The sequence below is a fragment of the Strix uralensis genome, chromosome 10 (genome assembly GCF_047716275.1).
Source record: "Strix uralensis isolate ZFMK-TIS-50842 chromosome 10, bStrUra1, whole genome shotgun sequence".
Taxonomy (NCBI): Eukaryota; Metazoa; Chordata; class Aves; order Strigiformes; family Strigidae; genus Strix; species Strix uralensis.
This window is the reverse complement of record NC_133981.1, coordinates 8,562,170-8,850,527: the sequence shown is the minus strand read 5'-3', so window position 1 is coordinate 8,850,527 and position 288,358 is coordinate 8,562,170. Positions and strand designations below refer to the sequence as shown.

At 41.7% G+C, this 288,358-nt stretch overlaps 4 protein-coding genes across 16 annotated transcripts; 2 read left to right on the top strand and 2 right to left on the bottom strand.

Annotated features, from left to right (window-relative positions):
- The first annotated feature begins 30,871 nt into the window (after positions 1-30,871).
- Positions 30,872-75,351, top strand: MDFIC2 (MyoD family inhibitor domain containing 2). 2 transcript variants are annotated; one of them, XM_074879682.1, is made up of 5 exons: positions 30,872-30,959; positions 56,687-56,725; positions 65,504-65,572; positions 70,600-70,821; positions 74,856-75,351. In XM_074879682.1, the coding sequence occupies exons 1-5, from the start codon at positions 30,872-30,874 to the stop codon at positions 75,113-75,115; spliced, it is 678 nt and encodes a 225-aa protein (XP_074735783.1). In that variant the 3' UTR covers positions 75,116-75,351. The 2 variants fall into 2 exon arrangements, with proteins under 2 accessions (XP_074735783.1, XP_074735784.1); XM_074879683.1 differs by lacking the exon at positions 56,687-56,725.
- A 49,210-nt stretch (positions 75,352-124,561) lies between these two features.
- On the bottom strand, positions 124,562-155,923 carry LOC141947543 (uncharacterized). The gene is made up of 11 exons (XM_074878712.1): positions 155,881-155,923; positions 154,911-155,109; positions 153,220-153,353; positions 152,032-152,264; positions 144,700-144,936; positions 143,169-143,250; positions 141,688-141,897; positions 136,604-136,812; positions 136,003-136,075; positions 130,971-131,088; positions 124,562-124,757 (listed from the first exon to the last, which is right to left on the bottom strand). Exons 1-11 carry the CDS (start codon positions 155,921-155,923, stop codon positions 124,562-124,564), a joined length of 1,734 nt encoding a protein of 577 aa, XP_074734813.1.
- A 6,880-nt stretch (positions 155,924-162,803) lies between these two features.
- Positions 162,804-169,811, top strand: LOC141947542 (2-epi-5-epi-valiolone synthase-like). Its single transcript, XM_074878711.1, has 6 exons — positions 162,804-162,818; positions 162,974-163,251; positions 165,551-166,184; positions 167,863-168,096; positions 168,783-169,035; positions 169,711-169,811. The coding sequence occupies exons 1-6, from the start codon at positions 162,804-162,806 to the stop codon at positions 169,809-169,811; spliced, it is 1,515 nt and encodes a 504-aa protein (XP_074734812.1).
- Positions 169,812-176,256: 6,445 nt separating this feature from the next.
- MITF (melanocyte inducing transcription factor) lies at positions 176,257-287,615 on the bottom strand. 12 transcript variants are annotated; one of them, XM_074879112.1, is made up of 10 exons: positions 287,333-287,615; positions 227,346-227,592; positions 198,256-198,483; positions 197,050-197,133; positions 195,616-195,711; positions 189,943-190,060; positions 186,450-186,524; positions 185,350-185,425; positions 183,030-183,186; positions 176,257-180,319 (listed from the first exon to the last, which is right to left on the bottom strand). In XM_074879112.1, exons 1-10 carry the CDS (start codon positions 287,434-287,436, stop codon positions 179,918-179,920), a joined length of 1,587 nt encoding a protein of 528 aa, XP_074735213.1. In that variant the 5' UTR covers positions 287,437-287,615; the 3' UTR covers positions 176,257-179,917. The 12 variants fall into 12 exon arrangements, with proteins under 12 accessions (XP_074735213.1, XP_074735215.1, XP_074735214.1 ...); XM_074879114.1 differs by having other exon boundaries at positions 186,450-186,506; positions 287,333-287,614; XM_074879113.1 differs by having other exon boundaries at positions 183,030-183,177; positions 287,333-287,613.
- Between the last annotated feature and the right edge of the window lie 743 nt (positions 287,616-288,358).

Here is a 288,358-nt window from a genome sequence, read left to right as displayed (position 1 = left end):
AGGAAAAGGTGCAGAGCCCCCCAGCTGACCTGGCATACCTTTCCTCTTTAATCAGAGTGAAATATTTAAATAAGGGCATAGCAAAAAAGCATCAAAAAAGTAGGACACGCTAATTCTTGAGCAAAAATATACCATTCATAATGGAAGTTACCAGTTTGTCAAAGACTTTAAATTCCTAATGCCCCAAATTCTTTGTGAGCCATGTCCTATATGACAGGTTTAATATGACACATCCCTTCAGGCCAACACAATCTTCTGCCTGTGCTAACAGGTCTAGTGGATAGCAAAAGGGATTTAGGATTGGCCTTTTAAAAGCAAACACGATTCAGATTACTCATCTAAGAGCACTAGTTATGCAAGTTTCTGTGTCAAAAGAGTTTCTGGAGAAAGAATGATCTGTGAAAACAACATTATAATTTGTTCTCCAATTAAAGTAACTGTAGGAGTAGTCATGTTCTCTAAGAGTTGGGTTTGGGTAGGAAACGTGGTCAACTAGCAGAAGATTTGGCTGTGCAGGTCTGACCAAGTCATTCCAGAGCAGGTATATGTGTGCAAGTAGTCCGAACGAAACTTATATATGTACAGATTCAATGACTGATTCTTCTACCAAGAAGTCAACATTCAAAGCCCGAGGTATTTGCTAGCTTTTGGCATGGAGAAACATCAGTGTCATGCCAGTTTTAAAAGAAGCAGATTTTTGTGGTGCACAGAATGGGACCACCACTGCCTGTGGGAGAAGCTGGGCTGGCTGGATCTCCGTTGTGGGACAGAAAGGAAGATAAGAAGTATGTGCCTTGTATTTGGTCACAATATGGACCAGCTTTGGTGTTGAGCTCGCCTTTGCTTGGAGAAAGACAACAAAAATGGGCTTTTGAGAGCAATAAAGAAAAAGGTGATAAAAAGAGATTGAATTAATCACTGAAGACCACGCAGAAAGAGATACCAGAACAGGTGGCCATACAAAGCTATGGAAAGATGAATTTCCAGCATGGTAAAAAGTGCTAAAGGAAGCATAACTACACCAGGAAAGGCATCTTATTAGTAACAGATTTTTTTTAAACAACCCTAATTTTAAAAAGCAGTTTTCAACAGTGCTGCAAACATCTCAAAAGTTTAAAAGGATGATTTCTCTTATTCTCTATATCCATATATTACCATATCATTTAGCACAGAATAAAGACCCATCAGTTTAATTATACAGCTAAAGACAGGTGGTTGTTGTTGTTTTCTTTGATGATGATGCACTGCAACAATAAACAGGCCTGTTATTTTAAAATTAGCATATGGGTTCGTTCTTTGATGATACAACACCTGTGGTTAGAGTATACATTGAACTGGAGAAAATACCTGCTGGAAACATCTCCACAGACTTAAGATTTCAAATTTAGAACAACAAAAGCTCCACTTGAATCCCCTGTTGTTGGAAGGAACGGCAATTAATTATTAAAAAAGGAACCAAAACATTACCATCAATCCTGCTGACAAGAGGTGCTGGTGGTTACAGTGGACAGGGACAATTATGCACATATCACAGGGCTACAGACAACTTCTGAATTACAATTACACCAAGAAACTCACTACAAATATCACAGATGAATACCACTGAAAAACATTATCAGGACTGGCTTGAAACATATGTTGCATTAGTGCTGGGGGAAAATAAAGCATAGACCAACTTCAGAAGAGATGTCTGTCCAGGCAAATTTTTATATGTTAAAAAATTCTGCAATTCTGGAGGCTGTGAAAGAAATTACAAAAAAAAAATATCTTGTACTACATTAACTATTTTTACAACTGTAAGAAAGTGTCCAGTTCGGAATTTTTCAAGTGCAAGTAGAAGAAATGCACATTTGCAGTATTTTTCTGATGATGATAATCATGACCATACTGATGAATGCATCAAAAGAGGATGACTAGAGGGTCCTTACAAGATATGCTGCAACTTGAACAAGCATTACTACTGTAGATGATCTGTCTTGGCCTGCCCATCATCTGCATCATTCTCAGGCTATCTCACTGGCAATGCCATTTGCAGAGGATTCTTTTCATTCAAGTCCATTGCAAAATGGGGAGAGAGAGAACAAGGCAAAAAAAAAAAAATCAAAGCAGAGAATTTAAACCAAGTGAAAAAAATCCTTTGAGGCAAACTCTGAAATGAGATGCTGCTTGATATTTTAATATCAAGCAAGATAAAGGTCCTGGGTATTTGCTATAATGGGTTAAATTGTCTTTAGTAAGAGGTAGAGGAGGTAGTAAACTCAAATTGTGGATATCTGTGAGACCAACTGAAATGACCTGACCCTTCTTTGTGTTAGCAAAACCTTGGGTGAACAGAAAAATTACTAAAGCACCATCTGCACACAGAAAATGGGGAGGAAAGATAGAGGAATAAAATTGGAAGGCAATAATTAAAGAGATGTGAAGAAATCCTATAAATATATATTCAAAGATGGAAAATTCAGCAAACAAACTTCAATAGTTGGCATTTTTTATTCTCGGTCCAGGTTTCCTTCCATCAGTGGATCTCAGAGCAGTTTACAAATATTAGCTGATGAAATTTGTTCTTCTGCCAAGTTCCCATTGACAAAAATCACATCTGTTAATGCAACCAAGTACTGGGATAGAGTTTAGTCATGAAGATTTGAAAAGCTTTTGGATGTTCAGTTTCAAAATATTGTCTCCAAAGATCCCTAAAGTAGTTGACCTGGGAAAGGAAGGCTTGCAGACCGCTCTTAAAAACTACAAGTTCCATCTGCAGGGAGTTTGTATCAATCCTCCTGTGCCCCAGTAAAATATCAAAGTACTGATCACTGAGAATAACTCACATATGACAGCCTAAGCCTAGCAGTCCTTTAATTCAGTCCTTACTAATTAGATATGAAATAGCTCAGCTTGCAATTACGGAATGCTTTAGGTTAGCTGGTCAGATCCTCATCTGTTGTGAATTGGTATCCTCACACTGATTTCGACAGAGTGCTAATACTTTATTCCAGTTGAATATCAGCACAAATATCACTTATGAATGTCTCTAACTACAGAATTACGGTCTCAAAGCACAAACAATTTAAAACTCACTCTTTCACCAAACTATTTTAGATAGCCAGTGTTAAAAACAACAAAAAAAAGATACAATATAGCTTGGAGTGGCATAATACTATTCTGTGATTATGCTATCTTGACATCATTTACCACTTTTATTGCAACGTCTTTTTTGCCATGTTCCCATTCTTCCAGAAAATAAAATCTATAATATGTAATAATTTAGAATTAATATCTTGATTCCCTAGATCCTTTAATGAATTCAAATGCACCTAGGGAATCTAACCAAAGACATCTGTTCATGAATAGTGAGAATTATTACCAAGTCCTGGTGGAGACGGCAAGATGCCATCTCTTCCCGAAGTACCTCCCAGCTGAGAAATCAACTGTCTCCTGGCTGAATTTTCTTGTGTCAAGGTTTTACCATGTTATGTCTCTTGGGATTACTTACTAACAAGAGCTCCCTCCCAAACTTTTACAACCCCCAGAAAGAAGGAAGATGAGCCTAGCATTTTTTTTGTTGTCCAACTACACATGCATACTACCTTTATCATATAAAATAATGATGGTCTCAATTAATACTAATTACTACTCCAAAGTTTCACAAATCCCTTTTTAATCATCTTTGGGTTTAACCGATTTACCCTAAACCCCTCTGACTGCCAAAAAAATTAACATTTCATTAGACAAATCATAACCTACTCCCTATTCTCCAAAATCCAACCCATCTGGAAATATTCTACCTCATCAAATGTCAGACTTGCACAGTATAATGGAAAACTACTTTTATTTAAAATCCACACATACATACACATAGCAAGTGTGATATATCTATACTTAGAGATGCAGATCTAGAAATATCACCACACCCACATCCCACCCACCACTCACTACACTCCAGAAGATGTCCAGTGCCTTCACCAGTTACCATTTTACTTCTTCCTCGCTCTTTGCAAATCTTCTCTCTCCCTTCTAAACATCCATCACAGATTAATTTACCTCTACTGTCAGAAATGTAAACCATCAGCAGCTTGTTATATTGAAGAGGTTAAATGAAACTTTTGACATGACTTGTGTTTAAAATCCATCTTTAGCTGATGGCATGTCATCAGCTAGAAAATGTGTAATCAGGAGAGCAGACCTGAAAGTCTGAAAAGTCAGAGAATGCAAAGTTCTGCTGGAGGTTTTTCTTTCCTCTCTCTTTTTTTTTTTTTTTTTTAATTTAACAAGTTCTAAAATATATTTTCTATTTTTGGCTTCAAGTGTGGCTATGGTCTGAACAGTGACTGTGTAAAAATGGCACCTTCCTACTCAAAAGATCTGCTCCCTGTGTGCATTCTGGAAAAAAAAAAAAAGCTGCTTCAGAAAAACTATGGACCTGATCTCCAGCTGGTTAATCAAGGTATGGGAATTCAACATCAGCTCAAGACCTGTCCTGTGGTTTTCCTGCTTTGCAATTTGCTAGGCCCACATAAATAATACACATATAGATGCACGTTTTAATCCTTCTCTAAATTGTCATTTTGTATATTGTTGTTTTTTTTCTTTTTGCAACTTTCTGTTGTGCAGCTGTCAACATCAGGTAGTACGTGGCAGGATGGGACGATTACAACACAGGTCCATGTCTTGTTCATACATATACAGCAATACATGTCAGTGTAAGGAGTATCTCTTGGTGCCTTCTAGCGCCCAAAGCACTCAGACTCACATAGCTACAAGGATTTTACTTAAATTCTGCTTGAGATCTTATTACCTGAACATGCATCTTGGCTGTGCCTTTATGTCCCAAATGCCTATCTCAGGTCAGACTTATTGAGAAGATATTAAAGTACAAATGACAGTGATCTTCTCTACCTTCAGATTGTGGTCCAAACAGTAAACACAACCACCGAACTCCCTTTGCCCTTCTGCAGGAACTTGGAACACCCTTCTGCCTTCCTCACACTGATAATATGTGAAGAAAGATGATTTATCCAGGGCACGGCAGGTGCCAATACATCTGCTTTACCTTCAGTGTGTAAAGTCACTTTAGCTCAGCTCACAATGGTTCTTATTAAGAGGACCCTATTTCAGGCTCCACAGCCAGGAGTACAATAATTGTATAGGCTCACACTTGAAAGACACCAGTTCCGCACGCCTCCCCACTTCAGGAGCTCTCCCTGCAAGATTTCTAATGAACCAGTGAGACACAGCAACCACAGTACCCCAAAAAGACCTAATCCCATTGGTTCCCAAGCTACAGCCATCATTTAACTCTTGCACCACTCCTTCCCTGAGCCCACTGATTCACAGCTGAATCACCTCTAATTCATCCCTTTACCTGTGAAGCACAGATTAAGGATGTCCAACCCTTGTTTGATATTATACACATGTTCTGATATGTTTGGTGTTTTTCATGCTTTCTGACTCACTTTTATCCATCGTACTTTCATTCCCCACTAAATTATCCCAACACATTTCATTAAAGTATCTCATCATCAGGCATATTATTCTCTACTTTCTACCTTTTTTACCTCATGAGGATTGATTAAATCAGCATGATGGTAGCTGAGCAGTGTTTAGGACTCAGTGTGACCGCATCTGATTGGTTCATAAAGGATTTTCCTTTCTCTGGATACCAGAGGGGTGCAACCTGATGCTCACTTATTAGTGCCTTTTCTATTTAGAAAATCAACTACTGAAATTGTTCCAGATTAGTTTGTTTAATCAAAAGCACCAGATAAAATTAACACAATATTGACAGAAAGAGAGCTTTAAACTCTGCAGCTGTGCCAGTATTAGGTGCTCCAAGGTAATTCTTACAGTCTCGTTGCAACTTGCGGCAAACTTATGATAATAATACCTTAATAATAATAATACCTTAAATTTATACAGCAGTTGTTCTCCAGAACTATCCGAAGGCACTTTAGTGACTATATATAGCCATTACTTCACCTACCACCAAACTGCGGCTACCTTAGGGATGGAAAACACTCGCTTTCAGCTCTCTGCATCTTTTAAAATGTGATTGGAAAGGAAAAAGAAATTCTCCATAGTTTCAGGTGAGCATCTAAATACACAGAGAGCTGATCTCCAGGAGAACATTCACAGGACAGCACGCCCCGGTCCTGGTCAGAGTTTCCATGCTTAGCTAGATGTCCCAAGTGCCTGGGATTATTATGTGTTCTATGTAAATAAAATACCTGTTGTGTCTCTTAGTGGAGATGTCTCAACCTGCAGCAAATCCATGAAGTGAGGATAGTGCCCAGAGGGCTAAATTACACCACAAAACCCTTAGAATGAAAGTCTTTTCCATCTTGTCAGTCCACAAAGTCATGGTTTTGTGATATTTGCAATTCCAAATTTTCTGTGTGTTGTTATTTTCATGATAATTTGCACCAGAATTTGAGCCTTTCACCATGTGCTTGTCACTAACTGCCTCGCCGATAAAAGTGGGAAGATTTCATCTTGTTCCTAAGTCCCTGCTTGCAAAAATACCTCTTTTTCTGCATGCAAACAGCAGAATTTGTTGAGTGAGAAGCCTTATTTCTACATGTGCTCTCTCTCTCCCGCCCGCCACAGTCCCTACATGGCTACTCGGTTTCTTGGCTACAGCAGCCACCAGCAAGTTAACAACATGTCCCCCTACATGCTTGGCGAGGATCCACGACGTATCTGCTGGCCCATTCTCTTGCTCGAGAAATGCTAAATAGCATTGCTGGCATTTACATGTCTCTCATCACTGCAATGCCATCGGCCCAAACACCCCTCCTTTCCTTCCCATCAGTTACCGAAGCAGCAGCAGCACCTCAGGATTGTAGTGCCCCCAGTTCATGTGGCAATTCAAGCCTCGGGCCTGAATGACCATTCTTGCTGGAAGACTGTTTCTGGAGACAGAGATTCGTAAAGAAGAATTGGTGGAGAGACCACAGGCGACCCATGGCAAAAATATCGGACACACCAGGATTTACAGCACTTGTAACTGGTGATCTGCCACAAGAAACTGCTTCAGCCGTATGGTCTCTCTCCAGAAATAAATACATTACACTAGCTAAATGCTGTTTCTGGGCATAGTGGAAGCATTTACCCCCTGGAGAGATGCAGCGTGCTTCAGGACACGGCAAGAAGCCTGGGATCAGATGACCCAGCTGTTCCCACCAGGTGCTGTGCTGTCACCCTGAGCAGGTCTCTGGAAAATCTCCGGCTCCTTTCGTTTCCCCACAACCAAAAGGTCTTGCTGACTGAGCCTTAATCCAACTTGGATGTGTGCAACCAATGGAGTTAGAGCAAGGCCGTGTTTAGCCTTTTATGGTTAGACTCAACCAGAGAATAGCACACTCAAGGCATCTTTCCCCACAATCGAGGCACATGCAATTAGATGACGGCAACAATATTACAGCATTGGGAAAATGCTTGCTTCAAAGCTCTTGTACCTGTTGGAGCAAAGTCCCCATAGGATGTTTACAAACGGTTCATCAAAATAGAGCCCTAAGCATGTACCTGGTGCCCTTCAGAGACACCAGTTAAGGAGACGCTGCATTCGTAATGCACTGTTTTCATGCTTTGTGTTCTGCGGAGGGTATGAGGTGGCACCAGACACTGGTGGCATTCGGTCCCGTGGAGGTGCTACAAACATGTTGGGGCACCTGATGCTGGCGCCCTGTGAGCAGCAAGCTGCGTGTGTCACAGGAGGGCTAGGTCTACCTCCATACAGAGTGAGACCTGTATGATTAACTCTTAAAGGAAGGCTGCATTGTGCTCGAAGGTAATTTTGCTCTGGCATTGATTTGAGGTACAATTTGAAATTCATGACAATCTATGTAAATGTGCTTGTGACACTGAAGAGACACACAGTGCGGATTATGCGTGACATCTTAAGAGCATACAGATTTTTTCATAAATACTCATACAGTGTCTGCCTTTTAGACACCCTGGATGTAGTCTGCTCTCAGGTTACATCCATCACTTCTAAAATAACTCCCATGATTATATCAATACAAAAGAATTTAGTTTGGCCTCTAATTCTGTCTGCAGACTTAATAATCTTCTCCATGTAAATATAAGAGAGTAAGAAATTTAAGGGTCACAGGTACTGATCATCCATCTTTTAAACTGGGAAGTATAAGAGGAAATGGAAACAGCAAGGAGTGGAAAGGAAATGCTCGAGAAAGAAGGAAGGAAGCAGCACCCCCTCCTCACCACTGCTTTCCTCTGCCTTAATTTTTCCTATGCATTGATAAGATTGCTTGACCACAAAGAGAACAGTAGTGACATTCTGCTGTTTCTTGCTGAATTTACATTTATTCCTTAACACAGTATGGCCTTCCAAATGTCAATAAAACATCCATAAAGAGTTAGGGACAGACTGACATCCTAAAGCAGACAGTGTGCTGACACCGTAGATAACCTTAAAGGGGTTAAATCTGAAGCGAGTTACAGAAAGAGGCTCTTTCATGAGTGAGATAAATATGACTAACGTACTTTTACTAGAGACGGTTAAAAATAAAACCTTAAAGAAGAAAAACACGCATTCATTTTACACGACAGACACTATTATTTCTACATATTTCAGATTCATTTGCAAGTTAGGAAAATTGTGACTGAAAAAAAATGTTAGCAATCACATTTACAAGCAGAAATTCTACTGTGTTGAGTCATAAACTGCCCCCTTGCCTCAGCTATATTACGCTCCGGAGTTAAATCCGTTCCTGAGCTTTTTCTTCACCTCATTTAGCAGTGGGTATATCTTTTGGATTAATTAGAGCAATCCTCTCATTCAATAATAGTCAATTGTTTTCTGTTCAGCCATTATGCATAATTGTTTTCTTTGATCCATAAAAATGCTGGCTATTTTTCATGCTTAATTAAATCAGCCATCCCTCCCGCGCGGAGATGCGCGGCGGGGCGCGGAGCCGGGCGCGGCCGGATCCTGCGCGGGTGCGCAGCCGGCTCTGCACCGTTCCGAGGTGCCGGCAGAGGGCAGCCAAGCAAGAGTAATCCCGGCCCAGCAGAGATGCTCGCTGCAGGTATTTGTCACATCAAACAATTGGCCTCAAAAGCTTTTTTTTTTTTTTCCCCCTTCCTCCCCCCGCCTTTTATCCCCTCCCTCCCTCCTTCCCGACACACGTATCCTTGGCAGGCCAGCTCACTGCTTACTTAACCAGCTCTACACCTGAATAGGAGGTACTACATTGCCCAGATAACTGATGAGATATTAAGAGACATGTCTACAGGAAGAAAAAACAAACAAACAAAAAACCAACCCAAACAAAAACCAACCCAAAACCCACAAAACCAAAAAGGCAACAAACGGAGTGGTAACTGGTGTTTGCACAAGCTCCCAGTCTTACTGCATGATCTAGTTCTAGTAAACGGCAGAAATAAAGTCGTGCTTTTTATCTCCAAATTATAACAGCAAACAAAGGGAAATGTATTTTTGTGACAGAAGACCCCCTAGTTAAATTCTCACAGGAGGGCTAACAGCTAAGGCTCAATCTTGAAAGCACTCATCCCCGTGAACATTGATGCTTCTATGACTACACTTCATAAGGTTACACATATATGTTTCTATAGATATTTATATACACAAACATACAAAATTTATATTTATAAACACAAACATACTTGTAAAAATAGATATATACACATACAAAATTTCTTAATCGCACTTACTGAATTGACATTTCTAATTCCATAAAATTTGTGTGTGCTTATGTTTGCTCTTATAGATATTTTTAAGGAAAAAATACTTTTTAAAATAGGATTTCAGCCATCAGAAATGCATGTGATATGCACAACAGCAAAATAACACTAAAGCATCACCTTGGGGAAAAACATTCAGACAAAACCTCAGAAGTTACAGGGACCAAACTGAAAGGTTCTGTCTGAACCACTGTGAATGTTCGGCAGAGTTGGGAGTAGTCAGTGTGTCTTCCAACCTATTTTACTTTAATGGGATGATTGCTTATAAAAGTTTCTTATTCCCCCACGTGCAGCTTAAAAAAAAAAGGTAGCTTGGCATGAGCAACAAAAATCACTAATTAAGAGTGCAAACTTTGACCAAAACGATCGCTTTAAGTTGCACGTTTTACTATGTCCCCACCACAGTTTCCACCTGCCGACAGCCCTGAAGAGCACGGCAGCGAGATGAGGGGTGCTGCCGGGTCTGCCCCTTCTCTGATGCTGGATCCTGCTCCCCTTCCCACCCCCCCCCAAGGGGCTGCTCCCCCCAGCCAGGGAAGCAGAGCAGGGCCAGGATGCATCCCATGTCTGGCAGCCCTGGTTTGTGTGTAGCCTCAGCAAACAGCCTCCACCTCCTCCCAAGCTTTCAGCTTCCCAGGCTTCTGGCCCTTCAGTTTTACCACAACATTTTTTTCTTTAAACTACCAATCCCAGTTCTTGACTCTGCTCGGACTGTGTTTAAAGATACTAAGGACTTTCTGGATACAACAAAAAGACCTGACCTCTAACCCTGCTGTAAAGTGTTGCCTATGGGGATGAGTAAATTGAGGCAATCCACAACCTCCCTGGGACACGGTGCCATCCCACCACACCCCTCCAGCACCCACAGAAGCAGAGATGGGCCAACACCACCCCTCGAATACCAGCCATAGATGTGGCCCTGTTCTCACTATACCACAAAGTTTTTCCAAATTTTGGTCAATTTTGGAGGGGAAATCCATATTTTTACAGGTTCAATGCTAGGTGCATCCCTCTATATCAACACACAGTGTATGGCGGTTGTTTTCTTTTTCCTTTTCACAGAAACCTCCAAGCTGCAGACAAAGCTACTGTTGAAAGAATGTTGTAAAAACTGCTGTAAAAGCAGTGGAAATAATCAGTGCAAGGCTAGTTTTTAAAACCTGCTCCTAAAGTGCTTGGAACATTAAACAATTATTTATGAACACTTGAAACATTAGCTGTTCCACTTGAAACCATTGGCAGGGCTTTAATAACAGCCCAAGCAATGCTCTGGAAGCAACACCAAGGACTCTTGCTAGTCACAAACCCTTCATTTGATTTTTAAAGCCACTGTTGCTGTGCACCAAAATTAAAAGGTTTATCACTATGATTAAAACAAAATCTCATCACTAGCATGAGCATCTATTCCCTTCAATGCTCCACTGAGACATTCCTCTCACTTTCTGACTGTTTGGCATGCCTTTGCTTTCCTCTGCTTCTTCCTAAAACAAGTTATTCCTGTAGAAAGCCTGACTGGGGCACTGGCTGCCCTCTCTCCCAGGATTCAGGCAGATTTTCACATCAAGGAGGCCAATTGACACCAGGTTAAATAGATTTCCTAATCAGGATTGCAAACTCTTTGATAATGCAAGTAGCCTAAACTTGTGTTATTTATTAGGAAAAAAAAAAAAAGAAATCTTTCTGGTAAGAAAGAGAAAGGGGAATTCAATGACAGATTTTTTCAATGACAGGAAAGACCACATTTACTGAAGTTTACAGGTGTGCTTTTTCCTGCAGTCCACTTTTCCCAGGGAACCAAAAGAGTTCAACCTTTTAAATTTATTTTAATTCATTAACATCAAGATGTTCCAACTCAAAGCAGAATCCCATTACATGGGATGCAGCACAGACACAAAGTCCTGTCCCCGGGATGGAGAGAAAGGAAAAGAAAAGGCTTGCCTGCTTTTTAGTGAGGAAAGTGCGGTACAGAGAGGCTGAGACCCAGGTATGAATGTGGGTGTCTGTCCCCCTGGAAGGGAAACCCAATCCTTCAGCAATCTATCCATGCTCCTGATCTGGTACTTCCAAGTGAAACGCAATCCAAAATCCAGCCCTTTGAATATCCAGCAGCCTAAACCCACCCTACACAAAGACCCAAGAAAGGATATGTTTCACAGCCACTTTTATATTTTATCACTTTTTTAGTTAAACAGTTGCCCAGGATGTTAGAAAGCTCTGACCCTGCTCCTGGCTTGGGAGGACACAAGCCTACATCTCTCAGTCATAGCCAGCTACCAAGCAGGGCTCATTTGCCATTCTTTATCTTGTGGTTATGATGTTGCTCACAATTAGGTTTTCATATTTTTTTTGCACAGAGAGGGATGGAGGCAGGCGGAGGGCAGAATGGTGTTTCTCACCTTGACAGTAAGTGCTGTTGGCCCTGTGGTTAGGGAGTCAAACACTGACCGCTTGACCACGCATGCTAAAACCAAGGCTAACAAAAAAGGCCTTATTCCACTGGGACTAAGGAAAAGCAGGCAGCATGGTGTTAAGAAATAACTGAGGCAGAAAAAGCAGCATAAAGAATCTGAAAGACATGAATGCCTGAGGAAATGCAGATTTTGGGGAATCTGTGAGTAAACAGGCATATGACTGACTGAGCCAAAATATATACAGGATTTCACAATATTTAAATCATGTATCTTTGTGTTCTTAAAAATAAATTAAAACTATACCAATGCTTACACATGGGGAACTGACACATGCTGGGTGCTACTAAACCTGCAGCCAATGGCCTCATCCTGCTGCCCCCACATAAACAGACCTGGGAGCCTGCACATAGTCCCCAGGACACTTACCCACCGACACCAGTAGGAGCAAAGGCAAGCCAGTTGCAAGTGTTTTCAAACTCCCACATGAAGAGCCCTAACAGTGTTTGAGAATCACACAACAGAACGTGCATTATCTGTTGTGGACCCCATGCCCTCTTTTTAAGATGGCTGTTAACTTGCAAAAGTTACTGTGGCAAAGGAGCGGAAAAACGATTTGATCATATTCAGTGATATTGCTAAGAGCAACAGGAAAAGACATTTGAAAAAGTGGCTTGCAGTCATTTATATACCTCTTTCCACATGTTAACCATTTTTACTTTCAATAACCATGCATCAGTGCTCTTGCTGCATTACCTTATAACTCCTTTTCTTCTTTATAGTCCTTTGTGGACACATTTTCACCTGCTTAAATCTCTGCATATCTCCTAGGAAAAAAATGTGAGACATACACACAGGTACTCTGTCCTAAGTTATAAATATATTAGGGACATACAAATGTCATCACAGCCCTCAAATGCAGCTTCACTGGTGCCTGCTACAGAGACATGTTATGACTTGCTAGGAGTGCACCAGCCAGAATCTGGGAAGGTTTCTAGGACTGGTGCTCCTCTCTCATCCAGGCAATTTGTTACTCAGAGTGTGTTGATCTTATTAAAAGAGCTGTTCTTTCCTTTATGACTGTTTGATGCTATGCTAGTTTTCCCTTAAGAGATGTAAAGCCCACTTTGCTCATATTGACAAAGTGAAAGAGTAATTATCTTGTCGCAACTCTGGAATTGAAACCCCGGACTTACAAGGCACCAACAACTGTGTAAAGCAACTTCTGAAAATTTACCAGAGTAAGTCTGGCCACCTAGATCAGGGGCATTATTCTCATAAAGCATGAATTTGCAAACAAAAGACAGACAGCTACCCATGTTTCCTCTCCCTTCCTAGTTTAGGTCCATTCAATCCTCCTCTCTAAACTCCTCTGTCATCTCCTGGAGGTGTTGGCCCCAAATCATTTTGCTCTTCCCTGACATAGTTATATAAATAACAGAAGTCTCTGCAAAACCTCTCAAGCTACGAGTCACCTGCCATTATTCTTGCTGACTTGGAAGAGATTTTGACTCCTTCCTGAATGATATTTTCAGAAAGATGTTGGCCCTTCTCTAGACACCTGTGATCACCGTGTGTTCAGGAGGGCTCAGCATCTGGAGAGGTAGGCTCTTTGCGAGTCTGGCTATAACTGCAGCACTAGGAGACCCTGACCTTGACTCTTGTGCTAACCTCTACATCAGCTTTAGACATGTAAAAGAAAATTGATAAATCTGAAATAGGTTCAGATTGAAAAGGCAGTTTAAATCTCATATAGAACTCAGGTGCCTCTAAGCCCCCTGGTACATAAATCTTACACAAGGTACTTCTGAGTTTAAAGATACCCCTTTTAACATGTCTAACAGCATACACACTCCATTTTCACAGAATCACAGAATTGTCTAGGTTGGAAAAGACCTTGAAGATCATCCAATCCAGCCATTAACCTAACACTGACAGTTCCCAACTCCACCAGATCCCTCAGCGCTATGTTGACTCTACTCTTAAACACCTCCAGGGATGGGGACTCCACCACTGCCCTGGGCAGCCCATTCCAAAGCCCAACAACCCCTTCTGTAAAGAAATGCTTCCTAATATCTAGTCTAAACCTTCCCTGGTGCAACTTGAGGCCATTACCACTTGTCCTATCACTTATTACTTGGTTAAAGAGACTCATCCCCAGCTCTCTGCAACCTCCTTTCAGGTAGCTGTAGAGGGCAATGAGGTCTCCCCTCAGCCTCCTCTTCTCCAGACTAAACAACCCCAGTTCCCTCAGCCGCTCCTCGTACGACATGTGCTCCAGACCCTTCACCAGCTTCATTGCCCTTCTCTGGACACACTCAAGTAATTCAATGTCCTTTTTGCAGTGAGGGGCCCAAAACTGGACACAGTAATTGACAAGTGGCCTTACCAGTGCTGAGTACAGGGGTAAGATCCCTTCCCTGTCCCTTCTGGCCACGCTATTTCTGATACAAGCCAGGATACCATTGGCCTTCTTGGCCACCTGGGCACACTGCTGGCTCCTGTTCAGCCGGCTGTCAATCAACACCCCCAGGTCCCTCTCTGACTGGCAGCTCTCCAGCCACTCCTCCCCAAGCCTGTAGCGCTGCTGAGGGTTGTTGTGGCCGAAGTGCAGAACCTGACATTTGACCTTATTGAAACTCATGCAGTTGGTATGGCGTCTCTGTGGCAGTATTAAGTCACATTCTCACACCGGGTAGAAACATTGCTTCAAATTTCAGCAGGATTTTTGAGAAACACACTGCAACAAGGGGCTGGATTCTTTACCGTTTCCTGTATCCTTTCGGATGTAATTCTTGCAAGCAGATGAAGCTGGGAAATCCTTACACCTATGAGCAGTCCAGTAAGTAGAGCCGAGATCTATGCAGATGTTGTTGAAAACGTTGGGTAAAGCTTTGGTAAAGCATCTACACAGCAGCCAGAACTTCCTTCTGTCTACTTGTATTGTGTGCCTTAACAACTACCTTCAGTAGATGTTCCTAAAGGAATGGACTAAAAACTCATACGAGTAGATGTGCAGCAAGTAGCTTTATCAATGATTTCATTTGCAGTCCAGAAATGCCAAAGGGGTTCACAATTCAAAATGTTAACACACAGTGTCAGGCCCAGGGAACTTACCACTTAGAACTGAAAGTATATGGAAACAAAAAGAACTAATAAGGGTAAAGATGTATAGAATAAATTAAAATTAATCTATCATTTTAGGACACTGAGCTCTAGCTATGGTTCATCTCTTTCCCAGTTATTGTTCAGTTGTAACTTACTGGGTTTTTTTATGAAGGGGACAAGACCATTATATTACTACGTATGTCTGAGAGACCAAAATACCACCAGCATATGAAGTAGTTGGATTTCCAGTTATGAAACATGCATTTGACTCTTAAGCATGTTGGAGGCTGAATAAAGGTTAAAAACTCAGAAATAATATTGTTCCTGCAACTTTTGCAAAAATCTTTGAGAGATGAATTTAGCAATATGTGGCTTTTAATGGTGTTACATTAAACAGCAGGATTTCCATATGGCGTGAATCTGCTGAATTGTATCGAAGATGGGGATTTTGTTCCAAATTTCTATGGCATTCTGTGATTGTGTCATTAGATACCCGCAAGCCTTTGCTACAATGAAGAGTACAGAATGTGCCAAGTAAAACAATCTTGAGTGTGCCTTCCAAGGGAAAATACTGAGACTAACGTTAAAATTTCCTAGTCCCATTTTCTTTGAAATGCAGTGAGGTTTTTTTGTTAGAGAAGGGTTAAATGGAAATGTGTCATTTTCATAATAATAATGTGGTTTATATTGAAATTTGTTCTTCGCGTCTTTTCTTTTCAGTATAAGTGTTGGTGTGTATGAGTGATATGAGGATAAGTTTGTGAGGGCAATTACCCATTATTGTTGAGTAGCTGAGTAGTCCCCTGAGCAAACTCATGCATAATTTGTTTGTTCATAAGATACTGTAGAGCTGAGGCTGCAGTATCTTCTATGCCCCAGCTTATGGGAAAATGGAAGCTTTTTCCCACTACTCTGCATTTCTTACTCTATTGTTTGAACTCTGATCATCCTTCTTGCCCCTCTATTATGGGCACCTTTGCTGAATAGGAATCGCATATCAAGTGGGTTAAGGTCAGAAATACATCATATAAAAGGGGAAACAGTGAATTCCTTTTACAAGATTCATTATGATAATCATGTCCAAATACATTATTAGAAGCATTAAAGAAATCCTTTTCTAATTTATTTTTGTGCCTCTTGCTATCTGCATATCCTTGTTATCTAAGAGAAACAGCGTGGTCTGCAAAGTTGAGGTTACAAACGTGCAGTGGTCTTGGGATAGACAGGACTGGCTTGAGATACAGCTTCAATGTTAAATAATTTTCCACTTTTTAAAAAACTCTAATCTTTCCTTACATGATTTTCTCCCCTTACCACTCTCTCTTCCCTTATCTGTAAGAGGACTTGCCCTTTTCCTCAGGTAGCAGCATCCCTATTACCTCTTTCCTTTACATGCACTAGAGCAGTGATTTCTTGTTTTACTGATCAGCTCTTCTGTAGCTTCACCCTGGAGAAGCCCCACAATTTAAATGTTGCTGTCTGCAGCCCTTCTCCTCTAAAGAGCTGCACACATTTAACATCATGCTGTATGGGCAATGTATTTTGTTATTAAAATTACTGTGATAGGAACGTGAGTGTTTCAAAATGATTCATGTGCACTAAGACAACTGCATGCCTTGATTTGTAAGGGTTTTCCTCCCACCTTTTTTGTTTTTAAGCCGAGGCGGTTCTATGCTATACCACAAGGAGGAAAGCAGGCTGATAAACAAGATATCTACATCATGAGATACAGGTGTCTGTATCAAGACATCACTTTCTTACATGAGGTAATATTTGCTGTTACCCAGAAAACATCATTTTTGCACAGGGGTGAAAAAATTCACAATTTTTTTATCAGTAGTAGCTCAGAAGTTGTAGGAAGCACCAGAAGCAGTAACAGGGACATATCAAACTGTGTGCGTGTTTGGTATGGCTGACATGTCATATTTTAGAAACTTTTTGTTTAGGATACAGCCATTTAAATGGTTTCTACCAATACTGTTAAGAGATGATGTGTAAGAAACAACTGTAATTCTTTGAGTACATGGCAATATTTCTGTAACTGATTTGGGGTAAGATTTTCACAAGATATTATCTTTAGAAAACCTGCAGAACAACTAACCCTAGTTTTATCTTTCCATGGGAGTAATACTTGACTACACAGAACATTAGACAATCCCAGCATTACATTTTCATATTTGGACAAAGCATTATTATCTGTAATGAATTATATTTGTGTTCTACTTGTACCTAGCACATTTTTTTTACCATAGCAAACTGCTTCTTTCTGAAAGTAATGGTACAAAAAGGAAGATGAAGCATTAGTTGCTACCCAGATGTCAAAATTGTATATTTTAATTTTTTTTTAATAAGACAACTGTTTGGAGAAGGTCCTTATTTCTTCTTTAGATACTTCCCATGTATGCTCTCCCGTTGGTAAAGTAGGTAAGAATTTAATTGAAGCATTATCATAGGAGAGCTCTAATGTAATTTGCATCAAGTCTTAATGCTTCAGTTTGGAAGAAATACTAGACCAACATGTGCATCTGTCCCTATGTAGCATTCTGTGGGGAACTCCGGCATAAGGTATTTGTCAAAGCAGCCCCCAAGCTCACTCATATCTGAACAGAATGAGCTGAACATTCAACAACATAACTCCATACAAGAAAGAGAGAATAAAAACAAAGTGCCTGAATTCAGTTATCAGCCTTTGCTTGTAACTTGTGGAGGTACACTAAATATCTTCATTCTAGCTCCACAGAAATTAAATACTTTAAGAAGTTCCAATGTAGGACTCTCAGACTAGCTTTTTCCTGATGAAGTTTCAGAATAAATACATTAGGGTTCCAGTCTGATTTAAATGACAAAGCCAGTTATTAATTTTGGTACAAACTTTGGATGAGCCTTCCAAGACTTTATGACACCTCCCTTCACACGTGGAACCCTGCCACCAGTGCTTTTATCTCCTCTTTTGCTCTGGCTGATGTTATTAGTATCAGAAATGCTGTTTGGATGGAAAGAGGAAATGGAGGTATAGCTAATTTCTTAAAAGGTGGGGCCATTAATCCTGTCAGAGGAATATTTGGATCCTAAGGAGGTGGATACTCTCAAGCTGGTAGCTGTCAGTTATAGATGAGCCTGAACACACGGTCTCCAAAGCCAGTGCCGTCACCACAAGGTGAAGGCACAGTCTTGGTGGAAAGGATCAAAAAAAAAGATCCTGGGAATACATGGTACACCCAGTACTTGTGTAAGAACAGCCTACACTGGAGAAGACTTTCATCACCATAAACAATGAGGGAACTGGTTAAGAAAATACCAGATTTTAGAACCTGATTTGAAGAAAGGCATCAGTAGTAGTGTGATCTCCTGGGGTCAGGATAGTCCGTCTGTGGCCCAAGAAGAACCGGGCTGTTTGTGAAGAACTGCCTCATTGAGGTCTGCTTCATCAGCTGACAATGAGCTGCCAGTATCAAATGTAAACATAGCTATGGGTGAGCAAATATTTATAAAATGCACTAGTTACTTATGACAATGCAACTTATGCCAAAAACTAAGAGATCTTTTGAGATCACAAGCAAGGAACAGGGAAGTGGTGGGACAAGCAAGCCTTAAATGTAGAATCAAATACTGAAAAAATGGGCATTTTTGCCCAGCACCCTCCAGTGACTCTAAAAATTATTCAGGGAAGGGACTGATATGTTCTTCAATAGAGAGTGACTCTGAAAAAGCTGTGCTTCACTTTGTGTTTCCTGTGTCCATGGCTCCCTAGAACATTGTATTACTTGCAACTTGGCAATATTTAGTGGCAATAAGAACAAACCCTGAGGTGCGTGAGACCTTCCCTGCTTCTGTTCACTGTTCTGTCATCTATTCTTTTCACTCTCACACAGCTTTAATTTGAACAAATAAAATGCCCAACAGCCTGTAAACAGATACAGTACTAATTATAGTAGTCCTAGGGTCTGTACAGATTTTTTTTTTTCCTATCTAGATCACAACATATGATTGCTGTCTCTTTTACAGATAGGGAAAATACAATGATTTATCCAGATCACTCACTATGCAAGTGGCAGCACAGGGAAATGACCCTGTATTTTCAAATTCCTTAACTGGTAGTTGGTACATGATACCATGTCTTAGCTCTAAATCATTGTTACTTTAATTTTTAGTGTATTTTAGTATATTAGTGTATCTTTATCACCGTGAATCTCAAAGAGTGAAAGAAACATGATCCAAGAGATGTACCAGGAAGATCTGCTACTGGGGAAAAGAAAAATATTTAGATCACATAATAGAAAGTCATATCACAGAATCATCTAGGTTGGAAAGGACCTTGAAGATCATCTAGTCCAACCGTTAACGTAGCATTGGCAGTTTCCAACTACACCAGATCCCTCAGCGCCATGTCAACCCTACTCTTATATCTAAAGACTAGAAATTTCTACACTATGGCTATGTGGACTAAACAGCAACAGGAACACCCTGACGTCTAAGATACTATATCTGTAAACTTGGAAGTAGTTCTTGATGTCAAAGACAGTTCGGTTCCTCAGCAAGAACTCGTAAGAGCTGAGAGGACACTGGGGAATCACTTGGAAAATATGACTTGCAGTTAAGCCCTTGATCAATCAGTGTAGTGAAAGGAGTAGTATCACTCTTCGGAAGTTAATTAGACACTAAGAGTAATACTCTAGAAAGCTTTGAGAGCAGATTGTGTAAAGACAGCTCCCCATATAAATCATTACTATACCTCAACTCTGAATTTCCATTAATTATTAAAGCTTTCTAGGCAAGCTAAGCAGATATTCTAAGATGCATATTTCAGAAATTTCCACATGTTAAAAATTAAGTACTGTTGAACAATCTGGGCCAGGCAGTGAGAGCCTTTGGAGGCCCCCATCGCAATATACTCATGTCACTCATCATCTCCAAGGGCTGTGTCAGGCTCCCTGCTGACGCACAGTGCAGCCCCAGGCCTGGCCAGCTCCCTCAGTGCATGTCACCGCCCTATCCAACCGATGAGTTTGGGTTTCTTTTCCATGTATTTGGGACAGATCTGGTGATACAGCTGTATCTGAGGATGTTCAGAAGTGCTCCTGGGTTCTTCAGTGTACTTTGTTTCAACAGGGTTTTAGATCATGACACAATCTAAAGGAAATGGGGATGTGAAATAAGGGATTCAGCACAGGGAGGCTGCAGAGAGAAACTTGCATGAAGGCCTGGATGGATGGTAGGAATGAGGTTCTTCCCCTCACTCTTCAAGTTTGCCTATGATGTTTTCCTTGGTTTTGTGATCAGACACAGAAAGAAACAGATCTGGACCAAAGATATAATTTGAACAAACCCTCCTGGCATTCTCAGATGTTGAGAGAAGTCAGACTTTGCTGACCCTTGGCTTTGTTTTGGAGTTTAATTAGAAACAGAAGTCCACTAAAGTGCTCTCATTTGGGATGACTGCATTAAGCTCCCACTAAGTCCAATTTCCCAATAAAGTACCGGGAGCAGGGGTCTTGTTGCTGTTTTTAATTAGATTAATTATTTTCAGTATTACCAGCTAAGACTAAGAACAGTGCATCTTAAAATATTCTGAACTAGATCTACATCAAAGGTAGATATTTCTCATATTCCTGTAGTAAAACAAAAGAAAATCAAGGGATCTTATTTAGTCATTGCAAAAGCGTGGGAAGATAATCCCCCCATTCTATTTTGTGGGTCGTTCTTTTACATTATATACAAGAGTTGTTAACTTTATTTGTAAATAACATGTAGACTTGTCCTTTTGTTGGAACAGACAAAACAGGAAAAGATCAGCAATGAAAATGTTCAAAGGAATTGGAGGGAATGGCAGACTTTCGATTTGCATGCAAAGCTTTCAATGTGATGAAATGTACCCAAATAAAGCATCTCAATTTTTGATTATTCAAATCAAGATACTGCAATATTTTTGGACACTCAAGACTTTGAGCTGTTTATTCATTTTCCTTCTTTACTGACTTTGTCCCCTGAGAAACCTAACAACTGAAATATAGCAACAGGGCAGAGTATTTATTGGAGAAAACAAGCACTTAACAAGATTGCAAAATTCCAGGTTCTCAAGAAAAAGCAATAGGCATTAAAACAAAAGCTGCTGATACTGTACTACTTTTTAGTGTTACAGATAGAGACATCTTCTGCTTTCAAGAAGAAAACTAAGGATAGTCGAATAAATGTGTTAGACTGCTTTTCATCCAAACTACATGGCAGAAGGAAACCTTTGCGAAAATACACAAATCCTATGTTTTACCACCTAGGTAATATTTGAAAAAAGTCACTATGGGATTAGCTAAGAACTAATGATTATTTAGGTAGAAAACCAGTTGAGAAAACAGAACAGCCATGGTGAGTAGTTTGAAAAAGTTTAGGCAACAACCTCAACAGTATTTCCAATTACAATTTTGACAAGGATAGATGGTGTTTTACAACTAAACCAAATTAGAAACTAAGAGCTGACCCCCCTGATCCCTAGAAGTCAGTGGATACCTGTCTGATCAGAGAGGTGCTGCCCAATGTGAGAACCACAGCTAAAGAAACAGGTACATGGGGCCATGGGTGTAGAGGCTGGGCTGCCCGAGTAACCCTTGCGAGGGTGAGACAGCAGAGAGTGAAGCATTGTCCCAGGAAGGCAGAGGGTCTCCATGCTGGGACCTCACAGACAAGCAGTGCTCTTCAAAAGATATTTTGCTCGCATTTGACAGGTTTTTTCAGAATGGCCACGTACCTCCTGCCCCCCTCACATTTTCAGCAAAGCATGTGCAGTATTTGAAAACCTCTCTGAAACCCTGTCCCCAGGCTTTCTGTGGTAGGACAATGTCTTGAATAAATCCTTGCCTAAACCCAAGATATGGTCTGAACTAAGAATTAGTAGCTTCTGCGATATGATCACCTAGTATGTTAATGAATGGGGGAGTAGAAATAAGGTTGCCTGAGCAACCTCAGTTTTGGCATTGCTTAATATCAGAATACTTGGCTAAACAATCTGAATAATTTTCTTTTAATACCAAGTCGGTTTCTTGGACAGCTCTAGAGAGCACGCTGCCTTCATACGCTACTAGGGGCAAGGATACAAACGTGGTATCTCACTTCCACTACCTCAGCAAACTTGGAAAGGGTCATCCCGACTTAAGGTCTGAGGTTGCCCACAGTGCAAAGCAGCAGAGCCAAAGAGCTGCCTGAGCTTGCACCAGGGCACTCTGTTCCCCAGAAGAGCTCCAAAGCACATCTCCACTCTGCTCTTCCCTGGGTTGTCTCACCATCAGCCAACTGAACCTCATAGATCATCAGAGCAGACTTGGCCTACGAGAGGGGAGTTGGAACTCCAGGGCAAATTTTAGTCTCCTTTGTATCACTTGCATACTGTTAGGACTGATGACAATTTATTATCTATGTTCAGGTCTAGGGTTGATTGCAGGTATAATTTTGCTCTGTTCTCATCTGCATGTTTTCTATATATAGTGCCACTATTTTTTTGCTTCCCTTCCAGCAACTTTGACAAATTCTTTTCAACCTCAGGATGAAAAGAAATGCTGTCTTCAAAATAAAACAGGAAAAAAGACCCCGTTTCAAATAACAATATTAATTTGATACTATTTCACCTGTGACACCTTCCCCACCTCCCTCCAGCCTGTTACATATTTGAAAGAATTTGATACTTAAAAATACAACGAATACATACAAATTACTTTAAACCCTGATTGTTTTTGAAGTATCATGCTACATTGAATCAGACAATTCTCCTCTTTCATCTACAGTCCAGGGAATTGCACTTTTTTGCCTTAAATTCTATAGCATTTGAAAATAAATGGTCCCAGTTTAGAGTGATAGTGCTCCAAACAGTTTTTGTGTTTTCCATTAATTTTTGGTTGTACTGGTATTCTGTTCCAATTAGTCTCTGTTAGTGCTTCAAAGCTCTATCTTATCTGCAGATAACATCAAAGATGAGAGCTTCCAATTTTAAATTTGGTTTGTAGTTATTTTAAAGATACAAAGGCATCATTTGTGAATAGCTGATCAAATAAATACTTTTTTGTTTTGGCTCCTAAAGGGCCAGAAAACTACTCTTCTTTTTGAAATTCAATTTCATTTAGACATCACGCCTTGTTTTCAGGGTGCTGAAATCCTGGAGCTCATGCTGACTTCAGTTGCAGTTGTATGTGCTCATACAGGAAAAATATTTCCTCTTCCACAAAACTTTGAGACTGCAAAATATTTTTCATTTCACTAGTCTAAATCACAGACCTTTACAAAGCATCTCATAGAAGAATTAGCAAGAAAGATCCCAAGTAACTCCCATAACCACCAACCTATTTGTTCCTTTAGGATGAAGTTCTTAATCTTGCATGTTAGACTTGTTTCACTCCAGATAGAAGCTAACATCATTCAGAAGGAGTTTGACCCAAGGTTTCTTTTACCCCAGGGAAACCCTACATAGTAGTTCACAAAATTGCTGTTTTCCCTCTACTGCTGCCTTCTCTCTGACCTGATAAGGATTTAAAAACAGGCAAACAAACTTAGCAAAAGAACAAAAAACTCATTTCAGTAGTGGTTAGCTGAAAAATAGTAGTGCTGAGCTCAAGGTAGCTACAAGTTCCTTTGACATCTTCCTGAAATAAGGTAGAAGTCTAAATTTGCCTTTTTCTTATAAGAGTAATTTAAACAAAACCCCTCCTTCTCAGCTCTACTCAGCACCTCTGAGAAGGTGACCACATTTTAACCACTGTTGGGAAGCAGCTTACAGAAAAGCATGAAGGGAAAACATTTAAGTCAGTTTTCTCTCTGTTTAAAAAGTGCAGTGCTTTCACTGACATCTTATCTGGGATGGTGCTGTTTAGGGAGGTGCTGTCAAACTTTGCCAGTCAGCAAAGGAGTCTGTAAGTGCTCAGATTCCTCTTCATTGGAAAATACTTGCCACTGGCTTTTTACATATGATGGAGCATGTAACAAATCACTTTTGCACGTACCTGGCTTGCAAATAAAAAGGCAGTGTGATCTGCCTGTCAGCAACCCCAGTATGCACTCTGCACTTGCTGAAAACATGGGGGATTTTCCTTTATGGCCCCACATATGTATTTATGCACACAGATGTGTCATACTGAAACTACAGAGGCAGCTTCCTGAGTATATCAAACCATGAAGACCCAGAGATTAAAGGTATTAATGAATTCCTGTAAGGGAACAAACTGTGGAGGCACATGTCATCCATGAAAGTGCAGTTTGAGAAATGCAAAGCTTCATTTCTGACGTACTCCAAATGCCTATATTGCAGAGGCAAGTGATTTCACAGGAATTCTGCAAACATCTACCAGCCCAACCACAACAGGATTGGGCTAAAAAGCACTTTGGAGGACAGGATGAGAGTTCAAAACAATCTTCAAAAACCAGGGAAATAGTATGGAGAAGATTGGGATGAAGTTCAGGAAGCACAGCTGCACAGTCCTATGCTTAGGTAGGAATAATCAGTTGCATAAAAAAAAAAAAGAACTGGTTACATTGCTATGCTGCAGAACAGAATCTAGGGAACAGGATGGATTATAAATGAAACATAAGTCAACAATTTCATGCTGTTATGAAAAAGACAAACATAATACTGGGATATATAAACAGGAAGAAAGCTTGTAAAGCATGCCAGCAACCTCACAGCTCTATTCCATGTAGGCAGTCTTAGGAGGAACATGACCACTTTTGGACATCTCATTACCAGAAAGGTGAAACTCCAGCAGAAATCATAAGATTGGCCATAGGCTAATGAAAGTGATCTAAATGAAAGTGTTGAAAAAAAGCTGAGGCAACATGTGATAACACTCCTTTATCCGCTGAAAGGATTATTGCAAAGGGATAGGAAACTCAGCTTTGCACAAGCAAAACGGAAAGAACAAGAGGTAATGGGTTGAATCTACAGTGAAGGAAGAGTTAGGTTAGACATCAAGAAAAGTTTTTGTATTTGTCATCAGGACAGAAAAGCGCTGGAGTAGACTGTGTGGAAAGGGCATGTACCTGGATGTCTTCATGGGACTTCAGGTATAGGTTCTCTGAGTATTGGCAAAGAGACAAGTCAGTCCTGCCTTGAGCTAAACAAGGAGTAAATGGTCTCCTGAGATTCTTTGAAATTCCTCTAAATATATTCAATCAGGGGCCTTGCAATAATCTGAGATAGCCAGTTTCTACACAGTAGTAATGAACTGTTGCAATGAAGATAGAACCTTCATTTTTTGCACCTGTTACACAAACTCCTGTACACTCCCCCATAAAAGTCTTGTAACTACTGCTGGTTATATCCATCTGCCAAAGCATACATCCCCTCCATTAGATGGTCACCTTCCTGTCTCACTTATACCAGTATACACTGTGATATGGCAGCCATTATTCACCTTATTTTCCATCTCATCTTACCAAGTCTTTTCAATTTTTGCTGTAATGCCCCAGAGACATTCAAATATTTGTCCAGAAAGGTCTCCTGTAACAGGTGTCCCTTGGCCTGAAGGGGTCCACCCAAAGGACCCGTTTCATCTGCCTTTCCAAATGCACTAAACTGAGCCTTTTAAAGGACAAATTGTCCCATAAAACACTGTATATAAATTCTTTTAAAAGCTTTTGGGTTTAAGGTACTTTCCACCCAAATGCACCCACCTAAATGGCAGGGCAATGCAGAAGCATCTATAAAGACAGCACACAGAGAGGTAATGGAGAACTTGGCCCACAGTGGGCAAAACATGAAACAACATGGGAGGATTTTCAGCTTGAAGTCAGGATATACAAAGGCACATGTAGCTCATATGTTATTATTAAAGCTCAGGTTTATAATGGTTTTATTTTGACTGGGGCCTCTAAGAATTTGCTGCTGGTAGGAGGGAAAATGGCCAAAGCATACTGCTGAATTCAGCGGCCCTTTCCCAGCTTGGACAGGGCTTTTGTGGCTCCAGGGTTGGAGGCTGGGTCTTTCTGCCTTCCCCATTCCAGCACCACACTATCATCCTCTCAACTGTATTTCACACTTGCCCTTCATCCTTTTCTCCTAACATTGTCCCCATCATCACCTTTTAGTACAGACACCAAGTAACCTCCATTCTGCCCTCTTGGAAGATGAAAGACATGCAGTCTCCCTCTTTTCTTTACTGTTCAGTGGAAATATGGAGCATTCTTAATCTTACTGGTTTATGCTTCCTCTACATTATTAGTGACCTCTATGCTAACCTGCTTTTGCAACCCTTTTCAAGCTTTTATTCCATCCTCCAGTCTAAGCTTGTTCCCAGACATTCACCGACCTACAGTGGCACTGAGCAAAAAAGTGAAATAAAGCCCCATGTCTCTCCTTGCAGGACAGAGTTATTGAGAAATTATCTAGAGTGTGTATGAGGCAGAGTGATGGGGAGTAAAATCCTACTGTCTTTGTACTGCTCAGACCCTCTGCAGCATATAGATCATTTGTCAGTGCCAGTTTGAGGTAGTCTCTATAAGCAGGCTGTTTTGCATTTGAAGCACTCACAGGACATGATGGTTCGGCTAAAAAACTATGCATTTTACATGTAATCACCAGCATAATTTGGCTGTATATCGTGTTCCCACAACTTAATATTCTACCTACAGATGCATGATCAAGAAGAGATTCCTTAACTTTGACAGGGCACATCACATTATACTCACTTTATTATTGGAAATGATCACCCCAGGGTGCAAAAGGGAGCAAAGACATAGTTTCATCATACTTTTTTTTTTTAAAAAAAAAAAAAACACATTTACTGCAGTATGGGGTATTCCAAAGCTACAGAGCGCCACTTGCCAGTGGACAAGTGGCTAAATTTTACCCAGATTGTGCAAGAAATAACTGCTTAATCTAATGCTGTGCTGTGGAAAAGATGGTGGAAAATTCAACTTCTAGGCACATGGTTCATATCCTCAAGTACAAAGTCACTTTAGGTAGTGAAATATAATGTTGCAAATGCTGTGCCCATGGATACAACCAAAAACTCTCCTGATTACAGCTGCATATCCTCCCTTAGACAGGATCTCGTCCTGGACTCTTGACCTAACATTAAGCACACAAGGAAACCTTGACAGTTTTGATGCTTGTTAGGACCAACAATGAGTTTTTTCCTCTACTTTAATGGTTATTACAACCTATTAAAGTTTCCTATTCTTCAACTCTGCAAAGACTTGAATGCGCTCCCAGTTGAGCAGACCAGAAAAATATACTCTTGAATCTCAACAAGCACTTGATACAGTACATTTATCTGGGAACTGATTGATATCACATCTATTTTGGCATTATAATTTTTTTTTTTTTTTTATCCTCCATATAAATGCCCTATTTCACAATCTGGAAGGAAAAGGAACAAGTGATGGCCCATAGCTATTTAATAGCTATAAAATAAAACCTATAAAATAAAAGTGAAATGAATTATCAAACCATAAACTAAAGTTCGGTGTTTAAAATGGGCCATGGCTTTAAAAATTCAATTACAGCTTTAATAGAAACAAGTTTACTCAATATTTTAATGACCTTCTCTCATAATGTTTTTTTTCCTCCTTTGCAAAACCTGGCATTACCGAGGATACATGGCAAGCTTGCCTTTCCTCTAACTACTTTAAGATTGATTAGGAAACAGAAATATTGATGCATTTATCCAAAATAACTTAATTAAATGAGGCAAAAAATAGCACACAGAAACATGTCTCAGTAGAAAACTGGAGTTGATTGAGATTAAGAAAGGTTACATTAATGTTCCTGGATTAAAACATTAGGACCATTAATTGAATGTCAACAATGGAGAATACTCTGAATAGGAAAGTCATCTAATTTTTCTTAACTCACTGGTGGGCTATTTCCTGAGGTTCAGGCTAGGTATCTTCTGCAGATTTGCATGATACCAACACAATGGGTCCTACAGGGCATCTCAGCTGAGAATAGCAGATGAAGAGACACAAATATAAAATGAGGTTTGTGTTTGCTTGTTTTTGTCAAATTGGTATTGCTTTGGGGGATACATTTAGCAGTGGGCTGCCAGCAATGCTGGTTTCTTGCACTCCTGAAGGCTGAGTCTAGCTAGACTCAGTCCTAGTTCCTGCTGGTTTCAAGGAGACCTTAAGTGAGGAAAACCCTTAAGGACAAGACTTCAGGGGCTGTTATTCCATGCAACAGCAGCTTTCAGGGCTGTTGTTTTCGAGGGGCTTTTCTTGTCTCTTTTACTTTCTTCAGGAGACATTAGGATTTTGACAAAGTCTCTAGAAAAACAGGGAGGGGATGCCAAATGAACTAGAGAGAATTTTGTTTTGGAAACAACCCATATCTTCATTTGAAACAGTGCTTCTGAAATGCACAGTAGCATCAGGTCCAAGCTGGACTAGATAGGTCTAGTCTGATCTGTGTGGAGCCCAGCTGATTTCATTAGGACCCACCAGGAGCTCTATAGCCTACCTGACAGATCCAGCTGTAGAATCAGCACCACTGATAAATTTAAAGCATTGCAGGTGCAACAACTCAGAAAAAAAAAGAGGTGTTTCTGGGAGAAAGAAGGGAAACTGCAATTGAAAATACATGATTCTCCAAACTACATCCAAGGGGAATGGAACAAAGATCTTAAAATATTACCCATAGTTGTTTCCCCCCTGTGGTTGCAATTATTCCCAAAGTACCCTGCTTAAAATAGGTTTTCAAACCATGCAAGACTAATCATTGCAATTTGGAGATCTAAGTAGGCACTTACCATGCAATTCACAATTAGCTAAAGATGGTAGAAGAATCTCAGTCATGTTGGCACAGGAGATTTAAAAAAAAGAAGGAAAACATTTTTTCTTGCAAGAATGACATGTGATGGGAGAGTAGAGGAAGATAATTGTCATAACAAAGGGAATATGTTATTATTTATTGGCCACACTTAAGCACTGGGATCTTGGATTATAGTATCTGGTGACAAATGCTGCTTGAAATCTTGTAAATATTTCTTAAAAGGTAAGATAACTGAGTAATTCTGAATGTGCTCTGCGAGCAACACTTTCAAAATTCAGTTCTGGGAAGCAGAGTGACATTTTCTTTTTGTCCTGTAGAAAAAGTAAGATGCAACATCTGAGCATCTAAAATCTTGTTCTCCTCAGGCTTCATCCTACTCCTACTAACATTAGAGCAATATTGCTGGTAACTATGGCAAGAGAATTGTTAAAGCCCACCAATAAACTAAAATTTTTAGTGCCTTCAAGGTATGAGGTAGTCCAGACTGTCCCCCTGCCCTCTACGCTGCTGACTCTCAAGCCCACCCAGCACAAGGGCTGTCCCCACTAGAGCCCCCTCAGCCTTGTTGCAACAGATACAATGACTGTTCCTCTCTGCAGACCTGCCCTCCTGGGTGATGGATTCCACCCTCCTGAGCTCAGGAGGGTCACAGCACTCAGCTCCTCACAGGATTAAACCATTTCTTTGCCAAAGTGACAGCTGTGAATAGGCACTTAAGGTCTAATTCCTACATCCTTCAGTATTTTAACTTACATTTAGCCAAAACACTGACACATTTATCTGATTTGTCTCTATTAATTTCCTGGTTCCCTTTTTATTTTCTTCCTCCTCTTGCAGATTCACTGGGTTACGAACTACAGTAATAACCCTTCTAAACCAATTTTTCTTTTTACAAAGCTCCTAATTTTTTTTTGTTACTCCACTAGTGCTGGGATGCCGATTACCCCACCTCTTTCCCTACCCTACCCAGCTCTAGAAGTGCATGCAAACAAAAAGGGAAAAAAAAACCCTCAGCAATAACTTGTCTGTTTCTGGCAGCAAGACAAATCTAGCACCACACAGCAGGCAGGCAGAGAGTGCACTGCTCATCCTTTCGGTTTTGTCAGTGTATGGGGATGCTGGACATCAACACACAGCGAGGGATTCGGCCGAAAGCACTCCTCCTCGGCATCTGAACCCTGCTGCTTTCCCCTCCCCCTGGTTGGAAGATACAGGTAAAAATAGAGAAATGCTTTAGCTAACTGGATTCAGTGAAAATATAAAGCAGTTAGAAGAAGCCCGGACAGCCTAATCTTATTCCTAGCAGGCAATGGAAGTAAACCACAGTGTACGGGCTGATAGCTACTGTATACATAATACCCTCAGATACTGTAACTTGCATGTGATTCTTCGCATTACAGCAAATAAATTGTCACAAGTGGCAGTAAAGATTTGTTTTTTGGATACACGTTGTTCAAGTTGTCTTTATAAATATTTATCATTATTTACATAGTTATACCTCTCTCTGACAGCAGGCTTTACAGCAACTTTGAACCACAATAAACAGGCAGACTGGATGCCTCCTTTTTAGCCAGACCGTATCTATTCTGTGTGTTATATGTACATCTACTACCAGCATGCTATGAGCATATCACTCATTTCATAATGGAATTTATAGTTATGTTACAAAAGAATCCATCTACAAACAGCAACTGTGTAATATTGATAAAGCATTTAGGGACAGAAAAATAAATTTAATGACTCAGATATTACATAGTATCAATAATCTGCAGAAAAATGTATGTTTGCGTAAGCAAGCACAATTTATTATAGCAGGAACCTAAACAGAGAACATATTTGTCAGAAACTTTCTTTAAAAAAACTTGACATCCCAAAATTCTTTTCTTCCCCACAGATGTCAGAAGCTGAGACAGACAAGGTAAAAATCAAACCAGCAGAAAGTTTTGAACATGACAAGAAAAATATTTCTTGGCTGAAGAAAGGTAAGTTACATTGCTGAGTTATTAGTTACTGGTTTGTGTTCAGAGATATTTCTCATTTATTAAAAATTCTTTTTTGAAGAAAAAGGCATAAGAATACCTTATTGGCTTAAATATGACCAGGAATTTATACCACACAAATTCCATAGCTTGACTTCTACAAAACATGCATGTACATTCACTTACGGTGCAGAAAGGCCTAAGTTCCCAAATTTTAAAGTAATCTGAAAGCTCATTTTTCTATATCCTTGCATTCCTGGGGAAGTTTTATTTGACCTGAACTATAAGCCACTAAAAGGTACGGATTGTCATCTTAATTCTTATAAAATGTTTTTATTGGATTAAGGTTTGGTTTTCTCAAACACAAGTAAAGATCAACCCTGAATCTTTGGATTTGGCAGGGTGTTATCTTAGAATAAAGTAGCATCAGTTGTCAGCGGTTTATGAATATAGACTCTCAGAAGTAGAGAAGTCATAAAAAAACAAGTATAGGATGCCTTTCTGGTTTTAAAGGCTGAAAAATGACAGGTATTAAGTAACTCATTTGCATCAGATTCTGGTATTTCAAATACTACATTTGTTAAACTATTTTAGAAGAAAAAGACACGATTTCTTAAATGTTTTCTTATTCCATGTCCCTGTACGCATAAAGAGGGAAGGTTCTTAGGATATATTTCTTGCTGAAAAAATTGATTTGGCAAGTTAGTACATAGCTTATTACATCTTCATGTATGTTTGTTGGTCATAACAGAGTCACTTTATTGTATTTCATACAGAAGAACATGAATTAAACAGTCTCAAAGCAGACAGACATAATTCAAATTAAATATCTGGGGTTAGGTGCAAATTATGGATTTTAATGAGAACAGTTATATTCTAATCCTAACAAAAGTATTTTGGGAAGACTCAACAAGTGACCTCATATTTTGAAAACATTAACTATGGGGGTATTGAGGAAAAGTCTCATTTATAGCCACTATTATGTCAGCTGTGAAATGTGCATCGCTATTTTAAGCTCATGTAGTTAATTGTACATTAGCTCTTTTAGCTAACTGCAAGAGAGCTTGCAATAAAGTAGGCCTAAATTAATGTCTCTGCCTTGCAGTCTTCATTGTTTATGCAGCAATGAAATCACACACTCAAGCAGAGCTGACTGGCCAACACACAGACCTTGGCTGGACACCCAAAATCCTCTGCTTGCAAGGTGTCAGCTAACTTCAGGAAAAACTCTGCAAACAGAAGATTTGCAGTTTGCACATCACAGAGAGTAATACCACTGAGTGAGAGCTAGGTCTGATCCTACAAGATAGCATTGCACTTAGCTCATAAACAGCAAACATGTAACTGAATTGAATATTTATTCCTTCAGAAGATAGTAGAGCACAAGAAATTTGCAACTTGACAAAAGGATTATAAAGGTACAGAGGATGTTAACTGGTCTGTGTCTCTGAGGAGGATAAGACCGATGATGGGGACCCTCAGAGTCCCATACAGTTATTTATCTTCTGGTCCAGACCTACTCCAGTAGGCAGGTGGCATCTCTCACACCTGTACATTCCTGAGTTTATTTCACTTAGTGATGCTAATCCACAAAGGTTTATTTCTCCACTTCCTAAGGAGAGACATCATCCAGAGCTTCTAGATCATTAGTAATGTTTTGATTGTTTTGTACCTGGAGGAGCTATAATCTCTTTTAGAAAGAGCCAAACATTGTCTATTGGCACCTCTTCTCTCTAAAGTGCAACAGAACAGAATTAGGCCTTGAAGGTCTTGTACAGCAGCTGAGTCAATAAATAACTGAAATGTCTCTCATAATGAAAACAAGTTTTCCTTAAGAATATAGACATTATTTTATCCTATATGAAATTTGCTTTTAAAAAGTTTTGTTATTGTTTCTTTGCTTTAAGCACTTCTGTGGTACATGGTGGGTTTTTAGAATATGGTGAACCAAATTGGAGCAGAAGCTTAACTTCTATGTTTAAATGTTTTAAAAATACCTCATGTATAGATTTCAGGCATTCCAATAAACAATGAATTGTGGAGAACAGACTTGTACTGTTTCCGTCAGGCACAGTAAGAAGACTATATGTTCTTTTAGCATCCAGTTTTAAAGAAAAGTTATTTTTATTCATGGTTTTGTATTGATTATTTGTTCCTTCTAAAAGAAACAATCATGAACCACATAGTATCAGAAATAAACAAAAAATAGAGACTAGGCTGTGGCTTTAGTATCTTTCCTAGACTTCGTTTTTTTCCTAATGCTTTACAAAGTAATAATTCAGGGACTGGTAGTGCAGTAGGACAACATCAAACTAAGGTACCTATTACTTTTTTGTTGGCTTTCAACATTAGAAGCTGATTAATCAGGGCAGAGGGAAGGGGGATTTTAATTTGCTGCCAGTTATTTATCTTACTTTTTCTGGAAGAAGATACCTTGCTTCTGTCTTGGAGCCTCTAAAAACAGAAATCAAAGCCTCATTCTGAGGGAAAACTTCCTCCACAAAGCAAAACAAGAAACTAAACCAGTCTTGTGAAAAGTATTATAGAAAAGCATTAGGCCATGCATATAGGATTGTATCTTGTCATATCAGCAGGAAGAGCATAAGCGGTCCTACTCATGCCTCTACCTCTCAGGAAGTCATTTTCAACCGCTGCTGTGTTCCTGCACCCCTGCCATGAATGCACCAGAAGACTGTTGGAAGCTAAAGATGACCCAGGGAAAAAATAGAATGTTGAACAAGCCAGCACAGTCTTGGAGAGAAACAAACTTTGACATGATCATGGACCTAGACTGTATTTTTTTAAATGGACAATGGCATATTTGCCTTATCCTTTTATTTCTTGCTTATCCTACAAACTTTTTTTTGATGAGGAGCCCAAGGTCCTCCACAATGCCTAACAGATTGTAGAACTATAATGAAATAATAAAAATGTAAACAGGGAAGCAGACTGGTAAGTGTGTGTTCTAGGTTTGCTGGACTTTAAGTCCTAAAACATTTCTATGCCTCCTAAGGCACTTAGCAGTTAAGTCTGGATGTGGACAGCATTAGAGACTCCCTGAGTTGAGAGTGTGAATGAGGATGGTGAAATGATCACACCTATCTCAAGATGTCTCACAGAGAGGAATATATAGCAGCAATCTTTTCTGATTGTGTGGCATGTTCCTCAAGACTATTATTTCTAAAGATCACACAACAGATGAGAAAACCTGTATTTGGAAGGTATGCATCAGACCATCACATACAAATCAACCAGAATCTGTATGAATGAGCACTGAGAAAAAGATGTTCTGTTTGTCTGACCTTAGCACTGATGAGAACCAACTCAAGAAAAGCCTGGGACATAGGTGTAAAACCAGACAATGACTCTTATTTTGTGTAGGAGTGGAGGCAGTTATCTCTGCTTGCTGCTTCTTCCCATGGGAAGAGGTCCTTTGGATGGAGATAAAGAGTTCCCCATGCCAACACCCACAAAACATCAGGGCAGAGTGAAACATGGGTTCATGTGCAAAGAAGCACTTGCAAAATTATCTGCATTTCTGCCCTGGAAAGCTAAAGCAGGAATCCTCAACACATGCATTATCCCCAATTACACATTTTTTTGCCCTGACACACACAAAATGACATAAGTGCAAAGCGTATAGAATATGAATATGCATGTATAAGTAACGAATGACCAATGTAACTTAATATTAAAGAAACATCCTTTGCATGGGCCTGTGTTTCTACCTGTTTCATACACCCACAAGATATGCAACAAGCAGACCATCACACCCCAAGAAAGAAACATCTCTGTGGGCTCCTAATCAAGCACAGTTCTTAGAGGGTCCTGTGCAATCTGGAAGCTACACAAGACATGCCTTTAGAAATGCAGTACCCAAGGATAAGTAACACTCCCAGGGATGAATCAGGGATGCTCCCACCTTGCACAGCACAGCCACAACCACAGAGCTGCCTCTTCCACATGAACCGGGGGCTCTTTCCACCATGGTGGTGATTTAGTGGCAGATTAGCAGCCATCTGGTGGGAAGGGAGGTCAAAGCAGAGCTAAATTCACACCAGCCCCAGCATGTGGCTTTTGGAGTTCCTTACAAACGTTTAATCTCTTGGTATCACTTGATGATTACAGCCATATGGATACGTGGAAGCAGGCAGGAGCTTATCTGACTGACATAAAGCTGTAAAAGGTGACACTGATTTTGCACAGGGACCAGCAGTGGTCTGTTCACTATTTCTGCAACCATTGCAAATACAAAGGAAAATGTGTGAGGGCCTAATACTGCCCTCCTACGGTTTCATCCCACACTGGCCACAGCAGCCTAGGAACACAGATCCAAGTTGCACAGAAATTAAATTTCATTTCAGGATATTTTCACACAAAGCCCTCCTGTTTTATGCTGCCCAGCTGTGTACACAAATGCCCTCCATATATAACTTCCAGTGAAAAGTTAATGAAATGGCTTCCTTGCTCTCCTGCCAAAAATATAACTGAAATCCTAATCTCAAGACTTTCTCCAAAATAGCCCCTTTCTGCACTGAAATTCTCATAAATCAGGAACATTTTTGTCTAAAATAAGCCTGTTTTCATTGTCTTGCAAATAGTAAAAAGTCTAGCCCCAGTTTCTTTAATCGGCTGCTCTAGCCAGCAGATTTTCGCTGTAGGGTGAAATTCAGCCCTGTACTGAGGGTCAGTACAAGGTCAGCACTTAAACCATAAAATAGGGCTTAAGTGGTAAATAGAGCCCCTGTTCAGCATTATATTTCACCCCTCCAAGGACTACAGTTCATATGAAAAGGGAGATTTACTCCTATCACAGACCTGGCTGTAGTGACATTATTCAAATAATACCTTATTCCAGAAGTAATCCCATTGGGTGAGATTGTGCCACATTTCTTAATGGTACATCCCAGAAATCCAGTACAGGAGCAGACTATTTCTAACTGCACCACACCAAAACATGCTGCAGCCTGGTTCTGGGGTTATATTCCTGGGGGTAACAGCAAAACCTTCTTATACTGCAGCACTCAAACGCTTTTTCCCCAGCACACCCCTCTCACTGGTTACCCAGGGGCCTTAAGAGACTTTTACAAGAAGTAATAAAGCGGAAAGGACATAGTGCCATGAGACCGGTTTTGCAGAAGGTGAGTTGTCCTGGAGATGCTCAGGGAATTTCCCAGTTCTTCCACAATCTTCCAGCTATTTACCTGTTTTGCAGGGGCTGGAATAGAAGTACAAGGCTTGTACTTTTGCAGAGCATTCTGATCCAACTTGCGTCCTTGCATTTAGGGAGATAAATTACATTTTTAGAATTTCTTTCTAAAAACTCAGAAGTCAATGAATACAATTTTTACATATATGCTTGGACACTTGTTTCCTGAATTTTGCTGACTTGGGTCCAGGAGCTTTTTTCACTCTCTGCTTCCAGCCTGATTTAAGTCATTCAATTGAAAAGCTTTATAGAAGACTGATAGCAAAAAAATACCTCTCAGTTTCATGTAACAGAAAATGCCAAATGCTTATAAGATGAATGCTGTAATCCAAGCAGACTGTTTCCAGATAAGAACACCACACAAAAAAAAGCACATTTAAAAACTGATGACAAGGATCCCAGGGGGCTCAAATTCCTGGAAGATGCCTTGTCAGCTTCAGGACTATGACCAAATGAATTAATCAAGACAACCCTTCCTTTAAGTTGTAAAACAGCAGATTTAAAGACTCTCTTCCAATGGAGAGGGAGTATATGAAATCTGCAATGGTCCCAGCTTACCACTCCTAATTATACTTTTATAAACTGAGTGGTCCTTGATCTTTGAACTGGAGGGTCCTTGGAGATGTAAGACTTCGAATACTCCCACAAAAGTGGAATGAAATTACAGTAAAGACAGTGGTACTTCTCTGGTTGATAGGGTTAAGTTTAAAGTCACACTCTTATGCTGGATATTGACTGTAAAAATGTAAGTGAAGGTTTATTTAGGTTTGATTGCCTTAACTATATTTGTTCCACAAAGGAAAAGTCTATTTCATTCAACTGCCAATTCTAGGGAAGACCTGAAGATATTGTTTCATTCACCCCTGGAATTTTTCCAGACCAATTCTGTTCTTTGCTGTACTTGGGCAAAATATTCAGAATTTTACTCAGTAGAGCAAAACATGGGACAACGATACAGATACTCATTACTTGTTGATTTTCACAGCAACATACATGGTAGAGCAGAATCCACAGATCCAAGGGCTTTCATAGTGCTTCTTACTTAAGATGGCAAATTGTGGTGCACAGAAAAATCTTAGCCTAAGAGTCAGTGTCAAAGTGACAAGCAATTCCATTAAAGCAACAGAGCTGCATTGGCTTGAAAAAGGTTTCATTTGTCCAGTACGTTTAAGACCGATACCTGTAATCATCCTAGGTCATCAATGAGACAGGAGGAATGAAGCAACATGTCTCATCTTTACCACTTCAATTCATAGAGAGAAGGGTCAAATGCCAAATTGGTCTCCTAACTTTAAGGCAATAGATGTCAGAAAGATGCCTGTACTAAACAGAATTAAGTAACCTGAATGATAAAGAAAATTCAGTACTAATAAAAATGATGAGTATTTCAGAAGCTTCATAATTTTTAGTGTTTGATTGTATAAGTGCTCCCTATTAGTGATGTTGTTGGCCTTAGATTCCAATAGATGTATCACTTTCAGAGTGGTTTACTTCTCTTCAAGGTGGAAATTGAGCCCAATGTCAATTTCTTTAGTCAACTTTATCCTACATATCTGAAAGCTCAAAAAAATTAATTATTGTTTGTATTCCCTCTAATGTGGAGTAGCAATGCAGATGTCCTTGGACTTATTATCAGTTTCTTCTGGAGGGAAACAGTAAGACCTTTGAATATAATTGGGTATTAGATGTTTAAAAGCTATGAAAAACAGACATTTCAAACCTATTAATGAGCATTTAGTTCATTTATAGAACTTAATTCCTGGATACAAATCCCATCAGAACAACCACTATGCAGGCCTGATATACTTTTACCTTGAATTTGAAGGCAGGATAATTGTGGATGAGCAGTTCAGTGCCAGTTTTCAGAAGGTGTTTTATAGGCCTGCAAGATTATACTCTGATATGTAGAGCCAGACTGACAGTCACAGAGGCATAACAAAATCCTTAATATTGGAGGGTTTTAATGAAATATTTAGATTAACGATAATTATATTATGAAAAAAATAGGCCTCCCCTCACCTAACTGAAGACTTGCAATCATTCTCAAAAATACAGCTGTTTAAGTAGTCAAAACAAAATGCAGTGGGTGCACTAAATCGTGTACATTCTGGTTGTCTATTGCTTATGAAAGATAACAAGAAAAGTTGAGAGAAAGACCAAAAGTAGAATTAGTTTAAGTTTTAATTGTTAGCTGAGGTTCAAAGGAATTATTTTTCCATCTATTTTTTAAATAAGTATTTAGAACCAAAGGGAAAGATACTCAGACATTAAGAGTGACTGCTCTAAATGTCCAGTAATAAAATACTGGATGTAAAACCCAGAACAGCTTAGCTATTATTGGGTAGTTCTGTGACTTCAGATCTGGGCTGAGAGCACATGACTATGAGAGGACTCAAATTCACACCTTCCAGAAAAAAAAACTGTTATCCCCAGCTATCAGATACTCTATATAATCCTGTGGTTTGGAGATTCCCAAGTGCCTATGTCTGGGCAGACTACTTAAAGCTCATTGCTCCAGAGGGAGAGGAAAGGACATTACAGCCCAGCAGGTAGGACACTTGCATGAAGGGCAGGAGATTAGCTCTAGTCCCTGCTAGATATAGTATTCAGCTATCCAGTAAAAAGTGGAAAACCTTTGACAGTTGGTCTCAACACACCGCTGAGAGCAGGCAGAGAGGAATTTGAGCCTGGGCCATGCCAAATCCACCAGCTGCTCTGCCCAGCAAGGATCTCACTCACATAGGTGGGCAGGGACTAGAGCATCTCCTGCTCTGCCTCAGGAGCAGTGGCTGGCAGAGGTGCCCAATGCAAGTGGAGCAGCCATAAGTACATCAGGGTGGTCCTTCTCCCCATTCCTTCCAGTAGATTTCCTACTTTAATTCCTAGTTTCCTCACTTCTCACCATCAGCTAATTGCTTCCCCTTACCTGATCCTCTGCATGTGCAGTACAGAAGGTTGAATCTGAGACTGGTGCCTGCTGGGCAGAAGGGCATATGCAAATTTTAGGTGTTGAAGACTTCAGTATCAGCCAAGTTTCTTAACAGCTCTTCCTACAACTGAGATTTGTCTCTTTGAAGACAATTGCACAAGGCCTCTTTACCACCTAAGCGATATTTAAGTGTTACAGAGATCTTTGCTATCCCGTTAAACTAAATTTTTATTTTATAAGAGTCACACAGTCTCTTTGGTTCTCCTGATTATATAGTCCCATGCTAATTTCAGTATTTAATCTGAATAAACATGTTAGAAAAACACAGACACAATTAACTTAATCATAAATTCAGATGGATTGTTTATTATCTGTCTACTTAACGTGCTTATGATTGCAGCAGTTAAACATGATAATGTTTTCTTCTCACACATAAATGAATATACACAGTACAGAAATATGTGCAGGAAGAAAAACTTCTGCCTGAATACATCAGTAGGCTCCAGAGATAGAGAAGTAGATGTAGTGCTCACTGTTGTGCTCTACAGAAAAACACAAACATTGCCATGATAGTGTTGAGACATCCGAGAACTGATTACTGACAAATTATGTTCTTCTTGCTGAAATATGCCTACATGCAGTTTCAAAAGAAAGAAAATGCTATTGCAGCAAAGATGCAGATAGGAACACTACTTGGCTATACTACTGCACCTGTAATTTAAAAGCAGAGGTGTAGATTTTGGGTAAATAAGATCACTTGAGTTCTTCAGAGTAAAATACAGGTCAAATCAGTATCTTCCTACTGAAGTAAACTCCTCAGACATCAGGTTTACAGAGAAGAGCTGTCTGCTGTGATCTTCACGAAGATAGTTGTCTTAAAAAGGGGTTAAACCCTTTTAACACCAAATTGTTTGTTATGCACCCATGGCAACTAACACCTATGTCAAAATGCTATCACATATCCACAATACTTGGATGTCAAGATTAAAGTCGGAATATGATTCTTCCCATTACCACAGCATATTGAATGTAAATAATTATTTCAAGCATGCATTCAGTTAAATCAGTGATTACTCAGACTTTTCTCTGTCATTAGACTAATTTTTTAATGGCCACATAGTATACCACAATGAAATTATATTTGACTTTGGAATATTCAAGTTTTAGCTAAGTTTAAAAGCACACTACACTTTTCCCCCCAAACAAGAATTGTTTATCATCTTTGTTGCCTCGCACTTGCTTCTCAGATAAGGCAGCCCCAACCACATGTTCTTACTATGTATCACTAAAGCTAAATTTAGACTAGTATTTGCTATCTCTAGCCTTCCTAGGGTTTCTGACTTGTGTGTTGAGAGTCAGAAAAAGGGTCTTCAAGGTTAACTTAACTCTCTTAACCCACTCTTGATGCTGGCTTTCTGCATGACACTCATTCTTACCAAACAGACCTTAGAAATAAGTTGAGAGGAGTCTTAAAAAAACAGAGCACATCCTCAGGTAATTACAATTTTGTGGGGCTGCTTCATGTAACGCAGTTCTATCAGAAGCTGCTCTTTCAGCTTTCCACCTTGTGAGCTGCACTCGCTTTGCACACTCACTGAATACTAAAGCAGTCAATACTAACTAAATCATAACTTCTCTCTTGTTGGATAACAGAAGCCTAATACACTGGGCAATCCACACTGTTGCATGTATAATGATTCTGAATTCGACTCAGACCAAGCTGAAGTTCAATGCCTTTTAAGATTGTCATATAGACATATCTGTGTTGACTGCTGGACCTAAACTTACAACATGGCTGATAAATCAGTCAGTATTCCTGACTGAAAAGCATCCACCATGATAGTACATGGGCAAAGGGGAAGAAAGGGGAAGATAAAAGGATAGAAACTCAAGACAATTTAAAGCTCTTCCACTTTGCTTCTTCTCATCAATTTCTCTCATATACAACTATTTCAAAATGAAACAAAATGCTATGATAAACTTTTTTTCTGGTTAAAAGAAAAAGAGAAGTCATATGTTACTGGAATTTTAAACCTCTGAAATCCACACATATTCCAGGTGTGGATAAAACAGTAGAAGAGACAGTGAAAGGCAGTAGAAGAAAGTAAAAAGAATCATAGGAAAAAGCAATTATGGCATCTGGTAGTCATTCTGTTTGGACAAAGTTATGACCAAACGTCTTCAGATATTTTAAATGTTTAGTGTTTTAAAAAATACTATTGCTATTATAAAACCAGACATACTGAAAAATCTATAATAAAGTATTTGAAATATATCCATTTCAGCTTCCAGCTAAACAATGCTTTATTTTTCTAGTTTATTTATGATTTAAATAAATAGGCTATGAGCTTCAGGTAGATATTCACTTGACTCACACTCTTGGTCCTTAACTTTCTGATCAGCCCTGTTCCATCAGAGATTGCAATCATTAAGCAAAAAAAGTCCAAACAGCAGTGGAAGCTTCTCTAGCTCTTGCCTGGAGGGAATCACCAGCAGCTGTAGAAGGATAGTACAGTCTCCATGCCTTAAAATTTTTTCATGAAAAATAAATAAAATATAAAACTAAGCAGCAGTTTTTACAGTATGACACAGCAGTATTACTTGCATTAGGCCAATTTACCACTTATGATAGCAGTAATAGCACTAAAAGCCAATAAAAGTGGTCTGTTCGTTCAGAGATTGGCTTTTATGGCTTATTCTAAATATTATCAAGTGAATCAAAAGCTGTCATTATAGTGTCTAAAAAGCCTTCGTACCTTGTAAGCAAACAGTGTGACTTTGACAAATAATCATTAATATGCCTGTGTGAGACCAGGGCTAAAAGAAAGAAAAAAGAAAACCCAATATTTCACTTTACATAAATCATTAAGATCATTTCAGTTAAATTTCACACAAAATAAAACAGTTTTATTTGTAAAATGCCGTAGTTTTCCCAAGTTTTTTCCTTTTTTTAATCTGTGAACATACTTTTTCATAAAACAAAAAATTTCAGATAACTGAGCAATGAATGATTGAACTATAATGACATATTCTCATCAGCTTTGGGGAAACAAATGATGCACATGTCTAGGTAGTGCCTTTTGGGCCAACATCTAATCTAACCTTCCCTTGGCTCCCATCCTGCCTGTCAGAAGCCCTGACAAGTACAGCACTGCTCCCCATCTTCTTGCTTCACAAAAGAAGGTATGTTCCTACAGAGCTAGGAAGGCATAATTTAATTTATCTTCGGTCTCATATCTCACCAGTTACTCTTGCAAGAATCTCAGGGGAGAAGAGCACCTCTTGCCCACTTGGATGTGAACAGGTGCTCTCTATTGCATGCAGGGCAGATATTAGACATATAATCTTAGCTGCACACACACTGTGCACCCTTTCTGCCCATAGAAAAAATATTCAGTGCAATGTCACCAAGAGGATTTGGGAGCCCCAATTATTCTCTGCATCCTACAAGCAGTCTGGCCTTAGGTCTAATAGACCACAGTGCTTTCTCAGCCCCCAAGCAAACCACAGTGACTTCTTAGCCATGCTGGCAGACATCTAGACTCTAGACCAGAGTATGCAACCATGGCAAGAGCCTGGCACAAACTAAGTGCCTTAGGGCAGGCATGGACACCTGTCTAGTCTCATGCACCGAGTCCAAGCCTTGGGCAGTTGGCTCAAGCATTCATGAGTCCACAGCAAGTGCTGTGTCTCAGAGAGTTTCCTTGCCTATTGCTATTTACAGTTTTTGGGGCCCCACTGGAATGGCAAGCTAGTGTGCTTGCAGTTGATGGCGTTATGTGATACATTGTGCAGCTGCGTGGAGCACACGGGCTAGCAGAAACATGTGGTCCTGCACTGCCAGGGGAATTATTCCCCCAACACAGCCCTTTAAGACCCACGTGTGTTTTGCAGGCAATTTATGTGAGCAGAAAGCCAACAGACCTCCCATTCTAAGCTTCTAATTTCTTTGGCTATTTTTTTTCCATAGATTAAAGAACTTTCCAGAAACACTACTTTAACAGTTAGGTAGAAAGATCCCAGGTACAAACTGCTACACCAGGTTTTGCCTTACGTACCCTAAAGCATGGTAGGTAACCTGTTAGGATCTTCTAAATGCTTGCATTTATCCAAGAACTAGTGTATACAATTCTATAAATCTATACCAAATAAAGGTGGTTCCCTAAAAAACTCCCACCGAATTATGTGATTATCTCAACCCAAGGAGTGAAAGAATAGGTAAGATGTGTTTATCTACTCATAAGAATAAAAGTACTTTGGTCCATATGAATCTCCTCTTTCAGGCAGAGTGTCTAGCAACTATCAAATTCCCTTCCAGACCCAGAACACAAACTGAACATCTGCTTTTCTGTGCCTGGGCGCAAGCTGGTTCAACAGAGGACCAACAATCGAGATCTAGAGAACATTATCTGCTCATTGAACTTAAGAATTACAGTGTTCCTCTTCCATTTCCACCAACAGTATTTTGCAGTACTGATTTCAGTTTCAAGCATTCCTATAAAATAGTAAGAAAGATTTTATTGCACAAAGGTTCGAGTGGTTTGGCCTGTTTGCTTTTCATGTCATGGGTCTGCAATGCATGTATTCATCACATACAGTTTTCCTGTATTATTTTTCCCAAGGGTTCAATCCCCCTATACTTTAGCCCCACCTTCATTTCTTTGTCACACACAAGTTCTCTATTACTGCTGAAGAAAGTCAGAGCACAGAACTCTACAGATTTCTGTGCAACCTGAAACAACCTATGCAACACTGACAAAAAGCAAACATTGGATACAATTCTTTTGACCAGGATTTCAAGAGCAAAGTCACTAGAATTACTCGTATGTTTGAAGTTAGGCTTGTGCTTAGGCATGTTGCTGGATCTGCTTCTGATAGAAGAGGAAGATGAAGAATGCCTTGGCCTAGATTAGAGGCCACATCTTGGGTATAGTGTTGCCCTGATTCTAATTGCTAATGTAGCCAAGAAACTGTATCCTTCCCTCCGCTTGAGAGACCACCTGGAGAAATACATTTTTCCCCTCAAACTTTGCACAAGAGCACAAAACTTGGCTTTAATATAATATATATTCTCCATTTTTACCCCCTCTAATGAGATGCATTGATATTTTTACCTGCATGTACTGTGTATTGTTAATGGGAAGTGTTTCAAACACTGTGTGGTAATGGACTGTGGGATATGGGATTATATATTTATTAATCTCAAGAGCACTGTGTAGACTGTACCAGTAAGTTACAAGCAGACTGGCAGAACAGGGTTTGAAATCTGGCAGGAGATCTCTTCCAAGCTTGCCTGTTAGGCTGCATTTGGCTCTGCTTTAAAACTTTATGCTGAGCTATAGTTGCTTTGGTCAGCTGTGCTACAAACAGGCTGCATTGAGCACTCTGCTCTGGGTCAGTCATGTCAAAACCTGGTGGCCAAGGAGATGTCTTTGAGCAGCTGGCCACTATGGTCTGTTGCATAATATAGAAAATGTTGTTATATCCAGAGGTAACAGCAAAAAATGTAAGTCATGGTGTGCTTCCATAGACAGAAAAAAGCTCTCTCTGCCCACAGAGATTGTATTTATACAGAGTGATGTCTAAATCTATCTGTATGTGAGTTTACACGAGCATGCTACAGTCAAATACATCCTCACCTTCTCTCCTGCCACAATAGGTCAGCCTAGATTTTTCAATGTGGTGGCTTTTACAGAAATGAAAGGCATTTTTTGCACAACTGACTGTCATTTTAAGATGAAAAAGCCTGCTTTACCCCCCGAGGGAAAGTTGGAGAAAGTTTCATGGATTTGCCCTTTGTAATATTCTGGTTTGTCTGCAGCAAGAGGAAGAAATAAAAACTAATGGAAAGAGACATTTCTTCTTGGATCAAAACTGAATACTTCTAAGAATGCATTCTCAGACTGTATTCAAATACTTAGAAGAAACAATTGCTAGGTCAAATGATTCACAATGTCCAGCTTTGCTCAGGCACTTTATTGTTCCTAATCAGGTAAAAAAAGCTATGACAAATTTTTTACTTTTCATTTGAGAGTCTCAAATCCTTTTCAGCCATTAACCACTAAAACTGCTCCATGAAGGTGATTAATAGGAGTCAAGGTGAAGTAATTACTTAGAAGTGCAAAATTAATTCTTTCCTAGATTTGGCCATCGGGACAGGAATATACTATACAGCAAACCAAGTGAAAGCTCAGCCCACAACCTTTTTAAACTTTGGAACAGTTCAGATCTCAACTTTGCAGGCTTGTTTCATCTTCCTCTATGCCACCACTTACCTGGAGGAACTGAGGCATCCTACAGATTGATATTAATGAAGTAAACTTTTATACACAGTGTTAAATTAGATATACATAATACTTAAATATTCTAAATATCTAGCTTTCTGGATAGCTGAGACCCTTGACTGCAGTTGCCAGTGCCCACCACTTAATGAAGATGAGCTCTGCGTCTTTTCAAGAAATAAACAGAAATAATTGTAGCACCCAGAATTAGTAGCTGTAGATGAGGTAAAGATCACAAAGGACTGCCATTGAGTTTAATAACAGAAAGGCTGAGCCCTTAATAAAAATGCCAGTGCTGAATTAACAGAGTCTGGCTTTCCCTGACACTCAGTCTCATTTTCTAGTATTTGTTTTATTACTCTTCCAATTCTCTTCCAAAAAACCCCAAGTGGCAGCACCTTCTTTTTTAGCCTGTGATAACCTAGTTTGTGCAATGCCAGCCTGTTCAAAATCTTCCATTTAATTTTACAAGCTCTGGACAGTGGCCCTAGAATTAGTTTTAAAACAACTAAACTTTTCCTCCAGAAAATACACTTTTGAGACAGCAGATGCTAACAGCCTTGTACGTAAGTTTTAAGAGGTCTCTTTCCAGGACTGACCACGCTGACCTCCTTCTCTCATGGGTGTGCTAGTGGAATGCAGGTTGCACATAAAATTAGAACCAGATCCTGCAAGTACCTCGAAATCCTCAGTTTGCTTTGACTGCCAGGAAAGTGACAGTAGTTGTCATCACCCAGGTACAACACTGGAGTTACTGACATGGAACTTGCCTTGGAATGTATGTAAATTTACCCTAAAGTTATTTAGACAGCTGATTTTCAACTATTTTCTTCATGTACATTGTCCATAATGTATATCATAAAATCTTTATTTGCCTTATGATGAAGACTACCTAAACTATGGCTGGATAAGAAGTCTATTTGCTTTGTCTAATAGTACAAGCTCTCCCATATCCAATGACTATTCGAATTATTGTGTGATCTTTTCAGTTTCTAATACATATTAATTTGTAATATACAAACCCATTCAAATAAATAATTGTGCAGACTGAATAAAAAAGCAATTTAAACTTTCCCCCCCCTAACTGGAGACACTTTTTACAAATAGTTCTTTTAAGTAGTCTTAATAGTATCTCTTTAATATTGCCATTAAAATTCACCAGAGTTCAAGAGCAGAGCAAATTTACATCTGTTAAAATAATGGAATTGACACTGATATTACATCATTGCTATTTTAAATAATCATTCTTCATAATTCTAACCTACTTGCTTTAAGTTGCAAATAAAGGGCTTGTTCCTACTTTCATTAAAGTCGATGGCAAAACTCCCTTTGGCTCCCAGGGAGCAGCACCTAGCTTTAAAGACGGAGGCCGCTGGTGATATGCGGTGGGGTTTGACTGCATTCACTAATGCAATCCCTCTGAAGGAAAAATTAATGAGGGTGGTTCTATGAGCTCCAGTCAGACAGGATAATTGTACTGGAATAGCCTGTTCCCAAAAATCACAAAACTCTATAGACTACTCTGATTTCCAAGATAGTTACAGTTGTTCTGTTTAGTTTCACAAGAAAGCAACATTTTTTACAGGTGTTTTTTCCATTTTAGTGCAATTTTGTGGTTTTCCTTTCTTAATATTTTTGGAGAGATAGTTTGAAGAGAAGCATAATGGCAACCCGCACAAATTCACCTCTTGGGAGAACATCTGAAGTTTCACTGAAATTACATAAGTGTTCTTCTATGAAGAATTCAAACTGAACCTAAAGGAATTAAAAAGATACACTATACACAGCTGAAAAGCCACCTAGAAAGTGAATCAAAGTAGTCCTATCCCTGATGACAGAAGAAAAGGATTTTAAAGCAAGGATTTTTAAGAAATATAGAGCATAAATGTTATACCTAAGACTATTTAAAAATGGAGAAAGATATGCTTTTTATTATCCATTTAACACTCAAAACCAAAGTTTTGTACCTGGCTATTCCTAGGCTGCCTTTGTGTTCTTTAGAAAAAAAAAAGAAGAAAAATCCATGTCCACATCACAGTTTGTCATCTGTAAAATCATCACGATTCAGCTACCTACGTAGACCTCAAGTTTTCAGGGACAAGACTGTTTCAACTGTATCTGCACTGAGCATCTAGTCTGACAGATTTCTGGCCATGGCAGAAATCACCAGTCACTGCAGTTAACTTTGTACTAACGCACTACTAAAATATGTTGAACATTTACTGGATAATAACCACCAGCCGAGTCTTAACCATAATTTTGCACTGCAGTATAGGGCCTGTTAGATGTTATCTGGGAGCCAGAGAACTTTTTTAACACTGTCATAAAGCTAAAGCAGAACCAATCTCTTGTTCTATCATCACTGACCCTGACTATTAAAATATCTATCAAACCTTAGCAAACTTCAGTCCTAACTGAAACATCCATTGCCTCAGTGTCTTTAAGAGACATTTGGTATAAAAAAACCACGAAAGAACAAAGTGTGACCCATTACTATGAAGAAAAGCATAAATAAGCAGCACCACCAAGACCAGGGAAGAAACAAATTATTCCAGAAAAATCAAGTTTTGAAAAGCTGCAGTGCTGACTGCTTTAGTCCACTTGAATTTACTTACCCCATTGCATGTCTTTCTGCTTCTACAGCAGGATACCTGCCCTTATGTTTATTTGGGAAAATTAAAAAAGGTAGCTTGGATAGTAAGGAAATATCTTCCAAGCAAGAACTATTAGACAATGCTCTGCCTCAGAGAGCATTTCAGACACTGTCGCTTGATTGTGTCCAAGAAGAAATGAGGGGGAAAACACCTAAGGGATTAGCCTACAGAGATTTTTATGTCATGCAGGCCAGTACTAGCTGAACTAGGAGGTCCTTTCCAGATGTATCATCTGTAATTCTTTTTGGCACCGTCCCTTGGCTTTAAAATATACCATCTTCTCCCATGCCAGTGGCACTAACACAACATGATGTCTAGTGCAACTCAGTCTTCAGAATAGTCTTGAATCACACAGAAAATCAGTGCTGTGCAATTAAATAAATTACAAATATGGCTTTTTGTAAGCAATTTACTTTTTTGTGGCTTTCCAACCATGCTAATAGGTCGAAACAGCATACACCTGACATGGAGGAGCAGTTGTTGGCACAACTCTTCATTGCTGAGGGAAGGAGGAAGAGTCAAATATGTCTGTCTATCTCTATGTAATCAAACATATATTATAGAGACTATTTTTATATTATAAATATATAGTCTAGATTCTTCATTCCAACACTATTCTTTTCTAACACTAAAACCTGCTTATCTGAAGACTTCACATAGCTGCAGAAATCTTCATGGGAAGAAATATGTTCTCATGTCATCTATTTTTGGCTTTCCATGCCGTGACAACGGAGGCTGGCCTGGTGTTTCTATATATGAACACTTCTCAGGTAGCGGAACAGCTACCGCAGATTGCCTGGCACCTGCTCGAGGATGAGGTGAACAGAAAGTAAAGCGAAAGTATTTTTGTTTCATCGAGAACATCTTGGCCAAGCCATATTTGTAAAAGATAAAAACTGAGGAAAGTGTAAACCAATGGGGAATGGAATCTTTTCATATTCTGGGAGCATGAAATAGTGAAATCAGAGTTCTGAACTTGAGCAGTTTAAGATAGAGTAGAACATAAGTGGCGGGTGCTGGGGAGAAATATCCTTTTCAGGATAATATTTTCAAAACCTGGTAGTTACATTTTGTTAATTTTAATCTTATTTTAATGAAATAACTTCTGAAAGGGAATATAAAAACATGGAACGTGAATGCCAATAGAAACATATTGTAAGTATGATACATCACCAAGTCTACCACTGCTGGATTAAGAAAAAACCTAATGCACTTAAAAGCATCTTCTTTTTCTTTCTAATATACTTTTTGGAAGACCTGACATTTTTTAATAGAGCAGCTATTAAGAGAAACTAATTATGATTTGATTTTTAAGGGCCTGGATTTTGTCTTACATGTATCATTCTAACTCAGGAGTAAGCCCATTCAAGCAAATGAGACGAGGTTGGTGTGAACGAATTTAAACATGATCAGAAGCTGGCCACAAGATATTTATGGATGCAGTGAGTCATTCTTGTTCTGGTTGGATGATTACATCAGTGGAGAATTAGTCTATCATCATGCAGGGCCTGAGCCTCCTTTCTCTTACATCATCATACATCAAGAAATATTGTGTGGAGTTCATCAGTATTTCACTAGCCTAAAACCAACAAGAGGGAAGAACTGAGCCCACAGCCCCAAACCCCTGTACTACTTGCGCATTGACTGCAAAGAAGCTGCCCTCATTTAAATCAGCAGATCATCTGGTCTTTCTTCCTTTGTTGGTTTACCTACCAAAACTTTCATATAAGTTATTTTAAGACCTGTTTCTCATTTAAAATATTGAGTAACTGTGGTCATAAAAGAACATATATTCTTTTTCTGGCATCAGATTCAAGTAGTAACTTTTCTTCCATCGGTCTCCAGTGACACATCTACAGAAATGGTAAGGAGAAATTGAATAGATAACGTAATTTTAACTACTCAGACTCCCTCTACACCAAACGCAGTTCTGTGAGAAATCTTTAACAGCCCAAGTCTCTGAGCATTTTTCAACAATTTCTCTGTCAAACAACTACGCTAGACCCAACAGTATTATTCCCTTTTTGGGCACACACCAGGTTTGGTGGTGCTAGAACAACATGTGATCCATCCATCTTATCTCTAAGAATAGGCAATATCAGCTATTCAAGAAGCCAGATCAGGAAATGTTGTGGTGGGCTGCTGTGAGTATCTAGAATAGATTATGAGAGGAGAAAAAAACTGCTGGAAAGCCTTCAGCAACTGTTGGAGTTCCTGAGAAGTTTTTTCCTCATGGCAATGACTTTAAGGCTAGAGGCAGAAAACCAAAATGGCAGTCTACACATTCCCCAGACACCAGGTGTTTACCAGAAAAATCTGTTCCCCAGCCACATGCTGTCCCTGTTCTGAATGGTTTCCATGGGCCTCTTCCCCTACCAGACACGAGGTGGTTTGCCTTCCCAGTACATCTGCGCACTTCTCACTGCTGAGAAACAGGGAGGATTAAAACCACCTTTGAAGTGCAGAAAAGAGAGTGTGGTTGCTTCTTGGATCCAATTCAGCAACCCTAGAAACTGCCTGAGAACCATGATGATGTTTTACACCAGCTTCTTCATGCTGTAGACGACTACAGAGCATCATGTTTTACTGGCCAGCCAGTTGTCATCCACCAAGGACACTGAGCTGGAGAACACTGGATTTAAACAATTTCCCATGCAGTTTTACTTCCTGCGATTACATCTTTTTCTCAAGATATTTAAGCTCCAAGCATTGCAGGTATCATGGTTTCATATTCATGTTATACTTTGCTAATACCATGTAGAGTTTCTCTGCATTAAATGATGTATTTTATCTTTTCCCACAAATAAAAGACATTTGCACCATAACATATCCTATAGGCAGCTCTTTTCATATCTAAATCCCAAGGATTTTTTTGGGGAAAAAAGAAGATTATATATTTATTCAGAAATTAAATGAGATTAATAATTTTGAAAGTAATTTACAAATAGCAATAAGCCTCTGCAATGAAGGTCAAAAGAAAAAGGACACATTAGCAATTGAATATCTTCCCTCCCTTTAAAGTTTTAATACTGCATACCTGTTAATAATGGGAAATATCCTTCTTCAAGAGTAGCATTTTCAAAAATTGGTAGGATCCTTTTGCTAATTCTAATCTTCTTTTAATAAAATAATTTGTTAAAAAGGATTATAAAAGTGCATGAAAATGGAATGCCAATAGAAATGTACTGCCTATACAATAAATAGTTAATGTATTTTCTAAATGAATGATTTAAAATAGCTATTAAAGTAAAGAGAATGAGCTTATGTTTCTAGTAATGACTTCTCTGCCTCAGAATGAAATCTGTAAATCCCTGATTGCAATTTCACATCCCAAAAGAACAAGCAGCCCTGGGACTGATGCTTATTGCCTTTATCATTAATACTAGCACACTGCATATGTGATTTTTATATCACTGGTTTGAATATTTAGATTTATACTTGTGTATGCTTTATATTTTAAATCTCATACAGCTATTCTGTCACAAAAATAAAGCTCTTCTTCAACAAGGCTTTTTTGTATGTACATGCATACATGTATACACAGACTTTCAATATAACTACAGTTTTATTCATAAGAGTGCATAATGATTCAGGCTGTGATTGTTAATAAAAATGCATTTCTAACCATCAAATTTGAGTCTATTATTCTAAGTTAATTGCATTTGCCCTAAAGAGACTTGCGACTGGCTGTCAGCCTATTTGTGTCAGTTCCATTTTATTCATCAGTCAATCTTGTCTCCTCTTTTTTCACATCCCATATATTGATCAAATAGATTTGTTAGCATGCCTCTGCAGCTTTAAAAAAGTTTGTTATTTGTCACGTTTATTTGATTACTGTATTAGTTGTGTGTTATCTTAATTGTTATTTCAATAGAAAATAAATGCCCTTTGATAGTCCCACAAGATTCCCATTAAATATAATCCATATAACAACTTAGTGGATGGAGTGAATGTGGTAAGAAAACAAACACATTAAACCTATTTTAAAAGGTGGTATTAATCTCCAGCAGTATTGTACTTGATCCAAAAGACAGGAATAGAAATAGGTACAGTGTGAAACAATTTTGATAAACATCAGTGCCGTATCATTGCATATTATGCAATATATAAAATACTTCAAGAAAAAGATGTGCGATATAAAATAAACGGAGATCATATCTGGAAGAATGGGTTTTGTGGTTAAGTGTGAAATGGAACCATATTATATATGGCTTTAGACACTAAAAATTAGGCTAGAGACAAGCAAAGGCAGGTGGAAATGCTGTGTTACATGGGGCAACTTTTTGATAGGGAAAGAAAAAAACCCCAGCTTTTAGGAAGGTATTTATTGGAGGAAAAGATAAACATCTAAGCAGGTAGCTTCTTCCTCTGTAACGATATGATACACTGTTTAGTGAAACTAAATTTTTTTAATCTAGCTAAACTCGAAACAGCATCTTGTGCACATTAGTCACTCAGTTTTCACAATGACTTCATGAAAACACAAATTTTACCTCAATGTTCTCAGAGAAGGTGGTGCAACCAGTTTTTCCATACAAATGTCTCAGAAACCTACTTCCAATTCCTCCATTATCAGCAAGACCACATAACCCTGGCTCCTTGGTTAACAGTGAATCTGGGATCTCCCCAGCTGCTACCTGAGCTTACAGTGTCAGAAATAAGCCCTGTTGGAAATCAGTAATAATGTGCTTACCATCTCATATTTAAAAAAAGGATATAAGAAATCCACATGTCTTAAGATAGCCACTCAAGACACCGAAACATTGATTTAGTAAATATTTTAGGAAACAAAAATCTCATGTTTTACCTGTACTTAAGTACCTTGACCAACCCCATAACTTTCTGAAACTGAAATGTGAAATTACCAAAACTTTCCAAACTTCTTGTGAAAAGCTAAGTTCTTTAATTTCTTTGGCCAGGGTTAGTCTTTGTATTATCTAACTTTAGTCACCTAAAAATTTGGTTTCTGGTCTGCATATTATCTATATATTGTCCGCAGGTGGGTGGGATGCAAGCAGGGACAAAACAAGTCTTCCAAAGAGCAATTTTTACCTGGCTTAAACTCTTCTGTCAAGATGGGATGACTTGCCATCAGCAGGACAGGTTTGTCTCTTCCATTGATTGTTGTAGGCGTTTAGACTAGACTGAACACCTATCATACCAGCCGCAGCTTGGTATGATGAACACCACCCTAAGGGGGGGCCTATCTCATTATAGCAACAGCATTTTTAAATGCCTATACCTAGCTGTGGACACTTGAAATGTCCAGCTCCTAGATTATTGTTTTTCATCTGGAACCTCTTTAACAGCCTTTCATACTAAACAACCATGCTAAAGCTTCAGATGCCCTAAAACAAAACTCGATTTTGCAACTGTCCTAGAACAGTTCACAACACTCCTGTGATTCAGAAGCATGCGGTGTGATGATAGTTTCAAGCTAAACTGTCATGACCAGCTAGTATGGAATATAAACAGGAACAGATGAGAAGAATACAGCCTCAACATTTGAGACAACAAAGAAAGAGTGAAATGATTGCTACATAAAAGACATTTCAAAGACCTCCCAGAAAAGCAGGCATAAAAATCCCCAATAAAAAGGCTCAGCAAGAAAACTGTCACACCCCCTAATCCTCAGCAGACTTTAACAAGATGTTCACATGAGCCAGAGATTGTCTCCTTCCCCAGAAGACAAAAGGCACAGAAAACAATACTGTCTAGCATAGGATTAGGAGGCAAGAGATAGATAAAAAGGATTCCTTAACCTTACAATTAGAAATCCCAGCTCTCCAGCCAAAAGGATAATCAGAAACAGACTGCAAACCTGTGTCTCAATAATTGCTGCATCTTTCTTTACTCTTTGAAAACTGATATATTTTCTGAAGATTATTTTTCATTTGTTGCCACCCCAAGAAAGGTTTTGATGGCCGCTTCACTACAAGACAACTGCTGCTACCAAACCACAGTTCAGCACACATGGCAAAAGCCTTATTTCCCATTCTTTATATTTCCAACACCTCCAACCAAGCAAAAATTAGATTACCAATGCTTGTACCAACCTCCCAGAATATTGTACAACTAAAAGCAAAATTATATGTAATGCAGTAGTCTTCTAACAAATGATCAGCTTACTGTGCCCTAAACCAGACACATACACAGATTCTTCATGCCAAACCTGGTATAACCATGTGCTCTGATTAAAAAGGAAACAACTTAGTTTTTATAACAAGCATCTTTAGCTTTATTTGGTATTACTAATGCCTTTAAACAGAAGGCAGGGTACTGTCAAGAGTAGAAAACAGACTTGAAGGGGGAGGAAACCTACAGGCAGAAAAGCAACTACAGTCTCCAAAGTCTGACCTTCCTGCTGTAGCTAACTAGTGACCATAAGCTGTAATAGCTGTAGGAAGTTTGCTGCATGAAAATTTAAGACTTTCTGAAACTGAACAAGGCAACCAGAAGACACTGACAACTACATTTACAGAGCATATATTAACTTGCAGACATGGCTTCAGCACCCAGACAGTCAATATATGATTAGGAACTATTAAATGTCTCTGCTTTGTAGGGGATTATTTGAGGTACACAAGAATTGAATGGTTAGTGCAAGCACTCACTGAGGGACAGGCAGGTGATGTTGCTAGCCTTCCCCAGTCTTTCTGGTACAATCAAGAAAGGAAAAGTCAAGCAATTTATTTTTATTTCAGGTGCAACACACTTGAAAACTTTCACTCTACACTCTTATGATCTTACTGTCTGTTGGACCTTAAATTTCCTGCCTTAAGCTAATGTTAGGTGGTCTTGTTCTGTGCAACCTAAACACTACCTCAGAGCTGCCTCATATACCATCGCAGTTGAAATAATCCCTCTTTAAGTAAACTACTTGAAACCACTTCGAAAGAGGTTGGCAGAGATGCAACCTTAACCATTGTCATTTGTTATGGAAAGATGTAAGCGAATCACACTTCCCAGAAGAATCACGGCTTGAAATAAACGCACGGAATAAGGCATACGTTTCTGTTCTCTTTTTAGTAAAGCTCAAGGAGAGCATAAAACTTGGCTTACACATGCTTGTAGAAGAAAAGGGAGAAAAGTTATCTACGGATTTCTAAGTAAACTTTCTGGACTTCAGTCCAGATGAGAGCAAATAATTCACTATGTCATCCCAAAGCATGTAGCTAGCAGCATATCAGGTAGAGCAATACAGGATGTGAATCACTGGAGGGTAGTGTGGTCTGCATGGTGGCATAAGCAAATTAATCCCTTCTCAGCCACACATTGCCCCAGGGACTCCAAGTCTTGCTTGTGGACGTAGTGTCAGAGTCAGAGACTCACAAGCCTGTGCCTGCAAGCACACTTGCCCCTGTGCCATGAGGAGATTCACTGCTGTCTGTGGAAAGGCCAGCTGTGCTTGAATCAAGAGCCTAGAAATAGAATCATGGCACCTCATTTTATAAGCAAGCAAGCTTGTGGTTGCCACTATTACAAGCACAACTTAAAATTTACAAGGTGGTTTAGTATTTTTTACAATTTGCATTCAGATCCAGGTTTACTGAAAAAGCTACAGAATATTATTTCTTTGAGTGACCCCTGTGTGGCACAAAGCCCCACACCACAATGCCACCCAAGTATTCAGTCATTTAGATAAGACCTATGGCTTCCCCTCCAAGCAGAGTGCTACAAACACCGTGAAGTTTTCTGCTTTGCTATCATTACTGATTTTGGGATACTCAGATAATATGGTGGTGAAAGGCAGTGCAAAACCCTAGTATACCTAAAAGTGCAGGAAGTATTGCCATGCTGAAACAGAAAAAAAAAGATGGGCGAACTAAACTTGAACCTCCACCATATCCTAAAGCCATGTTTCAGAAAACTAGACCATGTATTACAGTGGTTATATTTAATAACTTATTCCGTTAACTTCAAAAACTAGAAATCCAGCATTTTCAGACATACCCTTGGTAGAAACAGGGGTATGATAAAGCACACAATGATGAGGTTTGTATTCAGGTTCATTACCAGTCTTTTCCTTGGTTGCAATTATTTTAATGAAGATTTTGCCTAATTAAGATTTTCACAATTTGGCATAGGAAGCAGATACAACACCTGATATACTATGCCCTGAAGCCAGACATTTCCATCAGCTTTAACAGGCATTAGGCTGGTCCCTTATGGATCGAGACAGAGCCATTTCACTGATCAGGTGTGTGAAGACAACAGACATGAGCCAACAAAAGACATAGCAAAAACCATAAACTTTACTCACTCAGAAACCCAGGGATGAACTCTGCATTAGTGAATCAGGATCTTCAGGGAGTCTCTGCTCCTCTGGGTAAGAAAAGTTGTGTTGACCATATGAAAACTGCCTGTGTCCCCTGGGGAAAAAAAATCATCTCAGTGAGAGGCCAGGGGACACTGGATCCTTAAAGGGAAGAGGTATCTCCCAGCTTCTATTAAGAGCTGGTTTTTCCATACTTGTGAAATCAATTAGAGGACTAAATCTCCAGCCCCAGTAGCTTGACTTCTCTTTCCTCTGATAACAATGCAGTTTTGAGGCATTTTCAAAAACCTGGTGCCTGTATGGGATAACAAAGCCACCTCACCAGTTGAGGAGCTTTTCCTGCTTAGTGAAGCCTTCCTCTCCCATTCTTGTTTTCCAGAACTGGACAGCCCCATCCTACAGCCCCTTGGAGAGTCAGGTAAGTCCCCCACCTTCTCAGCTCCTTCTCCCCGCAGTACATGTGGTGTGGCATCACATCTTTGCAAACTACTGAAGCAGCACCTTTCATGCAAGAAAGTGAGCTCCATTATTCTAATTCCATGGGGTTGTAAGCAACATTTTTTGCCTTAATATTGACTCATCATCTGTTTCACCCTTCAACCCATCTTTAAAATGAGACTATTATTTGTATGAATGACAAAGAAGCACTTTAAGGTTTACTCAAAACAGCAGAACAAGCATGGAAGTGCTGTGCAGTGGGCTAACCCCACAAACTTTGGAGTATGAGGATTACAAGTTCTTAACCCCACAATCATTTTCTTATAAAAATTTAGTAAGAAACACAAAAGAATCAGCCTACAAGCCACACAAAAACCTGCTTATTTCAATTTTCAGGACCTCAGAGGATTACTCTGGGATCAGGCAACCCCTAAACTGGCACCTAGCTACCTTACAAGAGCTGCTGATTCTACACCTTACCTGGAGAACAGTCATAACATTGCTCTCTTCCTTTTACCTTTATTTATCTGCTGAAGAAGAGGGAAGGCCCATGGCCCCTCCCTTCCCAGCTGAGGATGTTTTCCTGAGTGAGGGTTCTTGAACCAATCCATACCACCTGAAAGCCTTTAGAAGGGGCAGATATGCCAATTTATCCACTTTCTACTCAGCCACAGCAGAAGTGGGTAATGCTTTTCTGCTTCCTTTACTTCTGATGACAACCTTTAATTGGGAAGTTCCAGCTAGAGGCACACCGAGAGGCCTTTCAGATTTTGGCAGTGGCCCTCAGCAGCCCTCACCATGTCTATTATTTGGGGTGTTGCTGATTAGAATGTGAGCACACCAAGGTTGTACAGCACCCATAGGCTGGGGTCTTCCAGTAATGATGAGTTGGCTGTGTTAGAGACCATGTCATTTAAAAAAGTTTAGAAAGCACCATGCCCCCATTTGAACCTTTCTTAATGGAGCACCCATGACCCTGTTGTTGCAAGCAAAAACCCTGCACCCAACAGCTCTGCATTTATTTGTATTGCAAACACACACGATGCAAACTTTCTCTGTTAGTTAGAGGACACTGCTGGGGCTCTGGTAGGCAAGGTCAAGATGATGTTGGTCTGCTCTGATAAAGGATAAGGAGGTAAATCATTCTGTGCGACTTAGAAGTCATTCAGATGGTACTTTTGGCATTTACCCCCCCTCCCTGCTTTTGTTCTGTCAGTCTGAAGAGAACAGCTCGTGTGATGTAATTTAGAATGGAGCTTTTTTAAAGCTTTCACTCAGGAAAAGCTTCAGGAGCTCTGGGGGTATAGCTTAGCTCCGAGAAATAGAAAGAAAGCAAGTTTGCATTGACAGCTTGATCCCAGAGAGAGGTGGCTGCCTGCTTGTCTAACAGGTCCTCTGGGTCTGGATGAGGCAGAGACAGAGGAGCAGTCATATTAAGTGAACGCGCGCTGCCAATGTTAAAGGAACAATTACCATTATTCTGCATAGTTCACTGTTTGCTACTGCTATTTCCTTCAATAAAACCTCTTTTCACTTGCCAATTGGAGCTTGTCATGTAACAATATTTCTTATGCACAATACACATAGTAAAATGCCCCTGTGTTTTTAATACATTTATAGTTGTTAACAATAGCGATATAGTGACAGAAAAAATGTACTTGCTTTGAATACAGAATAGATTGAAAAAAGAACAAACCAGAGGCCCTGCTCTGAAGGATTAATGAGGGTTAGATTTTGCCTAATTTGTGTTTATAACAGTGACACCTCTTCTGTTTCATTGACACCCACTTTCTCCTCTCAGGGCCTGGGCTGTGACCTCCTTTCTTGGAAGGGGTTGTACACCTGAGCAAAAGCTTCAGTGAAAGTTTTTACATGAGGAAGTGTTGAGGAGGGACTTGAGCTCTCACCTGCCCCCATGCCTGGGCAGCACCGAGGGGGGCAGATGAGGGATGCCGCTCCTGGGGCTTTGGCAAGCTCAGTGCACTGAAGGTTGCTCAACTAACCCTTTGATCCTTGTGTGTGGTCCACAGAAGGGTGGGAAGGTGATGACCTACCGTCTAGCAACACCTGAAACCTCTGGTGTTCACTGCTCACATCTGACACTAGCAAAACTCCTTGGGAGTGCAGCTCCTTGCAAAGCAGGACAAACAGCCGGCGCTGGGGAGAGGCTGGCATTTCACTGAGGTTGCAGGAACTCTGCAGCTCTCCTCTGAAAGCTCGTATAATGAAGACATTGTGTTTGTACTGCACTTGCCAACATTACAAAGCCAGGTGGAAATGACCACAGTGAAGGTGCCACGGTGAGAAGAAATTACGTGTTTGTGCTTGTGAGCAGGCTGAACCTAATATTTCATGCACCCAAATGAACAAGCATTTGGTTTGGAAACCTTTGTAGCACAGTCCTGAAGGAAACTTTTTTCTGCCATAAGATTCATGTTTTCTAAGAACACTATTTTGTTCTGAACAAGTTAATATACGCAGGAAAAGACATCTTGAGTGTTCCTGGACTCTCCTACACTATCCAGGAATAGTGATAGACTGCGAGTTTAAACACATCCTTCCACTGCACAGAGAGAGAAGTGTATTTAATACTGTGAGCAGAACAGTTACCATGTTTGCCTTTGCCAGAGCTGGCAAGACTACACTGTCCTAAAAGTACTTATTACATAATTAAGAAACAGTGGATCTCATCTGTGTGCCCCCAGAATAGATGTTCTGCATCTTTGGTGTCCCCCAGGAAAAAAATGTTTTGTGAAAAGATGTACAGCATGGTACAACTTCTGCTTCAGATATTTCTAATTGCTTTGTCTACAACTCTTTCTAAGGAAAAGAGCGAAGAAACCCAGAGAAGGCTACCATATTGGAGGTTGTTTTGGAGCCTGATCTGTTGAGCTCCCTGGCAATCTTTCCATTGACATCTGGTGATACTGGATCAGGCCCTTGCGGAGCTAAATAAATGTTTTTTCAGCACAGTCCAGCAAAGGCTGCTCAGCAGCACCTGGGGAGGTGCTCAGATGGTAATAAGATTAATAATGTTTGCTACAGCGGACAAGTCCAGCTCCCAGTTGTGTTCCAGTATGGCATGCAGATTAGAGAGATAAAAATGGAAGTGTTTGCTAGGAAAGTCTCTAGAAGACATAAGACTCTCACAAATTGCCACTCATTATTGGATTCAAATAAAATAAAATCTTTTATAACTTATTAGAAGACATGGGCTTTTGTAGTTCATATATTATCACATGCCAATTTACCACAAGCAGAGCTTTAAGGACCGTCTATGTGAAATGTTGCATCTTCTGTGATTGCAGCTCTGACGGTGTTTGAACTGTTTGGATATATTTTGAGAATATATGTGGTTTTGATGGTGTTTCCCCCCACCAAATCAAAATGCTGACAGCCTCAGAGCTCCTCTGGCATTAACGTTGTGCAAGGATATCTTTGTGACCATAACCACGTGTAATACCTGTTTTGGGAATAAACTCTTGGCACATAACTTCAGGGTCATTCAGAAAGTGGCACAGTTGCCAAAGACCTTGGGACACGAAAGGAAGACACTGTGCTGTCTTTTCATTGGAAAGTTCACAAATTCTGCCTAGAGATCCCTCTGACATTTTCGTTTTTCAATACATAGTGCTTACCAAAAATAAAACTGAGAATTTTAAGTGCTTTCCAAATTTAATAACACGGAGTTTTACGTTGAAAAAAAAAAAAAATTGTAACCTCAGTATTTTCTGTTTTACATTACCTATAAATTTCCCAAACTAAACAGAGTGAGCAATTACACAGCATGTCCATGGGTGATACCTACCTTTACTTACAGTGCCAGTGTATTAAATAAAGCCCTGTCTACTGCTGGCTACTCCATTCTGGTTAGGATTTTGTGTCTGAAACTTGATCATATTGGCAGACAGTCTTAACCTCATTGATGGGGTGAGTAATTAATCATGAGAGGAAGGAAGGAAGACCGAATTAATGCAGCGGTGCTGTTGAGGCAAGGATTATAATAATAATAATGTTTGGCTTTGTCTTTAATTTGAAAACAACACGATCAATTCAGATAAGGTAATGCATCAAAATCTCAAGCTTCACACTCTGCAGTAATGAATAAAGAGAATTTGAGAGTTTTGAGTTATCCCAGCAATACAACAAGCAGCTGCCCATGAGCACTAGCATGGACGTGCCCCAGCACCTGGTGTGGGGGTGTCCATGCAGCCCCATCAGTGGGGTGGCCTCAGGGATGCTGTGTGGGGCTGTGCATCCCAAATCCCTGCAGTCCAGGGAGGGGACAGGGACTAGCATAGCCCTATGGTGGTTGGGTTGACCCACAGACATTTATAAAAACAAATAGATGCTTAGCCCTCGACTTGGAGGGAGAAGGACAGGGCTGTGTGTTTTCAGATTGGGTCCAGTTTGAGACTTACTTGCTCTGAGTTTGTCTAATTATCCCTTTCAGAAAAATGTCAGGAGAGTGCAGCCTTGAAACAGAAAGAAGGAAATAAAAGAATATGGAAATAAGACTTTATTTTTCTTTACAAAAGCTTTTTAAGGTTGTTTCATGTGATAGAGTTGCCACACCACCTACAAGATCCAAAAATCCAATCTGGGGCTTAAATTCAACTTCAAAAATAGCCACTCCTTCTCAGAGACTCCCAGAGAGGATGATCTCTTTCAAGAGCTGCTGGAGTAACAACAGGGTGCCAGGATGCCCTGTGCATAAACTGGAGGAAATTAATTCAAAACAGGCAACAGAAAAAAAAAGCTACCTATCAGCAAGCAGCATGTGAAATGCCATGAGATCCTGCTGTTCTCTGGACTAGCCCCAATTGCTATAGTGGATTTATTTCAGGGAGGCCATTTCATACAGTCACAACAGCCAGAACATAAATACAGACCTAAAGAAAAACTTGGTAGGAAAGAAAACAGTGGTTAAAGGAGAATTTGGAAGATCCAATCTAGAAACAAACCTTGGGGGCTCCGACACAGCCTTCTCAGAGGATGCAGGGCCGTATCCCGCACCCTGGCCCATAGGTTTCAGTGATTGCCTTGCCTGGCGACCAGCTGAAGTTACGTTTCTGCTGCAGTTAACACTTGATACCAAAGCTGTGAAGTTCCTGTGAAACTCAGTGATTTATCTTGGCGCTTATCAGCCAAGGGCTCCTGAGGACCTGGCGCCAAGCTCTGACACACAGCGATGGAGAGTGGACGTCTGTGGGCAGGCACCTGTAAACCATTCAGTGAACGTGCTACAAAAGCAGTTGGGAATTTTGCTATTGTCTTCACTGAGAGCATGAATTATGTCCAGTGTCTAACATGGATGATGATGTCTGATGCAATAGGGACTTTTGAATTAGCACATAAAACCCCTTTCATAAAGTGTTTGGTCCTCCTTCTTGCAAAGTCTGTTACAACTCCAAAGTGTAAGCAAACAACATAAAATTCACACTGATCCCTTCAATTCTTTTTTAAGTATTCTTAAATCCAGCTTTTTTTTTTTCCTGCTGTACATCTTACTTTTTATAGTTAAAAGTAATTTTAAAGCAAAAAGGAACATAAACAATATACACTGACTCTTGACACTCCATTGCTTTTTTAAACTAGAATAATAAAAATTTGCAAATGAACAAAAGAGTGGGAGGAAGATATCTGATTTACAATGTTTTTGAGATAAAGAACACTATAAAAAAAGATCAATGTGAATAATAAAGCATTGTTAACTGAGTCATGACATTTCTATTCTCAGTGAAGATTTGAACAGTAGAGCTCTGCAAATGAGCACCTTGTGCCATTTTCAAAGTGGGAGGAAGACATATAATTATAATTTTTAAAGTGAAGAGAATTTTAAAAAAATCTCTATGAAAAAGTTTATTGAAAAACATATCGACATATCAATATGACATAAATTACTTTAATTTTGTTAAACTAGGAGGGGGGAAAACCTCTTTCTGAAGACTGGCTGCAGAAAGCATTCTTTGAAAAGAATTTTCTTTATTAAAAACTCTTTTGCTAAGATGAAACAGCACTGAATGTCAGCACTACCGTATATTTATTCTGTAACTCTTCCAACAGCTGAGATCTATAAAAGAAACATATTTTCAAAACAGTTTTAACCTCCATTGTCTTGATCATTTGTATTAACACTTTTCATGTCACCTATTGAAATCCCTTAAAGGAACCTTTTATTCAGTCAAAATTAATGAAACCATTTTCTTAAACAGCCTCGAAAAAGTAAAAAGGATGTAATGTTGTGCATTTTATTTGACATACGTTTTCTGCCATTTCACTTATTTGTGTGATGAGAGCAAAACTTCATATTTATGCTATCAAATCTACAGAGAAAAGTGATTTTGAGAGAGAAGAAAACTAACTCTGTTCTTGCTGTGTGTGCAGTTTAAATCCACAGTGAAAATACAGCATTGATCAGATTACTCAATTGAGTCATTTAGTGCTTTGGCATTCCTGAAGTTAGGGCCCAGCTGTGAAATCATAGTTGGGGCCAAACTTTGCTGTTAGGTGAGTGCACATGGCTCCCATTTTCTTCAAAGGGAATGACACACATGGCCAATATTTAACTTTCACCTCTTCCATTCTTCAGCTAGCAAAGCCAGAACCAATGGACTATATGCAGGCAATTTAATAGAATTAAGATTATAATCAAGATTTTCGAGGATTTACTAGTGATTTGGCCTATATAATTCAATACATCTCAAAGCGCAGATGCTCAGCATATTCTGAAAATCTGGCCATCTCAAATGTCTTACTTGAAGCAGGTAAAATCATAAATCACTTTGAGTATTTTGGCCATTGGATCCTAACAAACAGGGCGTAGGGTACCTCCTCAAAATCATAAACTCCAATTTCTGGGTTGTCTGGGATTCCTGGGACACTTAACATATCCCAACCCATTTTGGGTACTGCATTTGTACACAATTGTCCCACAATTATGGGACCTGAACACAATGCAGACGCCCTTCTGCAGCAGCTGTCCCCTTGAGAAAATCTAGGTTCGGGTTCTGCAGATCCCCTGGGATGGACGGGACTGCTGGGATGGCCCGCAAGACTCTAAGGCATAAGTGCCACAGAGAGAAAAGAGGATGCATCCCAAAATCTAGCTGCCCCATGGCATATACAGATCTTCATTTCAACTCAAGGTCAAGTGGAAAACTTTCCTACCATCCTTGCTGACTCTCCTCTTCGCTTTCCCCCGACTCCATCTGTTCCTCACCCATCTCCTTCGTTCCACACTCGCCTCCCTCTTCTTCCTGTGTCCATCTGTTCCCTCCTTCCTCAACACAAGTTGGGGAAGGAAAGTAAATTCAGTCATTCACTGAACAGATTTCAAGATGAACCCCCTCCCTCTCCAGTTCTAACTTCATTCATCATGGTAAAAATTATAATGAATAGAAATGTTGAAGGTGAAAATTTATTAGAGATTGTGTTGCTTTCTTACATCAAAAGCAGTTGAAGCTGCATATAAACATTGGCTTCATTCATTGTTCTTAATATATGGTATAATTAGTGAGAAATATTAGTGGAAGTGCTTGCTATGCAGTCCATCAACACATGCCTGTCAGAGTTTAGGATCTGGGCCAAAGTTTTTTGCCAGTCCTGTGATAGATTTATAATAAGCCTATAGAAGGCTTTACAGTCAGCTGGGTCACTAATTCATGAAGTTAAAACGTATGCAATGAGGTCAAAAATTCACTATTGATAAAATACCCCCTCCCGGGATTGCACCATTAGCTTTGTTACTGCAACAGCAAAATAAAGTAAACCCAAAGCTCCTGTGAATTACCAGTCCATCATCATAAATCAGAAGAGAAGCACTTGCACAAGTTCATGATGTCATATGAAGCCCAATATATATTTATAGCCTTGTGTACTATTTCCTGTTTCCTTATGACAAAAATAAACAGTCTCTAAATCCCCTGTATCCTTATGCCTGAGCTCAGCAAAATGTAATGGACATGAAACTATGAAACCACCCATGATATATTAGTCTAGAGCAGCTTGCTTCAGGTCAGCTGTGACGCCCGGTCTCCCTCTGGCCTCTCCTACATGGATGAAAGCAGTTCCCATGGAGTTTGCTCCATCTGCTGCACCCACTGTAAGGATAATCCCACATCCCCTCCTACTTTGCTTCCCTGACCCTGCGAGAGAGAAGGAAGGAAAGTTTAAGCCTCCAAGCCCTACACGTGGAGTGGATGGCCTGGCAAACACAGCAGAGGTGGAGGAGCTCAGCACCCATGTGGGGACCTGGGCTTGTCACCATGAGGACCTTGGGCCTCTTGTCCATCAAGATGGCTAAGCCATGGAGGTTGGAGTGTGGGCTGCAGTTTCCCCTCTCCTTCTTTGTTGATGATTTGGGAACCTCATCTAGGGTTTCTGGGGTGTTTGGGCATGGATGATGCCCCACATTTCATTGCAGACCTCCCAGCCCTCAAATTTTCTGTACCTACCTGAAATAGGAGCTTCTGTGTTTGCCAGTGATCCTCTTCCCCTCTTCTCAGGTGAAACCTTCTCTCTCAGCAATTTGTTTTATTTTTGGCTTCCTTTCCAGAAATGAGACAGAGAGTAACAGAAACCGTTCCATCATCCCATGTAACCTCCTCCTGCAAGGAAGCACACTTGCTTCTATTTGCCCCCAAAGCAACAACTCTTGAAGTCAGTGACTGTCATGAAGTGGCTGTGGGTGATAGCTGTGCCAAGCCACATTTATTTACAGTGTCCCTCTGCAATGTTGTTTTGTTCTGCCACCAAGACAGCTGCACCAGGTCTCTGCCTCTCCTGGTGCTCCCCAGGGTGATGCCGAACAGCGAGGACCAAGCAGGTAACATGCTGGCCCCATGCATGTGTCACACCATGCAGAGGTACCCCTGGCTTTCCCCCCTCCATTGTTGCTGACAGACAAATTATGTCCTTTAGACTGGCAAGAAAACAGTTTGTTTTTCTTTTTACTTTTCCTTTTTTGAAACATGGCCATCGAAACCTGGGGTTTGGGTTTCATTTTACTCTGAGTCTTTTCAAACCAAGTGAGTTCAGTTCAAGCTTTCATACTTACAAGTTATCATCCATCAGGTCTGATGTAGCTCTGCCTGCTTCATCTCAGGACTGAATGGACACGGCACACAGCTCTTTCAGTGACAAGCATGTGATATATTCAATAGACAAGTAGCGACAGCAGTGCATGGGATAACCAATGACAGGGAGATCAGTCAGGCATTCCTTTGGTTCTGTCGCTGCACTGATACATGAAGATGCCTCACGGTGAAATTTAAATTTACAAGTCCTAAACTGCTAGAGTTTTCCACACAGTTCACCATTAACCCTTGGGAGTCCTTGCCACAGGGGTGTGAGGCAAAGGGCCACTACCAGGATGGATTTGGAACAAATGCCACTGGCAAGTAGAGCCACAGGCTTCCTTGTCCTTTGCTTGTAACATGTGTATGAGCCCTGCATAAGGTGATAGATCAGTTCTCCTCCTTCTCTTTCAGTGGCAAGTCCCCCTAACCAGTTGCTCCAAACAGCTCTTTGGCATTACCCATATTGCTGCAGTCCCTGTCCAACAGAACAAAAACATATTGCTGCTGTCCCTGTCCCATGCCAAAAACAGAACTAGAGCCCTTATATGCCACTATATAAAAGCTAATTTCTAAACTGTGCTAAGAAACATGAGCCTCCTATTATCCAGCTTTGTGCCTAAGCCAATGTAGAGAAGTAGAGGTCAGGGGACCTACTGTAAATGCCAGTCTTGATATCATTGCTCCTCGCTATTAACCAGAGGGCTCCGGGGCTGGCATCAGTGGAAAGTAAGCAATTTACTTTGTACTTTCATGAATTTAGACAATGTAGTCAGCCTCCTGAATCATGGAACTTCTAAAAAAATAGAAATTTCATGTGAGTATTGGGACTATCTCTATCTTTAATGCAAACATGGGTGAACAATCCCAGTCTTCTACTGCAACAGTCAAGGCAAGCCCCAGCTTCCCTGTATGAGGAAGAAAGTTGCTGCTTCATGATACTATTTAAAAATGGCACATTGTGGGGGTTTACCTCTAGCTGTCTCTGCCTAACAGTCTAACACTGAATAATCTGAGCTTTCTTCATCATGATACACTTATTTTTCCCTTTTAGTTCACTTCAGTGGATGATTTCTACATGTTAAAAACACAGTCATTTGTGGATATCTGAAGCTGAACACAGGGTCTTAAAAGACAGTAACAAAGTTTGACCCTCTGCCCATCTCTAATTGTAATTTAATTTTTTTTTACATTGTCATTTCACAATAACCATACATAATATCAGTTTTACATAATATATTTTTAAAGCCTATTTGCCTCCACTTATTTGTTCCGAACTCTCAACCTACTAGTGTTTCATGCAGCAACAAACTATAAAAGAGAAAAAAAAAAGTGCTAACCACTTTTTTTTTTATGCTGGTCTAGCATAATCTTTATTTCTTTAGACACTTTGTGCAAATATTAAATTGATAAAGGACATAATGTAGATGGACCCACAGCTGAACTGAAGGTAATTGCATAAAAATGAAATGGAGACCTATAATTGTACACTGCTTTAGCCTCTACCGCACTGTTTTCTGGAAGCAAGGATCTCGCTTGTCATAGCAAGTTGCTTGTTACAGTGATTGCATGAAGACTTGATCTAGCTGTACAAGACAAGTATAACATTACTTAACGGGAGCTTTTCAAACTAAGAGTCTGACACTAAAATGTACTGTATTTTCAAAGATGTAGTATGCTTTAACAAACAGAAGAGTCCTTGAATGACAGCTTTTGTTACCCTTTTGTTTGATGGTGCTGTATTGAAAAATTCAGGTTATGTCTATGCCTTTCTATTTCTGGTTTTGATTTCTCTTCAACAGCACTTCAAGAATAAAAATTGACTCAAAGCATGAATAGTAGAAGTCGGTGGATACAGTAAATGTTAGTCTGGCATTTACTGATTACCTCTGATTTTTTTTTCAGTCTCGTTTGTTGAATGCTTAAATGCATTCTGTGGGCTATTGTATTGTTGCAGAAATGGGGAACTCAACAGATATATTGCAATTTAAAATATATCCAGTTTAGACTTTTGGGTCAATTTTGAACATGGGAAAAGATAGAAATCGTCATTCTTGCCTAGGCCTTTCAATCTGATCCATGTGTATTTAACTACTCAGCCTGTGTGTAGCTTTCAGTCTGGACAAACAAGATCCATTTGTAAGATTGGCACCTGAATAACAGGTAGGGCATGTGTCTTTTGGACTCACAAATCAATTACTAGCCAATAAATCCAATGCATAAGCGGGACATTGCTTCCTCCAGAGCTCTGCTACTTCAGTTATCACAACTTCTCCTGGAGATGGTATATTATTGAATGAAAGTGCAGGAAAAACTGTAGTATGTCATTGATTTATAAACACTGGAAAACAGTGGTTTCTGTACATGTAAGTACATCCAAAATGCATGAATTTTCACATTTTGGACTCAAGATGTTGGCCAAGAAGTCAGAGAGGGGAAAAAAAAAAAAGCTATATTTACTTACTCTGGGGGGAAAACCATCAACAAATTATCACAGATTGGCAAAATCTGATGTGCTTTGCCCAGGATGCTGGTTTCCTATGACCAAAGTGTACAACCTCCAGGTGAGCACCACTGTCCTTTGCACTGCTGGTTCACACCCTGAGGAGCCACTGCCTCTCCTGCCCTTCCCAAGTCTTGCCTGTGGCTTTCCTTTGTTGTAACTCTCACAAAAACTGACAGTTACAGATTTTCTGTGACTCCTCTCTGTGTCACTGCTGTCTTAGTCTCTCCTTCCCCCTACTTTTCTCTATCCCACTGGTCACTTCCTGCCTAAAGCCAACCTGTAAACTCTCCAGGACAGGAAAAATCCACCTTTCCTTCATAATAGACTTTGTCATTATTACAAGTTCAAAATCAAGCCAAAACATCTGCCAACACCCATTTTTAAAGCAGTAATTTAAAGTGAAAATGATAGCTTAGTATTTCTTCTTATTCTCTCCCAAGGTCTTACTCTGCTAACCTCTACCCAGCTTTTCTGCTTCTATGTATTTTGCCACATGAAGATGATGTAAAACAGCATGAAATCTATGAGTAAAAATGTAAATTAATTGCTCACTCATTCTGTAAGTAGATTCATAGAAATCATAGAAAAATTAGCTTGAAATGGACTTCTAGAAGTCACCTTGTCTGGCCTTTGCTGAGGGTTAACTCTGCAGTAAGAGCAGGTTGCTGAGGTCCATGCCCAGCTGAGCTCTTCACACTTCCCCAGCCTTGCCAGGGGCTGTCCTGGTGCTTTACACCTCCCATGATGAAGAATTTGTTCCCATATGCATTTCCAATTGCCCTTGTTGCAGCTTGTGACAGTGGCCTCTTGTCCTTTTACCTCTGTGCACTGCTGGAAGGACCTGGGGTCCGGCTTTTCCATCACCCTGGTAATGAAGTGGAAGACAACATCCAGCACCATTCTTTGCCTTCTCTTCTCCAGGCCAACCAAGCCTAGCTACCTCAGCCTCTCCTCATACATCAGATATTCCAGACCCCTCAGGTGGCCACCAAGGTGGCCTTCCCTGGACTTGCTCTAGATACCAGCTAGACCTCAAATCCTTGCTTCCACCCACTTCGAGCCTGATGGTCCCAGTGGTTTTTCACCTTCCTTGCAATCCACCCATCCCATCCACATTTCCCCCTTTTGGCTGCAACGATACTATGGGACATAAATGCAGTCTCAACTAGGTTTCACTCAACCTTTTCTTGGCTTTTCTTTAATATACATCAGGGGTCAAAGGTACCTGAAAAACAAGAGATACGCAGGGTCTCTCTTTGCCTCCTTGCAGCAGAGTGCAGACTAACTGCTTAAGAGCACTTACTGTTCCTCTCAGAAAGTAATGTTTGCAAAACTGAGGTGTTTGTAAAGATTGATTTTCTGTATATAGCTCAAGAGCAAGCATATCACAAGATTTAAGTAAGATAAAAAGTGAGGCTGTGCTTGATGTGAGGTGCAGGAGTTAATCAGCTGTAGATAAGAATTGATGAGGTTTTATCATCCCAGCCATAGAGAGAATGACTGTGTTTCTTGGCCTCTTGATCACTTCGGAGAGTAAGTGAAACTATATATCAGCCCATGTTTATCTGTGCCTGAGAAGTTCTTCAAGAATAAATTGAGCTCAGAACTCTTTTTAACCTTTCCCCTAGTTGGGACTTAAAATTAAGCTCTCCCTCTGGTTTTTGAGCTGCCTCTCTGGCACACTGACAGCATGTGAAGTATCCCATCTTCTAGTTGACTTCCAGGCCAACAACACTAGTGTGGATGAAGTTATGAAATAATGAATCTGAATGTTAAACAGATACCATCTGGCTTTCTTTGCTACAAGATTATGAGCCATGACAAACTGGCACATCTGCATCTAGGTACCACCTACACACACATTGTTGGCTGTAAATTTAGGGAAACAGACCCACTGTTGAAAAATAACAAGATCATTGTTTTGCCTTCTTTTATATCACAAACTGAAGTTAGGATATCACAGTCGAAATAGATGTTGACTGAGGCAATATTTCTGTTCTCTCTCCTAAACCTGATCCCACCCAGTGGAAGTGAATTATTACTTAGCCTCTAAGTCCTCTGAGTTTAAGAGAAAACCTTAGAATGCAAGTTCACAAATACTTATACTATGAATAAACTTTACTTGCGTAAAGAGACTGAAATCATTAGGTAAGTAGGGTTAGGCCTTGGAAGTAAACAACTGTAGGCTTGGAAATTCTGCATATGTTATTCTTTCAGATCTCTGTCTTAGTATCACAAATAAGTCTTTTTTTTTTCCCCTAATCCCACCAGATAACCAGCTTACAAATGAAAAACATACAGATGAAAAGCCTATGAAAGGTATTGTTATGAGTTCTGTCGCAGAATTCAGCATCACAGACACTTCATCAAAGGGTACCAAAAATGAGAAGAAATTGTCAGATGCAAGCACATCATCCATTGCTTCCCTGGAGAAATGCAGAGAATTCACTTACATTGAAGAAGACACATCAGTACATCAGAGAGACAGTGACGGTATGTTTTATAAAACAGATCACATTTAAGCTGATCTCTAAATAATGCCCATTGCAAGAGCACTATGTGTATCTAACTTGAAATAAATGTTTACATGCTGAACAGGAGGTTCAAGAACATAGCCAAAAGCAGCATTAAATTGCCCTGCAGACATTTTTGTGATAGATGAGAATCTGTAGAAGATGATCTTAAATTGTCAGTGATATTAAAGCCATAGAAGAGGAGCTTAGAGCCTATTGTGCAACAGAGCATTTGTACTTTTGTAATGAGTATTTGCACAGAGGTACTAGTGTCGATATCAGATAAACAGAGTATCTCACATGGACATATCTTTTCCCAGTAGCAGAGGCTGTTGCTTTTGCCACTAGTACTGCAGTAGCCACTGCGATCGCTGAACAGATGCTGTGTTTGGTGGTCAGCATATTATTTCTATGGACTTGTACAGGCAGTTCTTGTATGAACCACTACATCCAACACTGCTGTTCTGCTGACCCATCACCAAGTCCTCTCTCTGCTGACTACACTGCAAAACTCACGTGAGTCAGGATGAGGAGCGCTCTTCATACTCTGCCCTGCTTCTGCAGAAAACTGTCTGATGGCTGGGCCAGGTGGATACACATAGATAGGACTTCTGTTCGTTCGGTATGCTCTGCATTTTGAAAAAGCATATTTGAAAATAAAGCGCTCTGAAAAGTAGTGACAAACCAAAATTGCAGCAGAAGCCCAATAGTTCAAGTGTATTTTCACAAATGAGCATTGCTAAAACATAACTGGAGCTAATAATAAGAGCTCTCTTACCTTTTCCAAAAAGGTGCTGATCCTTTTTATTGTGTAAAAGCACAAGTTAAAGAGCCGAATACCTGCATTATATTTTTTAAGAGTTTCAGAGGCAATAGTATAACCAGGAGTTGAGGAATAGAATGGGTTGTGAACACTCATTACAGGCCAAGGGGCATGACTCCTGCTGATTTAAATAATATAACACCCCTGATGTTAGTGGAATTATGCTGAGAACCAGCTATTCCTGGTTATTCCAGTGGATGTGAAAAAAAAGGCTTCCATAAAGCACTTTTGAAGTTTCTTATATGTGTCTTTTGCAATAATGGATTAGTGTGTTATATCCAATGGAGTTGGGATCTATCAAGTATATAATTTAACAACTCCTAAATTAAGAATTTCTAAATACATATCAACATAATAAACTGCCATGTTCTCCAGGAACCATTAGCCATTACCATCTCTATTGTATCACTGATCCTGTAATAATAGGGATGTCTCTGATACATCTATTGGAATACATTTCATTTCAATGAAGGATCTGAAGTATTTATTTCATTTAGGAGACTTGTCCTCTAGTCCAGACACTCACTATTTTCTGAGTTTTCTGACTTTCTGAGTTTGCTGACTATCTGATCAGGCCCCTCAACCATTACTGGCACACAGGTGTGTACCATGTGATACAAATAACAGATTTCATACTCCTTAAAAAAGCTAAAAGTGAAGGAAATTAACAAAAAACCCCAATCTGTGCTCAATTAATAATGTTAAGGGCTGGATGGAAGCCAAGAAAACCAAAGGAAGCCAGATTTGTGGTTGTCACTGTGTACTCTGCTCACTCTACTCTGACAAGTTACTGCTTATTCCACACACACAAGGCCAAATCCTGTTCGCTGGTGCATGGAGAACTTCTGAAGGCAGAGTGATAGCTGAGGAAATTGGTGATTTTGTTTCCTGTGCTCAGAGAGGAGCATAGCGAAAGCTCATAGGTCTCACCAAGGGTGACCATCATGGCTTCAGTGAGCTCTGGACCAGGTTTGTTCAGGGCATCCTCTGCATGAGCAGAGGGTGTGCTGACAGACACCAAACAAGAGCAGGAAAATTTAGAGATAAGGCAGGCTAGCAAAATTATTAGAAGTTCTTCTTTTGTGCTAATTAATCTATTAATGTAGGGAATGAGAGCTGAGGTCCTTGTTCTCACTGAGATAAATGCAGTAATGCCGTTTAGCAAACAGCAGGGAAAACAGAAGAGAAAACAGGAGATTGCATCTTCTTTTTTGCAGTTTGTGGCTAATTTATTTTCAAATATATAAATGAATGCATAGGAATGGATGTTTAATTGCTAATATCTATTATTTATATACATTACCCCACTTAAAACAGGACAAAAAAGCCTCACACATGCAGATTTTTCGAAATGTGTTACATCCATTATCACAGTTCATGGTGTGTGCTCTGATGGGAATTTAAAAGCATCTTTACTGCACATCACAGACTCTGTGCTGAAACATTATTTTATTATTAAAATCTTGTGTTTTTTGTGTGCTCTCTTTCCTGGAGAAACCCTAAGAATTGTATCTATTCTCTTCAGATTACATAAGCACCATTATGGCTAACACATTCAGGAAAAAAAATGTTATTAGAAAACAGATCTTTGGAGAGGACAAAAACATTGAAAGATCCTTAACTGATACATAATTTTGAATTTCATCTCTCACATCTATGCATAGGAAGGAAATTTCATAAACATAAGATATCTAAAAAGAATAGTCTTAATTACATCAAGGACTACTGGATAAAATTATTACATTTTCTACAGTGTAAATTTCATACAATTAAATGCAGCGGTGTCACCTTATAAAATGTTTCAATTTTATAATTATTTCAGTTCATTTAGTTAGAAAAAAATATAAGCATGAATTTACTAAGTATCATCAAAATCTAGTCATTCTTATTCTACAGAACTGACTTAGAAGTTAGTTGTGCTTGTCTGAACTTAAATAGATCTTGACATATTTAAATATGTATTAAAATTGATAACATTGGTGATGATACGTTACTTAGAAAGAAGTTCAACCACATGCTATTTATTCTTGCTACCTGCTTTAACAGCTTTTTTTTTTTTTTATAAAAAAGCTGGAATGATTTTTTAATTTTGTTTTTCATCAAGAAAGCTTTCTTAAAAAGAAAAAAAAAAAAAAAGAGCATAATTCTGGAAACTTCCTGGCAGTGAACTTTATGTTACGTGAGATAGAAAATGCCACAACAGAACCAATGCAGTTGAATGAGTTCACAGTTAGTCATCCTAGGGCAAGAAATGTGGTTATAACCATATGCTTTCCTGAAAGAACCAATGAAAAGGCATTCATATTGTTGAAGGCATTTTTCCTTTCCAAAAACAAGGAGGGAAAAAAAAAATTGAAAGGTCTGGGTCTTTGCGCTCCAACTGGATTCACACAGTCAGAATCTCACACCTGCTCCGAGCCCTGCTGCACCCGGAGGCAGCCTCCCCAGATGCTGTAGTTTGAACGGTGGGGAGTTAATTAGTTGATTTTTGAGGGGAACAAATATAACACAAAGTTTTTGTCATGGTGACCAAGTTTTCGGGAATATTCACTGGCTCCAGACACACATCCTAGGCGATATTATTTTCCAAACTTTTGTCTCCTTTCAAAAATTAACAAGTCTGTGAATGAAAAGGCGAGAAATAGCAGGAGCAACCTGATGTTTTTTATCTTTAATTAAAAACTTTTATGAAAAAGAAAATAAACTCCAGTGTCATGTGCGTTGGTCAGGTAACACATGTGGCATCACAAAGCAGCAGCACTTCCAAACTCCTGCAAGGCTGCAAAGCCCCCAGCAGAGCATCCCTGCTGCAATGAGGTTCGCTCCTGTGCTGAAATTTATGGCCCAAACACTTTAAGAGTATAGAATCATAGAATCATTTAGGTTGGAAAAGACCTTTAAGATCATCAAGTCCAACCATAAAGTTGGTTCAGAGTACTTGTTCCTCTGAACATCACTGCCACAGTATATATTCATTCAAATTATTTTCATGCAGCTGTTGTTTTTCCAGAACAAACAAGTCAGAAAAATATATCCTTTCATTTGCCTTTATGGAAGTAGTTATCATCAATGTATTTTTAGCCTGCACACAGGCTGTCTTGCATCTCATTTCTGTGTAGTCACACTAGCCTGAACCTGGGTAATCGAGCACACCCCTTTTCTTATGTCTTGCTGCTTTTCCTTTTTCTTAGATGAATGCGCAACACTTATCCTGGCCTGCTTGTTCTGCCAATTTTGGGACTTTCTTATAATGCTGCCTGATACCTGTGAACATTGGCTGACAGATACCTGTTGTCCATCCAATAGATACTACCAGACCTCCAATGAAGACCACACAAACAACGACTGCAACTGTGACTGTGACATTGATTGCAGCCTTTTTGAGTCCTGCCATGAGACTGGTGAATGCCTGGAACTTGCTATGGAGATTTCCGAAGTCTGCTATCGCTAATAGGAAAATAAGTGACAAAATTCCTCAAAACTGCCTGAAAGTGAACTGACAGAATACAAAGGAGATTTTTTTTTTTTTTTTTTTTTTTTTTTTTTAACGAAAACATAATGATAATAACCAGAGTGTTTGCCAACCAGGACTTGTTCATCATGCTGCTCCCACCCCGGAGGTCTGTATATCTGTACCATTCTGGTTGTATGATTTCACAAACTGCTGAAACCAATAAAGGGCAAAAAAGGGTCTTCTCCTTTGCAATAGACAACAGAATTCCTAAGTGCCAAGTGTGCTCGATGCTTTACTCCCTGTCAATCCAAGGCTTTTATAAACCTCTAATTGCTTTAAACATGGATTTCCCCATTCATAAACACAGGACAAATTAGGACATTGTTTTAGGACTGATATATATTAGTTCATCTTCCTAATGGATTCATACCTAAACATGTATTACACATTGTTGGTTATTATTAATAATGTATGATACAGCATCATTTTATAATTAAAAATTTATTTATTCAATCTCTTAAAACACACTTATATGCTCAGTTTATGTAGAAAAGAAAATTAAATGAATTAGAAACCATGCTAGCAGTAATTACAGCAAATGTCTCTAAAAATCTCCAGTGAATTTTGTAGAGGAAGCATTTTAACAGGGTAGTGCAATTCGACAGTGTATTAATGTGCGTGCCTATGGTTATGTAATAACAGGTTATGCCTATTGTTCATTAGTTATAGGAAAGGGCTCCTTAAGTGTAATTAGCCTAAATGGGAATTGACTGCACACTTCCAGAGGAGATTTACCCCATGGATAGCCAGTAACTCCTTAGCCTGATTTTCATTTGTAAGATTTCTGCAAGCAGCAGAATGTTGTCACCTATTTTAGTGGAAACAGGCATTTCCACCTGTGCACAAAAGATTACAAAATGACAGTATCTATCCTGGTTGTGCTTTCAAACTCCCTCTATCTCTTTTCTGACAGCAGGTCTGATTAATAAAAAGGAAATACATATTGCATATTACACATATGACAACAAAAGCATGTAAATTCAGCTGCCTGAGGGAGCAGAACGCACGTATTAAGCACACAGGAAAATACAGAGTTGCTTGCTTACATTAGATATTTATAGATTAACACCAAAGACAGTGTTTGCTTTGTATAGGCACTAAAACTTCTCCCCCAAACCCCACTGATCTCAGTGCAGAAGTGCCTGGGGAATGCCAAACAAGAATCCTGGACAAAGTGGTGGGATGCTCAGCATTGCTGAAATCATTGAAGCCACTTGTTTAATACTCTGAGTTTCAAACCTGTAGTCCTGACACATGAATATTTAATGGAAACAAAAATTCCTGTGATTTTCCTTCCCTCCAAGCCCCCACCCCCCTTCTGGAAAATTCATGTTTTCAAAAAATCACTAAGTAGGAAGAACTGCTAATGATCTTTGTACAGTTGTCTTACAAAACCTACTGATCTAAGGACAACAAACCTTAGAAATACAGTGAGCAGCCCAGCATACCTTATTTCTGTGCTCCTTGCAGGACATCGGTGGGGAGTAAAAGAGGTTTTCTTATTTTAATTGTGACATCACCTTGTGAGTTGCAGCCACCTAAAGGAACAAAGTGCTTAATTGACACACCTGCACTAGCCTGCCAGCTGGGTGTGGACCCCACCCCAAAAAGCACTAACCACTGCCACCCAGGAGGCACTGGTTTTGCACACCCTGGGCTGGGCAATGCTGTTTTAATGCTCCAGTTTGCACTCTCCCATAGATTTTTGATCTTAAATCTCCCGAGTCCCACAACTAAACTCCCTGTGCAATGTATTGAGCCACAGTGGACTGGATCATTCCACTTCCTACCACAGGTTGTCCTTGACAAAGTGTCAAGTGAGTATGTATCAATAAAGACACTGACCAAAAGCATTTAAGAGTCAGAAAAGGAGAAAACTTGCCCCACATACTATGTCTTAGAGAAGTACCAACAGAGATGCACATTGGCAGTCCTTGCTCTTGATGCTGCCATCCAAAAGAGGAGATTTCACGTGCAATGACTGGAAGGAGCCCACAAGAGGAAACCAGAGGGTGACATACCCCAAAATTCTGCCAGTGAGGGACCCAGAGATGGGGAACTTGTCTTGCAAGTCAGGATGTCTTGTTCCAGCTCTGAGCCTGCAAGGTCATACACATTGACTATACTGGGATGACCCATGGCAAGTGAGGTCTCTATGAATCAGCTGTGGAGCTGAATTAAGGACTACTGGCACAAATATTTTTTTTCAAATCTTTTCCTAGGAATAATTATTCAAAAGAGCTTTTTTTCATGTTGTAGTCCATAGGTTGGAAAACTGAGGTCGTGTCTACTATAGGGCATGGGTAAGGTCAAAGACAGAATTACAATGGTCACAGCCAGAGCCATGGCTAGACAGGATGTCCCAACAATATGAATTGAATCACACTGTGGGATATATTGAGAGCTGCTGTTGTAGTAAATGGCGGTGTTTTAAATGATGCAGTAATATCTCCTTGCCTAAAGTGTTCAATGGCACATTGCTTGGTTTCCTGTTGTAGGAAGTAGATTTTTAGAGGCCTTCTGTATGAGCAATGAAACTTTGAAAAAATGTGTAATTTTGTACAACGTAGTAGAAGCAGCACCTCATGATGACTTTGTTTTCTGTCATAAAATTGTTAATTGCAACATTGTATTTTCATGACACACAGGAGCCCTTCAATACATTGACACCACAGAAAGTCAGTCAGACTTTCCATTAACTATTCCAGAAACTGGGTTTCCTCTTTGGAGAGTCATTCTATTGCCACACTAAACTGACTTCCTAGGCCAGAGAAATACCCATCTATCAGATTTGAACATGGGTGGACATTCCAGTGAAACAGAAATATTTGGAACCATTCAAGGCTGTCTCTGTATTTTTTATTTACTGGGAAGGAAGGTCTGAGCACTTGAGTAGGAGGCGTTTGGGTGGATGGCTGTTCTGAACATGTTGGACTCAGCTGTGCTCCCAGAGAGATGTCAGCTCCGCAGTGTGTGAAACCAGCTCCTCAGAACAACAAATAGAAGTTACCATTTTGCAAACGGGAACATCGCTTCGACACGACGCCTCTCCTCAGCACCATAAATGCGCTGACAGATTGGTTGGGGGAAGAGAGAGACAGAGATAATAGCAAAGAGCTATATTGCTACCTTCTACAGGAAGGGGCCATGGGATGCTCTCTAAGGATCTCCTCTTGGAAATGACCCAGCAGTCTCATCCTTGAGAGTAAAATGTCTTTTCACCTCCTTTCACTATGTTCTCAGGCCACAATACAGATTAGGATGTAAACTTTTTACAGCACAAATTGTCATTTGCTGAATATTGTACTGCACATAGAGGACTGAATGTGAAAAGCCTCAGGTTGCTTCCAAAAGGTTAAAGACCAGTTATCTCAAAGGAAATTGAGCTCTCTGACTGACCATGAGGCCTTCCATAATATTGTTCTGGTGCCTTACTCTCCATGCACACTATGAGTCCCTTTAGATATGGGGCTAACAAAAATTAGCCCAGGTACACCCCCAAATACAGGGATGGAGCATATTATATTATCTCCTTTGACTTTCCTCTGCTTCCTAGAGCATTTTGGTCGTTCTTACTCTCTTAAACAATCACAACCAGAATAACCAACATCTTCCACATGTCAAGACAACGCACAACTCTGCCTTAACTCCAGTGCTGCTTAGGGATTCAGGCTGAGTGCTACAGCTGAGTTCTAGAAGACGTTGGCTCTCAGGAAGAAAGCAAATACGGGAACAATTAAGATGTTCACAATTGTATTTCTCCTATTGTTATGGTTGTACAGTATCAAAAAATGCACAATAGTGTTGGATTAAGAATGTATGTATCTATTAAATTTTTCTTTTAATTACATGAAATGGGTGGTTCCATTGGTTTAATCCTCCTCTATGTCAAGCCATATTTTAGGCCTCTTAAATGCAAGGTAAGTTTCCTATTATGCAAGAAAATAAGTTTACCAAACAGACTGGGATTTCTAGGCACTGCTCCACTATAATTCACAGTAACCGAGTATCAATCATGATTAATAATCTATCATTCCTGTGGTTTAAAAAAAAAAAAGGAAGGAATTGCTGAGAAACTGCACTTTCTCTTAGCATACTTCATATAATTGCACAATGGAACAATTCTATGGAATTCATTATTCTGCTGGTAACAATCTAGATTTCCTTAACATTGCACACGAACAGGAATTGTTGCCATCTGATGCATGTTCCATGGCCTGTGCAAAATGAGTTGGTGGGTGCAATCCAATTCATAATGGATGTGTGCCCATATCACAAAAAACACCATTATAATTGCTACCCTTAGGAAAAATGCCAAGGTCTGAGTGTAAACAGAGCACTTTCTGTCCCAAGAGCTAGCTCTTCCGTGGTCAGAGTTGAAGCACAATAGAAAGAGCAATGCTGAACTGCATCTGCTGCCTCTGCAAAGGGCTTCACTCTCCTGAGGTAGCAGTTGGCATCTCAGATCCGCTTTAAAATAAGGAGAAAATTCACTCTTAAGGGACACACTCATTGTGCCTCTTCCCCCCTCACCCATTCAAGTCATCATGGCGGTCGCGCAAATATAAAATGAAACAGAGCCAGTCATTGTTACAGTATACGATTTGTCATCTTCCTAGGTGCATCCAGAAAAAAAAAACAGTTGTCACTAAATAAAAAGTGTCTATTCATCAATCTCCACTTGAAATCTAAGAAAACTACAAATCAGAAAATGCCAAAAGTCACTGACTGATCATCTCCTAGTTCTTTCCAGTAGTGAGCCACCATTCTCCTTGTATTGAAGAGGGACCATGGACTTCCAACAGGCCAGTTCACAGCCATTAGAGTGTCTTGCTTATAAAATAAAAGCAAAAAAATAAGATGTCTCATGGGCATTCTCATGGCCTGCCTGAGTAGAGCAGTTTAAGTGACAAAGTAATATTGGAAAATTCTGCTTCCTTATTAGAGAATCTTGCAACTGAAACAGTCACTCACATGCTTATGCCACAGTATATCAAAATGACCATGGTACAAAGAGAGAGGAAAAAAAAAGCACCTTATACAAGCACACAAGAAAATCACCACTAATATCATTAAAATGCAGACTCAATTTATATTGCCAGTTTTGCCATGATTTCTATGAAGTAAAAAATAATGCCAGAGAGCAGTGAAGAAAATATTATTAGATCAACTGTATAAGAAGCATGAGTGATTCCATTAACAAGCACAGCTGAGAAAAGACAGGATTTAAATCAAATCTAAATATGATAAGATTATACAGCCAAAGTGACATGTCCATTTTAGAACACATACAGGGCAGGGACAGAAGAAGCAAAACAAAAGTAGAATTTTGGTTTTATGCTGTAAAACGTGTTCTATCTTACACAGCATTTAAAAACCTGATGGAAGCATACTGTTAGCTCCTCAATTTTATACTGTACTTGTTCTAGGTAAATGACAAGTGTGCAGTTAATTTACACGGACACCCTTTGTCCATCTTTATTGCAGCATATTTGCATCATTCACCTCCTCAGAGTCAATTTGCCATATCGCTTGATACAATCATCATACACACAAACTCTTCTATTCAGGAAACAGCAAAGCTGCCCACAGAACCACAGTTTCAGCTCCTAAAACTTTTGGGGCGTTGTAATATATCTTTTCTCCACATGGAGGGTGAAGCAAAATGTGCTGAAGTTTGGTGTTAAATGGGACAGTCAATTGTTTAAAATAAAAGGATCAGGTTTTCTAATCTGTTCTCATTTGGAACAAGAGAGCTTACCCTGCACTTCATGAGCCTTTTCATAAAAAATGTAGCCGGAAAAATCTCTCTCCAAGAAGCATTTCTTTGGATAGTACAGTGTCCAACAAAGTCTATTGTGTATATATAGAGAGAGAGACAGGTAAAGGATTAAGAAGCAGAAAGAGATGGGGTAGCTTTGGGTAATATAACTGATAGTAGTTGTTACTTGCTCGTGATCTCCAATTGCTCCCCGGAACAGTTTTCTCCTGTCAGGGTAATCTTTGTGATTTCTGCTGCACCAGAGGCAAATGAGCCATGGTATGAAAAGAGGACAAGCATCAGTGGGCCTTTGCCCCAGCTCCTGGAGATTTCTGCTTCCTCACACACTGCCCACTCCTGTCCTCGTTTACATCCAGATGGTCTCTCTGAAATAAGTTTCATTTGTGAGGGATTTCAACACAGTTCAAAATCAGGAGTGGAGAAGGACATGCATCAATATTCATTTTCTCAAAGATATAATCAAATATTAATTCGTTTTAAAACACTTGATTTTACTATGCATTTCAATTTTTCCTATAATCTATAACCCATACACACCATAAAGTCATCACTGAGAAGGGAAGCTGGAAAAATCCAGCTACCTTTCCAAATGGAAATCAAAAGATATATTTTTAGCTACATTAAGCCAACTGCATGCAGCTCTGCACACTTATGTAATTCCAACATAAAAATAATCCATAATATTCCAGAGGAACAAATCCAATTCTTAGTCATATAAATTTTCATATAAGTCCATCAAAACCTATTCCAAAAATGTCTCAGTCTCTCTGAGCGCTAGAGTTGGAACAAAAGAGCAAGTCCTTTAAAATGCTTTTGGAGCTTCCAGGGATGTTAAATCTAATTGCCCTTAGCATAGCGCCGATCCACAAAGGTTTAAGTCATGGAAAATGTATTTTACCTTTATACAAGATATACTACACAAAGTTTATCATGGCACAGTAAAGTCAGATCTAACTTACTTCGTGCAAATTTCAGACAGAAAGAAATTAACCTTTGATGCTTCACTTTGACTAACCAGGCCAGAAAAAATGTGTCTTCTCATTGCATATACACAATATTATATTAAGTTATATGACACAATAGGGTATGGTATGATAAAATATCAATTTGTGCACTTGAGTGTATATGTGTATGTAGAAATCCATATTTATACTCATGGATATTTATGGCAATGCCTCAGTGTTCCAAGAGGCAAGAAATGATGGGGAGTGGGCAAAGATTAATTGTGACAGAGACCTTCTTAAGACAAAAGCAGAACCAGCATTATTTGTTAAAGCCTTTAGAAGCTGTATAATTATCAGAGCTAAAGTTGAGCAGAAATTTTCCAGTAAAATAGTTGTTCATGACACAGTGATCATTTTCTAAAGCAGACCTTGCAGCATCACGGGCAAGGCAACGCTGGGAACTGCTCCTTTCCCTGGAAGGCTCCATGGGGCTTTGGCAGCCCACAGAAAGAAGAACGACCCAGGTGCTTTCCTGGGAGCCTGGGAAGTCCTTGAGATTCAGGTCAACAGTCTGTTCCATTTCATTAAAATATAAAATAACAACTAGAACAGAAACCTTCCTTTTTTTCCAGAATGCATTTTCTTTGATAATCCTTCTACATGAGTTCTTTCATTTTCTAGCATCTATCTGAACCAGGATTTTTCCCCAAACTCCAGAATCTCTGATGGAATAAATCCCCCTATCTTTGTCTGTAACGGCTCTGTCATGACCAGTGTTTTATAGGCGTGGAAGGAGACTATGTCTGACCCAGAGTGCTCCTAATTTTAAAGACAAAAGAGGGAGAAGTATAAGACTGTACAGTCTGCAAACAGGAAAGCAGAACAAAGGGACCAAGGATGGATTTTTCCCTCTGAGAACTTTACTTCTCAGCTAGAAATCTGATCTGCAGCAAGGGGGCCAAGGGACAAGCCGTATTTATAACACAGCCAAGGATGCTGTTCCCTCGGTTCAGTCCCCTGGCGCACTCAACACTCCTAAGCTGCGCCTACTCTATACAGGCCCAAGAAAACTTAAGCAGCCTTAAAAAAAAAAAAAAAAATTTGCAATGGCACGTCTTCTTAACCAGCATCATGGAAAAGTCACGCTGCTCTGCATATAGCCTTCAGGATTGTGTCTGTAACACTTGAATTCCTGCCCAAGTCTGGCTTCGCTCGCACTAACAGGTACTCTGTGTGCTTCTGCATCTTTTCCTACAAGCAAATGTTGCAACTTTCCTATTGCGACAGCTGTAATAGGCATTCACTTTACTCTGTTTTTCCTTAACACTCCTGATTCCTTTTATATCTAGTTGGGAATACACTCAAGCGCTAATGGCACTTGTTCAGCCATCCAGAGAAGGCGCAGCGTCGCCTTTCGAGCTATTTGTATTTCTTCATTTTGGAAATCTGAACTTTGCCAAGATCCAAACGCCTGATATTTAACTTAGATTCATCCCTCTTAAGGTCAGAAGGCACCACTGAAATTATCTGGCAACACAAGATCGGCATCTACTCGGAGAAAGGAGGTTTTAAATCAGTCATTCCTTCCTCTTACTTCTGTTTGGGCAGTAAGAGGATTCCAGGTGCCAGATAATTAAGTCACCACTGACAGATGAGACAGGTGATAGACCTGCATCCATATGCTATCACTTCTAGTTTGGTAACCTCAAGGGATGTGGCTCATGCTGCATGATAGTGATCTACAGCTGCTGGTGTTTGCTAATCGGTCAGCACAGGCTCCTTCTGCCACTGCCTGATGGAAAAGTCCTAAGGGGCTGAGCAGAAATGTAGCTTTTAATTCTCCAAAGACACAGTTTCATGGAAAAATATCCTGCTCTGGGGTTTCAGGCCATAAGCACTTTCTGTTGTCGGCCCTATGGGGTGGTTCAAAGCTTTGGGAACAGCATCAGTGCAGTCCTGCACAATGCCAAATAGCCTGAACTGCCTTGCAGGCTACTTCTAAATGTTTGAATCTGCGCATGAAAAATGGCTTGAATAGTATAGGAAGAAATGGCAGTAATAAGCCCTACAAAACCCCTTGGTAAGGCAAAGCAAGGAGAGCTGCAGGGGAGCTAAGGGAGTGTGGCGACTGCCAAAAATTCAGAAACTCCTTCAGCAAACAGGGAGAGAGACATACCACCACCCAGGCAGGTCTGACATAAGGGTTTTGAACAGGAGCCTTCAAAGTTTTATTACTAGGCTCCTTTTTGTAAGGCAGGGCACAGCAAATACTCCATTTAAGGTTTCTGTGGAGTAGAACCAGAAATATCCAGCCTTGCAAATATCCTCACCAGCCAAGCGTGGAGCCGAGACATGCAAAATGAGCGCCCGTCAGCTTGGTGCCAGCACAACAGAAGGCAGAAGTGCTTCAAGGAACTTGTGACAGGTTCTCTGGATGCACCAATTCGAGGCGGGCCAATCCCTGCTCGAAATGTGCAAACTCTCACACTCCTTGGCATGACCGCGCAGCCAAAATGCACATTTTTTAAAGGATTCAGAGAAAACACGACCAAAGGGACAGGAACGCAGAAGAATTTGGCAATGGGAAGCAGATGCTTCCTAGGGAGGAGACAGGACTTAGTTTGAAAAAGGTTTGAGGGAAACTTTATATATAGCAATGAAGTTGCTGAAGTCTATTTTATTGCAGAATATCAAACTTACAGGGAGGACTGTACTCTAAACAGTCACACCTAGGAAAGCAACTCTGTGGAGATTCACTCAGGGGAGTGAAGTAACTTAAGTGGTGTAAATATCAGTGCTCTGGTTTACCTACAGCAGATGCTGCTGGCAGTCACTGCAGCCATCCATCACAAGCCAGGTTACCCAGGTTTTGTCATTCACTGCTCTCTAACAACCCTTCTGAAACCCTGGAGGTGACTTACCAGGGACGCCTACAGCAAGAGTGAGCTGGTGTGCAGGGTTGGAGTGGGAAAGAGAAAGAGAGGCGATCAAAATGCATATAAGGCATAAAACAAAGTACAGAGACTCAAGATGAACTCCAAAGTTGCTGGCAAGAAAGAGAAACATTACCATTTGTTTTGAGGAGGGAGGTGGTACAGTCCAAGCTTGTTCCTGGCTAGTGGGATACTGCTTTTTGTTGAACTTTGAGAACTGGAATGGTGCTAAGCACTGAAATGGAAAGAAAATGAAGGACAGACTGACCTGTGAGGGATGGAGTCACCTACCCAAAAGAGAGAGAAATGGCAGGTTTTAGGGGAAAGGACCCAGGACAGGGTAGAAAGTCCTATGAGAGAAGGAAGAGAAAGAACATCACTGTTCTCCTTTATCGCACTAAAAAGGTGCTTGCCTCCATCCAAACAGATCTTACTTTACTTTCTTCTCATAGGCAAGTCTGAAATACATTATTTCAAATGGACATCAGTTACATCTTGAGCTGAGCCTTTGCATCCTTCAGTTAAAAAAATAAGACACTTGCGGTTCTCTGGGCTTCAATCCTTTTCATACTGGTGTTAATTTTATTTTTCAGGCTGAACAACCTCACTCCTCATTCACGTCTTAGGGCCTCCTCATAAAATTAGCCTTGGAAAGCAAGACAATTGGACTGAAAATTTTTGGACTTGCCTTGGCTTTGGAACACTCCTAAAAACCCCATGTTTCCTTGGAAATACTCCCCCTTTGACCAAACTAAACCTGCTCTATTTCCACTAAGTGTCACAAGATCGTACCTCCCTCCAGCGGGACCAGAGAGTTTCCTTCCTATAAAGCCGGGTTTAAAGGCCAGCTGCACTCCCGAGGCTTCAGCAACAGCCTGCAGTCTCCAGCACACCACATGCCAGAAACCAGCATCTATACGGGCTCACAAAGGCTGTAAAACATCTTGTACAGAGTGGAAAAAAAAATAAAAAATGCCAGGGAGCTTTGCCAAACGCTTTCTGCTTATTTGCACCTATGCCAAATGCTTTGCAGTCTTTTGCAGGGGACATCAGAAACTTACCCCGCAGCAGCCCCGGGAAGCAGGGACATCCCTTCTGACAGCGCCCTTGGAGAAGGGCTGGGGCAGAGCTCGTGCTCCTGAGGAACTGCAGTAGTTTTGCAATGTCTGCATAGAGATTAGGCTGTCTGATGTCCCTGAGAAGAAAACTTTCATCTGAGGCACAATTTAATTCCAGTACTGCCACAGAATCCCTTTGCAACCTTGCTGACATACGCAAGACTCCTGCCTCAGTTTCCCCATCTGGAAGAAAATGTTTGTATGTCCTTAACACAGCTGTCTTGGGCACTGAAGGGACATCCACTTCTGAATCACATGGTTTGGAAACCAAGAGGCAGAGAAACAGGAAAATACAGGACATGAGCTATCCTCCTTTTGAAGAGGACTTGAGCTTCTGCAGTGTTTGTCAATGCTGCCCGCAATGTCCTATAGGGACCTATGAGACAAGCTCTTCTCCACGCCTAACGAGAGTCTTTGGCTTCAGAAGAAGCAGCTTTTCCCTATCTGAGATGTAGGAGGAGGGTCTTACAGGTAGGAAGAAGTTCCTTCTTGCCCAGAAGGAGTAAAGCTTGGAGAGAAAGTGAACCAAGGGGAGAGCTGACTTAGGCTGTGCCCTTTGATGCTTTGAAAGGAGCGGAGAGGAGCTGCATTCCCCTGTTGCAGAGAGAGAAGAGAGAGTTTTAAGCACAGCAATTTTTAAGCAGTGTCCTGGCTGGGACGGGTGATCGGAAGCATCCTGCACTGCACATAGAGTGAGAGAGACAGCAAGACACTAGCCAAGCACTGGTCAGAGGAAGAGCAGTGAAGATAAGCATTTTGCAGACGAAGAGACTTTACCCCAATTAACTTTCCCCCTCCATAGTTTGTTTCCTTTATCAGGGATCATTCCCCGACAGCTGATCCTGGCAGCCTGGGGTGAAGCACCGAGTGCTTGTGCCTCAGCAGGGCAGCCCCAGCTCCTGGTGCTGCTGGAAGCTGCGGTGAAGCCTTTCATCATGAAGGAGTAATTTCTTCTCCTGGGGGAACATTCAAAAGCTGCAAGGGGCCACACAGACATCCAAGAAGGCAAAAGCCTGTTTGAGGAGCTTAGAACATAAGGCAACAACACCACAAGAGAAATGATAGGAGAAGGCACAAAGGGCTACAGGATGCTCTGGGGTTCAGGCAGCCAGTCATTAATTCCTTACTTCCGTGTGGTTTTATTATTTCACTGTGTAACCATTTGCTTAACCAACCTCAAGTCTCCAACTGTTATGTCCCCTTCCAACACAACAGAAATACTCAGTTTTGAAGGGGAAACACAAAGCATAAAGGTACCTTCCTATCTCTGAGCAATCTCAGCCTCCCCTCAGAAAGCACAGACAAAAGCAGGTCCCAAACCGCTGCCCTCGCAGGTCAGCCTAAATCTGTCCTTTGCAAAGGACAGCTGATTTTGACTTAAAACATAGCTGTGCTTTATCCTTGGCTCCTGCAAGCTGGCATCCACATGCTGAAGTGAGGGCCCCTGTTAATGACTGTCAGGGGAGTACCCAGTTCTTCACATCCGCAGGTGTTGCAGAGGATGCACAAGCATCCCGACGGCACAGGATGGATGCTCCCGGACACCCTGTGACCTAGGGGAGAGCCATTCCAAGGCACCTGCCCTCAGCCCTCCCACCACCTCCCTCTCACTGCACCAGCACGGAATCTGCCCCGATAATCAGATCCGGAACTGTCACTTTTGACATGGGGCTGAATTTGTCAAAACCTATCATTAGGACTCTGTTTCCCCACTGTTTTGAACCTTCTTACGTACAACATTGAAACCTCAGATTTGTCAAAACACGCAAAGGTGCTGCCAGAGGCTGAGCAACTCATTTTAGTCCCTTTACAAAGCCATTTTAAGGAAAGAAACAACATGTCAGGGCGATGCCAACAACTGACTGTACCAACAAGGAGAGATTTGACGTACTTTTCTATGCTGCAGTGACTGTTATAATAAAAGACAGCAGTGCATTAGTGAAAGATTTATGCTAGTATTTCAACAATGGAAAACATGAGCTTTGCTGTATTCTCATTCACACCGAGACAGGCAGCGAGGGCATGTCATGTAACACTATTTCCAGGAATGATGTTACAATTGAAGAAATGCTGATTTGCTGGTACAGTAAGACAATTCCTGGAAGCAGGAGAGACCCTCATATTATTATCATTGCAAAGGGAGAATTTGACTGTACAGCCTCTTATCCAGGGCTGTTTAGGAGGGACGGCTCTCCCGCTCCCAAAGGGTAGGAAGAAAAGGTGAGCCAGAAAGCCTGGGAGAGCTGCCGCTCCGCCGTGGCCCCCTCTGTGCGGCAGCAGCCTCCCTGGCACCGTCAGAGCCCTCCATGCCAGCAAGTACAAGTGCCAGCTAATTGAATTTGCTAATGATACATTCTCTCGAAACCCTTCGTGCTGCACCCACCATTTTGTGCTTGCAATTAAATTACAAGCAAAAAAAAAAAAAAAAAAATGCCATGTGGTGTCATTTGACATTTAGATGTCAAAGTAACTGATTGACAGGGAAAAAATCAACAGCGAAAGGCCCGTTCCTGCCAAAGCCAGCGGGGAGGTTGCCAGCGGCGTTGGGAAGAGCAGGATCGGGGCCCTTGCGGGCCAACGGGATGAGGCAAAGTGATGGGAGAATGGGCAAGCAAGCTCTGTGCCAGGTTATCCTGGCCCTGAGAGATGCAGGAAGAGGGAATCAGCCACCTCTGGGAACTTCCCTCTCCATCCCCTGTCTTCCAGCACCGGGGTTTGGGAGCCACAAAGGGAGGGAGAGGGCAGACCTCAACACCTTCACAGGAGGATTGTTCTGTGCAGAGCCTGGAGAGATGGGAGTTCTCCCACCTTGTCAGAGTATTTGACATCTTAGTGGTTTTTTTCTGCCCCTGTTCAGGATAAAGAAAGGAGGGATAAAAAAAAAAAAAACATTTCTGAGCTGACCATTAGGAAAAAAGCAGAGTTAAAGCAAATCATTTATTTGGATAATTTTGAAATCTTTTCTTCAATTTTTCACCTTACAGAAATTTTTTTGGTTTTAGCCTAAAGAATAAAGTAACAAAAATTTCAAAGGAAAAAGGGAAACTTTCAAATGTCAAAACCTGGACATTTTTCATAATTTAAAAAAGCTTTTTTATCCAAAACCTTTTCAAACCGAAGAGATCCACCCCAACAGGCCCCATCCTGCAAAACGCCTCAGCCACGGTAAATATGAAGTTTTTCCAATGGGATTAAAGGTTCTCACCTGGATTCCTGGTTAGCGCAAGGAAGGAGAGCTGCCTCAGGGTCAGTGAGGTGGGAAGGGGGATGTGGAGCCAGGGCCCCAGCCCGAGTGTGCACACACACGCTCATCAGCATGCTCATCCCCACAGCCTCCATCAGCATCTGCACATGGTCCAGGAGGGCAAAGCACAGCTACAAACGTGGGCCTCTGGTTTGACAAAGGCAGAAGAAAGAGAAAAGAAAAAAAAAAGAGGAATTGCAGTTGCATCTTTTCTCTTTCACAGACCTCACATGGAGGTTGGGTAAATAAGTGAGGTTTTGGGTCACCCATTGCAGGCAGTCCTGGATCTACCGGTGCTCAGCTGCTGGAGGGGTGCGAAGGCACAAATTCCTATAAGAGAAGAAGACCATTAGCAATACAAAATTAAAAGCTCTCTCTCCCTCAAGCTCACTTTAGCACTGTCTGTGGCAAACAAGGTACACCAGTGAGATCCCCTGCCTGCCTCTGTCCCTGCCTGCAGCAGCGGTCTCCCACAAATTCCACAGACCACCAGTACCGTGGGTTTCGGTGGGATCCAGCTCAGCCCCCCGCAGACCAGTGCTGGGCAGACAGTGGGCAATGGGACGTGTGTGTGTTTTAATGGAATGGACGAGGTATGTACGTGGAGTTAAAAATAAAGCTTTGGGGCTTTTTTCATTCTTTTAGATGCAGGTGGGGCTATAAAACCCTGTTACCATGAGTCAGAGAGCCAGACTTGGCAAAGCTTGGCTTGCCACTTTAAAAACAGAGCACTAATTAAATCAAGTAACAACAAGGAAAAAAAATATCACTTTTTTTCCAATAACTAATCCAGCCTGAAATGAATTAAAAATATTTTACCTGGACTCTATTCATGTACAGAATAAAGCAAAAAAACATGCCTGAAAAAAAAATTGCTTGGCAAAAACCTAATGCAAATTGCTCTAGCATGAAAGTGCAGACTCTTTTTTAAGCAGTTTAGATAGATTTAATCATGAAGCTGAAAGCCTCCTTCTTCTCTGAGGCAAGGCCAAATGAATAGCCCTTGCTTGCGTGTTCTTTGTAGGGGAGGGAAGATGAGACCGTCAGAGTCATTCTGAATATCCCATTACAAACCACTACTAACAGGCAAAAGTGTATCCTTTATCTTCCAACGTATATTTTACGTTCTATTGCCACTGTAAGAGAGGTTGTGAGTGGGCTCATTAAGGTGATGTTATGGCAGAAGTTTAGGCTTTGGGCTGGTCCTGTATTGCCTGCACAGGGATCTGCCATCGCTCATAAGCCCTCTCTGGGCAATGCTGCTCTCTGCACCATAACCATCCCTGACACAGAGATGCTGAACCAGTCCTTGCAGCACATCTTACCAGCACAATCGACCTGAAAGGTTTTAATAGCCATTACAGCAATTTCTTTCCCCTGTGTTCCCGCTTCATGCAAAGGTTTCAGGAAAATGAGATCCATTTTGAACCTGCACCAATGCGGAAAAATGTTCATACTTCCAGTACTCCACAGTTCCTTGGCACTATCCTTACAGATTTTCTTCCAGGGTTTTTTTTTTTTTTTAATCGTATGTTGTTTATAAAAAAAAAAATCTTAAGAAATGTTAGTATCCGTGAGACACAGAAAATTAGTGCGAAAAACACTCAGTAAAAATACTAGAATGTGACGGGAAGTAATCTATTTTTAAAAGCAGCTAATTCCTCCTGAGCACACCACACTTGCAGAATTAGTTAGTCAGGCTTCACACAGGAGTCACAGGACAAAGTTATACAGCTTGCATTGTGCAGGACATCCAATCGGCTTGTCACGGGATTCACTTGCCTATAAAATTACTTGGGGCAAAACAATGCACAAATCCAGCTCACTGTACATGACAGTCATGCCATTAACTCCAATAGAAATCTGCTCGCCTGAATAAAACAAGAAAGACTTGCTGGGGAATTTCTATCAGCACAGTGAGCAGTAATAGATACAAAGTGTACAGCCTGCAGTTATTCATTCTGGAGATTTATTTTTATTGGGAGCTATTTACAGAAGTATCTGCAGCTGCACATTTGCGGATGCTCAGGCCAGGCTGGACCACAGCGCGTTTCCCCAGGCGTGATCCCGAGCACAGCAGAGGCACACTGGCTCCTCTCCCCGTCTTTATCTGCTGCAGCCGGTGCTCCGCGTGCTATGTGCAGGGTTATACCTGCACCCAAATCTGCTGTTAACTTCAGGGACAAATTTGGTTGCCAAATAAAAGCGACGTCTGGTCCGGTCGTCTGGGTGGGTGGAGTACGCACCGTGTGCCACGGCAGGGTCTGCATTACCCTTGAAGCCTACTCATAAATCCCATTAATGGTCATTAAAATTCCCTGCTGGTGTTGGACGGAAAATAGACATTGATTGGTATGCAGGGGAGTTCAGGGGGAGGGAGGAGGCACCAGGGGATTGTGCAGCTCCTGCTTAGGCTCCCGATCTGTTGAGGGGGTGTTTCTCTGGGTCTAACCTGGTTTGGGTACACCTCTCCGAAGCACGGGACCCTCAACCACAGCAGCTCCAGTGGGCACAATGCCGAGCCCGTCACAACTTGTCTTCTCGTTGTCCCAAGCACCTCGTGTGAACGTGGGTCCACAATATTTCTGCAAGGAACAGAAAAGTCAAGGACTATGCCCAAAATTACATGGGAAAAGCAGCGCCGCCTGAGACTTTCCAAGTCCCATTCCTTGCATCTTTTCACTGAAGGCATCTTTGGTTTTTTTCAGAGTGCTCATTTAAATTACATTTAATAAGATAGGCACGTCAGATTTTGTTTACAGAAGTTTACTGTTCAAGTCAGTAGGGAAAATAAAAATCTATCGACTGTGGCTTTTAAACAATAAGAACACAGATTTTTTTTATTAGCACTTTATTTCAGTGCAGACAGAAACATCACTGACTATCACTGTTGTTTACTGTTAAAGGCATAGCTCCTACCGCCTTTCCACGCATAGAATATTCCCATGGCAATCAATGGAAGTTTAGCATAAAGAGCAAAATATACTCTATCATGTTGTCTCTCTATATAGTAAATGCTAATTTCTTGCCAACTATAAACTTGAAAATTTCTTGCAGTACATTGCAACACAAACCTATTCTCAGTGTGTAATTTAGATTTTCAAGATGTGTACATTCCCAGCGGAGACTCATTTTTGTGTGTGTGTATGTGTGTGAGTATATGTATAGAAGAAATGAAATGTTAATGACTTCTCCATCTACGTTTCTATACTTGTTAGCTTTTCCTACTAGTTTTCTTCTGCCCTTCAGTGTGCTAATTGTGCCTGTAAAAGTCCAGGAAATTTGTGTCATAAATAGTTCTTGCCTATTATAGCCAATGAAACACATATTGAGACAAATATATGGGACTGAATCGCAAGTTATTTCACTGAAGTCAATGGGGTTACTCTGCATTTTGATTTCGATTTGGCAAAGCATGTGGTCTAAAGTTGGTCTTGGAGACGGGAATAAAATTAAGCACATGCATACATACTTGTCTGGGGCTTTTTTTAAAATTGATTCCATACAGGGAGCAGAATTTAGCTAAAAATATTAAATACGGTTTCCTTCTGATTTTCATCACTATAGATAATAGCTTGTATTAGGAAAAGTGTACCATAAATATCACACATTTGCCAGAGAATGGACAAACAGGAAATACTGATGCTGCACTCGAATCAGTAGTAGTGCTGATTTTGATGGCCAGGTTATTGCCATCTGTCCGTTAATTTTGCTGGCAGGTTGGAAAATAATATGCTTTTCTGTGTTAACTAATTAATATTGTATTCAGGAGAAAAAAAAAAAAAAAAGCCTTTGGTTTCTCAGGTGTTCAGAAGTACTACCATATCTTTGCTGTTGACTGTTCCCCAGTACTTTGGGTGTGTCACCCTCTTTGATGGGTATATTCAACCCTTAAAACTAAATTGCTCTTTTTTTTTCATGTGATACAGAATTGTGTGCATGTGTGTTTTTAAACAAGAGCACCTGCATAAAAAAATGTCTATCCTCATTAGATCCATTTTCTCAATTAAATTCAAGTTTCTATGTCCAAAACGCATAAATCTGGGTATCGATTTAGTCATAAAATAATGAAACTCCCAGCAGTCTTCTAAACCCATTTTACTTGGATGAGCATATAAGCTTTTAAAATATCAAGTTATTCCAGTATTTAATACACATAACTGCTTCCAGAGGTCTGAAGGCAATAAGGCATATCTTCCCCACTCCATTTGAAGTGCTACAGTCAGAGCTAGCCAGTCCCTCACTGCTGGTTTTAAGGCTTTTGACAATTTTATTCAGTGTGAGTTTGATACTTTCTCAACAGGGGCTATATTCCCCGAAGCCAAAATCAATAACCTATCAAATCAAAGCTCTATAAAATACCAATGGACTCTTGGTGTTTTGCTCCCATAAATACAATTCAGTTTAACTCTACACTTCCAAAACAGGCTGACTCTACATTTACTGGCTCGTTCCAAGGTAACTGTATTGTCAACATGTACTTCCAAAAATCTCTTTTTAAGCAACAAATAATGATCTGTTCCTTGTAAAGTAAAGAACCAAAACCAATTCCACTTACTTGTATTCAGGGGACAACTCCAAACCTTTTTTTTTTTTCAAACAGGACAGTATTTTGTTGCGCCAGTGCATTCTTTACCTTGTTCAAAGGACATGCCTAGCTGAGCAAGTATAACCTCTGCGTGGCGATAGCAGGAGTCTGGGTAAAGTGTTTAAGTTTCTTGTGGTCCTATTTTAGGTTAAACTGCATTTCATAGCGCATAGACCAATGTTGGCAAACAAGCTTTAAGGTACATTGGCCTCTTATTCAGCCCTATCTATGCTCAGGACAATTTGAAAATATAGAAAGAACAGTAAATTGAAGCAAATTTTTTAAATGCCAGTGTGTTTTTATTTGACTCTTTTCCACTCCTCACACACATGCTGAAGTTGCTGCTTGATAAAACAAAATCTCAGAGATGAGCATTTTATGAGCTAAGAAACACTCTTTTCTACCGCAAAGTGTAGCAGTGCAAGGAGTAACTTACCTTGCTAAATCAAAACAAATTCAGCAAACAATGTTTTTCCCCAGCTGGCAGAGCTTAGCAAACAAACTTGCCCTGCATAATATAACAAACATTCTTCTGATAACTAGGAGCAACATTTTAAATTCAGTTGGTTTGCAAGCTGTTTGATCTGCTGATGCAAGCTTCGGTTCCTTTCCTTTCCTTGCTTGCCTTTAGCTCCAGAAAGCCCAGTTCACCTCCGTGTTACTCCAGGATTTACACTGTTACACAGTTGGAGCAAAGGATCCTTACTGCTGGCTGTTTTCAAATTATTTCAAAAGAATTGAACTGTCAGGTTTCACTGAAATTGCACACACAGAAATCTGAAGTAACGTGGTGATGAATTATCCTCCAAGTACAAGTATTTTGATTATTAATGAATATGAAATACGATTTCTCCTAACAGCTTCATATATACAATCTTGACTCCTGTTCAGCAGCAAGACTAGTTTCTAAATATAGTCTTGAGGTCAGCATGTAAAAAATGTAAAGTGTGGCCACATTTCAAATGCGGTTATATATCATAAATCAAAATTAACGCCAAAAACTTTCATTCAAATTAGCGTCTTTTAGTTCTGACACTCCTCTCTTCTCTCTGATTAATTCTTCTCCAATAAATATTATGAGGTAGTTGCTAATTTTTTTCTTCATATGGCATTTGCATAGTTCCCCTACAGCAAACATCACAGAAACTTATTTATGTGTTGATCTCTCTGGTGTCCTCCAAAAAAAACCAGTTCCCTAATATCACATTATTCCAGATGGGCCCTTATATTCTTGACTCTGTTCTACAAAATTAGTAAGCACATTTGCTTTCATGTTAATAAAAAAAAGTTAGAGTGATTGTTTAGACCAGTAATATCATCTGGAATAATCTTCTTCCACTATTAATTTCATCTCTGTAGCTAGCAAGGACGATGTCCAGATTTGGAGGGCTGAACAGCTGCCGAGCAGGACCACAACCTTTGTTTCGTGACATCTCTTGTTTTGACCCCTGCTTTCTGGTCACCGGAGAGATGATTGACTAAGTGTGCAGGGAAGTCCATTTTTAGTACGGTGGACTGGAGCACGGCATGACAAACTGTGATGTCTGAGTTTTGCGTTACACCATCTGGCCTGCCATTTCCAGAGCCTCACATCAGAGTCCTGATGATGTATGTTTAAGCTTGGCACTATCATTTATCTCGTATCTTGTGTTTAAACAGATGCAAGCTGAATATAACAGAAAAGGAGACCTTGATGCAGGAGTCGCTGCAGAAAGTGATGCTCTTGAGCTGTCTACAGACTCCAAGATTAAGTGTAAAATCTGACAGGGAGGATATGTATTAAAAAAATATGTGTTGACAGAATGATTTAACTAATATTTTAAAGGCAAAACATCAACTGAATTTCCATATCATTTATAATGTTAGTGAACAAGGTACTACAAAGCAGGCTATCCCCTTCTGTCACCATCATCTTATTTGCAACTTTGTTTTACAGATCAAGAATGTTTTAATAAAAGGAAGCTCTGGGGCCTGATTTTCAGCTGCTGTAAATCAACCCAGCTACACTGATAGCACCGAGGTAGCCACATTAATGAAGCGATGTCGATTTACATCAGCTGAGGATCTGGTTCCTAATTCTGATACAAGTTCTTGTACACAGAGATAACTTGCTGCATTGCCAGGAATACAAGACCTCGATGATTAAAACAAGCCCTTGAATTGCCGTGGGTGGGAACACATGACTGCCCGGTCTGAATCAGATGTGTGCATCAACCCAGGAAGAGGAGAGGAAAGGAGAGGGGTTGGCCCTGTGCCACGAGGCCATGTGGAGGTGTTGGGTGTAGGGTCCCCACTGTCCCAATCGTATTCAGCTCTTTTTTCCTTCATCTCACATTAAAATACATGTCTCCTCCTGGATCTAGCTCACATAAAATATCAAATCCAATAGAAGAATGACATTTCACATCAGCTTTGGATTCAGCCCCTGAAGCCTAGATTAAGTTCACCAAACTGTAGAAATTCAACTAATTGGAATGCTGAAATTAGCAGTCCAAGTCTACACTCCTAATCCACAGAAAGAGGTAGACACAACCAGAAGGGGATGCAGCCCTTTTAAGATATGAAATGTATCTCAAATGAGGACTGCAAACCTCGTTTCACTGACAGCAAAGGGAGTGTTGAACAACTGGAACTGTACCTTGGACACCTGGGTCATGACATTCAAGAAAGAAAATATCCCAGGGCAAACAAGTTAATTGATGCAAGCAAATGGAAACTTCTGAGGCAGAAACTGGAGGTTGGAAGGGGAAGAAAACATGATGAACTGAATAAAAGAAGTAGGTAACTGAGATGTGAACAGTTCGGGAAGACTGAACTGTACAAAACCTAGATATGTTACCCTCTCATTCCCTCAACATTGCTATAAGCAACAACAGCACTTCCATGATGTTCATGGGACATCCCAGTGCTGAAACTGGACTAGGAGCAGCCATGGTGCCAGGGGGACGAGGCAGTAGCCCCCGAGTGACATACACGCTGCAGCAGCTCCTGAGCAGACAATTTTCACCCCTTATTAAAATGTTAGCACTTTATTTTGTGAATGGAACGATACTTTTATTGCATGCACAATTAGGCTTTCGTATTAGCAACTTCCTAGCAACTCTGTTTCTTAAAATAGGGACTTACAGTGCAAGCTTTTATCTTATATAATCCCTTAGAAAAAGATAGCTCAGACACCTTTTGGGGGTTTTAAACATCAAACCTTCAGCTTGAGACCTGTCTTTATCAAAGGAACTAGCAGCTCTATCTAGGGTTTATGTTCTTTAGAGGAATTCCAAATTGCCTGTTTTTTATAGACTACCTACATAACAACCTCCTACAGTATTTAAATTTTTGTAATTTTCTACTCCTAATGTGATCTTCACATTTAAATGCACACAGAGTATTTTACATTTATCTATTTAATATCATAGTTATGTCTTTCTTTAAATGCCTGTTATTCAACAACTTATTAATAGTGAACTGTTTTTTTCGAACAGAAGCCATTTAAATTTAGTTAGTTTATGGTGATTTCTTGTATCTTTTCATCCAGGAGGAAAGTCTTAATAGCTTGGAAGACTGTATTTATAAAACATGTTTGTCTATTTAACCTCAGATGTATCATCATTATGAGAGAATTAAAGCATTTTTCCTGACTTTTCTTTTCATAGATATTTCATTGCTATGCATTAATAAATGTGACTTCTCTGAAACAGACCTGCTGTTTATCACCAATCCTTAAAAACTGTTTTGGGATTGAAAAAAAAAAAAAAGTAGTCCCCCACAGAGTATTTAAAATCTTCCCAGGAAGCTGTCCCAAAGGCAAAGATCATGGCAGAGCTGTGCTTACCTTGGCTGTCACACTGCTGTGGGGTCCCAATGTAAGTCTCTCAGCCATCAGCTGCTAGCCGTGACCCCATCCATGGTGGTACAGAGCACCCTGATGCCTGGGCTACACATGTGGGGCGAGCAGGCTGAATGTGGATCAAAGAAATGTCATCCTGTCAGTGAAGGGTATCTACCATCTCCTGAGCAGGAAAAGATAAGGGAGAAGAAACCAAGTGTAGTGTCATTTAGCATCACACTTACCCCTGCAACCTTTTTACATCTGTGGACTTGCATTTTGGTGCACAGGTGGGCCATAATCCAGGGCAAAGCCTTTGCACATGCTGTACTTGAAGAGCAGAAATGCTCACGGGATTTCAAGGACGTCCTTGGCCACTGCTCTGCATGAGGCCTCTGGAGGCAAGCAGCAGTGAAATGTGTGTTTTCATGACAGGCTCTGGCACACACAGAGAGGAAGAGATGAGGGCTGAGAGAGAAATGGGATCAGCTGAAGTGCTGTTCATAATGACCTGTGCAGGATCATCAACAGTAGCTCCAGTCAACGGTGTCATTGACTTCACCCACATTGTTAACTCCAGAGCATCTCCCAGGCAGGAGGGAGGTGATCAACTCACTGCTGATGGGTGCCTGAACATCATTACTCTGAAACAGGCTGAGCAGGAGGAAAAGGAGGGTTCTCCAAGGACGGGGACAACCCAGCTCCCTCCATTCCCATTGGGCCCCCAACACCAAGTGATGTCTGAGAAAGGTTTGGCGGTAGAGGTAGCCCTGAGGGCAGGGAGGGCCTCAGACCCGAGGCATCTCACCCACCTCTTTGGGTCATCCTCCTCCCTGCAGGACCTGAGCTGTTCACAGGTTGTGCAGCTTCTGGCCTTCTCCCTTGCTGTGGGTACCTAACAGCAAAACTTCAAGGAGTCCTTTTCCTCCTTTTTATTTATCCACCAAGCATGCTTTGCAAGGGCTAATTTATATTTGAGCAGCAGTGTGTATGAAGGTCTATGCAAGGCAGCTCAGTCACCAGAAAAGTTAATATGTGCTTTGCATTTGCTGTCTCTAATTACAGGAGGGAAGGAGTGGAGGTATGGCTATGCCTGCCTCTGCATGAGCCACTTTGACTATTGCAAAGCTAATTAAATATGTCTCCTGTATATAAAATATATCATCTCTAGATAACAGCATACTGTTAAATTCTTCATCTTATTAAAAGCTTGCATTAATGCTTTTCCAACATAAATTTTAACTGTGGACAGGTACTATTTGAGGAGCCTGACAATAGGACTGACCTAGATTAGTCTGACAGTGCCAAAAGATATATCACCTCTAGCTGTCTTGGGGAGAAGAAGGATGAGGAATACATTCTCCATTATTGCCTAATGCTGATGTGCCGGCATTATCTCCAGAAATCCAGTGTTGTTTCACCTTCTGCTCTCTTGGTACGGTAGGCGGCTATACCATGCCGAGGAACGATATTCTCTGCTTGCCGTCTCTTATTTCCCATCTTATAACTCAGCTGCAGGGAGATTTAATGGGGCATTGGATAATGATTATAAAGCCATTGATAAGTCCCCTTATAGTTTACAAAATTATGGGAGAAGTCAGATAATTCCAGGTGGTTGGGTTTATGCAGTAAGTTCTCACAGGCATTCAGGTCAGGGCTGTCATCTGTACAGGCGCAGAAAGAAGCCTGCCTGTACCAACACTCAAGCCTTTGCAAATTACACCTTCTCTAAAGTTGGTTGGACTCTTCTGCTGGGCCTGAGCAAGCAAGAGGCAGTGATGACAGGTTTAGAAACCACAGAGAGTTTCACCATATAGGGAACATTTTGTTCGTTTAGTGTATGAGCACAGAACTGATCAGAGATCTTTTCAAGGCATCCTTGCACAAAAAAGAGACAGCAGGTGGATTCATACAAAATCCTTTACACAACTTCTAATGCAGAAAACAAGAAGACTGCTGAAGAGCAGCAACATTTCTCACCTGAATTACTGAATATTCAAAAGATATGAAAATAGCTTTAAGAGTCTAAGAAAATAGAAATTCCAAATATTAATAGGAACTCTGCCATTGATTTTAGCACAGAGCTTGCATTGACATTGTGAGATTGCTCAGTCTTAGACACTTGATTGACACCATGATGGCTCATACAAAGTGCATGCAAAGTCAGTGCAACTGTATTAGGCTTTTCTCTTGACTTCAGTTGTTTTAACTTTTTCCACTGACATCCCAAGGGCCATTGTATTGACAGAATGATACTTCTATTGCCATGTTGGTGTATGAGAGATTTTCCTTTTTGGGTAGGGGGAAGGGAGGACTCTTCCACTGCTGTCCTGGATGAAGAGCTCAAGATACAATGAATGAGGTGCATCCACAGAGTCTCCAGAATTCTTTTTGGACAAACTGATGGGTTGTGCACTCAAAAATTCAGTGAAAACCAGAAGGAGCTTCCTCTACAAATCAGCCCCTTTGAAAATGAGACTTTGTGCGTATTCTGCTATTGGGACAATAAGGCCAAGAATCAATTTTGGAGCAACACCTCTTTAAGAGTTGACTGTGGTGTTTCCTGGAGCTGGCTCAAACCTCCTTAGCAGGACAGAAGAAAAACAAACATTACCATCTCACAAAAGTGGACAAAACTTCTTCCCAGGATGAGGGTGCCATTTGGCACGTTTCCTCCACTCATACCCAGCAAGTCATCTGCCGTAGCACAGGCCTAACCCTTCCCCGGGCAGTGAGCTCATGGCCCCTGGCAGGGACTCACGGACTAAAATACCAATGCAGGCAAAAGTGGCCTGTTCCAGAGGGGGAAAATAATACTCCATTGCCACTGGCTTTTGCTATACAACTGGGTGAAAAACAAAGAAAAAGAAGAAAAATTGATGGAGAAAAGGACTCTCTAAGGGAAAAGTTATCCCTTGAGTGTTAGGATAATAAAGAAAAACTTATTGTATCTAGGGATTCTGTCTGATAAAAAAAAAAATTCAGTGCCAAAGCAAAACTGAGGATTGGAAACACAATGAGAAACAACTGGAAGGGTCTCAGGATCACTTCCTCAGCAGGGGCAAATGGTATAACTGCACAGGATTTAATACCAGACAAGAATATGTCAGGGATCTATCAAAAGTGTCCTTCAGAAACAGATGTTTCCACCTACTCAGAGATATGGACAAGAGTCTCAGTTACCCTAAATCGCTCTCATGCTCTTCTAAATATATACCCATCATATGCCCTTTAAAGTGTGAGAATGATGCAAGACAGACTTCACGTGTATGAAAATCTTATCCTGGATTTTTTACAGGGAATAGCATAACTTACCATTAAACTTTTTCCCAGCAGTTCCACTGGCTGTGGAAATTCACCTCCTCATTTTGGAAGGTACATACAGAAATATGTCTAACTCAAGGAAGAAAAATGAAAACTGACAATAAACCATCATAATCTGCTTGATCAGCTGGAGCACAGAAATAAAAAATGCTACCTCTTGAAAGAGCAGTGTGAATTATCTTGATTTGTACATAGAAATAACTGACAACAACTTCTAGATAGCACCACTTCCTATCTGCATGTTTAAACTTAAAAGTCAAGGTTGAGTGAAAAAATATTGCTGCCTTGAAAGATAAATATATTACTTATATTAGCTATAACAGGAATATGTGCTACTGCATAAATATTTAAAATCAGATTTGGAAACTATATATTTTGAAGAAACCAAGGCCAATAAATATTGGATTACAAATTCATATTTACAATTTCCTTTAAAAAAACCCCTTATGATTTCTGTTTCACTGAAGCGGGGTGGTAGTAATTTGTCTATGTTGTACAAATGCTCGATTTGCACTCTGTTCTCCAAGCTAACAGTTCCCATTTCCTTTTAACTACCAGAAAAGTGAAAACAGTGCCCTAAAATATTTCCATTCAAATTTCCTAGATTAAATCATATGCTTTTAAACCTCACTCTACCAAGACATTTTTCCTGCAGCACTCCAACCCATCTAGTTGAGAGGGATGGAAAGCAATAGAGTTGTGTTAATAGCGCAACGCTAGTTTGGAATAGATAAAACAGAAATGCTACAAAGTAGGCAGCTAACAAAGCCCATTGCCAAAAGACATCCCTGAAAGAAGAATATTAGAAATTTTAAAAAAAGGAGGTGGGTGGAAGAAACCATTGTACATAATTAGAGCAGAAAGGGCTTGAAATGTCTTAAAATATAAGACATGTGCCAGCCTGTAAAGAACATGAGCAACGAGGAGGCATTTCGTTTGGCCTGCTCTTTCGTTTTGACCTACTGTAAAGATTACTGCATTTAGCTCCAGGGCAGCTCTTATGGGTCATTTTTACCTACAAAATTAGGCCTCCATAGCCTGGGGTCTCATCTGATCTGATGGTTCCTACATTAATTACTGAAGACCAGGTTCTTCCCTTCTTGCTCGGATAAGCTGCTGTTGCTCTCTGATGGTGCATACTTTGAATCAGAGGATTTATAGCTGTGTCAGGGCAGGAGTTGGGAAATGATAAGCCAGGGGTAACAAAGAAAAGACTAAAAATTAACTTGGCAAGTGCCATGGTACTAAAAGTTTAAAGTATGCAAAGGATGTTTTTATAAAATTTAGGAAGAATATAGACTCCAGTCATATGGGTTACATTTAACAAAATGCTTAAGCAGGGCTAATAGTAAAAGTCAAGAAAGAAAATAACCCGGTCTTCCTATCCTGCAAACCTACATCTGTGATTGTTCAGGCTGGGTAAGATCCCAGAGGGGTGAAAAATCATGTCACTGAACTTGTAGAGTCCTGTCCCCTTGTGCTGGACCCCCACTTTAGTTCATGGGGGGAGCCAGCACCTCCACGCAGGCATTAGAGGAATGCTAAAATCTACCCTAGCACAGCTGATGGTATGAACTGCACATCGCTCTGAATTTCAGAAGATGATTGCTGGTTTTAGTTGCTCTTTTTGGGTGGCTGCCCAAGAGAATTGATTGCCAGAGAGCAAAGGCTTGGGCTCACTGTGAATCAGGAGCTAATAAAACGTCCCAAGGGACAGGTGAAGGCATGCCGATTGTTTTTGAAAGTGTAGGCTTTTAAACATGACATGACTACAAATAAAAAATAAAAAACCAACAAGTTTTGTTCATAACCAGCACAACAAAAATATCTGATTTCAGGAGGAAAAGAGAAAATATGGATTTTTTGCAAAATCCCACTAGCAAATTATCTCATTTTTGAACACCTATAATGCTGACTCAAATACATCAGACTTCCCCCCCCCCCCCCCCCCCCCCGGGAAAACCTAGTTGTCTTTTACATTCTTTTCCTTTTCATTCTACAGTTGACTGTTGCGACAATGTAATATAACTCTTGCCCATTACTGGACCATCAATGACTGTACCAAAAGAAAATGCCATGTACAGTTAGTGCCTTGATCCAGAGAGAAACATAAATGAAAATGAAGTTTTAAGAAGCCTTGAAATAAATGAAGTTTTCACTAATTTAAGCTACTTTACCACTCTTTCCAGCAAGCTTACCTCAGCATTGACAACCCACTGCATTCATATGAAGCATTGACATCATGTCCACAACTGTAAAATGAACTTTGGCAATACATCTGGCTCTCTGGGATGCAGCAGGCTGACCACAGGGTTTCCAAATACTCCCCTTCTCAGGAATTTTTTACACTTGTTCATTAATACTCAGCTTAAAGGGCAATTTGCTGCCCACTACTGTGTGGACAGCATTTTTAATAAATAATGCATACTGTGTAATGAGGACAATAAAGGCCAAGGTAAAAAATGTAAAATATTTTAATGGGATGTCTTGATGAAAGCTTCCCATCACCTTCTCTAAATACTTTACTAATGATCTTCTAGCTTGGGGAGATTATTTTTTTCCTTAGAAACAAGTTCATAATGTACTAATAATATGATGCTAATTGTTGAAGTAGCAAAGTTCAGATGTGTTATTCCAGCTGTTCTCACTGAGTAGATGTGTTTATGTGGCACACCAAAAGCTTCAGTAGGGTCTAAGTGATACATGTACAGGGTCTTCAGGTCTGCACTGCCTGGGAGACCTTCAGCCTCTCAGCACAAGGGTAGATTCCAGTTTTCAGGGGTGGAATATGGAATAATGAAGTGAAATAATAGCATTAACCAATACCTAATTAACACACAATCTAGTTAATTTCTAGCTCCACCATTAGGTTACTATTAAAGTATATTTAGTCGTCCTGTGTAAAACCGCATTATGGCAGCTTTTCAGAGTCAGGCTATTCACAGGCCATTTGCAATTTTCATTTCTCTTCTCTCTTTAATGTCATAGACTTAACTTCATGAAGGTCTAGAGCAGGTTAGTGCAGAAGATTGACGATTACAGCCTAATAGGTTTTTTTTCTTGGCCCCTCCACAGCATGTATTAGAATCGTGCACAGATTCAGAGTGTCTCCTCCTGGCCTCCAAGGTAAGGGGGAGCTGCATTTTAGGTAAGAGAAACTGAGATTTCAGGCAGGACTATGTGGTTCTCTGCTAGGCACCAAAGTGTTTAATATGTTTGGATACTCAGGCAGGTAAACAGGGCCAGTGCCTTAAACCTAGTGCCCATGGAACTGACAGAGTCCCATTCATCGTGGGAGGACTTTACATCCAATGCAATACACAATGTGTTCCTACCTCAGCTCCTGTTAGGGTCATGGCCAAGGGCACACCTGTCCATGATGTGTACAATTCCAGTTCTGCATCCCACTAGGTCAAAGCACTCCTGACCAAGAAGACAGCTGCACGCAAGCTCCTGCTCATGCTTAGGGACCGACCCGGTTCATCTGCCACCCATGCACAAAGCAGAGGGGATGGAGTGACACAAGCAGATCCAGAGCTGCAGCAAGAACCAAGGGGAAGAGCCTGTGCTTGCAGCCTTGGATTTCATACCAGGGTGCTGGGGAAAGGGTTCAGCCCCAGCACATTGTGGATCAGTCCATCAGCATGTATTCCCTCTCAGTAAGGTCTGGGTCATGTGCATTCACAATAAAACTATTCCATCGGCACCAAGCCTGACTGTGGTCACAGATATTATGGTCAGCAGCTGAGACCTTGGGGAGTCACAGTCCCCTGTTCTTCCCTGCCAAGAGACCCTGCAGCAACGGTCCATATACTTACTTTCTAACTTTAGTAAATCATTCAAAATACTGCCTAGCCCATAATATAAAGGACAGCTGTGATTTAGTAAGGCTCTCAGACTGGGCAGAACAGAGCTGTCTGTGTTACCTCAAGCTAGAAAAGGATGAGTTTTCAACAGACCTCCTCAGGATATTTTAATTTGTGTAAGTGCATTCAAAGCATGAAAGCAGACGGACAATATGTGAATTATGAACTAATTGGGGGAAGATGGAAATGAGAAGGTAAATTTCATTTACATTATCTCCCTTTTTACGCTTGCTAAGGTCTAAGGTAAAGGCTTGGTCTCTTTCTGGTCCATAAAATATGGATTGCTATTTTCAAACTACATCAACACTGCTAATAGCCATTCCCATTAGTCAGCCGTATAATAGCATTATGATGCTATGAAATATTGACATGATAAAACAATGTAAGCCAGAGGTTACTGACAGTGCACACTCTGATATTGACAAATAAATGCAGATTTTTTAATGCACTCCTTTTGCCACCTTTCTACCTGGCTGACAGTATATAAAAAACATTTTTCCAGATCCTTCACTCACTAATGCTAATGCCAGTTGATGGCAGAGGACCACTGAAATTAATGAGGCTATTCCTGCTGATGTTTTTCAGGGTGGAAAAAGAATTCAGGAATTTGGTTAAAATGGGGCCAGCACTGAAGATTTTATATTTCAGCCAGTGTGGTGTGAGAGCGGTGAGATGGGGATGGATGTGCAGGAAATCAACCAAGGAGATGCAAACTTGCTGGACAATGCCCAACTTTTTGGAAATGCAAGCACACAGAAATGATCAGGGGAGGACAAAGTGGTAGACCTGGTTGCTCCAGCACCTCTTTCTTGCACTCATACACCTTCTCTGGAAGGGGGCTGCCCTGTAACTGTATCTCCTTCACCAGCTAGCTGCAAAGTCATCTTTCTGCAAAACAAATATAGATAAACATAGATCCAGCTACCCCAAGGGAGTATTCTGTTGGTCATACTTAAATATTAAAATTGTTTATAACACTTGTTCAGTACCTACTTTTCCACCCTAAATCATACTTGCAGTACTTTTTATTTTGTTGGGTTTAGGCAAATTTCATGTAACATTTGATGATACAGTATAGATGAGAGGAAGAAGCCTATTTTTCCAGAAATAATGATTACTGGTTACCTACTAAAATGTATTCCAGAAACATTAAGTCAGAAATTATCTCTTTAATGGAAAACATATCCTCTTACCAGAGGCTTCCGTTCATTAATGTTTTCTTTACCTCTTGTCTTTAGTTATACCCATTTTCACTGTGTTACTCTTCCTCTCTAACCAAAACATGTCCACACAAAATTTCAGATGTGGCCACCTCTATTTTCCAGTCACTCCAATGATACCTCCTCACTTACAGCTCTATGTCCCATCAGAAACTGGAATAAAGACTTTCATCAGGCAATGGTGCTTCATTCACTGGTGTTTGCAGACCAATTGGATGTTTCCAGGTGCTTAGGTCCAGAGGCTCTGTCCTGCACGTGTTTGTGCTTCCTCTGTACTCAAGAGGAGCCTAGAACAGTTTTGTGTTTCTCCTGGAGAACATGTCTGCTGGACTCACTCTCCACCTCCCAGGAGTCTGCTCTAGGACTGAGCTCCCCTTCACATTCCTCTAACCCATCTGTTTTAACGACAGCTAATTTCCCCTGCACATAAATCACCAGCTCCCCCTTGTTTTCCTGGAAGAATCCTTATTCTGTGGTACATACCTCCTTATCTGTTCCTGTAACCAGCTGTCCTTCCTTTGATGGTTTCTACCAGGATTGTGACACAAAATCCGCAGACTGTATAAATCCTATTCTGTGGAAATGTGGTGATTTTGCCACTGGGGTATCCAGCCCACTCCTGAGATGACAGGACCCGAGGAAGGGTCCGTTACAAACACTGGCTTTGATGTTTTCTTCCCACACACTCTGTCGCCTCATGTCTGAAGCTGTACGTACCACAGGAGGGTACAACAAGGGCAGCCTGAGGAAAGCTTGTCTCGTAGAGCTCGTTCCAGGAAGACGTGTGTTTCTGGTCTCCATTATCTGCAGGAGTCAAACAGAGGACGTGTCAGTGCGAGCTGATGGGTAGTGCTGAGCTAAGGAGAACACAGCCACTTCTGAACAAATACAGCTCCTGTGTGTCTTTAACAACTTACACTTCACAGGCAAGGTCTGGATAACACAGGAAATTTTGCCAGATGCTGTAGCCCCTACCTGCAGACACAGACCACACAAGGGAGTGGAGCAGCACCGAGTGAAGAACAGAGGGAGGGAAGAATGGGGTCACTGCTCACCTCCTGCATCCTGGCACTGCTGGGACAATGAGATCTGCTCTTGCTTCCCACCAACATGTGACATATCCTCTTGCTTAAGACAGGAAGTGTGTAGCTTTTGGTTACAGAGGTGCATGGATGCTCCGAATTGCTGTGCAATTAAAACAAGAATGCAACAGAGAAATAGGAACAATGAAGGGAACAATAAATAGAGAAAGGAGAAGTTCAAGCTGACAGGGGATGTGCTTCTTGCACCTCAGCTATTGACGATGGAGCTGTGAAGTGGGTCCCTTTGTTGTCCCCACATTACAGGGTGTCATTGCCATCTCCACCTGCCAGACAGGACTTGAGACCTAATGGTGCAGCAAGCCCATCAGTGGGGTCTGAAGTATGGCATCATGATAGGTGAATGATCCCCCCTGACAGGCACAAGTGTTTGCTGCCTCCACTGAAGCCTGAGGGTCACAGCCCCACGTCCAAACAGGCTCTCTGGTTAGCCAAGGCTACCTGAGGGTACAAGCAACAGTTTGCAACTGTGACTGTTGTAGTGGCATAAAGCTGATAGAAATCCTGGAGAAAGCTTATATCATCGCTAATCACAACCATTTTCCCTGGTCTTATTCAGGAGACAGCTCAAGAGGACAGGCACTCAAAAATAGACCTTCCTGTAAGACTTAACATTACTGGATTTTAGCACAGGTTTGAAATCTTGCTCAGACTAGGATACGATGCTTGGAATATGCTCTCCTGACTTAGCAATTTACTCTGCTGATCTGGCTCCTTACCTGAGCAATGCTTAATAGCCATAAAGTAGCAGAAAGCGTTCCAAGTTGTGTACTACATTGCTGAGCTGGTGGGTGAAGCATGGGTAATTAAAAATGTAGTCAGAAATAAGTTTTCAGCCACAACAGATAAGAGAAGTGATATGCAAAGCAGTTGCTTGTCCTTACTCTTTACCTTGGTTTAGAAGCTGATGGCAACCCTCCAAAGGAATTAGTTTAAACTGAACACTGAACTCAGTTTAATTAGTTTTAAGGTATTGACACCACAGCAAGAACCATCAGACAAAACTTCAGTGCTTGATCAAACATATGGCTTTATCTGTGTCCAATGCAAGGCTTCTGCTGCCTAAATCTGAAAACTTCTTATCGCTTAATGGCTTGGCTCGAAAGAAAGCTAATTTGGGATGGTAAGTGGATTGACTGACCAATTTGTGTTTTAAGACTAATCCACATGTGCTGTACTTCACAGTGCTCCTTGGTGAACTCCTCACCTTGTTCTGAAGCTTTCTGTATAAGCTATCTTCTGTGACAAGTGCAGGGAGATGCAGTGAAGAGTTAAAAGTGAATCTCCTGCCTCTTTGAACTGTTTTCTCAGTACTGCATGTACACAGATACACTTTTGATGTGTTAACTAGAAAATCTGACTGAAAAAGAACAAAGCAGCTGTCACTGAAAGGAAGACACTGACGAAGAACCACACAGCCTTTTATTGAAGAACTGTCAAGATTGATCCTACAGCACTCAGTTTGTCTGTAGTATTTATCAAAGACCGAGATCAGATGAAGGAAATTAAAAAAAAAAAAAAATTCTATCCACTGGACATTTATAAATGGTATCTGAAAATGCATTACATTTAAAACACCTATGAGACTCTTTTTTTTAACAGTTCAGGGACTGGAATATAAACATACTGGCATTTTTCACAAGCCTTGGAAAATAATAATTTGTCATTGTTGAGCAAACCCACTTAATTGCTTGCAAAGTTTTAAGTAGCAAACTTGATTAAAAACCATTCTGTGCTGATAAATAAATGAACTCCTAAGAAAGTTCAAAATCTCTTGCCTTTAAAAGAGAAGCAAAGCATGCAACACATCCTTGCAAGTACTGACATTCATGTCACAGTTGCACCGCAAGAGCTCAAAACAAAATCAGGGCACAAGTGTGTCAGAACCTCCCCAAACATCTGAGTAGGATACAGATGGCCACATAAGCAGAGGGATTAAGACATTTGCCCAAGGTCACACAAGGAGGCCTTTGGATAATCATATCTGCAGCCCTGATGGTTTCAATCCAATACTCTACCACAAGGCCAGCCCCCAATTCGAACATCCTTGCTGGCCTAGGGATGAAGCACGTGATGTGACGATGTAAACTAGGGTGATACATATCTCACAGGACTGGCAATGACTGACATTGAAAGGGTATTAAAAGCCAAAAGCCTCTCTGGATTAATATGGCAGGTCCTGGTCCTGCACTGAGCAACTCGAGGCAACCAGCACTCCCTGGTGGGTAGCACAGCAAAATCTGTGGTTACTGTGTGGTATCTCTTGGAAAGTGCTGACAGTTTGATGATGAAGACTCTGGAGATGTGTCCAACACAGAGCCAACAAGTTCTTCTCCATCAACCTCTCTTTAAAAGTAACAGAAATACTGTCCTTTCTTCCAAAGAGGCAATCACTGCACAAAGAGCTCTGAAGTACTATGCAAGTGCTGTTTAACGTTCAAATTCTACTCATCTACACACACACATACTCTGGGAGGGGAGGACAGATTAAGCTTTCTGTCAGCGATGGAAATGGAAGTTGCACTAAGGAGACGGGGAAACCCACGTGAAAAAAAATGCTTTGTGCCACTGCTCTTTGTGGGAAAGTACCAGTAAATCCTGGAAATGCTGATGTGCTGTTCTGTATCCTGGGCCATTTCAGGCGCTGTTTCACATGGGCTACGAGAGTGGTTGACGGCCTTTCTTTTGCCAAGGTTCACGTGAAGAAATCAGGAAGAAATCTGTACCTCACCAGGTCCAGCTCCTTATACCACACTCACACATTTTCAGTCACGATGATTAATACCTCCTAGCTACCGAGGCTGCCAACATTTCCACGTCTCCTTCCAGTAGAGTAAAACCACGTCCCTGAACAGGATAGGGCATATGGCCAAGAAAGGTATATATATGGTACATCAAAGAACTGTCCATAGGGGGTTCATGCACACTGTCTTTGCACTGGCAAGCAAGATGCTTGCTAATGAGGTAGTCAGGCCTTCATAATTAATTCATGTGCCTACCAATGAGCACAGCACTGGCCTGCCTCTCCCATGAGAAACAGCCCTGGGAGACGTGGCAGTGGGTTAGGCAAAGCAGGGGTTAAGGAGTTGGATTGGGAATAGACGTGTGTCTCAGTTTGACAGTCATACGCTAACTGGGGATGGCTGAACAGATGCTCTCCGAATGCTAATGTCACTCATGGTGTTCTACTTTGGGCAGACTTTCTCCACCAGCACAAGTCATCTGGGAAACGGCTGAGCTTGGAGGAGCTGGTGGCCGTTCTCCTGGGGCACTGGGGCTCTGTCCAGCTGGAGCTCGCCCCTGTGCACATGGCCAGGCTAAAACCCTTTGCTCAAACATTATTTAAGTGCCTTAAACCAGCATTGCCCCTTTTTGTCAGCCCTTGGCAAGGGGTGGATTGCTATAAATCACCTGGGGAGGGGGCCTTAGCCATTCAGATACTCTTGGAGGAATTAAAAAAGTACACTGTAAAAGACATTTAGCGAGTCCTTAGCCAGCCTATCTTTATCGATTTAGACACCAGTTCTGTATTCAGACCAGCTCCTACTCAGACTCCTACTTCTGAAGCACCTTTTGAAGCTGAAGGGTCTGTACTATCAATGCCAGTGCATGGTCAAGACCTCAGATAACAGGCTGCTTAGATAGAGGATGTATGCAGTGCCATGGGGACCTGTGACATTGTATAGCAATCATTAACAAGACTTACTTAAATTGCACTTGAAGAAAATATATATTTATATAAACTTTGAACAGAAGACCCTGAAATTTTAAAATCACATTGGAGCTGTCCATTATAAATAAAATAGCAGAGCTCTTCCTTAGCTCTACCCATGTAAACTTTCCCTGAAATTAATCAATAATTTGTCCAGGTGATTACAGATATGTGGGACTCTGGGTGTACTGGCAGAAGCTTGCTCACATAGGATGCTCTCACTGGAGTAACACTCATTTACACCACCGAGAATCTGTCCCAGAGATTTTACTTTTTCTGAAAAACACTTCTCGCTGTGGCAGACATAACGCCATATCAAAGGCATGTGCTGTAATACACAATAAAGATATAGCTTTCATAATTTTCAATTACACTTCCTCTGCAATGATGTTAGTGAATCTCACCCAAAAGTAAATTATTCAGTGCAGATGATATAGAAATCTTTGATGAGTGTCACTTTTCCATTTAAAGTTTTACCAAGATCTACTTGGATAAGGGGCTCTTTTTTCACATGACACATTTTATATTTTGTTTCTGTCCCTCACCTTCATTCAGCAGGCTGTTTCAACTTTTTAATATACTTTTCTAACAAAACATTGAGTAGCCATTCAAATAGGTCTATTCAGGGGAAGTGCTCATTCATTCAGCCAGAAATACTGATATATATGTTTTATTTAGTTTTAAGAATACTTTTTTTTTTTTTTTAATTTTGAGAACATTGAAAGCTAGAGCCAAATATGAAAAGGCAACCTTCTTTCAAAGCAGGCTTGGAGGGAGAAGTATCGTGGGCTGCACTGGGAATCCTTTTCTTTCATGTAAATAAATAGTTCATTTACAAGAGCTTTTTAAATGGAAAAACATATCCAATACACCAATACATTTAAACTCAATCATATGGTAAAATATAGCAAACTGAAAAGCTGAATTCCAGAATGTTTTTATCTTTCTTTTCATGAAGTTACAGATACATTGGAATCTAATTCAAAAAAAAATTAAATGTCCCTTTAACTTCAAAGTTATTTTCTACTTGCTGTACTTCAGATATGTACAACAATTAATCATTTCATTTTTTCATCTACTCTTCCCCTTCTACCAAGCTATTCATAATCCTGTCCATGTGACATGGCCAGTAAATGATCCTGGGTTTATTTTTATACTATGCAAACCCCTAGTTTTATGTCTGAGTCACTATTACTTTCCTTATTACCTCAGCCATACTGGTCACGAAGCACCAGGTATCAGTACTGTAAGTGTTGTGTCAATCATTCCTGTTTGGAAATGGGTGGGTAACACTTAACTCCAGCCATAACTATTTTTGCAAGCATGGAAGCAAGGGAAGGGGCTGAAGGAAGAAAAAGAGGATTGTACACTGTTACGGAGTGTTCAACTGACATACAAGGAAGCCTCTATACCATTATACTAAGTTGGCAAAAAAAACCCCATCTCTATCTACTGGAGAGAGGATGGTGAAATTTCGCTGATGAGCACATATATCAAGATAGACCAAGAATAGCCTTGAATAGGAAAATCAGCAGCTTGTGTCCAAGACTAAAAGATGTAGCAGCAAAGGAGATAAAAGGTGATGGAAGTCTGGATGAGAGAGATTTAGTGCGTGTTGATGTACAGGGAAGGCTGCGTCAGTCGTGATGGGAAGAGAGACGACATTCTTCAGTTTTGCTCCTTCTGCCTTAGAGTACTGCACCTGCCTGCATTTCCCTAATTCTTTAAAAAAGGCCTGGATCTATCTGCAGCTCATGACAGGTGACACATACCCATGCAAAACCCCAAGCTTCAGCATCTGTCACTGAACACATCAAAAGCATAGCAGAGTATACCTGTTTGTCCTGGCATTTATCCTGCTCTTGCCTTGGTTTTGGCACTGCTTAGGCAGTGCAGTGCAAGTCTGGTTCTAGCTTGTTATAAATAGCCCACAAGCAAAGGTCAAAGGTAGTCTTTATCTCTTGTGTCTTACATACTAACTGTATTTTTCTTGACACTAGAAAATCTTCCTGAAGATTAAGGCTTCCCACTAGTGCAAAGACACACACAAATTTTTGTCCTCTGCTAGCAGTAATCTAGCAACAGAGACATGCAACACTATCTGAAAAAACAGGGAGTTTTCCAGTGGGAAAATACACTACTGCGTTACACTGCTGAAATCCGTAAGTCCAGCTGAAGTTCTGCATCTGCAATGGATACACAGTCTTTGGGAGAAGACACCACAAAACTTGGTGAATTATAGTTCCAGTGTACGGACCAGAACGTCCGTGTTATGGGCTAGCACACCAGTATTATTCAGAAGGAGTTCATAGGCGAGTGATAGAATAATCAAAGCTGTGGAAAAACCCTTCTGTGAAGAGCTGGAAATCACTTGGGATTTTTTACCTTAAAGAAAAGGGCATACAAGAGAAGTGGGTAATAGAGATCGAGTAGGACCTTCTGGTCTCCCTAACTTAAAACATAAGGGGAACCTTAAAAGATGGGAAATTAAAAACTGATAGCTACTCCCATTTTCCCAATTTCCTCAAGTGCAACAGAAAGTCCTTGAAGCCTACAAGCCTGCAAGATTAAGAAGGGACTGGACATTTGTACAGATTTCACTATCGAGAGAAGTTCTAGGTCTGTTTAACAGCCATCTGGTAAACACAACACATCATGATTTTAGACATTCTTACATTTTGAAATGGCAGACCAGTGTAGAAAGCAAAAAGCTCATATCTCCCTATTGCTGGGTTTTACATTACAAATGTTAGAGTTCCCAGACTTTTGGGGCTCATGGACCACCATAAATCCACTGATGTTCCTACTGATTCCCACCCTAGCAATGGCAAACTGATAGACTTACTAGTGTTGCCATCTAACACAGATCCATACATTAGCTACAGATCATACACCCTTGCCATATAACCAGATTGACAGCCCATGCTGGGAAAGCTGGTACAAACTTTGACTACTGTTGGCGTGCTCCTTGTACAGACTTCAATTCAAATGTGCACAGTACTCAAAGAAACAAGACCATGGCTCAAAAGACAACAGGACACCGCTTTTTGCAAGCCGGCTTATCTCTCTAAGCCAGCGATCTATCAGGAACGCGATTCCTCCCTACCACAACCACTCATCTCTGAAAGAAAATTTGTAATTCCCGTTCTTGATTTCCTTTCAACCTGTTTCTCTAAAACAATCTTCCCCTCAGGCAACGTGAGTCTCCAGCCTTTGTTTGGCTGAAGATGTAAATATTTGGGCACTCACAGATTTGATATATATATACATATTTGTTGGAACATTTACCACCTGCTATTCAAAGTTAAATCCATAGATTACAGAAAACAAGTTCTTTATCGCTTTTTGTCTAATGTAAAATTATAGACAGCTGAAAGCCTACAAGCTTTCTATTGCTTGTGAGTCAGTTGTAGCATAATTACCCCTCTAAGGCTTGACTAGCAGTGAAAAGTGAGATCTTTGCAAAGGCCCATCATCCCAGCAAGAGCTCATCATCCCAGCAGCAAAGCTGCTGTGCTCCTGAGGACATTAAGCAGAGATCATTAAAGCAGAGGCCACCAGACTAAAGAAAACTCTTCGGCTGTACTCTACATGAGCTCTCATCTGCCAGTGATAAATGCTCAGTTGGCTCCTGAAGCAGGGAGAGCAAGGGTCTCCATAGAACCTCATATGCCTTCTTCTGAGACCAATGCAGATAACACTGTAATGATGCATTACACAGGGTTTTCCCAGACCCATTCCAAAAGTTAAAAGTGGCTCTCAGAGGTCTGTGAGATCTTCGCACAGCCAAACGCTTCCTACATGTGAGGTCTGGTCTACCAAACCTTCGTTGCTTTCCCAAGGTCGCTTTTCTTCCATCAGGCATTGAAGCAGTACTAGGAACAAGGTCTACCATTTGGCTATGGGCAGGTTTCTCCTCTCTCCAGGCATCTCAGAAACTTCTTCAGACTCAAAATCAGATTAAGCATCTGGGTGCCTGGTTACAGTTGTTGGAGTGAGGTTCTGCCAGCACTCAAAAAAAACCCAAAACCCAACCAAAAACCAAGGAGATGCGTTTGCCAGGAGAATTGTGCTGCATTCTCATGCTTATTGTTTTCATTAGGTTTTCACGTGGTGGCCTGGGGTGGTATGAGCAGAGGAGAGCAGACTACGTAGGAGCAGGACATGTGTGTGGAGTGTATACAGTGGTACAGCAGAGCTGGTACAAGTAGCGATGCAAACTGCAGCAATGCCATGACTTCCAGTATCAAACTGGGCTTGATTCTCAGTGCTACGGACAGGCCCCTTTAGGTTTATTTCACTCTGTGAGCTTTCAAAATATGCTTGAACAAAAAATTACATGCTTAAAAGAGACCAGGCTTACTTTAGACATTTCAGAATTTCCCAGTCCCTTGTGACTACTCTGAGTAAACGGGTACGTACCAGCGCAGTTTCAATGTCCACGTCCACTGCTGTCATCCAGGCTCCAAGCACAAAACCAAGCTGTTCACCTGGAAACTGCTTTTTGCACTTAATTGTATATGTGCAAATGTTTTCGAATACCCAGCTATGTATACGGGACTGACATGATGTACACCTAATGGCACACACAACAGTACAAGAAATATCCTCCAACCAAGAAGGTTTGGAAATCTGAGAAGCAGAAGCACTGATGGCTGGTCATTAAACTGACTGTTTGGATCTGACTGTTATAGGAGAGGATAGGTATGTCTCTGCTCCCTAATGAAAAGGATAGACAGATATTGAAGACGAGTAAGTTGGACTTTAATTACTGGTTTTGATGTCTGATCTATAACTCCCTAAAAGTTCTGTACGGTAGTAAAATGGAAGCATCATAAAATTCCACTGGGATATAGATGAGGTCCAGTTTGCAAAAATATTCTCTTCATAAGGAAGCTCAATGCCCTCTTTTGCTTGGCAAACCATCATGAATTTATGATGCATTGCATTTGGAAGGCAACACGGCGCACAGCTGAGGCAAGTTACTGAAACGCAGGGAGAGTAAAAGCAAAATGTTCTGAGAGTGAGGGTGCATATGGGGATGTATTTGAAAAAAAATTATATATATATAAATATACACACACATTTGCTAGAGAAAATGTATATGTATTTATAAAAAAATCTAAACTTCTCACCAGTCAAAAGTTAGAAATGATGCAAAACGCATCTGCTTTGATAAGCCTATTATAAATCTCACAGCTTGAAGCTTTTAACTGACCCTTTCCAGTTCATGAATATTTTAAGCGAACCCAGTTTAATTTAAAACAACCCTGGATCAATATATGCATTTATTCTGGCACTGTCCAAATTTCAGGTCCTTGTATTATCAAAAATTGTATCATACATCTCCAGTTTGACTGCAAATCTAGGGTTCATTCAAGGCTGGAGCTCAAATTAGGGGTAAACCTACATGGATTGAAACTTTAAAAAGTCTATATGGAACCCAGCCAAGAAAGACAACTTGGCCAACTATATTTAGAGCAATCCCATGACATAAAGTCTCTCCTATTGCCCATGCTGATGCTCAGAGAAGCACACCAATGCCCTGGGGAATAGGTGGTTTCCAATATCACTTTGTAATGGTGTTCAGCACAAGATATCCACAAGGAGACAGTTCTGCATTCCAAGGAAGTCCACACTACCTAGCTTCAGAAAACCCACTCACTTGTTCCCCAGAGCACTTGTGGGGCCTACCCCACCAAGAACTGACACCTCCAACCTAGAGGGGAGCACCTTTCATGCAAAAATAGATTCAACAACCCCAAACTGCTACTGCCCTGAACACCTTTTGGAAGAAGTCCTCTTGCCTGTATGACACACTTCTTCATCCAGCTGTGCAGAGAGAGCTGTAGGCTGAGAACTGTGAGGATGACAAATTATTCTTTGGAGATTTTCAGGATCTTTGAGCACTTGTATGACTTTGCAAGACTTGAAAAAAGCAACTATTTATAAGAATGACTCCAAACCTACTATCCAGTTTAAATCTTAATGGCATTAACAACTGTTCACTCTCCCACAGATCAGTGTTCTCCTCCTCCCATCTTCACATCAATGAGAGGCATTTCTTAATAACTACAGTGAAAATTAAATCCTGCCTTCCTCTTAAAGTCAATGAGAGTTTTGCTCTGAGTCATAATTTATTATATACTTATGTTTTTCCTTCCTAGTACTGTTCATTTTTTTAAAAAAGTTCTCTTGAAAGACACAAGCATATATTCTACTGCACTAAATATGTTTTTCATTTTAAAACCTCTCTTTCCATACATCTCCATCCACTGCAAAATTCATTTAGTGTCACTAACATAACACAGATACTGTATTAATCCAAGTGGCGTACTTTTAACGCCATTAAATTCTGTAGCAGTGACAGCTGCCTGGCCGTCATCCTCTCCCCTGGTGTCAGGGGCAGCAGCCAGCTCCCCGGCCGTGGTCCCCTGGGCGTGCTGGGACACCCTTGTGAGCACAGCACCCTTCAGAGACTTCGCAAAAGCATGGACACAGATTTACAGGTGTCCATTGGAAGGGCTGTAGAGTTTCTAATTTCTCAGGCGTGATTTTAACACCCGAAAAACATCCATTTCTGTAGGAAGGACAGCCTAAACCAGCTTCCAGATGCTTTGGTAAAGAGAAAAGCTATTGGTCATTTTAAATGCAATTAATAACAGGTAGTAAGCTAAGGCTACATCACAACACCAACCTTTCTACCTAATCAGACATGCTAGCAGTGATAAAAAGGCAGAAACATGGACCGATTTTACACTTGAGGTGCATTTGTGGGGGCTTATTTGGTGCGTAGATTGTATAACTAACCTCTAAGGTAATGCCTACATAAACATCCAGCCTGTGACTTCATTAAGATGCTCACTGACTCTATGGGAAGTCCATAATAATCTCTATAGAAAGAATGCAATCAATATGTTATCGAAAAGATAAGTCAGTGTCAATGCTAATGTTTAAATATTCATCTACTTGTACCAACATCTTGTCTGTTACTGAAACAACAGGAATATTCAAAGATTAACTCTACATAAAAGACTCGGTAATTTTTTTCTCCAATTCCTTGTTTTTCTCTCGTCAGTTCTACGAACAGTTGTTAAGTAGAACAGGTTGGCATTTTTTCATCAAAACGTTACTTATTTGAAAAATGGGTCTTGGAACAAACCAAGACTTTTGCAGAAAATTTTCATTTGGGGAAATTTTTCAGCTTGTTGTCAAGAAAAGTGAAAACTGAAAAGAACTCATTTTCCAGGATACACAATAGTTCTGAATATATAATCAAAAGAGCTAAAAGAACCAGACGGTATTTGTTTTAATCCAAAGAATTTGAAGGGAGAGAATATAAAAGGACTCATATTAACTGCAAGCACATTTATGAGGAGCTTCGGAAGAGAGAAGATTTGCTTCTTCATTCGGGACCACTCGACTAACTCCAGAAAGTACCAGAGGAGAGAAGGAGGGAGGACGACTCCCTAGCATTTGCGACCCACTCAAGCCACTTCTATCACTCAGAAGAGACTTCCCAAAATTTCTGCAGTAAAAGATCTGTTTAAAATTAGAAATAAAGAAAAAAACTTATGTAGAAGATTAAGGAGCATGTGAAATGCTTGGACAGAAAGATGCTGAAGTTCATTGAAGCTTGTGTTCTGCGTGGTGCTGCTTGGAGGCTCTAAATATAACCAACATTTCTGCCACCAGAGGCAACAGTCCCCTGCAAAAGGGGAGAAAACTGATCTCCCAGACGATCGCACTGCCCTGAGAAGTCCTGTCGAAGAGCATTAACATGGTTTCATGCAAGATGGTGAGTACATCTACCTGAGATCTGGAAAAAAAAGTAATATATGGTAGTGAACCTAGTCCCACAACTGATTCATCTATTACAGCATAGGCACTGTGTAGCATATCAAAAGCAAATCAACACTCCCAACACTTTATTCACAGGTAAGCATTGAAGTAAAGCCTGTTACCATTTCCTATGTGCGATTTGAACATCAGAATTGGATGAGTGATATGACAATAAGAGAAGCAAGAGACAAACCACACTGTCATCAAGAGAAGCTTGTAATGGAATAGGATAGTGCTTGCCATTTTGTGATTTACCAAAAGCCTTGTTTTAATCAGGACTGTAATTAAAGCCTTTAATCATTCTGAACAGTTTCAAATGAATGGCTTCTCTCAAGCATTAACATATCGTTTATGCAACAACTGTACATGTAAGGTAGTGTCAGTAGTCTGTCTGGACATAGGAAGTAGCCTATGGAAACATAAATCTATTTCTCGGTATTTTAATACAAATCTGAAAATGTTAGTTTACACATTTAAGAAGCTGTTACAAACTGTCAAGCAAAAAAATATGCATCTTGTGAATTGATGAGGCTTCCTAAAGACACAAACTGCGTCTGTACACAGCATGCTATGCTGGTGAAAGGGGAGCAAATAAAGCATGGCAGAAAGCACTTGCAGCTGCAGTGTGGGGTTGTGTCCCAAAGGACATCTTCCAGGGGAAGGCACATTGTCCCCACACCCAAGTCAGCAAGGGCTGAATTAGTTCTCATTGAGTCCCAGTTTGGGAAGGACTTTAACAAAAGGAGAATTGGAACTACAGCCTTCCTTATGCCTGAATACATTTTCAGGCCACCCCCTGGATTCAAGAACATATTCACGTATTCAAATGAGAAGGGACTGAGGTGGGAGCTACTTCTACTCACCCATGAACAAGAGTCTTCCTGCGTTTGCTACCACTGATAAAGTCCTGGCACCAGAAGCTTCATGGATTGTGATGGAGTCATTTGGGGTGAAAGCAAATGAAAGCTAAATCCAGGCCTTGGTATTGAGCGGTATTTCTGGGTAACCTGTGTGTACTGTCAACATACCTTGGTCCCTCGCCACTCTCCTCCGTTTGACTTGGTGCGATGGGGTGACAGCAGCAGAACTGGCAGCAGAGCTGGGGAAAGAGGTCAGATAGGACAGGTGGGGAAGGGAGAGCTCTAGAGAAAGAGGAAAGAGGTACCAAATGGAGAAAAGACACCGGGTAGGTGAAAATCTAGCAGCAAACACTCACTGTGATTTGAGAATTTTGAATAATTTCAACCTGTTCTGGTGAGAAGGCATATGCTGCAAGATTGCATTGGGGTTCTCTAAGTGAGAGCATGTATTTTCCTTCTCTGCTTTAAAGAATTAAAACAGTGTGGAAATTAATATATAATCAGATTTATAATCACAGTGTAAAACACATATGGTATTAGGCAAGGCTGGGAAAGTTATCCAAGTTTCAGTCCTCAGCTCCTTACATGTCCCCTCGCAAAAAACTTTTAATTGTCTCTCTTGAAGATCATAAACCTCTTGTTCACAGGTGCTACTCCCTCCTGGTGCTACTCCCTCCTGGTCCTCCATCAGCTGGCCGGAAAGGCAGCAAGAGCCTCCCAGAGCTTCTTGATCCCTAAAGGAGTGGGAAAGTCAATCCCTGTCTACCTTGCTAGCCAAAGGTGCAGGAATTCGCTACAAAACCTTTTGCCCTAAGGAAACAGATAATTTCTTTTAGAAAATGTTCCAAAAGGGGTTTTGCTGAACTTCCTTCCAGCAAAACATTAGTGTGTTTCTGAGGAAGAACTGGTAGACTCACAGTGCTGTGGTGGACTCCACAGGGAAGCCCTAGTAGAGGGATGAAAGTCCTCAGCAGGACACATCAGAGCCTGGGCCTCCCAAAAAGTAGAAACCCATGAGGACTTGTGTCCTCACACACCTGGTAGGTCCAGTTTCCTCCACATGCAGCAAGGAGCCCCGAGAGCCACATCTCGCAGTGCACAGTTTCCTCTCCTGCTTCATACTGGAAATTTGAATGGTCCCCATCGCATTTGCTCCAGTTGTGTGCTGAAAGAGATAAGTAAAATGCACCTGTATGAAACACTTTACCGAGCCGTGGCCCTTGGCTTCACATACCCACCCATCTCCCAGACGTCCTCCAGCAGGAGAGACATTATGTGTGCGCTCCAGGGCCGCAGCGTGGGGTGCAACCAGCAGGTATTCCAGGTCACTGGTCTTGGTCACCAGATGTCACCCACAGCACCTATGCCTTCGGAGGTGTCACCTTAACACATTTCTTTCAGGGTGACCAATGATGGATGGATGAGCTAAAGGTATAAAATCCCCCTTTTTCTCTCAGAGGCCCCAATAACATTTAGTCCCACTTCCATGTCAAGCTTAGGTCTGCATTTTAACATATATATCGAGGAGACTGCGTTTAAAAAAAATCTAATATTATGCTTTTGAATAGAGAATTTACCTAAGTAAATAATTATTTTTAAACCCAAGATTTAGGCAGCTTTAGTATTCCACATTATGCTAATGTTTGACAATTACTAAGTGTGGGTATCAGCCAGCATTTTTTTTTTAAGTTTAATTTAAAGCAATTTGACATGGAAAGGTTATTACTTTAGTTGCCAATAAAAGCTGTACTTTTAACATAAGTGTACACCAAGCCCTAGGGTATGTGACTATTATCTTTTCTGCAATTATGTGGTGTTCTACATAAATGTTTAAAAAAAAAAAAAAAAAAAAAAAAAAACTTAGAGATATCAAAAGTACTAACTTAGCTACAATATAAAAGTTGAACAGCCGAGCCGGGAAGCCCAGCTCCCGCAGACACAACACAGGTTGAGGTTTCCTCCTAGAGGTACCGCCGGGAACGGCGCCTCCGCCCGCGGCCGCTCCGCACCGCTCCGCACCGTTCCGCACCTCCACCGCCCGACGCTGCCCTGAACAACCTCACTGAACACAGATGCTGCCATTTCGCAGCTTCACCCTCATTCCCCAAAAAGGCGCTTTTTTTCAAAATGTTGTTTTTTGTTTTTTGTTTTTTTAAATCTTCCTCAGGTCTTCTGTGCTAAGAAGAGGAAAAGACTTTCCTTCCACCCCTCTTGAGCTTTGCTTTTTCCTTATAAGGGAAAATCGCCGCTTCCACTTGCTTTCAGGCTGTGCTGCCAGAAGAGACCCCGCGACTGTGGCATCTCTGCAGAAGGCAGGGTGGGATCCTGCACCCGGCGGGGAGCCCCATGCCCAGGGAGCAGCCCCCACGCACCAAAACACAGACCCCAACCCAAACGGGAAGTTCGAGCCTATCAGACAGAAGCACCATTGCATGGTCAGCCCTGCCTTTGAGTGGAAATGAGTCTTTTTCTCCAGAAATTACAGGGGAGACCATGAAGAGCCACAACGCCATTGCTGGAGCCCCTGAGTGGATGAAGCCCTGGGTACAGGCGTGTGGAGGAGAGAGGTGAAAGTCTATCCTTAAGAGAAGACAAGAGCAGCATTTTCCTCCTGACACCTGCTCTCCTCCAGGATTCCTTTCTTTGGCCAAAGCAAGGATGTCATTCAGGCCAAAAGTGCTACAAGGGTGTTTGCCATCACCCCAGGGACTTCTCCCCAGGTGCCATACTGCCTTGGGCTGCATAGTCTTGAGCCCCTCCTGTATCCCCCAGGGTGAGACAGCCTCTGCCACCAGCCTCTCTGGGCCAACAAGAGAGCCGGGGTCCATGTGGGCTCACAGCCGTGTCTCCAGACAGGGTCCAAGTCCCACATCAGCCCGTGCAGGTGAACTCACTCCTCTCTGCTCTGCCCGCTCAGCCCGTCAAAGGCAGAGCCTGGGGGCAAACAGATCAGAGCGAGACAAGCTCTAGTCCAAACACTGGAGGCTGCTTAGTTTAAGAGATCATTTTGATATTTTTATTTTTTTTTTAAGTCTGGGAGGTTTTTTTCTGTCTGGGTTTTGTTTTTAAAGTTAATCTTAAACTTGTGAAAGTCACAGCACAACCCTTGCTGGCTGAAAATCTTCTTTCCAAAAACACCCGGCACCAGGACAATGAACTTCAGCTTCCTGGAACACCCTGCCAGTGCCTTTTGGTGCTAACCTGCAACCATCTCCAGACAGGGAAAGGGAGTTCAGCCTCAGCAGCCTGTTCAGCCCTTTGTCTTTCTACTGAGAAAGTGAGAACATTGGTTACAGTTCCAGTGCCAACTGCCGTTCATGTTTCAAATTAGCTAAAGTTTGGTTTTTTACACTTTAGGTAGGATCTGCAACAAACTGTTCACCAGCAGTCCAAGCGATAGTATACAAGCCCCTCTAGGATCCCTTGGAAGAGCTCCTGATGAGTTCACCAATGTTTGTACATTAACCTCTGGGTAAAAAGCCAGCCAGAGGGATGTGAGAACTCCACCAAGGCCTCCAGAGCATGACACAAAATGATGCAAGTGTGGGAGCTAGGAGAGAAAAGGTTTTGTGAGCCCAGAAAAATAATAAAACGTTTAAATCCTTAATTGTTTTTCTTGAAGATTTATCCAAAATTGAGCTCTCCTTAAGCCTGTGAGTTTGCAGAGCATTGTCAATAAATTAGATCATGCACACAAGGCAGGGATTTCAAGCCAAAAAGCTCTAGCCCTAAGTCGCTTAACAGCAACACTCCCCAGAAAAACGACTTGAGATGAAACATGAGATATGTATTAATTATCAATGGTCTAATAGAAAATTTAATGAAGACAAGTATCTTCTTGCACTTTATCCATGATAACGATGATAGTACGTCAGTGAGATGCATACCTTACAACGTGGCGGTGAATGTCAAGTCTGAAGCCATTATAGCAATTCACCACAATAATGGCTAGCCAATGTATGGACTTGTAGCACTTAATCAAAGTAATGACATTCATCCACAATTATTTATGTTATGGTAACAAAGAGCTGCCAAATGCAAAACAAATGACATGAGGATTTGCAAGTGAATTCCTTCCCGTAAATTCTCCTTAGGTTATGCTTAAAGGCCCTCCGGATGGAAGTCTGTATAAATTCAGAGCGTTATCAAAATGGTGGTGTTATTGTGCCACGTTTTATTGCCTATAAATAATGAACCCAGCACTATTGCTGAAATGAGCTCTTTAGCCAACAGAATTGTATTGATATCATTTGAGCTGGCCCTGATTTACACTGGAGAGTTGTCTTCCGAATTTTACGGGAGAAAAAAAAAATTGGAAGACAACCTTTGCTTACATCTGCCTATCAAGGAAAACAAAGACCCAGTTGTATCAACACTTACACATGCATTTAACTTAAAGAATATGAGCAGTCCCCACTTACCTCAATGGGCTTTGGATTAGAGCCATTATAATTACCAACCATGATTCTCTATTAAGTGCAGTACTTTTCTTTCAGGGGCATTTACGTGGGTGTTTGTATAAAAACACTGTCAAAATCTAAGAACACCAGTAAATATAAAATGGCAACATTCAGGTTCAAATGCAATGAACTAATTTATTTTTTTTAACACTACATCCAACTGTTTTTCACCACTCACAGATGTCACTGGAACAACTTGAATACAAAAAAAGCCTAAGAACAATATACTACACAGACCAGCTAATATTGATTGCTTTTAAAATGCCCCCTGTTAAACTAAATAATTGCCAAATCTCACTGCAGTAAATGTGCCTTTATATGATTAAATACTAATTTAACAGAAATCTGAATGTATAGTGAAAAAACATGAAAATGTTGAAAATTAAATATTTTTTTTTCTTTATTTGCGTTATATGAGTCTCCAAAGCAACACCCAAAAGAAGAAAACAATAATTTCATATTAGCTGACCACTTAGCTGCACGGGCCAAAACTGAGACTAAGCTAAACTCTAATATGCACTTTCCAAAGTGACCTATCCCCTGAGAGGGGAGGCTGGAGGATGCCCCTCACCACAGGCTCTGGCCGCCCTCAATGACCAGATTATGACCCGTCATGTAATCCGAGGCTTCAGAGGCCAGATAGACGACGGCAGCCTGCAGGTCGGTCGCCCGAGCCAGCCTCCCGGCGGGGATGTCCCCCAGCCAGCGCCGCACCAGCGGCCGCAGGTCCTTGGAGCGGATGAGCGGCGTGTCAACGATGCCCCTGCAAAGAGCACACGCACCAAGAGTTTAGGACCGGGTTTTCCCCAGAAGGAAAGGCAGCACTGATAGGTTTTCGAGGTGTTCATTTGGAAAGAAAACTGTGGAATAGCACAAAGGAGATGCCCACGTCGGACCTGCTCTGCCTCTGCTGAAAGTCATGATGCAAACTTGTGTAGCACTTCTATCCTACTGCCTTTCACTGCCGACGGGCAGGCTTAGAGGTTTTCTTTAAAGTGAGTGCACACATACTGTCTTCTTAGCTAATAGCAGTACCCCCTCACTTGTAGATTACTCGTAATCACCAGTTTCCTTTTTTATGATAGAAAACAAGCACAGCATTGGAACTGAAAGCACCTTGAACTGGGTCTGTCACAGCTCTTGGGAACTGTCATCCTTCTACCAATTTCTCTTCTCATCTCTTTGCAGCATAATGTCACACAGCGTGTTTGTGTACAGCCCAGAAACTGAAAACAGCCCAACTTCCCATATGTCAAAAAACGGGAGAAACAAAAGCCAGTGCCCTTCTGGGCACCAGACTCCACAAAAAAAAAGGAGAAGCAAAGATAAGCACAGCATGCTCAGGGCGATTCCCCTTAAACCAATATCCCAACAAATCACACCGCATTTACCTGTCTTGCCATTTTTACATTAATGAGGGACTACACCATTTATTAAAACACTGCTAAGTTCATTTTCTTCAGGTGCCCTAGAAATGAGTGATGCTCCAGAAAGCACAATGCAGGGCGAACATTTGGCTGGCTTTTATGACTTTAACTGCGACTGATTTGTCATACTCCTCCTTAACAACATATTTGTATTTTGCAAAATGTATAATTTTTTCAGCCCCTGAACAAATATATTTACATAACTGTGTCTAACGAGAAATTACATTTAACTTCTCAGAAATGACAATAACTAAAACCTGAACTGCCAATTCCACTTCATTAGTGTGGTAGAAATGCATTCCAAATGTTAATAAAAATTCCAACATGCTGATAAATTAGCGCTTCTAAGGAGCATGTGACACCTTGGTTAACATATTCAACCTCAATTATATTTCTCTTCAGCACCCTGTTATCTGGAACCTTTGCTGGCAATCAGAGGTGCTGTTTTTCAGCGGCCAATTTTCTAGATAATGTAGCTTATCAACACTGTGGGTAAACTTGCCAATGAAATCAGGCTGCACTGAACCACACACACGCTAATTGCATCTCTTTTTTATGCATATTTACAGACTGTCACTTCAAAGAAATCAGTGGCCCATTGAGGCAGCCAGTTAGCTGGAAGAATTGCCTCTTGCAAATGAAAATTAGCAAACAAGCTAGTGATAAATATGAAATGAACAAAGTATAAAAATACCCATTTTGTTCTGAAACTTCATCGGCATCCCAATTTATACTTCCAAGGAAATAATTTTTTAAGACACACTGGATTCTGGGTATGAGATTTACCTTTTGTTTTAAATGAAGGCTGAAATCTGCTATTTACTCTGTTACGAAGTGGAACTAATACAGACTTTCCCCCAAACATTTCTGTTTTCACTAATCGGGCAGGATTTAAATGTCGGCTTTATTTTTTATTGTAATTGTCAATAAACACCAGAGCAGTTCAGAAACACTGAGTGATGCAGCTCGCTTAAGCTCTGGCAATGCAATATAATCAAACACATTCCAGTATAGGACTGCAGACCGTTTACTTATTTCCCCCAAGCACAGCCCCCCACTCTCCCCCCTCGCTCTCCCAAACTCCTCGAGAACTGGTTTTCTTCAGAGAGAAATGTGCTTTGAGCAGCAGACATGAAATATATTGGACTCCTTTCCCTTACGTGCCTCTCACCGTGCTTACAAAACCATCAGCATAATCATTCTGGCTTTACACTATCAGAGACCAGAATAAGATCCATCTGAATTTATAATTTTTTTAATTTACATATATGCTTTAACCCCAGGGGAATGCAGATTAGGGAATACAACACATAGTTCTCCAGCACAACAGATTTTGCTAAAAAGAGGACATTTTTCAATCTGTTCAGAAAAATGATCTTTGGTCAGATCACTGCAACCTGTAAATCACAGCACTGTGCCTCTCGCTGGACCTTTCTTTACGTTCACTTCAAGTAGCAAAAATTTAGATGTGTAACAAAACTTCATTACAAATTTTTGTTATATAAATGAGAAAAAAATATAGCGCAAAACTTAAAAGTTGCAAACACACATACTGATGGCACTATAAATATTAGGCATGTCATTGATACTACACATCTTCTGGGAAAGCTTTGGTGCCAAGTTGGGCAATTTAATGTTGTCGAACCCTTTTAGGCAGATTTTAGTTGGCTTCTAACCAGTTCCAGCAAAGACAACTGCCAATGCATTAATTCCCTACCTCATCTCGTATGCAGTGCTGAGCCTATCAGTACTTTCTGTTGCATGTCAATGCAATATCAAACTGCTGGTTCCTTAACGTTAGATATGAGCATCAATATTTCATTATTGATACACAGGACAATACACATTAGGATACATTGGGGGGGGGGGGGGGGGGAACAAAACAACAAAAAACCCCAATTGCCTAAAACATTTCCACTCTGAGAGACACATTAGGAAAAATATCACTTACCAGATACTTAACTGGAATTGTTACGTGCGCTCAATCCCCAAATGAGAGCAAAAAAAAGATTCCATCTGTGTGTAACTTGATTTCTTTCAGATGAGTTATTAATTTGAATGAGTTAAGTACACTTCACTTAATCAGGAAGTGTTTAATCACAAGATCCACTTAATTGGGACATCTCCCACGGAATTAAGATTTAAGTCCAAAGATACTTACCAGCAACGACTGCTGCTTAATGGGGATAGTAATGCTGCTTAATTGGGATGCCTTCAGGTGATGCTGGGGTGCTCCTTCCCCTGCCAGCTCTGCCTCTCCTTCCCCCATGATGGGGTACACCCAAAACCTGTGATGATCCTGCCCTACCTGCGTTCTGACTCCTCGTACCCACCAAGCTAAAATCTTGGTACAGCACTGTACGGCTGCCTCCGTACCATCCCAGGGGAGCAAAGCAGGCATGCAGGGGACAAAGCCTCTTTGCCCATCGCAGCCCAACCCCAAATCCTGGCAGCCCAGAGGTGGGGAACATGGTTCGTCCTCTGGGACTGCTGAGTTTCACTGGGTCTCCAACAAGCTGGCCTGGCTGCGGCTGTGGGTTGAGCTGAAGATCAACTTCCAGCTGCCAGTCCCAAAGGTCATCACATTATGTCATTTTATGCCTTGCAAATCAAGAGGAGAGATGCAATTAGCCCCCAAAATAGATATTGATTCAGTACAATGCCTACAAAACTGAAGCGTTCCAGTGCTGCATGTCCCCTGTTCTATCACACCCAACACACTTCACATATGCAGGGACCAGGAAACAGACTAAAACACGGCGTGGGCAGCCAGGCATCGCCCACCGGTCAGTGCTCTGTAAAGGTCCCTATTCACACCCAGGTGCCCTCTGCAGCCTGATGTCCACGTTCCTTTTGGGAAGACACCAGCACCTTCTTAATTTTGCATCGGCTGTGCAGCAGGCTATGAGGCAATTGCACTGGAGGGTGGCAGAAGGGCTCTGCATAGTTCCCACGATACACAGAGACACTTGCTGCGTCATGGAGCAACACGCAAAGTCAGCCAAAGCATCCAGGCAGTCTTGGCCACCTTCTCCCCATGGACATGAGGCTTGCCTGGCCAGCAAGAGAAGCCTGAATCTTCAGTTTTATAAATGCAATAAATTATCCCAAGGAGTCAGCCATAACGTTTTATGCATTGATAACTTTTATGCATTGCTCTGCATAAGTTTTATGCACTCACTAAGAAATTAAGTTGATAAAAAGTGATCAGATAGGCAGAGCGAAAAAAGGCCAAAAGGTTTGCATGGTGAAATAATGTTTAGGGCCACACTGGAGTGTTTGGAGCTTCAGACAGAGGTACGCTGACAGTGCCTTAAAGCATTAATGCAGCTGCAAGTGGGAGGGGGAAAGTATTTAAGGACACACATATTGTACTTATCCAGAGAGTATCTTGGGTATCATCATGCTCTATATCTACCTCTGTGCTCCTCACACTCCTCAAAATCCCCTCTTGTTATAGGATGGCAACATGCTAGGTTGGACATCTATGCTCAGAAAGACTCATGCATTTGGAACATTTTTTCAACCCTGCAAAGTATTCTGACAGCATCGACAGATGTGCTGTTGCATTGAGGCTACTACCCGGTGTTAGTTACTAAGTTCAGGTGGGTTGAAGATGCCCCTGTGCCTTGGTGAGTCACATCAAGAGACATGACAACAAGACTCGTGGGTTCACGGTTCTGGGGATGGGTCCAAGTCTGCACTGAAATGCAGGTTCACATCTCATACAGGCAGAAGGGTAAATGTGAATATTGATTCACTCTCAAGCATATGTGATTTTTGTTTGTGGTGAGGCGGGATCTGAGCTATATGAAGCGCTGTAGGCTCCTTCCTCTGAACCACTACCCAGAGCTCCCTGGGCAGCCCTGGCATGAGGGGCTCAGCCAAAGCTTTGAACTGCTGGGAGGAAAACGCTGCCCAGCTCCCGGAGCGTTCAGTCCGGGTCCCCAGCTGCACTGGGGGGAATGGCTCTGTCCAGAACGAGGGACCTTAAAGACGGCAAAAACATTTGTCCTCTGTGCCCCCTTTCTGGCTATTCCTCCACAAAGAACCCCCCATCCTTCCTGTTGTAGGATTTTGAGGTCAGAACTAGAGTTTAAGACAGGTAGGGATGATCAAAATGCAACCCCCTTTTGGCTTGAAAAGTAAAAAAAGAGAGGGTGATGATTTTTCCTCCATGCTCTGACAACTGCCTCCAGAAATATAACTTCTTCAATATGAGTGTATGCTTCCAACTTATGCAAAACAATGAGTTTTGATCATTCAGTAGATATTTTCTAAATTTATGTAAACCCTCTAGAAATGGGTAATTCCTCATCTAAGAGCCTCCTTATCCGTGATTTCTGTGAATGTGGTACTACTATCCCACCTCTGTTGGTAAAGTTTACCCATGTGTTTTCAGACAGAGTTCCTGCCGGGTCCTACTGAGCTTCCCTAATTCCCTTCATCTCCCTTGGCTCCTGAAAGCCAGTGTAAATTCACTAGCACTAGTTGTGGGAACACTATTGCAGAGCTGCTAGCATTGGCATGGGGAAAATCCCATTACAAAGTAAGATGCTCTTTAAAGAATCTGTGGATCACATAGAGCGATGGCTGGAGTCACTGATATAATTAGTAATAAATAATCATAAGGAAGACAGCCGGCACAAGGAAGTGGAGAGCAGACCGACAGTAAAAATAGAGGCACTTGCCATTGAGCTCTGTGATTTCTTTTTTTTACACCACTTTGTGGATTAAAATATGTAATTTGTTTTTCCTAATTTGATGTACATTATATCTTCATTATTACAATTTAACTCCTGGGTTAAAATCCTGCCCTTCTTACTTACTCTGATTGCCTTCAATGGTCTACAGAATTTGACCGCTTCCAATTAACGCTATCCACTTGGGTTTCTGCTTAGCACTATCATGCACTGTTAATTGTTTAATAAAATGACTGTGTTGGGTATGTGTGTGAGAAACAGGGAGAGAAAATGTGTATGTGGTAAGAAAACTTTTCTTTGTGAATAAATACCATAAAATAAAACATACAGCTTTAAGCCTCTAAAAAAAAGGAAAATATCGTTTGTAAGAAATATATATATATATATTTACAAAATTACACCTGGCCCCCCATGACTGTCAGAGCTGAACAGTATCTCAATTACAGCAGTACAATGTGGCTTTTAAAGTGCCTATATATTTGTCTAAGTAAAAAGGGGAAAGAAGTATTGTCTATTAAGTGTCAAAAGCCTTTTCTTTAACCGCAGAAGGCTTGGACAGACTAAGGAAATATTTCATCTGGAAGAGAAATGCTAAAAACTACCCTTCACATTATTGGAAAACCTATTATCAAATGCTAAAACCTCTTCTTAAATCCCTGAGTATACACAGCAACAGAGCAGGCTTGGTTCTAAGTATTTAAACCTTTGTTAAGAAAAAGACAACATAAAAAGGGATGCAATCCACCTGCTAATTAGAAACTTTATTTGCTGAGATACTGTTCATTTGAGCTTTTTAGAACATTTCATTCTCTTTGTACTTTCAAACTGAGACTACATTTTACTTACGGGGAAATACAGTTGACTTTTACTCCTCTGTCAATCCACTCAGTTCCTAATGTCTGTGTTAATTTTACGACCCCAGCTTTCGAGGTGTTGTATGCCAACTGCTTCTGTGGGTGCGGGACTAGAAGGGATTCAGAAATAGAAAATTATTTATTCTCCACAAATTAAGACATCTTAGGCACTGCATGGACAATTCCCTGCATTGAGATGAACTATTTGTCATTTTCCCTGATACTAGGCAGGGAGCAACAAGAATTTAGCCACCCACAATACAAAACTGTAAATCTGTATTTTGCCATCTAACATTTTTGCCTCAGCAGCTGGGGTACTGTAAAAAAATAGAGGGAAAAAAAAAAAAAAAGAAATTTAAAAGGTTCCATTTTTGGGCAAAGCCAAAACCGATGTACTAAACATAATTTGACTACTCCCAGGAAAGATAAATAATCATATACACACATACACATTCATATATTAGACACATATGTATGCTTATATACAAAATACTTCTACACTGTAACACTAATAAAATACAGTATAGCAATAATCATGATATAATATATGATGATATAATATGATATAATGCAATGTAATAGAATATAATAATATAATATAATATAATATAATATAATATAATATAATATAATATAATATAATGTAATATAATATAATGTAATATAATATAATGTAATATAATATAATATAATATAATATCATATAATATAATATAATATAATATAATATAATATAATATAATATAATTAATATAATATAATATAATATAATATAATATAATATAATATAATATAATGTAATATAATATAATGTAATATAATATAATGTAATATAATATAATATAATATAATATCATATAATATAATATAATATAATATAATATAATATAATATAATATAATTAATATAATATAATATAATATAATATAATATAATATAATATATAATTGCACAATAGATTTTATATAACATATTATATTATATATAGCTTCTTGGAACAAATTATTCTCCTTCATTTTTAAATTATCCATAGTCTGAAGCAAACACATATTATCTAATCAGTGTTTGTGTGGATGTGAGCACAGGTGCATCCCAAAAATTCAGAACACCCACCACTTTCAAAATCTGAAGCTTTTGAAAATGTTTCAAAGATGTCACATGTCAGTCAGAGAGCGAAAATGATCGGTTTGCTAATTACAATGTTCAGGCTTGTTAGTGCTGTGTGCTCGGGTGGCTCTGCCCCTCCACCAGCTCTCACACTTGCAGTGTTCCCAGGAAAGCTACTTAAGGACAAATCCCCAGTGGGTGTAAAGTGCTTTAAACCCACGGGAGTCAAACCAAGTCGGTCCAGCTGTTGGGATTTACACCCACAAAATGTCTCTCCTTGGACTTTTCTGGCTGCCATTCTGACTTCATTAAACAAATCCAGTGCAAAGCACTGATCCATAATTAGCACCATATCGGTACTGAGCGTCACAGAGCTGCTGACTCTTTCGTGGAGGGAGAGCGAGGAAAATCAGTGCTAAATATTGGTAATCACAAAGGCAAGCAATTGTAGCCTCCAGGTTTAGGTAATGCTGAACTCTGGAAGAAAGTGAATCGCTGCATTTGTGTAAGGTACAGCAGGCAAACCCCTTTTGATAAAAGCACATAAACAGCGCTGGCAGATGGCATTAAATTGATCATAATTTATTAAGTTAAACTGGTGCATCAGTTCTAGATCACTACCACCCATGGTATCCCAACACACACACTATTGCTTTTATTGACTAAAACTATTGGTTTTGAGTATGTCAGTTTAAAGGCTGAAAAGAAGATGATAATAAATTGAGTTATCCAAACTCTGAAAGAGCCAAAAGCCCTACTGCAAATTACTGAGCATGTGAATAAGGACCTTTGCCTTTAACACAGATGTTTGTGAATAGATTTAAAGCACACACACCCAATGGGCGCAACAATTAGTGTTTCTTTTTTTCAGCGTGTACTGAAGGTTTGCTCAGAATTCGGAGGCCTTTTGCTTGCTACAAAGAGCATTTCATATTGCGATCCCCTCTGCCAGCATTTATTCTGCACTCATTGTTTGCTCAATATGAAATAATCCATATTTCGACCAGCAGAACCGCTTTGCCCTGTGCGTGTGCCTGTCGCCCCCCAGACGCAGCATGCCATGAGGGCTCTCGAAAAGAAGTGAACGTAATTTCTTGATTAATTGCCATGCATCAGCTCCAAGTTACATACAACTTTGGTAGTTAACCTTGTAACCTCCCAAAAGCAGTTCTTTGCTAAACTTTCCAAACACGTCTGGTTGTGATAAATCATTCGGCGTTTGCTAAGAGGATAAGAGTTTTGGCACCAGTTCTGCACCTGACTGCACGTGGGTGAGAGCAGCAAGTTGCTGCAAGCTATCAGAATCAGCTTTCTGATTTGGGGTGGGTGTTGAGCCAGGGTTTTCAAGAGTCCTTCTGTATAAATGCTTTTGTCTTCATGAGAATATCTAAGGAAGGTAATTCAGAAGATGAAATTTCCCCCTCCTGAGACACTTGGCCCCTCTCAATTGGAAGAGCTCAAGAAGAAGCCAATGGGCGCTGTGGAGCTCTGGCACTGGGTGGGCTTTCTGCAGCTGAGCACCCCGCACTGCCTCCTTTTCCCTTACCTAAGGTGGTCTCTTCTAGACAGAAGAGCAAATCTGCAACCCTCCAAAGTCATACAAAACAGGACTAGAGCTTGTGAATAAAGCTATGCCTCCAACAGTGTCACCAAAAAAATCTGAATTTGTAAAGCTTCTGGGAAGCAAGGACACTCACTCTTGTTTCAGATGGAGGAGATGGGAGGAAAGCAGATAGAAATGCTGCCAACATCAGCTGCATTACATTTTAAACACCTGACACTATGTGTTTGCAACCTGGTTTGGTGCATAAGGCTTCCAGCGTGACCTTGAAGCAGCCATGTAATGTTAATGAGAGGTGCACGTAGATAGAGAAGACCAGACCACTTACCACTAAAGATATTCACTGTAAAAATTACAGATCTGAGTTACACCTGTGCAAATCGCAGAGCCGCAGCAGCCTCGTCTCTGTTGCTGAAGCATACGTCTGGAATAATTCCAGTGGAATACCAGAATCAAAATGCACATATGCAAAATGTATGCAGCTTATTTTCAATTAATTAAAACTGATTCTGAGCAGTGTATCTGGAAAAATCACAAACAAAAACCTCCCTATCCTGCTAAGTGTCTCCTCATTTTCCTGTATGTCTGAGAAAGGACTCAACCTACAACAACAAAAAAAAAAATATCCCCTAACTATTTCTAGAAACATTTCATACTCTGCCAGTTGGCCAACATACTTAAATAACCAACCAACCAACATATTTATTTAACATTCAGCAGATGGACATGATATGAACATCGTGGTTTTCAGTCGTAGTTTTATAACTACTAGATTTTTTCAATGCCAAGATTCAAACAGGTTCAGAAGGTAAACACATCTCTTCATCTCTTCACTTCTGGCCTAGTGTGCATTAACTTTCAACAACATTTAAACGCATCTTGCAGTGACCCTTCCAGGCTGCTCTCAGGGTTACTTTCCAGTGGCTTTTTTCCTGCTCCAGGACCAATACCACCCTCAAAGGTGATCCCCACATGGGTCTCAGTGGAGCTGGTATGCCAGCCAAGGAGGTGCAGCCCCGAGTTGGGGCTGGGATGGATGTCGTGGTGGAATGGCGTTACCTCCCGGCTCATCAGAACTGTGCCAGGACCTGATGGAGAAGCTGGGAAATGCCTCTCCTTAAGCAGCGGAGAGCACTTCTGGCCTGCAAGAGCAAGGCCAGGAGCAGTATGCCAAACCAGAAGCCCCCCAGCTGGTGCAAATTTCCAGAGATTCATAACTTTCTCTAGGGTAGCATACTTCCCAGTAAATTTTGCTTTGTGATGATGATGTGGATGGTGACAGCTCAAGCCCAGACCAGAGCCTCCCTGTGCAGAGCAGAGCACAAAAGTCTGGGGCATTTAAAATTTAAAGCTTTACATTTTTTTCAAAATTATTTTTCTTTGGGAGATTTTGTAACTCTGCAAAGCTGGGGCAGTGGAATGGTGTCTATGTTTAAGCATAAGTAAAACAGCTGGTAAAGACACTTGAAAAAAAGATTAACAACAACATTATAAATGCATTTTTGAAGAAACATTTAAAGTTACTGTGCAATAAACTGAGCAGAATGTCACAGAATGTCAAACTGGGCACAGTAAAAATAAATGTTATTCCCAAGGAAAATAAAAAGACTGCATATTTATGTAACATTCAGCAGATGGACATGATATTAATACAGGGGTTTTCAGTTGTACTTTTATAGCTACTAGATTTTCTTGCCTAACTTGGCAACCCAAGGCACCATTTGATTTTTGGATTTGGACAATACTGCAACAGATGTCCAGACCAATAAAATAAATTCCTAAAGGGCTATGCTTAATTTGTGTAATTGATCAATTTTTGTTACATGGGCCTCAGTTCACCAGCATGTAACTGCCTTCCAGATTAGCTCAGCAGTAGGGATTTCATTCCATATGTTACAATGGTTTATTGGTGCTTTTGACGACACTGCTGATTCAGCAGCGTTGGTGGAGACACCTGTTGGCAACGATAATGAAATAAAACCCGCGGGTACCGGGGCGAAAACCAGCGCAAAAGCTTTCAGGTGGCTTGTAAACATCACGGGGGCACAGCTTCCTGCACTCAAACGTGTTTGTCTGAAATTACTGGTGACTGCTCCAGCACCTCTCTCATGCCATCAGTGCATCAGAGTCAGAGAAGGTGACTCCACCTCTTCTATAAAAAGTAATAAGTGCTCTAAAACATAGAGGACAGATAAATGTTGAAAAATGATATCAATAAAAATTTTGTAGTACATTTCCTCTAATACAAAATGTCAGTGATTTACTCCTTCCCAATACAGGTTTAATTGATTCAAATAGCATCGGTAGTAATTAAAATATGGATTCTGAAGCACAACTGTTAGCTCTCATCACTCACCTATTAAACTTGCCATAGATGCTGTGTTAATTATCTTCCCATATCCTTGATTCAGCATAATGCGGCCTGCAGCCTGTGACAGAAATTAAAGGAAAGACCAGTGACCCTTTTTGTGATTGTGCTAATAATGACATGATAATAAATTAGTCTTCACTTTTCAGAAGAGTTTATGTGCTAACACATTTTTTTTAAGCACTTGATATAAAAAATTGATAGAAAAATGGCTGATGCAGGAAAAATGCCATTGCCATTTCAGACCCTCTTCACTCTTGGCAATATTTTTTCAAAATAATCACTAATGTTGGGAATGGCCCTCCCCAAGCTTTCTGGTTTTCAGGATGTAACAAATAACCACCCACCAAAAAAAATGGCCATTCTTAAATGCCTAGGCTTTGGGCAGCCAGTAATTACCAGCTGCTTTTGAAAATATTGACCAAAATCTTTAACTGATATAAAGCAAATCTCTCCTTAACACCACCAAAACTAGGAATAATTTTATTGTGTTAATCGGTAATAAAGTGTTATTAAATCTTGGTAAAGTAAATGTTTAGGAAATTATTACCCATTTGCAAAACAAAACAATACAACATTTCACACTTACTTGGCAGCACAAAAATAATCCTCGTAAATTAACATTGAAAGTTTTGTCCCATTCTTCTAGGGAAGTATCTTCACTTGCAGAGTTCATATTGATTCCCGCATTGTTGCATGCAATGTGAACTGTGCCCCAGCGAGCTACAATTGTATCCACAATCCTTTGCACATCTTCGGGTTTGCTTACATCTGCTGTGAGGGCAATGCTTTTAATCCCTGCATTAAAATAAGAGTGATGAAGTCAGTACAGGAATTCATAGAGAAAGAAAATCTGGTTTATGATTACTTATTAATTCTTATATATATATATTATATATGCCACCTTAATTCATTGCTCCACAAACCGTAGCAAAATGTGGGTTTGTTATTGTATAAAGTTGCTAACTGGTGTGAGGTTTGCTTGTTGGAGGCAAACAGAAAACCGAGTTGTGAGAGTGGAGTCTGCCACTCCAGCAGGACGAAGCTTTGAACACTGCACCATCTTCTGTCCAAACCCTCAACTGCACCCTCCCGCCGGCAGCAGCTCCACACACCATCGCTCCTGGGTGGGTGGTAACAGCTCAGGAACCAGATACAGAAAAGGACTCTTTCATTTGCTCAAATGTAGATGGGGGTTTGGCCAGTTCCCCCCACGGTGCTGCAGAAATCAAACCAATTTGTCCAAAAAGTGCTCTCTGGATGAACTGCAGCATCCAGACAGCTGGGAGCCTCAGACAAAACCAAACCAGTTTTAGGTGGGAGCTAACTGGGAATACCTGCAGGTTCACAGGCATGGTAGTCACGATGCCTGGCCTTATTTATTGCAAATTACACTACCAGAATAATGCAAACATTCGGAAGTTAAGAGATTGACTGAATTTGAAACATGCAAAAGTTGTGCTTCTTTGTCCTAGAAAAATCCAGGCATTGACTTTTGCACCAGTGCTGATCTGTAAATAGCTTCATTCAATTTACTATCAAAATCAGCTTTAAATACCATTATTATTAAACAAAAAAGCCACCCTACTGAGCACCTGATGCCAACGGGATTATAACCATCCTGAAAGTCAAGCAAGGCTACATCAGTAAGGGCTGTGGTGAAATGGGTCTTAACTTGCAAGGAGGGAGGCAGCTGCTGGGGTTGGACCACAGATCAGCAGTCTGTAAGCAGAGAGTGCACAGGTTAGGAGTTACAGCTGTTAAAGCAAGATTTTTTACTTCTATTTAAACGGAAAAATTATTCCCCATTGGTCCTTCTTTTAGATCATTCTAATAAAAAATTTAAAGCCATCCTAGGAGAACAAAAGAAAACTCTCCCAAACTGAAGCTTTGAGATGGAGGCTTCCATGAAAGCAAGGCAAAGCAATAACTGCTGAGTGATATTTGAAGAAAATTCAGGAAAGAGGCTTTTGGATGGAAAAACCCCTCTTGACCTCCAGTGTCTCCAGGAGCCTGCTACAGTACACACCTCAAGGCGATGCCAGTCTGGGGTGCTCCCCACACCGGGCCATGGGAGCTAATGTCCCCTCTGGCATTCAGCTGTGCCATGGTCCCCTTGCTTTCCACGGCAGAGAGAAGGGCAGACCCATAATACAGCCACCTACAAAAATGAATGTGCATTCTGCCACAAAACAAGACCTCTTATTTTCTCACAAGTTTTATGCTAAACATGCTGAAAGAATAAGAATAGCAGACAGCCCCCATTGCTCCTCTTAATTGTTATCAAGACATGCAACGTACAGAGAGCTGCTGCAATCTTTCTTATTCAATTTACAGACAAAATGGGTGCAAGCATGTTACTAATGGTAACAGAATGAGGTTCTTCACCTGCCCTCAAACTCTCACCCCATTTATGGTTTCATCTTATATGATAGTACATAAAAACAAGACAAAAGGTGGCATGTGTGAGTGTCTAGCGAAGAAGCAGTGAAGGCACTCTCACTTCAAACCAGAGTCCCACACTTGACCTTAATCAATTCAGCTGATATTCTTGCACCCTGAGAGACAGAAACAAAACACTTTCTGTCTCTTCATTGTTCCCCCCAAACCATCTATTAATAATGAATAAAATAAACTATGGAAAAATAGCTTAAAATCTGTAGTCCCAACCAGAGGCAAGAAACCCAACACATGACTGTGCTGCTACATGCATGACGGTGCCAGTGCATCTCTGCAGTCCTCAGTTTAGTTTTGTGATGCTCATGGAAGCAGTTTTGTGGTGAGAGGGGCAGGAGAGGAGCCCAGTGGCTCCGTGTTGGAGAGACATCAATGTGCTGAATCTGCCCGGGGTGCCCTTCTGCAGGGGACATGTACACGCCCCCCACCCCCGCCACTGGCTTCATCTCTGGTCTCTCAGTATAAATGGAAGTAATACATTGCATAGAGACAAGAAGATCAGAAGTGACATTGTGGGGAAGGCATTTGCATAGTTTACAGTGAAAATGCACATTTTAAAAATCCCATCAGACTAATTCTTCCCTTAAGGTACAGGCAGTGATTCCCCCTGAAGACAGAGGGGTATGTAGTGGAAGGTAACCCTTAGGAGTTTTTGGTTATGTTTCATCATTTTTGGTTCTTCTGTCAGGATCCATTAGTAACTGTTGAAAAAGGTATTCATGCAGGATCTAAAAACAAAGAGCCCTGTAACCAAGGGACATACACCCGAGCTGTCTAACAAAGCTAAAACTGAGATCACAGAGGTTCTGATGTTTAAAACTCATCATGAAATGATGGCACCATCCCAAAAAGACAGTAAAGGGCTCCTTCGTATAAGAAGAAAAGCAAGTTTAAGAAAGCTAAGCAAAATGTTTTGAAAAAGTATCAGTGTGTGAATGACTTGGGGCACAGTGTTTCCAGCTTTGTGTTACAGATCCACAACCAAAGAGGGAAAAAAAAAATCATAGTTCTTTTGTGCTTGTTATAGCAGGAAAATTATGTATTAATACTCAATTGCTTCAATTTACTCATGTGAATATTTTGAGAGTAAAGCTAGCTGAACCTTTTTGTCAAAATTTATTTCCAACAGAGTATATCACTTCTTTGAAGCCAAATGTTTCATGGAAACATATTGATTTCAACAAAAGTTTTCAAGGGAAACCTTCTGAGGTCGAGGCTAGACTCTCTAGTTACCTCTGGAGAGAAAGAGATTGAAAAATTGACCTTTTCAGATCCTTTCCAAAAACAGGCATTTGGATAGAATTCTCTTTCACAAAAGCAGTACAGAGTTTGGGTTTTGTTCCAACAAAGAATGACAATAAATTTGAAACCTTAAAAACTGTCATGAGATGGCATAGATGTGCCCTGACGAGCTGCACTGGTCAAGTTGATAGAGAATATTTGACCTTAAAGGATAAAGATGTGTAAAGACTGAGAAGCGAGATTTTCTTGACTTTAGACTGCAATAATATTTGCTATGCCTCATGACCTCTCCGACTGCATTTTGTAACACCCCCCACCTCCTCCAGGCTTGCAACCCACCGGTGAAGGAGCAGAGATGTAGGGCAGCCATTGAAGAATGGATGATCAAACTCCTACTGAAAATGCCCTGGAGATAAGTTAAGTTAGCTCTCAAATAGGCTGTTGGCATCCAAAGTCTCATGGCTCTATCAAGTAGCCCATTTCTATCTGAATAGCCCTACTTGATATGCAGGATCTCACTGTGAAAAAATGTCCAAAAGGCAAGTTAACTTGTAGGGCACAGCTACTTTGTGCCAAGACCATATGGCTTCAGCGCATAAGAAAATGAAAAGCTTCAGGGAAGGAGGGACTGGATGACTCAAGAATTTGTAATAGGAGCTGGACACTTTCTATTCTAGGTCATTATTTGGGATCAGAGCAGCAATCAAAGCTTTAACCATTACGCTGATACTCAGGGTAAAGTGTCTCCTGCTTACTAGAACTGGGATCATACAGACTGAGACTTTTTATTTAAGATGTTGTCTCTGGAGACTCAGGATGGTATCAAAACCAGAACCAAACCATTTCTCACCCCTTCCTCAGGAAGCTGGTTGAGACTGGGTGATAGAAATACATCTGCAGGGCCTGGTTTTGTTGGGGAATGTGGTTTCCAGTGGCCCAATCCCTTTCTGAAGTCAGAGTGGAAACAAGTACTGCTGACTTAAACCAAACGAGAATGTGAAAATTTCCTGGGTAAAGCTGTCTTTAGAGGCAATGAAGTACTGAACTTTGAAGAAGGCTCAGTTGTAATCTTGCAAAAGGAATTATAAAATGAGTAACACTTCCTTTCTTTTCTCATTAAAATTATATTTCCAGTTTTCTTTTTCCCCTTTACAATTGCAGTTTAGCACGACTCTAGGGGGAAATTCAATTTTATGTTACATTTTCTGTTTTTACTGCTAGAAGTGGCTTGTAGAGGATTTTACCTCTTATTTGGGATTTTAGTTATTACGTCTATCAGTATTTTGTTCCTATATCTGACCTTGCATGCATGTTTGAAAGAACTATAGCTTGGGGTTTCAAAAATGACTTTGCTTCCATTTGGGGACACAATGAGAGATTTAAGCTGATAATACCTCTACCTTTTTTTGGAGTTTTGGCTCATGATCCAGACATTAGGTATGGAAGAGGTGCTATGGAGAGGGTATGTGCTAATGAGTTCATAGGCCATTTCTGTCATCCATCCTTAGTGAAGCTTGAGGTGCCTTGGCTGCTGCAGGATTTACTCTGAGGAACACCATCTCTGTTCAATGCAGATTATACAGATCTCATCTGCAAGAGGTGGCCCTTCTCTTTCCCTGTCAGTCATGGCTCACTGCTGTCTTTCCTTTGGGCACTCTTGGGAAGGAATTTTGTTTGGATCACTTTGCCTCTCTGGTTCAGTTTATATTGATAAATAACTCTCACAGATGATGTGATATCAATGACTGTTTGCTGAGACAATGCTGATATCCAGCCTGGGCAGGAGAAGCTTTGTGACCATGACATGTATTTGCTGTTTGAAAATACTCTGCTCTAACCTATTCCGCATCAGGGCTGGGTGGAAGATAATTGCACTGCAGAGAAAGGGTCGAGTTTGAACAAGGAAATCAGTCCCTTACAGCACTCATCACAGGACAGTGTACATCAGGACCTGCAGGTCAGTCCCATGCTTACCTTTGAGGCTGAGCTCACACGCCACTGCTTCTGCCTTTGCAAGGACCAAATCCACAACGGCTACTTTAGCACCGGCTTCCCCCAGTGCATGAGCAAAGGCTCTTCCAATTCCCTGCCCTCCGCCGGTGACATAGGCCACCTTGCCATCCAAACGCAGCCGGTCAAGGATGCGGCGCCTGTTGTAACCCCAGAAGATGTCATCTGTCACCACTTCTTTCTAAAACAGAAATATACATACATTCCACAATAAGGTGCAAAGCTCAGTAAGTGATAGCTATGAAGGTGTCTGCCTGTGAGAATGAGGTGGGAGCACGAACAGGGATCCATGTCTTCTTGGCCCATTATTTAATACAAAAGGTATGATTAATTCAAGCCAAAAAGCACCCTTATCCCTACAGATACTAGTTTCAATAGGAGCACTAAGGTGCAAGACAATGGAGCAGAAGGGCTGCAGTTTGGGGAGATGCACCAACCTCTCCACTTACATGAGAGTAGGATATATTATTTCCTGATCCAGCTTCCTATGGGAGATGGGTCAGGTACAGTGTCTTAGAAGATGACTGATTAAGTCTTCCAGTTATTTCACCCTCAGGGCCCAATCCTGCCCTCAGGCTCAGCTGGCTCCAGGGAAGCATGGAGGCTAAGAACAAGTTTCCAAAGGCAGGATTTGGCTCAAGTAGAGTGCAATCAAAATATCTTCAACAAGGCTGGTGCGCAAATAAAGATATCAGCCAATAACTTAAACCAAGCTGTCATCTGATCAGCTGCCATACATCATTTCCCCCTGACTGGAATCAAAATGGAAAATACAAGATGTTTAAGACACTGAGTTTGAAATGCCAGGAATTACCAGTGGGTGTAGCTTTAGGAGCACTCAGAAAATGCAAAACAATGAGGATGCTTGGGTCTGGATTTACTGAGTTAGGCCATTATGATTCCAGATGGGAATTTCATGATGCTGGATGATGCCCACTACATAAAATGGCAAAAGATAAAAGCACCATCTTTTCCACAGGACAAGCAAAATCTAAGGCCATGAAAATATTCAGCTCAGAAACCACAGGAGAGCATCATGTGCTGCATTTGGGCAAAAAAAGAGCTACCTCAGAAATATTGCATTGGTTCATTACGGCTGGGCCCCGGCTCCATCTGCTCACACTCCCCTGCACGGGAAGGACCAGAGAGCACTGGGCACAGTCACCCGGCGAACAGCATGCCAGCCGCTCCGCGGATTTATCACAACACCAGCGTGGCTGATCCAGAAGACTTCGCAAAGAATCAGCATTTAATAGGTTTAGCGTAACCCTGGACTAGTGAGGCTAATATGTGCCAAGCCCTAAGCTGGTAAATCTGTGCTGCACAGAACCACAGCACGACAGATCGCAAGTTTGGGCTCTCTCCACCAAACCCCTGGAAATTATTTTGTCACTGTCCTCAGCAGAGTCAAAATTTTCCCAGAAGTGCTCCCACAGAGGAAATACACACCTTGGATTCAATCACCGCATCTGGAGGTGCAAGGCTCCTTCGAATGATGCTCAGCCCACTCTGCACAGGTAAAATTATCTGCAAATACATACACACACAGTTCTCAACTGATTTGCACCTGGCTTTCTATCACCCAAATTCCACTCTTATGAAGGATAGTCCTTCCTTCCTTAGGCCACAGTAGCTTTTCTCCTACTCCTATTCTTTAGCTGAAATTCCTTCTAACACAAATATGTCAGGCATTTGTATTTGCTCACATTCCTCTTCCAAACTCTCAGCTTCCACAAATGCCAGGAAAAAAATGCGATTTTGTCTCTCTGTTTTCTAAATTAGTGCCAGCTGCTGAGGTTTCTGGGTTTCCACTGCTTGGCTAATGCTGTCATGAGGATATTCCAGTCTTATTCTTGGAGTTCAGCACCATAATAGCAACCTTGCTGTTCTTCAGTATTTGCTAGAACATCTGTCCTGCACCCATAGATGAATGTCAGTGGGTTTTCCCACCTACCTTCTTGATACTATCACACTTTAGTGAAAGCTGCACTCAGCATTGGAGATTCAACAACAATATTAAACTATTAGAACATTAGTTACGGAAACAACATGCTATTTACACACATTGTATGGCTAACAGTAAGATTCAGGGGATGGAAAATTGTCATTAATCTTTCCCTCTTCTGCAAAGAAAAGCTGTTGCTCTTGGTATATTAGCTGATAGTTGTCTTGATGATAGAATAAATGCAAAATCACAGGAGGCACCTCTAGAGGCTGTCTGACCTGCAGATAGACAAGGACCTTAAGCCTATGAGATGCACTCCAAAACCCTCTGGGCGTGACCCTGACACCCCTATGCTGTGGAGAGCTATGGCAAGGGGGTGTGGGAGGAGGTGTTGGGAGGGGAGTGGCAGCCCTCACTTCTCCCACCATGGGACCAGCCTTACAGCGTAGAAGGGCAGGCAGAGATCCGGCCATCCTCGGTGCCTCCCCCCAGCCATAGCAGCCCCTCTGCCACCCCGGTGCAGTCACGGCATGAGAGCAAGCTTTGCAGGCTGGTGGCTGCTGCCCTGCAGTAGCATCATTCATGCCAGCTTTTAAAGCCCTGGAGGATATGTGTCTAATTTTCCTCTAAAACCACAGCATATTGTTTATGCATCCTATTACGTCTTTCTTTTTCTCCTGCTGGAGTAGGACTTTGTTGACTCCTGTTGTGCTGGTGGTGCCCTACAGCCTCCAGAGCCTTTAAAGCAGAGCAGCAGTTTCTTGGTTGTACTGCAGAGCTGATTATTCACCCTTAAGTGCTCCACTTTTATCTTGCCTTTAACACTCTATATGATGTAGACAGACAGTAGGGACCGTTTCTGAATATAGAAACTCATACATAGAGCTCAAGTGAGGTGAATTATAATAAAATTTGAGTTCATTTTAGGTCCTCTGGATAATGGCACCAACAAAAGAAACATTTTAAAGAGTACTTTGCAGAATCCATAGATACAGTACCACAGGCACCTTAACCAATTGCATTGCACTCACCTGCTCAACACGAGGATCTGAATTAATCACTGTATTTAATTTTCTGACAGCTAGTACATTTTCATCAGATATGTTCTCCAGGTAGACTTGTCCTTTCATGAGTGTATTCTCTACACAGATCACTGCATCCATTCTCAGCAAGTGGTTATCCATGACAAAGCTGTAGTAGTTAACAGCGTTCCTTTGATCAGCATCAATAAAGACTATATCAAAGTGCTCATCCTCAGCATGTAATGCCTGGAAAAAAATTATGTTGGAGAAAACACTAATTATTTACCTGAAAATTTAAAGTCTTGCCATTAAAATCTCCTTTATATAAAACCCAAACCAGAGGGAACCCCGTTCTTTTAAGGTAACATTGCTAGAATTACTTCTGGAGATCTCGGGAGTATTCCATGCTTTGCAAACAATTTTTCAGCACTGCTGGTGCCCAAAACTCTGAACTTCTCAAAGAAAATCAGGATATAAAAGAGGATAGCTCATCCCACCTTGTGGTTGAGAGTCACAGCAGAAACATTTGCATTTCTAGAGTCAAAGCGAATCAATCCATCAGGGTAAGGTAGAGGACTGGCATCAGACCCTGTGGCTGAGGCGCTGCAATAAGTTATCTCTTCTCAAAAGAGTTACCATCAACAAATTGAAGAGTGGCAATTATATTAGTTTGGGAAAAAGAGGCATAAGGCTGATCCTGGGAATTGCAAACTAGTGAGTCCCACTTCAGTAGCAGAAAATGGTTGAAATCCCAATTAATAATAGAATTGTAAAGCACATAAAAGAACAGGTCATGATAGAGATAAAGCAGCACAGCTCCTATGAAGGAAAATGATGTTTCTTTAATCTAAAAAAATGCTTTGGATGGCTCAGCAACAGAGAGGATAAAAGAGAACTGGCTGCTATCATCTAATTGGATTTTCAGAAATGTGGCACACCTTCCCTCCAAGCAGGCTGCTGATGATAATGTATAAAAGTGTTGATGGATGACCAGATGGGAGCCTTTACAGCCTTCTCCTGTGGCAGTTAATGCACTCGCTGCCCAAGAGGCTGCTATGGAATATTTCAGATTCCATCTGGGACTATTTAACTGCATCTGTGTGCATTGCAATGAAACAACGGCTCATCCACCTATCTCGGCAAGCAGAAATGCTTTCAAGTCTTGGCATTTTGAGTGAAAAGAGAAACAATTATGTTTTCCAGAACTCACTGTTTCTACCACAACTTTTAACAGTACTTCTTGCATCCAGATTTCCCTTTTGTGTTTGGAGACATTGTGCACAATGAGTGATGAGCGATCCCCTGAGATGTACGAGAGAAAGCATCAATAACAAATGGCAACAGAATGTGAAAAACTAATTTGTTTTCAAGAGTGAGGTTGATGGCTCCCAAACAGAGATTTCAGGAGCCTTTCTGAAGCAGGGAGTGCATCATTCAGATGAGGAAATAGCGGGAAGTGGATCATTGAAGCTCTGAATTACTCTATTGTGCAAACTGGTGTCATTGTGAGCTTGTTAGTGGTTAAGAAACTAAGCCTGCCTGAGAGCCTGGATAGTCACACTTAACTGCAGATGCTTGATAGCACAGAAGCTCTGCCAAAAGCATTCATAAGTCCACATTTAGGACACCTTTTGATACTACACAATAATGAAAGAAGACCTTAAGGCTGCTTTATAATAAATGTAGCAGAAACTGGGACATCTGATTTCCTGGGATTCATCTTTTCATTTCATGACCAGTAAGAAAATTTTGCCCTGGTTGCCTCTTGAGCTGTATTGGGGGAAAGCAGCAGGAACATTTTTGCTGCTGTGGAAGAGCATCTTATATCAGGTTGCAACTCAGTCAGTCTGTCCAATGTAGATACTTCGGGAAGGGTCAGAAGATGAAAGCTGGGAGGAGGAGTCCATCAGGAAGAGAGATTAGAGGTCTCATTCCCCAGAGAGAAGAGCCAAAGCCAAATTCAAGTAATTATCATGACTTATCACTACTTTCTGACTTGTAACCTTCCCGGGTGGAGAAGGTGGGGGGCAGACATTCAGAAGCAGATGTGGCCATCTCTGAACATATGTTACTACTGCTCCGTGGTATGGCTCCCTAATGAAAAAGAATCTCACTTTTATGCACTGACTTCATTAGGTCCATATGGAGTTGTGTAGCTTTTTGGATATTAGCTGGACTTCTCATTTCAGCCTTCTTTCTGTACTCTCTACCTGCTGACAGCTTATCTCCTTCTTATCTATCTTCTGATACAGATAAACCACCTTTTAACTTCACAGCTTTCATCCCAGGAGGGTGCCTGTGTTGTATGTGTATCCAGCACATGCCTGTCTTGTCCTTGCACTGCCTGGGTGTGCAAGGCCACCGTTTGGAAGGCATTTCTCTTCTGACAGTTCATCAAGCCCTGAATGGCCAGCCGTGAAGGTCACTTCGGCACCTTTCATTTCTTCTAGATATGTAGCACTAGACACCTATGTGGAAATGCCTGAATCACTGCCCTGGAGTTTGTACTGTGACTCTGCCATCATTTGAGCTTCTTGCTTCCACAGCTTCAAGATAGCTGTTGGGTTTTCCGTATTTAGCTGGAAACAGCTCCAGGCCTATAAGGGGAATCCATGAAATTCCTTGAACCAGCTTTGCCTCTAGAGCAGCCTCTACACAAGAGGATAACAGCCACAGGAACAGGAAAGTGCTCCATTTCCTAGAGCTCTGTGGCTAGCAGAGCACAGGTCACCCAGACAGGTGGTCACCATGGCCAGGGTACCACACTGGAGAGGGTTTCTTCACTGCCAGCACCCACTGCTGAACCAAGACACCCGGCAAGAAAAAAAGCTGCTCTGCTGGTAGCTCTGACTGTAGAGTTAAGCCCTGGAAATATCAGTGCAGTGACAGAGAGGGGAACTCACTGCTGTCCCTCTCCAAATGGATGAGGGGGTTTAAGAGGAGGGATTGACCACCCTTGTCTTCACAGAGCAGACTGGACCAGGCCCTGCCTGGGACCCACAGCACGCTGGAGATGCCTTTGTCCTTTGCTAGGAGAGAGGCAGAGCCCAAACATCTCCAACTGTGAGGAAAGCTGAGATCCAGAAGGAAATAATCTGCCTGCAAAATATCCCGCTGAAACTAATTTCCTGAATGTTTACAGTGCAATCCCTGCTCCTTGCTACAGAGGCATCATAGACGGTAACAGATGGCAACAAGAAGTGTCTTACTTCAGAGCAAACTTGGCTAAAATTAATGCTTTTGCTTACAGTGAGTCATTAATTTCCTATTGGATTAAAAAAAGAAAAAAACTTGTAGCACTGCATTCCATAGAGAAGGTGCACCAAAAGCAAGCATGAGAAAGGGCACAGCAGCACTCTTGATGGATACAGGAAAAGATTGGGGAGAGGACATCCCGTTTAAAAACATGAATGAATCTTCTGTCAAAGCTCAGAGAAAATCTGATTGGAGTCCTGATCAGGGACAACACTCTCTCATAAGGTACATACAAACTTAATCAGAAAAAAATGACTGTCCAGTTCCTTTGATACGGATCATACAGTCAGCATATTTGTAATAAAGATGTACTCAAAACTTATTACCTTCCCTATGCCTTGTTCTTGACCTAAATGTAATAGCAATCCATCCTTAGGGTACACAGAATACATGAAAAAGTACAGCTTCCTTTTAAAACACCATTAGAATATTTTACTGTATGTGGACATACACTCTTGTTACTCCTAAATGCTATTCTATTGAGTACAGTTTATATTCACCGGCAAAGCTAAATCTCTAGGGAAGCTAGAGAGGGAATGCAATTTCTAGTAATAACAGCTCACAACAGTGAATACTATCCACTTATCCCCACAATTTCCAGCTATTTTGGACTCCTTTCTGAATTAACCTTTCATATCAAAAGGAGCAATTCTGCACACTAGAGACTCCGACACAATTTCATGCATAATTTATTCACTCAGTTCAACATTAAACGCAGAGTCCTTGACTTTGTCAAGGTGGATTCTGTTGGCAGACTTCACAAGCAGCAAAACAGGAGAAATGAGATCTGCAGCTCAACCTCTTCACCTATTCTGTCTGGTAAAAGGAGGGAAAAAAGAAAAAAGAAAACCCCGACATGCTTACACAATGCCCTGCAATCAGCAGAATCTGCTGCAAACATCGTGTTATTTTCTGTGTTGCATTTTCAATTTTAAAATGGAAGGATCAAAATCATGGAGGGGAATAATTTCCTGGTAGTTTGCATTCCCTCCGGACTCAATCCTGCATCCATTGTTCAACCAAAAGTCCACTGGGAATTAAAGGAAGCTCTTTGTGCAGGATCAGGCCTCTTGCTCACAGCTGATGCATGGCAAGGAACATTATTCAGGCTCAGCACAACAGAGTTTAGACCTAAGGAGCTTGTCAGGAAAGGTTTTTAAATGCTGGCCCAGTACATGTTGAAGAGGTAGCTAATTTCCACTGAAAGCACCTGTATCAGAGACTGAACCCAAGGAAAGGCTTCCCCTCAGTCCACATTTCAAAATATGTAAAAATTACTGAGGTGATTGGGCTCAGAGGTTTGTACCATGGTGTATGTGAGCTACATGCTTTGGTGGAGACCTAACCTAGCTTGGCAGTGTCTGTCCCTCACATGTGGGAAAGGTGGATTTTTTCCATCATGTCCTCAGGTACCAAATGAACCCCACTGTGTACCTGGCTCCTGTCTGGTATTTAGCATCCTTTGACAACTCAAAATCCCAGATGTTTTGCAGCTGGCTGTGATCTGGAACAAGAGATAGGGAAATTGGCCAACCCCACCAATGGGGGCTTCAGAAAGCCTGGTCAAGGTGCCACGATGGACTGATGTGCTGCCTTTGCACTTGCTCACAGCCCTGATGAGCCATGGTTGTAGGTGGAAGAGCCAGAGCCACGTGGGTGCTGCAAAGGCCTGGCTGTCTGAGGCACGCTGGCACAGATGTGTCGCATCCTTGTGGCAACTGCTGCAACATCTGTCATCTTTCCTTGTAAAGGGCATCGACAGCAGATGTGGATGCAGCACTGGACACATCCTGCAGCACTTGGATGGTACCCTCTACCTGAGGCTAGGATGGACTCAACTCTTGGGTGGGCTAGTTCTACACCAGAAGTGAGAGCACATCGTATACCTTCTGGCAGTTTGGACTTCTTGAATCATAACTTCATGCAGCAGAAAAGGCCTTCCCTGCCAGGTAGTGTTATTTGTCTATCATATGACATTTTTTTTGTTGAAAGAGCCAGTGCAGTGAGGCAAATCCTCTGCTCCCAGGAGCTTGCACTGCCCCAAAGTTTGAGGAGCAGCAGATAAGCAGAAATCCTGCCCTACTGCACTCAGCTTAGAAGAAAAATCCAGCCATAGTCACCACAGCAAGAAAGCTGCAGCAGACACCTCCAAAGAGCAAGTGGTGGCTAACCATGTCTGCCCTCTAATTTCTCTAGAGCGACAAGAATGAAACACAGGGCTGCAGACACCATAGACAATAAAGACAATTCTTGACAGAGCTTGTTCCAGCTCTCCTGAATCTCACCACGTTTTTCAGCAGGTGTTAGCCAGCTCTGCTCTAAACCAGCTTCTCTGCAGAAGGTGGGGGACAGGAACACTGTTGTTCTCCACCTTCCCCATGAAGCTGAGCTGGGAGAGCTCAGCTGTGCCATTCCCCGCCCATCTCCTGCCTGTGACTGCCTGGTCCTCCTGCCTCTCAGCAGGACTGCGTGGCAATGAAGGAAGCCTGCCTGGTCTCCAACCTAAATTGGTCTTCTCTAGGAGGGAAAATGCAGCATGCTGTCTGCAGCCTGAGCCTCTTCCACGCATCCAGGTGTGTTCCCACATGGCTGCCGCACTCCAGCCAGGCAAACCTCAATGAGCCCAAAATGCAAAGGCACCAGAGAGGCAACCAGATGCGTTGCTTCATCATTTACAGCCACTGTGGATTAAGACCTGTAGGACAATCCTGATTGTCCTGATACCAGTGACAAAGTATCTGCCAGGTTGAGCAACAAAAGTTCAGAGCCCAGTGCAGAAATCCTGCATAGAGAGGTGTCCCCATTGCTGCGATCTCTCCTGCCAAACAGGAACATCTCTGTTCCCATCAGCTCCAAGAGCTATTTGAAGCCCTGAGTACCTGCTGAACTGGGGTCAGGATGTGCCTTCCCGTTGCAATCGGAGGATATAAAATCAATTGCAACATTCTGTTTTAAGGATTTAATTTTCATGTCTTTGCTCCCTTCTTTAATCTCTACACAGCATGTACTCTGCCTGCCTCTAGATATTTTAATTCAGTCACAGTAAGTCAGTTGCACAGAATGGGCACTAGAGAGCAACAGCAATTCAATTAATTTCACACTCACTGCAGGAAACTGGGATTTTAAATGCTGCACGTTGCAGGTGATCTGTAACATTTCGTTTATTCATATACTTGGCAAAGCTCTTTGTCTCTTTCTTATCAAACTTGGAGGTCATGAAAGCCAGAGGTCAGAAAGCTCCTGGCCATTTCATTTTAGAAATAAATATGGTACCCGTTAATGCAAATAAAGTTACAGTCAAGCTCACAATGACACATCCAGATTGAAAATGGAATCAGATCAAATTGATTTGCATTAATAATAGAAAGGCTATATATTTAATGAACCTGGTATAGGCACCACCTGTTAGCATGCTGGACCTGCAACATCCTGGAGATCCATAAACTGGAATTAAACGTGAGACTCCTCTAGCTGCTGGCAGTCATAAGCTTTTCTCTTTCTTGGGACAAAGTCACTAGTCAGAATGAAACAAATATAGCTAACGCATTTGCTTGTCTAAAGCTTATCACATTGCTCTGGAAGTGAGAAACTTGAGGTCCAACTGCCTACAGTGTTTTCAGTGGTAGAAGACAGCAAGAGGTTGTGGTTGAAGTACAAACTTCTTCAAGACTTTCCCAGTTCTGAACAGTGGGAGCAAGCTGTCCTTCTCAAGAGCTGGCTCGGGAGGGCAGAGATATGCTCTTCCAGCTTGCTGTATTTGGAATTAGAGACCCTGAAACAAAGCCCACCCATGTCAAGTAAAACTCTGCCATTGAAGCCTATCGATCTACATTTAGAGCTTGTGAGTCCTCCGATCAAAAAGCTGCAGTATTTTAGTTAAAAAGGAAAAAAAACTTGTGTGACAGAGCTGTCCCATCACACATTGTCATGAATAAGAAATAACTCCAATGCAAGAGTGTGCTCACATATTTGCAAGCAAACTAGGGTCACTGTTCAGCATTTTGTGGGCGAGAAATACGATCTGCCCAAAACTCTTTAATCTGCTCTGCACAAGAGCTCCCAAACTCCCCTTCCAACGGACTTTACCTCCAAAGTGTCTGCCATTGGTCCCACTCGCATGCTTATCTTTTTACCATCTGAAGAATAATCAAATGCTTCTTGGCTGTTCACTCCGAGATAGGGTGCTTCTGCACATGCAAAGATTTTGCCATCATCTGGCAATTCTTCTGCAATAGCAAGGATACTGTAACCTTTAAGCTTGCCAATTAATAAAATCTTCCTGGCTCTGATCATATGAACAAACATTCTAAAAATTTGGCCTGTTGAAAGACAAGAATGAAAATTTAAAAATAAAACCATAGAAAAACCTGTACCCTGTTCACAATGAAAATTAGATGTAGCTTTTAAGTGATCATTAGGAAAAAAAATCTAGTCTTAAAACACTTTCAGATAAGGGTTTAACAACAGAATCTGACAAAATTTCATCTAAAATGCAGCTAAAAGACAACAGAATAAAGGGACTGGTTTTAAATGTAGAACCTTTATCATCAATGCTGCTATTGTTCAAGTGCTTGTTAAATAGTGCTTGAAATATTGCATATTTTAACATTCCCCCCATATGAAAATGGCTTTAAGATGTCTCCATATTCTTTCTGGAACCCGGTTAAAAAAAAATCACTACATTACCTTGCATTTGCTCTTAGAGTCATTATCCCTAGACAGCACCATCATTTAAGAAATTTATCATCAGTGGTGTCCTTCGAACAATGTATTAGTGTAATACATTATAAGAGTACTTCACTGTGATGATATATTACTCAAAAGATGGGAACATCTGGGAAGAATGAATCTGGGAATAGATTTAGTGTAATAGGCTTTATAAGGGGATACAAGCCTGGGTATTGCTGCTTGAAAAGGTACAGTGCTTGGCCACAGGCCACCTCTACAGCAAAAGCATGTAAACCCCTATCAGACACCACCAAAGCCAAGCCAACATGATTTTTCCCTTCCTTCCCCTTCCAGTGAGGACAAGGACCTCCTTGCTGCTCACTAAGGGATAGGGCTGGCACCATGAATTAAAGCCCTCACAAGCGTGTGTGTGGGCACAAGGACACGGCAGGTGAGGGCCAGGGAAAATTCATGAAAAAGGAAGATCAAAGCCTACAGAAAGTTCTTATTTTTCTGAGTAATTTTCCACATTTTCTGTACTTTTCCATGGCATTCATCTTTTCCCTGCTCAAGATGGAGTAGGGACACTTCAGTGATAACCTTTACACCAATCTGGTGTAATTTTATACTCTTGGATGACCAACTTGCCATTCAAAGAGTGAGAAGCGCGTTCTTCCTGCAGTCTAACTCTGGTTTCAGTTCCTTCAGCATCCCCTGGGCTGTGATCAGGTGAAGCTTTTCTGGAAAAAGAAATAAATTTCAACATTTTAATAACAATCAAATTCTGAGCATCCTGCATATAAAGCAGCAACCAAGAGGGAACTCCTAGAAAAGGTCCATATGTGCATGAGCGTGAAAAATTAGCCCAGAAAGCATTACAAATATCCCTAGATTACAGTCCTAAGGGGACCTGACTTGGCAATAGGCCCATCTTGGTGCTGGCAGCCACTCCAGCCATAGGGGCTTGGGTAGAAGGGGTTGTGGGACCAAAGGAAAGCGTTCCCCACTGTTCAACCCCAAATCTTTCCCATTTCCAGTTGGTCCCAGACAGGTGTCTATCTATGTAGATGAAAATCTAAAATTTTTTGTAAGACGGGAAAAAAATGGTTTTCCTCACAAAATGCTGAGAAAAGCAGGGTATCTCCAGATGCTATTTCACAGAAACCAGGCCTGTGACAACATCTCTGGATGAAGTGAGATGCTACCTATTACAAAGAGAAGGCAATAGATGACTGGAAGAAGCCCATAGCCTCCAGACAGATTATATTACCCTGTCTGAAGAAAGTAACCACCAGGAATGGCTGGTGATACTTCTGCGGGCCAGAATTTAGAGCCATTTCAGCTTTTCTCTTTTTTTTCCCAGCTCCCCCCCCTACTCGTCAGTAAAATGAGAAAGAATTCATAACCCGTGTCAGCCACACTCAGATAATCCAAGACTTAAAGAGTAGAACATTTCATATAACCTCTTTTCTGCCCCTCACAAATGCTTTAACAACTTTAATAAGATAATGTATAGCTATTATCGTACAGCAAGCGTAAGTCAAACAACTATCAGCTATTATTTCAGCAACAGAACAAACGCTCAGCGTTCCTGTAATCCACAGCCTGGAACAGTTTACACATTGTCAATTTTAGACAGAACTGGCTTTTTCCACATATCAAAATGTACACTGATAAATGGGAATTGTTTAGCAGACCCCACATGGCTGGGTAATATACTGTAGCTCAAAAAAGAATAATGAGGGTATCAGTTGGACTTCTGAATTAATGATACCTTAAATTAGTTTAATTAATTAGTTTAGTTACTAGAGTAATTTAGTTAGCAGATTAATTAATGTTTGTTAAGTGCTTGGAGATAAAAGCTGCATATAAAGGCTGTTATTATAGGGTGGATCCAGAGGTGCAGGTTTTCTTCATTCTTTATTTATCCCAGCACCAATTTGCTCCAGGGGCTGATTCTCTGAGCCTTTCAGCGGGCACTGTGTGGAGGCTGGCTTGCTGATTTTTCACAGGATATGGTCCAACTCAGACATTGCCATAGTCAATAGTCAATTGGTAGAATAACTTCCAAAACTTAGAGTTAGGACTTTTTGTTCTCACCTCCTCTCCTCAAGGCCATAGGCACACACAGACACACACACATCCATGCACACTTTGCTATATATTTGGGTGCAGTTAACTCTCGTTCTTCTTCCTTCCACTGCCCCCCACATTTATGGCATATTCTGAACAGAAATCTAAGAACATATTTGTACAATCACAGAAAAAAGCACAAGGATACAGAGGAGTATCCACACCTGTTTGAAGTTGCCATTGCATCCAGGTAAGGGTCGAGTCCAAGAGCAACATCAAGAGCTTTTTGTAAGTAATTCTTGAGCTGTTCAGGAACACGAGAGTCATTGAGGGCTATTTCTTTGGCTTTGAGAAGGTTCTCAGCAATGAGTCCGGCTGGGGTTTCTGAAATGGAAAACAAAAGGAAGAACAATGATTTTGTAACTGCTCAAATCAGCAGAAGAGAAATCTAGATTGCAAATAAGTGTTTTGTGGGGGTTTTTTTTCACACAAAATACAGGTTTTTTAAGGACTATGAAAACAATCATGGAAACCTTTCCAAACTGAAAAAATATACTTCTAATTCATTTTTGTCACATGCATTCTGCCTTTTTTCCCCTTACAGCTGATCTTTTTCTGAGAGGAAAAAGATAAAAATATTTCAAAAATGTGAATTTTCACTTTTGAAGGCCTGAGACAAATACTAAACACCAAACAACTGCATATGAAACCCACTCCTCTAGCTAGCTTTTTCCCTGGAGAAAACAGAGTGCTTCTCAAACCGCTCTTGCAAAACCAGGCAGTTCCTCTCAGGCCAGGCCAGGCAGGCACTGGGTCTAGCTTTGTAAAAAGGAGGATCTCCACTACCTGCGTGTCAATGGGGTGCACAGGTACCCATGACACATGTCTGTGCCATGGAGGCTGCTGCACACAGAGTCTGCAGAGCAAACCGTGATGCTCATGCCTAAAATACAATTACACTTGTCCTACTGCAGCCAGACTGACAAACACTGAAACAAAAAATTATTGTGCCAAATCCATGATGGCATAAAATCAAAGATACTCTTCAACTAATGATTTTAAGCAGGTAATGTAGCAATCACCCTGGCAGGAACGCAACCTCCTAACCCTTCTTCTGCCTTCAACCTGCCACAACAGCTTGCAGTGATGATGCACTATCCTGAACTTTCTGTTTCTCAGGTCACAAAAACTGACTATGCTTGAACCCATCAACACCACATGGCAAATCTCCCGGCATCTTTTCACAATCCAGACCCTGCCAAAAGCAGACTATTCAGGTAAAGAGAAACAGTTATGCACAATACAATAACATGTCAGTATTTCAAAGGCTGTGGAAACATCTCCAGGATCAAGATCACCCTGCCTTGGGGGCAAAAGGAATACTGCCCATGGCACTGTACTTGCCCTGAGACCCCAGAAAACCCATATGGCAGCAACGCAACCATGAACCTCAGTGAGCAATGGCCCCACAGAGTGAAACATGATTCAGAAAAACTTCCCCACTCCTAAAGTGTAGGAGCACGTGCTGGGTTATGAAAGCACAGGTGAGACCAGGTTTGAGAGACACAGGGCAGGTAGGCTGTGAGTAATCTGTGGAGCAGATTGCCCCTGGCACAATTTTATTCCTTATGATAGAAAAGCTGCAGACAACTAAGTGAAGCGGGTGAAAAGAGGACACATTTCCTCTGGAGAACTGGTCCGGACCAGTCCAGCAGCTGTGGGGCAAAGCCCTGTCCACTTGAACTGCTGTTGCTGCACACACCATGTCCCTATCCCAGGACAGGTTTCTGGTGGGCTCTTGGACACTGTAGAAGGCATCCAGCTGCTCCATGGCCTGAGGGCAGAGCTTCTAGGACGTCAGATTATCACCTCATATCGGTAACTCCCCCATAGCCCACTGTTGAGGAAGGCTGTATGAAGGCAAATGCAACAGCATATTTTAGGAATAGCTTTTAATCAGATCATTAAAGGATCAGACCACAAAGTGGAGGTCTGTTCTCCACATTTTTCCTATCTACTTAAAATGCCACCCTGGATATATTCCCCAAAGACTGGGTTTTATGGGTGTTCTAAACCAGCCTTGGTGGTGGCCTGGTGTCAGTTTCTAGCCAAGTGGTAGCATGACAGGAGGGTGTTTGTTTTTTTAATGTCTTCTCTGTCTGAGCATTTCAAGGGATAAATCTGAGATGGATACAGTGAGCAACTACATATCCTCAAAGCAGGATGAGAGAAGAGTCAAGTCTCCTCATTGTGGACGTGACCACTATGACTGTTTCTTTCCACAACCCCCCCAGCACAGCAATATGAATGGAGGTACAGCAGGTGATCCCATCTCCAAAAGAGCACCAGGGCTTCCAGTTGCCAGGGACCGCTCCTTCCCCTGGTACCAAGGGGCATTGTATGAATAAGCTCATGTCTTTGGGAACAGGGAAAGGTCTAAACCTGTTCAAAAGGTCTGTTTCTCAGAGCAGTGGTTCTCAGCTTTCTGTTGCTACTAAGATGACAACTCTGTTGGTTTTTGAGACATCTTTACCAACTTTCATTATTCAAATTACAAAAATATATGAAAGCAGACAAAGAGCATAAAATATATATGCATTTTGCACAGGAATTGCCAACCTGGACCAGACTTAGAGATCATCTAAACAGCACCATGCTCGTGGCAGTAGCTCAGCCTGACGCATGAGGAAGGCAGATTCAGGCTAGCTATAGCAGCCCCTGATTTACATCTCATGCCAATCTCTTGCCATCAGGGGTGGCTAGATCTCTTTCAGCAGTTTATAATTAATTGCAAGTGCAGAAATAACCACCCGCTTCCCAGACCATGTTAGTTTGTTGACCTCAGCCCAGCTACGCTTTGTGTGAAGACACATTGTCTTTTCACAGCATTTACACCACTGCATGAGTGAGCATCTCTGGGCTCCCGCTGTACAGCTACGGGAAGCTGGATGTTGGGATCTGCTCTGCCAAACACTCTGAGGCTCCTTGTTAATTTAGGGGAAAACACGTATTTATAATCCATGTTGGGTTTTAGTAATCATCATGCTACTCTTCCGGATGAATAACAGACAAGGATCCTCTGTGTCACTCAAGGGGGAGGAAAACACGATTTACGTCCAGCTGTTTTGTAACCTGTATTATAACACCAACTGCAAGCGCCAAGTGCTACCGGGGAGAGGGAGCACGCAGTGCATGCCAAGATCAACTCTATATCTAAGATTATACAATCTTTTCAGGAAGTGTTGCATTTTTTTACAGCCTGATGATGCTTTGGGCCAACAGCAGAGGTCAGAATTGCCTTCATTTATGCAAGCACCCGACAAGTCAGAGCAGAGCTCAGGGCTGGCTGCCCAGCCTGGCCAGGCTGCGCTCAAGGCTCTGAGCACTAAGGTAAGCCAAAATTTATGTAATTAGGGTTTCTTTTATGTTACTCCAGGAAAAGTTCTTCATTTTAGTGCATAGTTGCACACAACCCCAGCAAAGCTGCTGGGCTATATTAAGCACTAAAGTAGATTGCCTGGTTGCCTCCCCACAGCTCACTCTATGCACAGACATCTCTTTCCCTTTCCCATCTAATTGTGCATTATCTTTTCATTATCATACATAAAAGGTCAGGGGGGGACCTCACTCAGAGGATGAAGATGCTGCCAGGTGCAAAGCAGAGGAGTTCAAGCCCTACCATGACAGAGCAGGAAAGGGCTGCTTTAAGCATCCAGCATAACAAGATAAGGTGTCAGTTCTTAAAATGGACCACAGTTGCCAGCAGGATGGTTCCCAGCACCTTCCTCAGTAGATGCTGAGGGCGCAGTCAGCCTGTTTTACAATGAAGCTGAATAAGAGACTGCAACTTCTACTTTTTCCAGAATCAGGTACTTCTGGTTCAAGGCAGGAGTTAGGGGTGCAGGTGGGGACTGTACGTGGGGGATATTGGTGTCCTCTGAGCAGGCAGGCAGTGCAGTGTCATGGAGGGACATGCTGCTCCAGAAGCAAAATTAAACTGCAGCTTGGGCTTAGATGGCACTTCTTGGGTGGGGGGAGCAGAGCCAGGAAAGGGGACATGTACTGTTCACAGGGGGCTGCCCAGGAGAAGGCATAGAGACAAGCACACAAGAAGGAAATCTGGATATGGCAAAAACAAAGCAAAGATGCCACATCCAAAGATGTTGGACAGGATCTTTTGTTTCCATTTTCGGGCTATCCTCATTTCACCTTCCAGCCTCTAGAGCTATTTCGCAGCCCCAGCAATGACTTCCAGAAGAGCTCCCCTTCCCAGCTAGGGCAGAGCACTGAACCTGATCTACCCACGCCCTGTGCTGCCAGACGGGTGACCAGCACTTCCACAGGAGCTTCTTGGTACTAAACACTTAGAAATCCAGTCTGATAAAATCTTCCCAAACAGTTCCAGCCATCATATTCACCAAGGCACCTCAGACTGGCATCAACAACAGCATATCACAGCACTCCCCCCTTCATCTTAGTAGTGTGTAAATACACCTCAGCCATTGCATTTTACCAGGCAATCCTGTTTATGGAAACCACAATGCAATGCTTGAGCTATTTCCTTATACCACCAGAATGCTGCAGACAAAACTGCAACCTCTTAGGAGACCCTGTGCTACTGCTTGACCCAAATACGTTACACCCAGCTGGGATGTATGCCCACCCTATGGATGGAGCTGTAGCAGAGGGAAGCAAGAGTGTGGTTGTGGCACACCTGAGGCTGCTCGATGGCTCCAAACCCACCACCCGTGAGCCCAGGCAGGGCCATGCACCGGGGCACAGGCACAGCCAACATGGGGCTGGGAGCGGGCTGGTGGCATGGGCCAAACCTGACTGCCTGGCCATTAAACGTCACAGAGGGTCCTGAGCGGAGCCAGACAGGTTCAGCTTAATTTATCAGCTGGACCTCAGCATCGGTAGTGCCAGAGTCTGCAGCAAAGTCAGCAGCAATGGCAAGGGGAGAGGTAGCAGCTTTGGGATGGAGTGGGAGCACAAGGAGGAGGGAGAGGAAGCAGCCAGGGTGGAGAAGCTGTTGCTCATGGCAGGAACCAAGGTGCTAAACTCTGCCTGAACTTCAGGGAAAGGTGAGGAAAACATATGCCAGCCAATGCATTTTCTACAGGCTCTACTGCTAGAAAAAAAGTAGAAAAGCTGGATGCTCCCCAGCACTCCTCTGTTTGCATTAGGGAGGCTCTGGAGTCACTGGTAGAGAATATGCAAAGCTTACATTTATTTTCATACGTAATAAAGAATGGTGTGCGTGGCAGAAATAAGCGGTACCCACTGACAGTCAGGTCCAAAGCCCAAGGCAGTCAAGGGTAGTCATTCGATAGCTTTAGTGGGCTTTAGATCAGGCTGTGAGAGAACAAAGTCTCTCGGTTCAGAGAAGCCTGGATTCCCACACACAGCTGATGATATTAGAAAACAGCCAAAAAAAGGCAGCAAACATCTCGCTATGTGTGCCACGCCAGACACATGTGGCTATCACAGAATGCACCAAGGCAAGGTTAAAGCTGCAGAAAAAAATATTCATAAAACAAGCATCCCAGTCCACCAGAAATCAGTCACAGCCAAAGCTCTCTTGGCACTACAAGTGTTCACCTTCCCACCCATCCCCTTCTCCTGGGACCATCCTCCTCCCTCCACTTCAGGTTCCTGCAGCCCCATCTCCCCTGCTCAGCCTCAAACTCCTCTCCTCTGACAAGCCACAGAGCCTGTAGGTCACGTCTCTGCAGGGCAGTGGGGGATCCACAACAAGGACATCACATGGTGTCCCCTCCTGTCTCACCATCTCTCCTGGAGCTCCCCACTCCACATAGGGAGTTTACCTGCAGGATTATGCATGTTGCTTCTTGTTCCCCGGCCTCAGAGGATGCTGCTGTGGGTTTGCTGCCTCTGTGGAGCAGCACGTTGGTGCTCAGGTGTCCATCGAGGGGATGGGCTTCTCCACCCAGGATCACCTGGGCAGAGCCCCAGCCCTGGGGAGCGGCTGCGCAGGGAGGATGGCCCCAGGCTGGGGCTGCACCCGCTGCTCCAGCTGCACCTGCCTGCCCGCACCCAGAGCACAGGCAGCCGGTGAGATCCAACAGCATCTGACATGAAAAAAAGAAAGCTGACTTTCAGTGCCTTCACTTTACATAAGAGCAATGTTCACATCCTGACCTCGGGATGCTGTTGGATCTCAAGGAGATAATTGGCAGTTTCATAACCTTCTGGTTACATAGCACAGACATGTGTCCCAGCTGAACCATCAGCTATGAGGCCAAAAAAGTCCCAGGGCTTTGAACCCCAGATTATCTACAAGTGGTCCATAGCTACAAGGTCACCACTGCCCTGCACAGCCAAACATGGGAGAACCCCCTGCTCTGGGGGGTCCAGACTCTGGAGCTGGGCAGAGGAAATGAAGAGCCTGTGAGGAGCAGGTCTTCGCTGCAAGGCTCTTGGCAGCCCCTCTGCAGGATAGATCATACAAGGACATGGCAGTCATTGGCTATGGCAAGCAGGCAGACATTAGAAAGTCAATTTGTCAATTCCTAAAATGAAACAGAAGACATTTCAATGCCCCCAAAACACAACAGGGAAGTATAAACAGAAAATAAGTAAATGCACAGGACAAAAGAGTAAAAGAAAAGCAAATAAAATAAGTCCCAGTGCTCAGTGGATTGCTATTAATCAAAACAAATAAACAAGACAAAGAGGACAGACCTCCTTGCATACCTAAGATTATTCTATCTTATGATTTAGTAAACAACAAACTGCATTAGAGCTGCAGTCCCTGTGGAAAGCAATCCAAATTGTGTTTGGATTGGGACTTAAAATTTCAGATGAGTATTTGGTAAACAGGCTAAAAGCTTTCGTATGCCATCTAATCCACCCTCCGCTAGCTTTGGAGGTGACTTTGGGCAAGTTACTTCTCTTCTGGTGACTCTATTTTTCTCTTCTGTAAAATGGGGATAACAGTCTGTCCTCTTTGCAAAGCACTTTGCCATCTGGAGATGAAGCCAGCAGTGAGAACTAGATGCTAGGAGTTGTTACCCTTCCTGGAGCAGGACTACAGGGCTTTAGAGTTTACTCTTGTAGCTTTTTCCCAAAATTAGTTGAGATAAATGTAGGTTCTTAAGTGAGTTTGGCTGCAACTAGACCTTCAATGCAATGAAGTGGTCTTACCCGATGGGCTCTTGAACTGTTTTTTCCAGCCTTTGCTTTTACGCCTGTTTTCGGTTTTCTTGATCTTTGTTTCTGAACAAGAACAGCTTTCAGAAACATGGCCAAGAAGGCAGCAAAGATGAGTTTGTACCTTCAGGCACTGCTGGAAAAATCAGAGGAAGATCTTCCCCTGTGCTCAGCACGCAGAGCTGTATGCCAAGGGAATGTTTGGTGGGACAAGCTGAGCCCAGGGCCCTCCGAAAGCCCCAGCTGGAAGATCATACGGAAAGGTGAATTGTGCATCCCTCAGTCACGTGAGAAGCAGGGTGCTGGCCACCACTGCCAGCACGGACCCCCGCTCCAGCCCCCACCATGCCATTGCTTCCTAGAAGGGGAATTTATCCCCCTGGCTGAGCCACCCCACAAGGTCAATGTGCTTTTGGGTCAGGGAGATGGGGTCTCCCCGAGTAGGGGGTGGGGGGGAGGAATCTGGCAGAGTCTTAATAAGACAAATAGGTGATAATTGCAGGAAAGCATGGGACCCAAAAGGCAGGGTCATCAAGGCTCAGATACCATTGCCTGGACCAGACTGCTGATCCTGAAATGACTCCACCGCAGGGAAACCTCAGACTCTCAGAGTCCCACAGGCAGCTGAGCAAATGAATCAAAACTCAGCTCACCCCCCAAACAGCCTTTCAGGAGATAAACTCTGATTAATTTTTTAAACCCACCATGAAAGCTAAAACCAAATTCTGTTCCTCAATTCAAGAGAATCATGGGAATGTGAGTTCAAAAGAGGTTTAACCAGCTGGTATCAATCCCATCCCCATGATTCTGCTCCTGTCTCACCCCCTAAGAGTGGTTTAGAGCCACAGCCAGATCAGTGGCTCCACACAGCAAAGGAAGTTCCTGAACATCATGGAGAATCACAGAAATTGCCTTTCATAACTTTAAATTTGCTGTAGGGCATCATGTTGGAAGTTAAGGTATGAACTCATATTGTACTTCTTAAGCATTATAAAACTACCTGATTATACAACCCCATCCTGGTACTTGCACGTGTCTTCAAATGCTCTTACCACCCCTAACGTGCATCCCAGATTAGATAATCTTAGTTTTGTAATTGGTCTCCCCCGTGGAGACAATACCTCCCCCTCCAACGCCTGGTCACCTGGAGCCTTTAAAAAGCACCTCAAAGGCACTCAGTTACGGGACATCTCTTAACGGGGAGATTTTACCTTCTGGAGGCATGCCAGTGTCAAAAGAGGCCTTTGCTCCAGCAGCCCTGGCCACTGTGCCCCAGGAGACCCAGCAGACAGACTTCCAGCTGGTGCGAGTCAAGAGCACGTGGTGCCGGATCAAGAAAGGAGAAGCCCTTTCCGACTGTGAGGACAAGATAACTCTCTCCGAAGCAAAAATGTAAGTATAGAATCCCAGATTGCTCACTGACAACTGTGTCGGATGGCTCTAGCTAGCCAAACTGTGTAGTCTTCCTGCTGGGGTGCTTCTCAGATGGAAAAACCATCTTGTGTGCCACTGCGGCTTAAACCCACCATTACACGTACAACTCTGTGAAAGTGGGCTTCAAAATGTGTGCAATATGGCAGCACGGGTATTTGCTGTTCTCCTTGGCATGACTTGGCAAAGTTAAAGAGGGAATTTTATCAACAGCCTCAATTTTTGTAGGTGGGAAGTTTCTTTAAACTTCTGGAAAGCTTACACAGGGACTTCTGAATGCCGCACCTGGGCTTTTTTTCCCCTATATGTACATGAAATCTTTGTGTGCAAAAGCTCATCCACAGGCACGGGAGAAGGACGCATTTATAGAGATGGTTGCAGATAAATGAAATGTCTAGATGGGAAAAATTAACACAGTAGGTCACTGACAGGAGCAAAACCCATAACACATCTCTCAAACTGTAGAAGTCACCTAACGCTGCTTCAGACAGAGAGACACAAATTCCCCTGAGATCAGCTCTTTGCTGATAGTATATCTCTCCAGTGAATTATCCTTTAATTACAGGATACTCGTTTTCACAGGCACATGAAGACCCATTTGTGATGCAGGTCTTCCTTAATCTGGCTAAGTTTGCATGTCAGAAGTTTTCTAGCATTTGTCATACTCAGGATTGACGGGATCTTCACCCGTGCCAGCAGCGGGCAGCGGCTGCGCGCGAGCGTTGCTCAGGCAGAGGTGCAGTAGATACAACAGGGCTTCAGCAGAGCCAAAGGCAGTCTGCTGGTCCTCAAACAATAGCAGAAAGAACCTAGGGCTCAGAAAACACGCAGAAAAATCCTCAGCTGTCATATGCTTCAACAAGGGTACATTCAGCTTCAAATTCACCACTATTTTCGTACATCAGAGAGGTTGCAATGGGTGCTAGTTGTGCCATCCGGCACCAAAAACTGATTCCACCAACTAACATTCAAAACCATCCTGTCTCTTAGAAGGATCACATGCCAGAGAGGGATGCACATGCACATAAAGTACAGCTATAAGGTATATATTTGGTGCATTAAAATGTACATGATGATTGCTTTTTAAAAGGCCAGATGAAATTTTATGGAAGGTATAAATACTCACTGTTTTTCTTTAATACTTAAAAAAGTTTAGGCCAGGTTTAGAGACAATTTGGTAAAGAAAGCAGAAAAGCATCTATTTAGACCTACAAGAGAAAGTTCAGGCATGTGGAAAGAAATTGGGCATGTATAGAAATCTGATTATCCAATGAGTCATCTGCTCATTCAAAAAAAAAAAAAGGTTCTTAGAAATTTTCAATTTTTACCCAACTGCAGCTCAAGAAGAGGTCTTATATAAAATACATTTTTCAGTTTTGTTCTGTCTTTAAAAAAAAAAAAAAAAATCCTTTCCTGATTCCCAACAAACTAAAAAAGCCACTTGTTTTTCACCTGGCTCCCCCTTTCCCAACAGGAGAAGTAATAACTGGGTTACAGGCCTGTGTTTTTCACTGTTTTAGATAGATACTATCTAAATAGTATTTTATTTTAAATAAAATAGTTTTAGATAGATACTGTGCCAACTTTGTAGGCTTCTATTTAAACTTTCAAACTCCACTATAGAAACCTTTGCCAACTCTCAAATAATTACTTTTTTATTTTAACTACCTGGGAGCACTTCCTATTTCTATCATACCCGTTTTGAGGTAAAGAGATCCACTCTTTGATGAGATCCACTGTTCAGCTGGAGAACTGGAGAGACACTATTTTGTATGGAGGTGTGTATATGTGTGTGGCTGTGCGCAGATAGACAGGAATAAATCAACTCATATCACCCAGATATACTGAGCAGAGGATGGTTCCTTCATAAATACTTTGGAAAATTTTGGCAATCTCTTCCCCACTCCCTTTTGGGAAGCTGGAATGATTGGTCTAGGGCTTTCTGCTGTTTTATTGATGAATGAATTGGAAGGAAAAATATTTGCTTTTCCAGCCCTTCTTGCTCTCTGTTTTATCATTACCATGTAGAAGTTCAACCATTTGACTGCTCTCTAAGATGTGGGAGGGTTTCTCCAGTGCCAACACAATTGAGCCCTGACACCCAGGAGACGCATCCCACCCTCGCAGCCCCACACTTCTGCAGTGCACAGGCAGGAGACCCCCCATACTCCACCCCTCAGTTATGTCCTTAAACTAGTTCAGACATGCTAAGTACAAAAGAGGAATATGATTTCAAACCATGTTTTCTGATCCTTGCCAGAGGTGAATGCGTCTCTGAAGGTGGGATTTCCTGGACAATTGAAGCTCCCATCTATTTTTGCTACAAAGTGGTAGAAACATACAATATTCTGGATCCTTCCAACACTACTTTGCTCTGGGGTCACATTACTGACCCCCAGCAACTAGAGCTAGCCACTAGCGGCAAAAGAAAGCTGAGGCGCTTTATTGTCATAGATGAAGTTGTTGATGAACTTTATGGCTCCAAAGTCAGAGAATACTTTGAAGAGAATAATGTTCAGCACAAAATCCTCGCCCTGCCTACCACTGAAGAAACGAAATCCATGGACCTGGTCTTGAACATCTTGCAAGAAGTCCAGAACTTCAGCATTGACAGGCGAACTGAGCCCATCATTGCCATCGGAGGAGGCGTCTGCCTGGACATCGTGGGACTAGCTGCATCGCTCTATAGAAGACGTACCCCTTACATTCGGGTCCCAACAACCCTCCTCTCTTATGTTGATGCCAGCGTGGGGGCAAAGAACGGGGTGAATTTCCTGCAGTGTAAGAACAAGCTTGGGGGGTACACGCCCCCAGTAGCTAGTTTCCTGGATAGATCCTTCATTCAGAGCATTCCTCGGCGACACATCTCCAATGGCCTTGGTGAAATTTTAAAGGTATGAACTTTTGTAATTGCAGTTTTCAAAACTGAAATCGTAGAATCATAGAATGGTTTGGGTTGGAAGGAATCTTTAACAGTCACCTAGTCCACCCCCCCCTGCAATGAGCAGGGACCATCTTCAACTAGACGAGGTTGCTCAGAGCCCCGTCCAAGCTGACCTTGAACGTTACCAGGGATGGAGCATCTACCACCTCTCCGGGCAACCCGTTCCAGTGTTTCACCACCCTCATCGTAAAAAATCTCTTCCTTATATCTAGTCTGAAGCTACCCTCTTTTAGTTTAAACCATTACCCCTTGTCCTACTGCAACAGGCCCTACTAAAAAGTCTGTCTCCATCTTTCTTGTAAGTCCCCTTGAAAGCCCTCAATGCTGGTAAGATGTCCATCAGCATCCGTGGCATTGTATAAACCACCCTATAGAAACAAAGGTGTGCCATCAAGGCTGCATGGGGACTTTTAACTTTCATTGAGCCTATATATATTTTTACAGCTGCTAAACTTGTTAGAATATCCCTTACACACAGTGCCTAGTGCTAACCCTGTGGAATAAACTCCAAAACTCAAGGCCAGAGAGAGACAAAGAACAACTAGGGAAGAAAGCATCTTCCAGTTCAGGCTGATCCATAGCACTCTAAAATGAACTGTTGGCAGAGAATTTGAGTTTCATTATACTGGAGATTAATAATCTGCAAGATCATTTGTGCCTACCTCGCGGGGTATGTTGAGTATGGTCAATCCATCTCCTGTGAGACAAATTTCACTTCTAAAATTACTTGGGAAGTGAACAGTAAATGGTTTTATGCCTAAAGAGCTTTGATAAAGCAGAGTTCAAGTTAGAGTGTATTAGAGATAAGTTCATCAGTAGCATTTTCCAGTGCTTGCACAGTGGGAACTCCCCACGATATCTGGAGGTTTGTGGCAGGCACTGGGAAACTCACAAGTCACCATTCCCCACTCCAGGAGGGACCTAATGACCGAGTCAGAGAGTGAAAAAAATACATACTTGTAATGATGAAACAGCTTCTGAACCCTCGTATTGCCCATACTGCAGTGCTTTCCCACCTTCCCTTGCCCAGAGAGCAATTCCAAGGATTAGATGAATGTTATCCTGGGGATGTACACCATCCAGTCCCTGTCCTGGGGATGGCCACCATTCAGCTGAGAGAGTCTCAAGTTTCCTGCCAGGCACACAGATAGCCAAAGCTCATTACAAACTGTCTGCTGGGCTACTGGAGCATGTAGCAAGCTCACAGGACGGTCAGGGTTGCCCAGTAGCAAGGGAACTTGCTCACCAGTGTTCCCATCATCTCTGCCATTTAACCAGAGCCCCACTGGGCATTTCCACACTGTCTTTTGCATACATCTTCACTTATCATAGCTGAAAACGTGTGCAACACCACCAGGTCGCATTTCCCTGAGACCTGAATATATACCAAACTGGTGTATCCTCCCCTACTCCTACAGTCCCATATACATGCTAACCAGGAACTGTGTCTACAGAAATACTTTTGCATGTTGCAGAGGTAGAACTTGCCCATGTACCGAGTGTGTAGGTATTTCTTTACCAGTGCATAACATGATATTAGTGTCCAGTCTATTGAAACACTCAGGTTTTCAACAGCACACTCAAGGATTGCATAATTATCTCTAATTCCCTTTTCTGTTCTACCTTAGATGGCACTCATGAAACACAAAGGGCTGTTTGACCTGCTCAAGAGTCATGGGAAATACCTGCTGGACACCAAGTTCCAGTCCTACGGTGGCTCTGCTGACCACAGGGATGCTGCACTGCAGACTACCAGAATTGCCATTGAAACCATGTTGGAAGAGCTGGCTCCCAACCTCTGGGAGGATGACCTGGACAGACTGGTTGATTTTGGCCATGTTATAAGTCCAGAGCTGGAAATGGTGAGTGACAGACTTTATATTTCAACATCTGTTTAAAAAAAAAAAAAAAAAAAAAATCAATCAGCAGCATGAAAACTGTGCAAAAGGAGCTGAGCTAAACTCCAGATTTGCATGTTACCTCTGATCACCCAACACACCCAGTCTAGTTCTGCTGGATAAAGAGACCCCTTTCCCTGCCCCGTTTCCCCCACACCCCCACCCGTGTTTCCTATTCAGACCACGGGCCAGTTATTGCTTCTTACCAGGGATTTACCAAAGCACAAAGATGACCAGACTTCAGCGAAGCCATTAGAAACCACCAACATGGGCTACAACAGTGCAAAGGCATGGAGACCATAGCCTGTATTACTGGGGAGAAATTGCCACTGAGGAGTAAGGGGGGAGGACTGGACCTTATGCAAAATTCAGAGTTCTTCTCTCCATCCCATGATGCTCTTGATCAGTGATTTGAATGGGAGGAGAATTAGCTCCCAGATCCCTATGGGAGATTTTACATGCAATTAATCACCTGTAAAAGAAGTCATCCTCTGCAAACCATAAATCACAAGATGCTAACATCCAGCAAATCTGTACTTCTACTGCTGTGAGTTGAATGTGAATTTTCTCAAGTACTTTTAGAAAAAGCCTTCTTATTTACTATTTGTCAACCCGAACCTTTTCACCCACCCACCTTTGCTCCATTTCAGAGGGTTTTGCCATCGCTGATGCATGGAGAAGCTGTGAACATCGACATGGCATTCATGACGTACGTCGCCCACGTGCGGGGGCTCATAACCACCGACGAGAAGGAGCAGATCATCCAGTGCATGAGGGGCCTGGAGCTGCCGGTCTGGCACGGCGGCTGCAGCTGGACCCTCATCAAGAGAGCTCTGATGGAGCGCCTGAAACACAGCGGGGGACAGCCCCGGATGCCTCTCCCCACCGGCCTCGGCGTAGCAGGTACTGCGGCGAGGGACATTGGGGAGCCCCCGGGAGCGGGCATGTGGGGGGCAGCGGGCATCCCAGCACAGTGACATGCTGGAAAACATGCCCTGTAGTTCTGCAGTTGTATGTTTCTGGTTTTACTTGCGCTTTTCTAAACATCTCGATAAACCCATCAAGAGACAGGATCCTTCTCTTGTGTGTAAGCACCAGAACTCAGTTACAGATTGAGGTCTAATTAATTGCATTATGATTGACCAATTCACTTTGCAAATGTGTTTGTGAACCAGCAGTCTAAAGGTAGTGCTCTGGCAGCAAACCACTGTCATAAGGGAGAAGCAACTCCTTTGTTAATCCTTGGCAAAAAGAATGTAATGTATTACTGTGCCTAGAACTAATACCTGAAAACTAAATAGTATCTGTTAATATCAGTGGTGAAACACTCTTACTTACAAGATTTTTAAAAACAAAACCAACCACCCCTAACATAGAAAAACAATGCATGAGACCAGGTTGTGATCCCTTGCATCAGTATCCATCCATCCAATTTCCATGAAGTTCAGTCTCTACACACTCACAAGAAAACAGACTCCCATAAACTGTTTGGAGGGGCTACTCTCCCCGCTAGTGAGTCAGTGTATGCAGGCAGGAAAAGATTCTCTGGATGTCCAATTAACAAGTCTTATTTTACAGAGATATTCAACGACACTAGTGAAGAGACCCTGGAAAGAGCATACAAGCTGTGGGTCCGGGACTGCAAGTCGGTGCTGGAAGAAGAGACAGCTGCCCTCTGAGAACTGCAAGCCCAGGCTGACGGTCCTGCTCCATGCATTGTTCAACACTGTAAGTTAGTGGGCAGGACTGAATTTTACACAAGATAAATACAGCAGCACCTGTAAAACCACGTACACCCCAGAGCTGCGTGCAACAAGAAGAATATTGGCATCTGACCTGATTTACCTCTTTCAGTTGCTCTGCTTGAAAGGGAATTCATTAGTGCTCAAGAAGTGATCGCTCAGAAGTGAAACCACAGAGTGCCCATAGTGTAGTTCACAGCAAGCTGTCTCCTCTGGGGGAAGTGAGTGACATTTATTCATTCATTTGGTTATTCCAACCTGAGGGCTGCGTGGCCTTGCACAGTGCTGTCCCACCATTGCTTGCTGTTGGACCCCTGAAGTCAGTTGGCGTATCTGGCTCATACACCATGCAAAAGAAGTGGGGCATCTTGACAGCACCACGCAAAATCTTGCTATATAAAATCTTTGAAGTGGGTTATCTCCTTCACTGCTTTTGGCATTCTGAGTTCTTCTTGTTTTCTTAGCTCATTCAAACTAGCCAAAAAAGAAACTCAGCTGCCAGCCTTTGCTCCCAGTAAGGGAAAGACACACTCCAGTTACAGGCCCCATGATGTAGCCACAGATCAGCAGATATCGCTGCTGTGAAGCCTGACAGGAGCTGGATCTTGACAGCATAGCAGTCCTGTCTTGGGACTCTTGGATACTGAGGACATGCTGGCAAGACTCATCTTGCTGCCAGAATATATAGCAGTGGTTTTACTGTGCCACCCCCACCCGTGTGACAAATACAGTACAATTTGCATCAGTGTTGCCTATGAGCAAAGTGGAGCCTCAGGCCATATCACAGATCCACCTAGGCATCCCCACGGGCCTCCTTGTCCCCGGCTGGCTGGGGCTCTGTCCTCATCGCAGTGCTTTCCAGGTAGATAAGGTCAGCCAGGGGAAAACCAAGAGAATCATGGGACACAAAGAAAGTTGATCATCTCCAAGCAACCTCAGTGTTACACCTCAGGATCCCGGCAGACTCAGAGCAGATTATATATCAGATGCTGACTGTGAAAGATGTAAAGGCAATGTCATCTTTATCCCTGGAGGTTGACTCAAAGGAATCACAATCAACAAACAGCCTTTGAATTATTTACGGCATTATTGTTTTTTCCTCCTTATGTCATAGCAATTTGTGCTGATGTGCTGGCTTCTGTTTTGCTGAATAAAAGCTATTAAAACTGGAAAACTTTTAAAATAATGATTCCATTGCTGCACGCAGTGCTTGCCTGTGTACATTTGCATGTTCTCAAGAGATGGAAAGACACTGGACAAGTGAGGAACAGAGCTGACATAATAAGTCTTTTTTCCCTCTTGAGCCTGGAGATGTGCCTAAAAGTACACAAAAAAGACTTCCTCAGCCCTTCTCCAGAGCAATGTGTTTCTTTAGCTTCAGGACGGGGTTTCACACAGATGGTACCACCTTACCAAGCAGACCTCTCACAGGGCCCTCGCTGCAAACAGTGTAAAAGCACATCCTCAGAGCGACGTCTTCCCATAGAAATAATCCCCTAATGCTCTGAGTTAAACAAGCCTGTGGCTGAGGATATCAATGAAATTCTGTCCTTTTTCCAGACTGTCAAACAGGTTCATTCAGCTGGTTCCTGACAGCAGCCACCGAGAGGGGAAAGCATCTCTCCCGCTCGCAGGGAAGCCATCTGCACTGTTAGCCTTTCGCTAGAACAGAAAGGGACAGTGCAACACAAGACTAGATGAGAATCGGAATTTTTTAGGAGCATGAAAGAGCCCTGACTACAGCAGTGCTGAGGGGCAACATGCTGAGAGGCTCCGGGAGGGGAGGTGCCTGTTGTCTCTGCCCCAATCTGGTGCTGGCCACTTCTCTGGAACCAGAGACCTGTAGCTCTGGTGCTCCTCTCCCAGAGTTGGCAGTGACCACTTGGGTACACTCGCGAGTGGTTTACCTCCTCTCCAGGAGTTGGATGGGCCATTTTTCACATCAGATAATCTAGAAATGAATGAAGAACAAGATTATTAGCTGCCCAACAGTCAGTGTCCTTCAGTGCAGCCATCCTACTCCCGTCTACCTACATGGAGGAGGTACAAGACAAACATCAACTTGAGTGGCTTATTTTAAATGTCCAGGGAGAGACTCAGGAGCATTTAGCACTCCAGTCCCATGGAAAGCCAAGCAGCAGCTCAGCAAGGTCCAGCCGAACTGAACCCAGAAGAGTCACAAAACTACACACACACACACATTAAAAGCCCAACATTTAGGACTGATATGCTATCAGTGACAGCGACGTGGCTGCGGGTCACCTGCCAACCGTTGCCACACTTTGGCTTTGCCTCCATCTTCAGTAGCTGGTGTGTGTGTAACAACATATCAAAGGAGCTGGAGCACAATTAAGACTGAAAAGTGAACACATGATTATTATTTTTTACTCTCCCTTCTGCTGCGGGTGACAGAATACAATCAACCCCTGACATGCTTGGTTGCTTAGTAGCAGACAGCCACATTTTTAATTATATACTAAAATATGCTAAAGAACATAAAACGGCTGTGTGACTAATACGTGTATATCAAGAAAGGCATGTGACAGCAGCTAAATTGTTTCAGTGTCTGATAAAGAGTGTCTCTGCCAGGCTTGTCATCGAAAGATCAAGGGAAGGAGGTGGAAAGTATTATTAATAAAACAGTGACTTTTTAAAATACACCTCATTGTTTGCAGTGCATTTTTTTAAATGTCTAGCATGAATTTAATTCTTTTCCATTTATTCAGCTTTAATTCCTGCTTTTTCGAATGGAACTATTATCGTTAGACCTAAAATCTCTGCTTATTTTCTTATTACTTTCAATGACGTATTACTCCAAAGAGAAAAGTGGAAAGCCATACGGGACCCAGCTGGGTTTTCTACAGCACGAGTTCTTCATGGTTTTGTTTGAATAAAATTACTTTAGTGGTCAGAGAATAAGAAATTATTTTATTATTTACATCTTCTGAAGTAATTTCTTTTGCAACAACATGCTCTAGAAACTGGTTTGCAGCAGGGAAAGAAAAAGAGAAAGATTATGAGCTCTGATATTTTTTAATAAAGGGGTATCTAAGCAGTTATTACTCATGTCCAGTCAATAGTAACACTGAATGTACCGAACGTAAAATGAGAATTGGCCAGAGGTCTTCAAGACACTAACAGATTTTGACTAGATGTATTTAAAGTGGCCAAACAAACAGCACTGAACATAACAGCAACTGCCCTATTCCTGGTACAGTGCAACACGTGCTCAACCGTTCTGTGTTTGTCTGTCTGGAGCCGTTACCGCTGGTACAAATTACATGCTGCGTTCAGAGAAAACAACTTGCAAATGACAGTATTAAATCATAGCTCGCCTTAGATCAAGGCGAGTTCGCTGGCCTGTGCCGGGATGGAGCTAACGCAGAGCCATGGGGATGCCGCCTCCGCCCCGCCAGCGCCGGGATGCAGCCGAAATCATCACCACGGCGGGGTCTGTGCCCACCCAGGGAAGCCTCATTAAACCTTCGCAGCCGGCCGGAAAGAATGCAGCCCCACAAGAGTGTGCTGTTCCCCACTTTTCTAATTCCTGCCTAACTCCTGCTGCTATCAAAGGCGGAAAGGAGGAAAGCCAGCGGGAGCACTGAGGCACTGCTGAACGGCAAGAGAGCAGGCAGAGCATGTGAGCGAGACGCGAGCCCCCAGAGCCATGTGCTCCATCTACCAAACCCCACTCAGAAATGCAGAGCACACGCCGGGGGCCCAGTGACCCCCACCAGCACCCAGCTCTGCCCTGCTCCCACAGGACCCAGGCGCTTGCCCTCCCTCCCAAATAATTGCAGCTGCCCTATCTCCTGACAGCTATAGCGAGGCGACTGCTGGCAGGCTGTGCCCAGCTCCCAAAGCCTCAAACAGTGTCCTACAGCTCCCCCAGACACCCTGTGCAGCTCCCCGGGCCTCCCCTGCCCACAGCAGATGCATCGGGCATTAAGGATTTCTCTCATAGCTCCTCTGAGACAGTATCCACAATATGCAACCATGTACCTCAACAACGGTGATTTTTATAAATTATATATATATTTTTTTTTATAAATATATTAAGAGTAATCAATACTGAGATTCTTTGTATGCCCTGGCTCGTCCTACTGACTGTAGCAGCCTTCTCATTGCCTCACACAGCTCTTGGGCAGCACTAACATAGAGGTCTGTCACAGGAACCATCATTTCCCTCTGCGATCAGGTCTCAGCTGTGGGAAGCACAGGGATGGGGTAACAGAGTGGCAGCAGGAGGGGCTGGAAGCTGCCTTCTCTCCAGGGAACCATGAATGAGAGCATCCGCCCGCATTCAGCATTGCCAAAGTTCAACAGAAGCCTTCTCGCTCCTTTGCAATCTAGTTGAGAAAGTCATAAAAAAGGAAGAAACTGCAGCTTCAAGCCTCGGTGGAAACATGAGCCTCAACACATGCCCGTTAAAAGAGTCACTCTCAAAAATTTAGTTAAAAATGGAACAGTTTCAAGTAAGAATGCACTTTGGATCATAGGCAAGGACAGTGGCGATGCTCAGTGCACACGCATTCAACCTGTGAGCCAGCATCCTATTAAGGCTTATTGATTTTAGTAAGTCACGGACACTTTTTCAAGCCATTCCCCTGCAATTTTAAGCAAATGCATTTCAAATGAGCTGGAGAAACAGAGTACAACCACCATTCAGTGCCAGGACTTACCCCCAGATACGATAGTAAAAGGAACAGCAGCGGCTGTACCTGCACAGCCAGCGCAGTCACCATCTCCTGCCCGGCATCAGGAGCTGCCGAGCTCCCAGGTGCATCTCCTCGGAAGGAAAGCACGACGCAGTGACATGGTGGCAGGTCCTGCCGTGCCACTGCACCACGCAGCCGAGCTCCGCAGCATCCCACAGCCTGGCTTTTCCAGCAAACCAGACCCCACCAGGTGTTGGTGGCCTTATTTTTAACATCCACTTTCTTACCCTGAACAGAATTTTTCAGGCTTGTCTGAAGGGACTAAAAGGGTTCTAACCAGACCTGCTACCACCTCCTGCTGACACACATTGAGCAACTGCTTACAGCCATTGTCCCCACAATGGGTTTTCTTCCTGCTCCTCCTGGGTTCTGCAATCCAGACAAATCCTGGAGCTGCTCCCACTGACAGCAGGAAATTCACTCCCAAAATGCAGTGCTGGCACAACTGACCACCAAAAGGAAAGCCAAAATACATCTAAAAACTCAAAATTTAAATTAGAAATTATATCCTAGGCTGCTAATAAATAGATTTCCTACTGCAGTACTACAATGCCACATTCTAATACTCTGCTGAATCTGTAAAGAAATAGCATTACAAAGCCTGCCTGGTAACACTCAGAAGCTTTTATTCAAATGCCTTCTCCAAGGAGGAAGCAGGGCTTTTCTACTGTAGTCCTAGCAGAGTCAGGTAGCTTTGCCCAGCATGGTTTGTTTGGTTGTTTTTTAAATTGAGTGTTGCAGGACAGCTAGCCACTTTTAATTGCAACAGAATAAAGTATTTTCTACTCTTAATAAGGATCAGATTTTGAAGACACAGGCCAAATTCCAAGCTTCCATTGTTTGTATTCAGAGTTTAAAACCAATGAGATAATATGCATTAACCACCACCGCTGCTGCAGCAACGTCCACAGAGATGGTGAGGACTCCACGCTGTGAGCACAGTAAGCGACAGCCTGTTGGCGAACAAGACCAGAAGGGATGAAAACAACAGAGAGACAGGGAGAAATAATGAAGATGGGAAGACAAAACAAGAGCCCAGCTGCTTGCTAACCAGCACAGGCTGCAGCTGCAGGCACAATCCAGGAGCAGCTGTTTGCACATTGGGTGAGCAGAGGTTTTGGAGGAGTGACCCAAGGGGGAGCAGAGAGAGGACTGGGATCCCCGCATGTGCAGGTCAGCTCGAGAGGGTGGTGAGGGGCTTCTGCAAACGGCTGCTGGGGGCAGGTGACCCTGCAGGAGGGACAGCATGGCAAGGAGGCGTAGGTACCCTGAGGCCTCACTGAGCCCACGCCTGACCCAGGACAGCTGGCGGGAGGTGAAGGGAGGCAAAAGGCAAGAGCCCACAGGAGGGGGGAAAGGCAAAGACGTTTTTCCATGTCCACCTGTTTAGTTCCTTATGCTGGACCACAAGCTTTGGGTCTATCCACTTGGGTGTTTATCTTCAAAGGCCAAGCGGGGCCTGATCCGTAGCTCCGTCCTCCCCGTGCTACCGCGGTACTAACACAACCGGACAGCTCTGGTACAACCAGAGCTGCTGACTGACAGCAGGTCAGGAACATGGACACATCCACCGCCAAGTCACAAACACGGGAGCACTGCTGGGACTTCAAATGCACAGAAACACAAGATTCACTTACATGGAAAACGAGTGGCTTACACAGACGTATGTGAAAAACCAAATGCTTTAATCCATCTATCAAGAACAACAGTTCAAATTATTTCATTGGATACATTAATATTGATCCATAATTTACAGTGCTATGGACCATACACAAATTATTGCTGCAGTCAACAGCAGATGAATATCAACATTACAGTACCAAGCATCATAGCAAGAGGCAGTAATTAATGTCACTTTTTCAAGAAATATAGGTATTTATACTTTTATCAACATCAGCTTCCCCCCCAGTGCATTTTATGTCAAACAACATAAATGTAAGTGCATTATTTTGTGCTTTGTGCTTTCCTTATGTACCTTCCTTTTGCTTTTACAGGTTGTAAGGTTAAATATTGCTTTATAGGCCAAAAGCAGGAAGGAAGAACTTCATGGTACTCTGCATGTTCCTGCTTGTTGCATGGCTTTGGCAAAGTGAGAACTGGTAGGTATCCCGACCACCCGCTCAGGGAAGCTACAGCCAGCCCAGTGTCACACAAGACACCATCATCAGACTGGGCAACAACTTCTGTCCATCCCACTCCACCTAGTTCATGCCAAACCCTGCCTGTAATTGCTGTCTCTGTCCTCTGCCATTGATCCCCTGTAAAACGTCATGGCCACACGTTCCACGATGCTCAAACAGGCAAAGACATCTCCAGTTAGCACCCGCCTGGAGGTCCGTGTCTCCTAGAGATGTCCCCACTGCAGCGTCAACGTGCGTCCATTCAAAGGGTGGGCAAACTCAAAGGAGGGGTGTAGCCTAAGGAAACACGGGGCGAAGAGTGAGCAGGGCACAGACGAGTCGCGTGTTACCCCAGAGCAACACAACGTATGGAGAACACACAACACAGATGCTGGGGCCACAGCGACTTTTATCAAGAAATCCAGCTCTTGATGTAACGGTTTTCTTTGAATCCTAACTCATCTCCACACAGCATGCAGCCAAAAATCAGAAGTCATGGCTGTCAGCAAGTACCAGTGGTTTCATGTAAGCTTGAAAAATGTTTATATACCACAGTCTAGACTTCAATTTCTGAATGCCCAGTATGGGCATCAAACCAAAAGTCTTATTCAACATATTCAGTGGTTCTGTTACTACACTCAAGCGCGCACACCCTGATTTTGTTGTACAATGCTGCAGAGCTGTCCCATTTTACTGGGGAAGGGTAACGCAGCCTTGTGTTACAGCTACAAGCATTTCACAGCCCTGATTTTCTTTACCTGTCACCGTTACCAAACAGCAGCACCAGAAGCCTGTACCCGCATACTCAACTCGGAGCTAACTACAGCACAGCTGCCTTGCAGGGAATGGGAGCATTTCCCTGCCCGAGGACCGTGATAGCTGCAGTGCACCCTGCAAACTCCTGGGTCCTGCCCTGGCCCAGAGCTTCGCTACTCTAGGAAAGACACATTCCTGAAAAGCTGTCTGGGGTGGGGGGGAGAGGCATCATTATAATCTAACTCCACTCCTCCTTCAAAAAATAAAAAAGAAAGAAAAAAGCCACAACTCGGTGGCTGCATCAACGCTCACACACAACTCGCGGCTCAAGCAGAAACGGAGACGGCCGGGCGCAGCCAGCAACAGCCACGGAAAGAGCAACACGGACGCAGACCCTGGAGTATTGTCACAGGGAGCTGCGTCCCCACCGAGCCCTGCGCCCCTCGCCGTCAGCACCGGGAGGAGCGGGGCTGGGCAGGGGACGCTTCCAGGGGCCTTCCCTGGTGAAACGCTGGGGGAAAAGCTCAGCGAGCCACGGCGCAGGCTACGGGAACTCCCGACATTGTCCCCTGCTGTCCCATCGCTACCCAATTCACATTTGGTTTCTGAACACTAACTGCTGCGACCAAGGTTTCCTTATAAAGCCTGCCAAACTGGCACTCAAGTCACTAACCGTTTCACTTATCCTATGTAATTTCCAGTGTAGCACAAAGGAGAACGGGAAGCTCTTGTTTTCTATACGTAGGCACCATGCTACACTTCAACGTGCTGTAAAACATCACCCTAAAGCTCTCTCCTATGACACACTTCAGTCAGTGCTAGTCGAGGAAGACTACAACTAGAGTTTAAGGCACTTCATTCTGAACGAGATACGCTTGCCTGCCGCTTGCGAGTCAGCTGTAGGCTGCTAGTGAGAAATCCATTCACTCTGTCTAGCTCGTAACACCACATGTCACCTCTGTAAAACACCTAGGCTTGATATAATACAAGTATAACTACCGTTATTGCATAGGACTACACTTGAGTAGATAATGCACCGAACTACTTTTACAACATTGTTGCATGTTAAAAATTAATAACATTGTTATCAAGTAACAGTTATTTGCAGATACAGTAATTTACTCTTTTTTTTTTTGTTTTTTTATGTCAGCCCCAGTGCTGAAATAAAACACAAATTACTATAACGGGTATATTAACTACATACTTATGTTTCCAAGCATATTACTACTTTTTTCTGTATCACTAAAAATAAATATGTAAGTTCAGTTTCTCTACAGAGTTGTTTTATTAACTAATCTAAATTTGTACTCTACCTTAAATGTGTTTAAAAACATTTTCAAAGTGAGACTGTAATATACAAAATATTCTCAAAATCTCTCTTAAAACACAGAACCCTGCAGAAAAGCTTCCTTTCAAGTGTTTACAATGTACGCAGAAAACTTCCAATGAGTTTTAAAAATGTCAAAAAATTGTTGCAATATTAAGAGGCAAAAATCTTACAAATGAAATACAAATATATTTAAAACAAAAAGTTGAGGATAACTAAGGAATCCATGCAAATCAAAATAAACTGTACAATGCAATTTAAAAAAAATAAAGCCAATTAGATATGTACAACATAATGTGCCCAGTTGATAAAATGTATCACTTTTTTTTGTCCAAAGAGTGTATACTGACTTACAGTGCTCCTGCTTGGTTTACTGTTGGCAAGCCATCAACACGTGTTACAAAACAAAATAAAAATCTAAGAGAAAAACTCGAACCATGATCAAAAGGAAAACCCAAATCAGCTCAGAGTAAAATTAAACAGCACTCTGAGAAAGAGACTCTTATCTCCCTGCAATTTTCAGCAACAGCGTTTTATATCGCAATCAACACAATCAGGATGTCTAAACACCTTTTTTTTGTTTGTATTCTGAGTGGAGTAGGGTGGGTATTTTTCCCTAAACACTTGTCATGTAAAGACCAACGTTTGAGGGACACTGTATCTTTAAGGCAGCACTATTCAATTAATACAACTACAAATTGGACTTTTTTTTTGGTTTCTTTACATTCTTTAACTTTACATTTTGTTTCCAAGTAAATAGGTTGCATTTACAATTCTACAATTCCCCCCTCCCCCCCAGTAGAAACAGACTCTTCATTTGTAATTCTATTGCTTTGAGTAGATTGACCAGTTCAAAGTTCTTGGCGAATCCAGTTCACAGATACTGTACATATGTTGTACAATATTTTGGAGGCAATGGTAGTTTTAAAATAGAATATACAAGTTTCTTCACAAAATTTCTAAAAAAATTCCTATATATATAATATATACACACACGCACACACACTGGGCTACTGATGAAGCACAAGGAAAAAAAAAAATCAAAAAATTCTACAAAAGGTAAATTATTTAATCTACTGATCAATAAACAAAGCAGTTTATGAAAGGCGTGCCAAGTATATGCTAACAAGCATGATCGGTGTCCTCCATGCTCACGCTGCTCCGCCTGCTACTCGTCTTCGACGCTCCAGGAGACACAGAGGAAAGTAGCGGGTCAGTTACTCCGACAGGAGAGAGGGTATCGTCCATCAAGATATCTTCCAGTTTGGATCCCATTTTTGCAGGAACACTGTAAGTGCCAGTCGGTTCAGTCACATTTCCGAGGTTGTCACTGAAGGTGATGGTACCGTCAGTGAGATCGAGGGTGGTAGTGCAAGACAGGTCTGTGTGGTGCGGCATGATGTCTTGGTTGCAGTTGTCCAGCACAGGCTCTTGTTTGATGACCCTGTTGACCATATCAGGGGAGCAAAGGCCTGTAGAGGGGACAAGGGACAGTCCGTGTGCCCGAGCTTGCATCTCAAGTTCCTGTGAAGGAGGATAAGGGACAAATTAAAATAAAAATTCTGAAAGCAAAATCCGTTACCTTACGCTCTTGTGTACTGTGACTTAAAGAGTTTCCTTCTGTTGGACACAAACCGTTTCTTTCCTTTCCAGTAGTGACAAGTGCTTGTACCTTGTACACTTCTCCCCTGCAGATTTTCACCTGAACATCCATCTCGAAGAGGTGGGTGAACACCACCCCACACAGGTCCTTCACACTTCTCCTCAGAACCTACACCAGGGCCAAAACCCAGCGCCCTGTAGAACAGACACATTTCCCCTCGGGCCTCTTCTCAACCCAGTGCCACAGCAGGCAAGTTTGGCATCAAGTCAGGTGAGGAAAGCATTTAAAAGTTGGAAATAAAAAAAAAAAAAAAAAAAAATATAGAAGTGTAATCTTAGTACTTTTTAAAAAGTCACATGCGAAGGCATAGCATGCCTGTATCATGCTCGTCATTTCCTGCTGAGAGACGGGAAGGGACATTTCTAATTCTACAAGTCTGATAGAGCTGGAAGTAAAGAGGTCAGCCAAAACTGAGCAACACTATTCCTGCACTGAAAAATTATAGGCAAGTCATAGGAAGGCCTTAGACTTCACACACAGCCAGGAATCTCCATGCAAAGTTTAAATCTCACCTTCACATTTAATCATACAGATGCACTTGACTGAAGACAGATAATAGAAGAGTTCACTTAAATGCCCTTTCTCAACAGCAGCAGTAAGAGAGATGTTCTGATTCTACTTAGGCATTATGGTAGGCAATCACAATCACTGTTGTGATTGTACTGTTTCTGGATATTCCTATCACTGAGGTTGATTAAGAGCCTTTTTTCCATTTTCAAGCTAAGATAACAAGCTTGTAATGGCATACTGCAAGATCAACAGAGAAGGTGGAACAAGGAAGCACTTCTTCCATCAGCTAACGTGAGAAAATCGTGAGTTCCTTATTCTGTGCTTAATCAGAATCAACACAAAAAGGGAAAATACACACTTCAGGTTATTTGCTGTCAGATGTATTCTCCATTATTCAAGGGTCTGTTTTTCATGTTATTTTGATTGAAGAAGGAGCCAGAGCAGATGGATATGCAAAGGAAGATGAAAAATGCTTAAAAAGTGATCTGACTTAGCGTTGAAATACCACTGCTTGACGCTGCTCTGCAGAGGGGTTGCACATCTTTATCGTCTCACTCTAGCAAACAGATTGCTCAACAAAGTACAAAAATTGTGCTGAAGTTCAGCCCAGCCTGTTCTATTTTAAAGCTGTTTACTTCCACACTTGACTCTCAGGTATTTCTAGCTTCATTATCTACTCTGTGGATTAGCCGTGCTGCGGTCCAGGGGTCTCCCGACACAGCAGCCAGCCTGGCACACTGCAGCCTGCACGCAGAGTTCAGCTGTTCGCACTGCAGGCGAGTAACAACACGAGAATGTCTGGGACATCACCGTCTCTGCGTTAGGTGTTCTTACACTCAGTTCTGGATATACTTCTTTAATTACCCTGTACGGAGAGGGTTGAATATCCAGCTACCTTTGCCTACTGGAGAACAGAGTTGACAACAAAAGCTATGCAGGCTGCAAGGCTAAGATTTCCTGTCCATCTCAAGGTGAAGGCAAAGGAATTAAATAAACAGAGTCCTCACCCCTAAATCTCAGTGTAATACAGGCTACTGGGAACCTGGGTGAATCTAACAAGGCAACAACCCATGGAGAAAACATATTCATGACACCTACTGCTTTTCAGTGTTGAAAAGGAGAACTGTTTTACAGTCCTACAGATGTCAAGGAACAAGGAAGACAACCAATCATAGCTCCTCAGACAAAAAAAAGCAGCTCAACATCCATAGCTCTTGGCTGTCTTACTGCGACAACTCTTGGAGCCCTCACATTAGGTGTGCTTCTTTGCAACTGCTCTCAGACAAGCCAGGGCAGCCTCAACGTCAAATACAGCTGCCAGTCTCCAAGATAGCTATAAGGAACTCGAGCTACAGTGCTGCAGGGTCTGTCCCCAATACTGCCCTCCCTGCCCATTCTGTCCTGCGAGCAGTGTTTACCTTCCACCAGAAAGCAGATTCCTGCAGAACATCAGGGAGAGGCTGATCAAGAGAAGACATAAGAGATCATATGTAGAAGACTGCAATCTGCAGAGTTCTCTGACAGATAGGGCCTAGATTGGTCCCCACATAATTCAGAAAACCCACAAGCAAAACAAAAAGATTTCATTTATTGCCACTCATCTGAAACCGCCTCAGAAGAAAACAAGCACTAAAGCTACCCGTCAAAAAAACTCCACAAACAAGACAACTAAAGTGAGCGTATCCCAAACAGCTGAACCGAATTTCATCACTATCAGCAAATAGATGATATACAAAGTCCCAATTCCTTAGGTCTGGCACCCAGGAAAAACCACTAACATATAAATCTTTTTTATAGTATGGCTTGCAACTTATATTGGCCATGGTAGAACAAAAATAGACCAGCCATAAATGCTTTACTAGGGTGCTGGGATTTTATTTTAAACTAATGTATCCTGGTTTTTTTTTTTTTTGGAAAAATCTCTGCAGACATCTCAGCATTGGTCACAATTAAGATGGTGGTTCCTTCTAATCCATATTCCTACAAACAAGCTTCAGTTACCATTATTTGCAGTCTCACACTGCAACATCAAGAGTGTTTGCACCTTATTTATCAGCAAACCTGTATTCGGAGCAGCAGGTGCCTGTTGGCATGTTCCAACTTCTTCTGTCTGTTCTCAAGCTCCTTTGTGCGTTGCTGTTCTCTCTGCAGCTTACGGATGTAGTCCACTGACGCTTTTAGAATAGTTCCCTTATTCCAGCGCATATCCCTTTGAAATCAACACAGAAGTAAAAGTTAAGGCTCTTGGGGAGGCTTTATTTTATAGTCATTACCTTCACATCAACAGCTGTGATTACACCTCATATATACATTTCGCCTGGTTAGTATTTATTCCCAGTTTAAGAATACAGAAGGCATTTGAAATGCTCTAGAGGGGGCCAGAGTGTAGGTATTGGGAAGCAGCCCAAGGGCAGGTACTGGGAAGCAGCCTGCAGCCAGCCCTGGCCCAGCCGAGAGGCACAGAGCCCAGGAGCTGCCCTGCAGCCACCTGGGCTCCCCGCAGCCCCCTGGGGCCAACCCCCTGCCTTCTGCACAGTTTGGGACCAGCACTGTGCAGAGTGAAGACCTGGGGCTCCTTTTGTTGCCTTATGGCAAGGCTGCAAGACAACAACCACCAAACCCCACAAGACTCTTCTCAAACATCGCAGGGCTTGCTAGCTGGGTGATGCTCAATTTCAGCTGGGGAGTTACAAGGACCATATATGACCTGGTGCTTCTGTGGGAGAAAGACCCGAGACCCTTTAGCTTCCAAGAAGGAGCAAGCCATAGTCCTCCTGGCAGCACTGTATCACAGCTGTGTTACGGTAGGAAGAGAAGAGCCCAATACAGCAGCATACTCAGGTGCTTTAAACTTAAACTCTCGATAAAATACAAATGCTTCATTGCACCCTAGGGGTGATGGTTCTTCAGTCAGGGGGGTATGTGGCTCCCATATTGCCTCTCCCACATTATTCCTCCCACACTCACTTTAGAGAGAGAGGCTGTCTGCATCATCTTCTCCCCCACATCATCTTACTTAGTTTAAATTAAAAAAAAGTTTACTTCAGACTGTCAGACCAAAGATAGGGCCATGAAGATGATCAGGGGGCTGGAGCACCTCCCCTGTGAGGACAGGCTGAGAGAGTTGGGGGTGTTCAGCCTGGAGAAGAGAAGGCTCTGGGGAGACCTTAGAGCAGCCTCCTAGTACTTAAAGGGGCTACAGGAAAGCTGGGGAGGGACTCTTGATCAGGGGATGTAGGGAGAGGACAAGGGGTAACAGTTTTAAACTTAAAGAGGACAGATTTAGATTAGATGTAAGGAAGAAATTCTTCCCTGTGAGGGTGGTGAGACACTGGCACAGGTTGCCCAGAGAAGCTGTGGCTGCCCCCTCCCTGGAAGGGTTCAAGGCCAGGTTGGACGGGGCTTTGAGCAACCTGGTCCAGTGGAAGGTGTCCCTGCCCATGGTGGGGGGGTGGGAGCTAGAGGATCTTTAAGGTCCCTTCCAACCCAAACCATTCTGTGATTCTACAAAAGATCCACCTGTCCTGTAGGCTGATACTGTGCAATATTGTCTTGCTTGCCTTAGAGGAAGCTAAAGAGCCTCTCCAAAGAGTAGCTATGAGTTGCTCCGTGAGCCTTAAAATAAAGGAAACTCTCCCCAGAAGCATAACGGGGCACTGATTCAGATTTAAGTGAGACTTTCATGCTCCAGAGCAAGGGGTGTTCCTTGCTATTGAATCAGCATTAGGAAAGCATTAAGAAAAGTTAGTAGCAGTAAAATTACTTACAAGAACTACTGGGAAATTAACACAAACACTGGCAAATTATCAGTGAACAGACACATGGCTACGCTCTTTATTTTTCTTCTTTTCTCTTGAAGGGAAGGGGAACATGATGGCTTCCCAGATGAACTGCCCTCCATTTTCACAGAAAGAGGGATTGGTTCTGTCTTGCCAAGCTATGACATCTAATAAATTAAAAGAATCATCTAACAAGACAAGCAGCCAGGCAACCAGCAAGCAGCAAGACTAGTCTAAGGTATCACATCCTGACAACTCTATCTCTGGTAGGGCAGTCATTCCTAGCATCAACCCCTGCCCTGCCAAAGGACAGGATCCTGCCAGATGCTGAGCTGCTGCACAACAGTACAGACACCGTTTTGTGACAAAAATCATCAAATTAATATAAACTTTAGCAAGTTCCAAAAGGGAAAAAATAAACCTCAAAAGTCTTCAGAAAATATAACAGAACCTTCAAGCATTTCTACAGTCACAGAGTATCAAGATCATAGAAGAAAACTTGGATTTTTTTTTTCATAAATTCTTTTTCTCCCCTAAGTTTGGGTTTGTTTTTTTTTTTTAACACATCCCTCCCACAGTTTCATAGAGCACATTATACTTACGGGTCATTTGACTTGGGTATCAAAGTGCCTAGTTCTTTTATACGATCATTAATATTAAATCTTCTTCTTCGTTCAACTTTAGGAAAAACAGCACAAATGTTACAAGTAATATTCACACTTAGTTACAACATATAAAGTGTTTCATCAAAGATTTCTTTAAGCACCTTTGAAATGTTCGCCTGAAGCTTAAAATCCAGTGACACAATAATTTATTTTGCTTTCCCACATATGAACACACTAAGACAGAAGTTCTGTCTATACTATAAAAATGTGGGACTGCTGGAGTGGCAGAGTTAAACTCAGACTCTAAAAAACAGGATGGCTGTGTTACCATAGGACTCAACTGAGAAGCAAATGCTTTCCTACGGAAAAAGCATCACAGATGAATTCAGAGACAAAAAATTAGATGCTCAAAGAAATCCCAAAGCAGGAAAAGGGACAAAATGTATAGTCTCTTTTTAAAATTCCAGATGCAACACTCCGAGTATCCAAAAGTCAAACTTAAATACCAATTCTCCTGCATTCGCTTTTCATGCTATGGAAGAGGCTTCTGTATAGCTCAAGGCATGAAACACTTCCTTTTTTCTAGTAATATAAAGTATAAAAGGACATCTTAAGGATCCTTTAGGTCATAAGATCCTCATTATTTTAAAATATTTTTTTCCAACTTGGAAATACACATTCCCTTCAAAAATGGAATTTATAAAATTGCCACACTGAGGACACACACTGATGTTTAAAGTCACAAATTGACCACATATCTAAAATTTTAGATTAATTTTTAAAATTCATCTAAACACATGGTGGATTTGTCATAAGCAACTGGATCAAATGTTGTTCCCAGTAATTCCACAGATAACAACCACCTATTCACTTGGGTTATTGAAAAAAAAAATAAGAGTTTAAAATTCAATAGTAGATTTAAGCACACATTTTACAAAAATTCAAGATAGTTAAATCTATGGGCATAACATAATGAACTGGTGCTATATACTACATGCAGTGAGTGTCAGATTCAGATTTAAAACACCAGCATTTGAACACTTAACACCTAAAATCATTACTAGAATTGGTGCAAAATGCAAAGAACCAAAACTTACTCAAGTTGTGATTGTCTTTCTTTTGCCTCTCCTTAGCCAACGCTCTCGCTTCTGATTCTGTAGGAAAAATACATGCTGTGCATGTGAATGAAGTAATTAGAATTAAAGTAATTCAAACACAACATTTCAGTCTGTGAAACATTTGCGCAGGAAGCCTGATCCGTGTTTGTCAAACCAATTATTACACCCATTACAACAAGTGAGAAGGGTCTGTACATCGAGCTGTCATTGCCTATACACAACGCTGGTGTTGAGCTTCACCCCTGCACCTGCGGAGCATCTCTTCCCACACCTCCCATACTGACTTCCATGATGAGAGTGTTTCCCACGGAGGCTCTGATTCAGCAAGGTATTTGAGGACAACGAACTGCTGAAATCCAGCATACCTTCTCCTAGGTTTACATACAGCTGGCACGCTCACGTACCACACAGAAGCTGAACCAGAGGAACAGCATGCTTACTGCATTGCTACCCGCGCAGGATGTGAAGCAGTCAGGAGTCAGAGGAATGAAGGCTGTGTCCTTCTGCAGCACGTGCATGCACATCACCACAAGACTCAAGGTATAACTTAACCGACCTATTAAAAATACTGTATTTTCCAGATATGCTAACTGTTCTCATTATGTGAAAAAAAAGAAAAAAAAAAGAAAAATTGAACACCTTTATTAGCAATAATGTTAGAGAACAATGCTCCGTGCTTCAGGAAAAGGAAAAAGAAAAATAGTGACAACTGTGCTGCACATCAGTTGACTCCTCAACTCAGAACTGCTCGTAACCCTGCTCCACACATTTTTTATTGGACTTCAACATGCAATAGTTTAGGCAAAAGCATAACTAAATTTGTTATTTTTAGTTCCCATTTGACCTTACTTTTCTCAAGCAATTTTAAGTTTTCTCATGTTTGCTCTACCCCTTTTAATTTTTGAAAAAGGTGAGATCATTAATCCTTGACCTGTTGCATCTAAATCTTAAAACCAGCAAGCATTATTTAGTTCCACAGTAAGTCAGTGAGGAGGAATGAGTGTACAATCTACTATCACACATTCCATTACGGAAACAAAACCCCTCACTGTCTCCAACAAGTTTCTTTCCTGTATTACTTTATTTTTAAGGAATATGGATTATGTCCCACCCAATTCAAAATAACAGGTGATAAGGGTTTCCCTTGGAGTACCAGAAACTTACTACTTCATTGCTTAGAATACACAGCTACTCAATATCACACACAGCGTAACAAGACATATCCTTTCCTATGCTAGGCTCCCAAAGGAGCCCAAAAAAAGTTCACAAGATCATTGCATGTCTTAATGAAATTTGGGCTTAATCCAATATTGCCTTATAAAACAGATACAAGATTTGTAAGGCCAAAACTGATAGACTGCACTCCTGGGTAAGCAGCAATCCCATTAAACACTATACATAACTACAGCTGAGAGCTCACAACCATCATCCACATCAGATGCTGGGATAACAGATTTGATTCTTTTGGGGGCTCTTCATCATTTTTGTATTTATACAGTAGGATAAGGAAAAGTTTCTGACAAATGCTAGATTTAAATATTGCTAGCTCACTCCAGCTTAGCTCAAGCAGCTAAATCAGGAAATGGAAAACCAAAAATTTCTGCCTGCAATAACATGCTGATTTTAAAATCACTGGCTGTCAGAAAACACCATCAATAGTGCTTTCTGCACAAAGGCTTGGCCAGATCAAAGTGACTGCTGTTAAATTTGAATTTAATTCCTAAACTTCTCCTAAGTGAAATGCAATCTGCTAGCATATATTTTGAACAGAAAAAGCACTCACCTAAATTCTTTCTGTGTACAGGTAACATATAGACATTTAACTTAGTTCAGGACTATTTTGATGTACTGAGGACTTCCATAAGACCACTTCACTCACTGATTTCTCCTCTCTTGCTGCCTTCTTTGCCTTACACAACCACCTGCAGTAAATCCACCAGCCTGGACATCCAACAAGTTGGATGTTTAGTTTGCAGTCTACAGCTACCTTTATCTTTCTATTGGGGCAATTAAACTGTCTGTAATGCAGGACTGAGTAGTTCTCATGCCCTTCCACCCTCCTCTTAACATAGTTCCATTGCTATATAAGCTCTTCTTTTTCTAGCAGCCACAAATCATTGTGCGGTTTGTGTGTCTTCATTTGGTGCTGAATTCAAATTTTGTGCAGTTATATAAATGCAAATATCTGCCAGCTCAGAGATGTGGCACTTCCTCCTGAGAAGGTGACTCCTGGGCTATTAAAACTGCTCTACTTAAACTAATTCCTGCCCAGAACCTGCTTTACAACTGAGTCAGCCTGTGAGTTTTCACAACAGAAACCCAGAAAGATGACAGAGAAGAAAGAAACTATGCCTCTGCCATACTGCATATAGTATGACTCCCTGTTGGGCTTAAGAACAGCCATTTCTGGGTATTAAGATGATTTTGTCATTGGTTCTAGAACGGAATTTGTTCGTCTTGAGGACAATCTTGCCTTGTATACTGTACCCCGCATGTGCTTATATCTTTTCAAGTGAAGCAGAACAACAAAAATAAAACATGCTTGAGAATACGAAACTTCTTATTTCTTCCTTCAAACTATTTAGCTTCTGTACACATGCACTTGAGAAAAGAGGCTTTTAGTGTCTCCCCTCCCGCTGCCTCCCACAGCTTATTCAGAGCACTGCTGGCAGAACCCACACAACAAAAAATTTACAGGATAACTCAATTTCATCTCAACTTACAAGATGCATATTCTCTCTCTTGAGTGGCTAATTTTACATTTTATAGGATCTAGGTGTCCATATTTTATACTACAATGGGTTACTTGTTCATTACTGCCCTCCCCTACTCAACATGCAGCATTTCTGAACATGAATTCCAGAGAGACTCAAGATTTCACAGAATCACAGAATCATTCAGGTTGGAAAAGACCCCTGGGGTCATCGAGTCCAACACTCAGCCCTACTCTACAAAGTTCTCCCCTACACCATATCCCCCAGCATCTCATCTAAATGACCCTCAAACACATCCAGGGATGGTGATTCCACCACCTCCCTGGGCAGCCTATTCCACTGTCTGACCACTCTTTCTGTGAAAAAAATTTTCCTAACGTCCAGTCTAAACCTCCCCTGTTGCAGTTTAAATGCAGATTTGATAAAAGTTTGGTGTTGATAGAGCAAACAATAAGTCCAAACTAGAAAACAGCTCTGCAGGACATGCATGGAAGCTTCCTGTGACACAATGTTTTCAATGTGCAGATTTGACTGTAACAACTAGGGACTTTATCTTCACTTGCAACAGTGAACACACACATGCCCACACATGAACACAACTGCATTTCTGGCTAATACAGCTGCTAAAAAATGGTCTGCAAAGCAAAAAGTAACTATTCATTCCTAGATTCTTTGTCATAACAGAAACTATATCCAGTATCACCTGTATCCAAAACAATTATACTATTGCTCCAAAGTGGTATTTTAGACATGTTTACCTGTGAGCTCCCTTTTTATATTAGGAAGATTAGCTGGACATGAGTTGCTGATGTTTAGTCCTGGAGGAGGCATGCTTTGGTTGCCGTAAAGGTCAATCAAATTGCCAGACACAGGCAACTGGAAAAGATAAACAAGGAAAAGGATCAATTGGTTTGCCCTTATGAAAGGCTTTGTACAGAAGAACAGAGTCAGGATCTGCTAAGAAATCTGTGCTGTTTTTCATGTGCAAACAGAGCGTGCAATAAGGTCAGCAAAAGTCACAGATAAACACAGGATGAGGAATAAAACACTTACACTGGGAAAATTCTGTCCTCTCTCCTCGAGAATATACAGAGGAGATAACACGCTGACAATACTGCTGTATTGTTGTTCCTTATTTTTCTGTGGAACTATTGCATCTGTACCCCCATCACTTCTCTTACTCAAAACATCTGAAAAAGCCTACAGAAATCTCACAGAGGAAGCCCCCCTTTTTCCAGGAATATGAGTGAAAGTACTTAGCAAGCTGTCACATGCTTGAAGAAGAACACTATATTAATCAATTCACATTTTTCATGTGATTTGAAAGCTACCTACACAGAAAATATTTAAGTTTACTTTAACTTGTTTTTTGCCTTACGTAACAAAAACGTGCATCAGTAGGAGGAGAATTATTTTTACATTCAGTTTCCTCAATTACTTGTTCATTCTGCTATTCTTATTTAGGTATGTTTAAAGCAAGGAGATTTATACAGAAATAGGATAGTATTCCAACAAGACTTAGCAAAGCTATCCCTTTAAATTGAAACATATTTAAAGTTTACATTTATCCTGAATGGATTATTTTACCCACCTCTTTTTTGTTTTCAAACTAGGTTTTGAAAAGACAGGTATAAACCACTTTGATATCTTATCTGAGTGGCAATACTTCTTATCATTGTTGCTGCAAAGAAAATCAATCCCTCCAAGACACTGATCCTGCAGAGATTAAACTATTAACTTTACACCCATGTAAATAATGCTGTTGAATACAATGGAGTGAGTCGCAGCCTGGACTATTAAACTCCTACTGATGGTCCTTGCCAGACTGAGACTTAAGAAAATTTCTCTGCCATCTGGAGCTACCATAAGAAGCAAAGTTGATATGCATCCATTAAAGTCCCACCAGCTAGAAGCCATGCACCCAGTACCTGTCTTGAACAGACAGTGGCCAACAACGAAGTCCCTGGACTCAATCTTTAAGTGACAGAGGAAAAATGTAACTGAATTCTTACCAAGATTCAGCCTTGCAATTCCTCACCCTCCCCTTAGCTCTTGAATGCAATATTAAAAAAAAAGAAGAAAAAAAAAGGAACATCTATAATGAAGCTAAGGTCACAGCTGTGTATCACAGACTATGGTCCCAGTTGTGACCTTCCCGCATTAATGTCAGGGTGACCACTCACTCTCACTGCTCTACAAGGCTGACCCTTGTATCTTTTGGCCCCCCAAATGCATCCATGACACAGGCACAGCCATAGCGTCATACACCCTTCTGACTTGGATGTGCTTTTTCTATTCATGCTCCTAAGCATGGGGAGAGCACAAAGACCTTGTTTGTAGCCCAGGGACTTGAAGTTCAAAACCAGACATGTGAAATCTAATTAGGAATTTCAGGGAATAAAAAGATATTTTTTTCAGAAATCCAGAAACTAGCATCTCAAAGCCAGGGTAAAGCAGCTAGGTTATAATGAAACATGGTGAACAGTTAAGGTCATCAAGCTGCAAGATGGACCCTGCTTATTACAAGTTTGTGATATATTATTGTTTTCTTTTAAAGGTGTCAACACTGTGCCAGATTTCCATGTAAATAAACAGGACCTGCATAAGCAATCACCACAAAAGGTGACAGTAACACAGGCAGCAGCTGCTGAATGTGCACACTGAAGTGCTGCAGAAGATGCAAGCACCAGAGGAACCCAAGCAAGAGCTGTGCAACAGCCAAAGCACAAGGCCACTGATGCACCATTAGCCAAATAAAGGGACAAATTTGCACAGCTGCTAAATGTTGCAGGTTTGCATGTGCACACAAATGCTTATCACAGAAATTTACATTAGAGGTAGATGCCAACCGTCTCAGTTTAAATCAGTGATCCATAAGGAAAGAGACTGATTGGCTTCTTTCTTTGACTACTTTTCCCAGCAAGCTGAACTCCACAGGTCAAAATTCAGTTTTAACTTTTTACTACGAGTGTGACTATGTGTATGGTCAGTCCACACCCAGTAGAAGCCTCTGAGAGGCCTCTTCTCCAGGATGGCTGCAAGTCACATCTTTGTGACTAACTTCACACAATTTCTTTCAAATGAAAAAAAATATAAAGGACATACAACACTTCAGGTCATCTCTCACATGGCTAAAATACCTGCAGTTAAAATTGAGGCACATCCTCTGTTCACAATTATATTCCAGGTCCCAGAGGAATAAAATTAGTTGACTTGTAAGGTAAGACCAATAATCATCAGTGCAGAGTTTATGGAAGTGGAAAGGGGAGAGGACCCCTATGCTGAGGGCATTGTTTTGAGATGGCCAAGTCAGTAGTGCTGTAAGAACACAAAAGCAGCCACTAGGATGAAATGGGGCAAAAAAACCCCAAAAGGGGCTTATAATGGACACAACAGAGCAACACCTAGGCATTTATTTCAAATGCTTCCTATTAGAAGAAACTGGAAAAAATTAAACACTGATTGGAAACATTTCAGCTCTGATCTATTAAGACATTCAAGCCTTTCATCCTTGTCTCCAAGTACAAAGAGGTGGGAAAACGTTCAAAACTCTCACAGCCATTTCACTGGGAAGATGGAATCTCAAAAATTTGAGAAAGACATGGAATTTTCTGGTGCTAAGGAGGTTCCTTCCCTGTCTTCTCCAAATTCTAGCATGTTTCCAACCTAAATATGATTTCCTTAAGGCTTTCTTAGCTACTTCTGGCTATGAAGAAATTTAAACACAGCATCTCTCAGATCATCCACCTTTACTCTCCCAAAAAGTAAACAAAGGAAGAGTGGCTTATGCCATGCTTAACTTGTTATCTTCATTGAAATAGCATGGTCTAAAATGCCTTCATTTGCAAGATTTCATATTTCTAGGCCTTGGCTTCACTCCTCCACTGAACAACCAACAAAACAAGCACCCACATTTGGGTCATTCGGGCTCTGCATAAAATCACTGAGACATCAGTTGTGTGATCAGCAAGGCCATTTCTAAGGTATCAGTACACGCGGGAATGGATTCTGTTCCCCAGCTCATGCAGCCTACAATGTATTGTGTTGTTTCCTTACCTACAAGCACACGCTCAGCAACAGTCCATGAAATAAGACTCCTACTTCTAGAGTTTAACTTCCACAGAAAAGTCATATTTAGAAGTGGAACTGCACATACTCACGTGGCTTTTCATGTCAGACTCCTCCTAGAATTGATTAGTTGGATGAACTGTCAACTCTACTTGGCATACAAGAGTACTTTACACAGTACCTAGCGATTCAAATACTAGGTCACATCTACACAGAAAACTAGTGACCATTTTGCGATACCTTTCACTGCAAAAGCAAAGCCAGTTAACTTGTGACCCAAAACCAAAGTTTACAAACACTTCCACAAGCAGTTGATTGCAATGAGCCCTTTTCAATTAAGAGGTACTTGGAAACTTCCCTTAGCTCAATCTACACAGAAATCTCTGATTTTGCTTATCAATTAAGTACTGTTACCAAATGTAACAAACTGGTCTTTTTGTTCTTTGTTGGTTATGGAACAACAGCAGCCTTTGTCATAGTCTCAGCACAGCTATTTATAGGTTGAGTCTCTTTAGTGACCATTTCCTCTCTTTATTTCTTCCACCTCTACTTAGCTCAGTCTACAGACATTAATTCCTTATTAGTCAAATGTTGTGTGTTTTAAGAACTAAATCCTGTTCCAAAAGAAAAGTGTCTGTTATGTCAGGTTTGGTTTTTTTCCCAAACCAATTGCTGGGCAACATGGTTCAATTCCATCTCCTCAGGATTGGTACCAGGTTAATTCAGAGACTGAAATATGCATTTTGCCTCCAGCAATTTAAATGTATTAGTAAAGAAGTCTTAATTCTACTATTTCATTTCCTTATTTTACAGACTTCATCACATACAGTGGGCAATTTCTGAAGTTTCACAGTGAATGTGGATCAGGCAGTCTTTACAAGGCTTGTTGTCATGCAGTAAATGAGATGGATGTAGACTACCCTGAACGTTGACTACATGGACTCCTTGCACCAAATGAGTGCAGAGTACCATTATGTCCTTGCCTGGAAGCAAAAAGACACTGCTGGGGTCCCTGTGAAATCAGAGAGGAAGAAAAGCACAAAGAAATCCAAGTCCCCTCTAATTTAACAGGTCCCAATCCCATGGAACTTCAGAGAAAGGACTCCAGAAGAACCCGATCCCTCAAAAAAAAAAATTACATTTTTCACAGGTTTTTAAGTTTTCCTCTCAAATTCCAGGACAGATACACTGTTCAAGTCATCTTAGACGAAAGGAAAATTAATTCTTTCTGGTAGGACTCTGCAGTTATTCCTCCATCTACTCAAAGGGCACTACTTAGCAAGGGATGCCGGTGGGCTGTTTCCTGCAGTATGCACCACATCTCCAAAAGGACTGTGAGAATCTGTGGGAGCGCAGGACTAGGTTAATATGACATCAGACGAGTACTGTCAGCAAATGTAAACCTATGCTACAAAATCAACGCTATGTGGTAAGCTGTAAATTTTGGCACTAGATAAAAAAGAAACAGACGCTAGCACTGGCAGACATCTACTCAGCCAGATCTAACAGCACTTAAGCCTAAGGCAAAAAATTCACTGGAGCTACCCTCCACAAAAGATCAAAATAAGATTATGCCAAAAGTACGATTATATTAATGCTTGCAACAATGTGAACCAGCAAACAGAAACAGCAACTCAGAGGTAATCTGCACCTTCTCTCACTCATTGACTTTCACACCTCTGTGTTCTTGTCTTTTGTCACAGGTTTCCTACGTCCCCTTCCCCCATTCAGTTTTTAAGCTTCTTTATTCCTTCCCCTTTGTTTTGAAGGTAGGTTTTTAATTTCTTTTTTCTTCCCCCTAAATTTTGTAACATCTTTGCTGTTGTCTAGCTAGGGACTTCTCTCCATTTGAAATCAGGTTAAGCTAAAGCTATGACGTTAGAGCTAACAGGCTACAGTGTCTCTGGACAGGGATGCTAATACATGCTTAAGCGTGGTGTACAATTTCTTATTTGAACGTGACAAGATACAGGAAACTGGGGTGCCAGAGGTTCCTTCTAGGCTTTCTGAAGCCAAATATAATGTTCATGGTGATTTTTAATATCAATGGGTATGAGCTCACTCCTGTTAGCCCAGTTCACTCCTGTGTTACAATCCTCTCACGGACTAACTTGACTTTGAAATAACAAAAGCAAAATTGTCCTTTGTATTCCCTCGACCTGACTCCAGCTTGCATTTTTAAATTCATGCTTTTCATTGCAACTGTATACCTTAAGCTCTTCAAAGAAAAACTAATTACACTCTGTGGGACAATACAATAACTACTTAATTGCTTAGAAAAAAAGTCATGTTATGGTTTTTCATTCTCTCAAGGAAAGACAATTAGACTTAACAGAGAAACCAGAAGGAAAGGACCATTGTACCGTATTTGCCATTTGCAAGGCTGGGTCCATCAAGCCAAGGATTTCTTCATTGTAACTTGACTCCAGACTAATTATATCATCGATCACATCATCCATCTGCAGCAGAAAAGGTGGACAAAGAAAAACAAAACAGTTATCAAAAGCACTAAGATACAGAGGCCTGACAAAGCAGCCACACACCAGCTCTCTGCAGCACGGGCCCAAGCAGAGGTGCCTGTGCAGTTCTACCATGCTCCAAATCCAATCCTTCAGCCATGACTCCCACGCTTCAGCCAGGACAGTCAGGTCACGACAAAGCTGAGGCTTCACGGTCCAACCCACTCCTCCCACCAGCAGCTACCCTGCCCAACCTGCCCACAGACACACTGTTCCTCCCAGAACAGCAGAGGAGATAGCTCCCCGTAGAGGTACACTAACGGTACCTGTGCAGCACTGCCTGCCCGCCCTTCACCTCTCTCCTCTAGCTGCGGGGTCAAAACCTGCGTACAGGCAGTAATGTCCGAGCCTGACTCCTGTGGGGGAAGGAGAGGGAACAAAGACTTGCTGCTAGGTGACAGGCTGCCCACCCTTGACAACAGAATCCACTGGATTCGTGTCCCTCACACGCCCTCCCAGGAAGCACCACCCAAGAGCAGCTCGGAGATGACTTCAGGTGGTGCAAGCCATCTTCTTTCTGGGGCTGGGCTGGAAGGTGCCTCCATAAGCTCCTGCATGGTCAGGAGAAACAGAGCCCTCCAAAGCACCCACACAGGTGCTCCAGAATGTCCTGCAGGATCAACTACTTCCTTTTTGCTCATTATAAAAAAGGAGCTTAAGTGACAGTCATCTACAAAATCAATGCATAATGTTGATGGTAGAAATAGTAGTGTATGGGATTTTTATATCAGCTGAAGAAAGTGTGATCAGAAAGAATTACACTGACTGGAAATGAGGGCAAGAAAGGAACTAACAGTTACAGCCCATATCTGAAGTCTTGTTACTACAAATAAAAAAGCCTTAGTTTAAAAAAAAAAAAAAAAAAGGAGAAGGATGACTACTGAGGATGAATTACCACGGATGGATTAAAACCTTCTCATATAAATTTTTTTAAATGCAAATGTGATCTACATAGAAATGCAGTCTTCGAAACTATCAGGGCAAGAACATAAACATGCAGTCTTGGGAAAACTGCATTAGAAAAGATTTTCTGAAGTGAGACCTTAAAGCATAGTTGGTATGTTGTTCTGCTATAGTGTTACAGTGCTCGAAAAGCACTAGCCCTCTTCAGGTGTCTTAATGTACTTTTGACATCAATGCTAATAAACAACCTTGTTGTTTTGTTCCTTAAATACAACTTCTTAAAGACACTATGGGGCAAGTTTATTCAACATAACTTCAAAGAAACATGCTCATTAGAAAGGGGACCTGTGCTCCAACTCCTGTGTCATCCAGTACCTGCATGCATGACGCTCGTGAGTGTGTATTCAGAGCCGGGCACTCACTCTCAACCCTGCTTTGCTCTTCAAATTTATAAAATCCCTGCAGAAATAAAAAGGAAAAAAAAGAAGAAAAAAAAAAAAAAGAAAAAGCAAAGCATGGATCTGAGTTCATGGCACAGTCTCAGTCCCAAAAAGAGCACAATTGAAACAGTGTCATGCACACATGTGCCTGATGACACAGCAAAGTGAAGTTGTAAATATTGTGAGAAAAAAAAAAAGATTTTGGTACAAATGGGATGATAGGATGGAACTATTTGATTTTCATTTCTTTTGAAGCTATGGAGCACAAGTAATTTCTCTTGCATGGGCAAAGTATGTTCTGTTAATACTTGTTTCTCAAAGTTTCATAACGTTTTCCTCACAGTGCATCTGTATTAAAAACCTGGCATAAAAGCTTAAGGGGGGAGGATGAGGGGACACGAGGAGCTCTACAATTGTCTCCCATATGTCATGTTACAAAAAATATTGACATGATTCTTAGACTTTGTTAACATTTTTCAAATCACCTTCTTTTGGCACCTGAGCAGAGACGTAACATCCAACACTTAGGTTTTTTTTAGCAAAGATTAAGGCAAGGTTGCGAAGGACTTCTAGGCATAGGGTAGTGAAGTCTTATATTTGCAGCACTGAGCTCATCGTGAAAAACAATTTAGGGTATATTAGCTGGGATAATCTGGCCTTCCAGCTAAGCAAGAGACTTGCTCAAATTTTACTGTAAAACTACCTAAAATATCTCAAAAAGCTTTGTGTTTTTCAGTTATTTTTGCTATGCTCTTTGCTCTTTCTACATGAATGAGCCATAAATAACATTATTCCAGAAAGCTACAGCTTACAAAACTGCTTTGTATTCTCCAAAGGTCAATTATTCACTGCATGCATCAAGCAAGGGCAGGGAGCGGGGGGGGAGTAATTTTAATAAGCATAAACTAGCTAAAATAGTTCAAAAAAGAGGAAGTTAGAGGAACACAGTTTTTTAAAAAATGATCTATGCAAATATATATACATCAGGCAAACACAGAGGTAGCAGTTGCATTTTCAAAGTGAACAGTTCAGAAAAGATTAAAAATATCACCTTAACAATGAGCAAAGATGGTTTAAAACAGAAAGCGAGCAGATTGCAATTCCATTTTACTGAATAATATGCACAGTGAGAGTGTATTACCTCTTTCTCGCAGTTGGAATTAAGGGTAAGCATAGCCATTGGGCTGTTGGGTGCGCTGCTTCCAGTTCCAGGCGGCATAACATGATCACCGGGCTGGTTTGGACATGGCAAGCTCAGGGCTTGGTTGGCATGTTTATTTGCTAGAGTGGTAGAGAGGTACTGCTTTACCTGCTGCCGCTGCGCTTGCTGAATATGGTACTTGGTTGGATTCTCAAGGTGAGTCTGCACCTGTACGACACAATTTAAGAAGTGCTTTATTGTTTTACAACATACATGATATCGATTTGAGCTATATGTTTGTGACATATACACCAGCTACGCATTTGACTTAAAGTACAAACCTGTACAGCTCCAAGAAAGTCAACGGTGCTTCACTGATTCACATCTGGTAGCAAGAAATCAGTTTATGAGCTAGTGCTTCAGTGACTGACTTCTTAACGGTAAACCAAGAAGTTCTCCTTATTTTTTTATAGCATGAGATTATAGCTTTATAGCAAGACCAATGCTCAAGTTTTCCAGTTTATACAAATACTCCAGAACAGACAGCTCTGCATTCAGACCTGCAGCTACCTGACATTTAGTTTTCACTAAAATATGGAGAAACAAGTTGTACTGTGGGACTCATTTTACTTGTTAGTAGCTACCAATTAAAACCAGGTAGTGTGGATTGCTATCCTTTATTAGGTGTCAAGTAACAGTGAGATCAAAAGGTTTGTTGTTGGTTTTTTAGGTTTTGGTTGTTTGTTTTTTTTAAATTAACACGTTGGTTAAAAAAATGGAATTTACCATTTTTTTGCCTACAAATTATTTATATCTCAGATATATGGCCTAAATCATATACAAATAAGACAGCTTGTTTATAAACACATTATGCAAATAAGATACAAGAAAAGAAGTGTTTCAGTTCAGATCAATCACTGTCTCAGCAACAACTATTTTTGTATTTAAGATAAGCTTTTCAGTACTTAGAATTTTTTTATACACAAAATATGAAAAACCTCATACCGAACTATTCTTGCGCACCATAAATAAGCAAGAGAAGACAGACAAATTTTTTCCATACAATATTTTCACCATATCCTAGAAATTCTTTGTCAGCTTTCTTTGATCATTAATATTTTTATCATAAGGTAGAAAACAAACCAAAATATAATAATACTCTGAGAAGTTTTTTAGTTTTAAAACAGTTCCATTAAAGTGACTTGCTGTCACAAGTGACCAGGTATGTCTCCCACTTATTTTTGTGGAAGAAATTAAATTAAAGCATACTAGATACCAGAGGAAAAGGATTTCCTATATAATGTAAGCCTTCTTACCAACAGGTTTAAAATAAGTCTGCAATAACAACTCACCTGATAATGATTATACTCAAGCATTTCCAGCATACTGCTTATAGGTTGCAAGAGAAGCGACTGCAATATCCTTTGCCCTATGCTATTCCAGTTTGAGGGATTCGCATATGAAAGCACCATAAACAAGCTACCCCAAAACAGCAGAAGAAACTTGAATGTCACTGCTCAGACTTATAGCAACCTACGCTAATTAGCCACGCATGTAGAGAAACAAACAGTTCACACAGGGGCTCTTCTTGGAAGCTATGCAAGTTTAGCCCTAATTATTGGGGTTTTTTTTCCCCGGCTTTGACATCATGCTTTTTGGTAAACATAAAAGAACCTTTTAAGTGATGGGCTATCAAAGTCAGATTGACAGTTTGCTCAAGGCTAATTCGCTATTCATCTTTCGTTCCAGTCATACTAACAGACAATGGTATTTTTCTTTAGCAGTAAGCTTAAATGTTTTTAAGTACAGAGCAAGAAATAACTGAACAAATGCCCTATGAGCCTAACATATATCCCCTGGCAGTGGGGTGCACTGGATAAACCCACGGGGCTACGCAGTCCTATCGTCAGCTTCCAGGTGCAGCAGTCCACCACCCTGCCCCACACAGCCGCCGGTCCAGCCAGGACCTGCAGCTGAACACGACGGATTTGAAAAAGCTCAACCACATCCTCAGCCTCCCTGGTGCTTCAGAGCCCATTAATTCTGTCTCAATCTACAGCTGGAGGAAGTTTTCCAGTTCAGGAACGGTTGACAATGGGCTAAAGTATGTCCCAAAAGCTCTTACCTGCACTGGCACAGCCCCAGTACTGTGCACAGTCCCTACACCTTCCAGAACTTACTACTTCTTTCTATCCAAGTCCTTGACAAAAGCCTATAGTTGAGCACAGGCATCAAAAGCTGCTCAACTTGCATTATTTTTCAAAGTCTCTGCTGCACAGCGAAGCACACTTAAGATAGCATTTCTAGAGAGTTTAATCTGATTTGTTGCACTAAATCGCAAGACAACACAATACAGAAGTCTGCCGTGATAAGTACAGCACTTGCTTTGTCAGTCTCAAACTGTGTTATCAATTTTCCTATCACCAGTGGTAAGAGTTAGGCTACCCAGATAAGTCTATTTTTCACTTAAATTTTCATCTTCCAAGTAGATAAATTTATCAGCAAACAAATTATTTTCATAACACTTATCTTTGAGTATGTTCTTCTAAAAACAAGCTCTACTTGCTTGCCAGAATTTTCACGTTCTTTTTCCTCCACAGGCATCAGGTACCACGGTTGCTCTCCGTGGACTTGCCAGGGCATCGGGACTGAGCAAAGCCTCCCCTCTCTGCACCCATCTCCTACCCACACTCCACACCCCCAGGAGAGACACCAGCAAAATTCCAAGATCCACATCTCAACTGTGCATCATCAAATATTGAATTATTTATAATATATATACACTAATACTCTGAACTGACTACACGTCAACTTTTGAAACACACACTGCCTATTTGACACAGGATTTTTGTTGACAAAACACACACTTATTTCATAAGAACACACTTTCCCCAAGATTTTGTTGTATTATCCTGCATTAGAATAGTTTGTGTTATTTTGCTACTCTATACTTTTTTTTTTACTTTTTTTTTTTTTTAAATGGGCTTTGCTGCCCTCAGTGTGCCAGGGAAGGCAAGAGAAAAAAAAAAGAGTTCTGAACATTTTTTAAAAAAAAAAAAAAAAAAAAAAAAAAAAAAGGATGCAGCTCCTTTTCTCAAAACTTTTAAGCTACAGATTTCTCCTTAATATAGAAGTGTAACTATGAGAATTTTAACATTGCGGAGAAGTGCATCCTCTTTGGTACAGGACAACAGATTTCAGCTGCAGTTCAGAACCTACTGTCTGCTTTTTTCTTTTTTTCCCTTTTTTTTGGGGGGGCAGGGGGATCTTTCTTCCTCTGTTCACCCTTACAGTGAATGTAACAACTAGATAAACATTACTGCCTATTTGTGTGTGGCATAACTGCAAAGGCAAATTGTAATCCAGCCAGTTTAATTCCTGACACACCACAAAGTCACTTTGGCTCACTGAAGGTATATCCTTCTGAAGTACTCTGAACAGAGTTATCCAGTAGACCATGTTTTCATATACAGTCAACTCTTGCTACAAATGGGCAACAAATGACTCTGAGGAAATTCATTTACTGTCAGATGTCTGGGTTTCAAATCAGCAGCTGCAGAGAAGATGCTCTATTGCTTTTACAAACAAAAACCTCTCAGAAGAACCACACTCATTACACACTAGATATGCACAGTTCTCCAAGGATGTGCCACCTTCTTATACAAGTCCAGTAGTGAACCAAAAAACAGAGAGAACTGCCTTTTCTGTCATTAAATTGCTCCAAAATGACACAAAGGAGAGATTCAGGGACTAAACATTTCTTTTTAATCCATGGCTGGTCAAACATAATTTCACATTTGAAGACAAGAACATATAATTATTCTCCAAATGGAGGAGAATGCAACACAACTATTCCAACCCTGCATGTCACTGCAACAAGGACAGGAGCTCCCACAGGACGGAAAAAGCTTCACACATGTTCCTTCTCAAACAGACATACCAGTTTCAACTACCCTCACTCTGGCCAGGTGTGAGGCTCAACAGACTACACAGAAGGCATCTGAGAAACTTCAGTTTGATTCTTCGTTGTGTCACTTATTGCCCTCTTGAGCTGCCTTAGAAGCTCCATCATTGAAATTTGTTGAGGAATACCTTTATGAACTCTTGTGGGTTTTGTTTAGACTAACTCTGTCTTTGGCCTCGAGCACCTGTTTCTGCAGTCTCTACATCAGAGATCCCAAATGTGCCTACTTCAGCAAATGTCCCAAGAGCTACCAGTCATGGTCAGGCTGTAGATAAGCCATAAAGCAGTCTTGCTTTTTGACAAAGTATCTCACAAGCAAAGAGCTGCAAAACAAACCCTAAACCAAAATTCCACTACCCCGGAATTTGAAACCATGAATCAAAGCTTTAACTTAATTAAGATCTAATTTTGGTTCTCAGCCCCTTCTTGCCTTTGGGGTGAAAAGTAGGTCTTCTTGTTCTTCCAAATTCATGAGACACTAAGTGCAAAACAACGACAATTTATTGCTTTGGATACACTCCCAAAGAAATGTGTCTGAATAGGGACATGCAAGAAAAACAGAACAACTTGAAACTGATTCCTCTGGATCTCCAACCATCTATCTCCAGGAATCTCAACCCAAGCTTTGCTGTAACATTGCTACACTGAGTAGAAGATTGTTTTTTGGACATATTGGTACTGGCAAGCAAGAAGTAATGGAAAGAAGTAACGGAAGTATCATCCGTAGAACTTCAGAAATTATTTAAGACAAGGTGGCAAAACCAGCTAAATTTATCACACAAGAGCAACAGAAGAATTTGGCTACAAGGAACTACAGATCAAGGATGGCCAAGTGGCAGCCTACAGCCTGGATTCAACCCAGAAACACCTGGAAGAAAGCTGCACTTTCTATTTGTACTCAGGTGCATTTTCAATTTGCATGGTTATCAAAGTACTGCTTACATGGATAGCAGATTAACACTGCCTTAGAAGTAGAGGTTCAGAACTGGTTTCATACTAGAACAGCCTCCAACGCCAGCTTAGCAGCATCTCCACAGGCTGGCTCCATGCACCATCACTGCACCAGGTACTCCTGCACTACAAGTCTCACAGGTCAGTAACTCAAGCTCCAGCCATTCTCACCATGCTGACACTGAGCTGGTATTTTTTTTTCTTGAGCTGAAGAACCAAGAAAAGCAATATAAAATCAGCTTGAGTGCACCCATATGTAACCCAGCTTAGGCCCTAGAAGGCTGAGCTGGGCTAGAAAAGTTCTGGATGGAGCCCTGCTGATTACTCAGCGCTCCTCCCTTGCTCTTTGGAGTATCCTGGAGAACAATGTTATCTCAAGCAGGGGAAAGGCTTTCTCATACCTTCACTAGTCTTGACATCTGACTGCTAATTCCAGTACATACATCCAGTTCAAGTATCTGAGTAGGGGAAAAAAAGTTCCTGAGAAGCTGCCTATTTTCTTCCACATCACAGAAACAACAGTAGTACCCATATATGTAGAGCAGATTTTTCCCAACTCTTGGGTCTAGCGTCAATCAACCAAACATTTAATCAATGGCTTTCACTAGCTTTAAGAGTACACACTGTATCAGTGGGAATTTTAGGTGTACTTCAGACTACATTCTTCAAAATCCTTGTATTACATTACACATCAGTGACAGGACTCCTGAGTAGACTGACATACTTCCTTCAATTTGAAAAACTAAGAATGCTTCCCATTAAGGTGATCAGGGGCTCAGGAATTTAAACAAAGCATACCTGCATGGCTAAGCACAAAGCACACAGCTCAAATAGTTCCTCTGTATAAAGCCAACACAAGCAACTGAAACAATACTTCTGCTACTTGCTCCTCATGTCAAGTCTTGCTGGGAATCACTCAGACTTAAATTACTAATTTGCTAATGATGGCAAGAACTTGGAACGTCACAACAGAGCGATGTACCCCCACTTCCAGTGGGTATGCATGGACCAAATCCCTTCTGTAGAGGCATACAGGAGCGTTCATTCTTGGGCAGGCACAGGGCAGGGAAGCCTATTGGCTTGGCCTATGTATTTTGCACAGTGTAATCCAGAAACTAAATGGCGAATGATTAAAATAACGGGGAACTTACAACAGAACAAAAACCAGTAAATAGCAGTGGCTAAGCATCCCCTGGGAAAACTTCAAGGTCATAGAATCATAGAATCGTTTAGGTTGGAAAAGACCTTTAAGACCATCAAGTTCAACTGTAGTTGGAAGTTGATAAATTGCTGTAGGATCAAGCTTTGACCCACCAGTACTTCTGGATGAAGTACTAAGGCTAAGTTAGTTAGGTGTGTTATTTATAAACTCATGAATTTGTGCATGCAGGGATTTGATTTGTTTGAAATGGGTAACTCCAGGAAGCAAGCACAAACCCAGCTGTTAAGATTCTTCAAGGTGGAACACTGCTTATTGGTTTTGCCATCTCAGTTACTACTTAAAAAAATCACAATGTGTTACTTGTCCCAAGTACCACTGCTTTCAAACTTCTCTTACCATCCAGGGAGAAATATGAAAAAAGTTATCTATTTCAGTGTGATCACAGAATAGTTTTGTATTAACAGCCTTACGTGCTGCATTATAAAAAAACCCAAACAAACAAACAAAAAACCCCACAGAAAACTCCCACAAAACACCGAAGTTATAAACCTCTAAAGCACTCAGTAGTTGTTTTACTCACTTGTGGTTTTTCCTGTAACTACTGAACAATTTAACACCAATTTCATCACCAAAACTTTTGCAAATATCCAGACTACTACTGGTTTAGTCATGTTCCCACAACATTCACATGAAGTGAAGAAAAGGCAACCAGACCAAGTAAAAAAAAAAATCATCAGGAACAAAATATTAAATGAATTTGAGAAGAAGAAAGCCAGTTTTGAACTAGCCACACTTGAAACCCAGATGTAGGAGCAGGACTTGTTCACCCTGAAGACAGTGATCATTTCCCACCTCAGGGAACCCTGCCTGCACAGGTCTCCTCACCCCCCCACCAGCCCAGCTGCCTCCTGGCTCCAGGGCTTCCTTCGACGCCTCTTGTCTTCCTCACTCTTCATCTCCCCCTTTTTTTCACGGCAGATATCACACCCCCATCTCTCTCACCCGCTCTACCAAAGGCCCCCACCACTCCAGAGCCCCTGTCCATCCCCACACCAGGGACCCACCACAGGTCCTGCCCAGAGCCAGCGCCATGCCCAGCCCCTGCCCCGCTCAGACCTAGCTGCTCTGACGGGAGCCATTTGTGCAACCAAAACAGCTTTCCCTGCTTTCTTCCTCCCATTTGAGCTTATGGGACACAACACCCATTTCCTAGCAAAAAGCAAATTGCTAAGAACCAGGACATGCAGTTAAGCAGTGGAGACCTCATGCCTGTGCATGCAAAGCTGAAGATGCCCCAAATCCTCCACTGGTGCAACACAATGCCAGCATCACGATGCCAGCAGCTCTGGGCTGCCCCACTCCTCTGGCCCCCACGAGCTGGGAAGGAGCATATTCCCATTCCCCAAACCACACAGAAGGAGATTCTTCTCACCAAAAACATCCTTAAACCCTCCTGTAAAAGGAAAGCTGAACCACTTCATGCTTCATTTAAGCAGAGACAGGCTTGGGCAGAGGGACACACCAGAGATTTACAGAGGACAGCTAACCAAGGCAGAGGAAAACTTTTCCCCCCACCCCCACTTTTTTTTTTTTAATTAAAAAGACCATTTGTTTCAAGTAAATTGCCTTAGGACTCACAGTTTTATAATTACAAATAAAATACTTTTTTTGTCAGTTTTCTCGGTTCAATAGAACTTTTTGTTGCTTAGACAGCTAAATGTCATGGGATTTTTAAGAAAGGTTAAAACTCTGTGTCACTTAACAATTAATGGTACCCAAAGAAAAACGATACAAAACCACATCCACTGACTGTTTTGCAAGGGCTACAGGCTTCAGTTAGGTCCACTGCAGCAGAAAGCCTATTCCACACGCTAGTCCAGGGCTTCAAAGCTGCTTTTTAAAGCTGCTTCAACCCACCACTTTTCAAGGATAAAAAAACAACAGCAGCAGCAACAAATTGTTTTCTAGGACTTTGAATAAAAGCAGAAAGTTGTATAAATAGCTGTCTATATTTTCAGGCTTAGTGGGGAATAAAAAAAAAAAAATCTGAGGAGAATGACATATGAGAAAGATAATGAATTAGTGCTTCTTGCATTGATTTATTCTCCTGAAGTTTTCTAATCCAGGTTCAAGATTCTGCAAGTCATATTCACCATGGCTTAATCCACTAAGTCTGAAAAACCTAAAGACCACAAAAAACTTCAATTATTTCATTAAAATATTGATCAGGGGTTTCACTGCAGTGCTGGGAAGAACGCTTCTACCACCCAACTTGGAGCAATCCAAATAACCAGCCAGACAATGGCTTAACTCATTCTCAAAGACGTTTTCCCACATGCTGCATGCAAACATTAAGCAACGGCATCACATTTTTCCCCCTAAGGACATCAGTGGCCTGAAGTGGCTTCGCAAGGAAAGTTCAGTCTTCTTGCTTTCTGAAATCCTTCCAGTCCTCCAAGATGGAATAGTTATCTCATTTGAAATGTAATCAAAATTAAGCTGACTGGGTTGTGATATATCATTCCCCATAAGGCCACTGTGAATTTAGTAATAGATAAACCTATTCAGTATCTTCAGCTGCTGTTCTCCCCTTCCCTCCATCTTTTCTAGAGCATATTTTCCCCCTTTTCTTTTAGACCATAAACCAGGAAGAGTGGCCAGAACACTGACCAGAAAGCCCAACAGCAGGAAAAAGGTGAAGAGTTACTTGTTTTGACCGAAGAATGACAAGCAGGATGAGCTGATTCCAGCATTTTACCTTAGGACATAGCCAACGCAAGGAAACAACATCAGTTACGGCACAATAAAACTCCCTGGTTACTTAATTCACCCAAAAAACCTGCTGAACTTGAAAACCAAGGCAGGTATGAGAAAGTTATTTAAGATCTGGCATCATGATTGCAGTCTAAGTGGATTCAACAGTCATCTTCAAGCACAAAGAGTTATGAAAAAGAAAAGGCACATTGTACAAAATTAACATCATTTATATAACTAGGGGTTGTTTTGCCCATCACCAAAAATTCCTCTGTATAATGTGACTTTTTATCCAAGGGAAAGACATGAAGCAGACAAAAAGAACAAAGTTTTTGTGGATTAGTATTTAAAAACTGTTTTAGCTATAGAAGCACATGACAAGAGTATCTAAGGAAATTAAAGAGAGGTTAGCCAAATTTGCTTAAGGCAACAGGAATTGATGTAATTTGCAGGTTAGTGGCATGCTAGCTGCCATTCCACAAGTGTGACTTTCAGACAGGATTCAGTCCTCTGAACTCCTGCATCTTTTTGTTCGGGAACCAGCATTTCAGCTGTTTACTTCCTAAAACACATGCCATAAATTTTTATTTTATGCAGTTACTGAGAGGATACCAAAAAGCATTGCAACATTTTAGGACAGACAAGTAATTGACTCCACAGAATGTCAGACACAAATCTTTTGCTATGATTTCACCTACCCCAGGTGCTTCAGAGCGTAAATATTTTATTACTAACAGGCCACAATATCAGCCACACAACTGCCTCTGACAGGCAAGTTTGAATTATGGTACTGCCACGATCAAAAGCTTAATTCAAGCACCTCATATTTACATCCACTTCTGCCATCCTCCTCTCTCATAAGGAATCTGGGCAGCACTTTCAATGGCACTAGAGGGTTTGAGATTGCTCACAATAGGACATGAATGACTCCTCCTTACAGGAACTGTCAAAGATAGGCACAAAGTTGCTTCCAAAAAGCTCTCTTGCAAGACCTGGCGTAGAGATGTGAACTCAAGAGGAAGCAGAGTTGTAGGACTATAGATATTTCACCTGCCCAACAGCCCAAAGCCAGTATTGATGGTCTGAAGCCATCTCTTCTCCCAGCTTCCCTTTGCAAAGCCTTTCACAGCCCAGGCACTATCATCTGCCCTTCCTACAGCCCAAGCAACACCAACACAAGATTTACCAGACCACTCTAACACAGTTCACTATCGACTTGTAAGAGTCACACTAGAGAGGTAAAAGTATTTGCCCAACCTTATCTTTCTCCTCAGGTTGCCAAGCACGGTGTTAGCCAGTGCCAGCTTTGACTTGCAGTCACATATTTAGAGCCTGAGCAAGACTATCACTTACATTTCATAGGGGTTACTAATCCAGCCACCGTTCCAGCCCTCAGTAAGCCCTGCTAGACCTGCACAACAAAGTATTTCACTTCCAGGTTTCTAGTTCACTACAAGTCTTCTAGAAAAACTGGTGTCTTTAATGACTTCACTCTACTGCATTTCCCATGGCAGAGAAAAGGTGTAGAATACCGACCCTTGTCCCCAGCCAGGCCTTGACAGGTCAGACTACTACTTAAAATCACATCAACATTTGCATGTGCAAAGGATTTAGAGATTCTGGGTCTATTTCTAGAGCCCACACCCAAGACAGCATGCACTTTGCTATACAAAAGGAGAAACATCAAGTTTTTCCTCAAGTCTTGCAATGCCTTGAGGAGGCACAGTCTCCACAGGTGAGAAAGAGCATCCTATCTACAACTGGTTTTGCTCAGGTTGCTCATTATTGTTCATTTGTCAAATGTGAAGAATGCAAATGGAACTAGGTAAAAATAATGGCATCTTTCATAGAAAATGACCAAAGGAGAAAACAGAAATCAGTTTTATACAAGATGTTGAGTAAAAAGTAACCAGAGCTAAGTTTAAAACAGAAAGAGAAACAGCATGCGTTGACTTCAAAATAAAAATGCTTATTACCAACTTCCTAGAGATGTAGAGTTCCACACAGAGAGAATGGGACAGGTTGTTTGCTTTTCAAGACTTGAGTCTCCATGCCAAAAGCAGATTTTAATGCAGTAAATCTACTTTGCCTCTGCATGGACTTGTCTTAATGTGTGTCATGCAACACTGACTTTTCACAGGTGAAATTTAAGCTAAAATAGGCTATTTTGCCACAACTGTAAATAAAAGTTAAAAGAAAGGGAAAAACCCCAACCTGTTACTTTCCTAAATTTTGAAAACCCATACCCTCAACACTGGTCTCATTTGTCACTATGAGGTTTGTGAAAGGTTGCTCAATTTTATAGCATGAGACACAGTTTTGAGCCAAGATAACTTCCAATGTTGAGGAATGTAATCTTCGGCACTTTGTGGCTAAGCAAGAAGAGAGTGTGATTTAAAAGTCTTTCAAATCCACAACGCTAGCTTGTGAGAAAGAAGTGCTGTTCAGAATATTGCCTGTGGACTACTTAAGTATTTATTTACAAAATTTCAACATTCAGCACTGAAACACAAGATAGGGACAGAAATGTAAAGATGGCACTAGATCAAAATATATCAAATACCCAAAAGCCACAAACAGAAACAGTTGTATCCTTCTCTTTTTTAACTAAAGCTATATGTAAACTCAAATGCAATTCTTGCATTATTATATTCAAGGGTAAAAACCTCCCCACTTTGAAGGCACATTGCACGTTAGAAGGACATCACAGAATCATAGAATAGTTTGGGTTGGAAGCGGTCTTTAAAGGTCATTTAGTCCAACTTCTACATCTTGTTGCATACGTGTCTAAAAATGATCTAGGTTAAAGACTGCTACTCTCACTGTTCACATAATTACATGGGGACTGTGAGGTTGGCAGCATGCTCTCAAGGTCACTTACAAAGCACATATCAAGAACATGCCACTAATCACGACCCCAATGTGAAGACATAAATACACCAAACCCAACCAGTGTCACGCAGTGCGTGCTGGAACAGCTTGGCCTGTGCATCTACTGAAAAGCCTTCCTAACGAAACTTTTAAAAGAAACATTCAAAAATAAGAGTGAAAATAATTTCGAAAGGACCATTTATTTTAACAAACCACTGGGCAACACACTGGCTACAGTACAAAGGACACTTGTTCTGGAACAGTCCTGTTTTGAGGCTATCCACTTTACAACAAAGACACCGTGCCACAAGCAGAAGTTAGTAAGAGAATGAAGATTTTGTTAATTCACAACAGTTTTACGCTGCTAACATGCCCTGAGCTTCTACATGTCACAGTTAATAAAGAATTAGAAAGACTTAGCTGGGCTCTTTACCACTTTGCCTACAGCCGATGACGTCTCATGTCAGCCCCAATATGGAAGGCTTGAATAAGCAGAAGAATAAAGCAGTCTAGATACATCCATTTTATTCACACTACTAATATGATCATTAGACACAGCCTAAAATAATAATAAATCGCTGACTTCATTTAAGTGAAGGGAAGGCAAGCTGGCTTACCACCGAACTCCTTGATTTTTATCCTTCTGCTCAACGAGCTGTGATGTTATTTATGACTGTATTAAAACCTACTGAGTTATAATAAAACAGTTTCAGTACCTCAGAGTGCTTGATCATCATGTTCGCTAATGTAAGATAATCCAAGTCACCTTCATGCAAACTCAACTGGCTATGATCTGAAGCATTCTGCTAAATACCAGAATTAGGATTTTCTGGGGGATTTTGGCAAGCTACAAAGGTGGGTACACACCTTGTACTGGGTGGCAAGTCACCACTCTGGAGGAGTATTAACCCAGGGGGCCAAACTGATGCCATGGAGCATCAAAACTGAAAGTCAGCGCTGTCAAGGTTACTTTTGAACGGGGGTGGCTCTTCCTAGGCAGTAGAGTGCTAATGTCAGACACTTCCATTAGGCTGCATTACATCTTTTACTTCCTGACATCTCACTCACAAAGTAGGTGCTACAGCAGACATCACAGTAGCCACAAGAGATTAAAGGTAACATCAGTAAGAAATTAAGTATGTTTATTCTACTCTAATTTTAAACCCAGAAACCACAATAGAACTCATCGGTTTAGTTATTTCTTAGCTAAAGGAATGGTGCCATAATACTTCTGGAACACAAAGACATATTTAAGGCAAACAACCATTAGGTTGCATGACCTCACCTCTACACCCCATGATCTTATTCCCGCAACAGTCAGACAGTAGCTATCGTCTGGCTCCCAGAAAAAACGAGACTAGCATTGGCTCATTTCTTAAACAAGGATGCCAACATTTCAGTCCTTTCAAGATCTCAGGCCTTACATACATAGAGACATAGCATCACGATCTATTTTATACTTAAAAAAACAACATCCAGCCACTCAGCCATTTTTGTAACCTTCCCCACACCTGCCTCTCCATGTCTTCCAGAGATGAGCTGTTGAAAACCCTTCTACTCATGTTATTTCACATATGGTAGGCAAATAATTAGTTACACTGTGAAATGAGAAGCTCCTCTCCACATAAATGACCCTTGATCAAGCCAGAGGATGGGGCGCTTGCAGGACCATCACCTCAACCAGTCAAACTTTTTGACAAAAACCGAGTTAGCTGTCAGTAGCCCTCTTTATATTGCAGTTGTAACAAAAAACTGCAGTCATGATCATTACTTCAACAGATACTGCACAAGCATGTTCCTTATCACAAAAACTTAAGGACTGTGAAAAATAGGTTATATAAAAAGATAGTCTAAACTTCTGCTGTGATGCTCTTCCAGCATATACACATACCCTGGCACAGCAGCATTTTCAGCATGTGAGCACATATAAGACCTCCAGCCTGCAAAAGACTACAAGCCCTTGGATTCTCTGCTGCATGGAGTCCTACAAAGGTTGGGGTTAGGGCTCTTTCTGCAGGACTGAAATCACATTTTGTTACATGATACCAGACAAATTCCACCTTCCCAAACAGCTTACAGAAAACTCTTTTCAAGGGTTTCATCTGAACTTCAAAAAAGCACAAGCCAACAACTCACCAGGAGAGGCACATTCACAAAACACAAAGAAGAGTGTGTGTTATCATTCCAGCTCTCCAAAGGTTAGTTGCAAATATGAAACACCAAGAAACTCAGAAGTAATAGTTTTGTCAGAAGATCAAAACATCTTTTGAGAAAGAAATTCAGGGCCTCCAGGCTTGGTCTCAGAAGAATCCTATTTTAAACCGCACTTGACCCACACTAACGTAACCCTTCAAATGCTATTACAAGAACAGAACTATGTTCACAAGAGGAAACAGACATAGTATCTTCTACTAAAGCCATATTTATTTATGTAAAAAATCATGCATCTCCTTTTAACACTGAAAAAAATACAAACAATGTGACATGTATTTTATAATACACCTCTCATCACTGACTGATAACATACACAAAGTTTTAGCTACCCAAGAAATAGTACGGAAACATAACACAATTCAGGGTAACCAGATGCTAGAGTTAGAAGGATGTAATTAGAGATTAGATGTGGATTAACTAGATCCTAACTCAGTCTTCCCCATCTTCCTCACCCTTTCTTAAACTTCAAGTATAAACCCATTTTAGCATGTCACTACTTCACAGGATGGAATAAATATTTTTAGATATCTTAATGCTTCAAAAATGCAAATAAACTCACACTTAGCAGTTTATTTTAAATGAAAAAAAGTTTGAACAGAGGAAAAGTAGAAGTTTGGGGAGTTTTTAACATCTGCTAGGAGCCAGAGGAGATACCAGTACATGCACGACAGCAAACAGCTGGGTTTTGACAATGGCAGCTAGAGTTGCCGCTGGTCCCAAGGACACCACAGCTAGCTGTGCATCCTCAAGCAGCGCAGTGCGAGATGTGGGACCCTGCAGGGGAATGGTTCAGAGCACTACATGCATTTCAAGTCATTGATGTCAGACCAGCTCTAGTTTGCTCTTACAGGCTGAACTTCCAGTAGTGGCTGGAGAACATGAGGCCTTCTCGTTTCATTTCCTCTGACAAGAATCTAATTAGTACTCATCAACAGCACTGGGCAAAAATAAGCTAACATGTAGTAAGTGGGGGCAACTGGGAATTTACTTCAAAAGCATATTGCTTGCTCCACGCTAAAGGCAGAGCTGACCTGAGAAGGTGCCAGTATGGATGTCCAGCTGCTTGTTCTTGCCCTACCACATCAGCTCACTGCTTTTAGCCCTCAGTTATGCAGGTACAGCTGCCTGCAGGGCTACACCGATCCACGCAATCAAAACCACTAAGCTGATTAAAAGAAAAAAGTCACTTTTCCAAAAACAGGTCTTTTTTTAAATCCCAAACTGCCTCTGTAGTCCCACATAATTTTTAGTGTGGCCCCACAAATGCACATACTGGTGCAACCACGCGAGCAGCAACTACCAGGGCTGCAAGGGACATCATCAGCCACCTTTGCTTCCAGAGTCAATGTATCATGGAACCACACCAAAAAAAAAAAAAAAAAAAAAGGCACAAATAGGGAATTGATTGAGTAACAGACAAAGCTGCTTCTGCTTTACCCCATCTGGTGGCCTATTGCTTATATACAGCTGGTAGCAATAGCTATTTAGGCATGTTATCTGGAATTGCACGGCTACTAGAGAAGAAAATGCATAGTTGAATTAACTGTGTTCCTCTAATAGTTATCTGTTGTTACTCTCTGGGTCCCGTGGCAGTCAGCACATTCCTCACTCCGCATCCAAAGAGGAGCGTCTAGACACTGTGTGCTCAGATCACACAGAGCCATCAAGATCCAACTCTGTTCTCACAGCCTGCCACTCTTAACCAAAGCAGATAAATGGAATTAACAAATTTTCTTGGAGAAGGTGCAAGTTCAGAGAGAAGGGTTTTCTAAGGATAAGTCCTGGGAAGAGGCAGGAGCCCTGGCTGGAAGCTTTTCCCTCATTACTTACATTAAACACCGCAGGGACAGGCAGAAGGCAATTCTGAACAGTGAGCCATGTAGGAAGCAGCACTTTGCCTAGAGCAGCCACTTATTGAATAGGCAGCACTCTAGAGCAGAAGGCACCACTTTTCTTCCTTCAAAAAGCCAATGTACATTAGAAAAGGATAAACTCCTTTGAAAAGCCACAGTAGCATGATTAAATACTATTCTTCCTTTTACACAGCAAATCATACAAGGCTGAACCCTTAAGGAATATATGAACTTTCATGTGAATGGAGCACATTAACTGCCACGCAATGAATGGTGCCTGTGGTCCACAATTCATTTCCTTTTGGAAACCAGAGAGGATAGAAAGCTTACAATTGCTACACACAAGTGCTGACTCATTCAAAGTCATTTTACTCCTTCCCTCAACAAACTGTTCCTTTGAGATCCAGGCTGGTGGGAGACAGGAAACAGAACTGTAAAATAGTCAAATTAACAGTACAGGAAAACAGTATTAGACTGCTCAAAGACCGACTTTTCAATCAATAAGTTATGATACTATAGATGACTGGTGTATTTTTTTTAGAGAGAAGTCTCACTTCTCAGAATTTTCTGTTTAACAAGACAAGAATTAACATTAAAGCACTGTTTAACAAGGCAGGAATTCACTGTAAAGCAGTTCCTGAAATGCTAACATCACTTCAACAGAACAGCCCTACTTCACATGAGGCTGTAGCAGCACTAAAACTATCTCTGCCCCCACAGCAAAAACAAGCTGTCTCACCAAAAGCAGGTTTATTGGTACAGCTGCTACAAGGACAGTGATGCTGATTAAGGGCAATGGCTCTCTGGATCCCTGATATGGGTAAACTGGAATAAGTCTTTCCTGAGAATACCACACTCTGTAGACAGGACTCCCAAAATCCAGAAGAAAAAAATCCCACCCACCTAAAGAAGAAACACAAGCACAGCCTTAGGTAGTGAGTAGCAATCTTAAAGACAAGGTTTAATGTGCTGCCTATAGGTACTTGTCAGGATATTTATAAAGATCTGGGGTAGGCAGATAGGCTGTTTTCTACACCTCAGTCTTGAAATAGGTTCCTTTCAAAGATGGGATATTTTTTTTTTTTTTTAAGAATTTCCATTAGTTGCCTGTTTATATCTTCCTCTGAAAAGAACAGAAAGTTTTAATTCATAGCCAACCATTAAGTCCATAAACTGAATTTTGATGGTTTCAACCAGGAATTTCCTAGTGATTTTTAGGAAGCCTGAAATACAAGTTTTGATTCACCCCCCTGACATACAAACTTCCTCTTGAATTCATAAATTTTTTTTGATTCTAAGTCAGAATAACTTCTGGTTCAAAACCACTACCAGCATATTTTAATATAACAGTTTACTGTCAAGGCCTTTCATTGTAACTGGGAAAGAAAAAGAAACGTCAGTGCTAGAGAGGGAAAAATGCTCTAAAACTCACTTAGGATTTTCTGGAGCTTGCAGCAATGAACCCTTCGGCCCAGACCTCTTAAAAACACTTGGGTGCCTGACTGCTGCTGAAACTCCAAGCTCAGCTGCAGCAACAGCTCCTAACACCACTGTACTTTCAGGAGCCATAGCACTCATGGCCTGTGATGCTTTTTGGCAAGTGGATCTGCCACTCTCCATGCCCAAGAGGAAAGGATAGATAGATAAATACAAGGAGTACACTGCTCCAAGACAGAAAAACAGCTCTTTAAAACACTGGTTTCTTTAAACACCCAAGATGCATTCCTGCTGATGTCAATGTGTTCATTTGGAGATACGACACCGATTCCAGCCAAGTTGGTAACAAAAACGCTGTTGTCAGAAGCCAGGGCTTCAAGTAGGTGGGTTGCCTGAAAACAGGTAATGGCTTCCAGGTTGTGTAAGCCACATTAATTTAGAAATATAGTAATATTTACTACTTTTTTTCCAGAAAGCTGTCACATACCTCTTCAAATGGTTTTTCTTTCACTAGCTCACATCATCTACAAAAATCAGGATTTGTAGCATAAAGGAGGAAGAGGGCTATAATTTAACAGAATACAGTTGTGTCTTACATAGCTTTGAGGATCGGGAATGTTCAGTGGGAAACATGCTCCAGTTTTATCGCTTAAGCTTTTTTAGTACTCTAGTCTTACTTGCTAAGCAGGTTTATTACTTCTACTGGATGCCAGTAGAGGGTTTATTTAAAAGCAGCAGCCTGTCTTTCACAGACTTTCTAGCAGTAATTGGTTTTCACATGTAATAACTATTACTACAGCATTTAACTGGTTAATGGCTTAAAGATACCTCTGGGACATTAGTTGGTGAAAATAAAATACAGTAATACAAGCAAACAAGACAATTAGAATAATGTGTCAAACCAGTTTTGAACACCTGAGCCTTCATCAGATAAAGGAATAGTCTAGAAAAACGACTTCCCTAGCAGCTTAGAGCTTTCCCATGAAAACACACACTCTTGGAAACCCTAATGCCATCTGCTGAGAGATTATGAAAGTGCAACCCAATGAATGACATATCTGAATGTGTTCTCAGTGCTTCCAAGCATTTCATGTACTATTTCAATTACTGTAATATTGACATTGAAATGCATACTGCTCATGATCAAGTTCAAAAGGAAAAAAATATCTGCTTGAATTGTATAAGTTACCCAAGAATTTTCAAAGAACTAGCTGGAACTTCAAGTATTGATCTTCAGCAAGTCAAGGACACTAAGTCACAGAGGTCCATAACAAAATATTGTTCCAGTATGTTAAAAAGATGAGAATATGATGTGGGAAGCCCGAACTATTAATTCGGCATGGACAATCTAACTTTGCAAAAACACTGGTATTAAATAGAGTTGTGTTTGTTGTTTTTTTGTTTTTGTTATTGGGGTTTTTTGTTTGTTTGTTTGGGGGGGCTGGGGTGGGTTTTTTTTTTTAAAGATACTGGATTTTCTGCTCCACATCATTGCAAGCTAGAAAAAACATACCTAGCTCTAAGTCAACTTAAACTATCAAAGTTCATTAACAAGTCTCAAAATAATAAACAAGTGGGTAACTGGCATCCAGTGGACATGCTTCTAGTCACAACTTGCAGGGTTGAGCTGTTACCCCAATATCCCAGTGCTCTCTCTGCAGACAGCAAGTTATTGTAGTAGTTGGTAACAAAAGAATTGCTGAGAACTAAAGGCTGGCAGAGTAATAATTCCACAAGGCCAGGTTTTGGGTCTTTTTTTTTATTTTTAATTTACCATCTGCCAAACATACAAAAGTAGACACTCAGTTCTGCTGGGTCACACCAGCAAGTAACAAAGACAAGCTCCCCCAGACTAAGTACTATCCCAGGGGATACAAAGGGGATGTATGGAAGACAAGCGAAGAGGATGTTTTTTCTTATTTGCACTGAAACACTGTATCCAATTCTGCCCCAGACACTACTGATGAGCTGGGAGAAGTTCAGAAAAATTCTAAGGGTTTCAAGATCTGGCAAGCCTACCACAAGCGTAAGGTTAGCACAGCCTGCTTTTCCTCTAGCCCACAACAGTTTCAGCAGTGTTGCAATCCGAGTCTGACATAAATTATTAAAGGAAGATTTACAGTAATAGTAACTTAATTCTTTTAAGTCAGACAGACAGACCTAACCAGATCCACTGGCCAGCAGCTGTTGATTTAACAAATTCAAAGTGGAGACTGCCATACAGAGATATTCTCCCAGAAAAGTGAAAAGAAGGGTATTGATCCAGTTCTAGCCTGATCCTCTCATTTGACTAATGCTATTCCTACCTATAATGAAAAAGAAAGAACGCTGCACGAATATTCTCCTAAGCAAATACAAACCAGATGAGTTCTGTCCTCAATTCAGAGAAAATTTCCACTACAAGCACTGAAGAGACGCATTACTAAAATGAATCACTTTGCTCAAAGAAGAAGACATGAAGTTGGCACATATTTCTGAGAGATAAATGGTTAAAGCAGTTACCCATTTCCTCAACTGGACAAGTACTACTATTGTAAAGTCCATATTCAGCTGAATTCCATCAGGCCATGCTTTCTTAACACAATCCGACATGTACCTCTTCAAGATCTTGGATTTTTTTTCCTCCTCTCTGCCTCTCAGTAGTAGACACTAGAAAAAAAATACACCCAAAAAGCCAAATGGTAATCCAAACACAAGCTAATATTTAATTATCAAGTTGGGGAGACTGATGACAGGACTGAATAATTCATTGTTTTAAAAAAAAACCAAAACACACTTGCCAGGTCCTTTACAGACAACACAATACTGTTTTTTGTTTCAAGTTCATAACTTGGCTCTTAAAGTAGTTGATAATGAACCAGCAGGCATTATTTTAAATCAACCAGTTTTATTAAATGAGCCAGAAAGGAAAGAGGCAGGGCTAATTACCAACATTCCTTGATGAATTACCTAGCGGTGTGTGGTAAATCTTCGGGCGTCTTTGTCTTTATCCCCAAATTTATCCCTTACTTATTTCTCAAGAGGTTAAAGGACATGGGGCTAATTAAGGAACCAATCCAATGACAGACAGAATCATTCAAGGTAAGGCTGGTTTTTACTCTTTCAAGCTTTTGCATCTCTGCCTGGTACTTCTTAATCTAATTTTTTTAAAGAAGAAAAAAATATTACTGCTGGGGAGGGGGAGGAAAAGTGCTAATCTTGTCACGGTCAGGCAGGTTGAAATTGCCATGCAGTGCTGGGCAAAATGCTACATATTTGTAATTTAGCCAATAAGAAATTCCTTAAGCCTCTCTTGAATGGCAGGAATGTCTCCAGCTTGTCACTTTGAATTCACTCACTACACAGGTTCAGCGTCTCAGAGAATAATTCTGCCAAACTAGCTGAAGAACTGCAATATTTGCGAGTACACATAATACGTAAAGATTACTTTAAGCAGATCTGAATTTTCACATTTAAAATTTAATGTCTATCAAGGGTGTCAACGGAGACCTCCCTAGACCTCCACCCAACTCCCCCAGTCTCCAGCGCTGCGTGTGGCTCCAGGCATTATTTTCTGCCAAATTAAGCTGTGGAAGCAACAAGCACAACTACAGTGATCAGCACTGACTCTCTTCATACTTCTTTGGCTCAACCAGGAAAGTGGAATAAGGTGCTTTTTAAATTAACATTGACTGAAAAAGGACTAAATACAAGCTGTTAAATCTGCTAGCTGGTGGGATGCAGAGCCTCATCGATGTTTTTAATACCCAGAACTATGGGCACCTACAAATCTTTGGGAAGATTAACTCATCTTCTGCAGCTCTGAAACAGCTACTGACACGTGATGAACCACTATTTTCCCAAGGTCTGGTAACTCAGCCATCAGATAATATGGCTAGACCATGAAGGAAAAGAAGAGTGCTTAGAAACTGTAAAAGAACAAACTTAGCAAGCTCTCTTTAACTTCATGGATGTTGTCACACCAGCAGGAAGACAGCAAATCCTCAAGACCACCAACTAGGGTATAAACCAGCAATCAGAGCTTGGACTTCCAGATGCTTGTATCATTTAGTGTGAATATATCTTTATTTCCTCCATGTCAAAAATGTTATTTCAAACTACCAGGTAACTACTGTGAACTTGCAGGGCAAGAGCTCTATGATAAGGAGCAGTTTCTCAGCTACCTTTACCCTCTGGTCTGTTACCTGTGCACCCTGCTCACAGCACCATTTGCCCAGGAACTACTCTAGCCCCACAGCAGCACAATTCAGCAGCAGCACTGTTTGTCCCACAACTCTGGGAGCTGTATTTTGTGTCACAGAGACCACAGCTGAAGATCCAAGATCAGACATCTCCATCAGCAATAGCATTTCTCTCAAGAGCTAGGCAACAGATGTATTGTCATCCATAGGAAAAGGACATTTGGGACAAAGGGTTAAAGTAGTGTTTTGCACTAGCAGCCAAGCAGTCAGATACTTGTACACCAAAGCATGTTGCCCCCTTGAATTCCATGCATTTTTAACGTCTAATAACCCAGGTGTTAAGCAAGAGTTTACATTTTACCTCTATTAATAACCACAGACATCTAGCACCAGTGTTTGTTTTGAAATAGCTTTCAACCCACTAAGTAAGCAAAAGAGTTAAGGCCTGAAAGATACTTTTACTTACATGAAGGCTTAGGAGACAAGGCAGGCTTTAGTGGTTCTGTAGCTAAATGCAAGTTTTTCTTTATGAAGAATTTGCTGTAGGCTTAAGCTATGTATACCAGAGTCACAGAGTTTAAGTAACCTCAGTTTAAATCTTCTATCTGTAGTTCACCAAGACTCAGTCTGGCAAATCACTTGTTTGTAAGTTCTCGATTGCAAATACACGCCATGCTTACATAACGTACCGACACACACCACTATCTACCATTGTCGGGTTAGATTAAATTAACTTTTAATCAGATAAGCATGTCCACAAACACACATTTGCTGTAGCAGATGCTACCACGCATTTATCTTGACATCCCATTGTTCCTGTTCTTCAGAACCATGAGATAAGTCCCCTATACAATGAAGTTTTATGGTTAATTATTACACCAAGAACACTATTGCTAACTGCACAGCCTTCCCTGCTAGGCAGGACTGCATTACCACCACAGGTCACTCTGTAATAAGCACACTGGAAAAGAACTAGGAGGAGGTATTTTTTGATACATGTCCATAGTCATTAACATCACTCAGAAGGCATGCTTGGCATTTCAAAAATGAAGAAATACAGGGTATCTGATGCAAAGAGCTTATCGTGGTGGCGCATTTAAAATCTGAATGAACAATGACACAAAGGTGAAGGCAGGAGGCCAGCCTGGTCGCCTGCACCCTTCCAAGCAGCGCAGCTGCAGCTGCAGTCCTGTCAACTCGGAAAAAATTGCTGTAAAGATGAGCATGAACTACAGCAATGGGACGGCATTAAGGAAGAGATGTACGGACCTGCTCTGGTATCAGTGGTGATCAGCCCACAGTACTGCCATGAGATGGGCAAAAGCTCTTGGAATAACAACGCAAGAGCGGAAACCCAGTAAACAGTATCTGGTTCTGGGCTTTGAAAAGAAGAGGTTTCAGCTTGTTTAGGACCCCAGGTGAAAGAAGAAACGCCACAATGGCAAGACGTAGCAGTAAAGAGCTGTAATTCTAGCATCAAAAGAGCAGTTAACATCTACCATGAAGACACCAATGCAGGCAGTGTGGCAGGGGGAATCTTAAGTGGGGTCCTTGGTGGCAGATAAATTTTTAAATATCCAGCATATTATAAACATTACTGTATACAGATACGCTATTCAGAGTCTGTTAATAACAAATGTTTAATATGTTTTTGTAGCCTATATTTCCATACATATGTTTTTATATACGTCACATTTTGGGGTGAACTACCCCGTTAGCAAGGGCAGGCGCTATGTGGGAGCACAGATTCTACGGCCAGAGAGGAGAGATCTCAAGCTGCAAATCACCAAAGCAGGACCCGCCTTGTCCAGATCCCCTGGAGCAAGAGAACTGTTTGCTCACTCTCCAGAAACAAGAATGAAAGGGATGTTCACATCCTGAAAGGGACCTGTTATATCATCTGCTGGTCAGGAGACCTGCTTTTATCTTATTACCCGCAAAGCATTTATACAGTGTCCAAACCACATCTGCACCACTGCAGGAACACGGCAGTTCATGCAGCAAACACCCACTGCAGGTTCTCACCCCAGCCCTCCAGGCTGTACTTTGCAGCAGTATCTGATGCGGCGCTCCCATCCCAGTGTGTGCCAAATGGAAGTTACATTCTCATATCCCCAATGGCAGCAAAGAGGGAGGAAGAGAGACATCAGAAGCCCTGCAGATTTCTTGTTGTGCTATTCATTTGGTGTGAAAACACTCGGAAGGAAGGGGAGGTAAACCAACCGCATCCTCAGGAGCATTAACAAGCAGCAGCAGGGACAGGCTGGGACAGGGACCACACCATTTCACAACAACACATCCAGTTTAGGCTTCCATCCTTGTGCCATGGCCTGGTGCATCACATCAAAAACACGACAGCACAAGTGCCACGTCATGCACCAACAAATAACATGGGGGGACACCGGGAAGAAGTGTTCACCCTCAGTTTTCTACCTTCCATCTGTTTAGTGAGACATGCAGAGGGTTGGATGTCAGCTGCCCAGCAGTAATATTTTCAATTCTGTAAGAACTGGTGATGTTTTCAAAGGAACCGATTTGCAATTCTGTGGGTCAAAGCTGGCCCTGAGTCTCCTATCCTGACTCCTGAGGATGCTCCAGGATCTCCTCCCATGGAGCACATAAGCCTGCTCACACCAGGCACAGTTTCTGCAGTGCCACATTGTGTTTTGGGCAGGCTGGTCCAAAGTACTTAGGGGACTGTGTTATGCTTGTTCTGAACAGTCAACTTTATCCAGAAATCAGGCAAAACATACAAACCATGCAGAGTAGCTACAACGCAATTTTTGTAATGTGTTTCAGTGAGCAAACAGATGAGTCCTCTCTCCTCCCCCAGCCCACTTCTCTGAATTTCTGCAGTAAGTTTATTTTCTGGACCAGTACAAATTCTGTAAATAAAACTACTTTGAGGTAAGTGCACTTAAAAAAAAAAAAAAAAAAAAAGAAAATAGAACAATCTTCATAGAACAATCTTCAAAGGCAAGCCTTAAATCAGCATCTCAGGTCTGACTACTTCTATCAGCAGAACTTCTCAAAGACTAACCCAAAATACAAGCAGAGGATCTTGCAAGCTGTGCTTAGGAAAATAAGGCGTGATGGCTGGTACTTTCAGCCTTTAGACCAATTCCTTGCTTTTCTCCCCTGGATCTTTTATAAGTTTGAGATGAAGGAAAACTCTTAACGGTCTGTGTCTCTTAAAAGCATGTAAAGGGTGGTGAGCCTCAAGTACTGCTATAGTGCAGCTTTGGTGAAGATGCCAGAAGGACATTACATAGAACTCTGGTCATACAAGCCAGTATTTCTATCTGCTGAACAAAAAAATGCTAAAATCAGCTGTCTGGACTGACATGTAAGACTAAACTATCCTACAGAGGCTAGGGGATCGCTGCCTGTCAGAAAGGCAGGGGGTTGCCCTGCTGCTGCCAGGAGCTTGGCAGGTGGGAGATCACTCACTTTAAAAGAATCCTGCAAGTTGCTTAGTAGGAAAGGAGACTGGGAGAAGGCAAGGAGGGGAGGGGAGGAGGCACTAAAGACACGAAAAGCAGAACTCAGCAACTCTATCACATCAACAGGAGATGCTCCCTAAATAACTGTCAACAGACAGCTGCTAGGACCACTGGAAAAAAGCTAATTCTGTGTTATCAAGCAGGAAGACAGTACAGATGAAGTCCGAGACAGCTATGGGGAAGCTGATTAACAGACCAGCCTCACTACAAACCAAGAGCACATTCTCTTGATTTCTAATAGCCAAGGATTTCAGCACGTTTAACAAATGTAATTCCACAAGGTATGGGATTAATAGCAGTAATATTTTGCAACTGGATGACTGAGGAGCAGAAGGACTAACCAATCATCAGGCCTCAGTGACTGCAGGCAGGAACCTGATGCACGACCTCCTCAAGTCCTGGACTAACCCTGCTTACAGAAATGCAGCAACCAGTTCCCAGAGATCAGCTCTGGAATACTAAAGTTGTTACCAGCAGCGGCACTTCTGCTCCAACAGGTAAGGACTCCCACCAGACAAGAGAATTAATTGCAATCAACAACAACAAAAAGAACAGCTTCTTAATATCAATTAAGTATACAAAACTAAAATACACCTCTATGGAAGAAGCTACTCCATAAAACAACCTACTGAAGACATCGTAAGATGTCTTTGCAAAGAAGTTAACTCTCTTAAATAAAAATATAAACTTACTTTGTACCTCAGAAATGGATCTTGATCCAACATTGATAGGGCTTGGAACTACTCTCAAGGATCAACATTTTAAGTTATATACTCTTATTTCCAAGGCAGAGCAAGAAGTTGAATTGCAAGAGAAGAAACTCTTGTGACATCTCTCTGTAGTGTTAGTCATCAAACACCAACAGGAGACAGATGAGAAGGTGCTTAAAGATAAACCAGCCTTTACATCTGTGAAGCTAACATCAGCTGTGCAGGAGGATAATCAAGAGCCATAACAAATCTTCCTTTTGCTATTAGACTCGAAGGGATACTGTTTCTAATGCATTAGACCTACTCCTAGTCCATCTCTTAATTAGGCTGCACAAAGCAACACAAAATTGGAATTCCAACAGGTCATTTCCTACCTTGCCAAGCTACATTACTTGGCAGAGAAGTGATGCAGTAAGAAGTCATTACTCAAGAAAATGAAATCCTATTTATTCATATGGCCTTGAGCATACACATCATGTAATTTGGAGATTCCTGTGCAATGTGACATAGATTCGTATGTATTTCTCTCTCTTTCTGTATTGTTTCCACATGAACATCTTGGAAAAAAATGTAAATCCAAGCTCATTAACACCTCTGGCTCCTTTTTAAACTAGTCATTCCAAACTACCCCAGACATGGAAGTACTATTCTCCTTCTCACATGGTGAGATATGGGAGAAAGGGCAAGTCACACAATGTAATTAAAAACACAAAATGTTGATAAATTCAACAGGCTTGGAGTGGGGGTTTTCTGGTGCTAAATTCTAAAACAAACAAAACAACAAAAAAAAACCTACTACATTTGGTCTTCTTTGTTTGTGAAGTAATATTCAAAAAGATCTCTTTTAAAGAAAGTTGCCTTGCAGATTAACATTTCTGAAAGTGTAAAAATCCCCTTTTTGTCTATCTCATTCTTTAAGGTCACTAAATCCAGATCATCTGGATAATAAAGTTACCAACTTAGTTCCCTATTTATCTAATTAAAACTTCTGTACAGCTCATATGGAAAATTTGTCTACAGCTAAAAAACAACTGAAGTGTAAAAAGCAGCTGCAGGGAAATGATGTCACCCATACAGTGTTACTGCAGGCAGAGCTGGCTGTCAGCATATCGGCACCAGGAAGATCCTGATTTATTGTTAATCTCATCTTTTGAGCCAAACGATCTATTTAAAAAAAAAATTATATGCATCTTTCAGCCAAATCCTACTCTCACTGAAGCATCAGTGGTAAATTTTCAGCAAGATCATGACTCCAAGCCTGGTATTTCGTCCTATTTTTTTTTTTTTTTTGTACAGAACTGGTCCACTTTTATCAGTAAGGATAAAAGGATGAATCTTTACCTGCTTTCATCCACCAAAAACACAAGCAGCAAAACTATGCAAAGTGGTCTCTCTTGCCTCATGGGCAGAGACCAAGGGGACTTGTTTTTGCTAATTTTGACTGTTACTTAGGTAAATGCAGGTGATTAGAAGACAGGCATTATTTTGTTCCAGCAGGCAGCTCACATTGCCCAACCATCACCTTCAATGCACAAAAGGTAGTTGCTCCCAGTTATTACTTTTAATTTACAAGCCAGTTAAAGATACATTCTCTTAATTTTTTGCTCTACAGGGTCATGTACACTGCCATTTGAGCCAAAGACAAATGCAGGGGAGGTGTCCTCCCTCTCTCATCAGGAGGAAATGGGGGAGAGATATTCTTTTGCAATCCTGAAGGGCAAGGATTCAAGTTCAAGTCCTTCATGTGAAGTTCCCTAGCAATGCTCTAGCAGGGTACAGATTTGCATACAAACCCTATGATAAACCAGTTCCTAGTAACCCCATTTGTAATAACTGAGCATCACCTTCTGGCTGCAGCACCTTCTGCGTTTGTCCCTCTGAAATAGAGGGCTGCCTCCCCTCCTCTCCTATATAAAGGCAATTGTAAAATGAACAATATAGACAACTGCTAATGCTTCTTCAAGACATTAAACTCCTTCCTTATCAGTAAAATATCATGAGAAAATAAACACTTTCCTACAAGTTTTCAGAGAGGTTTAAAAAAAAAATCCCTAAAATTCACATCATAACAAATTAGGGTGAAAGGATGTAAAAATGTTAATATATGCTTATTTAACTAGGTGCATTACAAACAAAAAACTATTTCATAGCACCTACACATCTGCTGGATCTGAATTATAACTACAGTGTCATAACCTGGAAACAAGTTGAACAAACTGTTATACACAAACATTGTGCATAATGCACAAGGGTTAGACAAAACAGCTCTTCCCAGTCAATTTCGGACTCCTTACTATATGCACATACATTCAAAGTCTACCGTATTTAATTTTTAACGAAAATGTGTGTGTATATATATATATATATATGTCGAATTCAAAATTCAGCTCTTGCCCTCCTGCTCCTAGATCAACCACCACACTTGCGTATGACTCTAGTGTCCTAATTAAGTATTAGTTCTGGCACTGTCAACACAATACCATAATGCAGATTCAATAAACAAAAGCACCCTACATTTCCTCCATAAACCCGTCACACAGACTGCTTCAAAACCCTGAGCCTGCAAGTCTATTTTAGAACTAAATCTTTGAATACGTATCATTGACATACAACAGCGAAGAGCAAACTACAAGTGGATTGTAACCAAGCTCAATTAACTTATCTAGTAAGAATATGCTTGTCAACTGAAAGCAGTTACTAAACATCAGAATGTAAAAAAAAAGATTTAGCAATAATGCAGAGCAAATAGATAACTCTTCGAAACTTACGAAAATTTTATTTTCATTAAATATGTCAGCAAATTTCTCCAAAACATTTTGCATTCTTTTACTCACACATTTCACATTGTTTTACTCTACTTGGACTTACCCAGTGCATGAAATTATCTCTTCTCTTATAGCTGTTGACGTTTTCCCTAATTAGCAAGCTACATCCCCTTTGACACAAGGATACTAACAAGCTCCTACAGTTTCCAGTAGGACAAGGAATCCAAAGCTACAAGCAAGTCATTTAAGAAAAAAAGGATTACGAAGGCTCATTGCAAGAGGCTGGAAACTCACCCGTATTTCAGATTAAGGCTTTCTGAGGAGGTCTTTTGTAATGAGTTTTGACTCCATTTTACAAAAATATTTGTTTTCTTTTAAAAACCAAAATACTGATGTGAATATCTATTAATAATTTCTTCTTTTTGAAAATAATTAAGTACTAGAAAGACGCAGAAGTGTTTTCCAAAGGGAGAAATGATGGGAACATTAGTTTTGTAACGAAACCTCCCGCCTGAGATCTCAAAGTTTAAAGAAAACAGAAAAAGTCACACAAAGGTTTTCCATTTTTCACTACCAGGACACCAAAATTAGCTGCAAATCAAGCCAGAGCGCAGGTTATTTGCAAAATTTCATTGCCAAAAATCCCTATAACCATGTTCCTATTAAATAAAGTACATTTAGATGAGCGAGAGCTCCTAAACAGAAAGGCAGAGAGACCAGCGTACCTTGAGGACCTCCATGGGTACCTGGGTGGCGGGGGGCAGGCTGGTGGGGACACTGACGTTGATGGCAGGTGTCTGGCTGACGGGCACTCGCTGCTGCATGAACTGGGCTGCTTGCTGCTTCTGCTGCTGCTCCCGACGCTCCTGCTCCTGCATCTGCTCACGCATGAGCTGCTGGCGTAGCAGGATTCGTGAGGTCATGCTGGAGGAGCTTAAGGGAGGCTTGGAAGCGCCAGGATGCTCGGAATTGCTGTGGGAAGACCAGAGAGAGACAGCTCAGCTTCCACAAGTGCGATCGCGGCTCCAGCGGTCAGAGCTTGCAGAATTACACCAGAACGCGGGGTGGGATGGGTGAGGATACACTGTTCCACATGAGGGGGACTTTGGAGCCGACCTACTTCAGGTACTTAGCAGCCACATTAGGCTGCCTTAACTTGACTGCAGCTAACCATTTCCAAACGCCAATGTCCAGCTGTAAAGAGCTATTCGCTATTTCAATTTTTACAGCAACCATCCACAAGAAAGACAAATGCTTTTATTGATAGCAGCAGGCTCTCATATTCCTTTTTTAAAAAAGTAATAAAGGGCTGTATCAAGTCTAATGATAGGTATAGGTAATACTCCAGATGTAATGATCTAGCTCAAAAATAAAGAGATAAAATACATCTACCTCTCCCATGAAAGCACAACGGAACAAAGTTCACTTATTTTCTGCAAAATGCTATCTCAGGGTTGGATTTGCTGGTGGCAACATTCTTCATAGCTAGAAACCAGACTCAAAATAACACAACTCCCACTTCAGGCCTACCAGCATCTTCCAAGCACAGTAAAATATGAGAACAGGCAGAATAAACAAAAATAATGGCTGTATTTTCAGTCACACCGCACTGCTTTACCAGCTAAGAGCTATTTCTAAGCCACTGGCAAGTGGAGCTTCCCACCAGACAGCATGACACACCCACAGGACTTTGCGATGGACTACAGGGACATCTTCTGAACCAACCCATCATCTGGTTAGCCCTCAGAAGCAAGAGCCCATTTTTAAGCCATTTCTCTAGCATCAGTAAGACAGAACAATTAGGGTAGGTAAATACCAAGCCGCACATCCTTTGAGGGAAGGACATTGGAAGCAGGGAAGAATACATGACTCCATATATCCACATGACAAAGAGTGGTAAGTGCGCACAGTATTTGGTTTCTGATCCTGACTGCTGCAGCTGGTCAATGAGTCCTTTCCTTCCATGGGCTGATGGCAGTCTATAATGATGGAGGACCATGCCTGGGGAAGCCAGCAGTAACCGTGGCTCTAGGAGAAGACTGCTCTAGCAAACCCCACCTCTGGCTCCGGTGTTGAGGTGCTACCTGCAGGATACTGACAGGACAGCTTGCAAAGGAGTCCAGGAGCCAACATCCCTTCCAGCTCTCACCTGGAGGCTGTGGGCACCAAGAGCTACTTGTGCTGGAGCCAGCATTGCTGGAAGTTTTATGGCTTTGTTTAGGACTGATGTTGAAAACAGTTCACGATAGAAATAAGAAAGGAGAACCCACACTTAGTCCCCCAAGAGATCAAACTCAGTTCTTCCAGAGCACACATTCTGGGGGCAGGGAAGGAGGGAGGGAGGGAGGGGACCATCTTGCTATTTAAGACCTGTCAGGTTGAAACATTCGCAGAGACACTGATCCTTTTGATAAAACAAGAGAAAACCTTTGTGGTGAAACTAATGCAGCTGTGGAATAATCGCACTAATTAGCTGCTCAAGACAAGTCATTGACTGTGATACTTGTAAAAAGACATCAGCCTTTCAATTAAGGGCAAAGCATTCTCACATCAAAACGCAGCAGCGTGTTTCCTGGCTGCATATCTGAACCACTTGCACATTTCCAAATCGAGGAGATGCTTTATTTCCATGACTAGTATAGTTACAGATCAGTGGTCTCCTGATTTTTTTGAACATGCTCTGCTACCAGGAAAAAACGTTTGAGCACGCACCCCCAATATACATACATTTATTTATTTATTAATTATCTACATGTATTACTGAAGTGCTAATATTTTCTTCCTGCCCACCAAAAATATTGCGCACTGCACTTTGGAGACCACTGTAACAGATGAGCATAAAAAAGGCAATCAAATGCTGTTTTTAAGGAAGGATTCATTCTCCTCATGTTGAAGAAAAAGCTTATTTTATATCACACTAAGCAGGATTCTCATTTGCATGCTACTGGCATTTTTTACAGATACCTAATGCTGCAAAATTGGTAACCCAGCAGTTCCTCCCACCTTCTTTCATTTTGAACTGTTTCTCCGCCTACCAAAACTAAGTGTGCCGAAACCATCTCAGAAGAGCCTACCCATATGCTAAAATTTTGGGGAATGCGAGGGAGAAGCAAGGAGAAATTATTTTCATGGCATTTCAAACAGCCCCTGCCAGGAACCTCATTTCGCTCACACGATTACAGTACCTACTCACACCAACAACGCAACAACTGTCCTTACAGCTTCCTGCAGGTGATTCAGGGCTCTACTGTTGATTGAAAATTGTCAGCAAAAACTTCAAATAACATGTCTTTAAAAGAAACGATAATCCCAGAAAATGCTGTTCTGCCAAATCCTTCCCCAAAGGGCAGAGACTCTTTCAGGTTTTACTACTTCTGCAATTCTGCTCAATATTTTAATTATTCACTGGAAAAAATGGCTTTGATGTAATAAGGTATGTAGTTCAAGGTTGGGCAATGTACTTTTTAAACAAGTATCAAAAGAGGAGCAGACACCAGCAAGGGGAAGAGTCTGATCTTATTCACATCCAGAACACCAGGTTTTGGTGGCCAGGCAAGCAGGAAGAAAAAGCCTGAGAGGAGATTATCGAATGTCCTGTTCATCATTATTTCAAAGGAGAAGCCAGAAACCAGTGTAGCTACAACATAGCCACGAGCTCAGAGAACACATTGTTCTCTTATTTATACATGCTATAATTTTCCACGGCATAGAGGCGCACAAGCCCTGAACGCAGGCAGCACTGGCAGTGACGTGCTGCCAGACCACAGCCACTGCCGTCAACGCATTTGAGTTCAAGTAATGTTTTTATCTGGGATAAAAGCTGCTGCACAACACCTGCCTGCCTGACCAGATGCTCCCATCACAAGCACTGCGAAAAAAACTGGACAGACACAGGACAGCTCCGGCCATGCAGATTTCCTATTATTATCCCCCGGGGGTTGTAAAGCTCCTCACCCGAGCAGGGCGGTCTCACCACACCAGCACTCCTTCCACTTGCCACGACTGGCACTGATCAAACATGGAAAACTCTTTGAAACTTTGGTATCTCAGCCTCTAAACCTGTCCCATGCACAACACGGACTGTCCTCCCACCCTGCTTCCCTTCCCCACCTCATCTGCTCCTCCTTTTGACTGCAAAGTTCCAGGATGGAATGGAAGATGGTTTAGGTTTCATCACCACGTACCCTCTGGAGAGCAAACAGGAGAAGCTTTGTCAGAAACTCAGTTTTCCAATCAAAAAAAGCAATTAAAAACTTGTTATGTCAAAGGCTTCATCAAAAGAGTTTTGAAAATTCGTATTTTTAAAGCTTTTTGACCTTCGCATGCTGCTGCACAGGCGGATCTCCCATGATTGAGCACGGTGCCATGTTCTGAAGTATGACCCAGAACGTGGACACGTGGATTCAAAACTCTCATACGTGAACTGATTCACCCCCAGATTATGCAGAGTCAGTAACAAAGCCCACACACACAACTGATACATGATGTGATTTAGATACTTCCTCCAAACATGGTTTATGGATACCATTTAATTGCAATAAATGAAACCAACTCATCCTTTTAATTGACACATGATTAAACCTGTTATCCATTAGCAGTCTAATAAGCATAGTGTAATACAGACTGAGTTATTAGTTATGAGTGTCATCTGCCAATCCAATTAATCATGAAGTGATAAAGTTTTATTAAATAAATTTAAATTACAAATCCTTTGCACAGATGCCTGGGACATGTTAGTTGCTGCATCCATAAGTTATAATGCAGATGGCCGTTGCATAATAAAAAGCAACTGATCAGATTAAAATAAAGTTTGATTTTTTTGCCATCAACTCAAAAGATTACAGAGACCATAGCTTTTAGAGCCTAATCTACCTTCCCAGACACGTACTGATTATTTTATCTTTGTCTCCTTGGGCAAAAAGACAAACTGGTCTTTTGCTGGTCAGTTTTGTTTTCAGATTCTTATAAATTGATCAAATGAGTTCTCTGGTTCACATGCATTATTTACATGAGTTGTCAAGTTTACAAACATTATTTTGTATTAGCTATGCATTTGTTAAGAAACTTCTCTAGAGATTTTGAACTGGAAAAAATTACTTAACTCAGCTTTGCTTTTTAATTACTGTTTTATAATTTTTTTAATAAAGAAAAAAGAACAGCCTCCAATGTAAGGTTTCTCAGAGAAATTACAATAATTAAAACCACAGACCAACTCCTCAAACCCAAACCTTCCTCAGAGATGAACAAGAATCAAATAAAATGCATTTTTTTTTTTTTTTTAAAAAAGCACTTTCAGAACCACTTGCTCTAGGCAGGATCGACTACCCTGCTCTAAGCAGAGAAATGCCACACAAGAGGGAGGCTGTTGCTCTCTTCTGTTCATGCCAACTGTATGTTAACAGGTTAGTCCACAGAGAAATCAGCCAAGAAAAGCAGATTTAGCACCTCAAGAAATCCACTGAGCTGCACCAGATCTCAGAGGTCAGAGGTAAGAAATAACACAGGATTTAAATGCTTGTGTTTCATGTCTTGCTCTTAGCCCATTCATAATTATTTATAGAGAAAAAAAAGCCATCCACATTTAAGCATCTGACATTACCATAAAACTGTCTTGATCCTTAAAGCAAGCAGATGAGAGGTTGCCAACGTTACAACTCAAATATTTGGCTTGACCTCCAGACAGCATTATCAGAAGAGACCACCACACAGCTCCCCTTCCAACACCCCTCCTGCTCAATGACCACTAGGGTTTCCTCAAAACTAAAGTTTATTTGTCCAGATTCTGTTTTCAGTCTCTCTACCAAGCAGTAAAACCTCAAGAAAGTTTTTGTTGCCAGTACTATACGTGTGGCTAGAGCAACAACACTTCCAGCAACATCTAACCTGCCAGCCAGCATCGCCGTTTGCCGCAGAGAGGTGTGACAGAAAACAGAAGGATAACAAAACAAAAAAATCCAAGAGGGAGCCAGATTACCCCCCCAAAAAACCCAAAACCAAAAAAAACCCACAAACAAAAAAGCCCCCTACACAATCTCTTCTCCCCTATTTTCAGCTGAAGCAATGGATTCTAAGTACAAGAAAACTACCAGGGCATTTTCCCTGGGGCACTTTGTACTTCATTCCTAAAATTTAATAATTGATTGTGGGTTACAGCGATGCTCTGCTCACCATGCCAACTGGCTGGCGCTGCTTAAAGTAACAATGTTTAAAAAAACAACGAACCAACAGCTGGCACCCTCGTATGTCCTTTCTTGCCAAGGACAGAGCAATTACATAAACGGTGTGGAGACCTTTATCAGCCTTTATAATAAAGCAAAGACTATGTTTCAGGCCTCTATATGAAAGAAGGTTTCCGCATTTGAAGGTTATGTGTTTAAAGAGGCACGTTCCCTGCTGTTACATCTGCTCCACCATCAAACTAAACATTTTTCTGTCCCTCCAGTGCTTTCTTACCCTGACCTGCACCAGCTCAGAGCTACTCTCCCACAGCAGCACCGCTTACCCTGCACCATGGGCTGCACCCACAGAACAACCCCCAACCCAACAGGCATCCATCCATCTACCCGAATGCACTGCATGCACCTGGTCAGCAGAGGGAAGAAGGAAAAATCCCTCAAACATCCACCACACAGATCCACTACCCAGGAGCTAAGGGTTGAATTACAGATTGAATTAATTCAGTGATTACACTTGTCTTAAAAAAAAAAAAAAAGCCAACCACACGAACAAAAACTTCATTTAATCCTCAGCTAAGAATTTTTTAAGTAGCTGTACACCATTTAGTAGTTTTCCATTTTTCTTCCTGTCTTTAAAACACACCTTCACAAGCTGCTGAACATAATGCTTTCCGAACTTAATGAAAACCTCTCTCATGACCCAGGAGCACTCAGTAAATAATTATTAAGCTCTGGAGGTGGCTTTTGCATGAGTGTTGACTTAATAAAATGCTGAAAGTTGATCTGCTTGAATGCCCATTTACTTGGGGACACAGCTTGCTGTATAGCTTGGAAAGCTTGATTACCACCAGATTAAGGAACAAGGTAAAACTAAAGAGGTTCAATCTAGAAGCTGCAAAGGTCACATTTTGCAATCCTTTACTACCATTCCTGTTAAAAGGGAGATGAATAATTGCAAACAGAGTATCCTCAAAGACTTCTATATAATAATCACTATAATGCACCAAGTCTTTTTATGCCTAAACTAAACCTCCATTACCCCAAATGTGTGTGCTTGCCATGAAGTTTCAGAAGGAGAGATATGTATATATATTTCTTTTTAAACATAGAGTATTTTATAAGTCTTCCCCTCATGAAAGTCACCACCATTATCTCAGCCGGTCAGCCACAGCTCCTGTGGCTCTGCAGAAGACAGCGGCCAGCTCCCAAGCACAGTATTTTTAACTCCCAAAACACAACCTCCATCACAACAAATCAATCACACAATCTGCTCACGGTGCCGTCGCTCTGGGAAAGCGCCACTTACAGACAGAAGCTGTCAAAGGAGCAGGGCATGAACATCTGAACTCTAACAGCTTCCATCTTTCCCCCCCCCTCGTGTCCAAGGGCTTTTGCTGAGCACCCTTGGGTGAAAGTCAAGCAGCGTCCCGGCTGGCTGTGTCTCCAGGGGTGGCTCCAGATAAGGACCTGGCAACTCCAATCCCCACGGAGCAGCAACACGGGCAGCAGTGCCCGGTGCCTGCCAGCACTGCAGACCTGTGCAATCCAGCACCTACCGAGGAAAACAGAAGGGGGGTTGAGGCAGCCATGCACAAGGTCTTCAGATATCACAAAAGGACTCCAAAACAGCTCACAAGTTCAGAGTCAGCACGTCGCTACATCTTGCCTCACCTGCATGAGAGTATTGCACAAACTCTTGATGGAGACAGCCTGGAGCAAAGCGTGGGACTGCAGCAAACACAGATAAATGCCCAGCACTACTGCGGGGCCAAGCATGATCCTCAGACCCACGCCCTGGCAGCTGTACCACCCTCGCCGTCCCGCGGACGGACAACCTGCTGCCGGTCTGGGAGAAATGGAAGACGCGGTTTGGCGTTGAAAGCACTTCTCCCATTCATTAATTAAAAGGGGTGTGATCAGGCCATTAATGCCATCAGAGGAGTGGATAAGGGCTGTCTGTAACGGCGCAGTTTTCTCACGATCTTTATCACCAAAAAGATGAAGGGAGAGGGTGGGTGCAAGACAAATTTGTTTTCTGGGACATAACTCCTTCACATTCAAGGTTCACCTAGGTGAACCTCCACCTAGGAATCACTGGAGGTGCATCTTGCAAGAGCTAGACATGCATCTGTAACGGTATGGAGACTCGATGTGACGGTGTACACACTGTTTCCCCAGTTTCACCTCTGCTCAAACAGGCTGAACCCCTCAGGCAGAAAAGGAGCAGGCAGGTGAAGGCACCTACACACACAAATACCTCAAGCTCCCAAAAGTGTTCCATGAAGGGTTAAAGGAATTTAAAATCTAGCTAACTACATTACCCAATATTGGTTTGGTGGTCTTCCTCAAACTTTCAAAGCCATCACAAACTTAGAGAAGATATTACAAAAAGAAGGAAAAAAAAAAAAAAAAAGGCATGAGATGAATCCGTCTTTCACTTGAAAGCCTGACCTTGTCAAAGGCTTTTTGAACCATTTTTCAGACACCACATCTATGGGTACCTCCCTCTCTAAAGAGCTTACACACATTTGCAAAACAAAAAGCCAGATAGCTAAAACAACCAAGAGGTGATAAAAGAAAAAGCAAAGAGATAACACTCCACTAACAACCTCTTTAGTTCTTGATTTTGTAATACAGAATTTACCTTCTTTTATCTGGGTAAATAGAGAAGATAACATGGTCGCCAAGAGGGAAGATGACGTATGATCACCGCACTTTTTGATACTTTGCAACTACATAGTGCCCAGATCTGACTCCACATCACCTTTCCATCATATTTTGGTTCAGAAATTCTCTCTCATTTACATAGTTGGATAACAAGTTTATTCACAGAGGCAGTCCTACAGAAAACATGACTTGACCATGTTGTGTTCACAGCTTGTACCATCATTCACATGCTCAGATTCCCTCCCAGCCAAAAAAGCCACAACACTCCTCAAGGCTTACAGCGACCCAGCAATTCCCAGCCTAAATTCTTCTGCTCACCCAAGGTTTTCTGCTTATTGACTCCACTGTTACAGCTCTATTCAACACTTTCCAAAGACGAGGAGGCAGCTCAAAGCCTCATCTTGCACAGATGACATCCTCCCTCTGGTATGCTGAGGAAACAGGATCTTCAGAAGCAAAAGGGAAAGGGAATGTTTAGGGAAGATTTTCTTTAAATGATTAAGAACCCCAAACAGTCATAATGAAAACCACAAAGTGAATTGTGCTCGGTGTGCGATAGGTTGGCATTATCAGCATGTAGGACTTGTTGCTGTGAATACTACATGCAAGGGAACAAACATCACCACCTAACACATTAGCGAAGTAACTCTAACATTAAAATAATCTTGGACAGATATTATGCAAATGCTCACTTCAGTCTCTAACCACAGCACTAGCTGTTCACTACAGGATCTGATCCGGTCAGGGAGTGTCTTCAGCAACTTCTCTAACAAAGCAACTCTCCAGACTGCAGAAACCAAATCCTCAGTGTCCACAGGTTTTATACAAACTTTAATTTTAGGGTCCTTAAGCATTGCTCATAGTTGTTCTACATTTTTGGCTATTTGTGGAAGAGTTATTGAGGCACAGAGGATTGTTTTACTCTGCAGGCTGAATGACTAGGGGGAAAAAAAGCCTTTATTCAGCAACAAGTTACTTTACCAACCATTTGGATATTTACACTGCAAGTGTGATTTGCAATTGCAGGACAGATGTACCAGTCTTGCTGCCTTGGATATCTACAGCACAGTCAGGAAGGTGGGACAAGCTCCAGCTGTCCATGTAAGAAAGCATTAGTGATATTTAGAAACTTGCTAATTGAGGCTAAGAAAAAGGGTCCTTCACTGGAGGAATTGCTTAACTACAAAGAACTAGAGAAAAGATGGCCTTCATTTCCCTCGCTCAGACCATTTAATATGACCTACAACATTCCTGACAGAGGAAGCATCCTCTGTACAGCCACATCCAGCACTAAGGTCCCTCTGTTCCCAAGTAGTTATCCCCAAATCCCAACCACTCCCGGTTCACATCAGAAGACCTCAGATTCTGCTCTGCAGCTGCACAGGATGGCTGGGGTAGGTGAGTGCAAGTGTTGAGTCGAGGACCACTTCATCTGCTATCCAACAGCTGTAAATTCTATTTTAAGTTCATGACATCTATATGAACCGCAATCTTTCACAGAAATACTCAGTATTGATTTAAAGGCTGGAGTACTAGGGAACTGGCATCTCCAGAGACTGTTCTGGCAATTCCCCCTCTGCCCCTGTAAAAAAAAAAATTGTGCACCTTGTTTCTAGTCAGAAGCTGTTCATGAACACCAGAGAGAGGGAAAGAAGAAAATAATTACTTAAACTTGGGGTCACATGTAAATAAAACAAATACCAAATCAAAAACATGGTACAGAATGAAGTCTCATTCAAAACAAAAACATGAAAGTAACATTTATACTTTCTGATTTCACAAAGTGTCAAAACATATACAAAAAGATCCTCCTTAATCTATTCATAAGTCTTTTCTCAACACCTCAAATGCAGCCCTGCTAATACACAGCCTTAATTTCATTTTGCAATCACCCTTTTCTTCTGCATCTTTCTTATGTTGCATTTAAAAAGCGTAAGTTCTTCTCAAAGAGGAGACATCAGGAAAAATCCTCAGAAATAAATTTATGCAACCAATAAAATCTCAAAAATAAATACAGCTGCTGCAGTTCTAGAAAAGGCTAAAGTAAAACTGTTCAGCGTGGTCCATGTTTTGCACTGTTTAATGTTGTCCATGTAACTTGCTGCAGGAATACCTCACTTTTCAAAATACATTACAGCTATTGGTTTATTTCGGAAAAAAAAAGCAGCCAACTCAAAACTATTTACAAGCCTTTTTGTTAGACCCTCTTAATCTCTTCTGCACTGCCAGAAGCGTAGCACTTGAATGGCTATTTCTGTTCAAAGCTATATTTGTTGTGGAACTACTGCAAACTCCTGAATCATGTAAACAGTGGCAAGAGCCAAAAAATGTTTCACTGGACTTGAAGTTCACATCTGCCTTAGTTACCAGGACAAAAAAATAACGGCAGGCGCTTAGTTTATAACCAATAAATCCTGCAAAGACTACAGTTAATCATGAATTCTCGTAACAGGGTTTTGTTTAATCTGGTTTATTTAGCATTCATGACCTTGGCAAAGTACCTGCAGGAGCACCCACCAATACTGTAGAGCAGCAATTCACACCTCCTGTTATTTTAAGCTACAGCAGACAACTATAAAGCCCTACATTAGTCAAACAGGTATATAAACTTGCAGAAAAGTCACCTGCAAATGATGTACAGTTCCAGACTTGCTGGAGCCCAGCAGCCGACTGTATTGATGTCCTTAAAAAACTGTATTATAACGGCTGTCAGCCTGGACTTGGTAGCAGCTGCACGTTTCTGCAAAATAAATGCTTGTGAAACATGCTGCTGAGAACAAAATGACCCTCCCATTTCTTCACCTTCTTAGTTCAGAAAGGTTAGCACTAGAAACCACCCCCTCACCTAGACTACCACTTTGGATACAAACTTCATCTTCTCTTCACTCACCACCTTCTCTTCCTCCTGGATCCTCCTCCTGCAGGAAGAATCCTCATGATTCCCAACATGCGGGAAACTCTGAAGAGCCCCAAAACAACAACAAAAACCCAGGCAGGTGCTCGATTCCAACTTCCTACAGATTTCAAAGAGCTACTACTGCAGGCAGGGACAAATTCTATCAAGTAGTCTTTGGCACTGAACTGCAGAAGAAATACTACAGGTACAAGGACAAGCAGCATATTTTTAGATAAGAATGGGAAATCATAAGTGGATTAAGGAAAACCAAAAAATATTTACTTCATTATCCACAGGAAAAATCTGTATTAAATTGTAGTAGCCAGTTTTTGCCATACGATCATTTGCTGAATTCAGAAGCTGTCTGACAGATCTGCCAATATGTGTCTAATACACTGAAAATATTTTTTTCCCATCCATTTAGAAAGGCTGCTGCAAAGCCACATTCAGGAACTGCAATTGGTTTTCCAAGTACTCAGGGGGGAAAAAAAAAAAAAGACAAGAATTATCTATTTTTAGCAACCTCCAGAGCAAACAAGATGATTTGTTATTCTTGTTTTAAAAGCAGATAATAAAATGTCTTGTCCATTTATACTTGAATTATCTGCCACTTACTGTAACTTAAGGTTGTACAAATCAGTCAGGAAGAGTCAAAAGATATTCTACCTTAAAAGTGTTAACCTTACACATCATTATACTTCTGTGCCCCTTCTTTTCACAGAGCTGTAACTTGGCTGTACAATTCCTAATCTTAATAGAAGGACATATATTTAGTTTTGCCTAGAATTGACATTATAGACTAAATTGTATTAAAGCCAGTATTAACCTCTACAGACATCAGGGTACAGAAAATGAGCATCAGCTGTCAAGATGCCAAAGTTACTCAATTAACACTTGCACAGTCAAAGCGTTTGCAATCCTATTCAGAAGTTTAAAAAAAAAAATTTAAAAAAATCACAAAACCAAACCAAACCAACCCAAACCCCACGCCTGGGCTCAGGAAAGCCATCTTCTGCAGGATTTCTTCCTTTGCTAGCTCCCAGACATCTCCCTTTCTACACTAGATGGAGCTTTGTCCCCTCTTCTCCGGCCTGCTGGCTGGCACCACACCAAACTGGGGAGAAAGAGGGTAAAGAGGCAAAGGGTGAAACGCTAACTGGAGAGTGCACACAACGCCTTCAGGAACTGACCGATACCCAGCGAGTGTCTGGGCTCCCACTGTGCCCGCCTGGTCCTGCTTCCCTCCTGCCCCCCATTAATCTCTCCTTCAAGCACTGTTTTGTCATTTTCAAAGAATCAAAGATTTCAACAACTCCAAATCCTAAACCACGCTGCAACTTCTACCAGCCATGAGGCACTGTCTTGAGTTCATACCACATGAAAACTACATTGCTTTTTCTCCCCTTCTAAGTGGGCAGCATTTAAGCTTATTACCAGATTACACACCCAAATTGCTCACTGGCTTTCCTGGATCCCTCTTCATATTCCCACTTATTTTCTTTCAAAATAAGCTCTTCAGTCTTGTCTCTAGTAATCTGAAACATCTGTACCTCTACTGTGCCTCTACTAAGGCTCCAGACTTGGATCCACTGACACGCTTTTGGAAAACAACTCATTGATTAGAGTAAAATTCCCCTTGACTTGTATCTGCTGGATTTGGTCTCTATTGTTTCAGAACAGAGTTCAGGAGAAACACCTCATCCTTCTGGTGAGCTGCCACAACTCCATTAGGATCTTTCAAAGCACAACAGGATATGGTCCATCATCGGCATTTCTATGATGAGTTTAAACTCAATGGGACAAAGAAGAGCCCAGGGGAATGTGTCACTCCTCACGTCACAAGAGGCCAGCACTGCAACATAACCATAAAGTAAAAAGCAGCAGCCTCAGGCTGTATCAGATAAGGTAATACCAGAGAGGATGGAGAAGCACTAGTGTCCGTAGTACAAGACATCTGTGTAACACCAGGGCTCCTGCCTGGGCATCTCTGCTCAAGAACAAGGAGCTGAAAATGAAGTGATGAGAGAAAAAAGAGCCCACTCTATAGTGGGAAGCTAAAGAAAAGTTTGGCATTTTAATCTCACAAAATGGAGGTTGACAGGGATGAGTGTTGCTGTCTATAAATACAGCAGAGAAACAAACACCCAGGAGAGAACAACCCTGGCATTTCACCAACCGATATAAACCAGCTATGAACAAGATTAAATTGGTACCAGCAGTCTCATTCTGAGAAGTCCAGTTCTGAAACCGTTTCCAACTGGAGGACTGGCAAAGGAACAACTTGCTTCTTTACAGATACAGACTCATTGCCTAATCAAAGTAGGTCACTGTGGGACGAACCAGCCAGTAAGGAATTACAGGCCACAGAAGATGCCCTCCAGCCAAAGGCTCCAACGGGACAGATGCAGGACAAAGCAAGCTCTCTGGCAGAGCATACTGATCTGAAGTAGCACTGGAATGTAGTATTGCACAAAACAGGAGCTGTTGCCTCCACATACATCAGCATGGCCAGACACCATCCTTCTGGAAGGTAAGCATGCTAGCTTCAACAGGCTTCTCAGCAGGTCCCACCAAAACAAATATGTTCTTCTAGAGCTACCAGCCTATCCAGACCCTAACAAAACTTTCCTTGTATCTGGCACGCTAGGTCAGCTGGAAAGCGAGTGTCAGCAGTCATTGTGCTGCAATTTCTTGGAAGTCCTCTCTTCCCCCTCTCCCCCACCTTCAGGGACGCCGTTGCCCGTATCCTCTCCCACGTTAGCCCAGCTGAGTGAGCCAGAGTTCAGAAGTGTTGAACTGAAGCAGTAAATAATACCTCAAAAATGTAACCCCTCCTTTCTAACTAATTTAGAAATAACTTGAGTGCCTATGTCACCACTTTGCAAGTAAGTGACTATAGTTTAGCTAACCCCACCTTTTGTGTCTGGCTGCTACACTATTCCCCATGCAGAGACCAGAAGAGTCCAGTGCTTCCTTCATTTGGGGCAGTCACACATTCAAATGGAGTAAGTCAACGTATAAGACTAACTTAAAGTACTAACATTAAGAAAAGGTCTGAAAACAGGCTCCAAATAAAGGTAATTTTTGTCATGCAAAAGTTCCTCCAAGTCACTATTTCTTAAATAGGCAAAAACTCTCATCAAGCAGTACAAATAACTGACATAATAGCGCAAAAGAAAGCTACAGTTAGAAAACTGTGGGAGCAGGTGATGAAAAGGAAAAGCTGTTATTCATTCACATATGAACGATCAGCCTCCATCCCTATTTTCCTTCTGTTGACCACGCCACATTATTCAGTTTAACTGGCCCACAGAGTCAGCGTCAAGAAGTTTTGCCTAAATGAAGTAGGTCACCAGTTCTGAGCAAAAATATTTGCATCTTCAGTTGAGGAATAAAATAAAAAAAGGAAAACAAATAAAAGGCACACCTACCATACTTTCTTCCCCTAGAAGGCCTCCCCTGGTTTCCAGGCAATGGCTTCCTGACCAGCCCAGGGGGTACCTCTACCAGCTCAGACCAGACAGACAAAACTGGTCAATCAGTTTAAGTATTTTTCAGGTCAAGATGTTTATAACATGCATATAACTTACAACAGACTTTGATAGAGGAAGAAAACTCACATTCCCTTCCAGGGAGTTTGTTTTGCAAGAAGAAGTAAGCCAATTTACCTTTAAGTATCTTACCACCACACCTTCATTTGCCCACCACTTTCTGCCATCCTGGAAAGCTGGAGCTCTCATGCATTAAACTACCAGGCGATATGGACTAATCTATAGAAGCTCACCTGCCCTTCCTCTCCCAAATGAAAACTGATAACCCAAAGATTAGGGGTCACCCGCCAACACAAAGATAAAAACCAAGAAATACCTACTACAGAAAGAGACAAAGTAGACAGAAGGCATGTAGAGATTTAATCCACAGCAGATTGAAGTGGGATAGCTTTCAAAAACAGCAGTTGAAGGGCACACATCATCTGACAAAGATGCCATCACCCATAATGACTTTCAACACAAAGATTTTGAGCAGAGCCTCTTAGGGAACACTTGGGGGCACACAGCCTGGGCAGTAAAGACAGGACTTTAAACCACATCTCTGAATCCCAGTATCATCCATTCTCTGCAACCAACAGTCATGTGTCTTTCATTATCCTACCTAGCATTGACAAGGAACACAAGATATAACTGAAGGTGAACCTGCCAGGCTCTTCCAACACCTAGTCACAAGTTTAGCAAGAAGAACCCTTTCAGTCTGTTACAGAAGCATAGAAACCCAAAGTCTTGGCATCCCATTCCTGTTCAAAGTCCTGGACTTGCCATCCAAGATTTCCACTGAAGTTCAAAAGTGGAACAGAATAAGAACACCTTCACTGACCATGTTATTTCCAGTCTGGGAACAAAGAACTTCAGCCTTTGGTGATCTTTTAATACAGTCTAATTTATTCTGAAAAAGTAATAATAAGTACACAAAACCAAAGTATGCAACCTGAAAAAAACCCTCCTGTCTGGCAGAGCAAGCGCTTTCTAAAGACACATTAGCTCATGCTGTTAGCGTTTTTTAAAAATAGTTGGGGGAAAGTGGAGATGATTACAAAATACACAATGTTAAACTAAAAATGTTACATTGAAAAAAATAAAGCAGATCAAATGCATTAGGTAATATGTTCTAATGATTAAGTCCATATACAAGTTGTTTGAAACTGAAGTCTTTCATATTTGAATGATTATGTACGAGTTTTTAAAAATCTAACAAGCATTTAGTACTAGTAAAAAGCCAGCACATAAAATCTTTCCAGACTGGGATTCAGAGATTCACTGAAACAACAAAAAAGCCCTAGACAAAAAAAAAAAAAAAAAAAAAAAAAAAAATTCACCACTGTTCTCACCACATGCCTCTGCGGAACCAGCACCAGGTAAACTGGGGATTGCAAAGTCAGGCAGAATAATGCAGTTCACAGGCCAAAGGGGCTTGAATTTTCAAACAGGGACAAGACCTTGGTACTGTAGCGGCCCAGAACAGGATTGCAGATGAAGCATTAGCAACTGCCAGCAAGGGAGGCACTCAAGACTCTGATACCTGCGGTCTTATAAGCAATAAAACAGCCTTGCAGTTATCTATTAAGTCGTATCCTTCCTTATTTAAGGAAAACCTCAACATACTGCCATATAAAAAAGGCAATAAAAGGCTACTGTGATTCCAGTGAATGCAGATCATAGTTTGAGAGGATGAAAAGCCCTCTCCATGCCCGCATGCAAATAACAGGCTGAAGTTGGTAGGAATGGTCTGATTCACCTCCAGAAGACAACCATAGCTCTTCTAACACAGTTTAAGGAAAATAAGCTGAGAATAGTGTCCTCAAAATAAAACCACACCACAAAACTCCCCAAACTGCTTACTGAACCATGGCAACTCCTAATCTACTACTGTAAGGACATATTACTACAGGGATAACTCATGGATAAGACCCATTTTCCAACATCATTCTCCTGTGCTGATACTCTCCCACCCTGAACAAAATGGTGCACCCCTCAACCTTGCCTACTTGGCGTAACAGGCACGCAAAGACCATGCTCCAGAAACCTGAAGTGGCGAGTTTTGTTAGAAATTGGCCAGAACACTCTAGATTTAGCTGCAACAGCTTAAAAAAAACCAGTTTCTAACCGATTTATCATTTTCTCACTGCATTGTCAACAGCAGCATTTTATCAACAGTCCAGGTACTAACCTCCAAGAAGCAATATACAAGAGCTTCTCTGTAATAGTGTTTTCCATCATAATGAGAGCAGCAAAACACATTTTCTACAGCAAAGTCCACCTTTATAACTTATTTTGAGATTAAATGCAGCTCATAAACCAAATATGCAAATACAAGATGGGACCCACCCTGCATGCATTTTTGTATTGGTTAACATTTCACGTGCATTAAAAAAAAAAAAGCAGTGAACTTCAAGCCAGAACGACCAAATCATATATTTTCCTCATTTCAATTAAAAACATGACTATAACCATTTCAAGTGGGGTTCGGAACCTGTAGATGCATGGGAAGAAGACAAGGAAATGAAAAAAAAAAACCAACACCAAACCAAAGCACCTACAGAAAATAGATTTAAAACTGTATTTCCGCATAGCAGTGAAACAACAGGCTGCTTGGAAACATCCTTTCATTCCTACTTAACATAATGGTGGTATGAATTACTGCCAAAGTAAACTTCAAAAATTAGTTTTGTCATGGAGGAAAACCAAGAAAACTGAAGTTCTATGTGCAGAATCCTGTTTCAAGAGTGTGAAGGTTTCTTTGTTACCTTTACTGCCAGGTCATTTCAAACTTTTAAGTCTAAATATTTTATTGTGCTCACAAAACCTTTATTAAAAAAAAAAAAAAAAGGAAGAAAACCCAGAAAAGAGCCCTGCTAAATGCCCTGTGTAAAAATATCACCAAGTGCACCAACTGCAACATTTTTCCTGTTCTATCAGTCTACTCCCAAAAGTTTGGCATCTGAAAGAAAAATATTATTTCATGTAGTAAATAGAGAAGGCATGTTTTTTGAAAAAATGTCTGCATAAAATCCAGGGGAAAAAAAAAATATATTTACAATTTTAATACAGATTACTTAATCTAGCCTTTTAAATGGCAGTTTCTGACCATTAGCAACCGTAAATATAGATAAGACCTTTTATTCAACTATCATGCTGAATTTCAAGTTTCTGTAAGCAGCCCGATAAAGCAGCTCAATTATTCCTCCCTTGCTTATCTGTTATCTAAAAACCACAGAGAATATCATTTCAGACACTAGAAAAATACTTTGAACTTTCTACGCTGTGGCTTAGCCGCCCCAACAGACCTTCATGCACAAACAAGAGTTTTACTTCTCCATCTCCGCTTTCCATTTATGCCTTCTGCATTTCCATGGTTTTAAGTCCGTATCTTCAGCACTCTGACATCTAAACAAACAGCAATTTCTGAAAGCTACCTCAGAAAGTTTATGTTACTTATTCAAGATATTTCTCATGGTATTTGTCATAGTAACCTTAGGATTTAGACTCAGATTGCAAGGTCAGACTCTTAACTGCTGCAGGATTGGGGAGAAAAACAGGTTGATTTTAATGAGATTATTAGACAGCAACTTTCACTGAGCATTTAATTACAACATTAAATTCAAGCATGTATTCAGTGCATCCTAACCAAATTCAGCTGGCACATGGTCCCAAACCCAAGGAAATCAATAAGGGTATTTTATTCTTACTTCCCATGGACTAATGCTCTTTTGGCACAGACTGTATTTGACTACAGCATTTTCAGCTGAAAACTTGCCTGCCCTTACTGCATCTGAGGAAACTGCAATCGCAAGGCAGCGCTGTCCCCACCGCGTACAGCATCAGTTCCGCAGGCCACGGCACTCGCAACGGAGCAAACCATGAACCAGCTGGCTGACCATTAAAGCACATACAAAGGTCTTGTGCGTGCTTGTTAGGCTGCTTTGTAGAAGAAAAAGAAACAAGCGAGGAGATATTTACCACCCTGTGTGGGTTTCAGTTTTTTGTTGTTGTAAATCAGCTAATTTCTTAATTTTATTCCTACCTGGACCAGGAGGGGAGGTGACAGGAAAAAAAAAAAAAATCTTACAACACTGCTTGTTCTCCAACTCCTGCAAGCCAGCTGCAGGAGCTGATGCGCAAACGCAACTCTGTGCTGGCACCAGAAGTGACAATTGCTCTGTACAGCTCTAATGCAGCTTAGAGAAGAAAAAGGATGGAGAACTTACCCAGGGGATTCATTCTTTCTCTTTTCGATCCAGCAAGGCAAGAGCTCACCGGGAACTGTGCTCCTGACGGCCACAAAACCAAGACTAGACAGAAAGGTCTTAGTAAGCACTGGCTTCCAGAAACTGCACTTCCACTCCTACCATCCACCTCCTAACCCTGCCGCTGCATTTGTGGCTGCCTTTTGTTAGAATACTTCTGCAAATGAAAACAGATGAGTAACTATTGCTGCTTTAGCAAACTCCCAAGCCCATGGTCACTAATAATAGCTTTGTTCCTTTTATTACTAAACAAAACCAAAAAAAAAAAAAGTTTAAATGCTTGTATAAAATGCACATTGCTGAATGTTTTCTTTCATTGATCCAGTGCCGTTTCCCATACGAGCTTAGGCCCACGTCTCTCGAACAATTTATGTGGATCAACACGACACGGAGCAATCTCAGGCTTTTTTGAAGGGGCGTCCCTCACAAAAAAGTAAAAATAATCAGGTTTTGTGCTCCTTCACTTACAGACATTAAGAGTTCAATTAAAAAAAAAATATGAACAGAGACATTCCCAGTTTTTGCACAAACTTAAACCCAAATGCAGATCTGAGCTCTTTGGTATGCGACAACCCAGAGCTTATGAATTCAGAAAGGCAAAGGTGCTTTGGCAGGCCAAGCTCCCAACTCCCCGCCAGTGCACCAGTATGTCGCTGCCAGCTCCTGCTCTGCTCCAGGAGCAAACGGGTGGGATGGGAGGGAAAAGGCAGCCACGCGGGGAAGAAAAAAGTGGAGAAGGGCAACATGAGAGGAAGAAAATGGAGAGGGTATGAAGCCATTGCTGTAAAATGACAGTGGAAGAATGATGAGAAGAAAGCCTTCCCTTCTACAAACCCTGACTTGGTTCACCACTGGTAAGGAAAAAAAACAAAAAAAACAACAAAAAAACCCAAAGAAACAAACAAACACAAACAAAAAAAACCAAACACCACACAAGAAAAAGCACCACAAAAATTACTTTTGTTAAAAAATTCTGATTTTTCTCCCTAGAATCAAATCAACTACAGGAACTCCTAAAAATAATAAAAATAACTGGCTTGCAAATCACCCCTTTTTATCAGAAAGTCTGCCATGCTTCTACATGATGGAGCCTTATGCTGCACACCCCCTTTGGCCCAGGATCTGCGATAGCCTCCTACTCCTCCCACCGCCCATGCTCATGCCCAGGGCCAAGCAGAGGCTGTGCCTCTCAGCTCCCCTGGTCCAGCGTGCAGGTTTTCACGCTGATCTTGGATCAAACTGTAGCACCGCCAAGCCCAGGACCTCCATTAACTTGCAGGATGTTCCTGGGAAATGATTCAGAGCCGCTGGGCTTTGGCCACCCATGCTGGAAGGCAAGTGGACATCAAGAAAAAGAAGAAAGATATTGAATGTTTAAAAGTCAGGCCACAGCATTTGCATACTCTCAGCACCCTGAAGCTTCCAGTGCTTTTTAACTTATTAATTTCTCTTACGGGGTTGACTGTTGCTGAATAATCCCAAGCACCACATGGCAAGTGTTTTTTTCACAGGAAGTAACCAAGCCAGAAGCAGCGAAAGCATCCTCTTGTTCTTGTGTGAGCCTTTTTTTTTTTTAGTTTATTTGAACAATGGCACCATGAAACAGCTTACAATAATGACTGTTACAAAATAGGAAGCTGAATTATTAGGCAAGCTTTGTCTGCATAACTTAATCAGCCTAGGGAGGATATGACAGGCACGATGAAGACAAAGGACTGGACTCGGTGACCCCAGGCATCTCTTTCAGGACTCTGTTTCTGCAACAGAGTTATTTAAAAGTTGAAGTTTGCTTCTGCTCATTTATTAGATGCATTATTCTTACAACTGCAGCAGCAAAGCATATGCACTTCCCAGCAAAGAGGATCACCAAGCGTGCATGCAGAAAGCAAACACTTTGGAGAAGCTGTGAAAAGAACTTTACCTGAAAATATGTTTCAAAATGGAAAAGCAAAGTTTAGTATTTAATCTTTTCAGTGTACAAGAAGTACATACAGCAAGACGGGTAAATCATGAGTTAGTCTTAAGCAAATAGCCAAGCATAGCTTTTGCAAACCAATACAAAAATAACTGTTAAAGGTGGTCTCTAAGTAGTTGCATAGTTCAAAGGCACAAAATTTCTACAAGCCTGCTGGGAGCATCACTAGGACCAGCTCTGGGGTGATATACTTTGGACCAGATGATCAGTAACCGAAGGCAGACACCAGCTACCCTGTCATTACAATAACCCTACTGAAACTATGAAAATCAGGTCTAAGTGCTCCTCTGAGCAATACTTCTGTAGGCAACAGCAACACAAGTCACTGAGCAACAGCAGTACGGGAACCTGTAAGTGAATCATTAACGAGCAATAATTTCTCCATTACTCACTGTGGATATAGAGTTACTGCGGGTAAAATTTGTTTCTAAAAAAAAGGGAACAGCCAACAACATGAGTACTAACACATGCATCAAAGCTCAACACAACGTAGAAGGGAAAGAGGAAGGCACGGCTATCGGTCAATCTTTGTCTAAAAGAGAGGTTCATTGAGGAAGGCTCCATGGAGCAGAGCAGCAGTGCTGGGAGCAGCATCGCACACAAACTCCTTTCACGGGGGTCGTGTTCAGCAGCTCAGGTCAACTGGTTGTTGGTTTTGCATTACACCAAGAAATTATTAACTCATTCTACAAAAGCTATACTTCTATCAGACTACTGATACAGATCAATAGCCAACAACCTAAATATCAACAGTTTGACCTCTAGGCAAGGGTTTCCATAACCCTTTACCCACATTCTATAGTAAAGACTCCTGGTACATTTTCTCCAAGCAGTTGCAGTCTATGCTACTGAAAATAAGCAACAGGAGAACTGAGCTGACATTCTCAGCCAATCTTTAGGCAAGATTAGCAAGCAATTAAATCTGTTGTATGAGGAATTTTAAGTGCTTGACGACTTCATGCCAAAACACGAGCTAGTCAAGCACTGGAATTAATTTTTTTTACAGTTCTGTTCTATATAGGAACAGAAGACAAATTTAAATAAAATGTTTCTGAAGCAAGGATTCAACCAATTACCAAAACATCGATTATAGTTTAAATACTAATATATGCTGAAAGAAAGTCTGTATCAAAGAAGGACATGCAAAGCATTCTGATTGTTTCCTACCAAAAAAGTAAAAGTTAATGTATTCTTACAAAACATTTCAATTTCAACCAAATTGGGGGGCTTTGATAATTTTATATTGTTTTGTTGGCAAAGCATAATTAAAGGTTATGTTAATTGCACCCTAGTCAGTTTGGGTGCAGCACACCCTGGGAATACTTTTAAAGCTCAGAACCAAGTATCTGCCCCAAAAGCAAACGAGTGCTTTGCCACCCACTGCCTACAACCAGATCCACCAGGACAGGTAGCAGAGAACACTACTTTTGCCCCAGAAGTTGATCGTTTAGTCCCAGCTACACCTCTTCATTAAGTTGTCAGGAAAAACAGAGTAACAGAAAGTCATGCATTTCACATGGTAAGTTACAAGATGTTCAAGAGGAAAAGCTTGTTTTGAAGTACAACAGAAAATAAAGCAGATTTTATGAACAACAATTACACAGCTTGCAAGGGTTTGATAATATGGGTTGAAAATAATTATTTTCATAAATGCACTAACTGGGGCAGAAAACAAGTTACAATGAACAAAGCAAGTAAGGCAAATCAAGCCTGAGCTACACTTTCAGGCTGATCTGCTGTTCATATAAAGAACACTCTAGTTGGAGATTAGGGGTGAGAAATAAGAACTCATTAGCTCTTCTTCAGGGTTCATGATTCAAATCTGACAAAACACACACTTCAGTGTTTCCAAGCTTAAAGAAAATTCCAGCAGGGTCACAGAAGATGCTATTTATAGCTGGCTTAATCTCTGTGCACTCAAACACAGCTTTTGTACATACACGTATTTTGTTAGCACTTAAAAAAAAAAAAAAAAATCTCTGTTACTGAAAACTTAATCATTCACAAGTTTTGAAAATGCAAATGAGTTTTTCCTCTTAATATTAGCTGCTCCTGACTGAATGGCACCAAAAACCAGGCTAGAGTTTTTCCAACCAAAACCGTTACTGGAAAAAAACAGGTCCTGGAAAATATTCAGTGACAAAACCAAGGAAGAAGAATGTGGAAAGTTACCAGCAATTAACTTCTTCAATAGGAAACAAACTCTTCCCACCCTCTATGCACCTATCAGGACAGCTGAGATTGTTCTGAAACCTAGAACATCCAGGCAGTGAAGCGCATCGGGAGGTGCCCGGCACATGGAAGAAAAGCCAACAGCTCTGCAGCCCTGGTCTTTAAGGTCATTCTGCAAACATAAGCACAGCAAAGCCCTCTGACGAAAAGAAAATTCATTAGAAATCAATGGTCCTCCGCTCTGCCTTGGTTCTTGATTGGCTGCTCACTGCAAAGATTATTTAGGTCTGGGGCTGTCAGAAGAGGGCAAAGCGAACTGGTCAGACACCTGTGTAATCTACACTGGGATCGGGGAGAGGCAATGGGATGGCTCCCGAGCCAAGCAAACAGTGCCTCACTGAACTGACTGCTTCACTATGGTGAGATGGCTGGCTCAGCAGACAGAACCAGAGAGCAGTGATCGCCGTTCACATGACTACAAGATGCAAGGAAATCTGGACAGACTGCCCAGCCCTGCAGGCAGTGGTCAGCAGGTGAACCCACACTGAATGGGTTGGTTAATAGTAGCCATCCTTGGGGGGGGATCAACACTGGGATCACCACTGTTCAACATTTTCATTAGTGATCCTTAGGAGATAAGTAAAGCTTGACTAGTCAAGGCTGCTTAGAGCCTTGCCCAACTTCAAACTCAGACACTGAGCCAAGGGGTTGGACCAGATGACCTTTGGGGGACCCTTTCAAACCGAATTATTTTTGGTACAGAACAATGAAGATTAGTCTCTTAAACTCCTTATTATTTACTTAAAAATATCTTATTCATCAAAGTTAGAAAGGTTTCAGCCATGGCAGATGGGATCAAGAATGATGTGGCCCAGGCACTGCATCACCCTCAGAAAGATACACAGGAACATTTACAGTTGCAACAAGACTCCTGCCACTCTTCAATAACTGCTCTGTGCATGTATTGCTGCACAAGCTCCACAGAAGTCATTTACTCACAGAGCCCTTGTTGTTATATTCTTTATTAATCCTTATAAGTAAGTTTGTCTGTTGACCTGCTGGAATTTTAAGAGATTCAGAAGTTGAATGTTCCTAACCAGCCAAACTTGTTTAATGGAATTAAATAGAGATATCACGTAAGCTTTTAATAATGTTGACAACTACTAAAATTCAGTTAGCTGAGCCAACAAGAAACCACTGAACCCTTACATACGTTCTTCTCTCCCCATCGAGCATGCCCAGCACAGAAAGTCATGTGGAGACAGCAAATTTCCCTAACTGCCTTCTTCAAATACTAACGGATCAAATCTGACTGTAAGGGAACGGTAAGCAGCTGAACCCCCCTCCTTCCCCCAAAAGAGCATTCTGGTGAGTCAACCCTCAGCATTTTTCCTGCTCAAATCCAACACATGCACACACACAGAGGTTGTTTAGCCTACTGCTATTCTGCAACAGTGCCAGTGCCCAAGATCACTTTTTATTACCTTTAAGCAAGTTTAGGAAGAGATTATAGCTTGGAGGAGCATGGCAGAGCATCTTGTTTACCAAACACTGCTGTCAGTGACAACTCCACATTACTGACACACTGCAATTAAGGCTTTGAGTTAATAGGTATTCAGCACTGAAAACAGAAGTACTTTACCCATGTACATGCATTGGAAAAAATTAAGCAGAATCAGTCAGAATCTCTCCTCGTTAGTTTTCTGTAAGTGATAGAAATCTTCTAGCAGTCATAATCCATAACCAGCCGTCACTTCTCTTAAGGTACGCCTCAAGGAAACTTGATGTACATCCAAACTTCTGCAAGCTTGCTGCTTTCTGTTGGATGCATCTTTCATTTTCCCTAAGACTGCAAATCATGTTCTGGAAAGGCTGCAGCATGCCAGGGATTCTTAAAATAGAAAGGCCTGTAGCTGGTGATACTGCAAATATAAACACAGCTATTGGTATAGCGGTGGGATTAATAGCAGTGACATGGACCCAGAGCAGCCCAGTGGTCAAACTCCACGGGCAAGCTGCCAACAGCTCCCTAAAATGCGAGCAGAAGAAAGGGAATGGCTGTTTAACAGTTTGAATGGGCATAATGCAAACAAAATGAGTTGTGGCAAATTCACAGCACAGCCCTCCGGCTTCAGTGTTACTATATTTAGGAGTTTCAGTGCGGGAAGGGAGGTAAGAGAGCTACAAAAGAGCTTTAGTAAGGTAACAGTTAGAGAGCGAGCTGATTGCGAATCTGTGTAATTTTGACCTTGCTGTACAAAAAAAAAAAAAGCATTTGCCATTGGCAGCTGGGGCATCGTGTCTAACTGCCACTTTTGTATGATCAGGGAAAATCACAACCATGTAATAGCAGACTTTATAGGATACAAACACCAAACCAAGAACCTCAGAGAAAAAAGCTGGACTGAGAAAGGCTTACACCAAACTAGCTAAGCCTTACGAACCTTAAAGGCTGCTTAGAAATACTAGATGTCAAAGTTATCAAAGCACACCACCAGTTATAACTGTGTCCAAGTCTAATGTAATAATGTCATGTTTATTTTTGTCCCCCACTCCAGACTAGGTGCTCCAGCTACATTTGTGTCTCTTGTAGCATTTTAAAGGAAACACACACTGACTGAGCAGAGTAGCAGAGGGTGTATTAGACTATCTGTGTCAGAGAGCAGCTCTGGTGCATCACCAAGTTAATAAGCAATTTCAGGTCAACAGAAAGACCAAAGCATGTATTTGAGAAATACTTTCCCAAACATTTTTAAATAACTGTTTCTATTGGACTAAGAACAAACAGTATTTATTCCACGGATTTTAGTGAGCCTTGTTTGGTAAGCTAAAAGAAAAAAATTATTCCAAAAACTTCATTGAAAAGGTGACTAAGTGTTTAGATATGTGATGACCTAGCCAGTGGTCAGAGCCACTTGAGCATACAGTCCATCTGGCAGTGTCATTCAAACTATCAGGCACTGCAGCACATACATCTTAACAGCAAATCTTCCTAAACTTCTGTAAGAAAACATTCATCATTTCTCTGGTTCTTGTTGAGCACATTGCACAGAGCGACAGGGGGAAGAGGCGAGACACCAGCATCCCAGCACTTGCCTCTGAGTTCAGTTGCATCGCTGTTGACTAGGATGCAAGTATTAATTACTATGTAAAAGACAAGACAGCAAGGCTTAGGACAGAGATAATAAATAGTGCCTAAATGTTGGAAAATAAAGAACGGATCACTTCAGTTTAGCTGCTTGATCTCTACTTAGGGTACACTGTCACACCCAATACTGAACTTCAAGCATCCTTCTTGCAAACAACACACACTTCAAAACAAAAGGATGTCCACCACGTTATTGCCAGGGTTCAAATTTCAGGTAGAAACAAAAGTTGAACTTCTTGCTGAAGACAGAAAATATTGCTCCCAAAGGATGGCTATTCCCATGACAAATAACACCTGCCAGTAGCAGCAGTCTAGCTTTAGTGACAACTGAAGTATGGTTCTTGCACTCAGAGAGGGGCTCATCCATTTTACGGTAACACTACCTCAGGCAGGCAAAGTCAGACCTGGAGCAAATCTGCTCATTATTTTATAACAAATAAAAGCACCACGTTACTGAAGCTCATTTCAAATAGACCAAAAACTGGTAAAGAAGTAAAACCCATGCAAATAATTTGTTTTATTTCCAAGTATCACCAGGAAAAAATAAGCCCATCACAATGCCACAAGGCCAAAATTACCAAATACAAAGTATTCTGAAAAGAAGACTAGCTAACAGTTTGGGGCATTTCACACTCAAAAAAAAAAAACCCACACCCCAACCCCCACACCAAAAAAAATTAGCTTCATATTTGGTGAAATAACATTGTATCTGGAAGATCTGAGAGAAGAGGTCTGCTCCTTTCAGGAGCCACCAGAAACTACTGCAGAAGTCCTGCTGCACTTGTTTTCAAAAATGCCAGAGACGCAGAAATCATCCCGCTTTCTAGTTTCTGTGTCCACCCTGTCCTCAAACATAAGACTGAGCATTTGGTCCATAGGAGACTGTTTCTTTCAGCTTCTGTGAGACACCCCATGCAGGAGGTGGGGCCCCAATTCAGCCCTTCCAGGTCCAGTACTCCCTCTGATGCTCAACCTAGATGCCACACTTTACGTTCCTAGAGGCCTTCATGAAAAGCCACTGCCAACACACACAGATGGCAGGCTGGCTACATCTACAGGTTTAGCACACAGATCTTCATAACCATCTTCCTCCATTTCAAAAAGGTCACTGTGACTGGTCTCGAAAAATCGGACAGAAGCCTCCACTTCTCTCATCACCTCCTGAAGTCAGGCTACAAGTTTCAAGACAGAAAGTTGCTGCCCTTCTCTCTTCTTCCAGTTTGGTCTTTCCTAACCCTCACCCCAAGCTTAGGATGACAGGTCACAGATAATATGAGCTGGGCTCAGGCATCCACATAGAAAAGCCATTGTTTAAAGGTCTTGGGTCAGAACTCAGAGACTCAAAGGAGATGGCCCAGATCACCCTTGGTCAATTTTAACAGTATTCAGTAAGGCTCCTTTGCCTTCCCTAAATATAAAAGAAACTAGGGCAGATGACTGCAGGACGCATCTGCAAAGTACTTGCTAAGAGCAGCTGATGAACAAATACACCCGCCCGAAACATAGAAAGTTATATTCTTGTAACAACAAAAAGTGATGTTCTCACAGTCATGATGATCATGGGATATCTAACGGTTTATAAGGAGACTACTCCATCAGATCAACAGAAACACTTGGGGTGTGAAACATAAGCTTTTAGCAGACAAATCAGGCTTCCAGGTGCTCACACCTAGCACCACTCAGACCACCACCGAACTCCGAAATACACCTTTTGTTTCAGTAGTTCTCACAAAAGACAGAAGCAGAGCAAGGAGCAAGACAGGACACTGGACAAAGCCACTTCTCTCCTCTGAGGTCAGCACAATTATATTCCAGGTTCTGGCATCTACTTTTTCACATGTTTAAAGAAAATTACCAAACTATGAGAAAACACTTGCTTAATGGTTGACCAAATCTAAAACACCATTAAGTGCACTGCTGTTCCAATAGCATGTCAACAGAAGAATCAGCATTAGCAACAGAGATATTATTCACGTCAATGGTTGCACAAACCAAGAAAAAGCTATTGTGGAACAACTGAGATTTCTTATGAACTAATAATTTAACCATAAAAACATTAATTGATTCCTTTTCATACATTTTGCAGAAGCCTGGTTCTTAGATGCAAAGCCAACTCTGCTTAAATATGATTAGTTTTGGGGAGGAGGGGGGTGGGGAGATGGGAAATAATTAATCATTTATGAACAGAAAAATCCCAGCGCAATCAAGCCATCACTTCCAATACAGTTGGCAAGTTTTCCTTTATTGTACGATGGGAACATGCTAAATCAAGTCACTACATCTGAATTGCTCCCCTTCCATGACAGGGGCATAGCAAGGCTTTAACATCGTCAACATCATGTAGTACAGCCTTCATGCTAAATTTTAGTTATCGCACTACTAGCCACAGGAGCAAAACATTCTGAGTAAACAGGGAAAAATAAATCACAGTGAGATGTAAGCTACAAAGCACACATTATGGCTGGTTTGGGCCGTGGACAGAAGGATTAATGGACAGTCAAACAGAGGATAAAAGGCAAAAAACAGGCAGAGAGGTCACAACCATTCCTCGCCCTCTCCTGAACCCAAAGCAAACTCATGTCCTGCCACAAGTACATGCTCTCCTGCCCTAGACTGGTCTCAGGAATGGCCAGTTTGCAAAATCCTTACAGGACGAAAAGTCCTCCACACAGAACGTATGGATACAGAAGATGGGCTCTCCTTTTCCTGCAAGCTGTATCTGTAACTACTACTACCATTTGTTGTTTCTGTATTACTTACTTCCCAACCCTTTCTTACCTTTTCCTACCCTACCCAAGCTAAGTTCACAAAACTAGAATTCTGGGGATTATCCTTGGATTTGTGCTTTACAAAACACCACAAAGTACAGAGCTATAGCTGGGACTCCTCTGTACTGTGAAAATACAAAGAATCAAGATCTGGCTATTGGCATGAAGCTACAGAAATTTAATTTAGTCTTCAATGGTACAGGGAGAGGGCAGAGGGGAGGGGAGAATAAAGTGGAAGACTTCACATCAAAAGAAAGGATGTGGCACAAGAGACCTTCTTCTTTGGGACAAAGGGGCACAGGAAAATGCAAGAAACAGAGATGGAGAGAAGAAACTGCCAGGACAACAGTGGGAGCGCAAGGAACAGCGCAAGGAATGCGGCACAGGTGGAGGCTGCAGTATGAGAAAGGCAGGAACCAGATAGCGGGGCACGTGCAGTAAGTGACAAGGAAAGACAGGGCCAGAAAACAGTGTGGAGACTGCAAGTGAGTATCATCATAGTAAGGATGGAGGAATACTTGTCTGGGTGTATGCGAAGAAAGACAGATGGGACAAGAGATGCATATTTATGGGTCTAAGAACAACATCAGCTTTTAGGAAAGTTAAAAAAAAAAAAGATTACTGAAGAATTGAAAAAATAGGAACAAGAAACCCCAAAGGCTTTTGGTTTTGTTCTCTTTAAGGAAAGGTCAAAGCTACAAGTGTTGTGCAACAAAAGCCAAATGACAGATTCAAGAAGTGAGCTGGTGAGAGTTCACCCTCAGTGCATGGGACCGTGCAGGAGAGCACTTCCCGGCCCCGGCCAGGAGCAGACAGTGCAGCAACTTCCTCTTCCAGTAACCTGATGAATGAGAAGTAGCCTGTTGTACGTGCTATTGTCTGCCACATCTCTTTAACATCATAGCTCCAACACTGGCTATTGAGCTATTCCTATCTGTCAAAGAACAGTATTGCCAGTACCTTCAGGCCATGATTTTCAGTAATTTCAACTAAGCTAGCTCTGTCTGCACAGAGGGAAAGGCTGTGTATGTTCTGAAATATTTTGCAATAAACTCTTATTTTCAGAAGCTCATAGCAGAGTTTTGCTCCCTGTAGGGATCAACTATAGGACTTGGCAAGGACGAGGGCTCTGTTCCTGACTGCTGCTCATCTACATCACCTGAGGGGAAGTTGCTCCCTTTTCTGTTTTTATTTCCCCATTTGCAAAGCAGGAATGATGATAAAGGCCTCTTCTATATGGCATTTTTTGAATTAGAAAACACAGCCACTGTTGTCCAGGCACAAACAATGGTCCCTGTTCTAAAGAAAATGGAGAGAGGCCAAATACTTGGATGTATAACCCAAGCAGAGCTGCACCAAGGGTATGTGGTCTGGCCGAGATGCCCAGCAGCATTAAGGTGGGGGGGGAAGCACACACACCCCTCCTTGACTTCTCCCTCCTCCCAGCACCACCCAGAAAAACACTCCATATACTTAATGTTTCACTGCACAAGCAGCTAAGCATTGGCTGTGCTTAAGTTCCAGACAACAAGGAAAAATAATTATGAAAAGTATCTGGAATGCTGGAAGATCTGCTTTCTTATTCACAGCGTGTTGTATTTGCCTCTATAATTTCTCCTTACGTCTCTGCCCAGATGCAAACCGAAACTAGTTAAGTAACAGTACAGTTCACCCTTGATGATGCAGAGTTTCTAATGAGGGACTTCCCAAGAAAATAATACTCAGACTTTGAGTAATAATTATTCATACATGTTATAAATAAACACAGCTCCTAATACTTTTAATTAGACAGTTTCCACCAAGAAGCTATGTTCCCCTTAAATATTTACATTGTAAAAAGAAACCATACAACATTTCTCCCAGTGATGAAGGAGTTGTAGAGTGGTCTACGTCAAAATGGACTTACTGGAGACCTCTCTTATTACAATCTTCTTCTTTCAGACTAGTTAAAAAATTCATGAAGATCAAAAGCATTCATTTACTCCACTATATACATTTGAACAAAATTAATTGTTTAAGTGGGTAAAGGTTTTGCCCATCTGCATTAAAAGTTACAATTACATTTGAAAGTATTAAACAAACCAGCTGTTGAATGACTTGCTTCTGCAATTCTGACAGACAGTAACCCATACCCAGAGGCTTCTATTTTGCTACATTCCCTTGAGCAATATTGGGTATTTTACCCACTGTGGGTGGGATTGCTCTCTCCCTCTACCTGAAAACAGCTTATTTATCAAAGTCACAGAACTTAAGCTTTTTTTACATCTCCCCCCCCATATATTAGTATATCACGGGTTTTGTGCACACTCATATATACACCAAGTCTCTACCTGCCACGTAGAAGCTACTTAATTATTTGTTTGCACTGCCAACAGCACACAGGAGCAGTCAACATCAATCAGCATCTTGTACAAACAGCACTACACAAATACCCAACATGACCACTCATGTCCCAAAGAACTTGTAGAAGACAATGTAAGTAACATGAGGGAAGACAAAAGTGTGCCAGGAGACAGCAGCAGTCCCTACAATAGATACTAACCAAAGGGGTTTGTCTTTTTTTCATAATAAAAATAAAAATAAATTCCTACCATGGATCTCTTCTTCCCTTTGAAGGAAAGAGAAATACTCAGAATACCTTTTCCATACCAAAGTTAACGGTCAACTCATTTTGATGCAACAAGGCCAACAGACAGAAGCTTTTACTTGAAACAGTGTTGTAGCTGGTATTCTTCTCTCTCCTTCTGCCCCAGGCGCTGCTCTGCTGAACCTTCCCCTTCATTTTCTATGAGCAAATTTGATTTTATATAATGCAGCCATACCAAGTGTTGCAGCAGACGGCATCTCAAGATCATCTTTACCTGTCAATTTACCCTCTGCACTGGCAGGCTGAAGATCTTGAGGGAAAGCATGGAAGACAGACAGAGAACATGAGCTAACAAGACTGTTTCTATTAAGAGCACCTCATCAAAGAACAACCCAAAGAAACTGAAGAGATGGGGCAGAAAAAGACCAACAAGAGAAAAGCAAGCAAGGTAAGCAGATTCAGTGAGACACCTGCTGTAAAAGCTTTGAGATGACTCACCCAGTTCTCTGTTCCTCTCTCCAGCTTAAGCTCAACACTGGATCAGAGGGAAGTGCTACACATCAGGAAAAAAGGGTGGAGTTGACAGAACATTTCCTGAGCAATCACAGGAGCAGTAAGCAGCCTGTTTGACCACCCAGTGAACATTACAGGAACATCAACACTGCTCAAACACACACAGCACGCAAGAGTGCCCTGAAAGCTGCTCCCTCAGCCTTACCCTGCCAGGGTGCTAGATGCTGGTTATCATCTGTCCCTGTGACAGCACGCTCCGGAGTAGGTGGCATCCACTGAGAACACTGCAGATGTTCCTATGTGCCATCGAGGCAGCCCTAAAAACATGACACCAACTCACTGCCAGTCTCTCAACTTACAGCACAGTTCATTAATAAGCCCATTTAAAAAGGCTCACAAGGATAACGATCATGAAACAGTGCTCTGTTGACAAGGTGGATGAACACACAGCAAGAGCTTTGGAAAGGTGAAGCAGATGTACTGTAATACAAGACAGATCTGGAACAGTGATTACCAAGGTGGGAAGGGGAGAAGGTGAAGAACATGTAAGAAATTATGGCAGCCAGTTCACTTTACTAACAGATAGAAACCCCTCCAGGACGAAAGAGCAAGTACGGGAAGCAAGGGACAGGGAGCATCGTGGCACTGCTGGGTTCTGGGGGACAGAGGATGGATGTGAAAGGATAAGGAAAGTTCTCACAGATAAGGATGTATTTGATATACTTAATTTCAAGTCGGAAAGAATAGGCAAGAGACAGAGCCTGAAGGCTCAGACTTCCTCTCTGTGTCGCATAGAAGACCAAAGGATCTTCTAGAGATACAGTCCCACTTATTTCATAAGAAGGGTCAAAGGCGCATATGCAACAAAGAGGACTGAAGCCAGAGCAAAGAGATTAAGTGGAAACTCACCTTGATATCAGCTCCCAGCCAGTTGCTAACACCTGCTCTAGAAACCCGCCAGAAAAAGCTCCCGCCAGGCCAGACTGTCTCACGCTTCCCTGCTGTCTCGTTGCCCTTGGAACAACACTCCCAATACCCCATCACCTTCCCTCACGTATCCAGCCAATACCTTCATATCCTGTGCTATTCATCTTTCTCATCCTCATAGCAGAGCCATTACCTACAACACTCCTAATCACAGTTAATTGCTGTATGCTATATGGAAGAGATCCATAATCTTCAAAGCATCTTCCAAACAAACTACAGCAGAAGAGATTTCCCCCTCTGCTCAAGGCATTTGGCAAGAGCACAGCAGCAGACATTACACCAAGTGGCCTTTTTGTTTCCATTCCCTGAGTCACAATCCTGTGCATCAAAGATTGATTTCACGCCTATCTGGGATGAATGAGCTTTCCTAAACATTTATGACACGCTAAAGAGAAAAAGCAGCAAGGGGAAGGTATGACTCATGAAGTGTTTGCTAATCTATAGCTGATCTTCAGAAGTTACTACATTTGTATCATGTTTCAGAAATAAACATGCAGATTTCCAACACTTATCTCGGATCTACAGCACACAGCACTCTACCATTATGGGTTACCACAGCTGCTGGAAGGACAAAACCACGCACAGTAGCCTTCTCCCAGAGACAGAAAATATCAAGTTACCCAGATCAGTCAGAAAAGGCTTCCTTAAACAATAACATACTTGTTGATTAAAGGCTTTTTTCCTGAACTCTATTATAATCCCTACTCTCTTCTACTAGATGTAAATGGCAGCACAGGCTCAGCAGACTCAAAATCTACAAGAATCTTTTTTTATTTCTTTTCAACCACAAAAATTCTTCTCAGGTTTCCAGAAGGACCGTGTTGTTTCCTCCCATCCTCAAAGGTATTTGGCACAAGAAGAGGCAGCGCCTATACCACAGCTGAACAGATAAACCATCTCCCTTGGCCGTCTGAATCGCTATTTTAAATTAAACACAAGAATATGGGAAATCCCAAGCTTTCCTTTGCCTGCCCATATTCCTACTCCCCGTTTCAAGGGGGAAGCCTTACAGAACTTCAGGGATTGGTTTTGCTCCCAGGTACAGATAGGCAAACTATCAACAGCAGGCTTCAGGCTCCTGTCCTGGCTATGTTATCTTCTCCCAAGGCCATTTTCTTTAAAATGACTTAGGAGACGAACCCGGGCTAGAGAGGTGGATTTGCACACTGGCAGTTGTTAACACTTAGAGACTGACTTGGAGTGGTAGCTCCAAGTTTAGTGAATCTTGTAAATACTCCACCATAGATCTTTTCCCCCATCTTTTTTAAGAAATGCTGTTTGCACCACAGATGTTGTTGCAGCTTGTAAAATCCGAGCAAGATAAATGACACCCTTGGAAAAAAGTTCTAAACTGCTGAAAAACCCCCATCTCGGTGAAACCACTGGGGTGGGGAGGGGATGACACCCAGGGAGGTTGGACCTACCACAGCTGGTGATGCCAACAAACTGAATACCGGATTAGGAAAATGAGAACAGCCACTACAGACCACACCATCGATACCATCATCCTTCACAACAGCTATTAGCAAGTACATTAAAATAAATTACAAAACCCAGTTAGTAGGGAAGCTTATTCCCTGCTATTCCCAAAGCATGGAGAACTGCATTCACTCTCACAGATGCTCTTCTCACCTCAAGAGTTATCCAAGCACATCCAATTTTGCCAATCCCATAGCATCAATGCAGCAGCAGTGATGTTTACAGGAGAATTACACCACATACAAAGTGTTCTTTCTCCTGAGTAAAGCAATAGACATTATTCTGCATATTTTACAGAAAAATCACACTTTTTTAATCATCCAAAAATTTAGGACTCTGTTGTCCCATGCAGAAAAAAACAATACAATCTAACAATGTAACCTAAAGCATGCACAAAAATACAAAGATACAAAACCACCACCACAACATTTACTTAAAATTATATCCATTGATAAGTTACTGGACATGAAAGCAGACAGAAGACAAGTAATTCTGCAGTGTTCACACCTGATGCAGAACCTTCACATCCCATTGCCACCTGCCAGATGTGATAGAACCCTGGAAGGACATCAGGCCAAATCAAGTTAGCTCCCCTAACCTCCACAGAAATCAGTTCTTTTTTATTTTTTTATCCTTCTCCCCATTTTTTCCCTTTTCTGGCTTTACTCTAGCAGACCAAAAATCTTTCTGCTAGTTTTCACTCTTTCTTTTCTCCAGGACATATTTTTACTGTATGTGGGCACTTCTGTTTGATAACAAAAGTAATTAAGAACTCAACTACCTGTTTCTTTTCAGTATGTTGTTCCTATTGTATTTCTTTTATGTCACCTTCAATGACTATTAACACACCAAGCCCAGTCTTTGCTTTTTTGAAATGAAGCAAATCTCTTGACATCACTGGCAACACAAGCATTGCTTGAACAGAGAGTAACCAACAGTTACTCTTAACAGTGTATGGTAATGAATGAGACAATCCCCATTAACTATGGTTAATAACCACAGTTCCACACCCTATAAAAGTTCTGCTGCTTAGCAAATGAAGAACGAGCAGCCTTCAATTAACTCCTTCTTTCTTATTTAAACACAGTTTTGTGTGTTTACTAGCGACCAAATTCTGTTTGCCTAACTCATAAGAGCACTTTGTTTCTTTTAGTGGAAAAACTCTGATAACTCAGCTACATTCAAACAAAATCTAAATTTGACTTCAGGTGCTCTTATGGCCTTAATGTCATCAGGAAGGTGTCTGCATCTTGTGCCAACACATATATCTTCCTCCCCACCAGGTAAATTCTCCACTAGTTAAGAGCTGGAAAAGAGCTGGATGACTAACAAACATGAATCTAACAACTGAAAATAAGCAGATTGATCTGTTATTCCCATTCTTGCCAGCAAGTGTTGCTGTTTACTAAGGGAAAGCAAGAACAAAAAAAAAAAAAAAAGAATAAAAAAAGATATTGCTAAATTTCCTTATTGTGTTTGTACCCAAATACTTCCATGCAGAATTCTCATTCATCAGCTGAAACTCAGTGTGGCTTCAGAAGAGCATGCTGTTGATAGCTTCCGAAAGCAGAAAGCTTGCAGACTATTTTGTGCAAAAAACTGAACATATACTTATGATCTTCTGCAGCGTTGATAAACACATTGCAAATGACCAAGGAGAAAATTTGTGTTGAGAGATAACTGCAGTAACTATTCTTAGTAACAAGAGTTCTGCATCTGTTAAACGAACTCTGCTGGTACTGCACTGAAAATTTATATTCACGAACACGTGCTCCAAACGTTGTGAAAAAGAGACTATTTTGAATTCTGTTTTATGTAACCTGAAACATCTCTGAGAGCTCATGGAGGTATTTCAGAGCCTGGAGCAGCGGTCCCCAGTGCAGGGCTCATAAACAAGAGTCAGTGGTGTGTGGGCATCAGAAGCCTGAAAGGTAAAAGCACAGCAAAGGGCAGAGCAAAGCCTGATCTCCCACAGAAATGGGTTACATAGAGTCACAGGCCTAAATGTGGCTGAAAACCATGGCTTTAAAACTGGGTTTTTGCTGGCTAAACCACCGTCACTCAGCATGGGGAACTGATCTGTAGCAAAATGTTTAAGCAAATCCTTAATGTTCAGTGTATCATGGAGTTCCATTTTCTGATCCCCTCATGCAGACTCGGAGACAAGCAGTAAAAGCCTTAAGAAACCCGAAGATGAAAATAATACAGTGCAAGCCTCGTGTGTGGCAGTGAATGAGATAGGAAACTTGCTCTGAAGACAAAATGAAGCACCAGAGTCCCAGTTTCCCATTTTAATACACAATTTTACTGATCAAACTTCAATACATCTTTTTAAATGTCTTACTTCAATCTGAAAACTAACTTCTGGTGGAGCAAAAGTTCATTACAGACTTTTTTTTTTTCTTTTCTCTTTCTAGTGTCTTTTTCGTAACTCCTTCCATAGCATTTTATTTTTGGACACTACGAGAAGTTGGGCAGAAGCTCACTCTCTCCCTAGTACATTATCAGTGCCTCTTAAGTTAGACCAAGCAGAAATCATGGCAAAGTACACACTTTCTAATGTAACTTCTTTAATGGCTATGCCTCTATGTACCAAATACAACTGGACCGCTGGATGCACCTATAAATAACTGCTACAAATAAAGTGCTGTCAAATGGAGTAAGACCATTCACCTCTAAATCTGTAGCTGAATTCTCAACAAATGGCTGCGAACAGTCTTTGCATTTGATGTCACCTGAAGACCACTACGACACCTTCCTGCAACACTTACTTTATAAGTGACCACATGAAAAAGTCATTATCCCAGCTGGGAATAATTGGGACCTTTACTTGTAGAGCAGCTGTAGAGAGGTCAAAACCTGAAAGGATTTTGGAGTAAGAAAAAAAAAAAAGCCTGCAAGTTGCAGGGACTCCAACAACAGAGTTTTCTAGTTGGTTAAACAACCAAAAGCAGTATTAGCCTGTACCACACCAGACTTACTCATAACCCCTTCCTCCTGGTCCCAGGGGCCATATTCTGGTACCCATTTTGAAAGACAGCTCCCCTCTTTGATCTTTTATTAAAAAGCTCTTTTTCAACGCTGATAGTACAGACAGGGCCCTACAGTAGTTGCAAAGAAAGTATTTTTTCCTGCTAACCCATCCTCATGGCAACAGCCAGAAATACCCTTCAGTAACCCGTACGTGTCAACAAGCTCCATTACAGCCCAGGATGTTTGGTATAGCAGTTATTTCACAAGCCTCTGGTGGGACTGTAAATTCTGGCAGTGTCAAATACATTTCCTTTTATTACAAAACCTATTTCTAAGCCATCAGAAAGATTCCTCATTTGTAAACTAGCACTTCTATACTTAGAATATTACTTGGATTACAGATTTTTTTTTTTCTTCCTGACATTGCAGAAATGAAGAAAAAGAAAAGGCAGGAGCACTAGCACAGGCAAACAGGCAACTTTTCAAATACTGGAAAAAGTTTTAAGTTCTTGGAGAAGGAGACTGTTCCTCTGGATTTGAAGGAAAGGCCTGATTCATGACTTCCAGCCAAAACACTGTCCCTGACTTCACCCCTCTGTAAAATGGAAACTCTTCCACTGGCCAGGCTCACCTGCAATGTGACTTGTGGTCTGCTTCAGAAAGCAAAGGGCCAAGGTGTTGCAGGGATGTGGGTGAAAAAGCAAAGGTGCATCAAGTACCTGGTCAGGAGAGGACCACTCACTTTCATAGCTCCCCATTTCTTCTCTGCTGAAAATACAAATACTACCTAGTGACCCCTCAGCCAGACTGAGAGGAGCAAATGACCCTCACAAGGCTCCCCCAAAAACAGGCAGCCTTTTTGAAGCACTGGACTAAGTTGTTTTACATGTACACTGAAGTACATCATGATGTGGACCTTGTGAGTCAAATAAAATATGACAAATAGTTGATGGAAGTACAGATTTCAGTTAATCTAACAACTGAACTAATACATTAGAAGGATAAACAAGTCTCCCGTACATGCAAAGATGAACACAGCCTGGCATGAGAGACCTCTCAATAAACACTAAATCAAACTAACATGACTGACAGGATAATGACTAATACCCCATTTAAAGCAAAGCACCATATAGCTCTTTCTTAGGGACTCGGGAGATTTTGATGTCTTTTACTGAGTTCTCCCAATTCAGATGAGCTTTTTTCATCAATTCTGGATTAACTGGCTCAATTATCCACTCAGAGTAAGTGATACCTAAGCTTTTGATTTCTTGACTAAAACCTGCTCTGCAGCTAGAACTAATATCAAGGCCTACCCAAACAGCTTGGTACAAATAAACTGGGGGAGGGTTGCATACATTAGTTCCCAGATCTTTGGATATACTTTTTTTTGGGGTGGAGGGCACTGTTCCAATAGTTTCTTAAAATGATGGCAGCAGAACAGAGTGTGAAGCTGGGTGGCATGTAGCTGCCAACACATCAAGCATTTGCAATGATTCATTAGCCCAGACTTTGATGAGTTGTTTCTGGTTTTGAAATAACTAGAGAAAGAAGGAACTAGACATCCAACCTGCCAGAGCTCAGCTGATTAGTACCCAAATTCCAGGTGCTGGGCAAATGCATGGAATACGCAGACCAACGGTCCATCCAGCTCAGCAGCCTATCTCCAATGGGAAAGCACGGAAGCCCAGCTACTGTCTATGCCCTGCTCCTCTGTAACCCTCCAGTATCCATAGTCATTAACTAAGGGACAGAGCAACCCCAGTCCAGTTCCCTTTAGTGGCTATTTTGTCCATGGAACTGTCTGATCTCTTTCTGAACCTACTAGTACCATCGACCTCCACAGCCTCCTCCAGCAACCAAATCCATCAATTAACTACATGCTTAAACTTATTTCTTTCCCTACAAACCTATACTATTGCATTTCATGTATTTACTTTTAACACAGGTAGGTATCAAATGATGGAAAAGTGGTCTACATCGTGAAGTCATATATATTAACTGGTAGAAGAGAGAATAAACCAAGAGAACAGCCACTGGCTAGGTACCACTTTGATGGTTCAGCATTTGTATTCAATCATCATCTAACTTCTCTGTCTGCATACTTCTTTTGAATGAAAACATTACCATAACTTCCTACTTATTGAAGCCTAATCTCTTTGTGTGGTTTTCCTATTAAACCTTTTTCCAGGCTCCCATCCTCCCTTTCCCCAGAGAAAGGGTCTTTGAAAAGCTTTTATCAAATATAATGTATAATTTAGCCTGCTCTAGCTATTTCCAGATGGCCTCCAACGCAATGAATTTATTCACTCGCCATGAATTTTCCAATAGGGAAGAAATAAATGGAAGCGAGATGGGATTTCTAAAGCAAGAACCTTGGTAGTACCTCAGGAATTATGATACTTTATTTCTTCTAATAAAATCACACAGAACTGGATCAAATTCACAGAGATACCAAACACTCCCGATGTCTTCACCCTTGTCTCTAACCCAAAGAGCTCTTTCATGGAAAGAGGGCCACAGCACAAGCAGGTATTCAGACTGTTGGCACACCTTACTGGAATCTCTTGCCTGAAAATCCAGCCATTAACATATGGAGGAATTGGAGCAAGTACTTCTATTTTTATTATACACCATCTTTTCTGAGTTATCGTTTTCCCTGCATTACAAGGTATTTGGCAAAACAGAAAGTCGTGAATTAGGATCAAGAACTACAGAACAGACCATAGCCTTTCCATCAATGCATTTTTCTCTACAGAAAAGTTGTGTGTTGCACAGTACGAATAATTCATGAGGTTATATTTGAGTCTTTTCTCTTCTTTGGAAAAAGCAGCTCTGTATAGCACTGTCAGGCAGCCTGCAAAGTCAGAAGACAGATCTCCAGATTCCCATCTGAGACCAGAAGCATCAGTAAAGCTAATATTATTCTGTTTTCATTACAACAGGTTTTGTCACTTCTCCACAGACACTGCTTCCTTGACATGTCACATCTTACCTGAAACCCGACACCTGCCCGAGGCTCTGCTACCATGAATCTCTGGGCCAGTGAACCACCACCAACTACCCAAGGAGACAGGGCCAGCATCCAGAACCACAGATTTCCTGATGCTTGACAAGAAAAGCTGCAAGCTGGTCACCAACAGTGCCACACTTCTCCAACGTCATCTGCTCAGCACTTTCTCCAATTTACAAAGTGAGGTCCTCAGAGGTACCTCCAAGTGTACCTGCCCTGTCATCCTCCACCAAGTGTGTCTCAAGAGCTCTTTCCTGGGCAGGACGCCGACCAGGGTTTTGACAACAGCAAGGCAGTGGGTGCGCTAGGACTCCTTCCCATCACACTGACAGCTCTGCCTCATTGTTTCCCCCTGTAGCCATCTGCTTCTCGTGTCTTATTCTCAGATTGCAGATCTGCTGTGAAGCAGCCCACCGCCCTCCCTCAGGCTCACATAGCACCTACCAGCAGCACGGGATGCTGGATCCTGAGCAGGGATCCAAAGTGTTATAGTAGAATAAGTCATAACATGCAGAACAAAAGCTGTTTACAGAGGACTTTGTTGTTGGAGCTTCCCAGATATACTGCTGGCAAAATAACGTCACGTTTCATAACAATTTCCGTGATGTGTGCCAACTACAGACGAGCCCTCTTCAACCAGTACAGCTCCAAAGTACCCTGTATCAAAGTCCTAGGTCTATATACAAAGCTGCTGAGGAGAAACAAGGTTTATATTCTGATTAATTGTTCAGGATGAAAATATGGGCTCTGACATAATGTAACAGCTATTTTGGCACAACTTTTGAGAAGCATGAGTAAGCAGCCTCTCCTAATTGATGTGCAGATCCTGGAGTGGGAAGTGGAAGCATAATAGCTTCATGTTGTCTTCTGAAAGTTAACACAGATGTGAACCCTGTCAAAGTAGTCCACAGTTACCAGCAGTGGCTACACACTGGAAGAACTTAATCCTGTTTCATCCATTATCTACATTTTCTGTCTCCCACGGAAAATGGATTAACACAGGACAACTTGGATGTTACAGCTGCAGTCAACGCAAGTGATTCCAGGTCTCAATGGTGGCAGGAGGACTCAAGCAGCCGATCAAAATACCTTGGCTTAACAAGTTACCATTCAGCTGCTGAGCAGTGAGAGCAGCCACGTGTGCTGTTTGACCACAGCCAATGTGTACTAAGACAGCTTAGCTTAGTCGACGGTCAAAGAGGTTAGCGTTAACCTGCATTACATCATATTTGCTATGAACCAGGACTTTGCACACAGATAACTACTGCAGTATAGCTGACATCAGTAAATTATTACACAGAATTAACTAAACCATGCTTGAGCCGTAAGATGATTAGCTCAGCGAGCCAGTATTTTTGGGACATGGTTCCTATGGAGTAAGCATAAAGCTTGAGAAAGACTCCTGGCAGGTTACCAGACCACTGGCATTACTGCTCATTCATTCAAGAGATTCAGTATGTCAAGAATCAGTCATATAAAGTCATCAAACTAGACTCATTGGTAAAGATGTCACTGACTGTAAGCATGGTACTTGTCACACTTTCTACTGGAATTATGTTTTTAAAACAGCAAAATTCAGCTGCATACACAGAAAACCAACCACAGACCAGCAACCATACAACTCACACGTCACTTTTACCATGTTTTTCTATGGTCAGCAGTATGATTTTATGTTCCATCTAACCCAACATAACTACAAGCTGATACAGAAGGAGGAGTCCTGCCTTCCCACAGTCTGGTTCTTCACCCTGCCCTGGGTTGGGTCTTGTAACTGTGTGGCCATAGCACAAGTCAGTTCTGTAAGCAGAGAAAACTTTTTTTTGAGCATGTGCGGTCCTTTCCCATTGAATCAGCAAGATAAAACCAATTCTCAGTGCAGCCATTCAGCAGCCAGCTCCTTCACAGGGTGCAGGACTGCGACTCAAGTAACAGACAGGCATGGCCATACCTCCCAGCAGCAGCCTGCAGCCAGAGGAGATCAGGGGTAGCACAAAACCACACCCCACGTAGTGCATAGTCCTTCTGCCAGTATTCATAAGGTGAACTTTTACCCCACATTACTGCCTTGGAATAAAGTAGTTAAGCAAGTGATAAGAGGCTATTTTTTCCCTTAAATCACTCAAATGATAGAAAAGACAAAGCCTCTGATTCCACATACCTAAACTCTAGAGGACATGGCTGGGTGAACACCAAGCTGCCTACATCTTCGCCTCTGAAATCTACTGGAGTAAACAATACCAAAGAATTGGTAAAAGTGCACTTTAACGTGAGAATACATGTCACCGGGCAAAAGTAGACAGTACTGCTCTGCAAATGCCTTTGTGTTCATGTTCTGAATTGCCACTCTTCCATAGTCCCTGATACCAAGACCAAAAAAGATGCGTAAACAAGATTTTGCGCACACAGTGTTCAGTAGAAAAGGGGAAAGCTGCCCCTTATCCCTGCAGTCACCCAGAACCTCCGGGCAGCAGAAACTGGCACAGTTTTCCAGGCTGTTTAAAGGCCTGTCCCTGATATCCAAAGGCAACTCAGACCATATGAATTGATGCAACACTGGCAGCCCAGTCCCAACATGCATGGGACTTACCAGCTGGCACATACTCACACATACATGCAATAAGCCTAAGACTTTCCGGAGAAAAATAAACCTGTTTCCCCTTGCATAGCAGCTCTACTCTTGAAGAGGGGAGCAGCAGTATGCAGCTATACACCAAAGCTAGCATTAGTTAAACAGTACTCCTGCCAGGAAAGATGGGGATGACTTCTTTGTAACAGCAATGGCTGTGGTAGGATGTAAAATATGGGCACAGCAGTATGAAGAATGCTACCAGATAAATCACAAAGGCCAGGCCAATTTCGGCAAAGCGATTCTGTTGCCTGCAGGTGTAATTTTCCTTCCACATACCATCCTTCTGTGCCTCTCTCCAACAATAAACTCAGTAGGATATGCTGGAGTTTGGGTTCAGTCTTCAGTTACAACAGAGAAGGGGATCTCAACTATTAGTCCATACCACCCAGTTGAACCAGGAGACCCTCCATCTTTATACGTTTTTCTCCCAGCCTCTGAGAATGCCTCACACCTTCTGGCAGTTGTACTGTCATAGTCATCCAATGTCCAGATTTCAGAAAAAGCTGTACAATAAACCTAAGTGCAGTAACAACAGAAATCCCAATTCCATTATTAAATTCAAATTTAATTCGGAACATTCCTTAACCACGCAAATGCAGAGGTAAGGCATTGCCTTCAAAATGCTTTTCATTAAGAACTCAGCATCTAGCACAGCTCCCTGTAAACTGCATATAATCTAATTTCTGCACTACCCTGTTTCAGTTTCTCATTACTGAATATCTTTCATGTTTTAATTCACATGACATTAGATTTGCTGCACTAAATGAGCACCTTCTGAACTCCAGAATAAAGTGGAGGTTAATTACTAAACCAGATTTTTAAGTGAGAGTAAAACTCTATTAATGCCTAAAGCAATGCTAAACTTGACAACTTAATTGAAGTTAAGCATTGCAGAGTTAAGCTGCCCCAACAGCTTTATTCAAGCAGCAGCTCACTGTGAGACCTCCCAAGATCCCACATTTTACCCAGATGACAGAGGACAGGACTCCTCCTGCTCCCAAATCTTGCATTTGCAGTGAGATACTCAGGTAGCATTTCAAGATGGCCTTGTGAGATGTCGAGACCTCTCCCCCAACCTGCTTCTCCTCATCTCCCTTGTATACTTCACGGAGCCTCAGAATAAACAAGGGAGACAAACAAAAGTGATGGGGTAAAAGGAGCTCTCACTGCAGGTAGTACAGGTAGAGGCAAAAACTCCCGTCAAGATCTGCCAGCATCCAGCATTCACATAGTATTAATTTTGTCACTGAGACACCTACCAGCTAACCAAGCCTTACAGCACCTTGGGAGCGCAGATACTGCTGTGCACTGTTTACCATCCAAAGTCATTTCATTTACATGAGAAAAGCCCCAAAGGACTGCATAAACGCAGATTATCATCCTCATCTATAAACTTAAAGTAAAAAGGACCACTGAGTCTACTAGGTCTCAGGTTTTTTGGAGCTTCTAGATGGCAATAAGTAACCAAGTCTCTTCCCCAGAAAGTGCTGCTCTGAGAAAACACCGTAACTTTCTGCTTATTTCTCAATTGTTATTGGAAATGCAAAAGGAACAAAGTCTGGAGCAGCAAACATGGTTTATTTTCTATACTTGATGTTTTGCCATTGCCAGTCAACTCCAGTTACCCAAACATGTCAGAGCCTGACAGTACAGAAAAATGAATGCAGCCTCAGAAAATACAAACTGGCAACTGTAGAGTCAGCACATGTTCATTTCTGTGTCTGATACCAAGTGAATCAAACAAGACTGCTATGGCAGGGCACAGCACTGGACTCTTACCTGCTACTGACAGTGTCCTTAGAGATTTGTATTTAACTGCTACACTTTATTTTACCCTGGAAGGCACTGAAGTAAACTTTCCCAGTAATTCCAGTAAACTTTTTTTATACTGAAGAACATACTCTGTAAGTTATCCAGTTTGCTGGTCCTTGAGGCTGACAAAAGCAAGCGACAGAAAACCGTAGTCCTAGATAACTGCATGATGCAGGACAGCCACAGCAAGCTCAGTCCCAACTGAAGCTTAGATACTCAATTCCATGTGATATTTATTTAACACAGGTTGGCAGCAGTGTATTGTGCACTGTCCCAATGAACAGAGGCACAGTTGCAGGTTACAAAAAGGCACTTTGTGCACAGCACACTAAGGAACCGATTCTAGAATTATCCCAGAGCACGAAATGGCCAAAGTTCATGTTTACTATTTTAGAAGTAATTTCAACTTTAGTGTATGAGTTCATAACAGACAAGTTAGTGCTGGTGCATCAAAGAACTGGAATATTTTAGTCAACAGCCTCATGGAATTATTATACACGTTAAACAGTCCAGATAACATCACAAGCGATGAGCATCTGTCAAATGCTTTGCACTAACACCACCAAGGTACAGTTTTGCAGCACTGGACACAACCTCTGCACTTAAGCTGAAGTGCTTATTAAATGTAATGTTATGTTGTAGGGTGCTTTGCATCCATCCACAATGGCAAATGACAGAGCAAAAAACTCGTTTGTGTCAAACAAGACTGAATCAAGACGAGGAAGAAAACCTTGGCGGCCTTTGAGACAAGACTGAAGGATGCAGAAGTTGTGCCCACCAGGTCTTCAACTATGCTTGTGCAACCAATTGCTTTTAGGACAACAATTTTGGTAAGAAATACATCCCCTTGCCTTACTTAGAAAAGCAAAGCTGAAGGCATGCAACTTGGGGAGGAGGTGTGCAGCCTCCTGCATACTTCATCTTGTGCACACTGTGATACATAAGTCAAAAAGTTTTTGAGTTATGTATAACTCAAAAAAACCCCACACTTTTTTACTGTAAGGATCATCAATACTGGAACAGGTCACCCAGAGCAGCTGTGGAGTTTCTGTCTTTGGAGATACTCAAAACCCAATGAGACATGGCTCCCAGCAACCTACTCAACACGATGAACAACAGAGCTGTACGAGATCATCTCCAGAGGCATCACTTAAGCCTGTTGAAAATAACCCTATTCCAAATTTTCAGAACCTGTCCACATGACAGCCGGTATTAAGAGTAAGGATGCTGTAGTTGGCTTTGAGAACCTAGCCTGCATTCAGAAAGCTGCAGTCACATACAGGGTCTTTTTCAGAGGAGCCACACAAGCACTTATTATCACAGCACACACATGTGAGTGTTCAAGGAACTGTTCTTCATGATTTAAGCACATTCAAATCTAAATACTTATCTCTCAAATGCCTAAAACTTTCCAGTGTCAAGAACTTGAACACTTTCCTTCCCCTCATGTAAAAAAAACCCAAACAAAACAAACAAACAAAAAAAACCAAAACCACCCAAAACCCAAACACATAAGTCAATGCTATCATCAGGACATCAGAAACTAAACAGGCAGTTAAGTTTTTTTGGGGAAAAAACCAAAACAAAAAAACCCCTGATTGACAGTGCTCTTCCTCTGTTAAACAGACTATACTGAAATTCAGTTAATTCTGCATCTCATGCATTTATCTTTTTCTAGTGAGACTTTTTACTTTTATAAGTAGTATTTCAACGAAAGTGGAATATATTAAAATCACAGTGTCAGGCTCAAAAGTACATCAGATTTAACAGCCTGCCATATGCTGAACACTCTTCTCCCCATCCAACAACGTGTTCAAACCATGAGCTGAAACTTAAGCACAGTCGTGAGCAGCACAGCTCACGTGCTTAAGGTTTGCTGGATCAGGGTAGAACACTCCTGTGTTTGTTACAGCCCCAGGGCTGCAACAAGTTTAAACCTACGAGTACAAAACCAATTGAATTATTTAAGATTCTGAAATAAAGAATACCTGGAAGTGTTTTGCAGAACAGAGGTTTGATCAAGGGAGGTCTTTAAATATATGCTTAAACTTCAGCTGGCGTTTAGGTCTGATCTCTTTCAAAGAAGCCTCGGCATGAATGCTGGATGCTTTCTTTAGCATGCAGCTCCCACTATGCCAAGGATTCAAAACACATTATGGGGGGAAAAAAACCACCAAAGCCTATGGCAGGCATTTGCTCAGGGAGAATGCTTTTGGGAGAGACTATATATCATTTTAATATTTCAATTATTCTTACAACTTCAAACAAGCCGAAGTTATTTCTAAAATTCCAGGTCATAAACCAGCACATAGGTACCTCCCTGAATTTTAACTCGAATTCTCATCTTCATCTAACAAGATGCCAGGAAACAGAAAAGAGCCTGTAACCAAAAACTTCGATAAAATTCAGTTAAATTATCCAGATGGTTTTCATTCCACAGAAAATACTAAACCAGCAGTTTGTAGAGCATAGCATTTTCTAAATACACAAAATAAAGAGAAGACAATACACAAGTGGAAAGTGCAAATGCTGAGCCCATTATATTTTTGTTCCGGCAGAAATGCATCACAATCAATACAATCTTGCAGTTCTAGAGCACCCATCTTTCTGCTACCAGGGGCACTCTGCAACTGTAAGTGCCACCAAACAAAGCATTCCTACTTTGACCACTGATTTTTCTCCTACGCTACACGCAAAAAGGAGGAACTGCATTTCCATCACATAGCCCGCAAAGCCCAGCATTCCCTATAGCACTGCAAGAAGCCAAACAGCAGCTACTGAGCAACCTATGTACTTTGGATGACTCTGCAAGCAGCCAAATTTAGCATTTCTCCAAAGCACTGCCTGATTCTGTAGCTCTTAAATACAGGGAAAACTGTCTTAGATTAAATAGTGATTACAGAATTGGAATTTCAAGAGCTGTGGAGGTCCTTGCCACAAAAAATAAATGCACTGAAAAGAGACAAGGACAGATACTGCAATTTTTCGCACTGTGTTATTTAATAAACCTCAATGCAAAGGTATTAAAGTACTGATGGGATACACACATCAGATAATTGTCTGACAACACCAGAAATCATTCAAATCCACCACCAGCGGAATTAGAAAACTAATCAGAAAGATCAGCAAGAGATGAGCCATGGAAAAATATCTCTGCAGTTACAGATGGATATTCATCCCTTTTACACGGCATCTCACTACAACGTTTCATAGCAACAGGGCAGGAGTTATCAGATAGCAGGGGATGAGACTGGTAACCATACAAACCAGTACCATCCTCCAGCTCATAGCACGTCTCAAAAACAGTATGAGAAAACAGGCAAGTAAGCAAACCCAGTACTTATACAAGGAGGAGCTGTAAGAAATCACTAAAGCATTTCTTCTTTAGATCATTAATATGTTTTTTTCCTGCAGTACTGCTGGTTCTCCACATTAGCCAGCCAGGATGGCACAGGCAAGAGCATCACCACGATTTGCTGAACACTGCACCACAACAAGAGCACGTTGATGCTTTCGCAATGCTTTGGGAGAGCAGGAGCTGTCATCTTCCATGTGCCTCTGTCTCTGTGCCTACCTAAAAGAGCTCCACTGCCCAGGCTGAGCGGAGAAGCTCTGGGTATGAAAGCGGTGGGATTACCAGCTGAGACTGCACCCACCACCAGAGAAGCTCAGGTTGCAGGTCACTGCAAGAGCCACCTTTTCTCACCAGCCTTTCACTGAGCTGGTACACAGCGCGACACGTGGCACAGCAGAACAGCATTCAGGAACACAAGATCACCAGACCTGTTCTTCTGAAGGTCTATTTATAGTCTCAAGTGGTGCTGCAAGGCCAAAGGCCAAATGGTCAACAGTTTCAAAGAGCAAGTCCCTGAAGATCCCACCTGAGACACAAGAACACAAACACACACCCCGGATCGGTGCAAGAGGGAAATTTTGTGCTGTGGAGACCATGGCACCCCAGCACAACTCTTAAAAGCACCTTCATTAGAAAGGCTAAGTGAGGGATAATTAACAGTCTCCTCCACAAAGGAGGACTCCTTTGGAAAGACAGTAATTACTGCCTACTCAGAGGGATCTCTCCCAGAAAGCAGGAGGCTGCTGTAAAGGTAGGATGGCCAATTCCTTTGGGAAATACCAAAAAAGCTGCAAGAAACACCCTCCTCAGCTCTGCAAATGTGCAGCAGCAGCAGCACCAGGCCCCTTCCAGCCAGTCCTGTTCTCTTTACAGGGGCAGCTCCAGCACCTTCAAGATCCCCGTAACAGGCAGTTTCATTTCACGCTTGTCTACATTACCCAACATGCTTGAAAAACAGAAAGCCCTTGCTGGCTCACAGCATCTTCAGGACTAACAGCTCCTACAGCACAGCAAATATCAAAAGCTGCATTAGCTGGGAACCAAATTATCACTTGCAGAATAGTTTTGCAATTAGATTGAAACTGTAAATTGTGCAACGAGCTAAATCAAAAAAACAAGTTTGTGACAGAGACATGATCTTATTTCAGCTCCTGCCTTACTTTACTCCTTAGTAACTCACTTCTACACAGGTTCAAGCTTCTCTTGCTGTACCATGAATGATTTCACATTCCTAAAAAATTAAGCACTCTTAAGAAATAACGTATACTTGTCTCACTCTTAATACACACCTTTGCCTGACAGCTTCCTCATGCATACATACCACCCAGAGAGGCCCTTCGGCCAGGAGTACCATCAGAGTCCATACCACCTTTCGACTTCCTTGCCTTTCTGCAACAATTCAGAAATCTCTGGTTCCTACAACTCTAAACATGTTTTCCATTCGTCCAACTATCTGTGCCCCAAATATCACCATTCGCATTTCAAGCAGGTCCCCATATTCCATGCTGTGACCTCAACTACAGAGATTTGGACAACTACCTTTTAGAAACAGATGGAGCTGAAAACGATCTAATTTCTGAACACACCTTCCTTGCCTCCTGGTAGAGAGCTGTTCCACTTTGTACAAGTAATTATTTTCCGGAGCAGCATGAGAACCATCCCAGGTAAATTCTCACTCCCTTGTGTTACATCAAGCCACTCTGGCCCCTACCAGTTCAATGAATACTATACAAGGCAAAATGGAGTAGCTTCTGAAAAACAGACACCTCAAGAAGCCCACAGTTTACTGGTTTGGGCAGTGGACATGCTCAATCCCATGTTTTGAGTCACAGATGAGACTGGAACTCAAAACTTGTGTCCCAAGTAGATAAAGCTGGGGTAGGGGGACATCGTACTACCTGCTCTTCCTCCTGTCTGTAAGAGCAGACCTGTCTTTGGCACGTCACTCCAAGAAAGGTTTAGCAACAGCTCAGCTAGACCAGACAACCGAATCTTCAAGGGACAGCATTCAACACCAACACCAGCCTCTTACACCCTTCACTGGCTGACTCAGGCAATCCCCCACTCCACATGCCGGTTTTCACAAGCCTTCTTTGAAGCCACCTTTCCCCCATGCATTCTGTAAGGAACCCAGACACCTACCTCATGGGGTTTTTTTAATTCCACTAAGCAGCAGAACACATAAAAATGAGATGATGCAACACTAAACCAAAGTTCCCCTTATGAATATAGCCCTAGGTGCCCAACAGGATGTGACAGGTGGACAGGCAGGTGAGCTGAGCAGGAGGATGAGGTCACGAAATGAGCAGTTGCACAGCACACTACTAATCTTAAATTCCAAACTCATTATGCACAAGCCTAACAAACAAAGGACCAGCTTAAGAGATTTACAATGTGCCTTCTCCAAGGGTGGAATAATTATTTATCAGATAGCAACCTTCGTGTTACAACAGCAATAAATACATAAATGATCCCAGCAACTCTTCTGAACCATGTCTACATCTTCACTAAACAGACTGACATCTGGGATGTGCCTTTGGCTTGGCTGAGCTTGGGTAGAATTGTAAATATTCAGTACAAATAACATAAAGCTTGCTAGATTGAGCAGAAACCCAAACGCAGGAGTTAACGGCATCCCAGGGGACCCACTGCAAGAACCCCACACCCCCCTGAACTCCTTCCAGCTTCCAGTGAACAGCCCATAAGAGTTTTTTCCCTTTGCTTTTCTGTGAGATCATTCCGTCCTGCACATGTACACATCTCAATATCATTCTGATGTCATTCTCTCAGGTTGCAACTGTTATCCAGGCTGAAGTCCACAGACATTATAAAAAGGGGTTGTACCTCTGTATTCCTAGTTTGGCTTTACAGCTGCACACTACCACACAGGGACACATCCAGAAAAAGCACTTCCGAAGTCAGTCATATTTTATACAAACTGTCTCCTTCTTTATTTAGATAAAACCCAATTAATCCTGAAAGGAAATAGTAAACGTGCACAAAACATGCTCAGCCAGGCTCCCCCACTCAGATATCCCAATGACCCTTTTCGATCTCTACTGTCCTATTCAGACTTCCCAATTTGAAGTTCCAGGACCACAATTTCCCCCTTGCCCATACTCCCCATCTCTTGCCATCTGACAGCTTCCAAAGCCTGCTCCCACCTTCTCAACCTGAAACAGTTTCCAGCTGATTTAGCTCCCTCACGAGTTTTCTAGCTAGCTGCTTTTCCTCCAGAAAGGATCACAGTAATTCCTATTTTTTGTATGTGTTTACACGGTACAACAGGATAGCTGGCAGTAAGATTAGTAACAATCATTCATCATTCCCATCTCCATTCTCTGAAGCACCCTTCATTTGGGACATTCTGGTTGTTCCCACCATTACTTGTTACTTTTCTCTGGTCTCCAGACCTCAACGCCCCTGCCCTGCTAGGTGTCTACTATTCATACAGCAGTTTGTGTTCTCACAGACTGCAAAGACAAGAAACGGTATCTCAGCATCCCAGGGTTACAGGCAAGCTTTGACAATACAGCATCTTGTTACTGGAGTGATGCTTTAAACACATTAAACGTGTCAAGCTTCCAGTGCCTAAATATCTCAAAGACGATCAACATCTTTCCAGGCACCCAAAACACTAATCTTCACCATGTAAAGTCCTTTTCACCTCAGGATTCATCACAAATAAATTCTTTAGTGTAACAGTAGGCCAAACCAGGCACATAATCCTTGCGCACAGACAAATGAAGCTTGCCTTTGTAGGTTTGAACAGATACAAATCTCCTTCCTACTCCCTGCAACTTCACAAGCAGTCTCACAAGATGGTCTGAGAAGACCAGGCGCCCCCCCCCGCCCCCAGCACGGCTCACCCAGCCACACCAGCCTAAGCAGCAGGTTCGGGTGGTTTACACCCATTTTGTGTCAAAAGAGCAGCACAAACAGAGGTGCAACGTACCTGTGAAAGTAGATCACCCTTTTTTGGGAAGCATTTAAGGAGGATGAATCCAGTTCTTCCAAGAGATGGGAACTGCCGCATCATCTCAAATGCGACTGTTTCCCTTAGCCGAAACATCCCTACAAAATACCGACTGCGGGATTGATCTCCAGCCGCCTGACACCATACCTGTGGTATTCTAGAGTAAGAGAAAAAGGGTCTGAAAAAAAGATATTGGTTTGTTCTTGATGCTCATTTCTCCAAGTAATACAGAATTCATAAACTCCACATCTGCAAATGTATGTCTGCCTACATTGTAAACGAATAATCTTCATGGGAACTGATTTTAAAAAAAACTTGTTTACTGTTAGAGGCTGTTAATTACAACATTAAAATACTAGCCCGAACCCTACATTAAACTTGCATTCTGTTTTACATAGCAGTATAGGTAACAATCATCACAGCAAGCAGCTCTGTTGGCTCGTGCTGGAAGAAGTAATTATACAGCACAGCAACGCATTTTTGCCCTTCAACCTGCCAGTCCAGTCTACGCAGCAGCTGTGAGCAGCAGGTCAGGGCGGAGGAGCCTACAGAGGCTTTCTACATAATCACTTACCACCGAAGAAAAAAAAAAAAACAAAAACTATAAACCACCAGACCCTGGCTTGCATGCTTGGCAGAAAGCTGCTAACGCAAACATTACAGCAGCCCTTGCAGCAGAGATGTTACCAGAAAAAATGAGCTCGATCCAAAGGCACTATTAGTGGTTAAAGTATTAGCTAGCAGTTGTATTGCAAGCCTTCCTCATTAATTTCAGTTTTTATACTTGTACCAGTGATACCCACACCATTCTCTTTCCCTTGGACACTCCTATGTCCTCTTTGAAACACTTATTCCCAGGGGAAGCCCACAGAGGTCAATGACCGGGGCCTATGCAAGTCGCAAGCTGAAATTCTGGCCAAAGATACTGGGACAAAGCCCTTTCAAAAGGCACCCCAAAATTACTAGTGCCCATCCACAGTGAGCAGACCCTTGGCATGTCTAACACTGCAAACCACACGTAACTTCTACCTTGGAGATGGGCTGGAGGACAGGCTGCTCTGTTTCAGACTGTATTAACAGTCTTCGGTTCCAGTGAACTTAAATTCAATCTTGACACCCAAAGCAGCCTCAGCTTTTTTACAGCTGTTGCAGATAAAGCAGTAACATTGTTATATTATGAATATGCAACAATATTCCTTTTCCTGTGGTGTTTTTCCCCACTTTGAAGTGTAAAACTACATGCAAGTCAATAGTCCTGTTACTGTTCAGCTGTTGGGATTATTAAAAATAAATAAATAAAATAATCTCAGTTCTAGTATAATATGACAGTGATGCAATGGTTAACTGTCCAGCAAAATCTGCCATGCCATGCTGCTTAATCATGTTGTCTTTGTACCAGCAAAAATCATATTAAAAGACAGTTAATGTTACCAAACAAAAATGTTACAACCAATGTATTTCAAAAACTTTTTGAATCCAAAATAGAACAAGACAGACAATAATGGCCAAGAGCCTGACCAGCTTAATGGAAGTTGGACTCTCATTTTGTTCTCAACACTGAAACAGCAAATTATTCTCGGAAGACAATTAACAGCCAACACGCAATTTCAATTTTGAGCGAAAAGTAAACAGAAAATTACTCCTTCCATTTCATTTTTGAAGTCTTTAAGTGTGTTGCTTTAGAAAGCAAAGCTAGAAACAGGAGGACAGCATAGTAAGTGTCAGAACAGGTTTCTCCTGTACCCTCATTTTTAAGCAGCTGTACAGATTTCTTCCCATTAAATTTTTAATCATAGAATGTAGCGAGAGGCTGGATTTGTTTATAAAGTAATGCATCTGCAAGTCTCTTCTGCTCTCGTTTCCCAGCTTTCTTCTAGATCCTGACCAAACCGTACAGCAGGAGTTAGTCATGCTGCCTACCACCATGCTGGAAAGGACCTCTGATACACCACCCTACGTGCCAAATAAAAACATACACAGCACAGAATAAGCTCTGCAATGATTTCTTAATCACAACTGGTAGATTCACAGCAGCCCCAAAAATCCTACTCCAGAGGCTTATGGAATTACCTCCACTACATGTGGGGAAACGAGCAGCGCCAGGGGCACCCCACCACATCAGCAGGGCTGCATCTGTTTATTTTCAGTCATTTAAAAGGCAGAAGAATATATTGATTCAAATTATTACCTGGATTCTCTATATTGATAGCAGCCAGCTAGGGAAGCTTCGTGCTCACCAGAAAGGTGTAGATTTATTTCATGCAGAGTGCATACATACTTACACACAACTAATACAGCCAGCAGTCTGATAAATAAAAATACATGTGCATGCTAAAAGGTGCACAGTCAGTGCAATCAGCTCAGCCTCAAAATATCTGTGTACTCTCTGATCAGCCTGGCAGCTAAACAAAATCCTCCCGAGGAAAGCAGGCCAGGGAAGCAAAAAGGTGACGTTCAATAGTTCATATCAAAGCAAATGCTGAACTGAATTTCATGGGCTATTTCTGTTTCCTTGCTAAACAGCAAAGGCCTACTGCAAATAACAGTTTCGCAGAAGAGAAAAGGTCAGCAAGGATTTCTCACCATGGAAAACACTCTGCTACAGACAGGGAGCAGCACCGGCTCCCAGTATAAGGAAATATAAAGAAATACTGCTTATTGTCTCCACATGTTTATACAATAGACACTCCAATCGCACCCTTTCCTTTTAAGACTGTTTTCAAAAATAACAAAGTACAAAAAGATGTGGCAGGGGTTTCCTTCCCAGTGAAGCAAATTTGAGGTGCAAAATAAACATGGGATTATTGACTCACTAACAAAAATGTTACCGAGAGATTTGAGAGAGACATACTTTCAGCTTAGCTCTACTCCCACTGATGTCGGTTAAGACTTTTACCATTGACTTCAGTCAGTGCTAGCCTACATATCACTTTAAACTCAGCTATTATTACCTTTTAGTTTAAAATATGTACTGTTCCTCTGGAACAGACGGAAAAATATTTCAGGAACTTTTTAAATCTGTTCCTCCAAGATACTTTTTTTTTTTTTTTAAACACACTGAGACGCGGTTCCTGGATGCAAGCACATGTGACCTGTTCTAAATAAAGGATATTTTCCACTTCTTGCACAACTGGAACAGATATAAGCAGTAGCTTGAACAAACTGCATTGCAGAACCCAACCAGAATATAAAACACTTGAATAAGATCCATAAATAGCAGTAATATGAAAAGACTACCTCCAATAGGGCACAAACTCAATGTTGAGAAGCCTAATGTAATCAAGTTCAAATTTAATCACGCTGCAAAGTTCATTTACGAAATTAAATTTGATCATCTGCAGACTGAGGTACTTTAGAAAAGTCCTCTTTGGCTCCACAGTAAGTACACATTTCAAAAATGTGTGCCTCTTTGGTGAAATTAATATTTCCTCAACAAACACTGTGTATTAAAAGGGAAGTTTTAACTAAATCAAGATGTCAATGTTTAGCACAGGACAAGAAAAGAGGGGAAAAAATGGGGAAAAAAAAGAAAGTGCTTTAAAGAGGATTCTTACTGGATAAACATGAGGTACTAGCTGATATAAGTAAAATATTGGAGATTTACATTAAAAAACACATTTAGACACCAGGAATTGTGATAATTTTATAAAAACTTCACTGCTTTAATAATGACAAACTCTACATCTCAATGCTATTGCTCATAAAGCAAGAATAAGCCTCCTAAAAAACTACCATGCAACATAAAAGCATTTCCCAATAATTTTTTCCACTAAAAATACTTCAGTAACTGCATCATTCAGGTGCTTTTTAACCAGTCTGAAAACAAATAAGCTGGGAAAAGGAAACAGAAAATAGCACAAATAGTAATTTACCTGCAGGTACATGGTTTTATTAAGGCAGTAAATTACATCAACTGACAATAATTTGCTGGCACTTGCTAAGCTGCGCGTAACCATCCAAAGGGACACGCATTAGAGAGAAAAGCAATATAAATTTTTTTTGCTGCATTTGGCACACCTGGGTTAGTTCAGATTGCCCTGCACAGAGGCAGACTGTAAAGTCTTTACTTCCAGACACCAGTTTGATATCCAAAACATTGCTTTAATACGTCAAATGATTTAAAGAATCCACATTAGCAGTATAATAGATGGAACTTAAGCCTACAGTGCCCTGATGACTGCATGGAGACACATCAGGATCTGTGTTTACTTTTGGTAATAACTGATTATTTTCTTCAACTAATTACCGGAAAATAAAACTCCATTGATTTCATTGTGCACTGCTTGCACCAGAAAACTTATTTACTTTTTCATTACACAAACACATACATATTTAAGTGTATGCACTTATAAATTAAAACTATGATCCTCTGGAAATACGTCATGAGAAGAGTAAAGTATGAATGTGAGGGAAAAAAAAAATAAATCTCATTGTCTTACTGGCTAGTCATACAGTCCAGCTTCCTCCCACAGTGAAAAGCGACTCTGGAGAAACCAAAGTGACTGAAACATCTTCTCAGTTTTCAAAGACATTCAACCACAGCAAATTCCAGAGAACCCTTAAATGTAGCTAGCCCTTAGCACAAGAAGCTAACTTCTCATGAGTCTGAGCGGTTTAGGAAATATGGTTGGCACTGATGTATCTCAGCCCCATGTATTCTCTTCATCCCTTGTGATTAAAGCTTTTTGCTGGGCTTACATTTTTCCTTGGCCTCTAGCATTCAATTGTGGCTTGGCCTAAGTTAGTACAGTATTTACTGCAAAAAGCTTTTATTATCAGACCCCTTGCGGCTTTGGATTGCAGACTTGAATTATGAAATATGGAGTAACTGCGAGGGCACACTGAAGAGGAGAAATCTTTAACTGGATGCCGTACATTGGAAAACAAGCGATCTGGGAGGAAGTGAATAGGAGAGTTTTACTGCGTGAAGGACAGCAATATCGTCAGGGCTGAGTTAAACTGGGCAACAAAAAGAGTTTCTTCTTGGTTCAGAGCATTGGCATTCTTACATTTTTCTGAGCTGGATGGCTTTTTCTACGTACTCACAATTTCAGCTGCTATGAGTAAGCCAAGGATGCTTCTCACCTCATGGTTAAAACAGATCAGAAAAAGGCCTGAACGTTGCTAGGAAATCAGCAGTTCTCACCAGGGAAAAAGAGTAGATTGCTATTTAGACTCATCTCCTAACATCAGCTATTGCCTCTGGTTTACTGGCTCCCCAGGCACCTTTCCAGAGCAAGGCTGTGAAGAAGACAGCAAGGAAGCAATTCCCACGGCCACAGTCCCATTGCTACACCACGCTGACCTGGTGCTGTTCCACTGACTGCTATGCAACTACTCCTGATTTACATCCACAGGAGAAAGCAGCAGGGTGATGTTGGATACCCTTGATAATCATCAGTCAGACTGGCTTCAGGCCTGAGCAAAGCTGAAGGACTACAGAAGACCTCTTAGATTACGATCTGCACATCATAAAACAAACAGGTTTGTGAACAACTTTTGCCTCTTGTTATCACCAAGTTTTATCAGCCTGGCTCCAGGGACAGGTTTATATGGACCTGGCAGGGGCCCCTGGCTCCTTTGCTTCTTCATCTCCCACAAGACCAGGAAGACAACCAAGACTCTACCTGGAGGTAAGAGCTGTACGTGAGCTGGGCAGGTTCCACGCTGAGGTTAACATGTCAGTTTGCTATCTGCCAGAAAAACCATGCGTTGTTATTTCACCCTCGGGGCTCCCTCTTCTCGTATGCATGGGTACGTGTGGAGAGACATAAGGCAGACTGGGGCAAGCTGGTCACCTTCCTACCCAACAAATCCTCCTGGAAACATCAGGACTGGTGTTGGCCCGAGGCACCGCCAGAATGTCAGGATGACTGACACGGGGGTCCCTTTAAACTCAAAGGTGGGCAGCACTGGCTCTGCAGGAGTAGCAGGTGAGAAGGTGCTGCGGCAATTTACTCTAGGGACTTTTGAAGTGACAACATCTAGAAGATGGCCAAATACTCCAGTGCTTCAATACAGAGTATCTTTACTAGTTTCCCCCTGAGAGAACAACGCAGGGACACATTCGGGTCCCAAAGCATCAAGTCACAGGAATTAAAAGCAGTTGGAACATCTGTGCAGGGTGACATGCAGACCTGCTACCTGTGCTCCATGCCCACACCATCTGAAGACAGAGACAAACTCCTGACGACAAAGTGGATGACCATAAAGGGACAAATCCTGCACGCCAGTTCAAACCCACAGCTGACACAAACAGGGCTATTTGACAACGCTACAGTTATCATGCTCTACCCCACGACTGCTGCACTCCACCAGCGACACAGGCACTGAACCCAAAGCCCTGTGGGTGTCCCAGCTGCCTCCATCACAGCTGGAACCCACCACTGCAGGTGAACCCATATTATCTGTGCTGTCCTCTCCACACACCACTCTGGCTTCCAGCTAATTACCTAGATAACAGCAACCACCCCGCACAACCTCAGAGGGCAGAGGAGTTCTGGCAGCTTTGGTGAGACTGGCTGGCCTGGCAGGCTGTGAAAGGCTGCACATCACCACCACTACGTGCACCGCTTCTTGGCAATACCAAAGGTTCAACGCGAGATAGGGCTGCTCTGAAGACAGGCTGTAGGAGGTGGCCCCCCATTTACCAGTCCTTGCAACAGTGACAGAATTTTTAGCATCTTCTGCTACAACATCTTCAGTGTAAGCATTCAGAGCATGATCAAAAATTCATTTGTTTACTCTGAAGTCTGTCTAACAGGCAGCACAACCTCAGCTCATTCCAGCACAATTGTTTGAAAATATTTACCTTCTCATTCATTTTTCAAATGCACGCACAGACGTACGAAGAGCACTGTTCCAAACTAAAACCCATGCCAGACTTGATTACAAACAAGATAGACTCGCAGCAACAACCTTTTATATTCGATTGAGTACTGTTTAGGGGAGTGTTGTGATGAAATGGAGGGTTCGTTACTGCCAGAGTACTTTGAATGAAAGAGCAGTGGGAGAAACACGCCACTGCTGACAAGGTAGATGCTCAAGGCACGGGAGAGCACTTACTTGCTTTCTTTTTCCAGCACTAGGATGGAAAGCAGGTATCTAACACCCCGCAAGGGAGAGAAACACACATCGCCGTATTTCCCTTTAAGGGCCCTATCTATGCAACGCAGCCGCTCCAGATAAAAATAAAGCATCTATCTCGGGGAGAAAACACTTTAGGGAGAAAGTGACACACCTAGGCAAAAGTTTCCAGTCCCCAAGAACGAGTAGCAAACCTGCTCTCAAAGTCAAAACAAAACCCACAAGCCCCCAAAACAGCCTTACGTGCCCCAAGACCTTGCAACAACTCTGCAGCTTTGCGCTGACCCCACCCGAGTGCCGCCGCACCTGACGGGGAAGGGGGTGGGGAGGGGAACACACACGACGGGGGGCGGGAGCGGCGCTCACCGGGGGCAGGTGCCCCAGTACCTCGTGTCCCGCGTGTGTGTGTGTGTGTCCACTCCACGCCCCGAGGAGCCCACGGGCGGCGGGGGCTCCCCCGGCGTGACAGCGAGGCCCCGCACGGCCAACAATGCCCTTTACATAACGCCGGCCCGGCCCGCCCTCCCGCCCAACAACGCCGCTATTATGGCAGGAAGCACTAAATGGCCGCCCCGCTGCGCACGATGCCTCCCCTCAGCGCGGCGACGAGGTGGAGGGGGGGGGGGGGCAGCCGTATTTTTAGCCTTTCCAAACGGCCTTGACCGAACGCGAGGCCCCGTCCAAACGGGCGGCCGGCCGCCCCACCTGCTCTTGAGGGGCTGGCTCTTCAGCTCGTAGTAGGTCTTGGGCTCCTCGTGGAACTCCTCGCCCACCTCGAAGTCCGGCACGATCCCCGACTCCGCCTGCATCGTCGCCGCCGCCGCCGCTGCGAGAGGGAGAGACGGGAGGTTACCGCCGCCGCCGAGCCCCGCCGCGCCGCCCGCTCCCGCTCCCACACACACAGACAGCGCCGCCGCCCGCCCCGCCTGGGACTTGTAGTCCGCCCCGGGGCCGGCCCGGCCGCCTCCGCCCGCTGCGCACTACAACTCCCGCCGGGCCGCGCCGGGAAGGGCCGGGCCGGGCCCGCCGCTGTCAGCCGGGGGCGCCGAGCCGTGCCCGCCACCTGCCGCCCCCCCTCCCCGCCTCTGAGGGCTGACGTCACGCGGCTCTGACGACAGGCGCCCGCCAGAGGTGCCGCGCGTGACGTCACGCCTGCCCACGGCTGGGCGGGCTCGTCCCGCCGGAGGGCGGCGGGTTCCCCCCACACCCCCGCGTCACGGAGGGACGAAGGCAAAGGGGCTTTTCACCCTCACGTCCGCGGCAAGGTCGGGCGAGGGGTGATGTCGGACGGGCCGGCGGTCAGGGCGCAGCGACATTCCCGCGCAGGCCTTGGCCTTGTCGGAGTTCAGCGGTGGAGGTGGGGTTACGTCAAGCAGAGGAGGATGTGACGGCTTTGAATGCAAACAACGGAGGATCTAGAGGGGATAGAGGGTGTGACACTTAGGGTCATGAATTTTCCCGGGTACAAAAGTGATGGGCGTTCCATCCCAGGACTGTGCAGTTTGCAGAATAAATTCTCGGCACGAGAATTTGTAGCACTACGAGGCTTCCTTCAAACTTTGCCTTTATAAATAGGCAAAAACTCATAAACGTTGTGAAGAAAGGTGCAGTAAAATTAGACATTTGAGAGACGGCTGGATTTAGATTATTTTCAGCGGAAATTTTTTAATGCCTCCTCGTCTTCCAGATTGGCTCCTGCAGGATTAGGAAACTAAGATGAGGTAATCTTTG

Excerpts from the sequence above, each read along its gene's own strand:
- MDFIC2 (XM_074879682.1), top strand. The coding sequence starts at position 30,872 with ATGTCAGAAGCTGAGACAGACAAGGTAAAAATCAAACCAGCAGAAAGT. Across the intron at positions 56,726-65,503 it reads ACAGCCCCTTGGAGAGTCAG|ACAGCTGCACCAGGTCTCTG; the intron begins GTAAGTCCCCCA and ends TCTGCCACCAAG. Across the intron at positions 65,573-70,599 it reads GAACAGCGAGGACCAAGCAG|ATAACCAGCTTACAAATGAA; the intron begins GTAACATGCTGG and ends TAATCCCACCAG.
- LOC141947542 (XM_074878711.1), top strand. Across the intron at positions 163,252-165,550 it reads ACTCTCTCCGAAGCAAAAAT|AGGTGAATGCGTCTCTGAAG; the intron begins GTAAGTATAGAA and ends GATCCTTGCCAG. Across the intron at positions 168,097-168,782 it reads TAAGTCCAGAGCTGGAAATG|AGGGTTTTGCCATCGCTGAT; the intron begins GTGAGTGACAGA and ends GCTCCATTTCAG.
- LOC141947543 (XM_074878712.1), bottom strand. The coding sequence starts at position 155,923 with ATGCCGGGAGATTTGCCATGTGGTGTTGATGGGTTCAAGCATA. Across the intron at positions 144,937-152,031 it reads CAATGGCAGACACTTTGGAG|GCATTACATGCTGAGGATGA; the intron begins GTAAAGTCCGTT and ends ATTTTTTTCCAG. Across the intron at positions 141,898-143,168 it reads GGTGATTGAATCCAAGGTGT|TGGTGACAGATGACATCTTC; the intron begins GTATTTCCTCTG and ends TTTAGAAAGAAG.
- MITF (XM_074879112.1), bottom strand. The coding sequence starts at position 287,436 with ATGCAGGCGGAGTCGGGGATCGTGCCGGACTTCGAGGTGGGCGAGGAG. Across the intron at positions 183,187-185,349 it reads ATACCCAAGTCAAATGACCC|ATTTCAAAGGGATATGCGCT; the intron begins GTAAGTATAATG and ends ACTTCTGTGTTG. Across the intron at positions 180,320-183,029 it reads ACCTGCTGCTCCGAATACAG|GAACTTGAGATGCAAGCTCG; the intron begins GTTTGCTGATAA and ends CCTCCTTCACAG.